The sequence below is a fragment of the Harpia harpyja genome, chromosome 1, assembly GCF_026419915.1.
Source record: "Harpia harpyja isolate bHarHar1 chromosome 1, bHarHar1 primary haplotype, whole genome shotgun sequence".
NCBI classification, from domain to species: Eukaryota; Metazoa; Chordata; class Aves; order Accipitriformes; family Accipitridae; genus Harpia; species Harpia harpyja.
In genome coordinates this window covers 95,062,569-95,350,926 of record NC_068940.1, presented here as the reverse complement: position 1 = coordinate 95,350,926, position 288,358 = coordinate 95,062,569, and the positions used below count along the sequence as shown (strand labels likewise).

The 288,358-nt window shown below is 37.4% G+C and overlaps 1 long non-coding RNA gene across 1 annotated transcript; it reads right to left on the bottom strand.

Moving 5' to 3' along the window:
- Positions 1-250,883: 250,883 nt before the first annotated feature.
- LOC128143177 (uncharacterized) lies at positions 250,884-259,072 on the bottom strand. The gene is made up of 3 exons (XR_008235680.1): positions 258,931-259,072; positions 255,585-255,684; positions 250,884-250,974 (listed from the first exon to the last, which is right to left on the bottom strand). It is a non-coding gene; the product is annotated as an uncharacterized LOC128143177 (long non-coding RNA).
- Between the last annotated feature and the right edge of the window lie 29,286 nt (positions 259,073-288,358).

Below are 288,358 nucleotides of genomic sequence, written 5' to 3'. Positions count from 1 at the left end.
GGTTCTTGTTGAAATCTGGATTGGATTTCTTGGTAGCTTTTCTTTCTGGCTTTCAGAAGGGACTTCCAGCAGAAATGAGATCTGGAATTGCTTCAGCTCTCGGCATCTAGATGCTTCCCAAAATAAAAAGGGCATCTGTTTGTAGCATAACCCCTTACAATTTTTTTATTATTATTGTAACACTTGCATGTAGACTTAGTCATGCACTGAATGTATTTTTTTGTGTTGTGACACAACATGTGACTAAAAAAAAAAAAAAACCAAAACACAAAAAAACTAGTTGGATGGAAACTGTGGAAGTTTGGCAAGTAGAGTACATTTTCCACATTTTCTCTTTTAGAAGATTATGGTTTCACGTAATCTCACACCCTTGAGCAGATGCTATCTGTTTTCCCTTCCACAGCTTTAAGCTGTAACCAACAGGAGACAAAAAGGAGGCAGAGGAAACTGTGAGAGACCACAAGGCTTTCTCAACATGCTTTTACACAAAAAAGCAGGAGAAGACCCATTTCTGCACTAGCTAAAATAGTAGAAATTATGAAAATGTGAAATTGAATTTTAATGAAAATTGCTGAACAATTTCCACTTAGAAGAAAGGACTACAATATTTACTTGTTGCCTTCTCTATTGTATGCATTAGTCTTGCTGAGACATAGATCTCTCTTTCATCATTGTAGAATGTCTATTATAATTGATGGTAATGACACTGTTATTTCTGTGGTACAAATCGATTGTAGTGGATACATAAGTGAATTCATTTGCCTGTGTGTGTGCTTGCCTACATCATACTCATAAATCTGTAACTATATATAAAAACATCTTTTTTTTTTTTTCATGGCTTCTTATATGTCTCTCTCTGTATGTAATGGATTGAGGATAAAAGCCTATGTCAAGGCTTTATTAGAAGACCAATGCTGTAAGAATTAAGAAAAACAGTCTTTAAACACCAGTTGAAGCATTTAATTTCAGAAGATGTGAAGAAAGGCACAGAGAAAACAAAAGGGTTAATTCACAGAAATATCAACAAAGGGAGATAACAATTCTTCTATGAAAAAGCTTTCTAAGGAACTTGGTTAGGGGAGGTTTAATGGTCAGTTCTCCCTCCTGACAAAGGCGTAAGCATACATAACATTCAACTCTTAGAAAAAATGTCCAAATTATTAAGAGACAGGATAATCAAGGACAGTATAAAGCATTGGTCTGAGTATTTCCATCTGATGCTGTTTGGTTTGTGTGAGCAATTAAATATTCAGTCGACACTCCCCCAGGTTTCTCTTTCTAATGCAAAAGCCTATGCATAAGCCAGCAATGCAGTAAACACCTTCTTTTCTCCACTGGAAAGAATATTGCAAGTGTGAAAGCTCCAATAGAAAGAAGAAAGGGACCCCCATCAAAAAGTGACTGGTGATCTGATAATTCAAATATTCACTTGAGAAGAAAGATCACACAGCTCAAATCTCCTGGTTGCAGCAGTAAGAGGCCATCTACAGCCATGTTGCCCTTCTCCGGTGAGTGTCCTAAGCATTCTGGTGAGTTATTTACTCTCCGGCTTAAATAAAATTTAAATATTTTATACAGAGTTGAACAGCTCTCACAGGAAGGACAACAGTTTTCCTGTTGTGGTGAAGGCAGTGTGAGTCTACATTTTAGCCAGAGATATAGGTGAATCTGAGCCTTCCAGTGCCAGAATGTTTGCCTGCTTGAAATAAACAGGATGATGAACACCTGTCTGGATATTTTCTCCAAGTGGTGCTGGCTCTAAATGATTTACCAGTAAAGTCAACAGAATTTAAAAATACTTCACAAATAATCAAAATAATATTTTTCATTAAGTATACTTTTATTGAAACATGTAAATCATTTTACCAATAAATGAAATAACTATGTTATGAAAAATTATTGTAGGAGTGGTTATCATCAGCACAATATATTCTCCATGACTTCAGTTTGTTCTTTGAGGAGAAATGCAGACTTACCTACTAATATTATGATTGTGAACCACTGAACTGAGTGAGGCCTGTAGTACATGATTTATACAAACAGTGATCCTGAAACCCTCACTATTATTTTCCACAATGCTTTAGATTTTTTTGCTTTTGACAACACCACTAAAGTGTATGTTTCTTTTCCCATAGACCTCATTTATTCTTTGATTTATCTCAAACTTCTTCTAATTGAAACTTACTTAGCTGAAAGAAGTCTTGTGAGCTTAAGAAACTCAGTGAAACAAGTTATCTACAGATCAACAGATAATATATTTTCTTCTATTCAAAGGTAACCCATGTTTGAGTAGTCTGTTGGTTCACTTGGCTTATCTCTTACAATCTGCTGCCAGACCTCGCAGTAAGAATACATATGTGCATTCATCATTGTATCATTTTTTCACATAAAAAGAGCTGAGAAATAATAATTTTTTTTTTCAGTGATATTAGCATCTCATGGCTCTGAGGGACTATTGGCTTGAAATGTGACCTTTTTAAGAGCCAGAAAAAAACAGGAAAGAGAAATGTAACAGCATGTCAACAGCAGTTTTCATCATGCAAATCAGCAGAAGTTATCTGAAATACTATTTCATGCTGCATATTTTTTCTTAGATTTCCATCATTTTCTCCATGATTTTTGTTACTTAATCTTGTTTTGAAAAATATTTAAATATTGCTATCATATTCTTATTCTGATATTTCTAGGTGTGGTATTTCATTGGGTTTTGACTACCACAGTTGTAAGATTACTGTGTTTTCTGCTTTTCTTCTCATAGTACTTTTTAAATTACTCTTATTATACCAGGTATGTAGGACCTATTAGTTGGCACTGTTTGGCATGTGTTTTCACTTGTCATACCATCTGTGTTAATGTCAAAAACTCCAAAATTTCTGCATTGCAAATGTGAACAATCACCAGTTTTCCACTAGGTGTTCATTTAACCTTTAATTTTCTCTATTTTTTTTCTTTCTCTACCTCAATAAAGTATTTTTATTAGGTGATAAGGGTAATACTTTTGTTCTTCACAATTGTCATTAATTTTTAATATTTTATTGTATATTTTCTTTTAAAGAGGGATCTCAGTGAAGTGTCTCCAAGAGTATTGTTTAGTTCTATAGAGATGATTTTATAAAATGCCGTTTAATGTTCTGTGATACAATACCAAAATGTAAAAATCCAGTTAAGTCTTGATTAAAACTTTAGCTTACTGTGTGTTCCAAAGGATGCATAACTTCTGTAATATAAAAAAAAAATCTGAAATAAACTATACTCTGTTTTGGCTACATTGAGGTCTGTTTTCATTATCTGTTTCATTTCATGAATACATAGTCATTACGCTTTATTCAAAGATTTAATCTTTCTCTTTATTTTTTGATGAAAGAACTTTTTCATGAGCTGCTACGCTAACATAAATTGATACATCCTAGCTTTCAGAAGTCAAAATAAGCTGCAGAAATGTGCATTCAAATACCAAGAACTACCCTGCATGCTTTGGAACCGCAAGACTTCATCTGAAGTCCACAGGGTCACTCTCATCTACTGCCGAAGTCAACAGAAATTTTGTCCTGGATTTTAGTTGGTGTCTGAAAGAGCACTGTGGGGAAAGATTATAGTTAAATATGTTTCATGCTCATTCCCTTTTCAGTGCAGTGGAGACTGATTATATGAATTTAAGTCAGGAAGTGTCTTTAGTATTTCCATCAGACAATTCTGTAAACCTGTACGATTATGTTAAGACATAAGATATATTCCGGCCATTGCTTAACAATAGAATTCAGATTGCATGTGCTAATTTAACTTCTAACCTATGTGAAAGCCAGTATCACCTGCTGAAAAAACATGGCACCTTTTTTTCTCAAAAAGAACTTTTATGATTCCTTCTAATATTTAATAGGTTTTTTTAAGAATAAGATTAAATGAAAAAAGGTATTCAGGGGCAGTCAAAGTATCACTGAAATTAAGATATTCTAATAAGAGCATTCAATAAAATAATCATCACATGATTAGCTATAATAATAGCAATAGGAGTAATAATGAAATATGATCCAATAATAGAATACACCAAAGGAAGATATAGTCCTTAAAATGAAGAGTTTATTCTCTCACTTCTTTTACTTTCATACCTCAAATATTCTATTTAAGCAATATAATAACGTGATTAGTCATGTGTTCTTTGGATGAGATTGTAAGAATTTAGATACAAGCATGGGATGATAACCAATGTAGTAATTTGTATTTTCACATGGGAAAATTGTAGTACCTATTATTAGATTTATTGTGAGATCCAGTGATGAAATTCTTGCCTCATTAAAATAAGTAGACTATTTGCTAGTGACTGCAGTAGAGCCACAGTTTCAGCCCACATCCTCAGCTGATAATTCAGTATGTGTCTGCTGAGTTAATGGATTCCAAGACAAATCACTCATGCTAAAGTTCCCAGGCGCTATTTTTGAAATATCTTCCAAGTGCAAGAGAGAATACCTTCCAAATATCACATAGGTTAGTTCCTTATATTTTTCACAGGACTATGACATGACTTTCTAAGGCATGTATCATTCACACAGATGTATACAGAGGATGACCTTGGTAAATTAACTACCTTATGCTGTGTTTCACCAGTTCTAACTGTTTTAGAAAGGTTGGACTTGACCAGTTCTTGGAAGTCCTCCCAGGAAAACATAGGGGATACCGAAAACAGTGTTTGCACCCGGCTAGTGGTCCTTGTCCCTGTTAGCCTGAATTGAACAGTGGTCCCTTTCTCAGATATTTGGGTACACTTTGTTGTAGCAGCTATTCTTCATGTGAAAATGAATACTAAAACTCTGGCTAGCTATGATACTATACTACAGGTGTCTATTACAGAGGAGTAGGGATTATAATTCTAGCTGGTTTGACTGAATTCCAGTATGAATAGCTTCATTCTGTCCACATAAGAAATTCTGCTATAACTTCATGAATGGCGTTTTGTGTCCTGCATTAGAAATGTTCTGGGCAATAGCTGTGCTTTGGTGCATTGTTGTATGAAGTATTTTTGTTCTCGTTGCGGACAGAAGATACTGCAGATGTGTACATACTGAAGCTCAGATATAAAGCTATTAAGTTCCCTCATTTGGAATTTTTCTGCTTTTGTTTTTGTTTAAGTCTCTCCTCACCTCTCCCAGTTTTTAACTTCCTGATGAACTCCTGCTGGCAACCACTGTATTTTACTTCCAGCTGGCACATCAAACACCTTCTTTGAGAGCTGATGCTAATGCACAAGCAGACCAGAAGATGTGTAAAAGTCTTCTCTCTGCCCTCCCAGACACTTATTAAAACTGCATTTCTACAAAAGATTGGACAGGTAATCCAACCTTGAACCTTTCACATGGCAACAGCCTATAATGTTTTGTGCCAAATCATCTGTTATGTTTTCAGTAAGCATGTAGTTTTCCAGGTTGTTGATCTATCTCAGCTTGAATTTAGAAAACACTATTGTTTTCTCCCTCTCCCGATCACTCTCTAACCTAGTAGACAAAAGTTTATTTTATAAGATACTCGTTTTGCATGAAGAAAAAGCTGACAACTCACACTAATCAAAGTAAGTCCTTAACTAGCGCAAGCAACCTGCTTAAAAGAAACTTCTGCCTTCTAAGTAATGTGCTTTCTGTTGAGGCCTTCCTGGATGGCAAGATTGAGCTAACCCCCCTTTGACCACAGCAGAATAAGTCTCTGGCCTCCTCATGGAGCAGAGATTGTCATTGTTGCCAGCTTTTATGGATGTTAGGTAGGAAAGACTGTACTCAGGATCAGTCCACTTGATGGTAACAGTTGTTAAGAAATATGCTTCATCAAATGTCATTGTAGGGCTAGCTTGTTTTAACAGGACCTGTGCTTCACTCATGAGGCAGGACAAGCATGTACAGGACAAAAATAAAGTTGCCTGGGCAATGGTTAATACAGTATATCCAGAGTTTAAAGTAAATTATCTGTGCACCAAATGAGCTGGATCTTGTTGAAATGCAATCATGTCACCTAAGTAATACTATTTTAATGTGGGTTTTTTTATAAGCCTATTAGCTATACATCCTACTGAATTATATGAATGTGTGCTCAAGGACAATAAATTTCAGTGCCCATCCAATCATCATATCCGTCTAGTAAAGCACACTTTTTAATGTACATTTAACAAAATAATGATTTGAACAGTTGACTATTTCACTTTCACCAGGCAGACTGATGTGTTCATATTTCTTACAAATAAGAAAAGGCTCTGGCTGCGGGAGGTAAATGTGCATCTCTTCAAAAGGAGTGATTTGTTCTGAATGCAATTCCTTTCTGGGATGCTCACAGACCAGCAGTATGACCTCCTGTACATTGTTTCCTCTGCAGCATTTTCCTGGCTTCATATGTTTTAATTTCAGAGCTAATGTCTTTCAATGTTCTTTTTATTGGAAGTAGTGCAGCACTGATGAACCAGTGTTCAAGCCACCAGACAATAAAACATAGTTTTGTTTTATCTTTGCAAAGATAATTCTATGGGCCAAACAAGTGGTTTACTAGTACCTTGAAATGTCCCGTTAATGGAAAAGGTTGGTTTTTTAAATAATAAATGGTAAAATATTGACCACCATGTAATTAGCAACAGGCCTTTACAAGGTTCTTTTCAGATCTGATTGACAGTATGTACTTTAAAAGGTGCTTGGTAGATACATTTTAGAAGAAAAACTGATTTATCTTTCTAATTCTAAAGGAGAGCCATTGGCTCCAGTATTATGTCACTCAATAGTTACAAATTCAAGGAAACCGTGATACATAGCCAAATCAAAGAGTTGTTATGTGACTGCTGCTAACAGGACAGGTGTGCCCTTGGCCCTTCCTGTTTGTTATGAGCTTGTTTCATTCTCTTTTTTCCCCAGTGTCTGTTACTCACCAAGTGCCCATTAATCACGTCTCCTGTCCTGCACAGATTGCAGTGCAGACCTAGGCAGCTGCTACAAGATAAGTACTCTGTGAGTGGACAAGAACCCAGCAGGCTGCAAGGGTCAAACATCTTAACTTAAAAGGGCTCACAGAGGCCAGAAATTACTTAGGGGAAAAAAAAAAAAAAAAAAAAAAAGAAGGATATGTGAAGACAGGGGTACTGAATACAAGTACTGTGACCACCAACCACTTCTCTAATAAAAGTTTATTTCTTTACAGCCTATTTGAAACCCCAAATGGAGGAACATTAAGGTGACATTATTACAGGATAGTTTAATACTTGTAAAAATTTCTCAGCAACTCTGGAAGCTGCATTACAGAGTCATTCTCTTAGTGAGACTAATCAGTCCAGACAGAATATAGTGCTAATGCAGATACCGTGTTTCAGGTATTGAAGCTAGTTTGGAATGGTTTCAGCTCCAGCTAGCACAGCTGTCTATGCGTTGACATACCCATAAGAGCCTCCTCAGAAGTGGAGAGAGTCTCAGTACTATGAGTCAATACATTACATTGATCAAAAGCAAAATAAAACAATGAAGCACAGAAATGTGGAACAAATATTTAGAATTGTGCTGTAGGGAACCACTTCCACTCTATGCAGACCTTTGAGTGATTGTGTTCAAAAGCTCCGTAACAGACGAAACTGGCAAAAATAAAAGGAAAAACATAGGTTGGCAGGAGGAGACAAGCTATTAATATCTTCTAGCAAAACACGCTGGGAGTGGGGACATATTTTCTCTCTGAGGCTTTGGTGTGCTGTGAGATAGAAGAATAGCAGCTGGACAGCCACTTGTGAGTACAGGAACTGCTGTTTTGCTCCTTGTTTCTTCACTTCAGCAGGAGAAAAGGCCAGCCAACAGAGCCCAGTAATGTTATGTAAAAAGAACTTACTTGCCACATAAGAAGAAAGAAAAGGGAGTAAATGATAGTGAGCTGACTTTCAGTGTGGGAGTAGGAAATATATAAGCAATATCAAGATTTGCTACAAGCCCTGCTTGAATTTTCATGTTATGTTTCCATGATGGGTATGTGGTATAAGTGTGGGAGTGACAGGAAAGTCATGTCCTTTCCCTTCGCTCTACCTTATCAGATTAAACAGTGAAATGTTAGCTATTACCTAATAGAGGTAATTTTTATGGGGTGATATTAGAAGATACACTTTACTTTCTCGTATATTACATTTTGAAACTCCAGAAACCATTGATGGGACAAATCTATGAACAAAATTATTGTCCTTGGACCATTCCTGAGCATCTTCATAGGAGACTGCAAAAGCACACTACATGTTCTCTTCTTGCAAAGCAAAGCTAGTCTAGTGCTTTTGCAGGTAGATGGATTTAAATCCCTTCCAGGACACTCTAAAGCTTCATTCCTTATTTGTCCAGGTGACCCTCTATCTTCCTCTGATATACTTGTAATAATCAGCTTATATACAGACTAATCCTTTTTCTTTTTAATGCCCATTTATTTGGTAATAGTCTTTCCAAATCATTTGAGATCATGCTACTGGTGACTGAGTGAGTCAGTCTACCCTGACAACTCTCTTTAATAGCAGTAGATGGGAGTTCTCAATATAATACAGGTGACCGAGAAAGTAAAGTACAGAAGATGGTTTATTTTGTCAGGCAGATAGTGGAAGATTTCTTCTGGCTCTTTCTTTGTGTTTGTTCCTGCTCCCTTCATTATCTGTAGTAAAACACCCCTTGACTTCCATGACACAGAATTATTTGTTACATGCTAATCACGCCCCTTTTGACCCTGGAAGTCAGTGGGGATTTTGCTATTGCCTTTCTTTTGCCAACATACTGCATAGAAGATAAAGATGGGGAGCGGAAGCCAGGGCAGGCCAGATCCTGACCTCAGAATATACTACCAGGAATATTTTAGAACAACTGTTTTCACTTGGAAAATACTGATACATTAAAATAAAACATTTTTTTCAGGAACATAATAGAATTCGGGTTTTGTTTGTCTGTTTTAAGGTTTTCAGATCTTGAAAGGAATTTCTGGTCACAGCAAAAGCTGAAAAATCTGGAATTACCTGATGGTCACCTAGGAAAGTAGGAGCAAGACCAGGCTTGCACTACATTTTAAGAAGCTTCCTGTTTACCACCCTTTGGACTGTTTCAGTATGGGTTACTCACTATTTGAACATTCCCAGCTTCATGGTGATGGTGGAAGGTAAAATATTTTCATTATCGGTTCATTCAGTTTAAATGCTTCTCTCTGTGGCTTTTGTTCTTGTATCATTTTTGTGATCTGAATATCTATTAAACAGATGGTTTGTATGTAACTTGAGAGTTTCCAAATCTTACAAGAAAATCTATTTAAAAACATCACTGAGGCATCAGATGATATCAGATGAAGAGCCCTCTCACTTCTTAAAATGTGTTCCTCATTATTTTTTGTTCCTCCTTATTTTTTTCTTATAATTTTGTCTTCATTGGATAGCACAGACTGACTGTAAACTGGGGAAAAAAGTACGCTGCCAAAATTTCATCATTCTTTAAAAAGTCGTGCTTTTTAAAGATTAAAAATTAAACTCCAATTTCTAAATGATTTACAAAACTCAAAGTTTTGTCAGTACCACCTCTATTTTTAATCTTACAGTAGGTACATTGATATAAAAGAGTGGTTGATGTTAGTAACAAACTAATGAGTAGCTTAGGCCACATGAATTTTTGGCTGGAGCAGATAGAGTTAAATCTCTTTTATCAACCTCATACATGCTTTTGAGAAATTCTGAAAGCACATGAAAGACAGTAGGGACTTAGAAGAGAAAGAGCCAGATGAAATGTTACCCTACATCTGCCTTTATATGTGAAAGAGAGAAAATTGTATCCAAATTGGGCATCCACGAAAGCAGGTGAAAAATTAGGAAGCATGGAAAATACAGCAGAAAATGGTTGTTAAAAGGTTATAGCCTTTTAAAATTGACAAGGCTCCTTGGCCAGATTACACATACCAGGAGTGCTGAAGGAAGTGGAGGATGAAACTGGCAAAGCATTAGAAGCATTTTCACAAGTTCACTCAATTTTTATTCACTTCAAGAGCCAGAGACAGATCTGAAGATTGGGAAAATGGGTCACACCGCTTCTTCACTTCAAAAAGATGAAGAAGAGGAAGGGATACAGACATGATAAAGTTGATTCAGTCTTTTTGATAGTGTTGTTGGAAGAGAGTGAAAAATGTTATGAAAGCTTGAAAAAAACAGAGATGTAAAGTATAGCAAAGGGTAAAATGTCACTCTGTTTGTTCAGCACTATTCAATTAAGGCCATCTCATATCTCTCCAGAGGAAAGCATTTCTCTGTGCTTAAATGTATTCATATTCTTCAGGATGATACTATTGTGGTAGATAGGAACATCAAAGAAGAATAATCTGTACACACCCTGCTAATTTCTCCACATCAAAATTATATATACCTTAGAAGCTCCTTTGAGAATATCCCACTTCAGAGTCCTGGACAGACAGGCAGAAAACATGAGATACCTTTCCATAGTTCCAATTCCTTCATCAGATTCAAAGAGGCTAAACCTTTAAAAAAGAATACACAAAAGACAAAAATAGGAATCCCAATATGCTATATCAGGATGTGATTTTTTTCGTCTTTCACAGTGAATTGTAGCTTAGGTCTGTTTTACACTCTTGACTGTAGACAACACAATTTACCTGCAGCAGTGAGAAGTTGTTGCAGAAACCCTGTATACAAACACAACTTTTCTGTTGTTGTTGTTGAAAGTGGTTATTCTACTCCCCTTGTATGAAAATCGTGATTCCCTGAAGAGCTGACAAGATTACGGTTTGCCTAATTCTTGACTAGCTGCCAGTTCTGTTAATCTTTTTAAACAGTTTAAAAACTGGACCATGAAACTGTCTATTTTGAAAGTTAGAGTAGTGCATGTGTAGAGAGCCAGTGATACTGGCCAATACAAACTGCAGACACCACCACTTGAAATCTGCAAATGTTTATTAGCAAAGCTCATATAAGTAGAACTTCTGGTATTTTTCTTTTAAGAGCTGATGCAGAAATGCTGCTTTCCTCTTATGTGTGGACATCACAGTTCAGTCCCATCATGCTTGTTTGCTTTGGCATCGTTGACAGGAGCAACCTTCTGCCGCTGGAAACTGGGGAAGGTGTGACTTCATGCTGCTTGCTGGCTGCATGGTAAAGCCAAAAAGTGTGTGATGGAGCAATGCTAATCTGCACTGTGCTTTTGAAATGGTGCTTATTTTTAGAAGAGCTCAGGAATGAGAGGTCTACAGAATCACTGTGCCCCAAACTACAGACATATCTGTTTTAAGCCTACACTTATCTATTCCCCAAATACAAGCCCAGAGAATAGTAAATAAAAGATAAGATGAACTGAGGTTGTATTGCTGCTTTTTAGAATTCAATTAACTGATATGCCAGCGTAGCATTTTGCTTGTTCCTCTCTCAATATATTTTTCTAAGGCATCAGGGCTTACTTCAAGTGACACACTGCTGCAGCAGCGTAGCTAGGGTGGCCATATGGAATGTGGTCAATAAAACACAGTTGTAGAAACATGCCAAAAATGGAAGCACTCTACTCTTCCCCAAACATGTTTCTTCCTGCAGTGTACTGAAAAAAAAATCAAACAACTTTTGGCTGTCTGTAATAAATACTAAATTGCAGCTGAACAGGAAGATCTAACTATGGAATCAGTATTAACCAAATCTTTATTAAAAGAATAAGTATCTATTTTTAAGGTAAAATCAGTGTGTCATATCCTCTTGCTCATAGGCAAGAAAATTCATTAGATACCACACATGGCCTTTTCATAACTCTTGTCTGCAAAGTCAAGAACACATTTTTGGAGGGTCAATATTCCACTCTATACTTTTACTACAGCTACTGTAACAGTTTGTACCTGTTAAAGATACAGCATAGAAAAAATGATTCCATGATCAAAAGCTGTAAGAAAAATTTGATTTTTTCCAGTTTTTAGCAGCTGCTACAGCTCTGAAACCAGTCAATTAACTATTACTTGGCATCACAAATTTATATTAACTATAACATTAAGTCCAGTTTACAAGCCCATATTACAAAGTTTTCATATGGCCAAAACATAAGACATGTACATTAATTTCAGAGAGCAAAAGTAAGGGGGAACTCCATAGGTAAGAAATGTCAGTGGTTCCCCATGAGACTCAGGAGTGACACAAAAGATGCATCACTCTCCCTCTCACAGCGGGGGATTTAGATTACTCATTAGGAGTTCTGTGGCTCTGATGAAATTTTCATTTAAACTTTTTTGTGAAATACTTGCATTTCGAGAGGTGTGTGTTACCACCCTTGTTACAGACTGACCTCAAGTTCTGACTTTCAGAACAAAAGAAACTCACATACCCTTCATCCGAAGAAGTGATATGCTTTATGAAAGAATGTGGCATAACCAAGATTATGCAGATACTCAGGTTACATAAAGTCCTCTGTTAGTATCACAAAACTAGACAAATAACCTGATGTGAGTAGCCTATCTCATCTAACACTTCTGATTTTTCTACTAAACTGGACAGAATGATAATGTCTTGCATTTAAATAACCACTTTTACAGGAAAGATAATTATGTGGTTTGGGGTACTGACACTCATCTGACACCAGCTGTCATCTAACCTAATTTCAGGCACCTAAAATTTTGATACCCCATGTGGGATAGATCTATAATTTTGTTATGTAGTCCATGGAGATAGGCACTTCCAAGATGATTCACACAACTTGGGTGGGAAGTTTTTCTCTTGGATGTGGCATAGGATGATAATGAGTCATCAGCGTGAGGTCCTTACATCACTCAGTGGAAGTTCCCCCATTATCTGTAAAGGGATCAGTCAACTGGTTTAAACCAGGAGCACCCAATTTAGATGCATTAGTGACATGAACCTTACCCATGAAATAAAGAACATGATTTAACAGTAGCTCCTTTGAAACAACTGGCTACTTTCTATAACAAAATCTTGTTTCTCATTGCTGATTTCATCAGATAGGTCCTGGAAACAAGAATCAGTTTTAATGTATTAAAGGATTATGGTAACTGCCTGAGGAAAAAAATACAATGATTTGAAATATTTAACTTTAAATGCTTGTCCAACATTGGAGGTAACTATAACTGTTATATCTGTCCAAGAACTAAATAAACTCTGTAAAGGTGGAGGAAAAACTGCAAAACAAGTGATTTACTAAAGGAATTGTAAATACTGTCAGGAAACCTGTCAGTTTCTCCCCTGAGGGGGAAATATTTGCCCATAGACATGAAATGTCTTCTTAGGTTTCAACCTCAAAGAAACCCCAACATTCAGGACTAAGATGATAGTCGTTTTCTATCTGTTCTTTCCTGAAGAGTGCTACATTTTTAATGCTATCTCTTATCCAGTAATTACACAGAAAGGCTAAGAAGTCCATTTAAGACTGTGGTACATTATACATATACCTATGGTAATGGTTTTAGTCACTAATTATTTTCTTTGATTTTAACAAATTGTCTAAATGATAATTCAGTAGCCCATTACAAGTATTTTTGCCATAGAGACATTGCTACTTTGCCAGCTTAAGTACCACCTTTATTTGCGACCATTTTTATTTAAAATAAGTTCTTTGAATTTATCTATCTGCTGCTCAAAACCACTATTTTTAATGACAAACCCATAAAAGTCAGAAGAAAACGCAGTAGCAATGACCTTAAATTTAACCTGGAACTGTCAATCTCTGTTATTTCCTCAGGGACTAAACAGAAGCAAGACTGAAGGGTTGTGCTGATTATTATACAATATGGGATTTTTATAAGTACAAATCCAGTCTGGAATACTCATAGTCTTCCCTTCTCTTCTAGTTGGGATTAGAGCTGTGTCTTCCATTTCCTATTCCTTCCCTCCCCCTCAGAAATATTTTCTTCTTTTGCAGAACCTTAAAACTTCTCCATAAATCTGTTACTGCAAAATGAAGACCAGTTGTTAATATTTTATGAGACTGATGAATATCTCTCACCACTTTGGCAAAATAAAATAAAAATGAATGTTTATGGTACAATAATTAGCAACTTTGGAGATGATTCAAAAACAGATGTAGGTAAGTCTTGACTAGAGATGTCAAAAACAAGGAAAAGAGACTTCCCTTTTCAAGACTGACATGAAGCCATGGTTTTCACATATTAGATCTATGAATATTTTATGCAGTGTGGAAATTAATATTTAATATACTCAAGTCCTATATGACACAAGTACTTGGCACATTTCTTTCAAAATGAAATAATAGAAATGTTTAACTACATTCTATGAGTTTGACCCTGAAACCTTTAAGTTTTGCCATTCTGAAAGAATGCCAAGCTCTGTCCTACAGCATTAGCGCAATAATTTTAGAAGTTGCACATGTAAATCTACATGCCAACAACAAAATAAAAACAACCTGTCTTTCAAAGCTGTTATGATATTTGGAATCCATCCATGTATTGACCATTAACTGAAGAATTCATTACACAGACTATCTTAAAAGGACAAACATAAGCAACAAGGTTGCCCGCAGTTTGATTCTCATTTTGTTTTTTTCTTTACTTCGGATCATACACAATATATGTTTCTCAGTACATCAAACAGCTAATGTTGAACAATTTATGATAACAATAATATGACGAGACTAAAAAGCATTTACAATTATTACCTCCCGAAGTCAGTACAGAGGTGGCCCAAGACAGTCTTGATGAATTGGATTTAAAGTAAACATTATGAGTATTGAAGACCTGGTTACCTCTTTCAGCAGGGAACTAGCTTTGTTGATCCAGAAGGCTCTTTGCTGGACTGCATTCATAATTAGCTAACAAATGTATTATTTCACTGTATCATCAGGCCCATTATTCTGCGTACATAAAAAGTGCATATTATATGAACTTGTTCTCTGATTAAATTACCATTTGTTTCTCTAGCAAATAGATGAGGATTGGCTTGTGTCAAGGCAAGGGCAGGCAGTACAGTTGGCTTACTCTTTCAACCTTGCTTTGGTGGGAACTGTTCAAAATAGATGAAATGAATTTGATTCTCCTCTTGTGCCCAGTGAAAATTATACAAAACATTGGCAAGCCCAGCTAATGTCTGAATTTGTCATGAAGCCTCAAATTAAGCAATATCTTTTCTTTCAGTAATTTTAACAGTGCTAATTTAAATCTCTACTATATAGCATATCACTTAACACTCCAGAATTATTTCACCAAGCAGAAATCTGATTAGCCTTAATATTATACATGCACGTTAGAGAATAAAAGTATGCTCCTCAGTTTAAATGGTTTATTTCATGAAATCATATGTTGTTGATGCTTTGTACAGCTCTTAGGTCCTAGTAAACACTTGCAAGAAGTTTTGTAAGTATGTTTTTTCCACTTATATTTAGTATTAAAAAAGTCACACGTTTTTTATTCTGCATTCTAATCATCAGCTTAAATTTCATTACTGAATGGGAAAAATTGTGCACATTTTTAAAGATGCCTGCAGTGTTTTTAAAACCAAGATAAAATATGAATCAGGAAAGGCTAAATATTTATTTTATTTTATTTTTTTAAATGTATTCTATTGCCTTCCCCTAGGAAAAAAGAGGGGGGATTTTTTTCCTGTAATTGTATAAATGTTTTTGTTGTACTGAATGATTAATTGAAACATTAACAAGTGATGTGTTAAAAACTAAGTTCCTAGACACAATTCTGAATTTCATATGAAAGTTCAAAATAAATCAAAAGATAATTAGTTAATAACTGACATTTTTTCAAGCAGACTAATTTATTAGTTGTTAATAATTCCTTTAAAATAAACATTTTGTAAATGCATCATATTGGTCACAGGTTATGCTCCATTTATTATAGCATGTAATTTTCTCATTTGTTTTTTTTTGTTGTTTTTTGTTTGTTTGTTTTTTTAATTTGGATCAATGCAGAATCTGGAAATAGGTGTCTATTCTGAAAATTAAGCCTCTCCAAAAATCTAAAATATAGGGAGAATGATAACTGAGAACTAAGACAAAGTTAACTTTCTTTAACAATTTGGAGAATTCAGAGGCTTGAACATCTTGCTTGAACAGCAACTCCTTCTTAAGCAGCCACCTCAATTACTATTTAAGGACTTCTGGCTTATTAAATTAAGCAAAAGTTTGTCCATTTGTCCTAAGTTCTCTTATTAAACTTTTTTTTTTTTTTTTTGCTAAGCTCCCATTTCTTCTATTCCGTACATGTATTTTGTTGCCTTACTTAAAGAACTAAAAGTCATTTAAATCCATCTGAAAGGTTAAAAAAAGTGTTGTTGAAAAATAATACCACCTAAATTTAAATTTCTTTGGTCTCTTGTTTTGATCCATATCTTAGGATTTAGTAAAGTGATTCTTCAGAAAGAACTGTCTTATCAAGCTGAACATCAGCAAAGTTGTCTTTTTCCATTACTGAGCAATCAACAAATTCTTCAAAGATCACATCATGGAAGCAGATAGTGGGAAGAATTGGACCATTTCTCATGCAGTCAGCAAGAGAATGTTGCTAACAAGCATTTAAAACATGAGAGATCAAAGCCATGCATGCATTCACTACAGAATATTTATCATCACCCTTCTTTAATAGGTGCATAAATCAACAGGTGAGCTAGACTTTCCTATCTTCAAATAATTTTGTAGACAAAGAGATTGCCATTATGAATTCCCTATTATAAACTTTTCTACAGAAAAGTTTAAATCCTTTCTCTTATGGTTTTATTTTATTTAACATCTTTGTGTATCTTACCTTTATAAAATGCCACTACTAGATGATCAGGCAATACTAGAGGGTAATGAGAAAAAGACATGAACTTCACAAGACTTTTATAATTTGTAGTGAATTTAGATAGCCATGTCAGATTTAAAGATAGCCCCCTTGTCCATTTTTCAGAAATTGCCTGTTATTTTGTTTGCTTTCATTCATATCCTAAGATGTGAGTTTGTACATCTTTAATGTTAGCTCAATTACAAACTTATTAAATTATGTCCACTTAAATTATTGACTATGCAGATATCTAAAAATGCTCCAAAAGTTTTCCTCACAAGGGTTAAATTCAATAATATCTGTTATGTTGCATGTCTGTATTTTTCTCAGTGATTGAAATAGCATGCTGCGACAACTTCCTAGAAAATTTTATTGGCTTTAAATATTTTTTGTTGAGTGTTTTTCCATTAAAAATGATTTAATGAAATTTGAGGCACTTCTGAGTAAATCCCAGCTTGTCAGGAAACATTTTCAAAATTATTCAAAGAAACTATTTCAGAATTTGTTACAAATATGATACAAAATAGAAATATTTTCACATGAGTTTTTGATATGAATTGTTCTGAATATTTTTTGATTTTTTTTTCAAATTTTATACATCTTCATTACTTGCATAACTTGGAAACAAAAAAAAATTGAAAGATTGAGAATTCCTAAGGGAAAGGAATAACCTTTTCTCCCTAGTCCTGTTAAACATTTCTGTGCAATCTAGTCTGTTCTCCATATAGCCATGAAAGATACTTAACTTTAGAACCACAGGAAATAATAGAAAACTTTCAAGAGATATCAACTTGTTTAGTCCATAATCTTGTTTAAATTAAAAAATCTTAAATTGGCAAGGTACTCTTTCTATGGATTATGTCCTTCATTTATATATATTGCTCCCATGTAATTTACCTATTACCCACATGACCAGTTTCTCCTTCTAAATAAGGAAATTCACATTGTTGGGGCACAGTGGGGGCTGGCTAATCCTTCAGTGACTGGGGCCCAGGGCAGTCAGTGCCCTCCCCAGTAGGGCACAATACCACAGGGGCTGGTAACAGGGTCCATCAACAGCTTCCAACAAGACAAGAGATGAATCATGTCTGGGGCACATCCCAGGGGTTCAGTGAGGAGCAAAAGAAGATGGAGCCAGAGTCAAGGCTAGAGACTAGCTACAGCATGGGTCCAAGTCCACCCAGGCAGCAGGACAAGGAGCAGACACGCCTACAGCATTGCTCAAAGCAAGACAATGTGCCCAGCCTGAGCATAAATGGAGCAGAACCTTGGGCAGGGCATGGGGAGGCCCCACATGCAGCAGGTCAGGGCCATCAAGGACTATTAATACACTCAAGGCCCTGACACAAACAACTGTGTGCAGTTAGTTGCAAAAAGACTTTGAAAATCTTTCCCATGGTGGAAAGAAAAGAAGATCTGGGCAGTAAGACCTAAGCTTCAGAGCTGGAGACTTTCACATGTTTAACTAAGAAACCTTGGAAAAATTTGACAACAACCAGCTACAAACAATACATTAGTACACTCTGGAGAGCCACCATACCTATCAGACTTCCATTTGCCTTCTATTATTTTCCTTTTATTTAAAAGAAAAGGTACAACTGGGCTCCATTTATAGATTTGGGCCCCATTCCTCCCAAGGGCAAGTAAGGGTAGGAAGTTAATCATGTGTGAAGTTCTGCAGAAATGTAAGACATCACCTCATTGAGATGCTCAGGCTGCAGTAAACTCAGCCCTTGTTTGGCACCCTGTGGCTTAGGCATCCGTACCCCGTTTGGCTGCAAGAAGTCAGCAGCTACAATTTTCTTATAGTTTCAGATGGGATGCTAGTAGACAGACTCAGGCCAGTCCTCCAAAGTCCTGCACCTGGGGAGGAATAACCCCATGCACCAATATATGGTGGGTGCCACCCAGTTTGAAAGCAGCCTGGCAGAAAAAGACCCAGGGCCTCCAGTGGACACCAAGCTGGACATGAGCCAGCAATGCGCTCTTGTGGCAAAGGCGGCTAAGGGTTTCCTGGGCTGCATTAGACAAAGTATTGCCAGCAGGTCCAGGGAGGTGATCCTTCCCCACTACACAGAACAGGTGAGGTCTCCTCTGGAGTACTGTGTCCAGTGCTGGGCTCCTCAGTACAAGACAGACATGGACATACTAGAGAGAGTCCAACAAAGGGCCGTGAAGGTGATTAAGGGACTGGAGTGTCTCTTATATGAGGAGAGGCTGAGTGAGCTGGGACTGTTTAGCCTGGAGGAGAGAAGGCTCAAGGGGGATCTTATTAATGTATATAAATAGCTGAAGGGACGGTGCAAAGAGGATGGAGCCAGGCTCTCTTCAGTGGTGCCCAGTGACAGGACCAAAGGCAATGGGCACAAACTGAAACACAGGAGGTTCCTTCTGAACCTCAGGAAACACTTTTTCACTGTGAGGGTGATTGAGCACTGGCACAGGTTGCCAAGGGAGGTTGTGGAGTCTCCATCCTTGGACATATTCAAAAGCTGTCTGAGTGTGGTCCTGGACAACCAGCTCTAGGTGGCCCTGGTTGAGCAGAGGGGTTGCACAAGATGACCTCCAGACATCCCTTCCAACCTCAACTGTTCTGTGAGTCTCTGATTCTGTGACCTGTAGGGAGGTAAGGATTATCATCAATACTGAGCCCAGCTTTCAGGCCATGCTCAGAGGAGATAAATTTCAATTTCCATCACTTATGCCATTTCAGTCACATGGCATAAGGAACAAATGTGGCCTTATTCTCCTGGTGATCAAGCTGGCTAGATGTGAGCTTCCAGGTTTGGATTGTGAAATAAGTGCAGTAATGTGCCCTGGGTAACATACTACCCCTCTCTGCAGGGTACTTTAGGTACGTTGGCAGAGTGAAACTTATTTAACCGATGTGTGATGTTCACACCAGGCAGGTTGGCTTCCCACTCAGGATACATCAAGTCCTGTTTATACCACGTCTTGCCTTACTGACAGGTAGGCGGGATTATTCCTCTCATGTTTGTGTAAAATCCATTTATTTAGGCTTGTAAAATTAGTCTTTGCAAAGGGACAGTTTTCACTTGCAGACTTTTTCACTGCAAAAACTGCAGCCATAAATTAAAAAGGTGCTTCTTCAAGTATTTTGAAGGGCACTTTCTTGGGAAACAGGAGACCTGAGCTGTAAGTCTCTTCTTGTTCTTCCGGTTAATTGTGTCCTGTGAGCCTGTCTACAGAACTCTGGGTGCATATTTTATTATTGTTCTTTAATTAACAATAAAGATATTTCTAGAAAGCAGCAAATGACACCTTGGAATGTAAAATGTATGTACAAGTTTTTTAATTTAATCATGTTTTTAAAAAAAAAAAAGGGACATGTGATAATTTACTTGGCTCCAGAAGGCTTTTTATACTGCCAGTAAGGATCAGCCCCTTGAACTATAAACACCTTCCTGCCCACTCCAAATCTGTAAATATAAAAAGCAGGAACCCAATGGATGGACTAGTGCCAGTATTCTCACAATGGTGCAAATTGCTTTGTCAGTATCAGCCTGGCTGCACTGGGTAACTTCTGCCAGAGTTCAATACAAAAAGCTTCCTGAGCCAGGAAGATAGGCCAGTCTATGAAAGCTTGAATCAACGTTTTGGTAGCTTCATGTTACTGGTTTGCTTTTGTGTTACTATGCATCTGCTTTACTCATTTCCCAATTCCCAACTTCGTTTTTCTAAATCCTTTCTGATCAGATTACATACAATTAAATTACTTCACTGAACAAATCATGTTCATAAATTTGTCTTATTGATTGTCCAGAACACAGTGCTTCAAGAACCCCTTGTGCTGCATGGCTCCTGTACAGCTCTGCAAGACAATAAAGTGATTTATTCTAATGGATGACCTATTTATGATGGAAAAACAAATCTAATTTCAATTACTGCTCTAATTAGGATGACTCATGAAAACTGGAACTTACGTTTTAGTATAGGTCAAAAAACAATGAAGAATGATTATTATTTGTTATGCAGACTCCTTCTATTTGTTATTTACCAGTATAAATAATATATTTCAGTTTGTGTTTTTGTTGACAATAAATTTTCAAGAGAGAAAGGATCTGTAAACTGCATTTGTTATTCTTTTAAAGATGCCTGCAAAAAGACGTCAATATTGTGACTGATAATAATACATGATATTGACTGACGTTCATAGTGAACGAAAAGGTAACCTGCTACATCAGGTTTCTGTTTATTAGAAGGATTTTTCAGTGGAGTAAAGACAAAAAAGGAAGCAGCAGGGCCAGCACTGTTGGAGCAGGAGAGATTGACTGTCTGTGTTTGATCTCCAGAAAAGCTAAACTAGGACATGTGGGCTATCAGCAAGTGTTGTTGGTAGTAGGATACAGCAAGTGTCACTCCTAGGAACAGTAAGTACGTGCCCACTCCTTCCACATCAGAAGAGGCAGAAGTCCAGCTTCGCAAGAACACACCAGTGACTGAGCTTTTCAGCCTAGGTCCACCCCGTTTGACATCCATCCTTCTCCATGAAACTTCTAGCTCTGGGTAGGTCCCAGTTTGTGATTCTTGGTGTGATCCTTGATTGCTTAAAATTCTTGATGTTGCTCTGAAAAGCAGAAAGAGATTTATAAGCTCGAATTGCTGTAGTCATTTCAGATGCCAGTGCAAACAGCACCTTTCATGAAATAAGGACAATTCTTCTGGTCAGTATGAATTGCATGAACCCCCAGGGTGGCTCTTGATATCTCTGTGCCCTATTAATGACAGATGTTGAGAATAAATCTCACAAAAGAGGTCAACATACAAAATCATTGGTTCTGTAGCCTCTGATAATTTATTAATACGAACATTAAGGTTATTGTTTTATTTTTCAGTAAATATTCGAAGAGTACTTGGGAATTTTGAGTGGCTGTTATGTAGACAAGCATACTCTGGAGGTAGAAAGTGTGCTTTTTGGTCACAATTCATTGATTAATATATTTTTTCCTAGTAAAGAGTGAATGACATGAGGCCTTGTTTTACTCCTCAAAGAAGTTTCTAAAGCCTTCCGAGAGACTGACATGCATTTCTAGTTCTTGTTCTCAATACTGGTTTGGAGAGAAGAAATATCTGGCAAAGCATTTTTGTGTCCTCAGATTAGCTCCTCCTGTAGTGCCAATCTCTGGACTAAACACTCCAGGATATGTGAATTCCCAGAGGAAACTTATGTATATTGAAGGGTTGAAGCGTCAGGGGACAATCTCTGAGAAGTGATACCTCCCAACATTTAATGACAGTGATGCAAAACAACCCAACCCTTAATTCAGCACTGTGTCTAGAACCCTTAAATAAAGACCAAGTGAAAGGGAATAAACAAAACCTTTAAGCAGCAACAGAAAAAACACATCAAAGTCAGCTGGCTCATCCTTTATGAAAATAGCCTTGCAAATATGCTGGTCAAGTCAGTGAGGTGGAAAAAAAATAACGAGTGTACTTTCCTTTCTCCAGTTCTTTTAAGTGAACTATCACAAACATGCTCCAAACATGGCCCTTTGCCCAGTAGGAAATATAAGTAAGAGTAAACATGTACTTCTTTACTGCTAAATATTAAAAAATCCTTAACTGAACATACATCTGAGTCTAAGTAAGAGATTGCATGTAATTTTACCATAATCAGAAGGAAAATTCCAATTCCGTGAATTGCAGCGAGTGTGCGGTACTTCAGTTAGCAGACAAGTCCAAACCAGGTCTTTCAGATATATTAAGAAATGAGTTTGCTCTAAGGCTGATGTTCATAAAACTGAGTTTTGGAATGTTAGTTCTTTTATTTTGCTAATTTGGTTAGTTCTGTTTGGGGTTTTTTTGGATGAGAATGGAAGTAAAGGACTGAAACAGCATAAGAAACTGATTTCTGCTGTATTTCTAGTATTTAGCAATAAGTGATCTTGTAGGATTTCCCAGTTTCTAAGCCATAGGAGTATGAATATATTGGGATAACTAATTTAAAATAGAATTTTCTGGGACCTTGTTTGAAAACCCATCAAAGTCAATGGGAGTCTGTCCAATAATTTTAGTGGGAAAAATTCCTAATTATTCCAGGGAGATCAGGATTTGGCAGAAGCTATCAAAGGAGTGGTATTAAGTATAGAAAAGAATTATGCCCTACAAGCATACTATAATAATGTATACCAGAACTTACTATAAGACCTTTTTTTTTTTTCCAAAGGGACTACGTGCGATGTCTATGTCACCACAGATTTCTAATAGCTTCCCATCCAAGTGCTAGTGAATCCCAGGGTTGTTTAGTGTCTGAGATCCAAAGTGACTGCACTGAACCCATTCCAATGTCTATAGAGAATGAGAATGTTTACCAAGAGTATAAAATAATAGAAGTAAACTGCTATTGATATTTTTTTAGAAAAAAAACCCAAACTTAGATATCTGGTCTCTGGAATCATAGTTAAACTGCAGTTACTTTCATAATGAACATTACATGTGGTGCAGCAGCTCATAACAGTGAAATCTCTTTTTTTTTAACACCTGTGAAATTCCATTTGATGTCATTTGGAGAGCTGCGCTTCTTCAAATGAACTCAAGAATGAATGTAAACTTCTAAGATTTGTTTTGTCGATAGAGAAGTTGGTTTTCAAATAAATTTCTTTTCATTAGCAGGCTTCCAATGTACTTGGACAGTACCCTCTATATTACTTTGTAAAATAAAACATGTGCCTGTCATGCTGGCCATATCTGTAACAAATCCATAGTAAATAATTAGCATCAATGGTTAACAAAGCCAAGCTATAGGCAATTTGGCATTCAGTTAAGGGTTTCTGTGCTGAAGAAATAGCCCTGGCTTAACTTACTGGAAATTATTAATTTCTCATCAACTTTGAAACACCATTCAGCCTTTAGTCAGTTAGAGATCTAATTTTAACCCTTGTAGAATATTATTTGTTTGACTGCCTCATTTTTTTCTGGTCTCCAAAAGACTGATTCACTGCAAGTACTTAGCTGGTGCTGATGCCTTTGTTGAGACACTCTCCCTCTCATTGCTGGCCCCACTGTTGTCTGGGCACAGGTTCATCTTGTCCTGGAAATCTTCTTTTGCTCTTTTAGAGATGTCCTAACATATACTTTTTTTTTTTTTTTTTTTTTTTAATCATTCTTTCAGAAATATGACAATATCCTCAAATCAATTTAGTTCTCAAGGACTGTAAGAAGTATAATTTCAAAAGACATTTGTCTGAACTAGGTGTGTGGGAACTAATTCACCAATGCATTTTTTCAGTTTTAATCTGGAACTGTACAAGGGTGTAAAATTGTAGTGGAGAATTGGTGCATATCAAAAATAGATGGAAAGTGTCCTTGTATTGTGACTAATGCTCTTTGACTTTTGCTTTCACACTTTGCTGCAGCTTTGATAGAAATCAACACGTTACTCCACTGAGTTTGGTGGGAATTAGACTAAGTCAGTCATCAGTTACCCACCAATAACTTCCTCTGAATCTGGTATATAAAAAAGCAGTTTCAGTCCTGTTAGTCAAATTTGTGTTTCCACAGAGTAAAAAACAAAATTCCAACCTATTCCCAAGGGACCAGGACTTGGCTCAGGCCATTACTAAGACTTCAGTAGTAAGAACTTCAGTATAAACATGAATACAGCAGTAGAAGAGATAACAGCACATAATTTTAGTGTTTAACTGGTTGATTCTCTGCAGACAGTTAAAACTAAATCTTTGCTCCCACTTTAACCAGGACTGATTATTTTCAAGTATAGTTGTCATAGTCTATGCCCCTGACATCTACCATGTAACTGTGGGCAGTGCCACTTCTACAGCTGCATAAATACTGGAGAAATGAAAGTGCAACACAAAAGAAGATAGACTATCTGGGGCCTTGTTTACAAGCTGTTAATCACTGAAGTGTAGGGACAGTTTTCCACGTTATATTTAGTTTAGAAATAGCATGATTTTTCTAAAACGTTAATGAGCATCAGTTCTACATAAGAGAAATGGAGCACTCATTCTCGTGTCAAAAACTTAATTTCTCAGAAGTTTATTTTTTATTTTTTCCTCCTTCCTGGTCCACCCTGTTTATCTGTAGGTTACCACTGGAATGGAGGAAAACGTTTATCCCCACACATGCAAAATGCAGCTGTTAAATTGAAAGATATTTAACGCAGTACACTAAATTGTTAAATTAATCTGAAATAAGAGAAAAAAAAAAAAAAAAGATTAGCCTGTCTGCCTTAAGGACCACCCTCTGTAATGTTAAGACACAGGCCAGTTTCTTTTCAAGTAGGTTTTTTTCAACTTGTTGATGGATATTTATCATTGTCTTCAAAACTTTTCATTCTAAACAAGTTTTATTGGTATCCAAAATAGAGATGTTGGATGGCTAATTATGCAATGTCTTCATCAAATCACTATTTTATCTACAGCCAAGGCAATAACAACATTTAACTGAAATTTTGCACAGTATTCCCCATGCATGTGTAACCCATATTAATGCATACACTAGCAACATAAACAGGAGTCGGCATGGTGACAAGTACCACTTATCTGGAATCATTTAAGGGAAAAAAAGACATTGTGGAAAGACAGACCATTCCTTACAGGCACAGCCAGAACTAGGACCTTACAGAATCCTCCCTAAATTCTCACAACTTGCATACAGTTGCTGTTACACATGCGTGCTGGCTGTACTGCTCAGACAATGTGGATTCAGAGGAAGGGCAGGACGAATCCTCTCCATTTGGGCCAACGTGCTGCTGGAGCAAAGACTGAGAAAAGTCTTCATCTTCCAGTGAACACCTGAGTCTAAAGTCAGAAAGAAGATAAAAAAGTTATTTGGTCCTCCTTATCTTGCTGTTCATTTTACATTCATATGTTCATGGGGATATATGTGTTCTTAACAAAAAGACTCTTGCCTATTTACATATTTTTATCTCATTTTAGTTGTTTGCTATTGTCTCAAGAAATGGATTTCAGCCAGCATGAGTAACATTTTTCGATACACAAAATCATTGTAATTAGCACTAGGCATCTTAATCCTCTGAAATAGTTTAGCCATGCCTTTTCCTCTCTGCAAATTTTTCATGATTTTTTTTTCCCTTCGTTTGTGTTTGGGTTTTTTTTTCATTATTTGCTGGACATTAGTTCTGCTTTGGTTTCATGACAATTTTTTTGACCATGGCCTATTTCTTAGTATGCTGCACATATATATTACAACTCAAAGTATTTAAAAGTCATTATGACCACAGTCACCAAAGTTAGCAAGTTGACTTAAAAATTGTCAATAGTTTCCAGCATTATTACATTTGTGTTCCTTTAATTTACCTCTTGGTTTCTCAGCTTGAAACATTATGCTTAGATCATATTTTCCAGCTTTTCTTTCATATTAAAGTTAGTTTCAAATTCCCTATATTCAGACAAGTCTATCTGGGATTTTAAAATTTTCATATTCTCCAATGAAATGAGAGATATTTATACATTGTCAGGGTTCCGATTTGTAGACAAAAGACTTTTTCTCCTGTTCATCTGTTGAGCAAAAAGTGCCCCAAAAGCAGAGTCCAGTGGACTTTAATTCTTCTCCCAGCTTGTTCTCAGTTTTGTTGTTCACTTTGTCTAGTGGTCAGTGAGCTTCATGGAAAATGCTTGGTGATGCTTTAAAGAAAAACTGTCCTGGAAGAGATCTCAAAGGTCATCTAATTCATCCCCTACTCTCAGACAAGGCCAACATTCCTAAGAGATATTTGACTAACCTTTTCTTAAAACTGTCCTCTATGTGATAAACCAGATAATAAGTTCCAGCAGTTAACTTGCCCTAGAGTCAGATTCTCTTTTCCTTGATGTTCACTTTATCTCTCTCACTTCAACTTCTGCTTACCCTTTAACTTTGCATATGTTGGGATTCTTTCTTCAAAAATGGCAACTGCAGTTCCTTTCCTCTTTCCTTCAGGTCAATTTTTGTAGAAGTTTGATCATTCTGCAGCACTCATCTGAACTTTCCTTGATTCTTAGCTTTGAATGCACTACCCAATACTGGACACAATTCTTCAGCTGGAGCTTCTCCAATGCTTTGTAAAGGGACACAATTACTGATAGGTCTTACTTCTGTTTACACATGCCTATTGATATTTGCCTGTTATTGCACAAGCATAAATGTTGCTTTTATTCTGTTTGTGGTCTTTTATATTCCTAGATTATTTCATGCAAAAATGTGGTCTAAATCACTTCTTCATTCTAAATCTGTGCTGATGACTTCTCACTGAACTTTAGATCTTTGCATTCTTCCTTACAGAACTGCATCCTATTTCTTCTTTTCAGAACAATTCTCCAATCTGTTACTATAATTCTAATTCAGTACATTAACGTGACACCAAACACTTTTAAATGAGTGTAATCTGTAATTTAAATAAGCAGAAATTTTTTTTCTGTTATTCTAGTAATTAGTGAAAACAGAGCAGTACCCAATGCAGTGGTGACTCCAGAAGTCTACAAAAATTAGTCAATATTAGGTATTCTCTAAGTATAATCTTCTAGCTGGTTTTGCCTGTATCTGACCATAAGCCAAGTCAGCAAATTTTTAGCCTGATTTTGAGATGAGCATATAGGACATTTTAAGAACCTTCCTCTGGCTGAGATACATGAAAACTACAATTTCTCCTTTGTCCACATGATTTGTCAGTTGATACATGAAAGGATTTTTAGCTGTTTTTTCTTGAGAATCAGTGTTGGCTATTTCATATTTCATGTTATTTTCTAGGATAATTGCTTACAAATAATTTTAGTATTTTACCTAATATTTTTCTGTAACTGAAAACAAACTGAATGCTCTGTAGTTGCACAGCTCGTTCTTGTCCTCCTCTTCTAAAGATACATATTACAATCCAGACTCACATCAAAATACTTCAGTCATTTATCTATGGTACCCCAATTAGGAATCTTGACAAATTAGGCACCCTTGGAATCACTGCAGAGAGATAGACAACTTTTGTATATTTGGATTAAACACTAAAATAAGTGTAGACAATTAGCTAATTTATGTTTGCATTAAATGCTTAAAGTTAGGGACCAAAAAAAGCTTACGTTTATTCATGGAAACATCATCCATCCTCCATGAGTTCTTGATTCTTTATTAATATTTTAGAGGTTGCTTAGGTTACTTCTCTAATCAATCCAGAATGAATTTCACCAGACTCAGTTGATCTGAAGACAAGCATCTGTTCTAGCTTGATTTTTTTACCCCTTATTTTTTATTGTTAAAATCAACTGAAACCATTTCAAATTTTACTGAAGCATGATGTAAAAATGACAAACTAAACACTGCATTCTTCACATTATCATCCATCCATAGCTTGCTTTACTGAGTAGTAAACGAGGTCTCTTTCTTTTGTCATCTTTTCACTACACTATGCTCATTCTTTCTCATTATACTTTATAGCCTTTTCTAGTTCTATATTATTTTGTGGTTTGCTTTTCTCATTTTTGTCCCTTAGAGGCTTTCTCCTGCAGTTTTCTGAAGTCATTTGACCTACTTTCTTATATGCTTCCTTCAATATTTGTGATCACTGAAAAGCTGATGATGTAGAAAAGTTAATCATTTGAAATATTTTTTAGCCTTCCTCCACATCAGGATGGAGGGTGCTCGTACACTATTAATATAATTTCCTTCAGGAATTGCCTGAATTATAATAATGCTGAAATGCCACCAACAAAATATGAAATTAGATTAAATAAAAGTCATGGATGAGATTTTGATTGTGGTGATGTGTACCCTATAGAAGGATAGACAAATAACAGAATAAAGGACACAGTAAAACTCCAGAGCATCAAGGATTCATTTCAGCAAGGCTGCTTCCAGGCAAAGTCAGACTTCTCACCATGAGTGGCTCCTATATATATTTAATAAATATTTCATTCCTACTGTTCAGTTTGCTCAATCCATCCCTTGCTAATGAAACAGTTGTTTTTGAAAGCTCATCTATTTATATCCATCTGCTTTGCATACACGAGCAGACGGTTTGATATAGAGAGATGAAAGAGACATAAATATAGATGTACATTGATCTCATTTTGACTGCAATTACATTTGGTATTACTAGAGTAACTCTAAATCTAAAGATACATTAGTATAAAACCAGTGTATTTGAAATCAGTTTCAGACATGTACTGTCATGGTACTGACGTGTTTGTTCATCATGCTGAATTTCCTCATAAATAGAGCATTAGGAATACAATATGCAGTCTGGTAAAGACCAGTCATTTATAACATTTAGTATATTTAACTAAAAAATTCCTTTGGTATAAGGTTTTAGTATTGCTTCAAGACTTTGATGTCTATGTCCTTTAAAGGAGCTCAGGTGGTTAAGGATACTGTCATTTTTCTTAAGCTGTTTCTCTATCTATGACTTCAGACATAAAATATTACCATGTCCAAGGTATTATCTAATACTTTGTCCTTCTTATATTACATGATCAAAGACACTGTGATACCAATGATGAGAGTAACTTGAGCTCTGCTTTATTTCACTCAAGTAGAGAAAATGCCTTTAAAAATGTGTCTGGTTTCAAAGTCTGAGGAAGGTTGAGGTCAGTGTTTCTAAACTATCTTGGTTTGCAAGAAAAAAGAAATCTCCTCATTTGGCCTGAAATTATCATCTGGACCTTGACACTCGATCTTAACACAGAAGTGAAGGGCTAAGTCTCCATTCAAAAATACATTTCTAAAGTCTGTGTTTGACATATTTTCAAGTTTTTAAAAGGAAGATATAAACCTACCTATCTGTCTAAAATCTTAAGCTTTATGGTGATAGACGTTTCCCAGACATTTGCAATTCTTTGGCCTATTTTAAGTAGAAAATCAGATCATCAGATCTCTCTTAACCTTAAAATTTATTAATGTAGTCTAAAAATTAGAAATAATAATGGTAAAGATTATGGTCAGACCTTTTCCATGGAATGGAATTGTAATATAGCACCATGAAAAAAAAAATGCAAATGCAAATTCACAGAAGGTATGAACAGTGGCATAAACAATTCCAGGAGTAAGCCACTGAGTGAATGTAAGTGAGCAAAAGATGAGATTTGCACACCACTGTTACCTTTTGGAGAAAAACTAGGAAATGTTTTATTTTTATTTAAGTGGAAAAATAAAAGGAATTAACCAAATGGAAATAACCACGATAAAGTACACCAGGGCCTAAACCACAAAAGGAATAGCTCCCTCATTGTCACTTCAGGAACCTATGCCTAGCACTTCAGTCAGTCATCCAAAAGACCTGAGTTCCAGACCACACCATCAAGATTACTTTACTGTATGTTGCATTTACACTGAGTTTTACATCAGGCAATCAGCAGATAAAAACAGGGAGGGAAGGGGGGGGAAACAAAAAAAACAAACCCAAAGTGTCTGCCTAACAGCTAGTCTAGTTCACTCTTGGTTCACTCTTTCTCTCCGGAAAAATCTCTTGCACTTGTGCACTCCCCAGTCCTACCAGGACAGTTGGAGGGTTCCTTCTCTTAGACTGTTCTGCGCTCTGATAGCTAGGAAGATGAGGATTTAAACAGGCTCAGGTGGATGAAGGATCATCCCAGTTGCCTTCTCAAAGAATGGACTATTTCCCTAAGGAAAGCAGCAGGAGCACCTTCTCCAGCCAGCTTTAGGCAGCACAACACTTCTCATTGCCAGAAACATGGCTCTGGTGAAGGCTTAGGGTACTGGGAAGAACAGGAATGTCTGACCCCTAACTTGCCAGACCATCAGGGGGAAGAGGAGTTCAGGCTGACTCCTACACCAATTGTCCCTTCTCCAAGCCAGCATTCAGAGTGGTGCTTGCGTGACACTTTCCAGAAGTGCCTGACTCTCTCTGGGCACCATGTGTGGAGCATCCTTTACCTAACTGTAGCTCTGTGTTGTGGAGAGGTCTCACCTAATCTGGTTGTCTGGCTCCCTCTATAGCCAACTGAGCCGGAGATGCTGCCAGAGGGTGGGTGGCTCATCCTTCCTTAGGTAGGGACAGCTGGGGCTGGTGGATGAATCTCCTCTGGGTTGGTTATTCCTGGCTGAAGAGGAACCCTGCATCTTCAACTAAATCACTAACTTTGAGATAACTTAAATTATGTGAAATGTATTCCAGCCCAAACTTACATATTCTAACAGGAGCTATTAATCTAATATAATATCTGAGTTGGACGTTCCCAGCTAAGCACTCCGAATCCCACTTTATCTGTTCTTAACCCAACACCACCAGTTAAATGTCTCATAGTAACACTTTACTGACATCTGCCTGAGCTGTCAGATATATTACTTACAGGTTGGATGAAAAAAACTTAAAAATTGATACTCTTATTAGATTTATATTCATGGAGTATCAGCTGTTTTTACTGGCAGAGTCATTTAGCCCACCTGAATGCCAGACTTCTTAGAGTGTGAATCTATATGCTTTAATAAGCTCAGATTTGCTGCAGCATCTTTTGACAATATAGTTAAATGACCCACATGTCCCTGAGGATGTGTGTTATGTACCCCAAGTTCCAATTTTTCACACATTCTCAATAAATTTGGCTGCAAATTCAACTCCAGTAAGCAGACTTGCCTTTCACCTTCAGCGTATTCCCTTTATTAAACTACATATATTCCAGACTTTATTTAAATGAAAACAAACAAACTTTGTTTTTTGAGATATGTTTTGTATTCATGGGGTGTGCAAGGAAAACCATACCTGAAAAAAGTGCATGTTTTCACCTTCTTATGAACCCTTCAGAAAGCAGAAACACAATCGCTTATTTATAAAGCCAGAGGAAAATTTTTTGTGGAACCTCAGAGTTTGAATGTGTTGCTCTGCAGTTAAGTGCAAAAATAATTATGTTAGGGACCTCAGGTTAGCTAAACAGTTTTTTTTCCTTGTTTATTTGTGTGTATGAGTGAGAAGGAGGGAGTTACTATATATGGGATTTCTTGGTTATTTGTGATACAAAACAAATTATGCGAAAGTCAAAAGTATTATGTGCTTTCATGCCCATGGGATCAGGGCCACAAAACCAAGAAAACAGTGTGGTCCAGATCCAAGAATTTATTTAGGAGAATACAGCTGGCTTTGATGTCTAAATAGTTTGAATATCCAAACTTCTGAAAGGTTTGGGACACTAAAATTAAAGTTTTATATCTACATAGTTTTAATGATCTCTGACTTCCTTGACACCATCATCAGTCATCACTGATGTTCACATACACTCGTAGAACAAGAAACAAAAAATTTTGTTTTATCCACATTTATAAAGGAGATGAGAATATCACCCTCCATCTTAAGCAAATTAGAAACTTAAACAGAAAAGCATGGATACTAGTGTTACTGCTAATAAATTTATAACTTGGCCTAGTTAGAGGCTGGAATAATGCTGAGGGTGTTCTAATACTTTGCTGCTGTCTTTTTTAGTTTTCAAGCTTCATTTCAGATAGAGTAAGGGCACTTGCTATTTAGACACTTATAAAAGGCTTGTTGAAGAGGTTGGCTATAATCTGAGTGGCTGAATCAATACATGGTTCATGTCAATTGCTCCTGCTTGGAAAGCAGCTCCTGGTTCCAGCAACAGGGTTTCCAGAAATACTTGGATCCTTCTTGAATCTGCAATAAATAATTTGTGGTTATTAGAGGAAACATCCCTTCCTTGTCCATTGTGTCATTCTGTTGTGCAATGTGTCATTATCTGTTGAAAATGGCCCCAAATGTAAAGCCTTGACATAAACAAAAAAGTATAGTAATGCAAAAGATGGTTCCTTTTACAATTGCCTAAGGACACCATCAGTTTCTTCCTACATTTTGACGACAGATCACCATCTAACACTGGCAGTAGTGTTAGAACCAGAGTTCACATATGCATTGGCTCGATGGGGCTGTAGATTTTCAAGTAAATAATACAAAAAGAACTGTTTAGGTTAGCAATAGGACACCTGGAAAAAAGATATTTAGAAAGCAAAATCACTTCTGAGGCATTATGGGAATGCTTTGGAAACAGCATTAAAGACAGTAACACTGAATCTTAATTTTTAACTACTGGTATCTAAAGAGATAATGACTAGCTTGCATAGGTGGATGGCTTACTGAGAAAGAGAAATCTTACATTTTCATGTAATTAAACTATGGAACATTCATAGCTTTAGCCCATGTCAGCTGAGGCCTCTTGAAACAACATTTAATTAAAACACAAGATTTAATGTTAAAAACTGAGTATGTTCCTTTCACAGCTTTTTAATTACACTGGGAGGTAATGCCATTTGGTGACACATTGCAGTGCAGAAGAGCCAGATGATCAGACCCTTACGGGTCCAGTACATGATGGTCAATTCAGATGCTTCAATAACTTTGTCATTTATGTTTATTCATGAGATGCATGGAACCACATCTTCTTAAGGTTTCTTTCCACAAAGACACCTGTACTCTTCCATTAGCTTTCTAGTCAACTTCAGCAAAAGTAGTATTAATAACAGGTGAGTCATCTGTGTGGATGAACACATGCACAGGAGAGAAAAAGGGAAGAGAAATAAAGCCACTGATCTTCATTCAGGTTCCTACTCCAGTCTTTCACTTTTTTTTTTTGCTGATAATTGCATTGATACGATGCAGACAGGTGTAAGACAAGACATTTGACTGTGTGAATGAAGCTTCCTAACTATGTGATTACACTCCACAGATTCGCACACGGTAAAAACAAAAAATAGTATCTACAATTATTTGTACATTGGCATTGCCAACTCTGCTTACCACTGAAATGAATTATGCTGAGGGCAAGATAGAGCAAAGGATGTGTATGTTTTTCATTAAGTCTCAGGGAGTCCAAATTTAGATGTGCCTTTTGTCACAAAAATATAGGATCCATCACAACAGTTCATGATGAGCATGGTGGGGCTCATGGAAGAGCAGGATAAATACATTCCTGAAGTTTGTCCAGAATGAAGGAGGTCAATATATTAGGCCAGAATCACCACACTTAAATTTAAGGACCTTGATGTCCCTGATTTAGGACAGAAACACCATCTTCAGTCCCAGGTAAAATGAGCCATTTGTTGGGGCTGCTTATGCTGGTGTTCACACAGGAATGTCAGTTCAGGTCAGGCATATACTGCTGTAATGAGTTTCCCAGTTGACTAGTCTTACCACCTTTGTGTTTGTATAATGGAGAAATTCCTACAGCTCAGGGACCTGACTCCTTTCAGGCACAAACTAAACCAGAAGATGCTCTCCAGAGGGACTCCTAATGATTCCCAGATCCTAATGGGCTCGTACCTTGCAGAACCAGACCAGAGGTAACTTGAACTGCAGCCCCAAAACGCAGGTAGTCTGGATTTTTAGGTCTCAGTATGAAGTGTTTTGTTCTCTAGATCTGCTCTTGGTGCAGTGCACTACTTGCTGGCATACGTATGTCACCTCTCTGTGTCTGCGGGCTGAACAAGAAAAGCAGTTTTCTAATTAGAAATAAAGTAACTAAAGGAACTAGTTTCCTAATTTAAGATTCACAGTGAAGTACTTAGAACTACTTATAGTCATGTGGTTCATATGTCACACTTTGAAGGAATCTGCAAAGTGTTGTAGTGATTTACCCAAATCAGAAAGGCCCTTGACTGTGTCTGGAAGCCCGTTTCTGTTGCTTGATGTATTACATTAGAGAGGGAGCATATTCTGAGCCCGACGCTGTTATGGCAAACGTTCCACATCCCTTATGTTATTGAACTAGTTAGAATATGTTTGCACTGCCTGCGGAAGCTAAAAATTGCTGCTGCAGTACTAATATGGACCAATTTCAGATTGGTATCTTCACCAGAGAAACTGTGAAGCAGAGAACAGATCTTACCTCTGTCACCCTTTAAATAGGGCCAATTACACTGATGCAAAATGATCTTTTGTTAGACTGTTCATAAATAAAATTTCAAAACAAAACAAAACACAAAATATTGACCTGTGTTGCTTGATCATTTGTTTAAATCTCTTCTTCTGGACCAATATACTAGCAATTCTGATATATTATTGAAATTAAATATTAGATTTATTTTAATGTAGTTTTATTCTCTTTGAAATGCATAACCCTTTTAATAATGTATTATGTGCTTAGGCCCTATTTGTGCAGTAAGACTTGTGAAAATGACACCTTTGGAGCATACACAGGTGAAAATGTATTTCACTGCCACCCTTAAAATAAATATAACCCAGACTTCTTCTCAAGAAACCCTTTAATTATGCATTACTTTTTATCTCATTATTTGTTTAAACATTCACAGTTTTTGCAGAGCTGACATTGAACTAGCGGTTTGTGTTTCTGTGTCCCGAAGGCATTGGTAATTCCAAAACACTTGGGAGATTTATGAACTGCAGTAGACAAGTTTTCTGAGTATCCTTCGAAGATCACACCAATTTATTAGCATGCCATTGTGACTTTTTAAAAATTAAGGACAAAATAATAAGTTTTCACATCCATCTACTAAGACAGAAATTGCATTTTCATCATCTCTTGTAATGCTTTTTATGTCATATTCTTTTTATTGATCATAGACTAGAATTACATGGGAGGTTTCTTAGCAGGATTTATGAAATATTCAAATAGGATATCATAATCTGTTATAAAAATCTGTTCCCTTGCTTTCTTTGATTTACTGTTTTTAATGTATGCATGTTACTGTTGCTGGGCCCAATCCTCAGCTGATAAAAAGTAGTCAATCAGTCAAAGCAATGCAATAGAGAGAAAGTAATAGTATTTTTTTATGTACTGATGACCCAAACCCATTTTCTACCATTCTGAGAATTTTAACTCCTGTGTATACCTATTCTACCTGGTAGCTAAGAACAGGCATCTTCTCCATTAGGTTCATCAATGTGGAGTACTGACACTTTGCCTCTGTCATCTGTGAACTACATTGCACAGAGGCAGTCTCATGGAAGACCAAAACAATTGATTATTCTGATAAAACATTAAGAGTATTTTGGGATTATTTAATTCTGTGATCATACCATGCCATGGACATCATCCTGGCCATAAGCATGCCTAAATGATATTTCAATTATTTGGGTCAAAAGTGTTTGATTTCCTTTCTGAATGAAGGACCAGATAAGATAGATATAATATCAAGACTAGTTTCTGTTAAATTAATTAATTCAGTATGTATTTTAATTACTGATTAGGAAATAAACAAGGTGAATCCTGGCTCTCTGAAGACAATAAGATTTTTTCCACTTAGTTAACATTTTATTCTCAGATTAAAACTGTTAAGGGTACTTGTTGCTGTAGTTTTCTAGGATGTTGATGTCCAAATTTCCACGGAACTTTGGAATCTTCTCTCCTTCCCTTTGATTGCCATTTTTGTCTTTGTCAGGTGTACACTTACACTAAGCATCTGTTTTCATCATCAGCTATGTGTGGACTTTGTATTTGACCCTGCAGTAAAATCCAAGTACTAAACTGTGATTCCTGAAGAAAAAGTCCATTTAATGAATTTATTGCAAGGTTCAACAGAACAGGAAAAGCTCTTCAAATAGCTGAAATAATTGCAAAGAAAATGCAAATTAGTACATAGTACATTGCTTTTTATAGTAAAATTTGCAGCAGAGTGCAAATTCTTTTAAGGATTGGTTATAGGAACATTTTCAAAGCCAGCAAGAACAGTTAGTTATCCAGTTCTCACTGAAAATTAATGGCGCTCAGGTACATAAGTCTACTTTGCACTGTCAAGAACTTCTTCAACATGGCATATTTTGCAGTCTTCCATGTGTTCGTCAGTTTTGAGTTTCAGTTACTGTGTTGCATTTTTTTCCCCGAGCTTGTTTCTAGAATTAGTTTATTTGTGAGCTTCTGTTTTCATTTAAAAAAAAAAAAAAAATTACTTTTTTCCCATTGTAGCCTTTTCCTGAAAGGAAGAGAAATAAAGAAAAGAGAAAACTAAATAAATCAAATAAATAACTTATAAAATATTATTAGTTTGCAATAATTTAGCTCAAGTAATAGTGGTGATTTTGGGAGGGCTTTCTTGATCAGAATTCTCATGCTCAACTATAATGTGTGTTTTGTTTTGTTTCTTTGTTTGTTTTTTAATTATTCAAAACTGTTTTAATTTTCATACAGCTCCAAGAGGACTAAAGCAAGATTATCTGAGTGGATGCAGCACAAGAAGTAGAAAACTCACATATAGATCAGCTCATGCTGCTGTCCCTGCTAATGCAGCTGGTCAGCCTTGCAAACCTTTTAGACATTTGGAAGGCTGCCATTGTGGTTGTTTCTCCTGATACAGTGCCATAAGTAGTTTATTCTGGATATCTGTCACACAATCTCTTTCAACTGTCTTGTGACACCTGTAATAGAGATCAGTGTATTCATGTTATTGCTTTTGACAGTCTTTATTTTTTTAAATTACTTCAGTGGTCTTCCAGCTCATCCCTAGCATGTCTGTTTTCCTGTTTTCTGTCAGCATGCCATGTCAAAATATCTATCAGAACTATCAGTACTCAGACAGAAAGGCACTGCAAATGTAAAAATCCACATCTGCTACTTATGCATTTTTGCTTTCCAACATCACGCAAAACAATCTCCTTGGCAGAAATTCTATCAGGTCAGAACTGTGTGCCTGAAAGCAGGAGTTGTGGGTACTGTCATTCAATCCAAATATGATCAGTGACTTTAAAAAACAGATCTCTGCTTGCTTTTAGAACACTCTAAATGCACTTTTGACAATTGTAAAGGGTATCATTGGGCATCATATTTTCTCTGTCTGCAAGGAATGTTGAACAGCTAAGTAAATATTTATCTGAACAATGTTGAATGTTTCTTTTCCATATCCTGTACAAATAGTCGTTCACTCAGTCATTCTCAATGTAGTAATGATTTTTAATTGCAGAACAACTTGAGTAGGAAACAGAGGTCCAAGAAGGAATATCCATGTGCTATGGATTTATGCTCAGAGTACTCACCACCATTCTCTTAAGTGTTTCTATGGTCTGTCATCTGGTATTCCAAATGATTGTAGTACTAAAAGTAAAAGGGGAAAATGTTTTTAAACATTAGCTTTTTCAGTGTTTGAGTCCAGGCATACTTAGACACCACACCTTCCACAACTTATTTAATTATCTTAACTAGGCTGAACATGAAAAAAGGAGTGATACGTGGGAGTGCCAGGAGGAATTCAGGGCATTTAGGATCTGAACAAGGATTTCAAGAAAAATTTGTATGGACTTTAATGACTATTGCCTTCACAATGTTCAGATCTCCACTGATTAAAAAAGGCTCAGAGTGAGGAGCCCAGCTATAAGAGTAAATGAACTGAGCGTCAGTCAAATGACTCAATTCATCTGCCCTTCCTTCTTCCTTGGCCTCCTTCAACACAGCTTTTTTCCAGCCATCACTATCTGAGTCTCCATCCTCTATTCTTGGCCAGCAGCAACGCTTCCTTGTCAGATTCAAGTGTAGGGCCCTGGAATAAGCTTTTCACCTTTGCCACCTTTCTGCATGACATAAGTAACAGCTCTGTGTAATTTCAGGAAAAGAGGCAAAGGGCTGGAAGAAAAAAAAGTGACAGGACTTTAAAAATTTATCTGCATCAGGGTTAGGATGATACTTCTGGTTCATGTAATAACAATCTAGCACGAATAAGAAAGACAACAGCTCACTTAAGCAAAGGACATTTCAACATCATTGGCTGGTATTTAACTTTTTGGCAACAACTTCTTGGTAATGATGAAGGGAAAACATTCTGGTGCATTTAAATGTTTCCCTTAAGCAATTGTGTCCTCTACATAGTAATTTCTAGGCTAAAAAGTTTTCATAAGAAACCATTTCCATATGAAATTAATAGAAAACATCTTCTTTTTGTAGATTTCTCTAGATTTACATGTCTTATATTAGGAAACTCCTAACTTGTTTAATCTAGGCAAACATGCTCAAAATTAACTGCAGACTCAGTTGAGGAAATGTTTGCAATAATTCTTAGGAAGTTCAAATCCTGTTTTGATCCCATGCAAGTTCATGAGATAGAAATTGCTACAATTTAATTAGGAAATTCTTGTAGTTTTCCAAACTCTTTCTCCTGTTATGTAAATAACAATGGAACAAATTATATTTTCTTCTTATTCAAATCAGGGAAATCTAGACCCACTGTGAACATGTATTTACAAATCAAACAATAACAAAATGGGAATCAAACAGATTGCTGGTATCTGTTTGTGCCACTTTTTACAAGAAACAATGTTCAGAAAAGAGATTTGATTTGATTTAGATTTCTTAGCTGATTTTGATACTATTTCTTAACTATATACATACATTTCTGGACTAAACTCATCACAGTAACATTTAATTTCATGGAAAGACAGGAAAGGAACATTTACTAGTCAATGTAAACTAGAAACATTAACTTTGTGGAATTGTCTAAATAATATCCATTGTACACCAAATATAAAACTTCCACAAACCAGAGTTAGACAGCTCCTATTCACTTCCAGATCTGTGAAGTGGACTGGAATTATTTTTGTTATTGATGTAGAATGTTTTGATGGAAATAAATAAGTATATTTAAGATATTTTCCCATAAATCTGTTATCTCTTTACAGACAATCATTAAATATAGAAAATTTAGATAAAACATACCCCTTTTCCAGTTGAAAACTCAAGTTTTCCATTCCAAATTTTTGCTGCAGTACCTTAGTGTACCTGTGTGTGCCAGGAAAGTTGGAGCTCATGTCTCTCATGCTCCCACTCTTCACTGGGGACTGAGCTCATGTGAGTTAATTACGACATCTCCTGGTCCAGTGGTTCCCTTGCTCTGAAGCGTACTGAAAGTATAGTCCAGTCATGGAGAATGTCCATGCTGAAGAAGATGAGAGTGAGCTAAGCAATTAAATCTTCAGAAAAGCTGTATTGCAACCTATCAGGCTTACCTGGTTTGGTTGTTTATTTGGGAAACTAGTATTTCTTGCTTTGTTTTTGTTTTGTTTTGTTTCTTCACAAACATTTAACTAGATCTCGCACTTAACTAGAACTTCTAACGAACCTCACTGAAGATCAATAAATGGCAATGGCACTTGTGCATGTTTTCAGTCTAAGTTAATTAGATGGGGAAAATTAATAAAGTTACACAGCAATCTTTTTACAAGAGATAGACAGAATTTTTCCAAGAGAATGACATTTCATTTTTTAAAAAAAGGCCAGTTTGTTGAAAACAGAAAATGGATTGTCTTCTTTTGGGCAAACTTTCAGAGAATCCTGACTGTCACTCTGGCAGCTTCCTGGAGGCAGAAGACAAAATAACAGCCCTTGGCACTGTCAGAGGTAGTTTCCATACAATAGGGAGTATTGAAGCCCTTGGAGACTTAGCTGGACTTCAGGGAGTTTTGGATTCTGGTGGTGCTTGCTCTTTTCAGGGACAAGATCAGCCTTTTAAGTTTTTGCACTAGACACAGGTTTCAGGGGTTTGGGCTTATGGAATAAGGTTACTGTTACTTTCAATGAAGATCTGGGCTTTCTCAGTTTTGAGATGAGCTGTTTGCACAGCCTGGAGTGTTGCTTAATGGTGGCAGCAGAGAAGGTCTAGGAAAAGGGAAAGTTCCCTAAAAGTAAAGTCAATGATGGCTCTATTTTTACAGTAAATAAAAATAGAAACATTACAATTTTTATCTGAAAAGAAATATTGAACTGTTAATAATGAAAAGTGGCAGCTTTTGGGACCTTAATCCATAATGTTCTGAGGCAATGATAATATTTAATTGACTTCAGAAGGACTTTAATTCAAACTTCAAATGTTATTTCAAATAATCTGCTAGATCATAATAGCTTCCCTCATTCAAAGTACCACCTGACTTGTCAAAAGCCAGTACTAAATGGGAGGTGAGACACCTCTCAAAAGAATGCCAATCTACTGTCCATGTCAATGGTATCCGTTTCTGATATTCTTAATTCTGCTATCTTCAAACTTTGCACATAATTATAATATTTTTGTTGTGGTTTATTATGAACAACATTGCAACTAAATATGAAACATGCCACTAAGAAAAATCTATTTTTACTTGCTTTAGAAAACACATTCAGAAAGTAATTATAGTCCAATCCTTTGTCTAAAACTCCTCTCAAGCATGGTACCTACATTGGAATGTAGGTATCTGGGGTTAGATCCACAGATCTGAAAGTGCTTTTTTAAGTGGCTTATAGCATGTACTTCTTTCCTCGAATCCCACTTGAATTTACGTTGGTATGAAATAGTAAATAATCACTGGCTGGCAAAATGAGGGGAGAGGGGAAGAGTGGTAGCCAGAAGAGGCAGAAAGTATGTAACTATATAATGTAAGGGTAAGTTATTAGCAAGATGAAATGTTCAAATTCTTGTACCAATGAATATTTATTCAGGTATATGGTGTTGAAAAAATCCAACAGGAGATATTTCAGGAGTTTCAAATAGCTCATGCTCTGCAGATTAAATTGCTAGTCTAGGACATCTGATTCAAATTCCTATTCCGAGGCAGACAAAATGGGGATTTGAAGTGCAGGACAATTTTCAAATACCTCTTTAGTGATTTCTATTCCTCTTATCAATAATTAGAACACACTGAAGAGGAGAAAATGGGGTAGGCAGGTGTCTGGGGTTTTTTGTTTTTCTGTAGGAAAGCTCAACTTGCTTAAGTTCCCAATGGAAGCAAAAGTTCATAACTGATGGCCCTAAATGAAGAAAGGTGCCTTGGCCTGCCATTGACCTTCATCTTCCCTTCAGAGTTCCCTTTCATCTATGAGGAGAAAAATTTGGGGAATTTAAAGTTGTTACACAAATGGCAGGTTTGAAAGCCCTCTGTGAGACCTGCAAGCTGCTTCTTTCACTGGAGGGAGTCCTTTAATTCAATTTTGCTTCTGGATGCTGAGGGACAGGTTGTTCAAATACATTCTCTGAATTTAGCAGTCTTCATTACAACAGTACTGAGAAGTCATTTCTTATAATGTTGCTATATTGTAAGTGCTCAGTGCTCTTGAAACACAAACTTCTATTTAAGTGTCTTTGCACTTTCAAAACATTGGCTTATGTTGCTATGGGATATTTTAATTATAAAGGCAATACTAGAGCATAAAAAGCTATACGTTTTTATATTGGTTTAGTTAATCTCTAATCTCATGTATTTCTGGTTTTAAAATTGGGTCCTGGGAAAAAAATAATTTTGCTTTTGCAAGAAATAATCCCCTTCATAAATTATTGACTAACCTTACTGCATAAAATCAAGACGCTCAATGTTTTTGCAGGGGTATTACTCATAAATTAGGAACATTGCCAAATATTGGGATAAACTAAAGAATGCAACTATAAATCTCTAGGGTCAAGTACAGGGAGTGTTTTATTTTGAACATGATTCAGACAATCTCTCAGTGTGTTTCTTTGTTCTTGAGCTCTTTAAAGCCCAGGCTATCAGTAATGCAAAGTATGTGTCTAATGTGTACTTACACCCTCTATATTCGGAAGGTGTAACATAGTACATTTTCTTAGCCATTTGAACTGTTGATACTCTAAAGCAAACAATAAAAGTTCACATTCTTGCTCTTGTATAGAACAACTGTTAGGTGTTAAATTACCTTCAGGCATTTTTGCTTTAGCAATACAATTAATAGTCCATTTTTTGTCCCTCTACCAAAATAAGTTCTTTACTCTTGAGAAATATAGGCAGAGATGTTGCCAATATTCCTCCCCACACATGAATATGCATCTTGATAATGCACAAGGTCAAGTTGGAGTGTAGAAGAAAGACCAATTGCAAAGTTACTAATGCCTTGCTTTCAGAGGAAGGAGGTAGGAGCTATAGGTCTGGCAGTCTCTTCTTCATTCCCTACAGGGCAAGTGATGAATGCTGGACTTCATGACAAGCTGCTGCAGACACATTCCCAGTCCCTCAAAAGGGGAAAACAAGAATAGATTGTGTAGTGCTTCATGCATATGCTACTGGGAACTTCATCATACCATCAACAGACGCAGGATGAGGCTTAAGTCAAACTCTAACACAAGGAACAGTCTAAATACTTACTGGTTACTAAATAGTACTTGTAGAAAAGTCTACAGATTAGAAAGAACTAGTTCTATTTTATGTCCAAGACCTCCTATTATATTAAGTTCTTTAATTTAAATAGCTTTCATGTTAGGGTAATAATAATAATAATAATAATAATAATAATAGTAATAAAGTGCAAGAGAGGAAAACATCCATATTTTTGCAAGTAAAACTGATGTAGATTCAATCTTTGCTTACATGTGTGCTAAGGTACAGACAGAATTTGATCTACTGAATATTTCATTAAGGTGTTGACAGCTAAGCATCTGAGATACAACTGCTGAGATTATATATGAAACATGCCAACAGAGAGTAAATAACAGACTACTCAATCTTTTTCTCTATTTTCAGTCTCTTTGTCTCTCTCTTTTTCCTTTTAACTGTATACAGTGTAAAAACTGGCTCACATGTTTCTGGAAAGAAAAGGCAAGTGTTGAGGTTCTGATTGCTCTGTGAGGTTGTAACAGCCATTATTCACACAAAACTGCCTCTGTGGTTGAGAAAAAGCCCTGAATCCTAGAGTCAAACACAAATAGAGTCTATCCATGTGAAAACTAACTCCCAAGAGTCTTTATTGGATCTAATGACTTCTTTCTAGCTTTAAAAAGTCTCATTTAGAAAACAACAATCCATAGGGTGAAACAGAATCTATGGAGACAAAGTGAACAGCTGCACTCACCAAAAGCACTAACTTGCAAGCATTGTTATTAAATGGTTTGCAAACAACTGATAAGTTCAATAAGCATTATTTATAAAGTTTTGATGAACAAAAATCATTCTTTTCCTTTAAATAATTCTGTAACCTTATGCTACTATAAATACATCTCTCTGTTTTAGTACATCAGCCTACAGCTAGTATAACAAAATGGGGAATTAGGCCTAGTTCATATATTTTACAAATTAGGAATAGTGTGTCTATGATTAATTAATAGGAAAAGGGCTACATTTGCAACTAAATATTTTGACAATGAATAATTTATCCAGGTTTACTTTTAGCATACTGGTAAAGCAAGCTTCATTTCACATACTGCACAATAAATTCTCTCTAAAGCAATTCATGGGACCAAAAAATTGCAAACATAAAAATCAATTGCTCATTTCCATTTAAAACTTGGAGTAGAACTATATACAGTAGGTTTAGGATGTACTCCTAATATATGTGATTGTCTAGGAAGAATATAGGTTCTATTATTCCCAGCAAGAAAAAAATTGTTAATTTCCCTAGAAGCAAATTCTTTATGTTAATTTATTCATTCACATTTCCTCATCCCCATGAAAATAGTTCTTTGTGAAAATAGAGAAAAATATACAGTAAATTAAACTTGGCGTAATGATTTAAAGAAGCAGATATCCTGTAAAGGGGTCAAAAGATAAGTTATCTTAATTTATGAGCCTTACAGTCGTGATTCACGTCCTGTTATGGTTATTATATTTATGAGGTCTAAATGACTGCTAAAATAAATAACAGATCTATGACAATATAAAATGCATTATGAGAATGCTACATAAAACCTCCAAAAACATACAGAGATTACCATAAAATATTTAATTGCATTTAGTTCACTCAGCAATTTTCAATATCAACAATGATGTATACAAATAAGCAATACTGATTTCACAGGAAACCTTAACTCTGACAAGCAAGATCTAGAATTTAGAGTTATTCATCTCCAAAGTTCAAATAATTGGTGGTATTGTGTTTTCTCTTGAGACAACAGGAACTGAGATGCTGATGCGAAGAGAGGCAGAACGACTGACATGTTACAGACTGGTCATGGATGTGACACTATCACAAAAAGAGGCAAGAGAAGTGAACCCTTTGTGTATCATCTGGCTGGTTATATAGCACAGAATATCAATCACTGATGAAAAAAAAGTGCTGTGTTTCAAAGCAAAACTCTTTATTGTACATTAGCCATAGAAACAATAGTAGAAAATTATTTTCCATCCAAAGTTAGCAAAGCTTTTTTTGCTCTAATGGCCTAATGTGAATTGACAGTGAAGTATATCCCTGGAGAACTGAAGCACTATGCTGTAAGTGAAGACAGCACAATTCCATTATTACTGACATGAATGCCAGCTTATAGATTTCAGTAAGAAGCAGGAATTTTTGAGACTTCTATAGGGGTTTTAGCTAGTGTGGGTTTAGATTTTGATAATGGCTTTTTTTCTTTTTCCTCTTCTTTTTTTCCTCTAGTAAAAACACTGATAACATAATTGCCATGTCACATGTTTCCTCACCTGAAAAGACAGAAAATAGATGACTGTGATCTGAATTTGCTGCTCATGCAGACTGCTAGACCTTTTTACACACCTAGGCCTCTGCCATACTTGTCCATCCATTTCCACCATTCAGTGGCAGAATCTTTAAAGAGAACCACGACCAGTAGTTTGTTTTCTCGCTGCCTTTGAAGATTGTCTGATCAGTTGTGCAGCCTTGATTTTATTGTGTGGTTCTCTCATTCTCTTTGTGTCAATTGCATTATACTTTTGTAGACTGAAGTTTTCAGGTTTCCACTAACCGGTAAACAAATGAGCTTTTACATGACTGCACAGTAAACTGCATATGCAAGTGCTGTGGTGGTGTACGGATTCAATAATTCAAACATGAATGAGACAGGAAAACATAAGGCATTCTTTCTAAGCTCATTATTTATTGCAAAGAAAATACAAGAAGAAAGAATTATGCCCAGTAAAGGCAATTTCCCAGCTGCTGTGCCATACATTTAAAAGATGGAGGTGCTTTTATATTTAAAATACTTCTGATAGGTGTGATGAAGGCATCAGTTGGTAGCCCTGGACTGGCTACCAATACTATCCAGGAACTCATTCTGCAAGCAGTAGAGTGCATTAATTGTAATTACAGCCAGCACACCCTGTTTGTTCAAGGGAGAAGACTGATTCCTTGCTACCTCCCACACTTTTTGGCCCATTGTTGCAATCAAGTAATCAAAGTTTGACTTTTATACAGGGTTCCTATGTCTGCAACATTTGTGTCACAAAATGCTGCATGGTCAAACTCGTAAGATAAGAAATTTTGAAGTCGCTTTTACTAAACAAATGTTTTGTTTCAGTATTCAAAACAGGGTGAAGGTTTTAATCTTGTAGCCAGTCCGGTACTGTAGTAACATCTGAGCAAAATACAAGGCGTACTTCTTTAGGGAGTGTCCATTAGGGATTAGTATTCCATTAGGGAATGTCTATTGTCTTATGTTCAGGCACTTAGACCCAGCTTGAATTTGGAAGGCAGAAAGTTTGACCATCTTACCACATAGATAAACTTTACATTGTGGGGGATATTAGGGGTGTTAATGATTGCCACAGCCAATCTGTCTCTTCTTTTGACACGAGTTGGGAAAGATATTACGACTACTGGAGAACTTGGTAGTCACTTTTTGCTGGAAGAAACCTACCACAATTCCTTTTACACTCCTGTACTCCTTGACTACTAGCATTGTTCCTAGCCTCACGCGTGACCTGTAAGAGAGCTGCTTCCCATGGTTAAGTCTTACACCCAGGAAAAATGGAAATCTGAATGATGCAGCAGTGTGATAGTATGGGGCAGGAACTCACTTCCTTGAGGAAGAGGCCTATGCTACCTGAAAAAAACCCTCTCAAAGAAAAAAATAAATTTGTACAAGCATTTCAACAAGCCATTCAAAATCCCACCCTCCCAAATGCAAAATCCTAACAATATAGAAGCATTGTCAGCTTTTTTTGTTGCAAAGGAAGAGATGTACTATAATATTCTCAAATGAGAGGAAGCTCAACAGGCCCTTGGACTCAGCTCAGCTCAATATGTAAATTGACATATTTGTTGTGGCTTCACTGTAGTCATACTGCTTTACATCAGCTGGCCTTATTAATACAGTTGTCCTTTTACTTGTACCCGCTGAGGTGCTCAGCATGAGAATTTCAGTGATTTAAAACTTTATTATTTAATTATGCCTTTAAGTTGTTATTTTTTTCTGGCTAGGAGAAGTGTCATTTCACCGAGTGCACTTTTTTTTTTTTTATTTCAAAAGGGAGTAATTTCTGATGGATGCAAAAAGAAAAAAAAAAATGCATAAAGGAGAGCATATTTTTCCAACTTCACATTTCTTAAAAACAGCAGAAAAGATTTTTTTCTCTTTTCTAACCTTCCATAAAGAATATATTTGAGGTCAAGAAAGCAAGAAAACTCTTAGCTGCAAAGGGCACATTTTCATAAAATTATGAACAAATGAAAATGGAAGGTTAGGTAGAAATGTTATAGGCATAAGGTTTGTATAACTATCGATGGCATAAATGCCATTATACTTTCACTAAATATGATTTCAAACATTAGCTACTGGCCTGCTGGGTTAAATATTTATTTTCTAGGAGTCCCATCTGTTTCAAGCTACCAGCCAAAAGAACTGAATAATAAAATGTACAATACACACAGTCACAAGGTACAGAACAATATTTTTCAGGATGTTTGCACTTCTGTTAACAAGAACAGACAAACAGACCCACCACTGGCCAATACGCTTTTTACTGGTGGAAGTTTTATCCAATAACTTGCTATCTGTTTGCTGTGTTAAAGAACTCTATAAAAGCTATATTTACATGCTGCCTTCCATTGCCAACTTTTAAATGGCCAAACCTTTGTGGATTTCAACACTCTTTTTGTTGGTGTTGCAGTAAATAATATGTGATAACACTGGGGGGGGGGGAGGGGGGGGGGGAAGAAAGTGAAACTATAGCCTGAAAAACAAAGATATATTCCTATCTCTTCCATAATGAAATAACATTTTCTTAGATCGCATGCCACAGAGCAGAACTGCCTTAATAAAAAGAGTTTACAGAGAATCCAATAACCTCTTATAGAAGGTTTTTTTGTTTTTTTGGTTTTGTTTTGTTTTGAGTCTGAGATGGTATTACAGAAATCATGGTTTCTGGCAATCTATATGCAATCTATAAATCCCAGAATATTTCAGCTGTTTCAGAGAATAATTGTTCTGCAATTATGCATGCAAATCTTAATCCAGTAACTGTCTGAGATTAAGCTATGGCTGTAGCCTGTATGTAGCACAACTGGGAGGCTGCAGACATGCAGTTTTTATCTTTATAATCTCAAGAGTTTGGAAGATGCAAGTAAAAGCAAAGGGCAAAGCAGAGCTCCAAAGAAAATTCATTTGTGTTTACACATACACCTACGCAATGCCCCTTTCCACACTCTTAAAATTTCAAGGTATCACAGAGAAGAAAAGATCCCTTGAAACAGAATGTGTAAATAGGTAGATTGCTTACAGTTTAGAAATTGTAAGAAAAACATAATTTATAGTAGCATGCTCTAAGAAGCACATTTCTTTCCAGTTTCTGTAACCAAAATGCACTGCAGGCATGAAATAACCTATAGTTATATTTCCTGGTGTTGCAAAAAGAGAGCATTATATTTCTTTAGATCATTTTTTAAATGCATGTTTCTCCTTTTTTTATATTTTCCTGCTTTATCAACATTATTTAAAGACCTCTGCTTTAGTCATTTTGAGTCATAGTCACAAACTGTACTGTCTTCTGTACTTTGGCAGCGATACTGCATGTGGGTTTCCGTAGTGATCTACCAAACAGATTATTTTTTCTCCTCCCATACAGAGCACATACTTCTGATGACATTCCTGTTGTGTGGGAGGGCGGCTCCGCTCCATTCACACACTCACAGATGTGGCCTCCCGGGTTTACTGCTGTCCGGCTTTCCAACAGCCAAACAGTTGTAGCCTCAAGGCCGCTCTCCAGCCTTCTAGTAAGCCGTCAGGGCATCACAGCGCAGGCTTCCTTTGTTCCTTCTACTGATGTGCTTTGGGTTGGGGTTTTTTTCCTGCGAAGCTGGGATTTTGTGTTTGAAAGGGAGGGAGGAAGAGGGGAAGGGGAAGGGGAAGGGGAAGGGGAAGGGGAAAGGGAAAGGGAAAGGGAAAGGGAAAGGGAAAGGGAAAGGGGAAGAGAGCTTAGAAAAGCTTAGAAAAGTTTTATTTTTTAAAACTGTCAAGGAGAAAAGCCCTGTTCTATTCATAACTGCTGTTTTACAATTAATTTTAGTTACATGGCTATGAAGTAACATGGAATTTTTGAGTCCTTGGAACAAAACCTTGCTTGAAACCAGTGATTTGATCAAGAAATGCCACAGAATATGTTGTAATCTAATCTCTTCTCAGGCAGTTAGTGGCATTCATGAATGACAGAGAAGAATACATTTAAATCATCTTATTTCTTTGAGAAATGTTACCGCAGCAAGCATTTTATCATAACAGCTGTAGCTGCTGCTTCTGCCAACAGGACATTTATATGACTGTATAGATCAACACAGGCCATTTCCTGCAGGAATATTTTATTCTATAGCTAAATCAGTAAGAAAAACACCTGGAACACAGTTGAAGGATGTAAGGACAGGGTTATTTTGAACCAAATTTTACTCCATAGTATCCTTCCTGGTAGCTTGCTAATTGAGCTGTCTGGTATATTGTAACATAACACAGGAAATGCAATGGCCCCATGAAGGGAAAATGCAACTATATAGTTGTGCATAAGGAGGTTGGGGAATTGATAGCCTTGGTGCTACACTGGTACTGCAAGAGGGAAGATGAGATCATTACTTCTGCATGAAAAGCAATATGCCAGACACAAGTAAAAAGCGAACCTGATTCTCCCAAAGCATCTTATCATATTCTCTCTGCCTGGAGAAGACAAAGAGAGGTTCAGTGCAGAACAGCAATACTTCCATTTTCAACTTGTCAGTATTCTCACAACAAAGCACGGGGAGAGGGAGCAATGAGAGGATTTCCCTACATTTGATTGTGATCCTACTCCCTCTACAAATAAATCCTCCTCGGTTCATAAAGATCCTTCTAAAGAGCAATTTGATTTGTCTTTGAAAAGCACTGGAGTGCATCAAATGTCATTAGTTCTTTAAATATGTCCACAGACTACTGCAGGCCTGGAGCTTTGTGCAAAGTCCCTTGTCACTCCCGGCCCCCACTTTTCCTTTGTAGGCTTCCAAACTAAAATTGCCCTGTGTGTGTTTCCAGTAGCACACAGGGAGTGAAGGGCTTTAACCCATCCTCAAGATGAGTAACAAGGCATAGTGGGTTAGGCTCCAGGATATGGTTAAATTGCATGATTATATTCTAATGGATTTTTCCAAAGAAGGCAAATCTTGAGGCAGTAGCTTGAAACTACACAACTAATCAGAATTATTCATGTTAAATCAGTGGTATCATTGGACACTTTTTGGGGTGTACTTATTTAGCTAAATCTCCATTTTATTCTTGCCTAACTGCTAAATTTTTCAAGAAATGTCTGATGCTGTCTAACCTTAGCAACTGCATTTTTCCCTTCCTTCATCCCCTTCACCTATGTTTCTTCTTTCTCCCCCCACTCCTGCCTCACTCCTTAGGCTCTCCAGTTTTCCAGTAAGATAATTATTCTCCTACATCTTCACCTTTCTTTTATAACTTGAGTAGTGTCAGCTATTTTTCTATACTGAATAATTCAAGCTCTGCAACTCCATCTTTAAATGTCTCTCTGTATCCATTCCCCTATGCATCTACTAAGCACCACTCAATATACTTTTGCATATTCCATCCTCCAGTACTTCTTTTCTCCTAGATGCTCCATTAGGAAGTGGTTACTCTGACCTTACAAAAGGACTGATCATTCAGGGCTGCCCTATGTGACTATGCCCTTTTAGAAATGGTGCTACTTTTGAAGACCTGCAAGAGGAAATGGGGGCAACCAGGTCTAGTGCCAAAACTATAATCTATGTTCCCTGGGAAATGACATGCCTGCCCTGACTGGGACCAGCTTAAACCACAGATCATTAGAGACAATTCAGGCAGCACGTGTGTTTCATATTAGACACTTTTGTAGAAAAGCCTGCCAATCATATTGATTTGTGTCAAATTAAGTGCAATGGGATTTTTTTTTTTTTTAATCCATGTGGACAGCTTAGAGGCAGGAAATTAAACAAACCTTTTTCAATAATCATCTTGGCTGAAAGTAAACTGTGGTCTTAATAATCAGAGAGGGACAATCATGTTTTAAAAAGCTATCCCTCAGGTAAGGAATGCTTGCCAAAATTAAACTCTCATAAAAGCAGCAATGAGAGGCAACTTAACAAGTATGATCTTCATTTTACGAACAATACTCTAAAATTAAGGGATAATTCCACCATTCATTGGGTTCCAATGAAGTTCCTCATCACCTTGCACTATCAATTGATTATTGTTAGAGATCTCCTATGAAGCAAGGAAATATTATCCTAATTTTAAAGAAATATGTATCCCAATTTTATAGGTTTCACAAGTCTATCGAGTCCTCACTTCACTGCCAAAGTCTTTAAAACATCCTTTCTAACTTAAAAAGCTTCTTTGCTGTGGAATATTGTTTTAAATGAGGACAGAGCCAGCAGTAACATTGTGCGTATTTTGCACAAAATTACCAATGACTTAAATTAAGAAGATACATCTATGGGTCTGCAACACAGAGCTTTTGAGACTTAGACTTGTACCCCCTCTGAAGGCGAAGACAAAGACATTTCAACTTTAAAATACAGTACCATCAAGATTACTACTGAGAAGTATTATGGATGGCTATATTTCTCCTTTCCCTCTTCTGTAGTATGCAGTTCAGATTTTGGCTGCTGCAAGACTGATGGCTGATTTTGATACCCAGAGCAGATAGTAGTACATCATTTGTACGAGCTCTGAGGGCTGGCAGAATCCCCACCTGCAGTGACTGGAGAGTGCTCGGAGGGATCTTGTCATATCTAACTCACTGGGATGTAGAACAGCAACACTTTTCACAGCCTCTCTCGTTAAGGTGACAGAAGAGGGAAGCCAAATCACAGCTAAAAAAAATATGTTCCAATAAGAAGTAGTAATAACCCTTTCCATATATCTCACCATTCCAGGAAAGAAAATAACTGGTGGAACTTTTCATGTGCTCTTGATAAATAGAAGCAACCGATGTCCAGCTTTTGTTTAAAAGCAATTCCAAGAGAGGACAAAAAAGCCCAGGACGTTCATTGCATAAATAATCTTCTACTGAACGTGCAAAACTAAAGAATCAAGAGATGCCTCAATACTTGCTGCCAAGAAGGATTCTTCTAACTTAGCTTTACACATTTACATGCAGATGATGACACTGTAAGCTGATTTTATAGTAAGTTTCATTGTAAGGCAGGATTAATCTAATGCATTTTAGGCATTTACTTTAAGATAGGTAAATTGTGCCTTAGATGCAACTTACTATCCTGACCTGATGTTCAATAGCAGCAAAGAGAGCTTATGGTGACTATATTGTAGAGGTGTACATTTAGTCAGATAAATTCCACCTTGGCTTGCTGCTGAAGTCATCATATATATATATATGAAGTATATCAGTGAGAAGATGTGTCCTTCTTTCTTTTGCTGCACATGGACTCATTGCCTATGGCCACACAGTTCACAGTAAAAGCGAAAACCAAGAGCAGCCTCCAACACGAAATCACTTGTGTGTGGTGCATGGCATTTCCTAATTTTCACAGTCAAAATCCTTTGGAGTTTTGGCTTTCAACTGATGTGAACAGGCATGAGAGTTTCCCTTGTCCCCACCTCCACCAACAATATACTCAGGGAAAAAAAAGTAACAATTCCAGAGGGATGAGGGCACTTCCAAATGTTCCTTTCCTAGATGACAGACTGCTATCTCAGTCCCTGCTATCAGCAAATAACTTGTCACCATTTTTTTTAGAAAGACACTGAGACACCTTGCCTTTGTGAATATTGCCTTAAGTGCATTTTTTTTAATAGTATGTGTTTTGTTGGTTTTTTGTGCATCACATAAAGGTATAAATGACCTATTTTTGCGTGTGTGTCTGCACCTGTGGAAGACTGCTTCCTATGCTGCATTACTGAGAATTTTGCCAGATGTAGTTTCAAGAACAGGATTTTCTTGTTTAATTTCAAGGACACACTAGACATACTCTATTCACATTTAACCTTTTTGAAGTTCTGTTTAGATGGGTAAAATTAAAGGCTTTTTGGTGACTTTGGTTGGTTATTGCTTTGTATGTGCTTAATTTGAAAATGTTACTGCAATACACAAATCTTTTATGTGCGGTAGCTGAGACTTTACTTAATAATTTTTGCCTAACTCTTCTGGACTTATGTCTTAGGCTTCCATTTCTGTCCCCTTAAAAAATACATACATAGATATATGTGTGTGTGTATATATATATATTTGAAATCTCATACAGTAGGTGTCACAATGCAGACGTTCATAGACATTCCAGGTTGAGACCATCATAATTTGTCATTTAGTCTGTCTTCATGTCAATACATCTAGACTATATAATTTGTCTCTCTCCACCAAATATCTATAATGCGTATTTTCTAATAATTCAAGAATTTTGTTTGGTATGGTGGTCTTCAAGATGTATACATTTTCTTTCCCTGAAAATGATTTTGTTCTGATTCTCTCTGAAAAGTGATTATATCTCCCCTGATTTCATTTAACATGTCAGGTAATACAGGATAAGAAAACAGATTTTCCTTCTGTGAAATACATAAATCCTACTGGTGATAAATATTTCTGATGATGATATGGTATATAATATCTTTCAAGGAAAACTGTACCACAAGTTAATGATAGATGTTAATGACGCACTAATAAACTTCACCCACTCAGATGTCTGGCTTTACTAATACACTGTGAATAGACTATTATGGCATTGTTGTTGGGTTTTTTTTTTCTTTTCATTTTATACTGGTGTCCTGAGTGCCAAATGGCATGCAGCGCTCCTTGGGCTCAATATTTCATAAGAAGAAATCGTGACAATAGATGGATAACAGAGAAGTTGTGCAAGCTGTTTCAGAAGACCTTTGTCAAATCTGAAGACAGGTTGTCTCTACCTTGTGCTTGTGCTAGATGCCTATACCTCTTGCTTTAAACAAATCAGATTGGAAACAGAAACCATTTAACTCTTCAATGCAAGACCAGGTGCAGCCACTTAGCATTTCATGCTGCTGTAGAGAGGTTTGCCTTTCTGCTCAACTCCCCAGTAGTCTGCTGCAGAAATACTCCAAGTTCTTCCAAACCCCATCCCGGTTCCTTAACCTGACCAAAGCTGATGATCCCCCCCTGCTAAAGCACAGCCTGTCTGCCATGTGGAGGAAAAGCCTTCCTGTCACTATTCCCAATATCAAACACCAAGTACAGCAGAAAGGAAGATTTGCCCCTGACATCATCTTCTATTTTAATCAATTCCCTAACTTATTTTTTCATAAGCTTCTTGGTAAATAAGCCCTACTAAATATTTTCTTTGGGAAGAAAGTTTGTTTTAAAGTTCTATATACAAATAAATTTTATTTAAATCCTTTACTATGTCTTCCTTAAGTTTTTTAGTTATGGTCTCTCTTTTTCATGTACATCACAGGTAGCTTCTCTGTACTCATTTTATAATAATTTTTGCATACATTTCAGTAGAAAAGCTCTCGATTTTAATCTGAAACCTCATCCAGTTCTGCATTAACACTTTAAAAATAATAAGGTCAGGTCTATGCAAATGACTTCTGTTCCTAGCCCAGCTAATGTTAAGAAAGGCTAAAATGCCCAACAACAACAGTTTCAGCGCTAAGCATCTGCAACCTTATTTTTAGGATCTGCAATTTTAAATTTCCTGACCAAAAAACTTAAAAGACTATACAGGCACTTTGATATTACCAGGTCTTGCACTTTTACCACAAACTTAGCAGTACTTGCAGTAAAGTCAAAACTTTTGTGACTTCCACAGGGTCTAGAGCTTTGTTTGTAGTATTGTCATTTTTCTACAGCTCCAGATTCTGGCAGTATGAAATTGTAAATGAAACTCAGCTTTTATTTTCTAATGTCAGTTTTTACAGACCCAATGCTTGCAAAGAAATCCAAATGCCAAAAGCAAATAAAAACAAACAAACGAGACAACAAACAAGCAAACATCCCAAGACCAAAATAACAAACCCACTCCTCAAACAAAAACCAAAATATATTTTGGGGGGATTAAAGCTGCACTAAATTTAGTCAATCCCATTTTTAGGGGCCTGACAGAAAATACAGAAATGCTTTTAGTTTTCAAATCTGTATTTTGAAATATGTCTTTAATCTTATATTTTATTTTATTCTCATTCTTATTTTGAAGTATACATTTCATTTTATTGATGTGCTTAAGGTATTTACTATATCTTCCCAGCCTTTCCTTTTCCAAGCAATTTTGATTTTTATTGCCTTCTTACATTTTTATTGATTTCCCTGTTCCTCTTTTCATAAATTTTTTCAGTTTATGGATGAATCTTTGTTCACATGACATTGGTTTATAGAGTAAAAAAGATGAGAGGTGATAACAGGGCTTTTCATTGGTCACCTCATCTAAGCTCATTTGTTATCTGCACCAATAGATCACTAGCAACATATTGGCTGAAGTGTTTAAGCTTCAGGAGTTTTATCTTGCACCACTGACGCTAATGGAAGTTTGCAGCTGACACAGTAGATGGTGAATAAGAGTTTGGATTGCTACTATATCATACCAATCTAAAACAGGCTTCAATTTCTATTTTGTATAATCATAATTTACCTGATTATTTTTCTGTAATGATTTCAGTATTTTTTTTTATACCTTCATCACAGAATTAAAGTTTTTGTGCAATATTTTTCCAAAGAGAGGCAAGAACCCAGGTCACACTGACCTGTATTCATCTGTTTGTTGGAATTTCCACAAATAATTGTCAGTGCACGATTATGATTTTTTACTACATTTTCCAAGTATTGAAATACCTATATTAGCATTTCCATGAGCACCTGCTTGATATGCATGTTCAGTCTGAACAGTTGTGTATGTACTCCTGAGAATAAGATCTGAGATAAGCTTTCAAGTACCTGATCATGCTTTGGTTTCTAGTTCTTCTATTCCTACCTAACGAGAATGTGGTTTTCCTAAAAACATGCTGGTCACTTTAAGTAACATTCCAAATAAACAAAGTTAGTTACTGGAGTGTCTGCAGAAATTCAAGATGCTCACATTACGCACAAGAAATCCAACAAGTAGGCAGTATATGTCTAGAAGTCTTAATATATCAAGATAATCTGCAATGTTGAGGTACCATAGCACTTCTAGGGCCAAATTTAAAAAAAAAAAAAAAAAAGAATTTAAATGTATGTCTGCTTCAGTTCCTGTATCTTTCTTTATCTTTCTTCCCTACAAAATACGAGCATCTAAATAATCACGTAATGGGGTTTAATTTAAGAAAACTCCTTTAACATTTGACAAAAAGGAAGGTTTTTTTTCTGTTTTATTTCTACTACCCTCTGACAAGATATGTTTATAATATTCACAGAAATTAATGTTTAAAAGGACAGGCAAATTTGTGAAGACAAAATATACATGCCTAAATGGAATTCCCCTTCCGTTTTGAATACAGGGGCAAAGATCTGTTTATAGTTAAGAAGCATTACAATCTGATATACTTCATAAGTTGATATTTTAAACGTGGCATAGTTTTCCAAGTTCAGCTGGGGACTAATGCAGTTGTGTGTCTTTCCGTCCATGTATTTGTGTCTTTTACCCTTCTTATAGTTTTCTGAAAAAGCCACCACTCACCTGGAGAAAAATAATTCCTATAACTTGCATGTTTCCTAACACTAGTATATCTTCTTCCTCCCTTTGGCAATAATATGTTAGTTTCTGGTATCATCTCTCCATCCTCCTTGTGAATAATGAGGAAAATGATTAATCTTCGTCTCAACTGAATGTTCTCTTTAATAAATTATCTTTGCCATCTCTTAGAAGCACTAGTTCTCATTCATTGAATTCTTGTTCTTTGTATACTTGAAATATTTCCTATTATTTATATTAAACATGTGTAATTAAATTTTTCTCCTCTTTTTGCTTTTCTTATGCTTTAACTTCTTTTGCCTTGTTTCAGTGACTCTTAGTCCTTCTCCCACAAATGTGATGTTTTATAGCTCATCTCTGCTGCCTCCTTAATTTCTTGATAATTTTTATGGTGAATCATGTTTTTATTATGAAACATACTTGTGTTATATGCATATACTCCATTTTTTTGATTAGGGTATACAGATGCCGTTTTCTTTGGAATGTACAGCCATGAGAGAGAAGGAAATAGGAACATTAAAAATTGATGTGCCCTAATATATTGCTATAGCATTAATTTTACCTTCTAGATTAAAAAGTATATTTCCCAAAATGCTTAAATATACACACATATATAAATATATATATAAATAAACTTTATAAATTAGCTTGGCATATGCTAGGAGAAAGCGAACAGGAACAAGTACCCGGTAACTCGGCACCAAACCCAGTATTCTGGGAGCTTGCTGAAGTCTTAGAGAGTGGAGCTTACCCCATTACACAGCTCTATGGACAGGAAAGCCTGTGATTTCCTGGGGTTTAGGTGCTACTTATGTTGCTGCAATTCTTCTTCCCTCCCATGAGAGTAAAGACAACAGCTGTGGTCACAGATGGAATGTGCTTGTCAGAAGTAGGACTCTAAAATCCATAAATCTAGAATCAATCACCTATGCAAATGCAGGCTGGGAAAGTTCTTGGTTACTTTGGAGCGTCTTTTTGAAAATGCTGTAGAAATATACTTCAGTGGAATATGTCTTCTATTGACCTGAAGGTAGGTGGTTTTCAATGGTGTATGTGCATACCTTTAATGGATATGGGAGTCTTTGCTACAAGGCCTATAATATGCCTGAGATAAATATAGCAATCTTTTAGAAGTCCTTGAAACACATTACACAGGGCATTAAACAAAGGGGCATTTTTTTCAGTGTTATTCAGTATTCATAGAGATAGGTCACTAGACTACTAGTAGTTGGTAGCTCAACCTCATTATTATAAGGTACAAAGAAGATGAAGGAATCCTGAACATTACATACATTGTCTTTTTTAATTGCGGTTTCTTTTCTTTAAGATCCTGTCAGCAGGACTGTTTTCCAAAATTAATCATAACCAGAACTAAATTACTTTAAAAATCCTATCCAGTTGACTTACAGGTATCCAGTTTATTTGTGCAGAACACTGAGAAAGAAATGTTTTGATGGCTCTGAACTTAATAAAACAATAAATATTTGATGCTTGTTTAAATCCAAGATTGTAAAAAAAATCAGTTTTTCAACACACATGAGTTTAAGTACCTGCTTTAAGTTAGTTCTTGAATGGGATCTTGTTCCAAATGAAGGCTTTGAACTCTGATCCACTTTTCCCAATGGTATTATTCATAAACTTGAATATGAATCAACATGCTATAGTACAACCAATCAACATGAATAAAAAGTGACAATATGGAACAAAATGTTTGGATCATGACAAAAGTCCTTTTGCTGAAGCCCTTACTTGTGAACATCTCCTCACAAATTTATTCTTCCACATCCTCCTACTCATTCTTGCTGTCATGTCCATTCTCAGCTAAGAACATACATACTTCCACAACACAAGCAAAGACAAACCAAAGTATATATACAAGTGAACTGCAACTAATAATGTGTTGCTTCAATACATCCTTATTCTCACAAACAAAGAGTGAGAGATTGTCCTGCAGTAGCCATTAAAGTCAAATATTTTTTGTTAGGCGCTTAGGTGTATCAATAATTAATTGTTTTGAACTACTACATGGGTTTAATTGTTATTTATTTCTGGCTTTTTTCCCCCAGTTTTATTAGAGATGTGCAAGGATACAGATCCCTTCTGCTTTGGGACTTGTGTTCAATATAAGGGAAAAGGTCAACAAGACATCATGAAAAAATGTGCTGATCTGGATCGCCCTTGCAGCTGGTCATATCTTTTATGAAAAAGCACAGGAGAGACTTCTATATTTAGAGGCTCAGAATAACTTTTTTCCTGCCCTTCAGCAATTTGCTTTTCCTAGGCCTTTATTTTTCTTTCAGTTGAAAACAGCAGACTCTTCTACAGTTGTTACATATTGACCTAAAACATGACATTTTTTGCCTCTTTTTTGGTTCATGAATCATGCAGTTCACCTGATTGTGATTTTACTTTGCATTCATAGTTTTTTCGCTGAATATACTCAATGAAAAAGTTTCAGATTATGACCTATTGAGAGCTCAGATAACAACTGTTGCATACTGCAAGAGTGAGAACAGCACAGGGTCCAGTAGCTGTTTGTGGAGGTCTGTTAGTATTTGCGATTGTGTTTTTGGCTTCCTATTTTTCCTGTTATAGTAGTGGATTGTTGCTGGGTCTCTCATTCATGAAAGCACCCTCAGCTTAACACTTCTATTGCTTGTCCACCAGCTTACAGTACTGGGAGAACTCAACCTTGAACAGAAAAGCACATTTTGTTTTAAACTGAAAAAAAGGGGAGGTTAAATGTAATCAAATACTTTTGTCATTACTGCCAGAAAGTTTATATTCTGGATGTGTTATGTGTATTGTTTATTGTTTCTCCTGAATTTTTCATATGTTTTCCCTACTGTGATGTGGTTGGTTTGAAACATTTTAGCCCATCTCCCTTTTTCTTGTGGAAAGAATCTTAATAGAGAAATTAAACTTGTATCATTTAGTTGTTGCACTTCTGCTTCACTTCCCCCCACATTATTTGTTTTTTCCTCCCTATTACATCATTGCTTTAGAGGAAAATAACTGGAGGGTATGTTCTCCTTCTAATCTTCCTTTGCCATCTAGTAAGAGGCTGGGTAGAGACTGGGCAAGGAAGAACAAAGAAGATATTGTACCAGTAGGAAAGTCTTATTCAGATTCCTAAAGGCAGAGAGAGAATCTGGCCAAGACTTTGCTAATATTTTCCATCACTTTTTATTGACCTCAGCTTTGAATCAGAAAACACCACCTGGATATGCCGTCTGCAATGTATCCCAAAATAAACATTGCCAGTTACCACACACTCAGGGGATTCCCTTACCTTTGTAATAGAAAACAAAAGCAATAGCAAGTGCAGAAGAATTTATGTGGTGCTGTAAATCTTCTGTTCTGAATGTCTGGAATCCTCACTATGACGTTACAGCCATGGTAACTGATTATCCAGTGTTTTGTAGCTAGGGCTAAGATAAGCCCCCAGGCAGAGTTGCATTAGTTTTGTCTGATTCTTATTTATGTTGACATTTTCTAGCCCAATAAATATAGTCATTGCAGACTAGATGGTATCTTTTAGCCAAAGCTCTCAGTAGGAATAGGTGGATGTCTACATCACCCGAGAAAAAGAAGGGCAGTTTCTTCAGGAGCTGGCTGATATAACACTAAACTTCAATTTGAGAAGGCTCCTAGGCAAAGATGTAGCATAGGACTTAAGCAACAGAAATGCAGCTGAGGGGGCATTAGGAGACCCACAGTCAGAAGACGTAGGCAAGTAAAGACTAAACCATTCCTAACTTCCTCAGCATCTGAATTGGAGTAGGAACCAAATATGAGGTAAATATTCCTGTAAATAAATAAAATTCTACTTAATGCTTGGCCTGGTCATCTAGATCTCTTCCTTGTGCTTTATTTCTATGGGATCTTAAATAAAGTCTTTGAAGAGTCTATGTTATTAGAAATATTCTGAATGCACCTGACTGCATGATACTGCCAACCCTTTGTATAACAGCCCTTTGATTAGAGAGCTCATGTAGCAAACTGGAAATATGAGTCAAATGGGAAACCCGAGCTTTTTTCTTAGATTATGTAGGAAGGAAATTGTATGTCCTCTTCTGAGGGAGATATTATAAAATATGGTTCAAGACAGCCTTGTCTCAGTTTTTCAGGCTATGCAGCTTCAACTTGCATAGCAAAGTTGAGAATACAAAGGTACCAGTGTTTCAGAAACTCTCAGCACAAGATTTAAACCCGGAATTCAGAAGTAGTTTCTGGTGTTGATCAGACACAGCCCTGGAACCAACAAATCTCATCAAATCACAACAGAGACTCAGTCCAGAAGACCTTGATAAACTTGGGAACCAGGCCAACAGAAACTGCAGGATATTCAAAAAGAAAAAGTGCAAAGTTCTGCATGTAGGGCAGAGTAATCCCATGGAACAGTAGAAGCTGGGAAGAGACCCGCTAAGAAACAACCCTGTGGAAAAGGTTTCTATTACAGTCTTTGTGGAGAAGAACCTCCTAAGCACCGGATTAGACAGGCAGCCTTATCTGTCTTGTGTGCATGCAATGGGGCTTTACGGTTACAAACCACGGCTTTAGCTTCTCAGCCAGGCTGGGCAAGACTGAGTATAGAATATCATTGTCCTGTTGCCCGTATTTTATGCTTTGTACTTCATAGGCATGTCTTCAGGTACTGTTTAAGTATTTTTTGCCATCAAGTGGCATATCTCCAGTAAAGACAGCAAGAAAAATTTCTCCCAAATCCCACTCCTATCATCTAGTTCTTGGACTCTTCAACTAAGAGCTTGTGCGACAGAGATTTAAATCTCTAAATGCACAGAGAAAATGCATATACTCCATATACTTATGTATAAGCAGGTGAATGTCTCTTGATTCCTCCTGCTGGGTATATTTCATTTTGCATGGGATATATATTTATTCAAAAAGCAAATAAGAGTGGCCTTCTCAGCCTAATGATTTCCATTTCTGATATGAAAAGCTGTGGTTCTTCCTTCTGCTCTCTCAAAAGTCGTTCCAAGAGAAGGTGAACATCCTCTAGAAGGAGAGCCTGAGAACACACCTAAAAATAGGCTAAAGCACAGCAAAGACGACACAGGTCTGGGGGAAAGGAGAGAAATAAAACCCATCAGTCAGAAAAGGGACTGAATCTTAGGGGTCCTACCCCTGAATGTATTCTTTCCATTCTGGACTGCTGCATCAGAGAACGACACCACCCACTACTTCTGGCCCATTTGCAAATGTAACCTAAACATGCAGAAACTTTTCCTGAAATTCAAACAATGTAGTTCACATTTTTTCAGGCAACTCTAACTACATTTCACTAACAAATGCCACAGCCTGCTGCTTGAACAGCCTTATTTTACACAGGAAACAAGTGGAGCCATCATGCTTAGCAACCCCAGGAATAGGCATGCAAAAGGAAAGCAATTTCTGTGCCTCTCTGTGAAAGCTACACAGTAAAGATTGCCCATCTCATTCAATGCTTAATGTATAAACGTGCCAACACTCAGATTCACAAGCAGCAGTATTTCACACTCTGGTTAATATCGTAAACTGGCAGGGGAGGGGTTAAAAGGGCTCCAGGACAAGTATTCCTCCTTCACCCATACTTGTAGCATCTCTGGGTCAGAGATGACCTACTCTTGCAAAATACCAGTGGTTCCCTCTGTTATTTCTCTCTACGTCTGTCTTTAGGGTATGGAGATTATTTTCACCTCAGAGGGTATCAGTAATTACAGCCACACAGTACATTCATCTCAGTATTTCTGGAGAAGAAAAGCATACTTCCATTTATAACACTTTACCAATATAACTAGGGCTTTCAAACTAGTATATTATCAAAACACACACATTTAATATTTGTTCTTTTAGGTAGATCACTGAATGAAGGCAACACTTTTTTTTTTTTTTCTTTTCCTTGCTGGATGTTGCCTAGCAATATATTACACTGACTTTGAACAAATCTGTAATAGTAAATATTACGGTTTCATCTAACATTTCAACTATGAAAATAAACTGCATAAAATGGAGTTCACATAAAAGATACCAGGGTCAAGGACCATTGGAGTAGGCATTCTGCATCCATTACAATACACTACCCATAGGCAGTGATTATTTATTGGAATATGTTATGAGTCATGGCAATTCATAACACTACGGTCTCTGGAAAATTCCATTTTCTACTCTGAGCCAACATTAGGCTTACAGTACATACATTTTGATTAACTGAGACACAAATGTATCCCAGCAGTTACAGGAGAGTTGTTTCCTATCTCTCCTAAAATTGAGAGATACTTATTATTTCCAGGAAAATAAATAAGGTCATGTGGAATAAAGCATTTACAATACTTGGGAGGACGGTTAAAATGAATAAGACTGTACATGAAAGCTTGTTTGACTGTCTATTTAGTTTCATTTTAAAGATTTTAGTCTTATCATTCATGATTTATGCACAACATGTACTGCCACTTGCTGGTCTGTTCTATAAATACCTTCATAATTTGAATTAAGATAATGCGTTATCTGTGCTTGGTAGATGTATTACAGTTTTGTACTCACTTAAAGTTCCACCAAACCATAAAGCCTTTTTGCATTTTAGATTTAGCTAAAAATATTCCCCCATTAAAATAGCAATCATCATTAAAATTAGTTCCCTGATTCTACTGATTAATTTTTCAGTAACAAGCAAGGTTTCCGAACAGTTACAATTAAACATATTTTTAGACAAAAACTGACAATTTTTTAAGAGTCTAGACAAGCAATTACCTGGCATAAAAATCTGCAGGACACAATTAGAGGGAAGAGGAAGTAATTGGAAATAAAAATATATTTTAATATATACACAGTCATAAGAATATTGCCAGAGGCAATGCAGTGGTGTTGCTAAAAAAGTTTTAAATATGTGTATTTGAGACCTTTCCACTTCTCTGCAGACAAATGTGAATCCTTCTATAAAAGCAGCAGATTGTTTATTTCTGAATGTATAGTTTCTGGTTAATCAGGTTTCAAACCTTTCATCTTCTATCACCTCTGTAGTCCCACTAAAAGACAAATGCTAATACTTGGCTTATGAGATGCAAGATCAGGATTCGTAATTACTTTCTGGTAAATGGACATTTTTAGCCACATGAGTAGTTTGAATGTTGTGCTCAGTTTTGGCTGTTGCAAAAGGGGAGGGGAATAACCTGTTCTCCATATCTGTGAGACACAGAACAAAAAGTGATGGAGTCAGGTTGCAGTGAGAGGTATAACTTATGTCTGTTAGGAAATGTTGAATCACTGGCACAGACTGCTCAGAGAATTTGTGGAAATGCCATCACCAGGGATCTTTAAGATAAGTAGGCAGTACAAGGCTATAGCTTGATGCCTTTATTCAGTCGATCTAATTATCACATAAATGTTCTGAAAAGCATTTAAGAGCTATGTAACATTTGTTCACATAAAGCCATAGAGCATCTTGTATGTTTCTTCCATATTCATCTTCGTTTACAACAGAAAAAGCTGAGATTTGAGTCTTCATTTATTATTTTTACTTTTCCTATTTTCTTTCATTTGATTACTTGAGTCTATGAGGAGGGTATTTTTAAATTTTTTTGTGGACCATTTCTCATGACGTGGTCCATCAGTTGGTAGCCACTGAACTAGAAAACATCTTGAAAGTCTCTGTCCTCGTTTGCCACAAACAGGTTGTAAAAGATGGTGTTTCTGTTTACTGTTTAAACTATGCTTAAAACTCAACTGCAATAATGCAAATTCTACTTTTAAGTCTGAAAACAAGCCAATGACTATAACTGCCAAGTACTGTCATAGCTTAGGAAATATTAACATAGGTACAACCCCTTAAACTTTGGCACATTCTAGAACTTTTTTAACTGTAGGCTGATACTCAAAGAAAGGTGTAATGGCATATATTTTTAAATTTAGGTCTGCCATCACCCTTAGATGATGGGGGCAGGGGGAAGCCCTGTATAGGCTAACAGGTTTTTGGTTTTTTTTTATACAAAAGAACAAGATGTCTCTTTAAGTGGAAATGAAGCCCGTTGCCTTCTCTTAAATAACCTATGTTCCAGCCAAGAATTTCTTCTGTTTATCACATTTTTAAACACTTTTATGACTTTATTGCTCATGAACATTGGACATCTTACAGTAAACCCTGATTTCCAGCAGCAGAACAAATAAAAAAGAAAGCAAGCTACAAACACCACTAGAAGCATAACAGGGCCTGAGAATGTGTATTTGTTGACGAGACAGAGTTTGTGAGTCAAGCAATTAAATATTGTTCAGCTGACAGATGCAGTCATAAAATATCAGTGATGGACTTAAATTGCAAATAATAGCAGGCTACAGGCTGTCACAGATGACCACCGGATAGTAATCACTCCTGAAATACCATTCTTGAGCCCTTTAAATAAAGAGCGGTGGTAGATTTTTTGAAAGGGTGGGTGAAGGGGAAGTAAGAACTTGTAACAGACTGGTTTGATGTGTCAGAGCAAGACAGAAATAATTAACTCGGACCTACCTGTCTGTGCTGTACAAGGAGTGCATTGTGCAGAACTCACAACTCCCTCTTTGCCCTTCTGAACACGGCAGGGATAAACAGGAATGACATAAACCCTAAGAAACAGCTCCAAAACCTTCTGAAGTCAACAGACTTATAATCAGCTCCATGACTTGGCTCAGGTCCTTCATGTGCAATTGCACCTGCTCAGTAAAGGCTGTCCTGAACCTTCCGAATAAGCCAGACACAGGAGTCTGCTCGATAACTGCCTCAGGTCCCAGCACACTGGATAAGAAACTTTGGCTCCCCTTTTGTTCCATACTTTGCAACAAGGACAAGTATACAGTACAGAGGAGGGCCTGGTCATTCCTCACTCTTTGTTGTACCCCCACAACATTCCCCTGATTTACATCCTCATATTTAGCAGATAAAGGAGATCAATACAGCTGAAACACTTTTTTAACTCATCAATCAAGAAGATGGAAGGGCCTCATGGGCTACATTGCTGCTTCAATTTATGGAAAAGACAACAAAATCCCCCCTCTCTCTGAAAGAGAAGGAGCTCTGGTCTGCTTACAGCTCGCTGTCACCATGTTTCTATGCAGGGAAGTCAAAAACAACTTTATTCTCTCCTGCCTGGCCACACATGGCAGGGTCTTATTTTTAATATGATTCAAGGAGGCTCTGAATTGACATATGCACCTAAAAATTCCTGGTAAAGTCTCACTTCTGACTCAGAATGGTTAGTACATACTCCTAGCCATTTGAATAAGAAAAAAATCTGTATCCATTCCATCGGACTTCAGCCATGTAAAAGTAATGTGACTGTTTTGGACATCTGCCTGTGTTCTCAGTGTAGCTGAAGAAAAAGGAGCATTTTTTTCCCCCCAGTTGTATAACACCCACTTTAGTACTAGATAAAACACTTTCTAGAGATGTCTGCTTCCCTCCAAAGACACTATGGGCTCCTGGAGGAAAAGGCTGGAGGAGGGCCTTACCTTTTAGATGATGCGAGTTAAGTCAAATGGATTCCACCAGCACGCTGCCGCTGCTATAAATCACAGCGTGCTTGTGCCCATTCCCATACTGACACAGCTCTCTCAAAGTAGCTGTAAGAAGTGACAGCTGCCTGGCAAGATACTAGACTTAAATGTGAGCAGATAAGAAGTGAGATGCAGTGATTTTCGAGGTGGAAGAAAAAAGAAGAAAATATGAATCATCCATTTTATACAGTATACTATATCCTTTAGGGTTCAAAGCAACATTTGTGTGACACCCCACCACCCCGAGGGTAAATTTCAAATAGGTTTTCTCAAGATGCTTTTCAGACATGTAGCAAAAATGTTCTAGTATTCATCTGAAATGCAATACTGCCCCTCTATTTTATTACTTACTCAAAAAAGAAATAAAAAAAGTTAATAAAAAGAAAAATTCTCACAAGATTTTGGTTGCTTCCAAGCATCAAAAATAAGGAAGAATTGTTATTTCAGTAAGATTTCATGGTTATCTGCTTTAAATCCTGGGCGGGGGGGGGGGGGAAGTTGGGGGAGTATTGGGAGGGAAGGGAATAAGCTTCTGAACTGATTAAGGATGTAGATTTAGGTGGAACATTTTTGGATTTATGGCAGGTTTTATGTCTGGTTTTTATGTTTTTGTTCACCATTAAGAATTCCTTTTTTATAAGCAGAAATCTTCTATAACACCTCAAAAGTGAATGGTCATGTTAGCCATTTCTATCATGAGTGATCGTTGTTATCTATTTGCTTCATAAGGGCAGTTTGGCAGTATTAATCTTTTTGAAACAAAGGAAAAGCAGACCAGACTCAGACAAATGCTCAAATGCCAATAATGGCTAAAAGCAATGTAAAAGCAACATTATTGACAATGAAAAAGAAATAATGGAGGGGTTTGTGATTGAGATGTAAATAACCATTTTTTTCTCTCCCTCTCTCTTTCTGTTGTTCAGCATTTTGTGAACAGAATTAATTAGGAATATTTAGAGAATCCTGGGTGAGACGCTGTTTGTTGATGATGGCTAGTTCTTCTGCCTGCCATGCTTGCAGTGTTTTGACATTCATACTTTAGTTTGCAGGAACATGATTGACCTGTGTAATGATTAATAGAGTATTATTATTAATTCAGAAAATATTTAATTACATTTTAAAGGAATTTGTAATAAGATATTGATGGCAATGGGTATATTTTCAATGGTTTCAACAGGTACTGATTGACAGAACATTGCTTATGTAAAGAGATAGAGATAAAACTAAATAGGAATCGGTCAATAACAGCTGGTCAAGTCCTATACAATATTTCTATGCTGTTATTTTAGATCTACTTTGAGATCACATTAACTAGGTTGAGCTACATGACCTCTTCATATCATATTTTGTAGCACATATCAAAATCATTTATAATTTTCTTTCATATTTAGAATGGTGTGGCTGTAGGAATTGATGCCTCTCTAGGAGTTTAAAGTCATAGAAACATAGGATAATATTTCTTCTCTTTTCTCTTACTGTGAGCCACAAAAGGAGGAATCTCAGTTCAGAAAGACCTTCTTTCAGGGACAGGGAAGATGATAGGAATACAACTGGTGGACATCCTGTTCCTCAAGAGCTACATCTGCATCAATTTCACACACACAGCAGAAAAGGGAAAGCTGAGAGACCTCTTCATATCTGGCAATGCAACAAAGCTTCTGGGATGTCAAGCTACATTGTTTGCAACTCAGTTTATCAAACTCATTTTGAGTTTTAGGACAACTTCCAGACTGAGAGATGTAACCTTAACTAGAAAATCAGACACTGTAGTGAGCAAAACTAAAAATACAGACTAACTGGAAAGAAGATCTTCACATTTGGAAATGATGTGAATTGTCAGAGTTTATTTTAATTTCACTCAAGGATGAGAAAAACAATTTAAAAAAAAAAAAAAAAAAGAAGAAGAAGAGAAAATATTCCTGTGAAGTTAAAACTTAGGCTTTCCCTGATTTTCAATATAATTTTGAACCTGCTTCACATGCAATAAACTGCAAGTATTTAAGCAGACTGGGACCATAATTTCAGATCCAGAATAAAAAAATCCAAACCCCACCCTTTTCTAACAAGGTATGTTGAAAGACGTTTCAGACTTGGGTTTTTTTGTTTGTTTGTTTGTTGTTGTTGCTATTTGTTTGGTTGGTTTTTATGTGTAAGCAATTGTCATTTTTTAGTAGTCAAGAAGGGAGAGTTCCTAAATACAGTGTCATCTTATAGTCATTATCATATGGGGTTTTCTATGGTAACTGGCATTAAAAAAAGGAACCTTGAAACCGGCAAAGAAACGTATTCATGCAGAACAGGTGGAATTGGCCCTAATGTGCTAATTTCCCTTCCTTTGTGAGTTAGAAAAACTAGAACGTCCTCTCCACTGCTGGATACTGTTCTACAAACTTCTCCCAGACAAGCTAACATTAATCTCATCCATCTACCCACTGTTAGCAAAATAAAAGAAAAATTCAATAAAATTAAAGATGTAACACAGCCTCAAAAAGCATTATATACAGAAATACAGAACAAATTCTTTGAATTATTAAATACCTTTTTTTAATCAGCTGCGTATTATGCATTTAAATGGTTGAACCCGTGAACCTTTATTCACATCTCCATTCCTCAGAAGGTAATTAGCATTTTTCACTCCTTTCAAACAGGTGTGAACTAAAAGCCATACCTATTCCTGTCAGCATTTACATATCTGCTTGATTTTAAGCTATGGTTCCGGCATATTTCGGTACTCAAATGGGCAGAATGGTACCTAGTAGGATTTTCTGAAACATGATAGTACCTCTCTCCCAGGAAGATATTAATGATGATATTAACTGCTCCTCAGTTTCCATTTTTAGAAGGTCCTCTGCTTTGTGTGATATATTTTGATGTGCTTATGACTTTTTAGATTCACAGTTATCCGAGCAGTTGACTGTATCAGAATCTGTGTCGCTGATTGTGAAGTCTAGGTGAGACCAATAACTCCAAGGCATGTGAATAACCCAGACTTGCATGAACAATTCTGTTGAAAGCAACAAAAATGAAACAAACACCCCAAGGCAAAAACCAAGAATAAAGTCCTCCTGCTGTCAGAAGTGTTCTGGGAAAGCATACTCTCTTATCAATGTCTTTATAGTACTAAAATTTGTCTATCAGTCTGAGGCAAATTTTAGTTCTATTTTGCTGTAACCCCTTTGTAAATGGCTGTCCAGAATACTTGTGCCTGGCCAATACCTGAACTTCTTCAGAAACATTGCTTCTTAAGCAACATTTTTCAGCTCTGAACATGAAAACATTTCCCTCATTTTTCCTTAATAATCTTTCAACTTAAAAGACATCTTTATCACAAAAGTTGTTTTTACTAAAAAAAGAATGAGTGCTTCATTTCAGTCTGCTGTTATCCTTGAAGTTTGGTGATAGCTGTACTGCTCTTAGCCTTAGTGGCAGTGGACTTTCATAAAATTAGTGGCTGGTAATCCCTCTTATGATTTATTATTTACATGTGCCAAATGCTACACTCTGGAGCATACCAGGCTTCCCTTACAGTGAAAATCTCTAATGATATATTCCATCAAGTTTTATTTTCTGAGAAAGTTATTGAACTTGGCTCCATTCATTGCAAAGTTTGTAGAGGCCAGATTACATAAAAAGCACATGCTGAACAGTCATCATGCAAAAAAGTATTCTTGAGATTGATATACGAAAAAAATCCAAACAAAACCATGCAGTGAGAAACAACATTTAAATAAGGTCATATTACTAAGTAATGAAAAGTTTTGGTGTTTATCTTTCAGAATTCTGAAATCAGCTTCTACTCCTTGTATTATTTCTCTTACTAATTTTCTGTCCCTGTGAAGAAGTATTTCCAAACAGAGTTATGTCTGTAATTCATCAGTCTTCTTAACAGCAATATGAAATGCTTAACAGAACTCTTTTATTTCAGAGGTATTAGTGTAGCATGCAGGAATCTCTTCGCACAGTCCAACATGCATATGCTGGCAAACAAAATTTTGTAGTGGGAGCAGAAAAATTATGCAGATGTCAGGTTACCAAATGGGAAAATAAGAGGATGAACTGTTAGTATGGGAGAAATTCTGCTAATGATAATCTTACTGCCGTGAGCTTACTCAGCAATAGTGTAAGTGCATCCAGAAAAGGCTCCAGGCAAATCCTCACTTGAGGACAAGTGAGGAATTTCACCAGCTGAACAAACTGTAGGTAAGTGAAGTGTTGCCTGTCTGAGGCATGTGAACATGAGAGCAGCCATGTAACCGAGAACAGTTTTTCTCGCCTGCTGCCCTTGCTGAATCTCTGCTAGAGTTGCCCCTTTTCTTGGACTTGCCATTTATGCTGTCTTGGAAACAAAAAAGAAACTGTAAAGTGCAACACCAACTTTCTCCTTTGCTGTTGTCTCTGCCTTTACATCCATCTGGCTTTCAGAGACAATCTTATTCTCTCACACTCCTGGAAGTGAAAGGATCCATCTGTTTGATAGGAGGGTGAGTCAGCATGAGAGCTCGGTATCTGTATGAAGGACCCTTTGAAACAGGTACGAAAAAACAGAACATGTTTACAGATTATATTACATTTCATTGCTATAGCAGAGGAAAATGTCTCCATTTCTTTCAAACACTCATCAATACATTTTTATGCTGATAATTTGTGGGTTTATCTACTCAGCACTTCTGCAATGAATTCTGCCACTGCAGGTATCATTTGATGTATATGGCATTTTCCTTGAAAACTCATATGGATGTAGCTTGGAGATACCGATTTTTACCTTGGAACAGTTTTGCATTTAAAAAGTTTCATTGAACCCTGGAAAATATACCCGTTCTTCCTTTGCTTGTGGTGTAGTTTGAAGCTGTCAGCAAGCACAGTTCTTCTGGTGGTCCATGAGCAAAGTATCACCATGTCAAAACATGACAGGGAGAGTCATCAGGAAAAGGGACATGACTTTCACAGTCCCTAATATTCATCAGTTCTAGAAGATCCTAAGTTAGCTTGAAGACAACCTCACTAGGTAAAGGCACTGGGAGAGTTACGGTGCCAAAAACATCTGCCTTCTTTTTGGCAGGTGAGTAACACCTGTGATTTTGCAGCAGCAGATGTCTCAGCTGGATCCACTTTATTTCACAGTGAAGAGAAATGAAGTTAACATTAGCTGAGAACAACCAGACCTGAAATATGCAATTCTGTGTAAACCATGAAGTTGATTATTTTGCACCTTTAAAATCTGGCTGGAATTACTTCCTAACTCTTTATCTATTTATTTCCACTATTTATGTTTGGCTATGCTCTGTCCAGGTCTGACAAACGAAGTTGATTTTGGCTACTTGGGTGTAGAGATGGGTGCCAAACCACAAATTTTCTGTTAACTGGTATGTCAGCATGACTGATTCATGTACGGGTCTCTATATAAAGTTGAGTTTCTTAAGCGTACCCACGATTCTTCCCTCCTACTATGCAGTCACATAGCTGAATTAATCTATTCTAGTTCAACCTTCAAACACTTTGTTAGAAAGCAATTTATCTGTGAGTGGGCTAGCTACTAAGTACTCAATTCCCTACACCCTTCTAAATAGAGTTCTACTCACCCCTTTACGAAATGGAAGGCTAAAGTAGAGGGCCACAGGTCTGATCGAATGCAGGGAAATTGCCAGCTTTTTTTATGTCTATAGTCAAACAATTAGGCTTTAAATAATTTGCCTCACTACGGACAAAGCCACTTCCAGAAACAGCAATGTTTTTGGAAGGCATTGGCTCCCTGCACGATGGTTGCTGCAGCGTTCCACTCCTCTCCACTCAACATGTGCCCTACGCACCAAACACGTGTTTCTTTTAGGCACTGGATGGAACAGCACAGAAATTACCGAGAAGAAACACTGCTGGATTATACTGGTCAAACCACGAGAAAGCACTAGGAAGCAGCCAAGTGTCTAAATAATTTTTCATTTTATCCTCATTAGACAGTTGACGTAGCTTATATGCTCTAGCCAGATACGATAAAACTCATTTGGTTATATTCATAGTGGGAAATGTCTATTTAGTGCTGATTTAATGCCATTTAGTGTGATATTTAATATTCTATTCAATCCGACAGTGGTATAATATCTTTCCAAAGCAACTGTACTTACTTACAGACCGTGGATAGTGAGGGAGAAATCGGTCCAATTTCAATTGCTGGATCTACACATAATCTCCGGAGCAAACAACTGCCCATTTATTACCAGTAAGATTAAAACACTCTCTTTCTATTGTGTCCCATGAAAGGCAAAACTGCAATGAGCACAGAAGAGGAACCAGGAATTTGGATGAGCAAAACATCAGCATACAAAGAGCTGTATACCACAGTGTTAAACTGTGGATGTCAAACTGTGAACACATGAGACAATTCCTAGAAACAATTTAGCCCTTTTACCTACAAACTTACTCAGAATGAATCAGGGCTATGTTTGTTCTACTTTCAAATACTTACCTTTCCAGACACAGCATGTTTCTTTTTCACGCTTTCAAATGCACAACCTGCTCCTTTGTGTGCTGCCGTCACGGTGTGATTTGCTCCAGGTTTGTGCCTTGAGCTTCATGTCTCTGTTCATGTGTGCATGGTCTCACTATGGATTTCAAAGCTACTATTATTTCATTTTTCTCTCTCAAATATGAACACCATCGCTTAATTGTAATGCCAAGATTTAATTTTCACTCCCTCTAATAGTTTTCTATTCATGATTACATTGTGGTTTGGTGTTTTTTTTTTCTTGGAGGCAAAATGATGAAAATTGCAATCATTGTATGTATATATGTGTATATGGGTATACATGTGTATATATGTATAGATATTCATCTACTTACGAGTCAGCAGTCAGTTGGAGATCAATGATTGTGTTTTATAGTTGTGGGGCTGGCACTTTTGTAATGAATAAATCTTGTGACACATTGTAGTCTGGTGGCAAGAGAGGAAAAAAAGCCTTTTGCTAATGCCTTGGTAATGGACTGCTCACAGGTGAAAAAACAAGGACTTATAAAATGAAGGGCTTGGGGTTTTTTTGTACTTTTTTTCCTACCAAGTGTTTCCTAGAGCTTGAGATGTCTGGGTAAACATACACAAATTCTTGTGATATTTGACTCACACAGCCAGGACTCTGTTTCAGTCCAGTCCAACATACTCGCAGTTTTGCCTAATAACTACTGTACAAACCATGTGCCTGGTACGCTAACAGGGAAACGGTCCAAACTGGGAATAGATGACTGCCAGTCAAATGCAGATAATTAATGTCACAGAGAATGAAGCAGAGATTAACAAAGAAGTGAGCCAGTTGGATCCCATCCTAGTGTTTACTAATGACAAAGGCTTTGCTGTGTCTTGGACATTTTATTTTTTTTACTGTTTCCCACCAGAACAATCCCATTCTCTGGCTTGTTTTTACTGCCCTCTAAGATGGTCTATAAAATTACTTCATACAGATTAGAGCTGTGTGATCCCCTATCTTGCTGATTTATTTGGACAGATCCTTCAACTTTTATATCATCAGCATGGATTTTCACATTGTGGTTTAGGATGGCTTCTTTTCTACCAGTGTCTCTTTTTTAAAAGTGTGACAGAAGCCCAGAAAACAGTATGTGCTTGAAGGAGAACAGAATAAAATATGTGTAAGGTTTTTTTAATTTTGACGTTTGACATTATCTTGCTGCCAGACTCAGGCCCATGTTCAGCTCAAGAAAACACTGACAGTCAGGAAGGGTGTTTAAGCATGTGCTTAACATTAGGTACATCTTTAATTCCTTTGGGCATTCAAAATAGAAAATGTGTTTAAGTATCTTCCCGATTAGGACATTAAATGTCTCTCTGCATTTTGAATTCTGCAGCCAACCTTTGCCTGTACCCAAGGCGTCATTTCTACTCATTTCCATATTACTCTTCAAATATTAGCATTTCTTAGATTTACCCAGAGAAGCACAAGCATTGAACAAGAAATTGAACAAGCCACACAATTTTTGTTTAGATTTCAATGAATAGCATATATGACAATATATTCTTCAGGTTGTTTTTGTATTTATTGATTTATTATTACCACTGGGACCAAGATGAAAAGGACTTTTAACTTGGTGCAAAAAATGCTTTGTGGATCATATTATTCATCAGAAAATTCTTGATGCTATCAGAAGGAAAATGACCCTGTGCAATTTGATACGGTTTTTGTTAGATCACAGTAATTACAGGCAGAGTTCAGTTTTGAGTGCTCAAAGGTTAGGATTAATTCTGGAGTCACTTGTAAATGCCTCAGGAAACTTTTTGTTCAGATTATTTAACCAGAAAATGTATTTTTAAACGTAGGCGCATTTGTTTGAAAACACTATGACTGAAATCTGTCTCAGACAGACAGATACCTTGAGTGGGGTTTAGCTGACCCCATGAGTTTGAGAAAACTCATCGTAACACACACTTCTACCATTGATCAGATGGTCTGTATCCTAACAGTGAGTCTATTAAATGTACAGGGAACGTGGAACGAACTGACCCTGATGTAGACTTCTAAACTGTATATGTCTAAAAACACAAGGTGAAATAAATTCGTTCCTATAGTCTTCTGAGCCAGATTTGAGGTTAATAATTTCAACAAACAGTGCTTAATAAAAGGAGAATGCAATCCAGCCTGGGGATACTCGGTCTCTAAAAAGTAGTACACACACACACACAAATTACTTTCTAAATCATTATTTTTTTCATTTATGATTTTTATTTAATGGTACATTTCTATGCTGAAGATATTATTTCAGTTTGGGGGTTCCATTTATAGGGCTTCAACCTTGTGTGTCTGAACTCATCATATGGGCTTCCTCTTTATTCAGTAAGACTAAGAGAGGCAGATATGAGCTCTGGGGGTACCTGTCCCTCTGTGCTAAACATTGAGGATGCCTTTGTGACTAGCATAGAAAAGATGCCCAACTTCTACCCAGAATGTCAAATAATATATATTTAAGTAAATAATTATCTACCTACTATTAAGAATGTCACAGGTAGTAAACCCTTATTTTTTAGCAGATTTAGTGTTCTTTAGTTCTTTTTTTACTGTCCTCAGTATGAATCTGACTTTCCCTTCTATTTTCTGAAGATCCCTTTTATTCCACCAAACATAGTGTGATCATATTCTCTTGTCTGGAACTGCTCTAGTGTGATTTATAAATGTTGCACTAGTATACTTGGGTTTCTAGTGAATCTGAAAGTGTGCATACTGCGTAACTAATGGCAGCAGTTTCGCTCCCTCTCACTCTTTGCTGGAAGCCAGCCCAGGAGCAAACAGCATCAGGTGCCAGGTTTCAGGGACATGTTCCCGGGTTCAGAAATCTCTCATACACCTGTCCATTGTTATTACAATTCACAATATGCATTTCTTCTTGCAGCTGTCCTCCACCATACTGGCCTGTGTTTCTTGGCATAGCAGCCTGCAGTTAGATTTTCAGGTATTTCAGTAGAAGGCACAACAGCAAGAAATGTGTTTTAACTTTGTACGTCTCCACGGTTTACTTCACCGTAAGTAAATCTAAGAATCTAGGCACTTTGCAATTATGATTACTTGCCCACAATGCTCAAGGAGAGAAAAAGTGGGGATAATTCTGAATCTTTAACAGAGAGTGGCTTTGGGTTGACTGTGCTGGTCAGTGGTGTATTGCTCACTTTGAAGAAAGAAAGAAGAAAGCAGGTTCTATCCTGTACATGTTTTCAGTGGTCACGAAGGTGACCCTCTTTTTGTATTTGATCTAAGGCAAACTTATGCCATTCAGAAGGGGACCAGGGAAATATTGTCTGACTCTAGAGAGGTAGAGTCCTTCAGTTTTAAGCCAGAACATCTAATTTAGGAGTCTGTATTTCTCCATTGACTATATAAAGACTATATAAAGATAGGTTTCTATCTGTGGCACTTGGGTACTTAAAAATAGTTAGATATCTGCTCTCCAACAAATTAGGCAACTGAGTTCCAGTAACGACAGAGCTTTAACAGATGCTCCGGCTAGTTAATTCTTTGGTTACAAACCTGCTGCTCCTCCTGCACGTTTTCTTCGAAACACTTATAATCCACTGAAATTCCATGGGAGGTACATGTAGCAAGAGGAACAGTGAATTCTGGTTCGTATAAAAAGCATCACTGGAAACCACTGAAGTGTTTAGTCTGTCTTGGATTTTTTATTGAAATGCTGAAGCAAAATTACTTCAGGATTTATGGATTAAAATTAGTGCCAGTTCATTTTTATTTTATTATTATTTCTTTTCTTATCCGCTATTATGATAGTCTGTATGCACACCTATATATCTTATTCAAAAAGTTTATTTTAGCAGAGTTTAGAAAGTCAATCTTGTTACCCAGCACAGATAAGGGACTCAAAAAGCAAGTGTGATTTGGAAGAGGAAGGAGGGACACAAGAGTTGATATTATCGTTTCAATTTAAAACCTTTGAAATTGTTCCTATATGGGGAAAGCAGGGAGGTGAATTCTGCAAAGCGTGCATTAGGCTGTGTACCAGATAACAGGATTAACCCGGGATTTCAGCTTTGGCTTTCTACCAGGCACAAAAGCTTCAAATCCTGTGAAAGATGGCAAAGAAAGAATGTCCTGCCTCTGCCCTGCAGGAACAAGGAGAGCAGGCTAACATGCTAGAGCTTTCTCCTGAAGAAATATTGCCTCAGTGCTGTATATATTACTGGATTCATAGATTTTCAGAGTGAGAGGAGACCTTATAATCACTTCATCTGCGAGGCAAGTATGCTATTTATATAGCAGAGCCAGCAGCATTTCACTTGGGAATGCTCCCATCACTCCAGGCAGCAGGGCCTCTGAGAGGGCGGAGGTGTGGGTGACAGGGTTGACATCCCATGGCGGCCAGGTACCCGGGGGGGAAGGCAGAGCAAGAGGACAGCACCTGAGCAAAGGTCCCTTTTCATACTCTGCATCACCATGTGCTCCAGGCATACTCTCCCACTGGCTAATGTCTATGTTTTAGAAAGACAGGGAATACTTTTGTAAGCATAGAACATGGTAGAACATATCATTCCTCCACGGAGGAGTGATATTCACTAAATTTTCCATCACTGTGAAAAGTCTGTATGTATTTATTGTTTGGTTTTGTCCACCTTTGTTTTCCAGCCTCTGAAACTTGTCTCAGGCACTTGGAAATTCATACCAGGAGAGAGAGAAGAGCAAGTGACTTTAATTCATACTAGGAGAGAGAGAAGAGCAAGTGACTTTAAAGTGGTATGACCCACAGGTGTTATGTTAACTACTATTCTTACTTTTATTAGTTTTTGCTTGCTCAAGAGAAAAACAGGCACGCTAAAACCAACTTAGAAGTGTTCTGTCCATGGTTTACATAGGTAGGATGCCTTCTGATTCTCAAATTTCCAGGCTTCTTTAATGTTGACACCTGGAAAAAAAGCCACTCTTCCATCTTCCAAAAGCAGATTTTTGTTGCTTGCCACCCAACATCATATATTCTTTATTACATTAACTTATTACAATTAAGTAGTCTTCCTTGCTTGTGTTAGGTATCTCGGAGCCATGAAACCCTTTCTTCCTAATTGCTTCATGAGTGACGTGCTGCCCTATTTTTTTTTTTTTTTTTTCAGTTTAGTAATAACTACAATATAGGGCCAAATACAGCTGTTAATGGTATAAACATTTTCTATTTCTATGCATAATGTAAATGGGCCGTGCAATGTAACACTGATTAACTGCCGATGGACCATTTCCAGGCAGCAGACTAACAAAGAACCCCTAATCACTTAAACCCTACTTAGAAAGCTTAAGTGTGAAAACTCTTTTGGACCCTTTGTATAAGAAAGATTTTTTGTAAAAGAGGATAGCTGCCTTAATACATCGTGAAAGAGCCATAAATTTCTTAATGCATATTTATATGTCCTCTGAGGCTGATAACTGTTATGGGAAAGGAGAGGAAGACTGGTGGTATCTGAGCAATGCTATCAAAAGGTATTATCCCTGCAAAAGGCATGTGTTTCAAGTACGCTAGGGGTTGCTTCGGGAGAGATATATTTGATTCTCAAGTGTAGGATAAAATATAATGCTTCAAGCTGCTAAGCCACTAAAATTGCATCTTTGTGTAATAGAAAGTATCTGTGATTTTAGGTGCAGTTTAATTAGCAGATTGGAACAGAAAAAAAAAGAAAAAAAAACACTGGAGGAAATCAGACCATTTAATTTGATACAAGGTATTTTCTCTCTGGTTTATATGCTTTAAGAGAAAGTTTAGATAAAGTTAATCAAAAAGAAAGAAAAAGGGGAAGAATAGGGAAAAACCCCTTCACTAAAATTAAACATATTTTGTTTTTCATCAAAGAAAAATCAATTCAGATTTTTTTTTCCCCTCCTAGGTTTTTCTTGTTTCAGTGAGAGAGTAGTCAGAAGAATTAAACTGTTACAGTTCAGATCAAGCCAAAATAACTTTTTGTTCTGATTTCCATCTTGGCCATCTCTCAAAAACGGTTCATCCCTTATAGTGTATAGTAATTATTCCACACCTCTGCAGCACACGGGGATCCAGGACTTCTCTCAACAGCCATGGAGCATCTGCCTGCCCCAAGCAGCAGTGTGCTGGAGCAGGCTCCCCAGCTAACTCGGCAGCAGGATGGGCAGTGCTGGGTTTAAGATAATGAGCTCTTCTGAGCAGCAGGTTTCCCTGAGAACGTGTTTTTTCCAGACTTTCCGGGTTTCTCAGCTGTAGGTAAGGGCTTGTCTTCCCCAACCCTGCCCCAGACCACCAGCACCTCCTGGGGGGGAGCACAGGGTCTGTGCCAGGGGTGGGCACAGCAGCTGCCCCGCTGCACTGCCTCTCTCTCATGACTTCTCTCTGCTTTCAAACTGGGTACTGTTTTCTTTTCCTGAAATACAGTTTACTTGTCTGTGAAGACAAGCCAGCTCTGGCCATGCTCAAAGCCATATTTACCCAAGATAGTCTGATTTCTGCTCTGTGTACTCCCACGTCATAAGCGTGCAAATGCATGAACTGCCCTGGTTTGCTACCTGAGAAGCCGGCCTTTTCCTTCAATTCACAAAGCATCAAACCAGGGAATAGCTATTTTCCTGCTCTTCAAATAAAAGCTATTACAATATTTGTAACTTTTTAGAGCAATTATTAGTGTTGTGAGTCCTGTTCAAAACAGCCAAATGTTGAGCATTATCCCTTTCCCTTTGCCAAGTTCCCTACACATGTAATACATACTTAATATTTATGATGAAGAAATTCAGAGCTTGAGAAAAAAAGAATAAAAGAAAAATAAATGTAGTGGAGCCCAGTGTTAAGCATCTGATATAACCCTTCAAAGTACCTCAATCCTTGTCCACGAGATATCTATCATTTCAATTCTAGTACCCTTTTGAAGTGAGACTGATAACTGCATCAAATTCCATGGCACTTCCGTGAGTTTTGTAAATATGTACCAGGATAAGGTGACCGAATTCATTCCCAATGGTGACCTAGGACAAGATGAAAACAGCAAGATATTTAAGTGTGGAAGGATTGAGCATTAATCCTCCACAGCTTTTAGCTGCCCCTACAAATACCTGCTATTTGATACAATAAAGATTCAAAGATCCCAATAAGCGACATTACAAATGGAGACTCTGGCAGAAAAGCTATCTGGATTCAAGTGGATAAAATGTTTCATTACAAATTACAATACACATCTGCTGCAATAATTTGTGTCACTCAAATTGTCCTAAAGAAAACAGTCAATATCAAATAAGATTCTGTAGTCAATGGGCCATAGTCATTTCTGCTGTTGTTCCACTAAGGTTAATGGAGTTGGAAGGGGAATGGGCTTAGCCTTGTATAAATAAAACATAATAGGGAAACAGTATGCCATCTGGAAAATAAATGGAGGAAATAGAGGGAAAATGCTAATCTAACACATCCAGGGTTCCAATTTCTCCTTTGCTATCTGCACTATCTAATGAGCAGCTGCATGAAGTTATCACTGGTTTTCAGGAAAACAGAATCCTATTTCAGGGCAGCCCACAGGTCTGAGCATTACTACAGCTCTAAAAGGCTCTCTTCCAGCTCATTAATTTCCCTTGATCTTACTGTCCGTTCCTGACTTAATAGATTCCTCTTTCCTTCTGTGAAAGGAATGGTGACCCAGGGAAACATTTCTCTTTAATGCACCCTGTGGCTTAGTTTTTTCAGGCATTTCCTGGTCTCCCAAGGAAAATATTTCCCATAGACCTTTTACTCATACTACAATAACATATTCCCTTATGAGTTCTGAATCATCATCCTTTAAGTATACATTTTCTGATCCCTTTGTTCTGCTTTCCCATAGACTGATGAAGAGACTGTAACTCCAAAGGTTGCCGCCTTTTATTTTTAGTAACATTTTTCAATAGACTCACCTAAAATTTGGTGTTTTCCCTTACATCTTATTCTCTGTCACCCTACCCAATATAATTACCTTTCTTGTATCGTGTGGCATTGTTCTTTTAAATAGTAGCAGAACTAATAGCATTTGTATAACTACATATATAAATATAAAACTCAGTTTATGTCACTAGATAGCCCACAGTTGATGTCTGTTTTATTATTCCCTATTTCTCTATAATTATTTCTATACACATATGTATACATAAATAAGCACACATGCCCAACTAAAATCAGGAAAAGAACAAGGTATGCTCAATGCTCAAAAAATGGTATTCTGGTCTTATCAGCTGGAGATTACGCAAAGGAGAATATATAAATTAGCATATTTGACTAGAGTTTTACAGAGATATCTTACAAAATTTAGTAAAGCATGGAAAAAATAAGTGATTTTGCTGAAATGTTTGCTGAAATTAACACAGAAATTCAGCTCTGGAAGAATTCTACAAAAAGGTCCAGCCCCTGGATGTAAAATTCCAGAGACAACTTTTGATTTCAGAGGTATTCAATTCTAACAGAATGTTTCTAAAACCTGAGAGAAAAGGGAGATGTGACAGATATACTGCATTTCTGACACTGTGAAGGGTATTCACCCCAGATAACTGCAGAGGTGTAGGATGCAGGTATCCACAGCTCAGCTGCTCCTCTGGTGACCTGTAAGCAATAGAGAGGAATATGCATTTCTCTTTTAGGGAGCAATTAATCTGACCTAGTGTAGCTATCTATCTTATGCTGAGATTGATTTAGCTTTAATTCTTATTGACTATATTTCCTAGACCTCTGTTGGCTTTAAAGAAATCCATGGTGACCAGCTCAGATTTAATAAAATGAATCCCAACACTGAGTTATTATCCCAGTCTGTCTCATAAGTAGAAGAATTATTTTGTGGCAAAAATTGGAATTAAAAACAGCATGGCCTGCCTAGGCAGTGCAGGAAACAAGTCTGATGATTCATTAGGTGGATTTTCTCATCTGAATCAGCCTTGACTACATGTTTAGGGAATGCTGTGATGAGGATGGCATTATTTTCAGTTTATTTTTAATCATAGATGCTGAGCACATCTTTCCAAAATCATAGGACAACATTCTTGTAGAAGCAATGGTCTTAACATCAGTGACTTGGTAAAGCTTTGTCAGAGATTAGATTTGAAACAACTAAATCATCCTCTTCCCCTTTATATAGGATGGATATAACATGGCATCTATTTCCTGTCCTAAACTATTATACAGTGTTTTTTCACTGTGCAAGAATCCAACAGGCTTTCAGAAGTGAAAAGCTTTGTGAGGTTTAAGAGATCAGGGTGTAAGTGCTAAACTTTCTTTACCCGATTTGAGATTTCAGGAAAGTTCACCTCCAATTCTGAAATTTATGTTATTTTCATTTGGCCTGAAAAAAAGAATTCCGAAAAACAACTGTCCCCACCTCTCTGTCCCCAACCTAATGACAATTTGGGTCTGAAGTTTGAGAATCAATCAATTTTTTACAAAACATCTTAGTACATTCAAATATTACAAACCTGATCTTGAGAGATTCCAGTTTAAAACAAGCTGAATTTTATAAATCACGCCAATCTCTGAGACTATTGAGAGAGTTGGGTTGGTCTGGGTTACATCTGCATTCAGTGGGCACACAAGCTTTCCTTTGCGCAGAATCAGTCACATTACATTATGAACATAAATATTATAGAGACAACTGGCAGATGCCCCTTCAACCAACAGTTATAGATCAATCTTTCATAAATCAAAACCACTAGTTTTTCTTTTAAGGCATTTTCCCTGCTGAAGTTAACCCTGTTGAGGAAGTTTGCCAACTTATAAACAGTGAAAAGGGAGCCAAGGCAGCACAACATGCTTTTCTACATTATTTGCCTTTTTTACTCTTATGCTGGTTCCTTTATTTCCCCCATGGCACTTTCCCTTTGCAGAAGAAAAGAGAGAAGGAAGAGTTTTGTAAAGCTGTATCTTAGACTTTCTGTTCCCAGTTTCATTTCCGAGGTAGCTCCAGTTGTAATTTGGCTTTGCCACACAGCCCACACCCACTCGTGTTGATCTTTTACAGAAGAGCTGCACAGTGCCAGTTTTACACTTGCCATATGATGCAGCACCGTACTGGCGAGGATGCATTGACTGAGATGGTGTCTGAAGCTGGACCTGTGGTACATTTCTTCATTTACCATCCACAGACAGTGTGCCTGGGTAAGGATCGTACAGCCCTCAGTGATTAAAGACCTGCTTATTTCCCAGCTATACACAGATGAGTAAAAACAGGAAAGCAAAAGAAATGGGGAAAAAAAAAAAAAAAGAAGAAAAAAGAAACAGAAGTCTCTGTACACATAAATACCACACTCCCATACTGTCAGACCACATTATAATTAGAGGGCCCAATTAACACTCGTTACCCTTTCTAGGTTCATTTCTGATTAGCCACACTAGCATCACAAAAAGCCACGGGCTTGCTTGAACAGAAATTAAGACGCAGAGTTAGCATTCTTTTCTGCTGAAATCAAAGACATTTTTTACTTTGGCCTGACAAATGCATACAGCACCGTGTCACTTTAACAAAAAATACAAAACTTACTTTTGCTTACTTACATAATTATTGACAAAGTATTTCTTAAACACATAGTTTAATACGTTAGAATAAAATTCTTACTGGCTGCAGAAGTAATTTGCTTCAAAATCACACCATTGCTTATTAACATATTACCATGGTTATGTTGCAGTTACAGCTGAGGATTACATATCATTAGTAACTATTCCAGCAAACAACCCAAACATATTACATTATCAAAACCAAATTATGTTGCATTTCTGTTTTTTTCTTTTTTTAACCAACAAACAAGATTATGGCAACCCTCTGGGTATTGGGATACTTTCTATATAATAATGACCTTACAGTGCAGTTCACAAGCATCATTGGTGTGAATTTTACCTACCTGTGTTTCCACACACCTAAGACATCCCCACTCTGCCAGACACTACCAGTAATGAGTAATTTATTGCCAAGCAGCTGAGCTGTGTGCTGGAGGCATGTGGATACTAAGGGAAACCTCACACTGCTGAATTTATGAGTGTCCTATAACGGTCTCCCAGCAAGTGTGCCTTTTCCTTCTTACTACTCATGGCAACTTCTTGCCAGAGGAATAGCAGCACTGCATAGGAAGCAACTGGGTTGTGGAGAGGCTCCTGATACTGCCATCAGGTCACCTGGACCTCAGCTGGCAGTGGGAGAAGACCCTGAGGATGGCTTGGAGACCTGGCACACACCAGAGCTGCATGCATCTCCCCAGTGCTTGGCATCTCTGCACCAGTATGGCACTGGGAGAGCTCCAGTCATCAATACTCGTGCCCTGACCTCACGTCCCTCACTGGCTCAGTTCTGCTGAAGCCAGTAATTAATAGCATCAGCTAGTAACTTCTGAGTGTAATTTTAGTGTAGAAAACACCAGTTGGAGAAGTCTGTTAACCAAACATCTTTAGGATGGGTTTTAGGGACTTCGCCCCTGTGCAGTTTGTTCATTTTCAGTCCCCTCCTGCAGAGTATGGCAAGCTCTGAGCTCTGGCCCTGTTTGGTGGAGAGAGTTACAGCCATCACAGGGATGTCTGGGGAGGAGGGAGAGCAACAAAACCTGTCGCATGGTTGTGTTGTCTCCAGCAACACCAGGATGACCTTCATTTCTGATCCTTCCTTTAGATACTTCTCTGCTAGTATTTGAGAAAAACCTCTCAGAAATTCATCGTTCCCTTATCAACAATTAAGGAAAGGAAAACTTTACCATTCTTGGAGAGAGTCACGTTACAGGTATGCAATAATGTGTGAAGCTGTTTCAGCTTCTCTGTTCTAAGTGGGATCTTCTCTTCCTTTGAAAGCCAGAAGTATCCAAACAGCCCATCACCTGGGCATGTTGAACACAAGTCTTTTCAGCACTGATGTGTCACCTCTGAAGCATTGCCTCTGTACAATGTGTAAATAAATAGAATCCAGTGTATATATAATTTCCTTTAAATAGTTATGGCAGGGCAAAGCACATGTGATCTCTTAGTGCAAAGAAAATTAAATTGGTTTGTACAAGTCTGCTCCTTCCCAGAAAGGACTGGAAATACCACATTGTTTAATAAAGCTATTTTTGCAGTCAGTGTTACTTTCATACTTCCCGAGAGGTGCTCATCCAGCCAGATCCAGATAACCTGGAGTTTGAGTCACAGGCACAATTTTTAGGGAGAGTGAGATTTGATCGTCCTCCCCCACACCTCATGCTTTACAGTAAAAGCTGAAACAATCCCGCAAGCACTGCTTTTCACGTAACCCAAACTGAAACGAGCATGTTACACAGGAGAAGGTTACAGTTTATTTTGAGCCTGCTGTGTCATTCAAGCTTGGCCTGAGGCTTACCCGTATAACCAGCGGTCTTGGCAGTAAGTCACAATGGCAGCTTTTTAGGTTAGAGAGGCCTTGCTCAAGTATCTAAATGCAATTGACTTTTTAGAGCCAAAGAACCAACACTGAATAATCCCCCCTTTTTTCTCAGCCACATTTTCATTTGGTTAATTAACTTTATTTTCCTTTGATTTGTTTGCAGACAACAGAAAATTATTTAAACAAAGTCCTCCACCAAGGAGGGTTATTGATGTTAAAAGGGAAAGGAAATTGCTTAGCATTTTCTGCAAAGTACTTCAAAAAGAAATGGCTGAAGGAAAGCACTGAGCTAATTGTTTTTTTTCAAAGCCGACACTAACATCTTTCAACTTTCTTATCATTTTAGGAGCACTGGGAAGCTCTAATTATTAACTGTGTGCCAAACACCCATTATTATTCTTTTTAAGAAATAAGCAACCCCCTGCCAGCCCCGTGTGCTACCTTCCCAGCCAGTGCACGGCTGCATAGCCAGGCTGTTCTCCAGCCGTCAGACGGGACAAGCAGCACAGCTTCCCCAGACCAGCCAGGAGCAAGTGGTCACCCACAGCCAGGTGGGTCTTACTGGGCAAGACGCAGTGGCTTCCAAATGCTGTGCTGACAGTAAAAGGGGTCTAAGAAATCCCAGATGCTGGCATTAACATAAATGAATCTCACTTTGGTTGTTCAACTCTGTGTTCTCCCTTGGCGCTAATAGCGTCAGCTATAAATTATTTTTTTTTTTTAGAGAAGACAGACTGATTTTAGTTCTGGTGCTGACATTCATAAATGCATCACAACAGCCAAGATGTAGTGCTACTTCATATGTAAACTTTGCGTAACAGTAAATGTCAGAGTTGGACTTCAGTGTCTCAGTACATCCCTTATTAGTTTATGATTAGCTACAAATAAAGCAGACTATTTGGAGGCGGAGGGGTTTGAAGTTAGACACCATATTTTAATCTCATAATTTAAATTACTTGCACACTTTTCAGAGTTTTTTTGTTCTGTCTTCTGCTGACATATCTTGTTTAAATAAATAAATAAATAAAAACATTAGGCTTACCTTTACTTGCTAGTGCATTATTTACCCAGGAAAAAAATTCTGGCATCTCGTTTTATAGGGAATCAGCCAATTGCTTCAAACATCAGCTTTGGAGTTGATTACTTCCAAAAGCCTATCAAAACTTTTCCTTTCATGTTTTCAGAACCAGTTCACCAAGGACAAGCAATAAATGTTTTCTTTCACCTCCTGACTGAGGTTTATTTACTTATTTAATTGTCTGTCCACTGCAATTGCTCATGAAGAGCTTATGTAATGTGGAATACAGTAGTGTTGTATTTTGGATTATCTCAGTTTCAGTTACATTAGTTAGAGGCACTTAATAAATAAAATGGGCAGTGACAGAAATATAGTGTCTAGAGAAAGAAGATTTTCAGTGCTTACTCAATGAAATGTTGATAGGGTGAAAAGGTGTCGGAAATCTGAAGTGTTTCCAAAAGAACAGTACATAGCTTTAAGTGATATATGATCGAACATACATGAATTTTAAATGCTCAAGGTTCAATTTTGAACTAAAAGCAAGGCAAAGAATGAGTATATCAGGTTGTCTGGTATTCAGAATGCAAATCTCTCTTGAAAGGATAGTGCCCAATTGATTAGGCCTGTTCAGAGGTACTGACTTGGGAAAGGCTGAAGAAGCTAAAATGAGCAACTTAAAACCCAACAGAGTTAAAATTTAACCTTTAACCTGAATGAGATTCCTTAAAAACACAAAACAATGAATACCAGAAACTCCCCATTAGTTTTTAAAGGTAATTCAAAGATACCTTTCACATAATAACAGTCTTTCTGAGGGGCTTGGCAAACTGCTTTATGAATGTAAGCATAGATTGAGGATACAATTCAAATAATAAAACTTATTTTGGAAGCATAGCTTTATGTTTATGAAATATTTTTCCAACCATTTAATGTGTGTAGTTTATTCCCCTTCAGCCGTTTGCTTTCTAACTTCAATATACTTGAATATTGGTGTCTTGTACAACCAAGTAATACTACTGATTTCAGGAGAGTACTCCGACATGATCATTTTATGCTAAACTAATGACTCAACTCAATCAATGGTTTTCCTTCACTTTGTGGGAAGCAGGAACTTAAAGAAGTCAGGACTGCCTTAACACATGCTACACTCATATTAAAGAGCATAGCATTTTCCTAAGAGTTTTGGGTTTTTTTCTTTGTTTCTTCATTATTAAATGTAAACTGAATACCCACTGCTTGTGTCGAGGGAGTTTTTGGTATATAACTTTATGCATGCCTTGTAATGTGAAAGCATTTCTGAAGAGGTTTTTTTTCCTCATTAATTATTGTATTGTCTATAAATAATATTTGACTGGAACAGTATAAACAAATGCCATTCTAGCACTCAGCACCTGACTCCTATTCAAAGGATCTATTATGTTTGCATAAATATGCATATAAATATTTACAGGTAAATATATATTATTTCTTCTTACAAACTACACATTAATAGCAGTTTTGTGTTGACAGCAACTAGAAAGGAATATTTTCAGAAGTGTTTCTTGGACTAACTAGCAAAAGATTTAATTCTAGGTGACAGCTCCTAAATGGCTAAAGGTAACTACAGGACGCAATAGCTCATATCTCTGCAGTTCCATTACAGAGTGAGTACTCGGGATTCTTGAAACATTATAATCATGATAGTGCAGCTCTTAACATAAGTTAATTTGCCTTACTGAGAAGATTTATAGCTGAAAGACAGAACCGTGGAGTGATAAAATTGGCAGGTCCCAGATAGCTCACCTCATCCATCCCTCTGGTCATCCTGAGATACTTTTATTACTTTTTCTTAAGGACTTACTGTAATAGAAGTTCCCAAAGTGCCACGGGCACTTTGGCTCAGTGACTCAGTGTTAGTGTTTTGCTTACATTAGAAGCTATTCCTGGTATCTAAAATGGTTCCCACTGAAATTCAGTTTCATGTATTTCTTACTGGTTTTGCCTTACACAGTGAGAATAAATTCTTCCCTTCTTCTGTAGTAGAATTTTATGCATTCTATACTCAAACCCTAAACGCTGCCTCCCTCAACCTTCCCTGATTTAGACTACACAATCCCAGTTCTTCCCAGTATTTCCTCTCCCCAGTCGTGTTTTCTGCACCTCGTTGCTCTGCTTTGGCTTTTCTCTGCACCTCACCTGAAGGGACGTGTCTAAACCAGCAGTCGGTTTCCAGAGGAGGCCTCCCCAGTGCCGAGCAGAGCCCAAGGATTACTGCATGTTTCCTATGGGCGGTAGGAAACCTGGGCTGGGTGCTGACATGGCTGTTCCACTTCCAGTTCCAGAATTATCTCATCGGCTTGGATATCTCTGGCTGTTGCCATGTTGCAGAGAAGGCAAAATCCCTTCAGTGTTTTGGAAATCTTTCCATTGATCTGAATGGAGAAGGGATTTGGGACCTGAGTTATCCAAATCTTATGACCAGTATCCTTAACTGAACTGATATTCCAGGCAAAAAATAATAATAAATAAAACCACCCCTAGCCCCCCACCTCCAAAACCCCAGAAAGGTTTGTACACACCAGTAACACAAATCAAATATTAATGTTGAAAGAAAATAAAAAGAATATTACACTTTTAAGCACCTCAGAAGGGAAGCTGTCAGTGCAATCTTCATCTGGCCTGTCTGTGTCTGTGCGTCAGTTAGACACTCCAGCTAAGTCTTTTTTCTTTTCCAAGCCTAACACAGTGAATGAATGTTATTCAATATTTCTTTGTATTCTTCTGGCCCAATGTGTCTCTAGAACTTATTTAGAGCATACTAGCTAAACTGAAGGAAATATAAGAAGTTCATTATAGCTATTTCTGTGGTCTTTTGTGCGAGGAGTTGACATACTTTACACAAGAGGTGATTTTCACTTCACACTACCCCTGAGAGTTTGATGGGGCTATTATTCATATATTACAAACAGAGAGCCAAGGCACAGATAAACATCCATGTTGTCAAGTTTATACACTTATTTTAGATTCCCTACTTGAAACACACAAACTCCAGAATAACAACCCTAATTAGAATACTTTTCAAACATAACTGACTTCATTTGCAGCTGCGAGTGCTCAGTTTTGGAAAATCTGGCCCCATGTGACCCAGGTTGAGCAATCAGAAAATGAGTAATGCGCAGTAGTGGCTACTGGTGAAAAATTTGGTTTAAGTGAATTGCTTGGCTCAATCAAAAATGCCACTGATGCAAAGATCTGGATTCTCACAGCATTCAGTTGTCTTAATGATTAAACCATCATTTCTCTCTCAACACTTCTTTTGCTACATTTACTATACAACTTTGGACTTCTATATCTAATAAGGCAAGAAGCCACTTTGCAGCACACTCATTCACTGCATCATCCTAACTCATTTCTCAGGCACTGTTTGCTATCATACTGGAGGAAGGAGGTCCTTAGGAAAAAAAAGGAATGTAGCAGAATCAATAAAGATTACCCTAATAGGCCTGTATGGGGAAAACTAACTCCATATGTAAGGTACAATCTAGCACTGAGATCATCTAATTTCTCAATGTGTGTGTAGATCAGATTCATTTCACCCAGTTTTAGGTATCTAAATCTGAAGTAGTCTGTTAGGCTTTAGGTTTCTCTCATAGTTGGTGGGGAGAAGTCTCTCTAACCCATCCCAGCAGTCTGTTCAGGGGTGTAAAAGTCCTTGATTCTCTCCATGCACTATAAAGGCAGAGTTGTTCAAACTTAGTTGTTTGAACTTAGACACATAGTACTTACATACCCATCAACTCCCAGTTGCTCCCTCCTTTTCCCTGTTTAATTTCCTCTCTCCATCTCCATGTTTTCTCATGTCCAAGTGGCTTTGCCCAGCTCTTACCCAAAGCAGCTTCTGTCTCTAAGTTTTTGGCAAAACTCCTGAGAAACCTGTAAGCCTTCTCCTCAAGTGTCACCCCATTTCGCTGCCCTCTGAAAGTGGGGAGGAGTTCCAACACTGTTATCCTGTATAGCACGCTCCAGATCTCTATGGCATTTGGCGATGAAAACATTTGTGGATCGTGCACTTGGATCGTATGCTTCCTGAGACCTCTGAGGGTCACAGGGCCAGTTCTTTCCAGCTGTTCTCTTTCCATCTAGATGGCGAAAATCCTGCCCCTGCAAGAAAAGTAGTCTACCAGCCTATTTTCAATTCTCACATTATGGGAGCCTTACAGCAACTTTTCTTTTTTAAAAGCTATTATTTACACAGGCACAGAAATGTCTTTTCCCCTAATACCATTCTGTGCAACAGGTGAATATTTTTCTTTTTAATGCCACCAATAAAATGTACCCTTTAGCAGAAAACTGACTCGGCCGATCACACTTTTCATTTCATAAAGTTATAATCAGCTGAAATCAGGGCCAACCAAACTTATCTGTTTTGCTATACCAGCTTCAGTTAATAAATGATTATTAGAAGTGAAATACATTTGTTGCAATTATCTGTTCATAAGCTGCACTGAGACAGGAATAGATACAGAATTGATACAGAATTGATCCTAATGGAGGGTAGGGGGTTATAAGGCATTTCCTGGGGTTATGACATGTGACATGGGAACACACATGCCCTGTGGCTAATGAGGGCTGGGGGAGATGCTTGACCATAGTCCTCTCTTCCCCATTTGCTCATTAGTTAGCCTGTATCTCTGGGGAGAGGGGAGGAAGGGGAGAGAAGTACCCAAACAAACAAAGGAAATTTTAACCCCAGCTGACTGTACTATTTAAGGTTTTATAAAGCCCTTTGAAACACTAACAAGGAAGTTCCAAAGCAAATAAATACTGTTATTGTATTGAAAACGTTGCTAACTCAGTTGATAGGGCTCAGATTATGACCCAAAGCTGCCTTGGGAAACTTGACATAAGCAGCATGTTTTGTAGAAAGAATGCAAAAGCAAGAAAAGAAATTATATATATAAATGGACACAAATTCTGCATGCTCTGCTAGAGTATGTAAACAGGTGATTAAAAAGGTGTAGTTGTTCATTTAGTGTATTTTATAGCAACATTTTGCAATAAAGACACACTTACCACAAAGCAGAAACAGCTAAAGGTGCTGTAAGTCGCAGTAAAGCTGACACACTGGCACATGCAGAAATTCTATAAATTTAAGAGCTTTGCAGTACACGGCGTCCACACTATTGAATCATACTTAGAATTGAATCAGTAATAAATATCAAATCCTGTGATTTTTACAGAGCAATGAAGACAGAAGGACAGAGATAAACAACAAAATCAACTTTTCTCTTGAAGGCTGCCTTCTAAATTAATTCATAATTTTGGTAGAGACCTAAATAAAAGAGCACTTCAATAAATCAGACTGTTTTCCTTGGTTTCTTAATTCCAGTACATGTCCTCTACAAATATCTCATTAAACCCCCGTAATCCATAATGCTGTAAGTGCACTGAATCCTACTGACATCTGCCCTGTTTCATTTGTGATGGTGATTTTAGCCACCTGAGGTTACTGCAAGACCATAGTTTTGAATTGCAAATACCAATGGTTATGTTGAATGCTGTTTCAAATTTTATATAACACATAAATTTCATTATAAAGAATAGACATAAATAAAATAGGCTGATAAAGACAGTGTAAATGGGAGAAGGAACAGGTAAGTATCCCGAGTTTTGGGAAAATAAGTGAAAATATAAAAAGAGAAAATAAATATAGAGACATTCAACAGATCCTAATAAAACTGCAAGACACTCAAGTGATAAAAGCCAGGAGGAAAATCTCCCCTTAATATTTAGTTTTCAACTGGAAGTTCCAAATAATTTTTCACAGTTTTGCATAAAAGGTGTGCACACATGCACACATATCTCTCTATATAAAAATATCTTGTAAAGTCTTGCGAAGAATGCTTTAATGGTTACTATAGTAATGAAAGAACTAGACACAGTTTCATCAAATGAAAAAAAATCCTGTCATTACAGAGGAATCTGTCATAATTAAGTCATTACTTTCACTGAGAAGTTTATTAATTTTTTTTCTCAGAATCTTTTTCTATGAATAGCTGTGATTTATTTATTTTTCCTCTGAATTACTGTGGAAAAGAGAAAGTGTTTGAGAGAGTGCATGTGCCTATTCACTGTATTTTTTAAATAGTTAAAAAAGTGCCTGCAGCAGAGGATGTCAGCTCCTTTTCAAAGACTGTGTAAGTCTCAATAAAGATATCCATTGCTTCTGGGGTTTATCCTTTACAGGTGAACAAAGATCTGTACACCCTTACAGAAAGTTACATGCTTCTCCAATTCAGAAAAGCCCCATTGGATTATGTGCAATCCACTAATATTTAAGCAAAAAGCTCATGCACCACTTTTGCAACAAACTGTTTAGGATGGTATTAAGAATTCTGAATATTCAGCATTAAAATCAGGAATTTCTTGCATTTGTTACAAGAGCATTTTCTGTAGCTACCAGCTGTAGTAAATACTCTTAAACAGACCATTCCCTCCTGTGTAGAACACTTACACTTATTTATAACAATTGTGTGTCCTAAAATACACATACAGAATGTGACGGTGGACTACAACTTACTTCCAGACGATGTTGATAAAGGTTTTGGGTATGAATAGAAAACCTGCAGACTCCATTTTTCATTTAACTCATAGATCACAGTGATCAATGTCTAATGGAAAGTTTTGAGAAACAGCCAGTCCTGCTGAGGGTTATATGACTAATCAATATGTAGGAGTTTCTAAGGAATTTTAATATCCCAAGTCAAGCATCTTGCTGCAAAAATTCTTTGGAAAGTCCTGTTATTTTCACAAAGTCAACATAAATATTTGCAGGCTGCAATCAAAAAACTCAGAGGTATTGACATTTGTTTCTATCTGTAACAACTTGAACTTGTTTGGTCACTTAGTCTGTGGGCCTGAGGTAAGACATGGCAGGTTTCCTGAAAGCCAATGTAACATCTCAAATCCTTCCATTATTCATTCTAAATTGCATTTGAAACAACCTTCAAGATTTATTTCTCTGCTTGTTCTTTGACATTCCACAAAAATGTTCTTCTGAGGAAGGAGACAATTAGCACATTCCCAACACATACTACTAAACAACGTGCTCCTCTAGCCTAAACAATCTTTGAATTTAAAGTCAGATATGTTAACTAAGAATTGTTTTCTTTAACTACTTTTGTGACATACTTTATGAGTATAAAGCCACTATATCAGCTCTGAGTTGAGCTGCATATAAACCTTTCAAATTGTAACCTCTTCTTTAAGATGTTAGCAGAAATCTTTGCATGAATTACAGCTTCAGTCTGCCCAGAGGGAATCTGCTGCCCATTATGTGCTTAAACAGTTTTAAACTAATTCCATAGCCCCTAAAATACAACTGATTTTTGCAGAGCTCACCCCCCCCTTCTTTTTCTTCCATTCTAAATTGTAGTGTGGGAGCTTAACACTCAGTTACTAAATATCTCCAGACACCTTTTTGTTGTTGTTAAAAAAAAAAAAAATTCTGAGAACTGCTGAAAGTAAAAGTAACTCAAATTTGATGGCAATAATGATTTATGAGCTTTTTGGATTCACACCACACAAGTAATTTTGTAAAAATGATCTGGTTAACAAGCCCGCTGTTGAGTTTTACTATATATGTTTTCTACGTTTCTTGCAGAGGGTCAAAATTTAGGAAAAACAGATCCTATTAGCTTTATTCATACTACTGTTATACATAAAACAAAACACTGAGTAGTAAAACAAAAAAAAAAAAAGAAAAAAGAAGAGAGAAATCAAAGCTATTTATTTTTCACAATCAGTGACATTTTTGAAACATTGGAATAATAGAGCTTTAAGTGTGGGTCCAAAAATTCCCCATGAGTTGTTGTGAGTGTATTATTAGTTGATGTCCTTCTAGCTTTGAAATCTTTTGTATTTTTAATAAAAAAGCTCGAGTGCAGACACAATATACATTTATGGTAAATATAGCTTGTAGACTTACATATTTTTTGGAAAAGCTCTTGGCCTTGACTTGAAAATGAATGGTTATGGAAGTAGACAATTTGAGCAAAATGCTAAGTCTTTCCATCTCTTTCCTAGTTGGTATTGAATGGCGAACTTATTTTGGAGTGAATTAGTAGCATGATGCCATTACATAGGAATGCACAGCCTGTTAATCATCCTTTGCAAGTCTCCAAGCATTCTCTGTAAAACTATTGTTGAGAATGAAAAATTATTACTCATCTACCTTGAAGGTTTCACAGCTGTAATAAATGTAAAGTATCAGCTACTTCATTTCTAGGGGAATTATTTTGTGCTTCCTGCAATTTCTTCAAAATGAACAAAGTTATAAAGAATCCAGATAATAATGAATTGCACATTTTAGCTCAGATTGTCCTACTAAATTCCACCACTTCATAAATAACAAATTAAAGAGCTGGAATTGTAAGGAATTAAACAGGCAACAGTATTTCTGCCTCTTTACTAAGTTTCTTTCATTCTGTGGCAGTGAATCAGTGACTGACAACCAACACATCTATATTGCCTGTTGAGAAATAATATAGATATTGAACATTTTTAATGTGAGTTCCCTTTTCAAGGGTCAATGTAACCAATGCAGGATGAACTGTTTTATCACCAGTAATAAGATGCCAGATTCACAGATCAGTTCTTGAGGTAGAAGTTGTTTAACTGACAGTAAAACCAAAAGTTTCAATAGATCAGCACCTCTTTCTTGGCTAATTTTTACTGTAATGTTTGCCAAAACATTCAGTTATCTAGGAGAATGTTGGCTCTGCTCTGTCCCCAGTATGAGATGTTGCTCCCATTAAACTCAAGTTGAATTGGGGCCTTGTGTTTAATTATAGAACCTGTATGACCAAGTGAAATTCATCCTGCAAATAGATAAAAGTCCCTCCTGTAGACCTCAGTTTGTCTCATTGACATTTTTCTACTATGTAATTTCTTGCCAGTCTAATATGTACTGCCACTAGCTTTACAGCATTATTACCAATTAACATGACACTCACAGCGTGTCTGCCTCTTCAATTCACTGAGTTTCTGAACGAATAATAGTGGTAGGTTATAGCTGGCCAAATACTGAAGAAAGAGTTTTCAGGAATATTCATTTGACTTCAAGGTAGCTGTTTTTTTCACCTATCCCTAGTCAGAAAAATATTCTAAAAAAATGTATTTAATTAAAAAGGAAAAAATAAAGGGTGATAAATTTCAGCTGAAAATTAAGAATTTTTAATCTAAGGTTTTAGTTTAAAACAGTTGTGCACTAGTAACTCCATGACTATATTCTCCTGTCACATAATTTTCAATCAGATGACATGTCCCACAATGTATCACAGGATTTTCCCCTTACTGAGACAGTATTGTTAATAGATTTTGCCATAGTGAACAATTCAGAGAAGGGAATGGAGATCTGACACAATTACAGTTCCATAAAACACTATGGTGACACTTCTGAAATAATTCATTTCTAAATCAAAAATCACCTAGTTTTCCAGTACTGGCTATTCTAATTTAAAAAAAAGAAAAAGAAAAAAAGAAACCATTTTCCACAGAAATTTTGTTAGCACACAGAGATATGTTCTTATGTCTTTTGGTAACTGAGAATGTAACAGATATACATGTCCATTTTCATTAATTTTATAAATGGAATTTTCATCATAAAAGAGCATCCGTTAATGTATTTATTATTTTCTATTTTAAACATGTTATTTTTTTAAAAAATAGAAGTGAGGGTAGCAGTAATAGTAATGCATAGCTTTCACAAGTGCCAGTAGCAGAAATCATGAGTAACCAAGGCTATCATGGAACTGACCTGTTGATCAATTAGCCATAAGCTTAAATGATTCTTCTACATGACTTACCAATAACAAAAACATCAGCAGAATTAAAGATTGTCCTAACTGATTGTGAACTGACACAAAGATTACATTTTTCAGTACAGCATTTCACTGCGACACATAATCACCCATTCTGTAGCAGATACAGAAAAATAAATAATTTGGTTAATGTGCAGAAAAGACAGGAGTGTTAGGATCAAAAAATCATAATTTTGCCATCTATGCTTGCTGTCTGTTCAATACCCACTTTATAGGAGGATTCCCCTGGTATTTCATGCTCATCATGCAATTACTGCACCTGGAAAATGGATATGAAAAAGAGAATTTCATGCCCATTGTGATTATATTTTGTAGTTTGAAGCAGGATGCACAGTGGGAGTCAGCGAGTGGAAGGAAAGTTGAGAAGCTGCTATTTCTTCCAAAAGCAATAGAAAGGCACTGGATTAAAAAGTTACAGAGGCTGTGGCAGAAGAAGGGAAAAGCTCATGCATTTCTACTAACAGACTCCGAGGACTGCTATAATACTGAGATAATAGACACAAGCTATTGGGAATATGTTGTAATCACAAGACCTGCTCATTAAAATCCATTAAACCTTTTGTACTTTTCTTTATCTATCAATAATGCAAATTACATTTGCTTTTCAAGTAGGACTGCCCTGAGTACACTGCTTTGCCTACTTGTCATCTTTAAATATACATCACCAAAAATCCTAGGTGAAAGAGTCCATAACTGGAATTGTCAAATTGAATAAAACTACATGCAGTTATTTAATTGTTATGTCTGGGCCCAGATACTGTATAGAATTCATATAGATTATTCTGGCAGGAAAAGAGTTGATTAAAATATTGCAGAGTTGTTTCTACTTCTCGACATATTTAATGACATATTGTCAAGATAAGATCTAATAGAAAATGTCCATTACATTAACAGCTTATCTTCTGGCAAATTAAAAAAAGAAGGTGCTAATAAAGAACTTTTAAGAAAGATCTTCATTTGTCTTACAGCTGACCACAAAACATCTCCTTTTAAATTTTATACAGTTTCAGCTTACTGTACAAGACAACAACGTTTGGATTACTAAGATTTTCCTGTGAGAACTCTAACCGCAAGATACCAAAGCCTTTTGCCTATTTCTGGCCAAAGAAATCTGACTTGTCTTTTGCATATTGGCTGAGACCACAATAAATCAGCTTGTCTTTCTCAGCCCTTCAGAATAGACTTGTTTCATCATTCAGGCAATCAGTTTGGAGAATGAATAGGGAATTAAATCATAATCTTTCTTTTTTCTGGGAGAACACTCTAACTACTCAGATTTTGTACAGAAGGGACTTCATCACTACCATAGCAATTTTCTGTGTATATGGAATCTACATAAGCATAAGTTCTGGGTTTTCTCTTAAGGCCTGAAAACCTTATGATGTAACATGTTTGACTGGCAGTGGTTAACTCCACCTGATATAGAGTCCTGTTTTAGAGTATTAGAGACGAGAATTTTGAGCTTCTATTTTCAAAAACAAAAACTTGATGAATCACGTAATTGTTAAGAAGCAAAACTTTTTTTTTTATAGTAATTGTAAGGCCTTTAGTGAAGAAGACGACAAAAGTCAGATGTATTGAAAAATGCCTCCTCTCTTTACAAAAGGTGTCAGTGGCCAGGGTTAGACCACAGATGATGGGATAGGATCACCACTAAGGCCAGTTACAATCTTCATGCTTCAGATCTCTGTTTTCAGGTTGACTTAAACGTGAATATGGTCTTAGCAAGCATGGCCACAAAGATGACCCTTCCTTAGTGCTGGTAACCAGAGCATCATTATTTCTAAGGGATCCTGAGCCCTGAGCATTTCCATGAGGGGACAGTGGGTTGGGAATAATGGAGTGTGGGAAGCAAGAAGATCCAAAATTCCCGAGAGTGTTACTTTTGCACTATTTTTGTTTGCTTTTCAGAGTGAACTGACTGTCTTTGGAATACGTCAGCTAGTTTCAGGTCCAGAATTCACAGTATTTTGCAAACTCTCCAGCTTGGAAGACCTCAGAAACACTAGGCCTGATCCCTTTCTCATGACATCAGCTTTGCTGATGGACTCATGGCCTCCATCTGAGTAACACTGCTTTTTTAACAAGAATGGGATAGAGGAGATTCAAGTCACTGTTTCAGATAAAAACCTCAACTTCTGGCTAACACCAGAATTGCTACAACTTCTTAAGGATGGATAGATGTCTGAGCAAGAGCATACATGTCTGAGCAAGAGCAGTTAATTTCTGACCAGGACAAAGTATACTTGTAAAATGAAGTGCCATACACGTCACATATATCACATCCGCAGAACTGCAAATCTTTACTTTCGGATGCTTCTTCCATTCATAGTAAAAGTTGTTTGTTGTTTTAAGTGGTACTTTACAGATTTGCAAACTTTTCTTTTTTTTACTAGCCTCTCCATCCTTAATATTTTTGGCATACTGAGGTTGAACCAGGACAAAAGTGTGCTTCACTGGACTTTGGGCCAATACTGGTTTTTCTGTAGCTACTGTTAAGTTAGAAAATGCCATTTTTAATTCTGTGAATTTCAAGGTGTAGGACATTGAAGGCAAGGCACTTGGAGCCAGCCTGTTCCAAAGCTCACCAAAATCACTGGAAAGAGGTTTTCACTCAGGCCCTTTTATTCACCTAATTCTAACACAAGTATAATCCCCTTGATTTTTAAGACGCTGTCGAAATGTTTAAAATTAGGTTTGTGCTTACTCAGTTGAGGCCTATGAAGGCAGAACACATATACTGGAAGGAATTTTTCCATTAACATCAAACATTTTTTGCATCCCCCCCTCTATAAAAAGGAAAGGAAGAAAAGAATTGAGTAACGCTTAGTCTGACTTTCCTCCTGTGGTTTGCTTTGTTTTTCAGAGACATTCCAGAAATGTATTCCAGATGTTTTCAAATCCTTGTAACTTATTTTCCATACTATATATAACTTTTTCTACCATATCTGTTCTCTCTCTCCCTTTCTTTCACTGGTTGCTGTCTCTCTATCTTTTTCTCTTTGTTGTCTTAATATTTTTTTTACTCCATGTTCCAGATGAGTTCAGTTGTATTGTTTCAGAGGTCCTGCTTGGAAACATGCATTATCTGCTAGAAGACATACTGTTGCACACACTAATATCTCTTGCTTTGTGAAGTTCTTAATTAAATAATAACATTTAGTTGCATTAGCTGGATTTTAACAATTGTAAAGGATATCAACTTCTTACTCTTAAAACAATAAATAGGCTTTTCAATATTAAATTGGCATTGCATTTAGGCACACATGCTGTCTGATAAAACAGAAATTACAGTCTTATCCAGACTCGCAACGTAAAGTGTGTCTAAAAAAGTGTCTCCTTTGTCTAGCTAATTATAAATCCATTGCTTAATAATTCTTTCCATAAAGGTTGCTTTGGCATTATTTAGCAATTTTGTTGTTGGAAAATGTTGCTGTCATGAAACAGAAAGTGGCTGTCAAGCCCTCTGAAGGAGAAAGTAATTTTAATGAAGCCCAGGATATTCTTCCAATCACTCAGATGAACTTGGTCAACATTCCTTTCTCCACATGAACTAAACACGTGAAATTTCACCCTTCTCCTCAGGAGCTGCTGCTTGGCAATGATGTTTATTCACTCCTTCCTGAGGTTACAGTTCTGCTCCGCGGAGTTGATGGGAAACTGCCACTCTCCAGTGTTATTGCTGGAAGAAAAGCGTATGGGAACGGGCCAGAGCTCCACTGGGGGTTCCAGATGCTCACTGAGAAGAAACAGATTTTTCACAGCCCCAGAGTACCTACTCAGGACTTGTTAAAACTCTCTTTATTTAGGGTGGTGATATTTTTTCTTGGTTGACTAAGTAAAAATAGCTCACAGCAGTACTTACAACAATATCTGAGCTCCCTTTTTATTTAAAAGGCAGAGAGCCAAACCTAATACGGTGGAAATCAGAGCAACATTGACTTACATCAACCAGGGATCCTGCCTATCACATTCTAACAAACGCAGATGGCAAATGTTCATCGTAGGCATATTTTTAAAAGCTTTAAAAAAAAATAGAAGTATTCACATCATCAAGCTTTTTCCTGCAGCTGAGAACTACCTGAACCGTGAATACAGATCTAAGTAGTACTCCAAATGACATGACTCATTAGTGAGGGGTCTGAGTTTTTGAAAGTCAGAGGGCTTTTTGCCGTTGTTCACAATGTGCTTATCGTGTCAGAGAGGAAAATGATGCAGATTGGATCTGAACTTCCACCAAGTTTGAGGTTCTTTGGGATTTAATTATTATTAGTTATTTTATCACAATGGCTCATGGAGGGCTCATCTGAGATCACAAATCCACTGTAGTAGTTCTTGTACACACATGGAGCGCTCTGTTCCTAAGAGCTTCAAAACAGTTAAAAAAGAAAAAGAAAAAAACACAAAAACCCCACAAACAAAAAAAAAACCTCCCCCAAACCATAGAGAAGTATTTTCCCCATTTTACAGGTGAAAAACTCAGATAGTTATTTGCCAAAGCCTAAGAGAAGACTGTGGGAGAACTGAAAATTCTGTTTTATCTAGCTCTTTAATCACAAAAAACTCCTTTATATTCTAATTTAACCCCACTCTTTTTTGCAATCCAGAAAGGAACACTCGATTATGAAATGAATCAATCCTGAGCAGTTTCAAAGTAGAATAGCTTTGCCATGACTTGTCTAAGGCATAGTAAATACGATTCTGTAAGGAATAGTACACCACTCTGGAAGCGTGCCACCATTATGAGTTTACTTCTGAAATAAAGAAACAAGTTGTCTTTGTTCTAGGATTGAAATGTTCAAATATCAGAGCCAACATTTGTAATGTTTGGAAGGAGAGGGAGGAGAAGGGAGAGAAGGGAAGAAGAGCTTTATTTTGCAAATTCTGTTCAAATTGAGAGTTCCAGAAAACAAGAGAAAAGAGTGCTTAGGTGGTAGACAGGATGTACCATGAATAACAATGTATCCTGTGGATATTTACTACCAAATGATGTTTAACTGAAAGGAAAGTGGGAGTCACCACGGCAAGCAATTCCCATCCGATTTCTTAGCATGTAAATCAGGAGCACAGAAAGGCCATTTATGGGAGTCTCACCGAAACAATGGCTTTCCCGGTGCCAAGTGGTGACATCACGCTTCACAAAGGAGAAGGAAGAGGACTGTAAGTGCAGGCTGCCTTGCCAAGAGCTTTGTTTTGTTTCCACAGAAAGGAAAAAAAAAAAAAAAAGGGGGGGGGGGGGAAGCAAAGTAGCAATTTTTCTCAAGCATATAACATTACACACAGAGGGAAAAAAAAACCCCACCTACTTTCAAAGAACTTGCCATGTGACTAATGGAACGTACTTTGCAGGTCTTTACTGTGATTTGAATAGCACTTGTGAAAAATCAAAACTAATTTTACACTTACGGTATCCAAGCAAACTGAAAGCAAACACAAACACATGCACACTCACACATGCACAAACACACCCGAAGAGATGACCCTAAGACATTCTCTTTGTGAACTGTGGTGTTGAGCTTTTCCAAACTTTAATGCTAACTCCAGCTGTATTTTGCAGACAGCTAAATTCTGAAACATTATTCCTCTTGAAGTAAACTAATAAGCAAATAAACAAGAAGTTTGGTGTTTGTCTTCTAAGAAACTTGGAATTGTTAGTTTACTGTATAAAGCTCAAGATCTTGAATAAATCATGTATTAACAGCACCTATCTCCTAATTAGGATGGGGTCTTAATAGCTTTTAGCCTCAGGAATGTCAGAAAACAGACCTTTTTTTTTTCTTTCTGATTCTTACAAATAGTACAAATAAATTAAACCATTGGAACAGCTAAAAAGAACTGGAAACTTTCAAGGCTTCTGATTCATAGAAATAAAAAAATAAAAAAAGTTTTGTTATTAAATTTTACAAGAGCCAGCACTTCTCTCCTCCTTTTCTGTTATGTGGTGTCTTATGTAATGTTATAACATATTAGGAAATCCCACAGTAATGATTTTCTGTGCCATATACATGACATTTTAATTCATAAGAGTGTAAATGATTACTATAGACTGTATATTGTGCTGATAACTAATAGTTTTGGTAGGGAGGGAACATGTATGTTTTTCCTAAAGACATACATTTGGTACCACATGGTTTTAAAAAGCCTGATTCCATTTATAACTTGAATAGTGCTGACAATACAGATGTAGCAAAGACCCCTTATGTCCCAAACATTAAAGCATTATACAGACCTTCACTGTGTTTGCTGAGGTTCCATTCCCAGCCAGAGCCTGGGGTAAAAAGAGCAAAAATGAAATTAAACACACACAAAAGTGTATCAGAATGTTTCACAAGTGAGATTTCTTTTAGTGTCTATTAACAGAAAATGAAAGTACTGACTTAAAAAAAAACAAACAAAAGAACTTTTGTTCAAAGCCTCCTCTGGTTAAAGAAAGCTGATACTCAGGGAGAGATCCAAAATTGCACTTAATGAGCAAAAGTGCAACTCTGGTGGAACTTATATGTCTTCATTTTGTAGAGAGACACATCCAAAATCATCCTTCCTGATCCACTTTAGGGTTTGAGAGGTCATCGGTGCTCACACATCCTTAAGTACCTCCATTTCTGCTATTACTTTTACACAGAAGTCCTAATGACTTGGGGTAAGAGCGAAACATATTCCTGCAATCATTGATTTGGTAGATGTGCTTAATACATGCCTAAAATGCAAAGACATTACTGAGTTTGAGTCAGAGGACTTAAGAAGAAGGCTGTGCTACCTATTTAAATAGATCATAGAATCATAGAATCATTTCGGTTGGAAAAGACCTTCAAGATCATCAAGTCCAACCATTAACCATGCCCCCTAAACCATGCCCTGGAGTACCCTGTCCACTCGCTTTTTGAACACCTCCAGGGATGGTGAATCAACCACTTCCCTGGGCAGCCCATTCCAATGTTTGACAACCCTCTCAGTAAAAAAATTTTTCCTAATATCTAACCTAAATCTCCCTTGCCTCAACTTGAGGCCATTTCCTCTTGTCCTATCTCCAGCCACCTGACAGAAGAGACCAACACCCACCTCACTACAACCCCCTTTCAGGTAGTTGTAGAGAGCGATAAGGTCTCCCCTCAGCCTCCTCTTTTCTAGACTGAACAACCCCAGATCCCTCAGCCGCTCCTCATAAGACACGTGCTCAAGGCCCCTCACCAACTTGGTTGCCCTTCTCTGGAAACGCTCAAGCAGCTCAATGTCTTTGCTGTAGTGAGGGGCCCAAAACTGAACACAGTACTCGAGGTGCGGCCTCACCAGTGCCGATACAGGGGAACAACCACCTCCCTGCTCCTGCTGGCCACACTGTTCCTGATACAGGCCAGGATGCGATTGGCCTTCTTGGCCACCTGGGCACACTGCTGGCTCATATTCAGCCGGCTGTCAACCAGCACCCCCAGGTCTTTCTCTGCCAGGCAGCTTTCCAGCCACTCTTCCCCAAGCCTGGAGCGCTGCATGGGGTTGCCGTGACTGAAGCGCAGGACCCGGCACTTGGCCGTGTTAAACTTCATACAATTGGCCTCAGCCCATCGATCCAGCCTGTCCAGATCTCTTTGTAGAGCCTCCCTACCCTCAAGCAGATCGACCCTGCCTCCCAACTTGGTGTCGTCTGCAAACTTGCTGAGGGTGCACTCGATCCCCTCATCCAAATCATCAATAAAGATATTAAACAGAACAGGGCCCAACACCGAGCCCTGGGGAACACCACTCGTGACCCGCCGCCAACTGGATTTCACCCCATTCACCACTACCCTCTGGGCTCGGCCATCCAGCCAGTTTTTCACCCAGTGAATAGTGCACTTATCCAGGCCACAAGACGCCAGCTTCTCAAGGAATATGCCATGAGAGACAGTGTCAAAGGCCTTGCTGAAGTCTAGGAAAATAACATCGACAGCCTTTCCCTCATCCACTAGGCGGGTCACCTGGTCATAGAAGGAGATCAGGTTGGTCAAGCAGGACCTGACTTTTGTAAACCCATGCTGACTGGGCCTGATCCCCCTCTTATCCTGGAGCTGCCGTGTGAGTGCTCTCAAGACAAACCATTCCATAATGTTTCCCGGTACCGAGGTCAGGCTGACAGGCCTGTAGTTCCCCAGATCCTCCCTCCGACCCTTCTTATAAATGGGAGTCACATTGGCAAGCCTCCAGTCCTCTGGGACCTCCCCTGTTGACCAGGAACGCTGACAGATGATAGAGAGTGGCTTGGCAAGGACCTCTGCCAGTTCCCTCAGTACTCTTGGATGGATCCCATCAGGTCCCATAGACTTGTGAGTGTCCAGATGGCGTAACAGGTCCCTAACTAATTCCTCCTGGATTAAGGGGGGTATGTTATGCTCTTCATCCTTACCTTCCAGCTCATGAGGTGGAGTACCCTGAGGATGATTGGACTCACTATTAAAGACTGAGGCAAAGAAGGCATTAAGTACCTTGGCCTTTTCCTCATCACTGGTTGCTACGTTCCCTTCTGTATCCATTAAAGGATAGATATTCTCCTTGGGATTCTTTTTACTGTTAACATATTTGTAAAAACATTTTTTGTTGTCTCTTATGATAGTGGCCAGATTTAGTTCTAGCTGAGCTTTCGCCTTTCTAATTTTCTCTCTGTATGATCTAACAAGATCCCTGTACTCCTCCCAAGTTGCCCGCCCTTTCCTCCAGAGATTATAAACTCTCCTTTTTTTCTTAAGTCCTAGCAAAAGCTCCCCATTCAGCCAGGCCGGTCATTTTCCTCGGCGGTTTGACTTGCGGCACATGGGAATAGCCTGGTCCTGAGCCATTAAGATTTCCTTTTTAAAGAATGTCCATCCCTCCTGGACCCCTTTGCCCTTCAGGACCGTCTCCCAAGGGACTCTCTCAACCAGTGCCTTGAAGAGGCCAAAGTTAGCCCTCCGGAAGTCCATAGTGGTGGTTTTGCTGACCACCTTCTTTGCCTCACCAAGAATTGAAAATTCTACCATTTCATGGTCACTAAGCCCAAGATGGCCTCCAACCATCACACCTCCCACCAGTCCTTCCCTGTTCGTAAACAACAGGTCTAGCAAGGCTCCTCCCCTGGTTGGGTCACCCACCAGCTGTGTCAAGAAGTTATCTTCCACACACTCCAGGAACCTCCTAGATTGTTTACTCACTGCTGTGTTGTATTTCCAGCAGATGTCTGGAAAGTTAAAGTCCCCCACAAGGACAAGGGCACACAATTCTGAGACTACTGCCAGCCGCTTGTAGAACGATTCATCCGTCTCTTCAACCTGGTCAGGCGGTCTATAACAGACTCCCAGCACAATATCTGTCTTATTGGCTTTCCCTCTCATCCTCACCCATAAGCACTCCACCTTGTCATCAGAATCGTGTAGCTCTGAACAGTCAAAACATTCCCTAACATAAAGAGGCACCCCACCACCTCTTCTACCTTGCCTGTCCCTTCTGAAGAGCTTGTAGCCATCCATTGCAGCACTCCAGTCATGGGAGTCATCCCACCATGTTTCCATGATGGCGACTAAGTCATATCTATCCTGCTGCACAATGGCTTCCAGCTCCTCCTGTTTATTGCCCATGCTGCGTGCGTTGGCATAGATGCATTTGAGCTGGGTCATCGAATCCACCCCTAACATCGGCACGCTGCCCCCAGGCTCATCTCTGGTGCACCTAGTTTTATCCCTTGCCCCCTTCGAACCTAGTTTAAAGCCCTTTCTATGAGCCCTGCCATCTCACGAGCAAGGATTCTCTTACCCCTTTGAGACAGCTGGACACCATCTGTCGCTAGCAAGCCCGGTGCTGTGTAAGATTTTGGCCTGCGGGTTAAAGCACCTAGGACAATCATGTGTAATAGCTGAACTTGTATCTCCCACATCTCAGGATAAATCTCCAGCTACCAGGCTAGGCGAAATGAAAGATCTCCTAAGCCTCTATCTTCCTGTTGAACCTGGGTTGTGCAGCAAGGAGAGGGCAATCATGGTGGGGCATGATGTTGGAGCTTGGTGGTTAGACTTGAGATTTCAGTAGGAATTTTGGTCTCTGCTCCAAGGACAATTCATGTGCTTTTCCTTTAGCAGCCAGGGGATAAGAAGCAGAAAACACTGTCACAAACAGTTAAGCAATTAATCACCAACACTATGTCACCATCAGCCTTCTGGTCCTAAAGACTATGGATATGATTTATCATTGTTCTGAGAGCAGCAAAGGCCCTTTTGATAAAAAATATACACCCATATTTCTGAAACCCCATTGTTAGCTAAAACAAACCATATTATAATTGCCTGAAGAGCCTTCCACATTCCATACTTTCCTCAGAGAGTAAGTAGCCTTTTTCAGATACAATTGTATGATCTGCAAATCGATAATAAACCTGGGAAGAGTTGGTAGAACACCTGGTAAAGCACTCGGTAAAATGGTGGTGAGGAAGTATACATCAGTAGAATCTTTCTAAAATGCCTGGTCTCCAAACATAACCTGCATTACTAGAACTAAAGATGAACATAGGAGGTGGGGAATAAAGATTTTAGGAAACTGCGAGAATAGCAGTATCATCAGATTAATGGATAGCCTTCATAATTAGATGGGATTTACATTGAAGGCCTTATGGTGATCATCTTTAGATCTTACAGAAAATATATAAGTAAAAGTGATTGATTATTTTAAAAAAAGAGGTGAATTTTTATAGTAGGATCAAGGAAACAACACAACAGACAAAATAACCCAGGCTCAAGTCGCTACACTGGAAAAGTGGCTACCAGGAGCAATGTAAGCCTAGATTTGACTTTAGTGGATTAAAAATCAGCACAAAAGTGTAAACAGAAAAACTACTCTGAATTTACCCACAATTATTTTCTGAATTTTACTGCAAAATTCGACAGAAACACCCTGAATACAGAAGACTTTTTCATTAAACATGGCACAACTGAAATTATGATGTCTGATGGGAAACAACAGTTTAGCTGTGAGTTTAAATAGTTTTCAGGGAAGCAGAGGCTCTGCTATACCACCTCAAGTTACCACTATGGCCGTTCTAATGACTTAGTAGAAAATAGTGTTAAACAAATACCTTGTCAAAAGATTCAAAATCAAACTCAGAGCCATATTCAGTGATGTTAAATTGGTGAACAGCAGCAATGAATCCAGAATTGAGACTTGTTGGTATTTTATTCAGTCTCAACCTGGAAAAATAATGTCAAAAGTCTTAGAAATTGATGTTACTCCCTCTGGGGACTTTCAGATTTATGAAAAGACAAACAAAGCAATGTAAAATGATCCATTTAATGAGCGGTCCTAGGAGTTAGCCATCCAGGGGAAATAACATGCATGTCTCCAGTGGAGAGCAATAATATTTTAAACAGTGGTATCCTAAGATGCCTCCAGTCACGTGGCAGTATCACTTTAGACATACAAAATGAACACATGGGTGACAGCCTTTTCCACATCTCCAAGAAAAGAGAGAGAAACAAAATGCCTAGGTTTGAGTTATTTTGTTGTGCTTTGGGTTTCCCCCCCCCAAGAAGGTCTCAGACAGCAACTATAGCAGATTGAGATGGCTGAGCATCAGAGCATGATACAACCAGAACTAATGGATTTGTCATTCTCTGATGACAGTAGTCTTGAAAGAAGGCAGGCCTATAAAATAACACTGGGAAGCTTAACAGTTTGCGTACATTGCAGATAAACTAGTGAGAAATGTATATGTGTTTATGTGTACTAAAAGTTTTCTATCATCTTGTTTATTGTTAATTGCTATTATTATTACTCTATTATTATGACAAAGGAAGATGCATGCAGCTATACCTTTAAGATGTTCTGGGATAAAACATTTAATACCGGTTGTTATGACATGTGGAGATGTATGCAATGCAGAGCAGTTAAAATTTACACATCGAATATAACAAACCCCTGTCAGGTTCCTTGGCTGTGAATGATTTTTGAATAACAAAATGTGGGTGAGATAATTTCAGATTTGAACCTGCTGTGATATCTCAAGTTCCCATGTATATTCTCCCACCATCTCTATTCATGAAGAAACCAGCATTTTTGAAATAGCACTCATGGGTGACTAGAAGATTTGAATCAAAGTTTGAGCATATATTCCAAAGTCTGTGTATACAAAAAAACATTTTCACTTGAGAACTTTGTAAAATGTGAACATCAAGGCAAGTAGCACTGCCCACTGTGAAGGTAAAGTACATTTGCATCCTGTACATCCAGTTCATCTCCCCACTATGGAATATTCTTAATGCTTACAGTCTGGGTTTAAATTTCTCTAGGGATAGTGTTTTCAATCCATTTATCCTTCTCTGTGTATTACCTTTAAATAGCAATACTATTTCTGTATGAAACCTCTGTCGAAATGATGAAACTGAAATTGCTTTACCTGGATGTTAACTATATTGGATATTGATTTCATAGTTACCCTTCAATACAGAGGATATAAAGGCTCATTTCTGAATTCAGTGAGCACCAATAGGGCCAAACACTTCACTGAAATGTTCTGTGGAGGATCAAATCCCAAATGTCTCTTAGCACTACTGAAGTTTTGTCATTCATTGTACTACTTCCATTTATATTAAGATGCATTGAAATACATTCTTCTTTTCATTTTGGAGACTGGGTTTTTTTTGGTGTCACTGGTTCATTAACAAATTGCTATACACCATGGATGGAACTAATAGAAACTTAATGCATTTTCTGTCAAATAAAGAAAAAGTAAGATGTTCAAAATTTAGGCATAGGACAGTTATTTGCTTGGAAACTTTGTAGGACAATGGAAATAGACAGCTGAACTGCCACAAAGTCATTGTAATTTGAGATTTTCCTGGACATTTATTAGGAAAGCTGTAAACAGGATACAGTATTCTGCAAACTTAGAAGCTGTATTTTAAGACTCCTATGACATAGCTCAGTGATTTAACATAGTTGAATTAAGACAGTAAATTAAAGCAGACGCAGAAGGGTAGAACAGGGAATATTAAAAATTTACATCATCTTGGAGTTTTTATCCACACACACTGTATTTTCAGTAACTTTAAATAACTACTTTGGCAGTTACTCTTTTCCTGCTGAGTGTGAGGTATTTGAAACTCATTTAGTGGAAGTTGTGTTTTGTGGATTTCCACAGATAATAGGCATAATTCTACTTTACCAAAAATACCACCAACTGGCTGTCATATGCATTTCTGAAAAGCCATAATAAATCTCTTGTCTGTTTTCATATGAACTTTGGGCTGAATTACAAGCTGCACATTATTTTTCTCTCTGTGACCTCACTAATTCTCCTTATTCAGAATTCAACGGGCTGTGACTCTGAACACCCATGGGGGTTGCAACTTTGCATGAATGAAAACTTGCTGACATTGCTGCTTGTGAACCTCTTCTTGATGGGTGCCATACTGCAGCACTCTCTCAAATGTTGCCCATTTCAGTCTAAAGAGAAAATGTGCCACACACTGATGGAGATGGTTAGCAACTCACCATATCAGGTGTGTGGTGAAATATATAGGTAATGTAAGAACTTATACACTGGGGTGAAAATGCGGTATTTGAAATCTATTCATTATTATTGAACCTATTATAATATATAGACTTCACAACATAGTGGACAGTGCATCATTATTAATGTTTCAATGGCAAAAAAATGACAAAGAAATAAGCTGGGGCAAAAGTGACCAAAGTCACCCAGAAAACCAAAGACAGGTCTGGGAATGAGGCTTACATTTCCTGAGTCTTCCTCAGCACATTATTGACCAGACGAGTAAGTCTGAATGGTAAACTCCTGTGAAATCTGAACCCCAGCTACATTCGCATAACCTTGCCAGTGTCACAGGCATCAAAAATTCTTCAAAAAGATCATGTATCTCTTTTCACAGTCCCTGAGGCACTTTGCTGAACATCAAGACACATGGGAACAACATTATAATTCCCACTTAGATGGTAGGATGTGGTTACAGAAAGACCTAATGCGTGGTTCCACTAGTCCTCCTTGACCAAAATAAAGATGAAATGAATAGTCCAGTGCTAAAGTGTATTACCTCTTTCTGCTTCTATGGCAAGCTTTTGGCTGCTGTAATTCCTCTCAGGGATGACCAAAGTCAAGATTAATTAGGACCTCAAAAAACACAACTTATGTGCCTGCGTTAAATGTATAACACAGGACAGCTGCACAGTGGCCTGTAATCCTCTCACCAAATGTACTTGCCCAGCCAGTTCAAGGAGGTAAAGACCCATAGCACATTAGTTTCTGTTTAAATAAAATTGATCTGCTAGGCCATTGTTACCACTAAAGAAACAAGTTATAGTTTCAACAAGCCTGAGTCTAATATTTTTCCTGAAGGGTAAATATATATTAATAAATGTCTCTCAAAGAACAAAATGAGTGAATTAACCACAACCATTGATGACTTCTGCTACAGGTTGTGATCCAAGTTCCTCAAAGGCATTTTGAAGAGCCTTTTCTGATTCCTTGTCATTTTAAAAGAAATAAAAGTCTACACTCTGTATTGCTTTTTCTTTAGGTAAACACATTTTTATTCTGCCATAAAGAAATCTCCTCCTGCCATTTTTCCCTGCTGTGAACAGCAGCCTATCAAAAAAATAAAACGTTAAAGGTCACATTGGAAGCAGGACATATATTACAGTTTCAGCTACAAGTCTCAAAGACCTGAGAAGTGCTTCATTCAGATTCATAAAAGCTACAGCAACTTGAGAGGAACTTCAATTTGTTGACATTAAATCTTTCTTCAATCTTCCAAATTATTATCTGAAAGGAAGGATTTCTCTTGCACTGTTAACTACACAAGAATGCCCAGATCAAGCCAATTAAGTTTTGCGAATAGAGCAAGATTGCTTGAGTTTTCAAATGTGGGGGGAGATTTTATAAGTCACTTTCAAGAAAGGAAAGAAAAGAATTCCACTTGGTAAAACCTGCAAAGTTTGTATTTCCCTGAGCTTTATGAGTAGATATGGTCTCTGATTCCCTGAGGCACGGTGATTTTTTCTAGCAATTTATTTTGTATAGATGAAGTGACTACACAGATCTATAGGTTAATTTGCATGTTTTTCACTTAATCCCAGAAGTAGCTGTGATTTGCATAATTTACCTGAATTAGTGCTGAAGTGACCAGCTCAGAAGTGTGACAGCCTCCAGCTCAAGGGACTGATTCTTTTTGCCTCTGAGCCCATTCTGGATATAAGATAGGCATGGCGCCATGCATTCTGTCCTGGTTGAGACTGGTGTGATATTCTCCCCCAGAAAGACAGGGAAGTCATAAAGACCCTATAGGAATAAGGGTGTAGTTGAAGCACTAGAAGTATTTGCTGGACTTTTTGCCCACAGTGTTAAAGAACAGGATCTGCTGAATGATGGATCACCGTCATATTTGTCCCATTTCTCCTGCCTGGAATGACCCTCTTCTAATGGTGTGAAAGGGTTTCCACAGGGTTGGTGTTGTGCATGATGGAAATCATACACAACTACCTTCTCAGATCTTATTCTATCTTAAATAGCCCACAGAGGTGGCATTGCTACACTGTTGCTGGCAACAACAGGGAGAGGATCAGGCTTTGAAGAGATCAGCAAAAATAAACAGGGCACAGAGTACTGTGCAAGAGTGGTGGAAGAACTGAGTATTAGTGTATTTATTCAGCTTTTATTGACTCCAATACTCAGTTACAGGTTTTAATTTTATCTTCCACTGTAACTTCATCTCAAGTACATAAAAAATGCACAATTAGAAAAGAATCATAAATTAAAAAAAAAAGGAAACAATCATTATATCTATCTATATAAACATAAACATGTATGTAACTCTCTCTCTCTCTAAAAAAAAAAAACAAACCAAAAGCCCTTCTCTTATCCACAGTGTTGGTAATACATAGCAAAAGGAAATGTGATTCCATAGGCTAGTGGTTAGCAAACCTAACTAAAACTAGGGTTTATTAGGTCACTGTTCCTAGGATTACTGCAGGCTACAGAATTCCGTATCCCTAATGTGGTTTCAGAGAAGCTTAGACAAACAGTGAGATGCAAATGGCCAAAACCTGGAACAGAGGACTAGATTAAAAACCTCTCAGCACTTCTCTCTATATGTCTAATCATTTACCTTAATGTCAGGAATACTGAGAGCCTAAGGATTCATGTCCTTGAAAAAAATTTAGCTGTTATTTTCTAGTGATTCCAATTTGTCCTTGGTGTGCCTAAGCCTAGCAGCTTTTACCTAACTTGGATTAATGAACTGGTGTCTATGGGTGTCTCTCCACCGACATTTCAATTCGGATCTGGTGCAGCCTTGTTGAAATAAGGCTGCATATTCTCCAGTCTCACTTAGGTACACTTTCAGATATGTCTGCAGTCATTTATTTCATAAAGCTACATCAACTGGATAGAAAAAGTAACACTTCCAAGTGGAAGAGGCAAGAAAGGGGATGGAGGAGGGAGAGTCAAATAACAAAATGCCTTAAAAGTAATAAACCTTCCTCACTGAGCCCTAAAAAAAGCCCTCTTCGATGTCCAACAGCACATACCACAAGACTAGTAGGATATGAATAATGTATCCTTTCAAGCAAATGGACTACATAGGATTCTTGGAAATAGACTTTGTCAACAATCTTCATAGGGATAGGCAAAGGTAAGATTTGCCTCCATCCTCTATTCCTGCCAATGTTCTCTGCACAGTTTTTCCCCCCCCATCTCCCCCCAGGGATTAAAGCTAGAGAAAGCAGAATGAAATTCAGAAAGATAAGAAAAAGCCAGTGACTTTGATACTGCCTGTGTGTTCTTTTCCTTCATGTGTTTGGGAAAATCGAGTGCCACAAAAAATAGATGATGAATTAAAAAAACCAATAGTAAAAAGCATTAGATGAAAGACTTCTTGATCTTTTTCACTCTAACTTCTGTATGAAAAGTAATGTTCCATCTCTCCCCACTTAATAAAAAGACACAGTAAGCAAAAGACTGGCCCTGAAGCAAAACTCTCCCTTACAGTATATTTTATAAATCTTCATCAAGTATGGTCCCAGAGAATGGACATTGTACCCAGAGCTAAGCAATTTCTTGCCTTCCATGTCTGTGCCTAATATATTTAGCATATAACTGTTGATGGCCTTGTCTAAACCTTATCTACATGCCACACCAACAAGAATTGATATAGTGGCACATTAAAGCTTTGCTGCTAGAACCTAAAGGAATATTAAAGCAGAAGCCCTGAGGAGATATAAAGGCAGGACTTTTCCTTCTTGGTTCCACCTGAAGCTTTAGCAAGAATCTAGTCTCAAGTGACTTGTTCATAAAAGGAAACTGCCTCCCACGGTAGAAGGAGAACTCCACAACCTCTGGGTTTTAAATCTCTTTTCTATACAGTAAAGATGCATACGTATGAAAAAAAACCTTCAGAGAAAGGATCTCTGTCATTTGGCTGTGATACATCAAACTTGAAACTTCCTGAAGTCTTTTAGAAGTTATTCAAAACAACAAGAAAAGAAAAACACTCATTTTAGACTCTCCTATTTGCTAGCATGGCCTTCAGAAGCTGAGCTGGGTGTGAATTGCTGCAGTTGAGGTCATTCTATTTTGAGGGCAACCTTTTTCTGAAGACAAAGTAGTTCTGGAAAGTGCAAACTGCTTTTTCTCACCTTGGTGGGATATTAACTAGGAACTCCTATTGTGATCAGTCCAGAGTCAGCATTGTTAGCTGTAGTTTTTCTCATTTCAGAAGAAAAATGGCTCTTCGTTCCTTATGAAAAAGCATAGCAGAGGAAGAGGGACTACCACATTATACAATCTTCATAATCTCCCATGGATAGCGCTTTGTATTTACAGTACCGCCAAGAGACAAGTTTGTGCAGGCCAGAGTTTGGGATAGCACTTTTTTTGTTTGTTTGGTTTTTGGAATCCTTTATTTTCCCAACCAATTTAACCTTGAGGAACCGTTTAAAGGATAATACACATTTGTCTCTTTCCTAAGCCAAATGAGTATTCACAACTGGAAACAAAAGAACATAGAGGATTAACTCAGAAACAGCCTTTTAAATGATGAATGATGAAGAAATACGGAAGGATATGAATAGCTATGAATGAGCTGCTCAGCTTCACATTGTAATTGAGAAATGTTTAAACTAGTCAGAGATCTACTGTCACAGTTTTTAAAAGGTGAGGTTATATAAGATAGGACAGAAAAGTACAGCTGTACCTTCTGGCTGTTTAAAGACAGAAACAATGGAAACTGTTATTCTTGGGGACAGGGAACAAATACAGTATATTACTTTTCCCATAAAAAGTCAAACGCACTGGAGGCCAAGTGGTGCATCAATTTATCCATAGTGTAAAGTCAGAGTATTCTATGGAGTTGTATTAAAAATTAATATAGTCCATTTCAACACTATGGATTTGATTTGTAGGTGGGCAGTACAGTTTAACATATATTTAATCAGACTGAAAATGCAAATGACTCAAAGAATGACAGTCAGAGCAACTCGAAGGGCAGCAGTTGGCTGTTATATCATAGAATCATAGAATCATAGAATCATTTCGGTTGGAAAAGACCTTCAAGATCATCAAGTCCAACCATTAACCATGCCCCCTAAACCATGCCCTGGAGTACCCTATCCACTCGCTTTTTGAATACCTCCAGGGATGGTGACTCAACCACTTCCCTGGGCAGCCCATTCCAATGTTTGACAACCCTCTCAGTAAAAAAATTTTTCCTAATATCTAACCTAAATCTCCCTTGCCTCAACTTGAGGCCATTTCCTCTTGTCCTATCTCCAGCCACCTGACAGAAGAGACCAACACCCACCTCACTACAACCCCCTTTCAGGTAGTTGTAGAGAGCGATAAGGTCTCCCCTCAGCCTCCTCTTTTCTAGACTGAACAACCCCAGATCCCTCAGCCGCTCCTCATAAGACTTGTGCTCAAGGCCCCTCACCAACTTGGTTGCCCTTCTCTGGACACGCTCAAGCAGCTCAATGTCTTTGCTGTAGTGAGGGGCCCAAAACTGAACACAGTACTCGAGGTGCAGCCTCACCAGTGCCGAGTACAGGGGAACAACCACCTCCCTGTTCCTGCTGGCCACACTGTTCCTGATACAGGCCAGGATGCGATTGGCCTTCTTGGCCACCTGGGCACACTGCTGGCTCATATTCAGCCGGCTGTCAACCAGCACCCCCAGGTCTTTCTCTGCCAGGCAGCTTTCCAGCCACTCTTCCCCAAGCCTGGAGCGCTGCATGGGGTTGCCGTGACTGAAGCGCAGGACCCGGCACTTGGCCGTGTTAAACTTCATACAATATCATTTTGCTATAGAATTGTAAAATGAAATAATCACAGCTTTATTATAAAATTCTGCATGATCTGAAACAAATAATTCATTTTGCCTCACTGTCGATTTCTCCATCTGTGCAAGGGGAATCATGCTGCTCACAGAGTGTGGTAAGACTGAATCCATTCAATGTGGAATGAGATCCAGTTTTTTGAGAAAAATTACTTTATTGCACTAAGCTTGCTATATTTAAGTAATATTTATATTCAGGTATATCAAGTATTTTTAATCCAGATTTATTCACTAAGATTATGATGCTGCAAATTGATCAGCACTGAGGCCTATTTAGACAAGCATGGATGGTCTCTATGCCCATGGTGTTGCTTTAAACTGGAGAACCTACTTGCACTTAACCCTGCAGAAGTGTTTCCACCTCACCCCACGTATCAGTGGGAATCTGCAACATGACAACATTATTTGCCTTTCTGCTTACAAAAGTATAGCATGGTGGCTGCACTTTAACAGGATTATTGTCACCCCATTTTTAATCTCTCCACACAATTGCTGAACCTGTTGTTTCAGCCTTCATAAACAGAAGGAACAGAGGGAGGATGAGAACTACGGGGGCTGTTTTTATACTGTATAGTGGAGCACACTACAGATATTCCCTAATTGCTACTGGTTAAGTCTGCTCTGGCACTGAAAATAATTGTGTTAACACGAAATGGATTTTATGGTAGCAAAAGATCTTTTCCTGGAGTCTCTTCATTCTTGTCTCAGGCCTTGTGATAGGATCTGGGCTGCAGCACTGCAACTGAAAGAGTGATCTGCTGAATGTAAAGTCTCCCTCACTGTATGCTGCAGTGATCCAGGCACAGCTGATCAGCGAACAACCACCACAACGTTGAGCAGCAACCAGAGACGGGCAAACTGCATTCTGCACTTCCACTGGGTGGTGTCTCCAGGCTGCTGTTGAGGAGCATGACAGTGTCACACACAATGAACACGACAGTGTCAGTCACAGTGTAGCAGTCTGAACAAGCCTTCAAAACCCGCTGGAGAGTTATAATTTGTGCAAAGTTGTGCTAATGCTGAAGCACAGTCATCAGTCCAAGCTGGGATGTTCAGTTGTCTGGTGTGATGCAAGTCCCAGGCCAGGACCTCTGCTCTGCCTTCCCTGCAGCACGTAGTGAGACCTCAGACCCTGGCCAAGCTGTTACATAGATACAGGAGTGAAATTTGCACGTTTCACATCTTGTCCTATTAGCTGAAAAAATCCAATGGTTGCAGTGCTATCAGTCATCCCAAACTAAGCATAGATTAATAACCCCTTAATACTCCTTGATTACTTACTCTGTGTGCTCCCACGTGAGACACAACACCCAGGCTGTGACTGTTCTGTTTTTCCATTAATTTTCAAGTTTCCTTCCAGATCTGTCTGTGAAATTAAGAATACATAGAAAATTGCAGATTTCCTGCCTTCTCTACCAGTAAAGAAGATATTTTCACTGTTCTTTAAAAGATAAAGAGAGTAGGGATCTGCAAAAACAACCAACAGTTTTATAATATTCTGATTTCATTACATAAAAAACTATGGGTTTATTTCACTCACTGAAGTTGGAACAAGCTAACGTTATCTTTAATCTCTTACTTTCTCAGATTTTTTTCACCCTGAACATTTCTGGCAGAATAAGGAAGGAGTTCAAGTCCAGTATAAATAAAAGTTTTATTTGGGTGACTTTCAGGAATCAGATCTGTAGTATAGAATGAATAAAAGCTAGAAAATGTACAGATAAAGGCTTTTAAAAAAAGGGTCATATTCTTTCTGGGGATTAAGGTGGTTAGGATTTGAAAATTTTACTATTTATCTAGCTTCCCAATTTCACCTTCACCGACTTTGTTTTTCCTGCACTGTTCCAGAACTCTCTTTCTCATTGATGATTCATTTGGTAGATTATATAAGATTTTATTTTGCAGTTCTCATAAAAAAAAAAAAAAAAGAAAGAATGGCAAGGGAATAGATAGACCTTTTATATTTCCAGATTCTTTACAGATGTTTTCTTTAATGCTGCCTTATTTGCCAGCACTGTTTCCTGACTTTCTTTTTTTATTATTTTTTATTTAATAGCTCCTTGCACCTGCAGATCTGAAAACACTGCAACATGGACTGACATAATCATAGCCCAAATCTATGAATAGGAAACAGGCACAAGGTGATAAAAAGTCACTTGCCAGACATTGCAAGGTTGTCCAGTCGTAGAAGGACAATCTAGCATGCTGTCTGTTGCAACACACTGGAAAACACCACTTTACTTCTCTGCTGGTAGCTGAACACTTCAGGGCTGGGCTGGGTTCACTCACTGTATACCTGAACAATTTCTGGAACATGGAACTGGGGTCTTTAGGTGCCAATACAGTGCTAAGTTATAATAATCCCAGTGATTACAGTTGGTAACATAAAGTAGCTTTTTGAAGCAGCTTTTAGAGTTTTTTGCCCAAATTCCTCTTTCCCTGTACTAGTGTTTTGCAATTCTCCTAACAAGAAAGATACCTAAAGTGTGCTATGTGCTGAGGAGATGCTCCTGCCTCTGTGGCTCTTCCTTCCCACAGGAGAAAATCTGGCTCGACGTGGAGGTAGTATGTAGGCAGGATGGGAGTCTTTTTCCAAGAATGAGATGCGCTTCAGTATCCTGCAGTTGAAACTACTGAGTAAAACATACCAGTGACCTGGTTTGGTCCTTTATCTCCCCATAGTGCAGCAGCATGCCACTGAAAGGGGAAAATTAATTTCCCTATATTCTAGTAAGTGGGATCTCAAGGTGTTAGAAACAGCAGCAACAGATGGACCTAAAATAGAAAGACTGTTAATTTTAGGAACATTTTCAAATATTTTAAATCAGTGTATAGAAGATCTATAGAAAATCCTTTTTAAATTCATATTTTCAATACTAATTCTAAGAGATATAACCAGTAAAAAAATCAAAACATAATATATGCCCTTAAGGTCTAGTAAAAATAAGTTTCAGTTATAAACATATACATGAAGCCAGACTGACTACACAAAGCTGGCAAAAGAAAAAACAAACAAACAAAACACAATTTTCCCACCACCTCCTGCAAAAATCCCAACATACAGATTTTATATCTGCCTAAACTTTTCTTGGCTAGATAGCTGTGAACAAACTTGTGGAAATTGCAGTTAGTTTTGATGAGCTGCAAAATGGATGCATAGAAGGAAGGAGGGAGGGTGGGAGATTGTGCTGAACTTCATAAATAAATGTTTTATGCTGATTCATTAATGTTGTGCAAAGAAATATGATAAATAACAATTACAGAACTATCAATGTCTGTAAATAAAACTGTGCGAAGAGGAAAAATTTGTTCCCTATCATCTTCATACTTAATGAATCTCTCATCTCGCCAATTAACACTTTCAGTCTTCTGCCCTTAAAAGAGCAGCTGGATGAAATGACTTTGCCTTAAACATGGATGGGAAGACGTGCCTTTTAGCATGTATTTTCCTTGGTTTAGGTGATACAATTGCCTGTGAATACAGGCACAGATCTGACTGACATGACAGTACCTAAAAACTAAACAGAAGCCAACAGCTGCCCAAAGGCATTAGCAGTCAAAACATTGCTGGTAATTACTCTGGAAGTTAGAAATTCCTCCAGGAATACCTTCCCTATCAAACAATTAAAAATCACATCTTATCAGATGGAAGTTTGGTTTCTTCGAACTATTTTGTTTGGTTTGAGAGACAGGGAAATTTCTGCAATATTTCTCCATTTTCTGAGATGTTCACACTTTGTCTCCATTTCCCTGTTCCCTCCTCCCCTACTTTTTTCTTCCTTTATGTACACAGACTTGTTACTAGCTCACAGTGGAGTTTTGGGATATCTGATAAAAAGTTCCTGCAGCACATGAAGGAAACGGAGCTAGTGGCCCCAGGTGGGCGGAAAACAGTTGCAGACTGGTTTTCCCTTCCTCCTCCAACATATGGAACATGCAAATTCATTGTGTTAAAATTTGTGTTTCTTTGGTCAGCTTAGAGTTTAGTTTCTCCTTATATGCTTCCTAATGTGCAGAGGGATGATGGCAGAGCCACCTGAAACTGTGGCATATTTATACCACAAGTATTGTATCCCCAGTCACCATCAGTATATCGGTGTATCAATACCCATCTGATACACAGGTATCTGATACAGCAACCTGATTTTTTCTTCTTTTCTGTAGAAAGGGATATGCATATTACATTTCCAGTATAATCAAAGTCAAGATACTGCCTCATATAAAGTAATTCCAAGAGACTGAATCTTTAATTACTTCTGAGCAGCATAGGCAGATGTCTGTCAAATGTTTCCATTAAAGCCACTGCCAGTGGTCAGACCTCCGTGGCCACCAGGAACCACAGTCCCAGGGAGCCTGAACTCCAGCTCCCTTGCTGTCATCATCATCATCTGAACCCAAGCCTCTAGCACACTCCTAATTCACACTCTTATTGCACACACAGCAATACAACAAGGCAATTTTAATTAAGGGGATGTAATTGCATGTTTCGGTGAAGAAGGATGAATTCAAGCACTTGTGAACTTTATGCATTTGTTTATCTTCTGTCAAGACCCCGGTGCTTTTGATCCTTGTTGGAGAGACTGCAGGATATCAGTGGAAGCAAAGACGCTGTTTAAAATCATCATTGCAGTTAGCTTTAATGAGTCATCAGCAGCACTTTTAAACCTATCACACTGACCTTTCCCTGCACGTTTTCTCCCTTTTGCATTAACAGCATTTTTACTTAATACCTTCTTGAAAAAAGTCTGTGGAGAAGGATTTTAAAGCTTTCCTTTTAATTCTAACAATGAAATACATGTATTTCACTTCTAAGACTTGCTGACAGTATAAAATGTGCGACTGTAGTGAAAAAAGACACTTTGTCAGGATGGCACCTTGACAGTTCATATGTATGAGCCTACCCTAGTGATTTCCGCGTCACGTTTGCTTAGTCTAACAGTCCAAGCAAGGTTCTCTCTTCCATTTGTTTGTTTAGTTATTCCCAGTCCTAAGAGGTCAACAAGATGACTAATTCTTGAAGAGTATCAAAAATATAAACCAATCCAAACCATAATAGTGCCAATCATGCCAAACCTAGAAATGCTGAGGCACAGAAGACTGTTTTTTCCCTTTGATTTTGAATGCATGAATGATCTGATTTCACTGTTAGCACATATGCATCCAAAGTAAAATAAGCTAGGTATGGGCAGAAGCTGAACAGAAGAATGGAAATAAAAAAAAAAAAAGAAGAAAAAATATTACAAATTAGTAGAAAAAAAAAGCACAAAACAGGAAATGAGGTGTCATATACAAGGTCTTGATGACATTGGTACACAACTGAATTCTGACATTTTGTCTGCAGTTGCTAAATGGGCTGTAACTTCCTAATTTGTGATTTGTACAAGCCTTTCCAGGCAGAACTTTGTATGTGAAAAATATATGTACAGCCGTACTGAAGTACTTTGTTAATTCATCTCTTTGCCAATTGTTCTTGTTAAAAATTCAGAAAAAAAGGAAAATATTTAATTTCAAAAGTTTTTTAAAACCAAATGTTTTGGTTTTAATCAATACTAAATGTCCTTTGATACCTGTACATTCATTGATTGGGTCTGTTTTTAGACCTGCCAGCAAACAGAAAAAACTGTTATTCATGCAGCTCTAATTGTAGAAGATGCATATGTAATTGAGAAAACCACACACACTTAAGACAATTATTTGTACTTGGACTTCTTCAAGCACTTTTCTGAGGGACTAGGTCTTTCTATGTGCATAATTTTATTCCAGAACATATTTTTTGCTATTGTTTGGACACTGTTCTAATGCTATCACACATTTGTGAGAAAGATGAAAAAACAGAAAGTAAAATTAGCGTAAAACTGTGAATTTGCTATCACAATAAATTTTAATCCTAGTTAGAAGTGTTTGTAAACCCATTCTGCGATTGGTCTGTTCTTACATACCATCTTACACGATCAAGTGGACATAAATAGAAGTGTGTAAATTCCTCCCAGTTGTGAGGTAGGAATATATAACATTTACAATCTAAAAGTGGGCTTGTGCAGACGCTCACTTACATTTAGGCATATGTAGTACTTTTGCTCTGTATTTTTATTGGCATCAATACCTGTTTCTCTTTCTTTAGCAGAATTTCAGTTAGGACTGGGGGGCAAGTGGAAGCCATCAGGAATTTTTTTCCTAGGTCAAACCAGCTTTTGAGTGGTTTCCTTGCCCAAGTGCTCATTAATATCAATTTCTCATTACCGATGTTTCATTAATACCTATTTCTTTTCTTATGTGTTTACCACATAAACACTTAGTCCAGTAAGTTTGGGGCATGCCAAATTTCCAATGAGATGGGAGATTATAGGTTTCTTTCATTCTCAAGCCTGTGAGAGGTCTTCTCAGCCTGCTGGCTGCCTTTGGTTGTAAAAAAGTGAGAGGAAAAACTCTGAAGTATAAAGTTTTCAAACACTTATCTCCTGGCCCCTCATGCATTTGGGCTATCTAAGCCATCCCTACAACCAGTGATGGTGGTGAAGATGGATGTGAGGCAGAGTTGTGCCTTGATGAACAGCTCCCAGAAGGCTGTTAAGTAGCATCCTGCCTGCAGGCTCATTTATTTTGCATCTCACTTTGTGAAGCTGCACTACAGCACTTTTTTCAAAGCACCGTCCTGGAAGGCCAGCAAATTCTTCATCTGACAAAGTGGAGGAGCTATGAGCTTTCAGTTCACATCAACCTAAAAGCGAAGGGTTTGCAATGGACTTCCACTGGGCATCCATGGTGATGTAACACACCACTTCAGAGCAGCAGCTTTTCCTCCAAATCTCTAGAGGGATCAAGTGGGAGGTTTTACTATCACAAACATTTCTGGTACAAGTTTCAAAGTCTCAATCATAGGACATTATCTAAAGATATCTTCATTTACTCTTCACAGAAATGCTTTCCAGCAGGCAATTCCCCAGATCCTCCACTACAGACATGGCTGCGGCACATCTTAGGTAACACTTTTCCTTCTGACGAGAGATGTGTGAGCACAAGTGAGAATTTTCATAGGCTACTTTCTTAAAGATTTATAACACAGTCTTAATGCAAGCACCAGCCCGCTTATTAAAGCATAACTGTGAGAGGGAGGAGTCAAGGAACAAAGTATGATTAAATTGCAAGCACAATCATGAAAAAAAAGATTTTAATTCAGAAATAAGGATTTACTGAACTTTTTCACAATGAAATAAAATTAAGTAGCCTTCTCTGAGCAGTCAGTAGTTTCCATACAGAGGATCCAGGTTATCTGGTCTGTGAAGGTGAAGATGTCAGTCCATGTCCTTTCATGTGACACATCTCATTGATCACCTGTGAGGAATTTTAAACATGTTTGCTTGCAATGAATTATGGCAGTGAAGAAGATGGCAGAGTATAATCTCATTCACACCGCACCTATTTTCAAAATACTATTTTAAAAATTCTGTTTAATTTACCTAGTTGGTCACAAACCTTTTTCAAATTTGCAAAGACAAATGTCTGCCTTTCTTTCCCTTTGCTGCTTATCAGATAGCAGGCAAAGCATGAACAGAGGGGTGTGTCAGGACTGGTCTGTGAGAAACCTCCTATATATTCAGCTGTTTGATTCATGATTTCTAAAAAGTATTTTTATCCTGGTCTTTCCACATTTATCTGAAGAGTACAGCCATATTTTGCAACTGGTCAAGATTCAAATACGAAAGGCTCTCCATGATTTTAAGTTAACTGTAATCGATAATCTGTTTATTGAGTGATACCTTCAGGATTTTATTCTTCCAGCCTAAAGTCTGAGTTATCTAAAGGTGCTACTAAATACATCTAATGAGCACAAGCCATCTGTGTTAATTAGGTGGGTGAACAGGGTGCCTGAAATGTGACAGAAGTGAGCCCATGATGTAGCTGTATGGCCACTTATGGTGTCTCAGAAGTGTGGGGATGGCAATTTCCACCAGAAGAGCACTGCTGAGTAGAATTGGAGATAACTGCTTAAACCACACTGGAGTATGCCTGCCTATGCCATTTGCCAGAGATCAAACTGTAAATGTGGAACAATTATTTAGCAAACGGAAAGATCTGATAAATGAGGCTTTTGGTCATTTCTTCAGTCTTTAATTTACAGTAAATAATGTTCAATCAGATTAAATCAGAGAAGAAAGCAGTAATACTGGGACTAAAGTACTTCTGGAGAGATAAGTATATCTATTATGGTTTATTAGGTGTTTATTACAGGGCAGAATTTGAAATGTCAATGTTAATTTCATCTAGATTTTATTGTTATTATTGTTGTTACTATTACTGTTAATTAACCATTATGTTTCTAACACTTCTGTAATTCTGGATCTATCAAACAGGTTTTTGGAGGAACAGATGCAACATTTGAATATGTCCCTTTCAAAACATACTTCAGTCTGCTCTGTAGGTAGCAGAGAACGTTCAAGCACACATCTATGCCATGAATTTGAACACACATTTTCAAATATCAGTGTTGAAAGTCAAGCATCTAAATTCCAAGCAAACAGACTCCTCAGTTTTTTCTGAAAATGATGAGTCACTTAAGATTTGGGAGTAACTCTTCTAAAAAATTAGAAAATCTTAATTCCTGGATTCCTAAGGAAAGCAACAGAAATCAGGCTTGCAAGATAAGTGGACCCTTTGGGAAAATTTTGCTTTAACAATCTCCTTTAGCTGCCCAAATTTGAGGACATTAACTCATAATAGCCATCTTCCAGGCAAAGCATTCGGAATCTGTAACATAGCATTTGGCTGACTCAAGCTTGTCTCTTTCTGTAACAGAAATTGGCTTCCCTACTACCCCGTGACTTACCATCACAGTGGTAAACACTCTCCAGAACCCTTTTGAAAGGGATGACTCATCCCTGGAGTATTTTTAGGAATTTGTTAACTTGCATTTAGCTTAGTGTGCTGGTAGCCAATAAACAGAGTGAAGACAAGCTTTGAGTAGTCACACATAAACCATTTTGAATGCTATAATTGTACTACATTATCTTGGTCTGTAGACTGAGTCATCTGCTGGTTAAGCAGAATGGAAAAAACAGCATAAGACTGTTGCTACAACAGGGAGTTTGATAAAATGCTAAAGAAATCAGTGCTAGCAACTGGATTATATTTATCTTCCCAGGATTACACCTGCTTGTTCCAGGCACAACTTGCAATACGCATTGATTTTTCCAAAGTTACTGAAGTCTTATGTGTGAAAGTTACATGAATCTAAGTGCCAATACCACAGAAAAAATACAGTCTAATATAATACCATACCTTTCTGAGCAAGTTTGACTCTAGCCAGTACCCATTCTATATCTTGTATTTCAATCCAGCTGAAAGAAAAATGAAACACAGCACGCACTGCCTATTGTACGTGGCTGAGGACCCAGTTTTTGCTGACAATTGGAAGTGTGCCCAAAGGGGGGTGGGGAAAAGGCTGGGGGGGTGGAATAAGAAGAGAGCAAGAGAGTGAGAAAGGCAGTTTCTTAGTAGCTGACCACCAGTTCAAACCACATGCAAATCAGAAACAGGTTTTGCAGCAGTTAGCCTAACAAGAAGGTAATAAGTAAGTGAGATTTTACACCGTCCTTGGGACTGCAAAATAGAAACCAGCTTTTGGCAGCCAGATTAGGGGAATGCCACTTCACGGAGAATGGAAAGTGATGACTTACAGGAACTTGGCACACTGATCGGATCATCTCATCCTCCCACTCAAAGCAATAAGACCCTGGCATCCTAGTTTACGCAAATATCAGAAACATGATCTTCACCAAAGCACACATGTATTAGAAGCCAGTGACACAGTCTGTCATGTTCCTCTATAGAGAGTTCTCCTTCAGTGTGTGTCATTGAACTGTCTGGCTACACTGCGTGTAATGAATTAAGCCTGCAAAATAAACATTTAGCTGTTTGGAAAATACGAACAATTTTGCTTTTTCTGTTGAAGAATGCTGAATCAGTGAAAGCAAAATATTTTCCAGAGATCACTGTGAAATTGCACTAGAAGACAGGTAGGGTTTTGATGGATCTGCTCATGCCAAAAATGTTTCAAAACCCTCTAATCACATGCCAGGGTACCTGCTGAGTTCCTTAGCACCTGATTAATGAATAAATGAACAGGTGAGAGGACAAAGACCCTTGGAGTCTGTCTCCTTTACAACTTGCCTGAAGGTTTCCAGGATTTTCAAATTCACAGGTCAATAGATGGGCTCGTGTGGATTTAGGAGCCTGAAAACTCTGAAAGCTTCACAATTGCTGCCCTGGCTCTGCAGTGACCATGATAATTTCCAGCTTCTCAGAGAATGCTGCTTTCCATCTCTTCACTTTGGACATAATGAAATATTCATTAACCCAAAATAGACTGTCTCTATGGTTTAGCAGTTTAGGAGACCACTTGCTTTAAAACGGGCATTCGAATCCAAGCTGATGGCTGCCTTCATACTGAAATACCAGTTGGCACAGGAACTAGGATTCAGATTACTGTCCTAATTATCAGTCTATATAGCAACTTTAATGCCTTGATGAATATTTTATTATGAAATGTAAAAAGGAATAGAATAACAGAAACAATGGAAGAAGGCACCTATCTCAAGTACAAAGCTTCATACATCTCTCAGGAGTCATAAGGGTATGAATCCTTTCTAGCAAAAGGAACAGAAGACAAGACCCCTAATCCTGTATTGCTATTTGGTGTTTAGGCAACTAAATGCTCCTTGCTATGCCTGGAACTTTACTATGAGTGTTTTAGTACAAATTTGTGAATAGTTTTTCTTCCCATTATATCACATTTTTCAGATCATTAGATCTTAGCTAAAGAAACAAGATACAGTATAAAGTTACCAGATCTAGTACAGATTCTATCAGAAATCAGAAAGTTATACCAATTTTGTTATGTAATATTATGTTAAAAACAACCTTGCAATTTAACTACAATAGTTGTTATTCACATAATTTTAAGCAGTAAAAAATAAAACGTTGAGACACTGAGCGCAATGATAATGAACTAACACTATCCAACAGCTAATTTATTACAGATATTTCAATTATTTATTTAATGAATACATATACATATATGCATAAAATGCCTCCTTCCATCAAAAACTACTTGTAAGGATTTCATTTTGCATTGTATGTTCTTTGACTGTAGTCTGTACTACGCCAAACTTGCTGAAATTTCAAGCCTGCACTTAAGATGAAAAGCTTTCTATTAGAAAAAGCCATCTGCAGATACACTTATAGCTGATGTTCCCTCAGGTTCTGTAGGTCTATGTCAACTTGACAGAGGTTATATATGATTATCATCACCAGCTTTGCAGTTACTGCTCTGTATGTTGTGAACAAGATGACATGCATTAAGAGAATGCTTCTTCAAAGACTTTCTGGTGTTAATGTTGCCTACTAACATAAAGAAGAAAGAACATTATGACAAACATTAAAGGTTTGCTGGTCTTTTGTTTCTTCCTCTGAAGAGAAAGTTGTCTTATTGTCTATAAGACAAACACAGTATCTTCCCATGGTATCATCCAAGGAGGCACTGACCAAAATGAGACCAGATGCCTTTCAGTAATTCTATTTGAAACACTTTCTCTGTCAAAATTAGCAAAACAGAGTTGGGGTTGTCTGTTGAAGGAGCAATGAGATGAAAGCGATGCTGTTACCTGATATTCCTGTTGGGATTTCTTCAGTGTACGTTCAACTTCAACACACTTTCTATAGCATGACACAGAGGGATAAGGGCAGCAAAATGGAAGAAAAGGGCAGGAGTGAAATGTTAACAGATGCAGAAGAAAAAAACCACCAGGAATTCAGGAAGTATTTGGTAGTATGAAATGAAAGCCTGACACCCAAAGGCTAAAACAGAATTACTGCAAAGCTGGGGACAGTAACCACACTGTTGAATTCATACAGTTTCAGTGATATTTTTGTCCATTTTCTTTCCTTAGGGAAAATGCCTTGTTTTCCTCTCTAAGAGCGGTCCCAAGAACCGGAAGCAAAAACATAACTAGGGTGCAATTCGGTCACAGAAGCCAGACTGATTACCACATATAACCCATATTTCAGTGAAAGCATCTCCTAAATATTTACATTTATATCTAGCATATGCACAGAGGATATGTATATATCCCTGATACAGGGGACCTGTGGTGAGAAAGGTCTTGTGTCTTGTTCTCTGGCATCTGAATCGTGATCTTTTTGAGTAGTGTAACACCTACAGAAAATTCAAATTATAATTTTGCATTGGGAAGGTGGGAGAAAAAAGATGCTGCAGTTCCCCATCACAACTTGTTAACATATTCCTGATATGGTTTGCTGCATCTGATTATCCTGCAGCTGTTCTTGGTAAGGTTTCTTGTCTAGCTGGCATGGGCACTGTGAAAAATTGTATTAAATAAGATGAATCACAGACTTTTTCCTTAGGTTAGCTCTTCTTGATAGTTAATAGTAATTAAGTTATCACCACACAGCAGTTCACAAAGACTGCTTAAGACTGTTTGAGATTATACTGAGACAAAATACCAGACAAACAAAACACAAAACAAATTTCATGCCAGTTCCCCCTACCTATCTCAGATGCAATGAGAGTCAGTTTGGACCTTAGTGAAATTATCAGTCTTGACCATAAACATACACAATAAGGCAATTAAGCTTAACACCAAATGCCAACACAATCAATGAAGCCTGTTTTCTGGAGAAGCCTGCTCCCTGAAATGCTCACTCATTCATGCAACGATGTCACATCAGTCACTCTGTGGGTACAATTTTACCAGCCTGGCTTCATGCTTCTTGACTTGTAACCCAGTCAATTTAATGCTTTTCATATTTTCTTGACTGACTGCTACTAAAGTAAGAATGGATCATTAGTCTATACGCATTCCTTCTGGTCTTCGTCATTTACCTATGTGGCTTTATATGTACTTAGGATTTCCTTTTTGCTTTTTGTCCAATGTGTCTAACTTTAACAGAATCTTTAAATCACCAATAAACTGTGGTTGACACCCCCTGGTTTAACTCAAATCTCCTCAGTTCCCTTGTGTGTCTGTAACATAACCAGTCTGGCCAAAGTCTTCCATTTCCACCCACAGTAATTTCCAAAATGAGATCATGATTCATTCTGCGGTGCTTTTATTCTGAACATAAACTTATATTTCAATAGCTTCATGACTGGCACCTACTCTTACAAAGTCTGAAGAACAATTTACAAAGGGATTTCCTTTTAGATCCCTGTTATTTATGTGCTGCATGACATAAGTGTGTAAAGCTCTTTTAAAGAGATAATGGAGATTTTAGTGAATTTCCCCATTAATTGGTCTTAAAGCATTTCTGGTGTTAATGCAGTTGCAATTATTTTGTAGTGGCCTGGTTTCAACACCTCCAATTGCTGCTTCTCCTACTGTGTTGCATCCAGGAAGAAAAAAGTAGGGGAGGGGGGAGAACCCCCCCCCCAAAAAAAAAACAACAAAAAAACCCCCAACAAATTAAGAGAGAAAATTGAATTTCCATTTGTGTGTAATTGGGGACCAACTTGAGAATTTGCCATTAGCTGCAAAACTCATTTTCTCAAAGACCGGAAACAAGTGTTTCTAAAAAGCAACCCCAGTGTGTAGGAGGTTATTTTAATTAGCAAGGACTATCAACACTTATCATAACATCTTAGAAATCAGTGACCTTTCAAATGGCCTTAACATAAGAAGCTGACTTCACAGAGGACTGCCTTTCAAGAAAATGTTGAAGTACCTTTTTTACTTGATTTTGCAAATAAAAAGTAAACATTATATTATACTATCATAATGCTGTTTTTTGGTTTGTTCTCTGATTTTGTTTCTGTTAGAAAAACACTGCTTAACAGTTTCTTTGCTTTGTGACTGCACTGAGCCCTGAGTCAACAATTTCCACAGAATTTGGTACTAAAATTCACTCTAGAGTAGCACCGGTGAACCATTATTACATACCTAAAATGAGAATCTTTGCTTTTAGATATATTACTTTACATTTATGTACACTATGCTTCATCTTCTATGTTATTTTACCAGATATCCAGTACAGCCAGGTCTTGGCTAAGTTCTTCTGAAATGCCACCACACGGTCAGCATGCATTTTTTGCAGCTTTGAACAACTTCAACTTCAATGACTTCCCATCAGATTTTGTCACTTCAGCTATTCCCCTTTCCAGATAATTTATGGATAAGTTAACAGCACAGATCACTAAAGTAGGCTATTGATCATTTCACTCTATCGGGAATATTGACAATGTACTATACCTTTTGTTTCTGGGTTTTGACCAAGTGTTTATCTTCTAAGCACCTTCCTAATGACCATTTACTTTCACTCAGGAAAACCTCTAGCAAATTAAATTTCCAAATGTATTTTGGAGATTCAAGTAGATTTTATGAAACAGCTCTCCCTTATCCACATCACTGCTGATCTCACCAAAGAGCTGTAGTAGGTTTGTTTAGGCATAATTAACATATAGAAAATCCATGCTTGTTCTTCCCTAATATATCACACATATCATGCTAATTTTAGTCTTTACTACAGTTTGCCTGATCCATGTGGTGTGGCTGTAAGAATTACAGATTAGCAGATTATCCTGAAATAATTACTTAAAATTTGGCATCATATTAACCATCTTTGAGTCCTCTGACACCTAAGCATTTCTCAGTGAAAGATTGCATACCACAGTTATAGCTCACTTATTGCAGCCTTGACTTCTGTTTAGGACTTCTGGGTGAGTAACACATGGTTCTGGCAATGTATTCCACAACTCCTTTTTCTCTCACTTCAGTGTGAATCACATTCTCTTTGCTCATAAGAAAGTAGAGAGGATCAGGTTTAAGAACCTCACCACACTTTTCCAAAGTGGGCAAACACACATAGAAGGATTGTCTGCTCTAGGCACTGTTTTTAGTCTTTTTTGGACTTTGCATATCTAAGGACTATCATCTGTACACAGATGGAAGAATGAACATGAATTATGAATAAAGTCAAGCTTCTGTGAAAAAATTGGTCAAAGGATTTAAGTGGTCAAATGCTTTGCTGAGTAACTCTGTTGATAAATAAGGTAATGTGGGGAATCTGTATAAAACAACTTGGAAAGCTGTTTGGGAGGATCTTGTTCTTCTGAACAGGATCATATGAAATGATCTGATACATGCAGAGCTTGTCTGATATAAACGTACAAGAATCTCACATAAAGTAACTGTATTGAAACAGCAGCGTCATTTTACAAAATAAGCAGGATGAAAGCAGAAGTATTAATTTAGGATATGACAATGGTTCAGGAGTCCGCGTGCTTTAAGTGTTTACTGTAATTTGTCAGTGTAGTTCTCAGTAATAGGAGACAAAGGCATGTGGAATGCAGATCTGACTCTTAAGATTACACTGATGTTATCACTGGAGTTTTCATTTCTTCCAAAGTGCTAAATAAAATGAATGTGCAGTCATTTAAAATCATCAGTCCACTCTCATAAATAGAAGATTTAACAGTTACGATTTTTTCAATATAAAACGAAGGAGGACCCAAGTCACCCCTCGACATATTCCTACTCATTGTTAACTTTGTAATACCATATAGCTATTACAGAAATGATCGTCTCTAGCATCCTCTCTACTGAAAATCTGTTTTTATTCAACAGGCAGTAGTATTGATTCTACTTCCTATCTGCAACCCTGCAAATTTGTCCCTGTACGTTGTCCCTTTCTATCTCCTCAAGGCTGGCAGGAGGACCCAAACAGCAGGATACTAAGGGACCTGCCCAAAAGGAGCTACCTCTGCATGTCTGCCTTGGAATCTCATTTTGATTTGCTTACATTAACACCCTAGGTGGGAACAGAGAGCTTTAAGCTGTTGAGATTGTCTGCAAGAACGAGAAAATGTGTAAATATTTGCGCCTGTGTGGCTGACCAGCTCTGCCCCTAGTGAGTGCTTCCGGAGGACCGATAGATTCGGCATTATCATTATGCTGGTGTGCTAGAGGGCTGTGGGAGGCATTATGCTTCTTTTCCCTGTCTGGAAGGGCAGCAGGTTTGGAGAGGATCCATAGCCAGTTCAGCGTCTATATGCACAGGAGAGGCAAGGCTGAGCTGCAAAGTGTGTCAACAGAGAGAGGGTTGTTATCATTTCCATGGTGGTAAGTACAGGGAGGAGTGCTGAATTGTTTACATTCTTTTTATATGCGGCCTGCTTACATTTCTGGTGTACTCGCCTTATCAATCGCCTGCTGAATTCCTGCAGCAAATCACGTATGGACGAGCTGCAGTCGGTCGTTATTTTATACTCAGGTGCTGATAAGAGTGTCTTTCTGCTTGTGTCAGCTTCTGCTCCATAAACAACCACATTGACCCATTTTCCTAGTATCCTCGGTAATAAGTGAAGGCTTTTCAGGGATTATATTGTTAAACTGAAATTAACCTTCAATGGGCTTTAGCAGCAATGTTAATGTGCCAACATATTACACAAAAAGGCTTGCAATGTTCACTAATTTTCCATCATGGATGGGAGAGTTTTGGAAATTATAACTGCTTATTTGGGTGTTTAAACTGGTCTGCAAGGTTAAACTGTATTTCACCAACCTTTGGATGTCTATAGTGTAAATATCTACATATAAACTCACCACCTCATTCACTTCTATCGCTAACAGACAGAATTAGGTACTTTAAAATAGGTGTGGTGACTTGTGCTCTAGAAATGCCTGATTGTCTCCTCTGACTAGAAAGGAAATCTGGATGATGAACCCAGATATAGATGTCTACATTGCTCATGTCAAAATTTGGCAAAAAGAAACCTACCATGTCTGTCTGGGATTAAAGATATACCTGCCAAGGGATAGGGTTTTTTTTTTAAATCTGCAGATTGCAAGGCATCTGGTGCTTTCCTCTGGAGTGTTTTGATAGTCACTGGGAGGGAGAGGAAACATATTACCTGCATGGACTATATGTATGCTGCAGTACAGTAGTTCCCCCATTGCTATTATAGAGCATTCCATCCACCAAACATATGTTCTCCAATGAAATAAAGAAAAAGAAATTATGACAATTTAAAATAATAGAAATGCCTTTAAGACAAGATTGGTGTTTCGTTCTGCTTTCATTCAGACCTTGAGAACAGGACTTCTCAGTTGCATAGTCTGTTTGACACAGTTTGTTTGTATTGCACAATCGTAAAATGGGAGATAAGATTAACAGAAAAAGATTTCTTATGTTAAATTTGAGCTGATATTGTACTGTTTTGCATGCAAAATCTCTAGGAAGAAAAATGGAATTCATGGTTGCTCAGCCACATGCCTTTCTGGCCTGCGGTGGAATTTTCAAAAAGATAGTTCGGTTCACATGCCATTGAGATATGCAAGATAAGCCATGTCATGAGATTAACCTAATGTAGACTTGTTCTGCTTTCGAAACAACTGCATTTAAACCATCACGATTTGACTTTTAAAAATGCATTAATAAAGTGGAATTTATTTTAGCAATGTATTTATAGATGTTTAAGACTGATAACAACATTCAAGGTTGAATATTATTGCTTACCTCCACATCCTTTCCTGAATCAAGAAGTTTTTAGTTGTCCTGAGCAAGAACAAAACAGAAAAACATAATTACATTAGTATCCTTCTAGAAAACTGACTGCAAGAGGTAGCAGTGAATAGTGAGTCTAAACTATTCACATTCTTAGAAATAAAAAAGTAGTGATATTTGCATAACAACACACCATTATTTTCTAGAATAAATTGTAGATTGGACAGAACCTGTTCAAATTATAATCCATAAAAGGCAAAAAAATATTACCAAGGTTCTTTTCAGAAGTATTTACATAAAACCACTTTATTTTTCATAATTTAAGCAGACTTTAAATTTTCAAAAAAGCTAAGGGAAATTTATGGGAGTACTTACATTAATTGAAAGACATATATTTTTGTAGATGTCAATATTAATCTTTGTAAATAGATACAAATACCAGGATTCATGTGAACCCTTTTTGTTGTTGATTAAACAGCTCTGTATCTGGTGATGTAATCAATATTAGTGCATGTTGCAAATCCAGACCTTTGCGACCAAGCACAATTTTTTTCCCATAAACTTCTGATGTATTACATTTTTAAAAAATTCATTTCACTATAGGGTTAATGGTAATCATGTAATTTCTTCCTGGAACAATACATATATATCTGATATTTGTATAAGAACCATAAAAGAACTCTTCCAGTTCATTCATTCCGAGTTTTGAAGTAGTAATTCTATGAAGAGGTTTCATGATAGTGATTAAGTTTTATGGCTCATTGTAGATACACAATCAATAGGCACAGTATATATTTGATTTTGCAATTTTTTTACACGTCATTTTGGCTGTAAAAATCAAAGCCAGCTTCATAAAGAAACTATAGCTCTGTAATTGGAACAATCTGTGCAATAGTACCAGTGGCAGAAGGAACAAATGTCTTTTGGACTAAATTGGAGTAACTCAGCTGAGTAAGAAATTGTGGGTTCAAAAGCTGTGTGTTAGGGATTTATATATTCCCTCCTTGTATGGAACAACTATTTTTCCATGTTTAGCAATGTACAGCAAAGCATAGTTCTTTGTCTCAAGAGAAGACAAAGTAATAAGGAAGCAAAAAAAACCAAACAGAAAAAAACCCAAACTTGCCCAAATTGCTTAACTTTCCTCCATTTATTTTCCAAAGAACTGAGGTGAACTAATGGCTTATATGGTTACTGGCACATACAACAGCAAATTAGCTACAACGCAGCATGTAAGGAGGTAAAAGACAGGAAGTAGTCAGGGGTAATACACTCCATGAATAATTCCAGAGGTTAATTTAAGCTGAAAAAAAAAAATAAATATTCTCTCCCCCCAGCCCCCCACCCCAAGGATTTTATTGCTTGATCATGTGGTTTCATTCTTGGTGGCTTTGTATCCTTAGCAGGAGTATGGAGACTTCCTGGAGAGCGGTAATGGGACTGTAGTCCCTCTCATTAGCACTACATGTAGTGAGAGCTGTTCAGCATTTTAAGTGAAGAAGCTGTGCTGCTATACAGCCTTCCTTCTTTATTACCAGAGTAGCTGTGCCCTGTCTTAAGCCCGAGAAGAATATTTATAGAAGAAATGGAGTCAAGTCCTCTCCTGACACCTGTAGCTCTATGAAACATTTATCTTTCACTGTCTCTGGCGTTGTTCCCCAATTTCCTTCCCTAACCACCCTTGTATCATTACTATAAGCCATGCCATTCATGGACTATGACTAGGTGTGCCACAAAAACACATTGATTTACAATACTTTAGTTTTTGTCACTATGTTGTGTGTTATTCTATTATTTGGGAAGAGGGAGTTTATATAGTCAGTTACTTTTAGATATGTTTTCTTTTTTTTCCCTCTCATTCTCTCTCTGTTTCTCCATGACTCTATAAAACTACTGTGTGTGAGATGTGCATCATGTTTATTTTAGAAGAATTTTTCTGAGAGGAAGAAACACTGATATTATCTCTAACATACTTATTACAAAGCAAGTTTCAATTCTGGTAGTTCAGTTTCAAGCTGTGTGAGTATAGGCTATTGATTGCTTAACTGGAAATTCATTTATTTCCTGGGATATTTGACCAAAAGAGTGGTTGATATAATTTCTAACAGTGTTAACTACAGTGAAATTTCCTACCCTGAAATTTGCTGGTGCTAGAGGAAAACACTATGTGTAACACTGCTGCACTCCAACATTTGCATTTGCTGGTTACAGCATTCACACAGAATTTTAGTTGGCTTCAACCGAATAAGCCTAACTCATTTAGTATGACTAGGAGGGGAGCTGTTAGAATAAGACAAGAGCAGTACAAGCATGCGAAATTCTATTTGTCTATGACACAGCCCAAGGGGCTCTGAGCTGCCTATTAGGAATCCATTCTCTGCCAGTCTCTACTATGAAGAGCTAGAGACCCCTGAAGAAATGTTCATCAATGGTAATTGGACTGCCATGGCTTAGTATTGTATCATTAATTATATAATTGCATTTGATTAAAAATCCCTACAGTAGCAGGTTGCACTTGATCTGGTCTTTTTGATGAAACTAAAAAGAAAATAATAGAAAAAACTTACCATGCATAAGTAATTGTGAAATTACATTAAGGATCTAGTACTGCAACTGGCAGTAACCAGACGACTCTTGTTCTGTTACAATGCTAGAAAATATCACTGTTTCAAACAGGCTTAAGCTTAGCGTTTTGACCTCAGCCACTTCTGCTAATGTTAGCCCCTGATTTGTAGAAAGAACCGCTCATTGGTTTTAATGGAGAGTTCTTTCCAGTCTAACTGCCAAATATTCTCTGAAAAATGAGAAGCATTTATGGTGGAAAGAAAAATGAATTTTTAAAAAAGGATGGATTTGGCCCACTCCCGACTCCGATTTGAGATTTCTTCCATACTTTGTGTATCCCATATAGAGGTCGAGGGCAATAGCAGCTTCTGAATGACGTTATCCACAGCAATTCAGTGCACTTCACGTGCTTTTAAAATGCTCTGAGCAAGATTTTGTCTGTGATGAATCTCAAAGCCCTCAGGTAGGGGAATGAGCTGCAGCAGCCTGAAGTCAGTTTTTAGCAGCCATATTATCAAGGCAACAATGTCTTTAAAGACTGCAGGTGTAACTGAAAAGCCATGAATGTTGCCACGTGATACTCTGTTAGCACACTTTAACACGGTTCTGATCTCTGAACCTGTTGTTCAGTGATAGCACAGTTCAAGGACCCAGGAACATTTCCAGCACGGACAAAGCAAGCCAGGCTGGGTGGAAAGGATGCTGAGCCCTATGGAGGTGTGCTGAACTATACCTCCTGCCTCCCCGGCCACAGGATACCTTCTAGCCCATTTGTAGATACTGATGCAGGCATAGCCTTGAAAGCTGTGGCATGGATTGGGCCAGGCCTAGGATCTCATATCATTGCCCCAATTATTTCTTCAGCAGGCAACCTTCAGTTGAAGGGGAGGGGAGTGGTGGGAAGGAAGAGGACTCTCCATGAAAAAAAGTGGTATTTAGTGCTGCTATAGCAAGGTGCAAGAGCCAAAGAAAAGCCAATAACCTTGCTCATTGAGTAAGACTATTGTGGGAGTTTGGGACTTTGGTCACAACAAGCAGGTGGACTGTGGCAAGCCAGGCCTGAAAGCTCTGTTCCCCTTGAGGGAAGCAGCCTTTGTCTGCATTGTTACTACTAAAAATAGAGATAAATGACCTTCTCTAGCTCTGAGGGCAAATGGCAGAGCTCATATTTGAAAAGTTAAACCCACTTCCTTGAGGGGCAAGGGAATGGTCCTCTTGTACTAAGGTGCTTAACACAGGTACTGGGTTGGGCCTGCTCACTGTTTGGGGTAGTAGATGACCTGCAGTACGGACCATCCTGATGATATGATTATGTAGGTGGTGGTGTCACTGAGGCCCTGGTCACGTGTTGATTACTAGTATAGTCATATCATTTAAAAACTTGCTTTCTTTTCACATAAGTGTATAGATGGGAGCCTATCCACGAGTGGAAGTTGATTACTACCCACAGCACTATAATTAGAAAAATGAGTTTGAGATCATCCCTGTGCCCTGGAAAGTTCAGGGAAGCATTCTGCCTTGGAAAAATGGAATGGCTTTTAGTGGTCTTAAGCTAATTGCCTATTTATTTAAACAGCATTTATTAGCAGTAATGTATAGTCAAAAAAAGAAAGACTGATGTGTCTCACACACCGCAGTAAATGCTATCAACTTTCATAGTGTTTCAGCCCAAAGGTTGTATTTTGAAGTATATTCAGGGAAAGATAAATAAAATCAGGGAGAATTGATTCTCTATGAGATTACTGTTTGTCTCACAGAGTGACTGATTTTAATAAAGTTAACGTTTCAAGAAAACACCCCAAAATGTGCTTTCTGTATTACCAATCTATCAGCCTCCATTCATTTGGCCAGAGCCAAATAAAAAGAAGAATATCAGTGTTGCTGTTGAATTCCATTTCATGCCTTATGTTAGAGATTTGTAAAACTGTCTCTTGCTGACTTGGAGATAAGTGAAATAACAATGAATTCAGCTTGAGGCAAGCTGCTTTTCAAGTAGACCTGTCAGGAGACAGAAAGACAGTTCAGAGTAATCCATTCTTGTGCTATGTCTCAAGCGACTAGCGAAGGAATATGGCATATTTGAAATACAAATACCATTAATGTAGTGTACAAAAAACCCACCACCCACAAAACCCACCAAAACCCCAAATCCAAAGCATGCATCACATTTCTCATTTGTAGAGGAGCACAAATTGTGGAGTAAGCATAGGAACCAGAATTCAGGAGCTATTTGGCAGGAAAAAAAGGGTCCGTGCTTAGAAAGTGCTTTTTCGAGAATACACAATCCAGAGTACAGTGGAGAACTGGGTTTAATCCATCCTCTGTACTTTTACAAAATGCCTGCTCAAGAAAACAGTCTCTGGGGTATCAAGTGCAAATGAACTGTGAACGTAGAAATGAAAATGGAAATTGCCAGTTGGAAAATAATGTGGATAGGAACAACTAGAAATATGCAGAATCAGCTTGCAGCAACGAACCTACTATTAAGCAAATCATTTTCCCCCTGAGAGCAAAAATCCTTTAATCAGTATCCAGACTGGATTTAGAGCTTCCAATGGAGCAAGGACTTCCACCTAATTGAGTCAGTAGGACCAGTGTCATAGACAAAATCGCAGACAAAGTTATAGCATCACAGCCTTTTTCTGCTTCAGAGAAAGGTAATGGGGTGTTCCATCTATTTTTGGAAGAAATGTGAAAGATTTATGGCAGCAAAGTGTGTAACAAAAAGTGAGAGAATAATGTTAACCTTTCTTTTTAGATTTATGACATTATTATGAATTGTGAGTTATTATTATGAGTGTCTATGAAATGCTAATAAATAACAATGAAGGAAAAACGCCCAATGGCCTCAATGAATGCAATCCACTTCACAAAGAAAGATACTTTCTCTCTAATAATTCCTGTGGAGATGAATCATCCACGGTGTTACAGTACTTGGAGCCATTTCTGATGTGGGTCCTTTTTAACAGAAGAAAAAAAAATCTGAAGAGTTTTAAGGCACAATTTGCTACCTCTGCTTGCTCTTAGTAGAAGAGCAAACAACAGGGTGGGGAAAAATGTTCCCTTGTGTCTGATGAATCACAGTCTTTCCTTGTCATAGTTTAGGAATGCTAGTTTGCCTTTTTAAATGGAACTGATAGTTAAAGCTTTCTCTGCTAACAGCACAATAAGAAGCCTCTGTTTGCAGTTGAATGCCTGCTCCAGCTGAATGACCTGAGCATATGCAGGAGCAAGGTGCTGCTGGCCAGAGGAGAAGCCCTTTGGTAAAATATTAATGATACACCATGGTACATCCTGGCTGAGTCTTAAAGTAACTGTGCTTCTGGCTACTGTAATTCTCATTCCTCTAGGAATTAAGTAGTGGGTGACATGAAGGGGCAAACCCCCAAAAAACAAACAAACAAAAAAAATTAAAGTTACAAGTTAGAGTCAAGGGAAGTTGAGGCGAACCCAACCAGTTGATTAGAACAATGATAAGATCTCAGATATCAGTGTCATCTTTATTTTTGTCATCAAATTTCTTTTTTTGGTGGTATATGTGGCTGCATTCTAAATAATGAAGATGCTCCCAAATCACACTGAATCACAGAACTTATCAAGCATAAATTTAAGAATAGCAAAGAGATATTTAAGGGGGAAAAAAGATACTCTTTTCTCAAGCACCAAAAACATAAGAAATCATTTACTTTAAATTCTTCTTAATTTTATTTCTAATGTGCAGGAGGAGCATCGGGACCAGTACTTTGCTGGAAAAGTACTTCTGTTCCCACTCTTCAAGTACAATTTTAACTGAGAAGGTATACGGAGTGCTGTTTCAGCATTTCTGCTCATTTTATCTTAAAGAAATAAAGCAAGCAGAGGAAAAATAGCAACAACAGCAGAAGTGAAGCAACCTGTGGCTGCCCTGTAGTGCATATTGCTGTAAAGCATGGGTGTTGGTTGTACATGGGTCTGACCGATCTATGGGAGGGGGGCAAGAAAGGACAAGTTCTTTGTAAGGGATCCACAGTGGTTTCTTGAGAAAAAAAAGGTTATTTAAACAAAAAGTATCTTATGCAGTTTGAAAATGTCCTGTTCTGGACTTCTCTAGTGTTTCACCAGCTGGTGGAGATTTGTGGATACTTCAACAGCAGAAAGAGGAAAACCTTCATGAAATGTATCACAATAACCTGTACATGATTCTTCCTGTTGAAAAATTCTTTCATGATGAGAGCAACACTACTGAAAAAGATTATAATAGTTTTACAAGAATTAAATACCTACAGGTATTTGTTCTACATAAATTAGATACATTTGAGGAAGAAGGTATTTCTAATATGTTTTTTTGAGATATCTGTTAGAACTCCCTGTCAGGATATGAAACTATATTAAATTCTATACATATTTCCCCAAAGGGTCATAGTGTTAGATAAATTTAAGAAAATCAAGACCTAATTAAACTTTGATAGATTCCTAAGAAAGAGTCTGTCTTGGGCCATTTTTAATGCCTGAACTGGTATTTCATAATGTTATCAACAGATTTATGCCTGATATTTTTCAGTCTCCCTGAATAATATGGTCCTGATTCCTTATGATACCTAATATTTTCTTACTTGGTGTTTCAAACAGTGGCTTAAAAAAAAAATTCAACAAATTTGTTGCTTGCTACAGGAAGCTGTGGTAATTTAATATAGTACTTATTTTTGCACAATGTACATGCAAAAAATTTTTTTTTCATAAATGTTGTCAAAAGAGTTTAAGGAAATGCAAGATAAGTATAAGTAATATCTCAAATTAATGAGCAGACAAATGAAATTCATTTGACAAACACTCTACCAGAGCAAATGAAGCAATGGAAAATAAAAAGGAGGTAATCACTTATATGTTTTTCCTGAGTCTGGAGCAAAGAAGGGACAGACATCCTGAAAGTCTCCTTGTAATGATAAAAAAAGGAGAATAAAGCATTGGTCTTTACAAATCACCAAATCATGCTGAATAATTACACAAAATATTTTTTGAGCACCACTCAAAGCATAGGAGAGTGTGAAACTATGATTATTGAGGAATTTGGAGGAGTAGGAAAACTGACTAAGCAGCAAGCTCTGGAGTTCTTCAGTGACTTTTTTTTTTTTTCCTTTTTTTATACAGAACATAATGAAAGAATCCAGAGAGAGAACTTGCAGGGTGCTGCCATCACTCAGGAAATCACAGCATCAGACAGTCATTGGGGTGACAGGGACTCCAGGAGGTGCTCAAAACTGGGTCAGTGCAGAATTCAGATGAGGTTGCTTAGGGCTTTGTACAGATGGGTCTTGAAAATCTCCACAGATGTAGATCACCAAAACCAAAGATCATTATATTCAAGGATAACATTATGAGTAAATATCACACTATGTTTGCTGACAGGAAGCAGGGCTAGATGGATATTTTGGATTGCCCATAGTGGCATTCTTAAATCCTTTTAAATATGATTAAAACAAAATTGAGAACTTGATGGAAATATTATAGCAGAATGCAACATGTATCATGCTGATTACTCATTAAAAAATGTTATAGAGACACACATAGAGGAAAGTAGGAGAGCAACACAGTCAACCCGTGAACTTTTAAATTACTTCAAACACCAAAAGGAAGCCTACTGTAAGTGAAAACCAGGACAGTTTAGTAAGGAAAAGTAAAAGCAGAAAAGAACAAAATAAAAATTAGGTCAAATCTCAAGAGAGTTTTAATTAGCCAGGGAATAACAAAAAAATGTTCTAGAACAGTTATCCGCTGTGAGAGGAAGAAAGAGAGAGTTTGCTCAAGGAAGTAAAGCTACCAAGAGATGGTATCAGCAAGTCTGAAAGGTTTTTGCCTTTTGATATTCACAGAAACACAAAACATCTGTACTTCTTATGTCTATCAGAAAGGGTGTTAGAAAACGTTTGTGTCATTTCTGATGGGTTGTGCCATCATTAGATATATTCTTTCAGTAGCTGAACTTTTCATTTTTACAGCAGTTGTTATGTCAGTAAGTAAAAAGGAAGACAAAAAAGTTGGAGAGCTTTTTCTTCCTATTCCTAAAAATAATAAATAAATTTAAAAAAGCTTTTCTCATGCATTTTCTTAGGAACTGAGGGAAATATATCAATTATTCCTACTTCATCTAGGAACTGCTAGTTTCTTCTCCATCACTTTCAGTCAACATTTTCCTATAGTTCTGCTAAAGCACATATTTTTCCATTATACCAAGACTGTGTGCACTAGCCCAAGCCTGAAACATGGATGAGTATTCCATAAAATGTAGGTATAACAGCCTCTGTGAAGTTTCTGTAAAAACTGCGTATAGCTACAAGGGGTTAGATAGGTAGGTAGGTACATGTCTAGATAGATAGATAAGTAGCAAGCACAGATTTATACAGACATACTAATACCTCACTACATACCTCCTTTCTACCTCTGCACTGGAAGGGACAATTTAAATTTAAAAGGTGGTAATCCAGAGATCTTATGGAATAGCTATTTTTTTTCTCACCATGCTAACCAGATAAGCTTCCTAATGTCCTACAAGGTAGCAAGAAAACTGTCTATACCCAAAGGTCTTTCAGGGAGTATGTAACATCAAGTTTACGAATTCCACAGCACTTAACGTCACTCTTCAGTACTGCTGTTAAAGGGCTAATGTAAGGTCCAGATGAGATCAGGGACTATCTTCTTCCCAGAACTGTAAATGACCATAAAAAGAGTCTTTTCTGAAGACGTTTGAAGGGGTGGTGTATTTGATGTGATCTGATTTTCAGCAGCTGTAACTGTTGATTTCTTGCCATTATATGCTGCCTATAAAAAGAAGAAAGCATTTTCCTTTTAGTAACAATGCCTTTTGTAAAACTGAATCACAGAAATACTGCAGTCAATTCATATGTTGGGTTATTTTCCACTCACACACCTGAGCGAATTACTTCCTTATCACACAGGTTGTAATGTTCTAGTCTGTAGTCTTTCTTACATTGTTAAATATATTGTTAACAGAAAAACAGGTTGGAGTTTTGTACAAAAGACTAACCCTGGAGTAAATGCAATTCAATCCATTACTACATTTGTGGAAGCCCACAGTAATGAACTAAAACTTCAAGTGTGGTATTTCTAATTGTAATTAATGTTATTTTCCTGAATAATGGATTTTACTAGTAACAAAAAGCAGAAAACAAAAGTTATTCTCATGTGCAGATCATTACATGAAAGGGCTTATTTTAATTATTGTCTTAAAAATGTGTTTACGTGTGCTAAAAAATCAAGTCTTATTTCATTTTTTCCTTTAAAAGATAAACCGTTGTAAAACAAACCCCCAAACCCAACAACTTAATTTAATATACAAAAACATTGCTCTCCTCTGCAAGGGAAAGACAGCAGCAGCTAGATTAAATTCAAATATGTCCAGTACTTACCCTTTTGACCTTCAGTTCCAAATCCATTTCTCTGTATGATTCAGGAGGGGAAGGGGGTGGGAGAGGGGGATGAATTGAAAAGTGGAAATGACATGCTGTCTTTCTGTTAAAAGAAATTTCAGACTGAAAAATGGAAATACTTCCAAAATTATCTGATGGATGGAATTAAGTCCTCAAAATATTTTTTTTTTTCTTAATGCTACTAGACACAATGCTGCTGCTGTCTCAGTGGCTTTTATATGGGCAGATTCTCTGGTTTGAGAGTACAGCGAAAAAATTTGTGCCAGGGTTACCTGGCTAGGGAAAACTGCAACTTGAGAGATCTCAGCAAGGCACACAAATGGCATCTGTGACTCTGTGCGTCCATCCTTGTGGAAGAGTGTGCTGGGGAGGACAAAGAGAAGGAGTGGCTGGGACACAGAGTGCCTTGCCCAACCCTGCTGCCTTTGGAGTGCTTGAGCCAGGCTAAAGCTTTTAGGAGGAACTCTACTCCTTTCCATGGAAGTGATGAACAGTGTACTCTGATCCAAAAACCTGATTTCCTTTTAAGTGTAAAAAATCAACCGACCCTCTCCCCTCCCAAACCACACAGCTGAAACACACAGTGGGTGTGGTGCATGTGCAAAGCATATGTATGCAATTGTAAATGCAAAAGGATTGCACGAGGGAAATAAAAAACTTAAAATCAGAAAAATCCAAAAATACTTAGGTGTGTTCATTGTCCTGTGTATGTATGGTGTTGATATTAGGTAATAAATGGTAAAACACCAAAGTTTCTATCTAAGAGGAAGTGTATATGGCATAAGACCAAGGTAATGCTGTACTAAAAAGAACAATAATTTATTTTCTGGCCTTGATAAGCTTTACATTCCACCTCTTGATCTTGCACTCACACTAGTTTTGTTCTTAGTTTCTTTGCATTTAATTTTCTTAGTGCTTTTAAGAGAATTGGAGGCACGAAAGGTGAAATAGCTGTAACAGTTTGCTACAGAAGAAACAACAGTTATTTTTTGTGAACTAAATGTATCCATCAGAGATTAAAGAGGAAGATGATTCACAGTCCTGTACTGTAGGCATCTAGGGGTAAAAAAAATCCAGACAGTATAATCAAAAGTATAACAGAACTAAGCCTTGGAGATTCATGTTAAATTAAAACAAAATGTACTACACAAAAATAAAATAGGCATTCTTCATTTTCACTTCTTATCAAATGTATACCAAAGATTGTATTAAGTATGTTCTTTGTATCATTAAATCTATGTAAATTTCTTTTCTAAGAAAAAAAATGTGGGTTTTGCTCATGCATAGGCTCTGAAATAGTCATAACTTACATAAACACTGAACTGATTTTTTTTCCTTAATACAAGATTGCTTTACATCTCACCTGAGATTTACAGACCAAAATAAATGTGTAGTCCCTAAATTTATAGTTTTCAATAAGTCCAAACATTTCAACACAAGAGTCTAAACCCACTATAAATATCTTAGGAATGTTTTAAGAAAATGAAATAATACCATATAGACACCACTCTTGGAAACTTTTATTCAAAACTTATTAGTTCAACCTATGAAAAGCTGACACTGAGGAAAAAAATGGAAGTAAAATCAATAATGGCCACTAGAGCTGTGTGAAATCTCCCAAATTTCAAAATAAATGTTAAAAAAGGGAGGAAGCAGCAAATTTCAAAAAACATTTTCAATATTTTTGGGTGAGCTTCCAATCCTGCACAGCAGTCATTTCTTGCAATGTTTGAAATGCCAAATAGTGATTATGAGGCTTAGATTATATATTTTTATTACCATACATGTTGCACAGTCATATTATTGGCAAGTGATAAAGTAAGTAAAAGCTATGTACAGGTTTTTAAACATATGGCAATACACTTTTTTGGCCTTTCTGCTTTGTTTCACCAGCATTTTTAGGAAGCTATTTTAGGAATTTACTGAATTTAAATTATAGCAACTGTGCTACTTAGCTTGGTTTCTTAATGCGTTACAGACACATTAACCACGCTGATTGCAGATACTGAGTTCATGAAAGTAGAGAGCCAAGCAGAGTAAAGAAATTTTGTAAAGAATTTTTTTTTGTGAACTCTGTTGTTATTAAGTACTAAAAATCTTACTATAAAATAATAGGATATCATGCTTCACTTTTCCTAATGCCAACAGTTCTACTATTTCTTTTATTGCAAAACTTTGATGAATTAATATGTTTTTAGCTTTTTAAAAGCAAACACAAGTGTAATATATGCACTCTTTCCTTTAATATCTAAAAGATGTTGTGTATTTCTCACCTGAAATTTTCATGTCCAACATCTTATTAATTGTTAGAACAACCTGTGATAGCATAAGAATTTTAGTTTTTCTGAATCACATACAGTGGAAACAATTTTTGTATCAAGCCACATAGCTCAAGATAATGTGTAAATCTTTTTGAGAAGATCTTACTCGTTGTAGCCTAAATAGATGTGCTGAAATCACCAGAATTTAATGTGACACAGGTGGAGAGCTGAATACAAGACACCTCTTATCACCTGAGTGTGTTTATAATAGGAATCCCTGATTTTTATTAATAGATCAGCAAAGCTGTAAGGAAGTTTGTGATATTATGTATATTCATGGCAAGAATAAATCTGCATCATCAGCAGAGTGTTGATAAGGAGCAGCTCAATATCTGTACATAACTATACAGTTTATTCAGAGTCTTTAAAAAATCTTATTCTCCTATTATGACTTAATATACTATGATATAGCTAAACTAATAAGAAAGACTAAAAGTAATTTTGTAAATTCTTCAACACTTAGGAATATAAAACTCTTCTTCAACCTCTGAAAATGTGAAAAAACCCACCACAAACCCAAAAATCCAAATCAGTCCTTACACAATCACCAATACTTCCTTCCTAAATCTGTTCCCTAGGTAACTACTAGATCACCAAGGAACTAACTTCCAATGTAGAAGGAAATAATAACCTGCAGCATCTCCATGTTAAAATTTGTGGCAAAGATTTCTGCACCAAGGGTAGTGCATTGCAATATGCACAGATCAGTAGCACTTAAAAATTACTGTCTTAAGCCTTAGGAGTTCTTTTTCTTTATTCATTTTGGTTTAGATATTTTGCCCCAGAAATTTTTTTTTTTTCCTAATTGTTATGCAGTATGAGATACACATATTGAAGTCATATCTTATTACCTTGAGTACCTCAGTTTCAAATTTAGGGACTGTGCCTTACTTGTTGATTCAAAACTCTAAAGCCACAATAGAAAGAAAAGGTGGAGAAAGTTTTTGGTTTCATGAATGGGAAATAGAGTCCTCAAGGGATTCATCTCACCTACCTTTGACCATGTAAAATTCATGTGTCTGGGAATGACTTCCTCATGAGCTTAAAAAATATACAAACAAATAAATAAATGGAAACTGGGGTGATCTCCGCAAGGTGGTTTACTACAAAGGAGTGAAAAACAGCAAACTGGTACTGCATGCATGCACTTAGGGGCGATGCATCCCATGCAAGAAAAGGAATATTGGCAGAAAAGAAGACAAGGCATCGCAGTCTCCTAAACACCTACTGATTCCATAAACCAAGATATATATTCAGTAAAGCTCACTATTGAAAAAAAAGATTTTTGGAAAGCTGAAGGATAGTTAATGCTCACAGGTTACTTGACACCTCCATGCCTAAACTCCTTCAGAATTCTTTCTTTAGCGAATCATCTGAAATTTATGAAAAAAACCCCCACTTTACTGCAGAGGCTGTTCATTTTAGTAATATGAAGTGAAACCTGCATTGTTGCTGGTCAATAGTTTTCTGATTGCAGTGCTAGGAAACAGGGACACCTGACTGTGTAACATAAATGATAGGCGAGTCAGGTTCAATCTGAGACTAAAGCAATTTGGAGCAATTCTGCCCTCAGTTGTTTGGGTTCAGTTTCTACTGATTCCATTAGGAATGGCACCTTGAACCTGGATGAAGAGAGTAGTTGCTATGAGAAATGCATGAATATAGTCACACATTAAAAAGCAGAGAGAAAAAATATTATTTGTTCTTCTGAGGATTTGTCAGTAATAGTTTTACCAAGATTTATTGCTGATAGTCCATCCTGAAACATGCTGAGCACACAGACTATGAACTAGAAGAACATTTAATCCAATTTTAAAGTGTTGAGCAAAAAATGAGAGCTGAATACAGGTGATTGGCTAAAATGCTCAGCACTGACAAGTTGGCCTAACTGCACTTGCCAAAGTTGGGGCAGATGAACACTTCGCAGGACAGAGCTGTGGTAAGAAATAACTGAGATATAATCCCAGTAAGAAAGATTTTTTTTTTTAAAGCCATGCACAATCAAAACAGTAGTATCTGCTTTCTAGCTTTTGCTAGGGAAACTGGACAGAATCATGGCATTTGTGCAATTGGATGATAACTTTGCTCCCTTGAGTACGGCTTTATCTTTTACTACATTATGATGAGAGCTGTGTGATAATATTTGCATTCAGAGCAAGGCCGCCACATTTTTTGGCTTTCCTCCAGTTCCACTTAAGCACAAGCATTTCTGGCATGTTGCCAGACATTATTTTTGTGTTCATTCTCAGCCATTGAAGGCAGTTTTTGCAGTCTCTGTTTTTCCTGAAATCTTTTGTCCCATTAAAGGTGACTGCCATGAGTTTGGGTGGAATCATACGACACACAAGCATCTCAGAAGTAAAACGAAGATGGGACTGGAGTCCTCATGGCTTGTGACAGACAGCTACACTTGCATGTCTTCGCAACTTTTCTATTTGAACTGATGCTTTAACAAAAATCCAAAGGTCACTTTTTTGTGTTTTATTTGGCTAGTGATTGGCAGGATTACAACATTTACCAGTTTACTTGCTTTGGACAACCTGCCCCAAAAAAGCCTGCCCAAAAGTGTAGAAGAAAAGATGTATTTGATTATAGCTAGGCTAGCTTGTAGCTTATCCCATGGGGGTCAGTTCCTCACCATGTCCACCCTGTACACAAACCCTGTAGTTTATTTCAGGCATAGCGAGCAGAAATTTGCAAAACTCCATCCTGTCTTTTCCTGTACCTAAATAGGGTGGGGAGAAGGTGAAAGGAAACAGTCGTCCTGATATATTTGTCCATATATTGACCACTGGGCAACTGATTTCAGTGAGCAGCAAGTACCTTCAGCAGTGGGCTGATGGATACTCCTTTTCACTGTCCACAGAAAAAACACCTTTTGAGAACTGCTTTCAGGACACCTGGAGACCTAATCTAGTTATAGTTAGATGCAGCGTCTTTTTGTTTGTTTGTTTGTTTATCTGTCTGTTTGTTCTTAATGAATTGAGTGCCTTCTCCATGCTCTGTAGGTGCAAGCTGTAAAAGATGTTGGTCGTTGCCTAAAAGCATACACTTCACTTCAGGTGCAGGTGGCACAATGCAATGTTCCTCAACTTACAGTACCTGATGGGGACAGTAGTGAAGAGCTTAACAGGATGCTTTTCTGCAGCACACTATTACAAATTTGTAAGGACTTTCTATCTGCATTTTCAAGAAGATTATAATGAGTAGATGTTGCCTGAATAATTACATGCAATCTATTTTCATAAAGTTGTATCTGTCATATCATAGGCTGAGCAATTAAATAACTGGTGTTGGAAATCTAGAGCTCTATTGCACCAAAAAAAAAAAAAAAGCAGCATTCAGTAATAAAAATAAAGTTAATTTCAAGAACTATCATCCAGACTCAAAGATTTTAACTCAACAAAGTGAGATGATTATGTAAAAATGTCATTCTGGACTGCTAAGATTTCCTCCATATTTGTCACCTCTTTGAAGTGTGTTGTCACTCACAATAGTCTCTGGCAGATGCTACTTTTTGTGATTTCAATATTGTTAAAGTGACCAATGCTGACAAAAGTGGTGAGCCTGAGATATACTCTTTAGCAGATGAGAATGCATCCTTGGAAAATACTGTTGTCTTCAGTAGAAGGCTGCACATGATTCCCCAGAGACAGAAGAACTAAATTTGGGAAAGAATTTTTCAAGTAATCAGAAATGTTTTTCAAAAATACATTATCTGGAAAATAAACAACTTCAAAACAACAACAGAACAAACAAAAGCAAACCAACCAACAAAAAAAAACCAAAACCCCTATTGGATTTGAAAAATAAAACAAATAAACTAATCAAGCAGACAAGCAAAACCTTTTCTGGAAAATGTTCCAGGCCTAAAATGGATTTGCTGATCTAAGAAAACCCTCACACTAAAAATGGATAGTTAGACTGAAAATAAGTGGTGTAGTGTAGAAAATCAAGGTTTGTACTCCTCCTGAGTCTGACTTGGAACAGCAGTGTGAATCTGGATCCTCCATGCTAATAACTGCCTGGTTGTCAGTTTGCTTGTTGTAGATTAACTCTGGGAGGCAGCTCAGCCCCACACAGCCACTTTCTCACTCTTTCTCAGTGGGATGAGGGAGAGATCAGAAGGATAAAAGTGAGAAAACTCATGGGTTGAAATAAACACAGTTTAATACATAAAGCAAAAGCTGTGTGCGCAAGCAAAAAAACCCAAGGAATTCATTCACTGCTTCCCATCAGCAGGCAGGTGTTCAGCCATCTCCAGGAAAGCAGGAGATGGAAAGCCAATCTCCAGGGCTCCATCACGCCTAACGGTGACTTGGGAAGACAAACGCCATCACTCCGAACGTTCCCCCCTTCCTCCTTCTTCCCCCAGCTTTACATGCTGAGCATGACGCCATATGGCCTGGGATATCCCTTTGGTCAGTGGGGGTCAGCTGTCCCAGCTGTGTCCCCTCCCAACTCCTTGTGCCCCCCCAGCCTCCTCGCTGGTGGGGTGGGGTGAGAAGCAGAAAAGGCCTTGGCTCTGTGTGTGAGCACTGCTCAGCAGTAACAAAAACTTCTCGGCATTATCAACACTGTTTTCAGCACAAATCCAAAACACAGCCCCATACGAGCTACTATGAAGAAAATTAACTTTATTGCAGCCAAACCCAATACACTGATATTTCTTTCCTTGGGTGATGCCACAAGCAAAATTTCAAACAAAACTAGGGAATCAAAAGCTTTTAAAACATTAAATATGTTGCATATTTTAAACAGGAATTTTATTTTCTATGTAGCTTTAGTTCACAACAGTACAACAATCAGACACCAATATATACTATGTAGATCCAATCTCATTTTACATCACACTGACCGCAAGTCCATCCACATTTATGAAATTTGCAAACATATTTAATAACAAAAGTCCCATATATTTTTTCTTATTTATTTCAGCCAAAAGATGCAGGTGCATATAACAACAGTCTATAAATATTTAAATCTTAAGGTGAGAAATGAATTATTTAGTGTGGCTCTAATACACTTAACAAGGAATAATATAAAAAAACCTATGAAAGAAACTGTGGGCTGAAGATCAGGTCAACAACTTGGTGATAAAAGCTTGTGGAATAGTCCTCCTTAAGAAACGTAATATATTAGCAAAAGTGGAAGGCTTATGTGTGGGCACTAGAAGTTCTACATGTCATAGAAAGTGCCATAGGTGGACTAGCCTTAATGTATTCCCTTTGTTAAGCTTTGAATTACTGATCACTAATGTATAATTGGGAAATGATACTTTTAATTCATCATAAGGGTTTTTTAAAATCCAGGCTACACAAAATACTAGAAATAGTTCTATTTTTAAAGTATGTTAACAGAGTGGCTGATTATAATACTTTTTCATCTCTAGTTCTTCTTTCTATGATACATGTATACCACAGATCGAATACTGCTTTATGAAATTACTTGTGTATGGAAGAACAAAATATTAAAAAGAACACATAGATGCCTACTTCAAAAGAATAGCCCTTTACTCATATTTCCTATTTGTATTTTGAGCATCACATTTCATTACAAAGCTAATACACAGACAATGAATAAATTTCACCAGATTAAATTCCATTTTCAATGTCATGACTTGCTGGAAACTTGTCTTGAGTTGAACTAAGACTTCAAGAATGGTTTTGCTGATATTTCACTAGAAAATTTATTTTAAAATAATGAAACAGTACAATCAGCTTTTTGGATTTTTCAGAAATTTTTTTATTTAAATATTTGGTTTTGTGGAATTTTTCTAAATCTATTCTTTACAACATTTTAACTCTAATTCCATTCCAAACTTCCACTCATTTTGAAGCTGAACTGGACTTTCTGCAGGGTGACAAAATGGGTCAGGCAGTTTCCACAGCCTGAAGCTGCTCTAACTCAGTGCAATGACACTTGTCAATATGAATCAGAAATGTGCTTACAAGAATTTCCTGTCTTTCCAAGTCTTTTCTCCCCCTTGTTTTCCTATAACACTAGTGCATTCTAGCACTAAATGTAATTGATTAATAATATTTCTTTCTGATTACCAGGTTGAAAATGTGCCCTTAAGAATTTTGCAATTATTTTCTACTTTCCTTCCCCCCAACCAGGTGCTGTGAACTGCATGCTTTGCAAGAAAAAAATGGGTCAGTTTTCTCCTCATTAATTTTCAAATAATTTTCAACATCATATGTATCGAGAAGATAGATAGGAAAAATGTGCTATATATCAAATTAGTCAGTAGATGCCAAATCATGCCCCCCTCGCCCCCAGCCCATATGCTAGCTTGCTGTGCAGATTGTGATTAAATAAAGAACAGAGTCTTACTGTAAACAGGCAAAGCTGTGAGTTTAGTTTTGTTGAATCATCACATCCTTTGTGCTCCTTCTGATTTTTCATACATACTTTCTCCCTTCTTCTGTATTAAATGATGAATCTCCTGAAGGCAAACTCCTTGTGAGGTTGTACGGCCAAGTGACTATTCTCTATGGGCTGTTGTAATAGCACAAGTTTGAGGGGAGGGGGACTTCTTTCTCCCCCTTCATAGCTATGTATTGAAGCTTGTCAGGGAATTAGCCAATTATTTCACATGTTCTCACCTTTCCTTTTCTTTTGAAGACTTTCTTGGTACCAAGTTTAACAGTTTTGTCCTTAACTGATGTGCAGTGCACTTTTTCAGTTCAGGTATTAAAATTTTAAGAGCTCGTTAGAGACTTTTTCTTAACACAGTGAATTTATATCTTGCCATTCACTTATATGAAGCACATGTGGCCACTGATGATTCTGTGGTAGAATAATTATTCCACATTTAACAACTTATATAACCTTGCATTCAGCAATTCAAGGTAAGGCTATTTTTATACAATTCAGTATTTTGCCAGAGTTAGCACATTATGTAAGATTATTCTAGTTAAAGAAGCTATAGAGTACCACAGGCCAGCTAAAACATACTAGAGAGAGAAAAAATGTTAAATGGGATCAGTGAAATGGTCTATCCACTCTTGCATTCTATTATGACAGATATTTCAGAGCTAGTCCTAGAAATCCTGAAAAGAAACTTTACCCTCTTTTCCTCTCCAAGGAGGGCTTAGCTGTCAGCTTTAGTAATTCATTAATACTACTTTCCATTGGCGTGTTATATGAGTAATTTTTTAGCAAGTCTCACCACCAAAACTGGCAGAAATTTCTCCTTAAAAACTGACAACATGATCTGATTCAATTACAGTGGTATACCCTGTTTTTAGCATGGCTTCCAAACAATTGTATTGACAAAAAGTTCACGACAAGCTGAAATAATTGAATTTGTAATGGAAAAGAAATCAAAGTTCAGTATTTATCCTGCCTAATATGTTTGATAGGACATTTCATGGAAGATCTGAACATGGAAGCCATGATTGATGACTGCCTGAAGAAAATTACGGTCTGAGACAGAAAAAAATAAAAAAAAAAGAAAAAAAATACATTAACCTGCAAAACCTTTTGGTATGTTTGTAAGAGAATCCCAGACAGGACTCTGGTCCATCAGTGTTACTGTGAAACTTCCCACACATGAATGTTTCATGCACAGTCTTTTACTCTGCCCATTCGGACTGCTGCATTTTCAAGGCCTAAACTGATCTCTTGATTCACTTCATTTTCATCTATCTGATAGCAAAAGCCAAGAGAAACGTTTAGCTTTTTCCATGAGGACGTGATCTTAGAGTTTTCTCTGTGTTTACCATACAGGTTCATCCTCAGTTATTCTGCGGAAGAACATAGAAGGAAGAGGAGGAATGTGCAGACTTTAGAGCAAGGAATATGGCTTGATAAATGCAGGATAGGGTTTGAAGAAGAGACAGAAATAGAAGGAGCTTGGAACTGCAGAGAAAAACAGTAAGTAAAATGGCAGCATAAAAATTATTTAAATTAATAGAAAGCTTCAATGCTGGTCTCTAGAATGCCCATTGCAAGGAAAGTTTCCTCATGAGCACGTTCATTTGAAATACAGGATGAGGGTTTAAATAGCTCCCTAGTATCAGCAGGATTGCAAATGGCAGAGCAAAAAAATAGCATCAGGAAGCATATTGCCTCCCCACAGCTTCTCTCAGGGTTTTCTGTGTCCCCAGGATCTGCAGCTGCCACATGCATCTGGGGAGGACTGCATCTGCAGACAGCTGCACAGCATCCTCCTGTGCCCAGGCCCGAGGCTTTCTGCACAGGAGGGACACATTCCTCACACTGCTTCACCTTGCACTGAGTACCTCCTCTGACATCTGTCTCACACCTCCAACAGTTTTCTCCCCTTTATTTTAGTCACAGGATTTGATTCCTTAACCTAAGAAGATTTGAGTCTAGTACCTGCTCTGGAGTCACTGTACAGAATTTCTCTTCTGCCTCAGGTCAGGCCCATGGGGAGGCAGCCTACGTAGTGGCATAAATGTGATGATGAGTTTCCCACATAATGAAAGTACTAATGAAGCTCTTGGACTTAAAGGTCCCCTTCCTCTTGGTCAGAAATATATATCTCTTTAAAATCAAACATTAGAAAGGGAAAATAGGAAGGTGGAAGGATATGGAATTTGAAGAATATGGCAAGAGTTTCAAGAATTGCACGAAGGTTACTGGGCCATTTTAAAACTATTTAATATCTCACTCCCCTTTCAGTTTCATCTGTTTCAGTGTTTACTAATAGCCAACTGCTTTCTGTCATAGTTTAAACATCACTGACTTCCATGACTTTGACCTTTGATAGCAAAGCTGATATTAGCATAGGGCTTTTTGCTTATGTTTTAGACAACTCAAAGCAAGCACAGCTCTGGTCTAATTTAAAAGGAGGGGTCATCTGAACTTCAGTCCCTGCTGTTTCTAAAATAAGGAGGGGTAAAATGGAAAGCATGAGAAGTCAGGTTCTGTTCAGATGAAAACTAAAGTCCAATTACTTATGGAGTTGAAAGAAACAGTTGACTTCAGGTATTCTTCCCCTTACAGTCATGAGTGACCAAATTAAATTTTACCCATTTATCCCTTCATGATAATGTCACACACAATAAGTGCCTACATAAAGTAACTAGCATAAGAAAAATCTTTAACTGCTGTTCTCCATGGCTGCAAATGCACAATATGAAAGTGAGTAGCTTTTATTAAAGAGTTTAAAGTTTGAAAGTCCAGTGATGCCATGAACTTGGTGATATAAATTAAGTCAGTGAATAAATAAAATATAAAGTCAGTGAAGTTGAAAAGCCAATTCTTCATCTTATATAAAGCAGCAGAGCCCTACAAAAAATTATCCAAGCTGTCAAATTACACTATTCATATAGCAAGGTAACTCAGCAGAACTGTGTGTGGCATTATTTTTCCCAGTTACTTGCAATTCATATTTTAAGCTAGAGATGTGAAAGTGTCTATTCATGTTGTTAGTTGCTGAATTTCTTGTCAGCTCAGTTTATTGATGTTTGACTTGAACATGAAATTAAGTAGTTAAAATTTTTGCTTGCTAATATTATCTTAAAATGACCAGAAATCCCCATAGTGTTTTATAACTTCCTTGTTCCTGTTAGTAAGGGGTTATTGAAAGAAGAATTGTCCGTATACCCTGGCATTTGAGCAAGTCAGTTCAGTTTTTCGATACAGGCATCCTGGGAGGCTACATGGCCTGATGAGGATCTTTGGGCCTCAGCTCCCACGTCTGTAAAGTACTATTCTACTCAAATGTGTGAGCTTGCTACATTCAAAATGGTGATGTATTCAGATACTCCACTGATGGAAACCATATACATACAATTTTTGTATTTTCCAATCCGTGATTTTCTTTCTTTAAAGTATGCTGTCATTTTATTTTTTTATTTCTATTACTTAATTGATGCGGAAGGTAATCTCACTGGTCTAAGTGTATCTACTAATGCAATCTATCAAGCTGTAGAGATTACACTGCAGGGGCTGTTTTCAGAATTGCACTGGATCAATAACACAAGATTGTTTAAGCACATTTGCCTTCTTCCCACCTGAAGCAAATGGTTTGATTATCTCATCACAGAGATTATGACACAAGGTGCTGACTATGGTTTTAATTTTATTTGATTGATGGATTTAGATTTCAGCTGCACACTATCTATCTATGCTTATCCACCCACAGTTCAGTTGCCACATTGATATGCCTTTTTTTTTTTGCATGTGTGTGTCTCATCTGAAGCGTGGAGATGATATAGTGGAATAATAACTCTCCAGTTTAATATTCCATTGAGCATCCCCAACTGCAGTTCAGCAAATGCAAAGCTGAGAAGTTTGCTCATTACATTTCTGGGAGCTGTTATCTTATTGGCCTTGGAATATGCTAGGAGAAAATAGAAGCCTCAGAAATCAAATAAAGAACATAAAAAGTAAAAGCCCAGAAGCTCAGTTACTGAGCTGAAAGAAGTTACTTACATATGAAAGAAGCAAGAAAAATAAGCCATTTGCCCTAGGCCACCTGATTTGTGGGGGTCTCATTACATTACAACAGATGTGGTCTAGAGTTGCTAGTATTTTAGTTCTATCATAACCTAGGGAGAAGGATTCTGAGAGTGTACATATTATGTCTCATAGTCATGCTCCCTACATATCAAATCAAATTCCTTGCAGGAAAAAGAAAAAAAAAAAAGGAAAGAAAAAACCTTGTAGGATGTCACAATATGTCACAATGTGATAAGGTATCATTAATTTATCCACTATGTTTTTATTGTACAGTGCATTCAACGTAGTTGCAAAGGCAATCTTTATTTTACAAAGAGAGATTCTTTTCCCGCCAACGTGGATAGAGATGCAAGCAATCCAGGAAGGCCTTGAAGGTTTGTGACATACTCCAGTTTGGCTAGCAATATAATCTACCTTGACAGGCTTTGCATGATAGGATGTAGGCAGCTGTATTTGAAGGTGACCAGTCTCATAGTTTTGGCAAACAGATGACCTCCTGTCATCCAGCCTTACATTAATTACCAAGTATAACTAAGCAATCATTTATATTTCCACATTCAGAGGTACCCAAAGAAGCTTAAAGCCACAATAAAATTTTATATTCTGCAGCTATTTTATAGGCAAAAAACAGGGGGCAGCAAGAAAGGACTATCAGTTTTCTGAAATGCCAGTGTTCCCCATCCATCCATCCATTCAGATAATGCCCATATAGGATGATGTGGACATGTGTTAAAGCAAAGCTTTAGTTTAGTCCAGTTTGCCATCATAAACGACAGCTCTTATATTCAAATAATACCTTGAATTTTTGTATTTTAAAATTCTTTTTTCTTTAAGTAATCATCACAGAAGGTTGAAAAGTATTTTAATTCTCTATTATATACATGCAAAGTATTGCTATTTTCTCCCTGTTCATTTAAGATCTAATAGGCTGTCTGCCCAAGCTGTGAAATGAAACCCTAGGTCTCCAATTAAGAGTCAATCACATAAATCTTGAGATAAAGAAGAAGCACAAACACTTGCTCACAGTTTCATTTTTACATTATGCCCTTAATTGTGATGACCTTTCCCCATGCACTGCTTTAGTATTGAAATCATGGACTGGAATGAATGCTTTTTATCTTTACATTAGGTTGACGTAAGACTGCCATTTGAGTTGCTCTTTATGACAAATACCAAAAGCCAAATTCTGATCTCATGTACAGTGGTGTAAATTTAAGGTGTCTCGTTTGAATTCCATATGATATTAAATTACTAATTAGTTCTGTCTGAATCACTGAGTCCCTGTTTAAAACATGTATACAGTGTGAATAACAGAAAGAAGAGCAGGTTTTAATAAAATATAAGTTTTATATAGGCGATATGCCTTTAGTACTTAATTACCTGTTAATCAGAAAGAGCAGTTAAAGGCTATTATTAAAAAACACAATGTACTTTCAAAAATCATGGAAGATAGATACCTTTACAGGGTCCTGTTCATGCAATAAACATGGACCATCTGATGGGTTACATAAACATGGATGAAATAAACATTGAAATAAACATTGGATGAGATAAACATGACCATGAAATAAAGATAGACCATTGACCCTGGAGAGAAAAGGGGCCCAAGAAAGCTGATTAATATTCAAGGATCGCCTCCTCCAAGCTCAAGAGCAGTCCATCCCAACAAGCAGGAAGCCAGGCAAAAACATCAGGAGGCCAGTGTCGATGAACACGGAGCTCTTGGCAAAACTCAAACTTGAAAAGAAAGTATACAGAAGTATACAGTTCTGAATTCCCCAACGTCAGAGAGATATGGAGCTACTGGAGAGCAGCCAGTGAAGAGTTATTAAGATCATTAAGGGACTGGAGCATGTCTCAAATGAGGAAAGGCTGAGAGAGGGGACTGCTCAGTCTGGAGGAAACTCACCAATGTGTATAAATATCTGAAGGAAGTCTGTAAAGAAGACAGAGCCAAGTTCTGGACAAATTGCCTCAAGGATAAGAGGCAATGAGCACAAATTGAAACACAGGAGGTTACATCTGAACATAATGAAACACTTTTTTACTCTGAGGGTGACTGAGCACTGGCACAGGTTGCTCAAGGAGGTTGTGCAGTCTCCATCCTTGGAAATATTCAAAAGCTGTCTGGACATTCTCCTGGGCAACCTGCTCTAAATGCCTCTACTTGAGCAGGTGGGTTGGTCCAGATGACCTTCGGAGGTTCCTGCCAACCTCAACCATTCTGTGATTCTGTGATTTTAGTAAAGGATCTAGACAATTCAATATAAAGCTCAGCACAAATTCCATTACGATATGTGAGTAACAAGATATTTATCCAATAGCATGATTGAAAACCATTGAGCAAGTTGTTCTGTTAAAGACCTTGCCTAACCTCACTCTACATCTAGCTTCTAAGGTCACATTTCCTTTTAAAAACTTGTGTGACAGGTCAGGGGTTTGGGGTTTTCCTTGTTTGTTTGCTTGCTTGTTTCTGTCAGCATGCAAACATTTGGACTGAAGAACTTCTACACCCTCTAAGCCAAGCTTACATTAGGGATCCAAGGCTACAGGATTAATAGAGACAGCCTATGTAGAGCTTGTGCAGAGCTGAACTCATAATCACACTAATCAGTGTTGTACCATTACAGCAAATGGAATGTAGAATTTTGCTTCCAATCTTAAGGCTTTTATGCTGCTTTTTTTTAAAAGACTGTATTGCTTGGGTTAAGATTTGAGGTATTGCAAACATTCTAAAGTTAGTGTAAAAAGAATTCTTGGTATTTCAAAACAGAATAGCTTTTCTCCACACAGTACCATACAGACTGTCATGTGACATGATGAAAGACCACAGTAATAGGTTGTAGTAATAGTGCAAATGAAAAGCTTTTCCAGGGAAAGAAATTGTGATCCTTAGAATGTGAGGTGCAAAGTGTAAAGCAGAATAAATGCACCTTGTGCTGTAGAGTAGCAAATCTATGTCCCAAAAGGCTATAGCATAAAGAAGAAAAAAAAAAAAAGAAAAACAAAAAGAATAAAAGTGGAATTTAACAACTGAAGGAGGATGCATCTTCAGTGGTCATTAACCTAAATGCATCTTGGAAGGAATGGGATATTTGAAAGTTAAGGTATTATCTTTACTAACATTCTTGGCACTAAGAAAGGCAATAGAATCTGTTTATAATATTTAGTTGGCAGAAAACAGATGTGTTCAAAGGAATTAAAGCATGACTTGATTAGGGAGTTTTTGCATGAGCTAATGTAACACTCAAAAAATACAAAGTTCATGTGAATTCTACACATTCAATAAGTAAAAAAAAAGAGGAATTCTAAAAGACAGAGGTCAGAAATAGCTTTTGTGTTTAACATTCAATAATTCTTGTGTCTAATATCGTTAGGTCAGATCACAGATCTCTGTCAGTGTCTCAGGCACTTGCCAGGAGATTGGACCTGGAACATTTTCATGGAGTGATCTTTCCTTTGAAATATCTTCCCTCTTCCAACAGATATGTGTTTAGGGGATTCCAGAATGAAAGTTGTATCTGAACCATTGCTTTTCTTGTACTTATATATTTACCTAATTCCTTCTTGAAGGCACATTTACTTCTGTCTCTGCAATATTTGGTTTCTATGGATATGTTCTAACTGCTAAATAAAAAAGGGTCAGAAAGTGACAATTTAAGCCAAATGTCATGGTTTTTCTTACATCCTCTTAGCCTCATGAGTAGCTTGGTCACATCCTTGCTACATAACACTTGGCCTAATGGACCCAAGCGGTCTCCCATGGCACTAAGACAATTATTCTTGTGTTAGCTTGGTTCAAAATATCTGAGGTAAAGTTTGGTCTGTGCAATACTAAAGAAACTCAGTACAGTAGTGGTCTATGGAGGGTATTCACTGCCTTCACCCAAGCGTGGTGTGACAAGAAGAGTAGGCAACATGTTTCAAAACACAAATCCCTGCTGGGATAGGGTATGGGGTAGTTAGAATCAAACTGCATACAGCATCATCTATATGGCCTTTTAGGAACAGTATCTTCAGTAATACCAAGACTTCTAATTTTTATAGAGAACTTGTTGCAACAGTCCCAAAGTTAGGCTAAAGCTGAGGTATAAACAGCATAAGGAGCAATTTTCAGTGTCATCTTTACCCCATGGCTGTATTTACATGAGTAAATAACATAGTCCAGAGTCCTTTCTCTGGCCCTGAAGGTCTATGCAAATGCCATAATTCTCTTCATACCCCAGCTAGACTGCTCATGCATCCCACGTTGGACACAGCCAATGTAAAAGGCAATTCCCTGAACAGGATGCAAGAATTGTCTGTGTGTCACCTGAGACAACCTAAAGCTGGAGAAGACCATGAATTACATAGTGCAGACAGTTGCACGTTAGTACTTGAGTTCATGATTTTACCCTAGTTTAACAGGCCAAGCCTATGCATCCAGAGTTGGTGTATAGAGAAAAACTATTTCCTTTGGTCATTGAACTCACTATGAATTAGTTTTGGTGGTTGTATTTTAGCTTTATAAAGTTAGAAATACAGAGAAAATTCCCTAATCATCTTCTCTCTAACCCTTACAAAACTAACAAAACTAGCTTCCCCCAGTCAGTATTTTCTAAGCTGAAAATCTTTAACTATTTAATATTTCCTCTAATCAACATACACTTTTTTCCCACCTTCACAGTTTTTCTTGCAGCTTTTTTTTGAGATAGGGTGACCTTGTGGAAATTGGGCTTAAAAGGTTTTTCTTGTATGAGATGATACTGCTTGTTGCAAGCTTTGATTTTTTAAAAGAGCAAAGATTTATGGCCTAGATCCAATAAAGCATTTAAATGTATCTTTAAGCATCTCATTGTTATTTTCAGTTAATTTAGGCAAAATTCTAATGAAGCTAATCCTATATCTGAGGGTAAACAAATACTTCAACTTTTTCTTAGCTTGAGTGTAAAAATCCAGATCAAGCCCAAAATAGCAGCAGTAGTGAAGGAAATAAGGAGAAATATTACCTCTTCTAAGTAACATTTTTTAAAAATCTTCTCTGATGTCAGTTTTATACATGGAGAATTGTTCTTTTTTTACTTTTCAGTCCCTGTTGGTATACTTTTTTATATTTGATATTTAGTTGCCATACTAATTGTTTTCTCTTCTATCAAGTCAATGATCTAATAATTGTTAAAATCAGAGAAATGCCAGCTGACTACAATGGAAGCCGATATGGCTTGTAATTCTTTAAGTATCTGTTCAAAGACAAGAGTCAATGAAGGATTTTTTTACATTGCTTTATAAATAATGTGTATGACTAGAACCAAACCAAATCCTGATTCAGAATTTATCCATTCCGTAAAGCTCAATTTTGTATCACAGCCAAGATTAGGTATCTCACACATGTCATTGGCTACAACAGTGTCATTCATTACCCATGAATAAAGCCACCTTGTCCATCTGAGCTGACGAGTTAGCAGATCCACAAAACTATTTATCTGCACAGTCACCTCTGCAGTTACACTGCAGCAATATACTCATCTTCCAACTCTGCTAACAGAGCTGTTCCAACTACAATTACACCTTCTAAGGTCAAAGCTTAGACTGTGCCCAAGGGAGACGCTGAAGAAGAGGAAAGCTACTTGCAGTAATATGAAGTATGTGGATTTTTCTACTGTATTTTTTAGCTATAGGTTGCCTGGAGAGGAGTCTGAGACAATCCTGAGCTTTTGTTAAAGAATCATAGATCAGTTTAGCAGTTAGGTTAGTTTGTTTGGTCTGAGAATAGTAAGAACACTATAAGGACTGAGAAGAGAATTAAAAGGGAGACTAGACCTGGAGTTAGGGACAACTGAACAGGGACATGAAGAAGACCTAAGGAGGCAGAGGGACTTCAGTTAGACAATATGAAGAATGCTGGAAACATCATACACAATGCAGTACAGAACCCTGCTCCACCACAGCACATCTGGCAAAGCCTCTATTTGTCTTATTGAAGTGATTTTTAGCTTTTGGGGACATCCTTTCTGAGTTTTCCCCATTCCTGGGGCACGTTAACAGCCATCAGTAGACATTTTCTTGTAGAGGTGAAGACAAAGTTGAGCACTACCATCATTGCTCTAGCTGCTTGCTAGCTGAAACAGGAATAATAAGAATATTAAATTAGTATGTAAATGTGTGAGAATGTATTGAATCCCAGGAAGCCAGAGGGCAAGTTCAGGCTATGTTTCTTAGGTGCTGTAAACTGTGCATTGCAAAGAAAGACAAGAAAGGAATCACAGAGATTTACCAGAGGTGAACATGATACCTGTATGCGACATCTGTTTAGCAATGCGTTGTCTTTAGCTTGTTACACTTGGTATATCTAGAAAAGATGGCCAGAACATACTCAGGAAAGGACATAGCAACAGAGAGTTTCTGAGATGTGTAAGTTCACAGACACTTACAAAACAAGTATGTAATGGTATTTTTCACATCTACTGAAGTACTCAGGAAATCATAGTATCCCAATGACAATAGAACACACTTACTGGATTTAATACTCTGATACCTTTTCCTCACTTTTCCTTTACTTTCGAATATCTAGGGTAATACACAAAGGCCTTAGTTAATCACTAGCGCAAATCCTACAATACTAATATGTTCCACAGAAATCCTGTGATCAGGGGAAAAAAATCAAGGATCTCCAGAACATGCAATAGTTGCCCACAGAATTTGCAGAGGGAAAATCAAGTTTATCGGAACATCCCAGTTTGCTATGATATTGAGGGTGGAATTGGACAGAGCCTTAGCAAGTCATCCAAGAGGAAGCCAGACGTAGCTGAGCAGGCACTGATCTCTCATATAATGGGCAACTCACTTTCCCAGCCTCTACTTCCTAAAGATCCTGTATCCATCCATGATAGCTCTCCAGTTTTGTGAGCTATCACACCAAGACTCTGTGATCCCAATGGGATCATAGTGCTGCAACTGCATGCAGACCTCCAATTCCTCCTGTTTGTTCCCCATGCTGCATGCAGCAATGTACAAGCACTTCAGAGGCACCCCATCATACAGTTGGGCTGGACCCCTTTCTGCCCTCTTATGAAGATTTTGAGGTCTCTCCTGTCCATATGACCCTACACCTTTTCCTTGCGAACCCAGTCCATGACTTCCTCGCTTGACTGGGCCATCATCTCTCTTCCCCATTGCTTCCTACTGGGGCATCCCCCAATGGTGCAGTCTGTAAGTCAAGGCCAGATTGAACTTTCTAGACCTAAACCTTACTGTTGTATAGGGAAAAGAGTAATGATATTATTTCAGTGATTTCCTTCAGCTCCTCAATTAATACAATTCTAATAGGTATGGATGTTGTTTGGTGATAGCTAACAGTACCTTCTTGAAGGCTGTTCTCTACCAGAAGTTTTCTAGGTCTCTAGGAGACCACAACCCCTTACATTTTCCTTGTTAAACATAGGTAACAGCTGTGCCCTTACTTTCCTGAAGTACTTTCTGATTTTTTGAAGGGACTGTAAGGTGATAGGGATGTGAACTTCAGAAGTGAACATGACTCTTAGTTGCATAAGTAATGAATTCAGAGACCATAGATGGTAATGAATAGGGTTTTCAGGGAGCTCTGTATATGTATGTGAATACCTGGGTATCATGATCTGTATCCTAATGAGGGGGTGCTTAAAAATGGGGTATTAATACAGAGTTCTTGTCTAGACCTTATCTGCCACCTCCTCTTAATTCTTTAAAAGACATCTCATGGATGGATTGATATAAGGGTATAATCTGTGATGGTACTAGAGTATCTGATATATTTTTTATATTTAGAAAAAAGAAAGGATGTTGATTTTAAATTTCCTTTAAAGAGAGCGTATAGTCTTTGTCTTTAAATGTCATATAGACAGATCCAGGAGTGGATGGGATGAGTAATGTGGGAAAAATTTACTCTAGATGAAAACTCCCTCAATAACAGTGTTACAAGTTTCATTTAAAAGACAATGAAAAAAAAATTTTCCAAAGAAATTCAAGCTATTATTTGTTGTAAAATACCAGATATCTCTCTCTGTGTCCCTATGAAGTTATTGAGCATGCATGCAGCTGTCCAGCTGCCTTCATCTGGATATAATAGATATCATTACAGTTATCTAGCTAAATTAAGCCCTGCCAAAAAAATGCAATACTCCCAAACTTGTCCTCCCCAAACTGGAAGACATGATCACAAAGGATGAGCTTTTCTGTTTTTATCCAGCTCCAAAATGTGTTTTTTAAGCTCTTAAGAGCTTTCATATACCTCACCAGGTAGATGCCCAGTGATGATGTATGCAGCTTTTGTATTGGAGAGAAATAGCTCACATCATTGTTCATTGCTTGATCAGCGTAGTGACTGAGGAGTCTTGACTTCCATAGATATTTGGCCTAAGGTTATCCTCCTATATGCTTGGAAAACGGACTGTATAAATAACAGTGTATATAGAATCATAGAATCATTTAGGTTGGAAAAGACCTTCAAGATCATCGAGTCCAACCATCATCCATGCCCACTAAACCATGTTATGGAGTACCCTTTCTATGCGCTTTTTGAGTACCTTCAGGCATGGTGACTCAACCACTTCCCTGGGCAGCCTATTCCAATGTCTGACAACCCTCTCAGTAAAGAAATTTTTCCTAATATCTAACCTAAATCTCCCTTGCCGCAACTTGATATAGTGGTATTGGTTGCCTTTAGCTGGGACAGTGTCTATAAAGCTGTTCATGGGAAGGAAAGTTTTCATTAGTGTTCCCAGAGACTTAGGGAATTTGGGTAATCTCCCCGAACAAAGCCCACCTGTCATGTTACAGGCTGGTCCGGTCATGAATGGACATAGAAAAGAACATTTGATAGCTGGTGAAAAAGACATTTGTAATTTGTAATCCAAGCTGCAGAAAGCACAAGCTCATAGCAAAGTTCCTGTGGAAGATTTTATTTATTACTTAAAAAATCCCATTCAGTTAAATACAGAGATATAATATCTTTTAGCAGAAAGATTAAAAAGGTCTTGTTACATTTATACTCCTTTCCAGAATGCTCAGCATTTTTGCATGATCAGCCCTTTTCCTATCCTTGTTCCACCTCTGTAGCATTAATCTTATTGGAGTAACTGCTCACTTGCTAAACATATCCATCAGTGAAAGATAACTATAATATATGACAAATGCATCTTGAGAAGAATTCATTATAGACACCAATCTGACATCACAGGATAGTGATGTGTTAGCAGCAACTCTTCTCCCAGAACAGGTTGTGAAATCAGACTTTAAGATAATTGCATGTCTTATCTAAAATTCTCCCACCTAAATTGATACTCTATAGATGACTACTGAACTGTTCCTCCAAAGCCACAAATCTAAATTAACCTCAAGTGCAAGAGAGGTTTACTGGCTCTACATTGGAAGTTAATATAAACAGAGTAGTTTAAAATCTCTTTAGCACTGAATCTGTTATCTTAATTATTTTTTCTTATCAAAGTAAGCATAGTTTGCAAACAATACACCAAAGACTCAGAAGGTATGTCATCCTGCCACCTCTGTTTCTTCCTTCTTGTCACTTTGACTGAGAGAAATCAGGAAGAATGTTTTTTGCAGGTCCCTCAGTTCACAGGGTTATTATAACCCCCTCATTAAAACATTCTCTGCCATGGCTATCATGGCAAAACTGAAGTCCACTTGTGCTGACTTTCAGTGATAGAAAATTCTCATCTTTCTGGGTCTAACTGTGCTAACCTCAAACTAGGGCAATTTTAGGTGAAGCAGATAAAATACTGAATTCCATTAACACTGTAAAAAGGTTTTAAAGGAATTGTTAGATACCATTTAAAAACTTTTGCTTTCTCTTTTCTTTTTTTTAGGATCCGTTCCGCATTTCAGGTGGACCTTCAAATGGAGTCACTTTTTTTTTGTTAAAATAGAAAATAATTCAGATGTGGGAAACTATATAACAGTTGAAGTAATTATTTATAGGAATTCCATGCTGCAGGAATGCCAGCAGTGGGAATGGAAATGTCTTCATAACAATAGTTCCTTGTCTGTATAAAACAGTCTCCACAGCAAGGACAGTTGTTAATCTGAAATGCTGCTTTACAGTCCAACTTAATCTGCATCCGATGTAGACATCAGTTGAGTTAAAATGTAATGGATCAATTATTTGCTGAAAAATGCATGGAGTCTAATATTAATTCAATAACATGTTATTGCAAGGAATTTCTGCTGTCTTTTACTGAAGGCTTTTGTTTCTGTCATCTCTTTGCAGGACTCAGAGGAATGTTGTTAAAAATCACATGAAAATGTATCCCAAAGTTTTAAAACTTTTTATCATGTCATGTAGTGACATTTTCAGCAGTGACAAATTTTGTCTGTGCAGTTGGTACTAGCTTCATTTTCAAAGTACAATGCACTCCTAATCAATTCTGCTCTCAGCCCAAAAGTTGAAAGGTAAAAATCAATTGCCACTTTTGAATAAGGTTAAGCCTTTGTTTTAGCTCTGCACAAGTACTCTTTTATACAGCTTAGTTTATGGTTCTGAAAGAAAGCATATACAGCATAGACCCTCACACCTTGAACATATTCAGAAAGCATGTCTGTTGTGAGCCAATCTAATACACTGAGCCCAAAAGTGTCTCCTTACCACATTTTCCATTCCTCCCCATGCAATTAAATCACTGCTGAAGGCAAAAGTAGTGCAGAGAACTTGGAAATATTGCCTTCACCACTCCTCAAAGGCCTTTAAGGCACCTTCTTATTTCTCTGCAAGCACTTCTATATTGCTACTCATAGCATGTTTGTGGAGAACAGATTAAAAGAAGCTCTTATTCCCACTCCTTCTAATGGGAGATGACTGGAGAATGATTGGCACCCTTGGTTGTGCTGAATATCGGTGCAAGAGAAGGAATCAATCACCTATGGGCCTTGAAGTTCAATGTTGTTTTAATCCTTACTCTAGTTCTGAGGTAAAGTCACTGTCTGGTCTTTTGCCCTGAGCACAAAAACTAACAATGTTGAGGGAGGACTTTAACACTTCATTCCAAAATGAACCCTGTCCAAGAACTGTTCAACAGATGTTATTTTCCTTGTAGTCTTTTCTCCATAGCCTTGTTAACACAACAGATTGAATTTGTACCTCAGGGACTCAAACTTTATTATGGAACTGCAGGTAAAGTTCTTTCTTTGATCAAATAAAAAAATGACAAAGAAATACCCTAACTTATAGCTGTACAGGGCAACACCAGAGAAGAAAGGAGGCTGAAATTTTGGGTCATCTTAATCAAATTATACCCATATGTGTTTGAAAGAGAGATACTACCCTCAGTTTACTGGAGATATATTGCTGTTAACAGATGCATATTGCGTTGATCAAGAAGAGTTAAAAGGCAAAAAGAGAAACAATGGTAGATATTAGATGAGTCTTTCTCAGAATATCACAATTGTAACAGCTGATCTCCTCCACCCCTGAGCCTCAGAAGATGATTTCTACAGATTTAAGGGTAAGATTCAAGAATATTTAACTGTAGAGTTACATGGCAGCTTAATCCTAAGTCTACAATATTTGTTTTACAACTGCAGGAAAGAAATTTTATTAACTCAGCGCTGGTCTTTACTGTCTGCAAGTTATAGTGTTCTCTATAGAAGCTCAGCTGAGCCAGGCAATATATTGATAAAGGAGTCAAAGATCCATCTATATCTTTTAAAACAATAAAAGGCTATATCTGACTTTGTGGTGCTTCGATTAACAAGTCTCAGTATTTCCTTCCATTTCTGGACTCCTGATTTTTCTCACTGCATGTGCTCTACTTTGAACACTCTGACAAGGAAATCCAAGCATGGACTAAACAATAATCTTGTTTTTAGGGCTAAACTCAACATAGAAGGTGGGAAACAGTTGGTACCATTTGGTTCAGAGACCATTCAGCACTCTTGGGACCTGATAAAAAGAGTAGCTATTCTGTATTTAAAGAACCCTACTGAAGAACTTAAAGTCTCTTAAGAAGACATAAAGCAGATTCAAAATACTATGATTGTGTCTGACCTAAGGAAAGAGAAAAATCCAGGAATTAATTCACTGCTATCTGCAGAATGATCAGTACACTGTCCAAAATGATTTCTTGTTTTCTTTGTAAAACAAACCATTACAAATGTGCTCACAGTTGACAGGTAATGACTTTTTGCAGATACTCAACACATAAATTTCTGAGATTACAGAATGAACCATTCATATCTCCTTTACAAACCACCACGTCCATGTCCAGCTGCTCTTGATTTGTTTGGGAAACCGCTGCATTCTCTGAATGATGCCAATAAAACCCAGAATGAAGAATGCAAGGACCATAAGAATGTCTAGTTTTGCCAGACTTTTGCCATCAATATAATATTCTTGGTAATATTTCTTCTAAGAGGGATCAAAAGCAGAGAGATAATGCATGGGATAATCAGCATCAAGAGAGTTAACTGAGCAAGATATTAGCAGCTGCTAAAATGAAAATGTTAACTTTTTGTTTAATTAATTTGTTCCATTCTATCAAAATAGGACTTTATGTTTCTGTTATGTTTTCCAGCCAGGAAAATGGAAATTCACTGTGGCACTTGTCTTCTGCAGTAAGACTATATACGTTATATGAAGATTTAAGACACATGTATGTTAAAAAATATGGATATGCCACACGGGTGATCCCCATCTCATGCAAGTTCAACTCTATCAGCCATAACAAAGTTGAAATTGCCCATTAAAAACACACCCAATTTTCTGTCTGGGTAAAGGTAATATCAATCTGATTAATATTCATATAGCTTCTTTCATTAACTGCTTCATGATTTACATAGAATATATAATGGAAAATTATTTTGCCATTTGACATAATTCAGACTATGTTAAAAATAGCATGTTCCCTCTAACCTGCAGTCTGAGATAGAGAATTTCCTCAATTGCTTTATTCTAAGAGTCATCAGTAGCACAGACTTCTCACAACTCTAGCTCACTGGGATTGACCAGTTCCAGCCACTAAAGAATGATCCCAATTTCAGATTTGTCATGTGAAGGTAAAGACGCCTTTATGTATAAAAAATCATTTTGCATGTTTATAGCAACTTTTGTCAGAAAACACTTTATATTTTTACATGTATGTATTTTATACTTAGCTTCATGATAACTCTAAAGTACAGGTAAGAATGCTGTTGTTTCAAGTTTACATAGCTTTGTGAGACTTTATCTGTGGCTTCCAGAAACTAGGTTTTTTGTAGGACCTCTTTGTGCATAGTCCCAAACACCTGGCTAGTCCAGAAAGTTAATCAAACTCCACAAAGTTTGGTATCAGTTCCATCCTTGGCAGACACTCAGTTATTTTTGTAACAATACACATCGTCTGAGCCTTGAAAAATTATTTGTCCAAATCCTGGCTGCACCCCAGCCATCTTGAATTCCTAAAGAGGAATTTACATAAGAGAACAAAAGGGGCATTTCCTTTATAACACAGAATCAAAGTGTCACTTCCTAGCTGAAAAGCAAATTCTTGTTTTACTGAATCACTGTTGAGTGTAGCAAGGAAACAGCTGAATAAGTTCCCCCCACAGACACACACATTCAACCCATCACACAAGCATACTGGTAGTGTTCCCTGTCAGAACAGGCACATTCTTATCACTCAGCATCTGTTTCCTTTTTTTCTCAGACTTGTTTACCAGCATTTTCATTGAGAAGCTTCCTTAGATATTTTTTTTTACTATCATCTCATTCATTCACGATGGAGTTACACCTCCCAGCTGCAGCTATTTTAATAGCTCTAAGAGTTAGGTATATAATTTTTCTGTGTGACTCATATCCTATCAAATAGTGAGCTAAAATGCAGTACAAAACTTTTGCAATCAAAGATGTTTATAGTGACAGTTAATTTAAACAATATTCTTTTAAATTATGTTGCTTCATATTCTTTGGCAGTAAAAGGACAATGATAGAATTATTTTTCCTTTCAGCATAAAAATAAAGAGATTATTTTAATAAACTATTAATAATCCACATCGATATGATTTCTGTTATTCTAGCTAGTTAGAATGTGTTTATTAAAGCAAAAAATTCTAGATTAAGAAGGCTTACACTGGGTTTGTAAAGGTTGGAATGAAATTGCTATTTCTAGGAGTTTCCATGGAAACTACAGTCCTAAGCAAACCTCTGTACAAAAAGATTTTTTTTTTTTTGTTGCTAAGCGTTCTTGAGAAAATCTACACTAGCATCATTATAATATGTAGCCAAACCAACAGGCATGCTGGTTGAATAATGTATAGCATACAACCATTGTGTTTACTTGCAGAATATTTTAAAAATAAAAGTTTAGGCATCTGTGTGACCTTAAGATTTGGAGCTGTACAATTTTCAGATTTAGCATTGCCTTTTTTTTAAAGTGAATCAATATGCTCAAATATCAAAATTCCTCTGAGCAAACCTAACAGGTTGTCAAATTTTTACATTCAATACATACTTGATAAACTTAATTAATAAGTAATTAATTGTTTTTAATTGGTTTTGCTATGATCAGTTAGTCTTAGTGTTACTGAGAGCACCCTCCTATCCTCTAAGTTTTGCTTATAGTTGAATACAGGAATTTACACCTACCATAGACAGTTTTACTATCTGAGAACAGAAAAAAGTCTTTCCATAGTAAAGGTGAAAAGTAGGGCAGGCTTTTGTTTCATACTAAACCAGAAAGTTTTTGAATAAAGAGCTATATGCTCAGATTCCAAATTCTTTATGTTCACCAACCAGTTTTGATCCTCTTTCTGTTTCTCCAGCCACCCAAGCCAGCCTTCATGGTTTCTGAAAATTCAGATAATTCCACAATCAAACCCTAAATGTGGAGTGCTTAACATTGATGAGGAGTTCTGTGAGCCCATTATAGGGTTTATGTGATCAAGATGTACAAAACAAGACAGTAGACAAAACTGAACAATATTGGCTTATGCTAATTTAAGAATACAATACCTATTTATTTCTCTGGGATTTCTAGAGAAAAAGAAAATATTACAAGTTTTTCATTTACTCTGTTATGAAGATGAGAAACTGAAATTAATGTCCACCTGTTTTCCACCAGTTCCAGTGTTAATGCTATTTAGAAATGACATACATTTAATTGGAATAATGACAGAAATGCCTGTGACTATGAATTAGCAACACAATGTGTTGTGATTATTGATACAATATTCCAAACATATTGATTGCAAGGATTTTTTTTTCCTAAAGCAGTTGTATACTGTAGTGAAGCTTTAAATATTTAATTAAAAGCCATGTATTAATAAAAAATGATTCAATAAGTCACCAAATGCAAAATTCTACAATGATGCCTCTATAAATTATTTAGCAACCTCAAGAGTGTTGGCTTTAATAAATTAAATTCAAGGACATCTGGTCAACGTACTTACAAAAACTAAAAATGTAATTCTTTTTATCAATGCAGCAGTCTGGGGTCTTATATTTCATCATAAGCAACTTGAAATTTGCTTGACAGTGTCGTCCTCAGAAATGCTTTTTTCAGGAGGCTAAATTAATGATATGAAGGGGAAATTATGAAACACAACCAACAACTGAAATATATAGGCTTATATCTATCCTTCTTTAAATATTAAATAACTGGTTAGTTAGCCAAAAGCAATAATCAACAACATTTTTTCCTTCTTCCTGAAGTTAGCTAGACATCTGCTATTTTTTTGGCTGCTAACAGACTCACTTAGAGAGCACTTAGCTCTAGAAGACCTTGGGATTTGTACTTCTGAATCCTGCCAAAAGGTTCCATTTTCCATACAACACACTTCAGACTTTTGATAGACAAATCCCTTTTAAATGAATTTCTACAATGTCCCTACTTGAATCTATTTTCACACTGTCCATAACCATATCCACCACAGTAGTCTAAGTGGCTACTTGTATTAGTTATTTTTATTTTACTCTAGTTACATCCATGAATAAATGCATGCACATATTTAATAAAAGGAGAGTTGATTTTGTTTGTTTGTTGATTTAAAAATCCACAGACTCAGTAGCCATAACAAATTGTTAAATGGAGATTTTGAATCTTTCTCTTCAGTCGATGAGTTAATTGTCTTTAACTCTCAGAATGGAGAGCTCTGGTAATCTATACTATACACTTTAAAAACCTATTTTCTCACATATTGTTCATAAGTAATAAGCAGAGAGAATAGTTATTTAAGGTTATTCTTAGAAAGACAAAGATATTTTCCAGCAACAGTAGTCCATCTGAGAGTAAAGAACTTCCTGTTGTGTTTGGTATTCAGAAGCCTCTCCACAGTTTAATCACTACGCTTCATTTGAATTAACTCAAATGTACTGATTCAATAGACTTTATATCTCAGTGTTTCTGCTATGCACCTAGATGTTTGCTTTTTTATTATCATTATTATTATTTTGAAGAATAACTTAATAAGATAGCTTCAAGAGCTGAGTTGTCATTTATACATCATCTGAAGTGATCAAATTTCCTGAAGACTTAACAGAATCTAGCACAGTGTATAGACACTGATAAGCATGGAGGTCGCAGTCACCCAAGGGAACATTAAATACATTTAAAGTTTCAGAACTAGTAGATGTTCAGCTGCTATGGATGTCTCTCCTTGCTTTCTTGCTATTCTTTCGATGTTTACAGTAAGCTTAAACTAGAATTGCGCATCTGGGAACACAGCAATCACCTGCTGAGCAACAAGTGACTTTATCAGAAAGGTTTATTTTCAAAAATAATGTGTGGGAAAAAAAAAATCGGGTCACAGAGTTCACTCAAATTTGAAAATGTAACCCTTTCATGTTACTGTAACTCCTGTAAAATGTAACTCCTGTGACTTTTTACTCACAGGAATCTATGAAATGCAACTGTACTACCGCCACTGAATGTTTTAAACAAAATGCAAAATGCTGTTGATTGCCTAACCCTGGCACACCTCCCACCACACCTTCGTCTCCTAATTGTTTAGCTGCCTTTCACAATGAACGTCACGTGCAAATGAATCCTGGACAAAGGGTCAAGAGAAGCAGGATCAGATAAATGGCTACAGTGACAGCAGCAGTGACTTGCTTCGTTACTCCTAAAATAAAGCAAATTAAAAGTGAAAATGCTGAATTTTTCAGAAGCCTAGAACTTTAAAATGCCTATTCAGTAAGAGCATGTGGCTAAGAATTTACCATATAAGGACAGTTCCGTGATGTAATCTCATCACTACATGATTAAATACACATGTTTGATGAAGCAGAGGACAACAATTTTCTCCCCTCAAAGCCAGTGGTAAAACTACTTCATCAGGGCAAGAATTTTCCATGCATTCCCTGGCTGTGCAAATCAAAGGGGACTTATGTCAATCCTTCAGATTTTAAAGCACTCGTCAGCATTTTCACCCCTCCTACCCAGTATCTCATGGGCTATGACAGGATAAAATGTCTGGGATTTATTTCCCAAATTTATTCCAGATTCTTGTGGTTGTAATTCGCTCGTGCGTCGAGCTTTGAGTTCATAGTTTGCCTGTGATGTCAAGCATCTGTGGACCAAAACCCCAAGTCCATCTTTTTGAATCATAACACATCTAGGGAAAGTCACTGGTGCTTACCAGGGAGTGGGGTGGGATGTTGGCTATTCTATCTTTGGTTAAGCCACACTTAATAACTAATTAAAGGGAATGGATACAGGCCCATGTAACACAGTCTGTGGCCACTTGCTTCCTTCTTGCCCTCACTGGAGCAATGCATGAACAGCCTTAGCACTCCCTTAATTTGGGAGGAGTCCTTAGCCATTTGATCTTCAATACTTTTCAGGGTGTAAAAGCTGAGAAATGGATTTTAGCAAGTCACTGTAAACAGTTTGTCGATTTACCTCCTGTCCTTTGGATCAGGAAGAAGAAAAAGGAAGACAGGGACAAATTAGTGTTTTAAGTGCAGTTGCTAATTCTGGAAGCAGTTTTTCTAATGGGACCTGGTCATTGCTAATAATTCTAACTGATTTACCCATTAATTTTATTATAAGCATTAGCTTTGCTTTGCTAACAACAAAAAAGAAAAATACACTTTATCTAAATCATTGAACAATAAAGGTAGCTTTTCCTTTTGGCCAGTTAGGCTTCCATAATTTCCATTACATTTGACTGAAATCAACATTTTTTTAAAGCAGAATGCACTACAGTTAGTAAGTAGAACTTTCATATTAGTTTACAGGCAAATTTCTAATTATAATTCATAGCTACTTTGCTGTAGTCTAGAATGTATAACAGTTCTGCATTTGTCTTTGGATTCATAAACTGGTCTCATAAAATATTGGGAGAGGCAAATTCATTCATACGTTATTCTTATTCACTACAGAAAAATTGATTGTGCATGCTTAACTCCTGTTAACTTTACTGGCAGTATTGCAAGTCACAGTAATGACAGAACGCATCACTACTTGGGCAATCAAAGACAGAGTAGTTGGCTAATTGAAAGAAAAGTTTTGTCCTTCCTCCAAAATCAGTAAACTGGTGGGTCTGGCCTCAATTTTTCCACCTTGGTTCTCCAAGAAACATTCTCTCCTAGGTGAAAAGTACATCGGTCAGTCTCTCCTGGCAAGAAAATTGGAATTACTGAGCAGAAGAAAGAAATATCCTGATCCCATTGAGATATATTTAGTTAATATTTAAATCAACTTCAATGAAATTACTACCCCACATAGTCTTTGTGGACTACATGAGTTGTGTTTATGCTTTATAGTTCCATACAATCATCAGATCAAGGCTAATGAGATTTGAACATGTCACACTGGCATGTTTTGCAGACCACATAATTTTGGGACATCCAAAAGCAAAAATATCATTGTGTTCTGTGTCTGACCTATTGCCTAAGCTCTATTGTTCTAGGCATGAGCCACAGATTCAATAAACAACTCTGTGTGTTTAGATCAATTGCAACATATGCATGGAGTTCAACACATTTGGGACAGACTCACTTTGCATGAACAATTGGATTTGTTTGTAGACACAACAGTCATTCATCCAGAGAAACATTAAATCACGAGACGGAACAGTAGGGTAGCACAGTTTTGCAAAAGGTGGTGGCTTCCTACCAAAACCAGGACGGTAGTGGATCTGGGTTTGTAGTTGTGGTTTTCAAAAGAATTAAGTGGGCTCTTCATAATGGAGAAAGTTTGCCTGTGGAAAACAAGTCATTAACAAACAAAGCAACAAAACAGCCCATTGTGTAATCTGGCTTTCTTCTCGGATTCATTATGGTAATTTCATACAATGTATTTAGGATGCTGAATGGGAAAACTGAGCTGTGATATCCATGCACAGGGCTTAATAAGAAATGTACTGCAGGCTGACAGGGTGGATTATGACAATCGCTACAAGAAGACAGTGATGTCTAAGTTAAGAGCAGGTTTGCAAATATTACTCCAAATGTACATTGCTAAGATGGGAATATTCAATAACACTGTTGCTATTCAAGGCAGTTCTGTAGCAAACACTTTCTATTTACAAATTGGAGGTGGGCAAGATCTCTTTAAAGGAGGATACGGATAAAAAGGAAGCAGCTGTTTCACTAATCAGAGGGTTACACTTTAAGGAAACCTGAAGATGAAAACAGAAATGAAGGGCTGAATCTCTTATGTGTTGCTATCCACTATGACACGGTTTAACACTCTAAATCGTGTTAGATGAGAATCCGAGAAGTGCAAAACTGTTAAAAGCCTTAATTTACAACTACTAATTTTCAACAGTTACAATGGTTCGTAACTTAGAATATATAAAATTTTTCTAAACATTTTTTAAAAATCTTAGCATATTATCTGGGAACTCATCCAAAAACATTTAAGCTTTAAAAATGAACAAAAAATAAAATAAAATAAATGTTTCTTTTAAATTAAAAAAAAAAAAAAGAAAAGAAAAGAACGTATAGTACTAAAGATGTTCAGGAAGCAATAGCCCATTGCACTTTGCAAGGAAACATCTAATTCTGAGGCATAAGGATCAAAGAGAGAATTATGAAGTGAGAATCTAATTCAGGAGGAAATTAGGATTTGCAGAAATGTTCATATATTCAAAGAACTATTAAACTTTCTTTGTAGAAGTAACAGAAAATTTTTCAAATACATCATAAGGCTGATCTAGCACAGTTAAACTGGCAAACGGTAAGTGAAAAAAGTCAGGGAGAGCTCTGAAACTTTTGATTTGTGCGATGACTTCCTCTGAGTTTACAATAGCTGATAAGATATCATCTGCACAGAACTGACAAAGGATCTGTAGTTTGAGTGGAGATCATTAGTTATCAAATTCAGGAAAAATCTAAAATGCTCAGGAAAAAAACACTTGAAGGGAGAAAAGTAGGGTAGATGATTTGTTCTAGACAGTGCATTTGATATATAATTTAAAACACAGACGAGTCATAATTCAAAAGATGAAACAATAGCTTTTCAGCTATCACATTTTTATAAAATAGTAATATTCAGAAAATTTTGCTCACTTCAAACTTGGTTCCTTGAACATAAAGTATAATTTTCCTTTAACTACACCATACAAACTTTCTAAATGACTGAATACGCCCATTAGTCTACCTTTCCTCCATATTAAAACAGGATAATAATTTATACCATATCTGTTCTATTTCAGAGATCTCTTTTCAATGGTTTTCCTTTGGTTTTATTCTCAGCTGATTATTGTCATAGAAGTTCACTTGCTTAAGAATTTGAAAAGCAAAATTACAGGAACTGAGTTTGACCTTAACTCATGACAATCTTTTGGGGAGATTCTAACCTGCCCTGGAAGACGCTGTTGTTTAGTTTATCTGAGAGAAAGAAGTGGAAGACAAAGATCCTTTAGATTTTATGGCAATTAAATCTCTATTTAGAGATTTTGCACTTTAACATTGATTAGATATTTTAATATCCCAGTGTTCAAGTTAAATAATAAACTATCTGAGGAAATAAACTTTTTTCTAGAAATGTAATTGGTGTATTCTGGCAAAAGAAATGTGACAGATGATCATTCACAAAAAAACATAACAGTGAAATGTTCTCTACTATTTAAAAGAAGCTTTCTTTTTCTAATTTTACCCTGAATTAGTATTAATTTGATTTTTAAAAACTGCTCTTGCTACTCTTTTAGATCACTATAGTTTTATTTTTCTCACAACGTACAGGTAACTTAAAATCTGCTTCTACCTTTACTAGAGTCACAGTACCTTCCTTCCTCATCCCTAAAGTGTCTATTGTTGCACTTTCAAGAGGAGAACTAAACTATGTGCTTAAATCAAATTGAAAGACTTTATCATAATATATACAGAACAGAATGTAACAGCTTGAGCCAAACTGCATATTAATGCCTTATGCAAAATAGTGGGTATTTAACTTAGAATCTGCAAAAGTTTTATACCATATTTCATTCCCCTAAGCAGCAGGTATTGATGAAGTCCTATTATAAACTATTTGGTTTGGATGATAGACAATGAGAAAGAAATACCAAAACCTACTGGACAAGCTTTTCTAGAAGTCAACAGTTCTGAATATATTCTCATTATTGGAGAAAATTAAAGAATAAGTCAGAAGATCAAGAAAAAGTCTCTTCAATATCTCCATTTTCATAAATTAGTTATAACAATTAGTTACAAATAGTTCCTGTAAAATAAGAACTCCAGAAACACATAGGTATCCAAAGCCGATCAAATTTGTGATTTTTACACTTGTACCTCAGGCAGTTTTGTAAAAGCCCACCTTTATTCAGCAGTTCAGAAACAGGATAATGAATAGTTTTGTGGGAAGCTAATGAGAAGGTGAGGCTTTTAATCATTAATGAAACAAACAGACCCACAAAATGCAATGTTGCCAAAAATTCCATAGTCTAGGTTAGTTAAGACAACACATAGTTGTGCTGTAAATGGTAGTTTATAGTATTTTATTTATAGTCAAACATCAGCTGGTTTTGGAGGTGTAAGCAGCCAGCTCAACTGGCTTCAGTGCAAACCATGTAGAAAAAGGCAATGACACTAGATTAAGGAGCAGTGCAAATCATGCCATGTTGTGGGAGTCAAAAAAGAGGGCTCTGGCCCTAACCTCGACACAGATTTGTCACAAGTTTGATCCCAGCTGTAATGCCAAGGATTCCCAAAGCTTTTGATGGGCGTCCTTTCTTTCCAAAAGAATTGATACATCTCACCTGTATCATATGGCACTGGAGATTTGCATTTCAATGATATTTTGACCTGAATTTGATTCTAGGACAAAAAAAGCATGAGAGAGATGTTTGATGGCAAAGATGCTAATCCTGAGATTCTACAAGGCGGTTCTTCCCTGGCACAGTCAGACTGGATTGTTGTATTTTTGCATGGTGTATTGGAAGAGAGTGAATTATTGTATCACCAGACAGAGACTTACTTGAAAATAACATGGGATCTATTCAGGAGCAATATTGTAGTGGATCAGATTAGTGCCATAGTTGTTATATCCTTACAAACATTGGCCCTTGTTCTGTCCTTACTGCTATTTGGTTTTCCTATCATTTTCCCACATATTTGATGGTGGCAATGGTGTTTTTTAAGATGGAATTAATTAGTCAAGTTCTTTTCTACAGACTGTGTTGTGACTCTGCGCCTTCCCCAAGATCTGACTGCTCAGATGGCTGAGGACTGTCTGAACTTTTGGAGACTTCAAGCATTTAGTCCAATTCTTCATCTACCACCCCAGTTTGCATCCTGGGTTAATGCTGCCTTTCTCAGTTTTAGCTTAAATATTCATCTCAAGAGTCCATTAGCCAAATGAAACAGAAATGCAGATGAGCAAATGGCCAATGTGTGCATACATGTAGTCTATGAACATGTAGTCTATGAACATTTTAAGCCATTACCCTTTCACTTATACCTAAAGGACAAGAAGCTTAAACCAATACAGAATCATAGTAATTCTTGTAGTTTACCCTTTATTCCTTCTCAGCTCAGGGAGCAAGATTCCCTCTATTTTATAAAGCTTATGCAAATGTTTCTCTTTCTTGCTTGACAAAAATAGATTAAGAAAACCCCAGTCAGTCTCCTGCCTTGTTTTTATGCTTTCAGCCTCCTTCCAGGTGACTTCCCAGAGCTCAACAGGGAAGCTCCAAAATGTTACCAGGCAACTTTGCAGTGCGACATTTTCTGATAAAACAATTCTCTTTCATAGACATCTAATTTTAGAGTGAGTGCATTTCTTTTGTTTGCTCTTTACAATTTTCCTTTGGGACTTTTAGCCTAAATTAGAGATTAAAACCCCCACTCTTCAGGTAAAATTTTCCATCAAAAAAAGACAAATACAGAATTAATTTCCTTAGTTTTATTAATTTTCTCAACATTCAGAAGTTTTTGTTTGTTTGTTTTAATCTAAGCTAGACACCAATGCTCTGGTTACAGACAGTGCAAACAGAAATAGACATTTCAAAGAGATTTACCCCAACTGTATAAAACTGGGATGACTGCTTTACTCAAGATGCTGTTCTCTCTGACTACAGACCAAGAAACAACACTGCCATAAAACCTAATCTGGATACGAGAAAGGTTCCATTTCAATTTTTTTTTCATTTTGGGAAAAACAGCAGCCACAATAATGGTTTAACTTTTTAAATGTTACTTTTTGCAATTTTTAAATTAAAAATTCCATGCTTTTCTGATGGTGTTTTTAAGGAAAAAAACCCCCTAGATTTATAAAAAGTGTTGATGTTTCTATTCCAAGAAGGAAACCTTTTTCAAAGTCTCAGAAATGCTCAAAGGATGGGAAAGCATTTCATGCTAGAACTGCTAGTTAGGGTACAGAATGGGGAGTAAGGGCTGGAGTGTTGTCTGCATTAATGAGCCTGTAACAGGTGGTAGGCAGGCCCTGCAAGGGGACATAACATGGATCAGCTGTTTTGCCACAAGCAGCCAGATCTGCTTTTGTGTTGTACTCCCCACCGTGTGGCTCCCCACGGAGGGTGACCTGGCTTCCCACTCAGGCTCCAGCCAGAAGTGTTCTTCCTGCCAGCAAGAGCAGCGCAGTTGATGCCTGAGGGTTTTTGGAGGACTCCTGGGTGGGTACACTGGAATTTGTCTGCTGTTCGTCCTCACCCTTATCCCTCCATATCCCTCTCCCCCAGCTGACATGCTTAATGGCCCCTGACTTGCAAGGTAGATCTATGCAGAGACAATGCGTTTTGCTAAAAGTGTGAATAAAAATATGATTGCATATGGTGATGTACACTGCAATACAGGGCATCCTTTATTTACATTGAAGGAAAGGATTTTAGTGTAGTGGATAGGAAGTGGCAAGTAAATTTTTAGATGAATCTATTACCTGTTAACCATTTTACTACAGTATTTTCCTTTTAATCAAGACAGATAAAATCTTTAGACTTCGTTTAATGGATATCTGTACTGATGCTCCCAGTGGACTGTTAGCCCTAAGACAGTACAAAGCACTGCTGTTGCTTAATTGGAACAGTATTAGCAAACATTAAATTTAATTGGGAAGCATTTGCCTGGTGCCAAGGGGTTAACTAGTGTTTGCCCAGGTGTTTGAGTCAGGGTTCTGGCATTGTGTTATGGAAATAAAAGATTCAAAGGGAGAAGTAAGAAAAAAAAAGTTGTTGAATAACATTTTTATTCTTGGTTCAAACCATTGTCTTCATGGTTTTTATTTGGGGTATTTTTGGGGGGAGGGGCTGAAATGTAATGTTGGATGTTGTTGGCAGGCTGCATATGAGTGCTAAGTACTGCTATTCAGAATAGTCATTAAAAGCAATTAAGGTCCACCTTTCTTACATTATTGCCATATGTATGCTTTCTTGCTCCATGGGTAAAATGAAATTTCAGGCCCTGACATTAGCAAAATATAGCCTAGATAAGGTAAATATTACCTACCAACTGTGGCTGTAGTAATATATTCCAGTGAAAGAGAGTCAAGAAATGGCATGCCACTGTCTTCATAAACCAGCTATGATTGTATATAAACTCAACTGGCAGTGAAATAGGACCTGAAAATCTATATATTTATTCAAACAAAAAACCCCAACAGATTGGTGCTTGCTCTACTTTGAAATTGCTTTGTTATTTTTAATTTTCAGTTTTGAAAATTAAAAAAAATTAGTTGTTAGTTTCTCTAAAGCTTTCAAGATACAGTCAGTATGCAACTGCAGTGGAGCAAAACTACTGTCCTCACTTTAGAAAATGTATATACCTGTGAGAATTATCTAAACAACTCCAAGGTGTAGCAGGCAGGAAATTGTGTACTTCTCTGCAAGTCAGGGCAGATTAATTACTGTTTATTAATTAATGCTAAATTAAGAAATCTAGATTCTGAAAAAGTAATGCTATGATTTATCATGTAAACCTGTGTTCCTTTGCACAGTTTTGTAAATGATCATAAGGCCTGTTTTCTGTTCAGGATTTCTATTACTGGCTGAGAAGAATGGCAAAGAGACAAAATTAGAAGTCATGGAGGAACTAAAACAGTTCCACTGCGAGCTAAACCTTCTGGGGGGTTTGTTTGGTTTGGTTTGTTTTTTTCGGTTTGTGCTGGGTTTTTGGTTTGTTTCATTGTGTTTGGCTTTTTTTTTTTTTAGGGGGGGGGGGGGGAACCTGAATTTCAATGGCAGGAGAGAGAATTTCCTCACTTTTTCTCTCTTCCTTACTCATAAATTCAGAACTGAAAATTTGTGTTGTAGCACAACATGTGAAGTGAAATAATCCTAACAGAACTACGTGGGAATTCGTGGTATCAAAGCACAATCCTTGGGTCTGGAGTATCAGTCTGAGAGATGGGAGAACCAGAACATTGCTCCTGGAAGTCATGCATGGTCTTCAGCAAGTTGCTAAGACTGCGTCTTTGCGTACTTTGAAGTGCTTTACTCATTTTACTCAATACATCTGAGTACTTAAGCTAGTCAGTCGCTAGAGCTACTTAAACACCCTTCCCCTTTTCAGGAAGCTTCTCTAGAGCTCAAAAACTTCTCCTGTGACAGGTGCCATAATGACATGGTGTCTCATTCTCCCTGAGCAAGTCCAGTGCTTTTGTGTCGTAGACAAATACAATGAATATTGGGAGGTTCTGCAATACTGCTGAAGGAAGAAAGAGGAAGAATGGGAAGGACGGTATGTTAGATATTGCCCTTCAGCATCCTTCCCATTTTGTTTGTGTTTATAGAACTAATTTTCTATCTATATTTTAATAAGTGGACTAAAGGATTTAGATGCACGTGCCCTTCAGGGTAGCTGCCAGTAGCTGGTTTGTGCTGTTGCAACTGAGTTCAAGAGCTGAGTTTTGGAGCTTGCTTTTCATTTCACTCCCAACAGGGTTATTCTACTGAGCTTCACAGAATTGTTCTTGATTTGCATTACTATGACTTAAATGAGAATTTAAAGTCCTCTGTGCTCTCTTTGCTGTATTTGCTGAGAACATAATTTCTACTTTGCAGAAAAAACCTAGAAGGAACAAAGGAATAGATTTTCAATTCATAACGGTTTTTGCTGATTTTTCTCTCCCTACTTCTCTCTAATTTGTATCCTCCGTCTGTCTCAGGATGCTTACATAACTCACAGGACATATTGGAGGGATTTACAGTTTACTTAAAGATTACCATTTAAGCTGTTGCTTTCAAGTTTTATTAATAATGTATTATGTATTCCATCTTATGTGCTACATTTCTTTTGTGAACCTTGCTGAAAGTACATTTGGAGGAGTGAAAAAAAGAATGTTAAAAGAAAATGTAAAAAAGTAGTTTGCAAGTGATGTTGTATATGTATATGTAAGTAATTTTATTGCTAAAAACAACTTCTCAATCTGCAAGTTCTCACCTGATGTAAATCTAGTTATCTTTATCTGTACCAGAGGAAGGTTTGGGCCAAACATATCAATGACTCTAAAGCAAACATAGCTTGTCACAAGTGAAATTACAGGAATTTTTCTTATTGTTGCCAGCACTTCTATGCTGCTCTGAACCATGAAGCAGACGCAAGAAAATAAACACATATTTCTGACATAAAGTTAATTATAGGGTTGGGTGGAAGGCAAAGAATTTACAGAATTTCTACTTCAGTTATAGTAAATAACCGGCATACTTCAGCTGGTCAGTCCTCTACGGTATGTTCACTGTATGTGCCCAAATATTAAAACACTTCATTTTTATTTGTCCTTGGTGTTAAATCACAAAGAGGATTGTAAGGGTGTGTGTGTGGGGGGGCACATAGGGTGGGAGAAAGGTCTCGGGAATCATCTTGTGGTTGTAGGAAACAGCAAAGAGCTGGAAGCCAGTAAACCCCCTGCTGCGTGTGACTGGGGTCAAGTCATCTCATGCCTTTTTCATCATCCTTTGACACAGCTCAGAATAATGAGACTAACAGCAGAATCTCACTAAAAATGCAAACCTATTTATGAACAAAGCTTTAATCATGAGCAAATAAAATTAAGCCAACCTCTTCGGGAATTTCATTCCAGCTGTGCTAGATTTGCACAATGAAGTGAAATCCCAGATGATTAGCATGTCTGTCAAAATTTAAAAAAAAAAAAAAAGTGAATTTGATGTGATTCTTCAGTTCAGCAGTCTTTATAAAAGCCTAACTTCAGTTTACCTGAATTTCTAGTGGCCAATTTGACTTAGTAAAAACAACAATTAAGTGCCTTTCATCTCCTATTTAGGATAAATCATGTGTTGTGCTTGTCTGACATTGCCAAAGTACCATAATTATGACTGTGAAATTATTTTTGACACTTTTAAAATATGAGTCATCTTGTAGGAAGTGAATTTATTAGCTGTGCTATACAAAGTGTGCTAAAGGGAAAAAAATATAGCTGATATTATAGATTTGTCAGGAGAGAACTGTCAGGTGACATGGAGATGATACAGCTGCAGTTGGTCAATACTGGAGGGAGCTTAAATATCAAGAATAATGGTTTGTTTACATATTTGCATTTGTATAGGTTGAATGACTGTTCCCCGAATCCAGTGTACACCTGAGGGTTGTGGAAATTGTGTTAGTTGGGTCAAACAAGGGTGGTGAGACTTCCAGCCAGGAGATACCCGCCTGCCTGACGCAGCCGTGCTATGCGAGGAAGCGCAGCTTGGCTTGCCTTCAGCTCTTTCAGACAGGCACTGCATCACGCTGTGTTGCATTGCTAAATGGGAAGACGCCTGTGCTAAAACGGACAGATACTTCCAGTTCTTGAATCTGGTGCTCCACACCACCCTCCTCCCTTGTAAAACCCTTATAGCCAGTTCTGTGGATGAAGTATCAAGGATTCATTTTGTGCTCTTCATACTAATCCTGCCAGTGTACTAATCAAGCCTGCATGTTTAATAGCATTTTGGATTTGAAATGATCTAAATTGGATGTCTTTACCCTATGATCAGGGTTGATCTAAGAGAAGAGAAATAATATTCAAACCTACTTTTTCTTCTCTTTATTATTATTGCTGTCATTCTCCCTTTACAGTTATTTTAATTTACTTCGGTTAACTTCAGGCCCCCATTTCACTTTTCACGCAGCATAGAAAAATATCTGTCCAAAACCGATTACAGTCTAGAGACAGAGCAAGAAAAAAACACAATTGCTTTTTACATCAGTAGGGAGCATGGACCAAAAGGGGATAGATATGCAGAGCAAAACAGTTTGTGCTGAGAACAATTAAAAAGACTGTAGACATTTCAGGGTTGTAAACTTTGGATTCTTATCTGGTCCTATGGACTGACACAGCTTCTAGTTCCTTTTAATCCAAAAGGAATCCAGTTCTTGCACTCTGAAACTACTTCACAGTGTGAATCAAAGCAAAAAAAAAAAAAGCATAAAAGGGAGGTTAAAATCAGAACGCTAATGTTATGTACATTCAGGAAATAGAAGAACAAAAAATTAAAATCGTTAGCTCAGTTCCACTAGAACTCTGTGACCAGGATTGAAACTGAATCTGAACTGATTTAATACAAATAAAAAGATACACATAAACCCCCCACAATTATTTAGAAGTACAGTAAATGTATTGACACCCCCCCCCCAACATATCAAGTTAAGGCATGGGAAAAGTGTTTTGCATCATTTGCAGGTAAGAGTATATGCACAATCAGTCCTTCTGATTTCCATTTCTGCTGAACAGAACCATATAGGCTGTTGAAAAAGTGAAAGAAGCACCTCCAAAGATGATGATGTTTTGTGGTTTATTAATTCTTATGAAAAAACATAATTTCTGGTATTCATTTTGTTTTCTTATATACTGATGTTCATACATATATAAATATACACAATATTTCTCTTTCGCTGCTGTGCTCTGAAAATCTGGACAGCTAGACAGCTATTTTCAGTATTTTCTTTGTATATCCTAAGTATTTTGCTGTGAACTGACATTGCTCCACAAAATTCAATGGTGCCACACCTAAGGATTTTGCCCCAGTATAAATATGTAATTTCAGTAAAGATTTTCTTCCTATAATAACTGATAAAGCTTTATTTTGTATGAATAAACTCAAAATTTCAAGCATCTGAGATTAAGGAAAGTGTTGTGAATCTGGTGAGAGAGAACAAGAGTTGAGAAAAATGCCAATTTCCCTGATACTAGGGAGTGCCTCCTGATTCTGCCAAATCTAGCAACAACATAGCTAAAATATTTTATGGAATCTTATACAAAGCAAAAAATAGTCCCTGCTGATTCCAGTGACCATGGATCTTTTAAACTTTTAAGATAAGTGAAGCATCAAAAGATGTCAGGTAGATATGTTTATTCCACCAGCATAATGAACTATGAGTAAATTTTGGCTGTACCACAAGCTTTTGGCCAACTAGTAGTCAAGAACTGAAGTACTGTGAGTTTTTCTCATCAGGCAGAATCCACTGCTCAGCTGGGGACAGTAGGAGTAAAAATGCTTAAATGAAGCAAGGAATTAAATTCAATTGCTGGAGTACAATCTAGCTGGTGGAACGTGTTAGAAAACTTGTTTCTCAAATAATTTGAGTTCCATGGGTCACGAATTACATATTGACATATGCATTTACATAAACACTCTCACTTGTTGACGGTTAAGGGAATGATCTCTAAAATAACTATCCCAATATCACTGGCACTCTACACAAGAAAAGGAAAGCAGCGGAGGTGCTGTTTCCTTTTAACTTTGAGCTATCTCAAAAGGTGGATTTAGTTTTTCTAATCTAAACTAATATTGTGATACCTTTATTCTACATCAATCAAACTTCTTGTAAAACCCATAACTACACAAAGTCTGAGGTGGGTAACAAAAGCTGTACGATATGTAGTAAATCCTCTCCTTCTTAGCAATGCTCTAAGCTCTGCCTATTGTAAGAATAAATGTGTAAAACAGAATACACACACCATCTACAATACATCAAAAGTAAGTGAAATGAACCCTTATCTACATTTCTGAGCAAGACTGTCAGATAATAATCCTTGCTTCAAAAAGGAAAAGAAAACAAGAATCTGGTCCATAAATCTTAGACAATCTGAAACAGATTGCTGTGTAACAAAACCTACAAACAATGAGAGTGACTACCAGCAAATCGTGTATCCAGAGCCATTCCCCTCCTGCACTCCCAGTATGGCACAGCTCTCAAGGAGAGTGACCTTCCACAGCAAGTCTGTTTGTGAACTTAGACAAAGACTTGGGCTCAGCGTTTGTAAAAGATTGCAATATTTGTTCTGCACTGTCCTCAAAGGACTCTTGGTTGCTGCAGTTGTGAACATTTATTCTATATTAAACCATTTAGGACAAAATTATCTTGGGTGTAACTCCACAGAAGTTAATGAAAACCAGAGAAAGAGTTATCCTTAATGAGAAATAGCCAATGAATTTCCAGAAAAAATCTACCCTAAATTATGTATATTCATTTGTTCCAATGGAGTTACCCTTGATTTACAGCAGTGTAAGTGGGAGGAGATCTACGCCCGATGGACTACTATCTTCCATTTCTTCAATGCACATGCATCATCAGCCTGGGCCAACTAATGACTACTGGGGCTGATGATCAGTAAATTAAGAATTGTCTAATGAGGCTTTGATATTGTACAGTGTAATGGCTCCAAAGGAGACAATACGGTCTACTGGGTCATTGATTTGTTAGCTACAAATTCTCTTTGTGTGCCATAACATTAATCAGCTTTAATGGCTCCGATGGAGGCATATTAATTAATTGCAGCTCCATTAATAACTCCCTGATTATGTATTTACCTGACCTAGACTGTACTGCGCATTTTAGAAACTCTTTAATTACGTTTTACACAATAGTGGCTCCAAGGGAGACTATAAATAGTACATTGCAGGTGCTATTATTTCCAAACATTGTTCCAAATGTCATCTGACTAACATTAGGCTAATTTTAAGCCAGATACACTGAAATCTTTTAAAGTTTATTTCATGAGCATAAATTAAATCCATATGGGCAGACAACTGAGAACAGAGGGTAAAATACCTAGATGATTTGTAGCCTCGGTTCCTGGAAGTCCCATTTGTTTACGCAAAACAAGCTGCATCCCGATACAGATGGTCCACACAAGGCACCATATGAGGCCTTCAGCTGATCAAAGGGAAACATCCTCCTTCTGTCTCTGTAAGTACTAAGGGCTCTGCTAAGTATAATCTTCAAGAAAGCATTGCAGTGTCCTGGCCACTTCCTCAGTAGAGAAGGCTGAGGTCACATAGAGTTGGTAGGTGCAAGTGTTGCACACAGACCTACTACAAAATGTATAAAAGCTTTACTAGAGAGGTCAGTAACTGTTTCTGAATGGACTCTTAGAGGAAGCTGTCTCATTTGGTTTGTCCCTCTTCAGGGTCAATCTTTAATAGAAGGAAATTCAAAGAATGACAAGCATCCCGAAATGTATTACTTCAAAGCTTATGACATTACTGATTATTATATAGATCTATTTATTACATTTACTACCATCATTTCAATTGGGTATGTTTGTGCTTGCAAAATTCTATGATGATTCAAAATTTATTCCTTTAAGTTTACGGCTAAGTTTTTCCATTTCTGTTTTTGCAAATTTTACTTCCCATTGTTGAATTTATCATCACTGTTAACATCATCTGCCTTTTTCTTTCATTTATATACAGTTCTCACATGTAAATCAATAAACAAAATAAAGGTATTTGGCCAGTTAAGAAAAATGGAGATTGGATTTTTTTCAATAAATTTTAGTATTGATTTTAGTATTGGAACTTCATAAGTATAATTCTTATTCCTGGACTCTCTCTCTTACTCAAAGTAACTTTTAGGAGACTAAGGGAGTATTCCCTTTTTTTCCTTTAGCAGACGAGGTAGACTTTCAGCTCACTCCATGCCACAATGGGGACAGAATATAAATTTCAGCATTATGCAATAGAATATGAATAAAACAAAACCTCAGTTCATCAAGAATGACCTTCACAAACTAATCTCATAACTCTCTTTATTGAGATAATTGAGTTTATAAACAAATAGAATTCACATTTGTGCTGGTTTTTACTTGGATAGAGTTAATATTCTTCAGAGTAGCTAGTATGGGGCTATGTTTTGGATTTGTGCTGAAAACAGTGTTGATAATTCAGGGATGTTTTCATTACTGCTGAGCAGCGCTCACACAGAGCCAAGGCCTTTTCTGTTTCTCACCCCACCCCACCAGCGAGGAGGCTGGGGGGCACAAGGCGTTGGGAGGGGACACAGCTGGGGCAGCTGACCCCCACTGACCAAAGGGATATCCCAGACCATATGGCGTCATGCTCAGCATGTAAAGCTGGGGGAAGAAAGAGGAAGAGGGGATGTTCGGAGTGATGGCGTTTGTCTTCCCAAGTCACCGTTAGGCATGATGGAGCCCTGCTTTCCTGGAGATGGCTGAACACCTGCCTGCCAATGGGAAGTGGTGAATGAATTCCTTTTTTTGCTTTGCTTGCATGTGTGTCTTTTGCTTTACCTATTAAACTGTCTTTATCTCAACCCATGAGTTTTCTCTTTTGCCCTTATTGTCTCCCCCATCCCACTGGGGGAGTGAGTGAGTGGCTATGTGGTGCTCAGTTGCTGGCTGGGGTTAAACCATGACAATATTTCATCCACCTGGACGTTAGTATAATGTTTTTTGTGATGCCATATGGGAGATCAAATAGAAAAAAACAGATGGGGTACATGAATATTGTAGAGTGACTGTACATTAGGAGAGGTAATGGGCAAAACTGACAGGAAAGATACCAGATTTGAAGGAGATTACTTGTGAAATTCCAGAATGTCACTCAAAACTTACCTCATTTAATATTTTAAGTGGATATAAAGAAAAAATAAAAAAAGTGTAAGTGGCTAAGTTGAAAATAACACAAAACTGAGACATCATCAGTGCAGAAATTATAAGAATAGCATTCAGAAAGAAATGGATGAACTTGAACTTGGGTCTGGAATAGTAACAACAGTTTAATGTTCAGCCATATAAAATATAGAGTTGAAACTAATAAAAGTACTTTGAAACTAATAAAATAAAAACACTGTTTTGTGGTTTAAGCCCAGCCAGCATCTAGGCACCACACAGCCATCCGCTCACTCTGCCCCCTCCCAGTTGGATGGGGAGCAGAATTGGAAAAACAGTAAAACTCATGGATTGAGGTAAGAATGATTTAATAACTAAAGTAAAATAAAATGTAATACTAACAATAATAATAAAAATATAATAGTAGTAATAATAATAATAACAACAGTAATGAAAATGAATTTAATTAAAAACCAACAACAACAAAAAAAACCATGAACGGACAAGTGATGCACAATGCAATAGCTCACCACCCACTGACCAATACCCGAGCAGAGATCTGCCTTCCCAGCCAACTCTCCCCAGTTTATATACTGAGCATGATGGTCTATGGTATAGAATATCCCTTTGGCTGGTTCAGGTCAGCTGTCCTGGCTGTGCTCCCTCTGTTTCTTGTAAACCTGCTTGCTGGCAGAGCACGGGAAACTAAGAAGTCCTTAACTTAGCATAAACAGTAATTAGCAACAACTAAAACATCAGTGCGTTATCAACATTATTCTCACACTAAATCCAAAACACACTGTACCGGCTACTAAGAACAAATTTAACTCCATCCCGGCTGAAACCAGGACACACTGCTATAAACTATAAAGTAACATATACATACACAAAAAATACATGATGAAAACTTCACTATGTGAGCAAACTGATTATCCACTAAAAAAACCGCAAATACGTTTTTAAATTAAAATTAGAACTTTCTAACTCTCACTGTAATTAAATCCAAACAAAACCTTTCACTTTGAGGCAAGGAAATCTGACTGGATTTATCGTAATGCTTTTGGGAGGGAAGAGACAATGCAGTGCACACATTTGTCAGTGGCTTTGCTTGATGGTGCAGAAGGACCTTTTCCATCTCATGTTTCTATTATCTCTCACTTCATGAGGTTTTGCGTGAAACAGTTACTTGTCAGCTAAATTCCCACATCCATCAGGCATTAGAATCACTGAATGAATGCTTTATGTGTTCTTCATGAGAGGGAGACAAAGCTAGGTGTCTTCAGCATCTTGCAGTCCATATGGCACTAATATCTCCCTCAGTAGCATCGTGATGCTAATTGGACAGTTACAGAAGAAGTAAGTCAGCACCATCATGAAGACTTCAGGATCTTGCCTTTTTTGTTAAACAAACATGAGCAATGACTGCAGACATGAACGGATATAAACATTTGTCAGTGTACATCTTTCAGGAACCATGGCTTTTTGTGTCTCTGCAACACAGGATTTCTGAGAAATAATAGCCACTTTTGACAAACGGTGCCATGCACTTCAGTAATCAATGCAAAGCATGACTTCTGGCAGGAAAGTAAAAAATTTTATCACAAGCTTTTCATTTGCCTTGTAGTTTCAGAAAAGCATATGTTGTGCTCAGGCAACAGGTTAGAGATTTTTTTGTTTTGTTTTGTTTTTGTTTTCTAAGACCTCTTTTGTAAGGAGTGGATATTTCTTATTTAAAAAAGAAGAAAAAGGATGAACATATGCTGAATGAATGGATTTATACTAGATTTTTATCAATGTGATTGAGATCAGTGTATGAACCTTCTTAGAACAATCTCCTTTAGTACAGATTAGTTAAATATAAACCAAGCATTTTACTATTCTAACCTGAAAACTGAGGATGTACTATAGTAAAGGTCACCAAATACATCAAATGAATGAGTAGAATCTGAAGAGTATCCGACAGATAGGAAAAATATGAGCTTGCTCTTGATCTTGTAAAAATATTTATTTATGATAATTTACATGGATGGAAGATCTTCTACATACTTTTAATTAAAACAGAAATAAGTGATGTATCTCTTTCTATATATCAGAGTGTTGCAACAACAAGCATATCCGATATTTACTTTTTTGGAAATGGGTTTACTGAGTAGTGCATTGGGCAAGGCAGATCATGTCTGTCATTCATTTTCTTTTGCCTGCATTTTATAAAAGGGCAACATGTAAAAGCAAGGTTAGGATAACTGTTAGTTTATCAAACCAAAACCCATTTTATATTGTGTGGACCTGCATCTACCTCTCCACTGCTGGTTAAAAAGGTGAATAGGAAGTGATTAAAATGTGTGCAAAACTTAGGTCAAAACCAGTACAAATTTTGGTAATCATCCTGGCAGACTGGATTACATGAGAACATATAAAAGTAATTGTGATTCAAGGTTCAGCAGCAAAGACCTCAGTAAAGCAGAATTATAATGTAATCCAAGAAGAAAGAAAAGCTTTTAATACAAGGAAGGTTAAAAAGAGGACTTCCAATGGAATAGCTAAAACTTGATCAATACAAGAAGTCAGAAGTAAAAAGACTGGAACAGGGAATGAATTAAAGTGAAGAAAATGTCATTTGCAAGGCAGAGGAATTAATTGTTTAGGAGTCCTTTGCAGGGGTATAACCTGAAAACTAAATTTACCTTGACTGCTCTCAGTCCAACTTTTACATTTCTATTTCCAGAGCCTGTCAAAATAATAGCAGAGACTCAGGTAACCTGAATGATCAAAAAATATGTCAATCTGGTGCTGTGGTCCAGAAGTTCAAAACGCAAAGGTGATACGAACACCAAATAATTTTCACTGAACCTGTTTGTTTCATGTCAATCTTTAAAGGATTATAACAGTTTCATGGTCACAAATGTTAGGGTCATGGTCATTCTCAGCAATTTCAAAAGAATAAGAAACTGTAAGGTCTTTAACTGAGTTGACCCCTTTCCTTTGCATCTTCCTGCTGCCAAGATCTGTTATCTGTATGCTCAGCAGACATCGTTAGGAACAGAGCTGAGTATGTGCCGCGTCACAGTGAGGAGTCACCAGCTCCAGGAAGACGGAAGACATTTCATGGAAGGAATTGACAGCTTCTACGAGGAAAACCATGATTGAATACCTTCCCCTAACAGGGAAGTCAGCTTAAAAGAAAAGCAAAAAGCTCCCAAGAGACTCAAAGTGGAATGGTTTGTGGACTGAAAAAGCTGAGTGGACAGGATTTTCAGACATAAAGACGTTCTCTCCTAGCACAGCACTGGTCTGGGCCCCCAAAGCAGCGTGGTCAAAGGGAATCACTCCTGAAAGCGGTTTGAGGTTGGACAGTAAGTTGTACTGTCTCCCATGTACTCTCTAACCACTGCATGTCCCTCTAACAGTCTTGGCTTCATGCTTGTCTTTGACATCAGAAGGCATAAAATTCACTTCTTACCCACTCTTTTTTGGGGGGAGAAGAAATTAAGGAATGAAGAAGGAAAACAGTGGTTGAGACACAAGGGGCTGACAAGGAGACTGAAGTTGCATTGAAACACTAGTCACCTTGGAGAAGCTGTCTGCGGCTACCAAAGATGGGCACCAGCAACCGTCCCAGTGCTCTGGGCTGCCTGCAGTTGGGCTCTCAGCTCTGCTACCTCCATGTAGCTGGAAGTGTCCTTGGCCATCCTCCTTCTTCCTCTGGCAAAATTGTATTTCTTTACCTCAAACCTTTTGGTTTTCATTATTTATAACTCCAATCTAGCTTTTCTTTCCTTTATGGGTCATATGGTAGAGCATCCCAAATGTCTGTAAAGGCATGTTGGGAGAGAGATATCTGTGCTCCTGAGCCTCTTAGCTCAGCTGTCTCCCGGAGAGTTACTTTTCCTATTGCTGTTTCTTTACCAGAGACATACTGGAAGGCAGCCTTGTCAAGTTTTACTCTGCCATATATCTTGGGTAGTCTTCTGTATTTCCTTCCTTTCCCACTGCATGGTGACAAATAGCTTAATTTTGTCCTTCCTAAAGTCAGTCCTCAACATTTCCTGCCATCAATTAACAGTATTAGGAGGAAAATACGCAAACAACTTGAAGTGAGCAGGGGGAAAAAAGTTTTTGTATGAAACTCTTGTGAAAAACTTAAAAATAATGACAGCAATAACAATGAAGTGTACAATGATTTCAGCTCTGCTTTAATTCTGTTCTTGTCACTTTACCAATTTTTATCTCTTTTCCTATATGCTTGTGTTGTAGCTTCATCTGATTGTTTTCTGCCTATTCACCCTCTTTTATGGCCTATTGAAAAAGTCAGCTGAAATATTTCCTAATTAGTGCAGTAGTGAAAAAAAATGACCTAGCAAGTGCTAAAGTATACCTTAGGATGGTTTCATAATTGATACAAAACTGTCATCACATATCATGCTCATATTGTTTTTTCCTGCTGTAAGGATTTACACTTCAGATACTTTCTGTTTTCATAACAAGCCTCATAAACTCTTTGGGGACAAATTCTGTCCTTAGCTTACACCAATACAAATTATGATGCCTTTCATCCACTCTTAGAATCAAACTTCAAAAAAACCCCCCACAGTCAGAAAAGCAGATAGATAATTTTATCTTTATGCCATAAAAATGAAATAAAAGCCCCTCTTTAGCAATCCTAGAGATTAGTAGTATTCCTGTGTGCTTTACATAACTTAACAGTAGCAAAATATCAAAACACTCAATGAACAAGTAAAGCATCAAACCGTGGAATCCTATGAATTTTCTTACTGCCTTACCAGTGCGCACAGTCCAATGCAATGTGTTCATTCATGCATAAAACAGACTGCCCAAGACCCCTCATTTTTTCTTTTCTCTTTTTTTCTTTTTTTTTGCAAAGTTGATATATGTTGCCGTACAAATGAAAGAAACAGAGAAAAGCAGTTGCTGACAATCTAGTAGTCATTTTCAAATGGGGTAAGGAAGACAGGATAGGCATTTGGCTCCTCACACATTACACAGAGAAAGCTAAGCGTTTTTTAAGACTGTTAATAGTTTCTAAGATTTCCAGGCCTAGAATCATGACCACCCAACCAAAGACCTGACAAATATTGGGAAATTCAGTAGGAATCTGCCATAAGTCTGTTATTTGGAGGGCGTATATAGAAAAGCTTGCCTGAAAAGTTGCTTGCAGGATCCAGTTCTACACTGGAGTTCTTACTCAAACATAGCACCTACAAGTGTTGGATGCCTGGGGTGTCCCAACACTGAATTACCTCCATCACTTGCTCTTGTTGACAGTATGAGCTGACTTTGAAAGCTGACATGATGCCCACATGCTCTCACCTTTCTGGTTCAGGCACTTACATGTACTTCTCCATGTATGTCCACACAAAATCCTGAAAGCTACACTGCACAGCTAAAAAAATGAGTTTTGTTGTAATTAATGACGAGAAAATACCTCCATCATTACCTTTGCCTCAATAAGTCTTCAGAGAAGCTCTGTGGTCTCTTGAGCCTTGATCTGAAGATAGGTATTGTTCAGAAAACAGAGTAAGATTACAGCAAATAGCAAGGTAGTTTACTTTCAAATGCCATATCATACTGCTTTCTTAGTCTTTGACAGTGTCCAAAATGAAATAGTAATAATGGTTTACAAGAAAACAGGAAAATTATTGACCCATTAAGGTGATAGCTAGGGGACTAAAGAAATCTCATAAGCTGAAATGTCGTTTAGTTTTATTATTTCATTCATAGGTTGCTGAAGGATCCATCCATCTGTCACTCCACTTTCCTCCAGCAATCAGCTGTCTCAACTTGCAGTGTGCTGGTGTGTCTCCAGTAGCACAGGTGAGCTGTTGTTTAGCAGGATTCATGCTGAAGGAAAAAAAAAAAAAGAAAAGTAAATTAAATATCAAGTCATCTTCAATAGTAAGTATTCTGTGACTTTTCATTCTTTCATTATTTTAATTATGATCTTCCCTTGTTCACTGCATAACAGTTAGAGTTAAAACAGAATTATTCCCAGACTGAGAAGGTTGGCATACATATACTCAGAATATGTGTATGTTCAAAAGCAGGACACCAGTTCAGTGCATGTGCTCTGTCATATGATGTGATTGTAAACAGTCAGCTCAGCTAATGTCCCTCCCATGATAGGGGTGCAACAACCCTGTACAAGCTATACCTGCTTTATATTTGTGTAATTTTTTTTTTTTTTTAATGCTTCTTTGTGGTCACAAGCAAAACTGTCTGAAAGCTTTTATCTGAAATTTTTCTTTGATGAAACCTCTGCTTTCATCAAGGCTGTAACTTGGAAAGAATATCTGAAAATTGAAAGCTGAGATATAGTGATATAGGTGGAAACAGCCTATTTGTAATAGAATCATTTCAGGGGTTTTCTGTTTTCTTGGGGCTTTTTCTTTGTTTGTTTCTGCGTTTTGTTGCAGTTGTTGTTTTAATTTGAACAGAAAGGCAAGAATTTCTAGAAAACAAAAATCAGTTCCTTTCCACTAACGTGAGCTGCCTTGCTCAGAAGTGCTGCACTAACTTGCATCGGTATGCTTCCAGGGTATTTATGCATAAGCTTTCATATTCATCTGTTGCATATCAGCTTTTTCCAGAGAAGTGAGGAAGTTTAAATGCATAAATCAGAATTTCTAGATGATCTTGGGTGCCGAAGCAGGGAAAACTTTAGAAACAGTTCAAAACAAAGTACGATAGGGTTGTTGGGACAAGTTTACTTAAAGAAAAGAGAGAAAAGTTTATAGAACTTGAAGACTTATTAAAAATGAAAAAAAAGCTTTCCCCAACCTATTTTCTCTCCAGCTCAGCTGGTGCAGTCTGTTTCTAGCTGCTGCAGTGATATATTGTAAACATTCAAAGCTGTGTATCCTTTTTCAGGTATGCAGTTGTGATTGCTCACGAGCCCAGCAGTATGTCAAACAGGAGAGATTTCAGGAATGTTTGCACTGCTCATTCCAGCCTTAAAAGTAGATGCTATCAGAAAGCAGATGACAGGATTTACCATGTTATGTAAGGGGCAAAGAATCTGGAAGGGTTTACTGCAACCAAAACTCAAATTCCAGACATAGGCCTTACATTTCAGGATGTGTTACTGTCTTCTGCAACCTGTCAGCACAATTCTTAGTCTGAATTTGGGCTAGCAAAAGCTGATGTAACCATTTTTAATTAAAAAAAAAAAAAACAAATGGAGCAATCAACTCTTAGCAAAACACCAGGGATGACAGGGGACAAACCAAAGCTATTCTGAAGATGCAGTGCACACATATGCACATGTATACACATCGTAAACTGATAACTTTGCCTGAAGTTTTCTTTTCTTGAGTAAATTCATTCCATTGACTATGCTGTAACCTGGTTTTACAGTTCACCTGAATAGTTGTCTACAAAAAAAAAATATATATATATTTTATATTTGTAATCGGAGAGAGTTATTTGGCAAAAGACAGATAAGATTGCCAAAGAGCAAAAGGATATTCCAGCAAGAAGAGGAGAGAGGTGAGCATAAGACTGTTGCTGTTGCTCCCTGTTAGAGAGTGTGTCTAAATTTCCCCTGGGGTCGCAGGGCAGAGCTGAAGACACCCTGCCTGCTGGAGGGAAGGAAGGTGTCCAGATTGACCTTGTCTTAGTAACTCAGGGCTGGTTCAGGGCGTGGACAAAGTGTGGACAAAGGTTGCCCACCGCAGGTCCTATGCGGCACAAAATATAGGGGTGGCACAAAATAGGGCACAATGCAAGAAGTCCACCCACAGGAAACCCCCGGGTGGCTGAGTGGGGGTTGTCTATAAGTCTGCTGCAACAAGGACAAAGGAGTAAAAATGAAATTCTGACTCACTGCCCATGATGTTGTTCAGATGGGTTTTACACTCAAGGTTGCAACGCGCTGCATACGGGTTGCTGTCTTTCCCTAAGGCAGAGCTGTGTTCCTCCTCCCTTTGATAAAAGTGCTCTTTGTTCTAGAAGGCTGCATTTTTATTTTTATAGAGGTTGCAATAGAAATATATCTTATAAAGGACTTGTATAGAGGAGAAAGCAGTAGTTTTATGATAATAAAGTTGGCTTCAGGTCTACAAATGCAGTGTACTTGTAAAGAAGTTTTATTTTATTCAGCCTAATGAAATAATGGAATCCTTACAGGACCTTGCAGAGCAGGACTGGACTCTGCTCTGAATTCAATCCTGTGTTCCTCGCATGTTAAAATGATCATTTTCCCATTTATTCAGAGTCAGAGGCAGTCATAGCAAATCATGAATCAAAAGCAGCTACCATAAGTAATAGAACAAATGAATGCCTCCATGTGCCTCCATATTCTTCCTAAAAGTTCCTGTAATCTCATGAAATTGAAATTCCTGTTACAAAAATAAATATGGAATTTCATGCAGCTGATAAAATCTGATTATGGGAATGTGCATTTTGTACTGAATAATCAAGATTTTTTTCCCTGTTATCTTTATAAGTCCTACACTAGGACAAGGCATGCATCATGTTGCATGAAGAAGCAGGATATGTAACATTATTATTTTTAAAATACAGCCCATGTGTATGGCAAGTGAGATGGCTCTACCCTATCATTTCAAGGATTCAGAGATATGTCCAACATTTACATCTTTTTGTGTTCACTTTTTCTTCTATATATATATAAAATTCTTTATTGATGCAGTGTTAGATCACAGAAATGGCTGTTCATTTTTGCCTGATAAGCCTGTGATTTATTGCAAAGAATCAAATATTTATTAATCATTTGAGCTCAGGATATGAAATAATTTTTCAAGTTGTCCAGCTGAGCCCATCCGGTTAAATTTTCCCATCAATTGTAAGAGATGGTATAAACTTGGCCCTGAATGTCAATCTGTCTTCAGGAACAGTTTTAATTTCAGTCTCAACCTCTGCATCAATGCTTAGACAGTGAGTTATGAATTTTCAGTCTCCTAGCAGGACAAGTCCTTCACAAGTTCACTTCTGATATCACAAGTAAGATCAAGCAGAGTTTTCTTAGTTTGATAAAATGCCTGTAATTAAAAAAATAAAATTAAAAAACCCCAGATATTTCTTCCTGAGATGGACCTCTTATATCATGGAGGATTTACTAGGATACCAAGCATGTCTGTGATTTTTAACTGTATTTTACCTCCATTTTAAAGATATCACTTTTCCATACTGGAAATGAATTTGTATCTGCCGAGTGGGAATCCTTGTAAGCAAATTCATTCCCTTAATAATTCCCACGGGCCAAAGAAAAATACCATTATCAACCTGGTTTCTGAAGTGATAGTTTTAATGTTAAGAAACACCATTAGTACCTAATTCAATGCCAGACCAATATGATTGCTGTAAAAAGATGGAAAACAATAAGTACATTGCTTTAAACTGATTGAATTAAGAAAACAAGGATTTTCCTGAAGTAGATTTGGATTATGTTACTTCAAAGGCAGACACGTTCCAGTGACAAGCCTTTGATAAAGAAATAAAAAATCATTTCCATAAAACTTTTGGAGAAATTCTAGACATGCTGTCACAGGAAACTAAAAGTTCTTAATGTAAATCAATGTATCTAACTATGTTAAATGTTTCTTTACTGAAGGCTTGGATTTCCTAAGCATTTCAACTGTATTTTGCACCAGTATATCAGCAGAATGACATTTGTAATAAAAAAATACGTTTTGCTTTGCAAAATATGTGAGAAAGTATTAGGGAGAAAAATATCTTTTGAAGATCAAGTTATGTATTTTCATAACATTTTTCCACAGGATTTTTTTTTTAACAATGGTCAGTTGTTTGGTTCACATACACCAAAAACCCCACAATATAAAGTACTGTTTAAAATTAAGAGATGAAAAATAAATAACCATTTATAAATGAAGTTATAGCATATTAGAGAGAAAATATCCTACTTTTCACCTTTTCTTTGCATTTAAGTCTTTAGATTCAGAAAAAGATCAACAACTAACAATACCCAATTTTTTTGGCATAGATTGCTAACCAGCTTAATTTTTTATAATACCATTGACTGAGTAGCAAACTTTAAAAAAATGGTTATATATGCAATATAATTCTATTTACCTATGGGATTTTGTACCTATGGAAAGCAAAAACTTGCATATCTTTTCCAATCCTAATTTTTCCAGTGCATATGCCATTCTATAGCCTGTGAGATTAATAATATCTTCATAAAGTAAAACTAGAAGGCAATATAAAATATTGAAAGAAGTGAAAATAAGACCCGTGGAATCCTTAAGTCATAGAATAGAATAGAATAGAATGGAACAGAACAGAACAGAACAGAACAGAATAGAATAGAATAGAATAGAATAGAATAGAATAGAATAGAATAGAACAGAACATTTCAGTTGGAAAGGACCTACGATGATCACCTAGTCCAACTGCCTGACCAATTCAGTGATGACCAAAAGTTAAAGCAGGTTATTAAGGGCATTATCCAAATGCCTCTTGAACAGTGACATGCGTGGGGCATCAATCACCTCTAAGAAGCCTGTTCCAGTGTTTGACCACCCTTTCAGTAAAGAAATGCTTCCTAATGTCCAGTCTGAACTTCCCCTGGTGCAGCTTTATTGCAAGACTTCTTTAATTCAAAGAAACACAAACTATTGGCCCACTCTGATCTGATTTTCTATCTTTAATAATAATAATGTTGAATTTTATCTATATTCACATTTTATAATTGTGTTCTTGTTACCATTTTCTACTGTTTAGTTTGGCCTGCTGCCTAGTTTGGCTCTATCAACTTCAAGATAGCTGCACTAATCCACATCTCCTAAAGACTGTTTTCTGAAAATAAATGTTCTATATGAATTTTGGGCATTAGTCAGCAAAAAGAGTTATCAATGACTGTACCATCATCACTGCTGAAATGCTGTTGTTGATAATGAACTATGTTACTCTTTCAGAAAAGAGACTACTATATTTCCAAAAAGTCCCTGGCCTGTGTGAGGAAATTTCTCTAGTAACAGTGAGCTGATGATCAGCATATTGAAGCAGCTCAGGAACAATGCAAAAGCATTCTATCAGTTCAGAAATTCTTAGCTGAGTTCTGCCAGGGGTATGGACCTCACCCAGTGAACAGGCAGGGATTTGCTGTCAGCTCTCCTTTTGCCACTTACTGTTACACTCCAGACAGATGCTCCCTTCCTCCTCTTATCAGTTGTGGTTTCTAGTTCTGAAAGCAAGTTGAATTTCCCTAGACAAACCCCAAAAGCCTCACTTCTAATGTTGAAGAGTGACTTGGGTTATCTTTCACACCACATTCTTGGCAACTTCTTCTGTCTGTGTGGCTGCATGTTCATATGTGGATAACTGCACCCCCCCTCTCCCTGTCTGTAAAACAAAAGCTTGGAAACATTTTAACATACACATGTGTACTTCCCCCCAAGCCCATCTCTTATAAAGTCTGACACAGGCACTGTCACACTGTAAACACCCACATTAGTAGACAAATAAGAGCTGCTTCATCTTACTGTAATGACCATCTCCTTCTGACCATGTAGACAGAAGTAAATGCTCACAAACCTCTCCATAAGTTTTTGATCCATGCATGAAAATGAGTGGGAAGTTCTGGTACCAGAAGTCAATAAATGTATATTGGGTCAGACTAGTGTTCATGTGCAGAACTGAAAGGCTGTGTCAGCCTCTCACGTGGCTGCACTGTGTTTCCAGGGCTTTACACTGGCTTGGAAGCCTGTAAAGGGGACAGCTCCCAGTTCTCATCTGTTTTATGTTTGGGGGTTTTGGCAGGATAATGGATTATCTGATTTGAAAGAATTATGTTTTATGGCATTTATGCTTTTTTGGATTTAAGAGTTTTACCAAGTAATTGCCTTTCCCAGAGTCTGCGGGATTTTTCCCTTTATAGAGATTCTTCAATACAGTTAAATATTTCATTGTATCAGTTACTTGTATTCCAGGTAAGTATGGTTTATTTTCCTGAACAGCTATGTAGCTATGCAAAATTTAATAGTGTACTTTTCCTCTTTGTAGCTACATCAATAATAATTTTTATAGACACTTTGATAACATTATACCACCTCACATACTAACAAAAGAGAAAACTTGATAGTATCAAATACTATTTATAGCTAACATGCTTGCAATATATGCAAGACATTGCTCTTTAGAGAAAAAAAAAACCTTCCCTCTTTTCCTGAGTTTCCAATGCATGCAGACAAAAAAAAGCAAAAATAGGGGACTTCTGCTGTAATGAGATATTCTTGTAGTAATGTTTCTCAGTTGCCTAGACTGCTTGTAGGTCAAAAAATTTCAGACTGCCAGTGGTCCTGGGTGTACAGGAGAAACAAAAAGCTGTGAAAAGCAAAAAACCCAAAAGGCTGCTGTGGTTGACCATGGTCTGAGCAGGGGGTTGGACTAGGTGGTCTCCGGAGGTGCCTTCCATCCTCAGTGGTTCTGTGACTGTGATTCTGCAGATCTTAAACTCAGGTTATATCTATATGCAAATTATTTTTCTCAATAAATATTTTTTTCTGTAGAAAGAACTGTGATTCTGAATTTCATGACATCTGAAAATTTATTTCCCTATTTAGAGTTTATTGCTTATTATGCTTCCAAGAGAAAACTTGAATTCAAAGGTTTTAGTTTAAGAAAAAGAGAAAACATAGGGCATAAGAAATTTTACATCTGTGGCAGGTACCACTGCTCCAGATCTAACTCTCCCTTGGAATTAGCACACCCTCAGCATGATCTCTGTTTGAACATGGAGTGATGATAATTGTTGTGATTTATATTTGACAGCTGGGATTATCCCCAAGGAGTTTGGTCTGGAGTCAGTGTCTCGAAAGGATTGATGACCACTAAAGCAATGGCATTATTAAATTTAAAGAGGAAAAAGCCAATGTTTTACTAGTGACCATTTAATCTGGAAAGAAAGCAGCATTGAAACTCTCACCCTCTCTTCATCATGCAATTACGCTTTTGACAAACTGTTGGTTCCAGTTGCCTTATAAGGCTCCAACAAAAACAGCATGCAGCCAGCCCAGGATATTTCTGTCAGCCTTTAAAAGCTTATACAGCTCCATTGTAGGATTAACTATGTTTTTGTGAATAACAGGGAAGTCTTGAACTAGCTAAGGACTTAAAAATCAATTAAATCCTTCATTAAAACATAGCTTCCTCACGTTTTTCTGACAAGGATAGAATGTCAGATAATTGACTATATGTGACTGAACCAAGTTGAAAAGTGTTTTTCTCATTAAGTTTTTAATTTTGTCCACAAACTGTCCAACATGTGGAACAAAAGGATTTTCTAATCACAAGTATTTTTACATTTATGAGGCAACATTTGCTTTGCTGAGATCAGATAGTGAAACTACGGAGGCAGATCCTCATCTAGCATTTCCATAGTTCCTCACCAGTCAGAGAAATACCGCAGATATAAACCAGACAATGATCTGATGAAACACGAGGAGAGGGCAATAAAACAAGGTGCTGTCAGTTTTATCTTTGCCTATTTTGCTTTTAAAATACTACTGCACTACACTCCTACACGCAGAGAGATTACTTATTAGAATGATGCACAACAAATGAATGATGCATAAGCATAAAAGCAAGTAGGGTTATTTGGTAAAGACCTCTGACTTTCTTTTCCCCTAAACTCACATTTTACCAAACTCACATGAATTCACATGGAATGAATGCTTCCATGTATTTTTCAAAATATTGATTATATTTTGCTATTTTTAGAGAGGGCACTAAACATACCACCTAATAAAACCCACTGCGGGCAGATGGTGTTTAAAAAGCCATGATAAAGGAATGGAGCACCATCAATAGTTGACTGAAATACTTAGCTGGAACCATGAGTATGTTAGTAGGTATGGCCGTGACTGTCTTCAACAGAAGTTAATAAAGATGAGAGTCAGGTGATACACTAGATTTCACTATGGACACGAACGTGTGTCTTTCTTTACAGTTATATTGTTCCTGAAGAACCTGCCTTGGAAACTGCTGCTCCCATCTCCCTGGTGTAAGGGAAAGGGCAAAAGAAAAGTAGAAAGCATATCTGAGTCCTTGGATTTAACAAGATCAGACTATGCAATTTGAGAGCAAGCTCCTGAACTTCATTAGCTCTGATAGCTCCAGTAACAGATATTTACAGGTGCTCTGAGGAAGCAAAAGGAAAAATGAAGAAAAAAAGAAAAAACCCTATGATATGCAAGGAAACACACTGGTTTTAGAAAACATCGATTTTGAGCTGAAAAAGCCAGATCTAAAAGTTCAGAAACCACCTGAGACATCTTGCCTTAGAGTAAATTAATAAAAAAAGAAGTAATTTAAGATGGGATGCATCTCATCGAACTGCAGCTGTCTAAAATTTAGGCAGGCTTAACTACTGATCTAGGCTATAACATGCTAAGAGATAAACACTTTCAGAGTCACTAACTTAAAAAATTAGAAACATGGTTTAAGATAGAATTAATTCCTTCTGATTGCATTCACCTCTCATGGGTGCCTGTTGGAGAATCACAAACATCAGGCTTACCCTGGACACCAGTCATCAGTCAACATTTCCAACCAGAGATGGATTTCGTGCTACACACCCAACAAGATTCCCGTAGAATCAAGCAGGTTATCACAGTGTCACAATAATTTATATAGTGGAATGATGTCAACATTGAGAATTGCTTTTACCAGATGAAGCTAAGCACACGCACAGAAACCAACATAAAGGAAATTAATTTTCCTAGTAGCAATATCAACCCTCACAAACTCTGTAAGTAAGTAGTGTAAGATTGTTCTGATCATGCAAGTCATCAAGTCGCAACAGTCTTTTAGCCTATAAGGTAACATAACTTGTATTATTAAGACTATTCCTAGTAAAGGTACAATATAGTTCTATATACTGATAGTTCTGTGAAACAGAAATCTATTCCTTAGAAATGGAGATTAGAAAGAAGTTAATTTTGTTTAAATTGTCTTAGAGACCTCCAATGTTGATTATTTCCAATTAAATTAAGTTAAAAGGAAAAATATAACCTGCTTGTTCATACAGCTTCTTAAAATTTAAACTCATATTATTGTTGATTTTCAAAAAATAGTCATCTGAATTGTTCAGGAATGAAAATGTCTATTTACATTCAAACTCTATGTATTTTTTATGACTTCCCTAAATGTATCATTCAGCAATTTTCAGAACAAAGAATCATTAAATCTTTTTTGAAAGATCCAAATTTCTGCAGTGTTGGCAAAACAGCTGGCAGTCAGCTGATTTTACCTAATTAAATCCAATATGTCATGGACAGGTGCAGCTTTTACTTGCTATGGACGTGATAGAGGAGGTTTTCTCCAAAAAGGCAGCTGATCCAAAATCAAATGTTTCAAAGTCAACTGAAGACCCTGAAAAAAAGTCCTTACAGAAGACATAGAAATTTCAATGGTAATGAACTGGATTGAACAGATATGAAATGGAACAGGGACCTTTCTATATGTGCAACAGAAAAGTTCAGTGCAGGTAATTGCTCAGATTGAAGGACGTGATGTGTTCTTTCTGGTATACACCAAATATTCCTACCTGATCTTTATATTGGCATTCAGAATTCCCAATATTACTAGAAGAAAAATAACAGTGATTTTTTTTGTATTAGATGCAATTATAAAGCTTGCACCAACGTGCCCTCCACATGAAACTACAGGGATAAATAACATTATGGCAGATGAAGGATTTCTCAAAAGCTGCAAGCAACAGTGAAAGGCTGTGTAATGAAGTGCGTTCACGTCATTGCTGAGTGCCAAGAAAGGTGCTCCAGTGAGAAGTCCTGCAAGTGGAAAGACTCTCCATGAAAGCTGTTGTACACAGGGCTCGCAGCCAGCAGAGCAGTGGTAAAACTCTTCCACCCGCAGGGGACTGAACCCTGCTCATTGGACCCTTGCGGTGCCAGAACTACTACTCAGCCAGGAGTAGATGAAGGAGGGACTGAAAATATAGGTAGAAAGAACAAGAACCCTGTGAGCTGAGCTGCAGTAGGTCAGTGGAGGGTAAAATAAGGATGAAACATGCTCTCTTCTGACCTAAAGAGGGGAATCAGAGGGAAAGGGGCTGGGGAACAGAAAGGCAGGGATGCACACATCACTGTGAAACACGGGAGACCATTTCACTTTTGTGGCTATATCTAAAGCATTTCAAGCAACTTTAATTTCTCAAAAGGGAAATAAAATAAATCTGTTATTAAATTTATATGAGAACCTAACAACCTAGCAGAACACCCCCCAGTGATTTACATGAGATGCTCTTATTATCCATGGATCACTGACATGATAGAGCTTAATGACATCTGAAAGAGTACTTGGAGACCACTATTTTGTGTCAATGAGCAGTTAAGAAGCCCTTAGCTTTTTGGAGCCTCGGTTTATTGTGTTAGTCTGTGGAGAAACAGACACTAAAGGCAGCAATATCTCCATATGATGAAGCCAACTGGCATCCTAACAGCATGCCTGCTCGTATTGTACTTGGAAGGGTTTTTTATTCATGGCTAGCTCTGTGTGAAATAATCCTATTTTTCATTATATTGCTGTGTGTCCATCTTCTGGAATATAGATATATGAGTTTGAATTTAATCAGCTCTGCATGTAGAACCAGTAAGTTTTTAATTCAGACTTCTCAAAAATAGACATAACTGCAGTCTAAGAACATAAATGTTAATGACTGCTTCTTTGAGCTTTAAAATTACTATGAATAGTCCAGCTTTTTTAAATGGCCATACTCACTCAAGTTAAGTTCACTTACTGTCCCTAATTTGTCAGATGAGGTGCTAGCCTCACCAGCTTGTTAGGTTTGCAAGAAACCACCTTCAGGCTTTCCTGATCTTGCCACTCGTAGTGCTAAAAAAGTTTTTGAAATCATCTGCAAAGTCTTTTCACTGCCATCCTTCTAATACTTTCCTGGAAATTGTCCTTTGCCACAATGCCAGAAAATTTGCCTTTAATCAGGCCAGGCATATGACTGATATTATCAAGAGGGCAATACATTCACTGTGTTTCCTTATTTTCCCCTATGCCCAATTGTTCTTCCACTTTATTTTCTAAAATTTTAAGCACTATCAGGGAAGGAAATTGTATTTGCTCTGTTTGTACAACATCTAGTGCTGTGAGATATACTGCTTCCTCACCGTGGTTGTTAAGTAATATCACAGTATATCATCACAATAATAAAGTCTGTCTCACTGAAAGGGCTGCTGATTCAAACATCTGTGTCACCCTGACATTGTGAAATCCTGCCTTCAGAATCCTGGCCCAAGATATCAGATATGTGTTCAGCGGTCATTCCCTTCCAGCCAGCAAAACAATCCTGGTGCACTGTTTATTTTTATCTATGTTCTTTCAGAGTCTTAAATAACAAAAGACAGCATCTAAAATTATTGGTATTCCCTACAGGTCCTGATTCAAAGCCTTTGGGAGTAAATCCTTTCCATTGTTTTAGGAAGCCTGAGATAAACCCCAATATCTGGGGAATGTAGAGCTATTATGCCTGTAGGATATATCTCTGGAAAGCATTGTCATTCTTTTATTAGTAACTGGTTTCATAGCAGTATATTACCTACAACTGCCTTGTATACCTTACTTAATTTATCTGATAATCATTACTGAAGCATGTCAAAGGACAGTTATGAAACATTTAAATAATGTAAGTAAGATGATTCCTATGGTCAAAAAAAGATGCAGGGACTAAAATATTTCAAACTGATGGACAGAATCGGTCAGAACACAGTACCACTCTTATAAAAATAGCTGAAAAAAAATCAGATCCATCATAAGTAGGAGGGGGTTTTGGTGGGATAATTGAACAGCAATGTCCTCCTGTCAAGATATCAACTATTTCTATTCAATCAATAAAACTGTGGTTCTGCCTGCATCACTTATGTTTGTCCTCTTTTATTTTTGCAACATGGCATCAGTGCTCATAGTGTAATCAAGAGTATCACAATTCTCCCAATTTCAGGCCACACTGGAAAATTCCTTATTATTTGATTTCTTTAATTTCCTGGTGAACTTCATCTCCCTATATCCAGCCACATAATTCATTCCACATATCTGCAGTGCACTTTGCTTTTCTAGTAGGTGCAGACCTACCAGGAAGTGAAAGAACCAGTAGGAAGCCAATTATGATATATGTCAGGTAGCTATTTACTTTCTCTCATTTTGTAACCAGAGAAAAAAATAAAAGTAAAAGAAGGCACAAGAAACAAGAGGTTTTGCCCTTCTTTTCTTCCAGTCGTCATCAGCTCTGTTGTTTGATCTATCCCGGCTTTACGGATGATTCAACTCTAAGCTTCTTTACCTGAGCACTATGGAGATTAAAAAAAGATATATAGAGATTGTGTAAAGATCAGAGATCTAGGTGCAAAGACATTGGGACTTTCAACTGTGAAACTGCTGAAACTATTCCATGAGGCAAAGTGATAAGTTAACCTGACTTTTTGAAGATTGAGTACCTAGGCTTCCTCAAGAGCATCTACTCGTTATCACCATTTTGTTTACTGTATGACATGAAATAAGTATGGGTAACTGTGGTGGGTTGATCTTGGCTGGATGCCAGGTGCCCACCAAGCCGCTCTATCACTCCCTTCCTCAGCAGGATGGGGAGGGGAGAAAATAAGATGGAAAAAAACTTGTGGGTCAAGATAAAGGCAGTTTAATAAAGCAAAAGCAAAAGCTGTGTGCAGAAGCAAAGGAAAACAAAAGATTTATTCTCTACTTCCCATCAGCTGGTGATGTCCAAACACTTCCTTGGAAGTAGGGCTTCAGTACACATAGCAGTTGCTCTGGAAGACAAATGTCACAATAACAAATGCCTCCCCTTCCTCCTTTTCACTGACCTTGGTGTCTGCAGAGTTCTCTCTCTCGCATATTCTCACTCCTCTCTCCCCACTGCAGTTGCTATTGCACAACAACTTTTTTACCCCTTCTTAAATACGTTCTCCAAGAGGCACCACCAGTGTCACTGATGGGCTTGGCCTTGGCCAGTGACGGGTCCATCTTGGAGCCGGCTGGCATTGGCTGTCGGGCATAGGGGAAGCTTCTAGTAGCTTCTGACAGAAGCCACCCCTGTAGCCCCCTCCTCTACCAAAACCTTGCCACACAAACCCAATACAGTAACCAATGTTATTTAGTGAAAAATAATGCTGCAGAGTAACCATGCTATGAAATCAGAGATGTTAAGAACCATGATTCCTTAAAGATAGTTTCAATTGGTTTATATATTTAATTTTTTCTAAAGCAGGCAAGCCAGGTTTTTTTATGGTGCAACCATCAAATGAAGTTGATTTGTTGAAGCGTTGACAATTTGCATCATTTGTATTAAACTGTACTCCATCTTACACACATACAAGATGTTTAGCCCTACTTCCCGCATGTGTATATACTGTCCAAAGAATACTGAGCAACAGATACGTCATGAAAACCAACAGCTATTGTTTATGCTAAAGAGCAAGCAGATATGCCATTCTAAACATTAGCCTATTAGGTTGAAAAAGCTGTAGGGTACTGCTTGTCACTTTCTCCAGTATCCATTTGCCAATAGGCTTAAATCAGTATCATCCTTTGGAAATGCTTACTAACTAATGAGACAAGTATCTTCTAGTCTGATGAAGCACATCATGCATTCCTCAATTAACAGAATGCAAATCACCAGATATCCTGACAGCCTTTTTTATTACTGCTACTATTGCAGGTTCTCTTCAGTTAACCTTGGGTAAAAGGCTATCAGGGGTATGAAAGTGGTGAGGTTTTCCTTCTATATTTGGCTGATCTGCAAGCAAAGGTACTGGACAAGCATAGCAAAAATTGTGCTTGAAGAGAGAGCAATTACAACATTTTGCATTCATATGTTTTAAGCTTCTGGGTACCATCTCAGAAAGATATCAGCTGCTCAAAAGTTCAGTTAATTTTTGCTTTGGGCAACAGCTCATTATTATTTTTGGAGCCTGCATACTTTACACTTGGCCAGTCCAGCTGAATTTCTTTCAGATGTTCTTTATTGAGGAATGCATGACTGCTGTATTACAAAACAGAGGATTAGCATATGCTCTTTACAGTTACCATTTACCTCTGCAGAGTAACACCCAGAAGAATAAGAATTTCCTCTGTACGCATTCTAAGAAGTACTAAGGTTTTTCTGTATTGTACTCTCCCAAACAAGGTCTTTAAAATTCTGCTATTAAAGGACAGAAACAACAGAACCCTTCTCAGGCTCCATTTTAAGCCTTATTCCTCTCTTTTTTGTTTTCTAAAGTAACTAGATTAGAAATGTTACAGTATCCCATGCAGCCTCATAATGGTTATTTGCAAGATGGTGCATCAGGGACTCTTTATAATTGTCCTTAGGAGACCGTAGTTTTACTTTTTGCACTGACCCAGTCATTTTCTGAATGTATGTGTTACTCGCAGGTCCTTCAGAATTTGTCCTTGAACTGTCAATGTTTAGTATTGCGAGATGATTGTTTCTCACTGGAGGCACCTAATCTTTCAGTTCTCTGTGCTGTGCTTTCTGTCTAATTTATTTGTTGTATAAGCTCCATGAAGAGTTGTAAGTCTCTGGCACCTTTGAAATTGCAACATCTACTGCACATTTTGGGGTCAATTCTGCTTCCATCAAAGACTGTTTTTGGATTGCATTATTTTGCATAACACTCACTAACCATTCTCTTAATGCATCATTTAAACTCCCTCCAAACTGGCAATGCTCATTTAATTGCTTTAATCCAGTCACATATTCAGCAAATGTTTCATTTTCTTGATTCTATCTATAAAAGCAGAAATGCTTTGCAATCACAAGTGGCTTTGGGGATAGGTAATTTTGCAGAATTTCCACAGTTTCAGCAAAAGTTTTGTCTTTTGCTTTAATAGCGTCTGTAAGGCTGTACTACAGGATATAGTTTTGGTGACCATTGTACTCAGCAAAACAGCCATCTTTTACATAATATTGAGATCATAAAATAATGTTCAAGTCTTCTGGTATAGGTAGCAGAATCCTTCATTGAACTATCAGGTAAAATATCTTGTTCAAAATAACTCTACACTGTGTTCTCTCATCCACTCCAAAGAATAAAATTATTCTTAGCACAAGTGTTGCAGGCTGCTGGCTTAGCATCACCTACCTGGACAAGCACCTTCTGTTTCATTGTATTCTGCAGTATGATTCTGTTCTCGCTGCTAACAAGGCTTTGACTTCTAGGATATCATGGAATCATAGAATCATAGAATCATAGAATCATTTCGGTTGGAAAAGACCTTCAAGATCATCAAGTCCAACCATTAACCATGCCCCCTAAACCATGCCCTGGAGTACCCTGTCCACTCACTTTTTGAATACCTCCAGGGATGGTGAATCAACCACTTCCCTGGGCAGCCCATTCCAATGTTTGACAACCCTCTCAGTAAAAAAATTTTTCCTAATATCTAACCTAAATCTCCCTTGCCTCAACTTGAGGACATTTCCTCTTGTCCTATCTCCAGCCACCTGACAGAAGAGACCAACACCCACCTCACTACAACCCCCTTTCAGGTAGTTGTAGAGAGCGATAAGGTCTCCCCTCAGCCTCCTCTTTTCTAGACTGAACAACCCCAGATCCCTCAGCCGCTCCTCATAAGACACGTGCTCAAGGCCCCTCACCAACTTGGTTGCCCTTCTCTGGACACGCTCAAGCAACTCAATGTCTTTCCTGTAGTGAGGGGCCCAAAACTGAACACAGGACTCGAGGTGCGGCCTCACCAGTGCCGAGTACAGGGGAACAACCACCTCCCTGTTCCTGCTGGCCACACTGTTCCTGATACAGGCTAGGATGCGATTGGCCTTCTTGGCCACCTGGGCACACTACTGGCTCATATTCAGCCGGCTGTCAACCAGCACCCCCAGGTCTTTCTCTGCCAGGCAGCTTTCCAGCCACTCTTCCCCAAGCCTGGAGCGCTGCATGGGGTTGCTGTGACCCAAGTGCAGGACCCGGCCATTGGTCTTGTTGAACTTCTTACGACTGGCCTCAGCCCATCGATCCAGCCTGTCCAGATCTCTTTGTAGAGCCTCCCTACCCTCAAGCAGATCGACCCTGCCTCCCAACTTGCTGTCATCCGTAAACTTGCTGAGGGTGCACTCAATCCCCTCATCCAGATCATTAATAAAGATATTAAACAGAACCGGCCCCAATAGTGAGCCCTGGGGAACACCACTTGTGACCTGCCGCTAACTGGATTTAATTCCGTTCACCACAACCCTCTGGGCTCGTCCAGCCAGCCAGCTTTTTACACAGCGAAGAGTACACTTGTCTAAGCCATGAGCCACCAGCTTCTCAAGGAGTATGCCATGAGAGACAGTGTCAAAGGCCTTGCTGAAGTCTAGGAAAATAACATCTACAGCCTTTTCCTCATCCTCTAGGTGGGTCACCTAGTCATAGAAGGAGGTCAGGTTGGTCAAGCAGGACCTGCCTTTCATAAACCCATGCTGGCTGGGCCTGGTCCCCTGCTTGTCCTGGACTTGCCACGTGAGTGCTCTCAAGACAAACCGTTCCATAATCTTCCCCAGTACTGAGGTCAGGCTGACAGGCTTGTAGTTCCCCAGATCCTCCCTCCGACCCTTCTTGTAAATGGGTGTCACATTGGCAAGCCTCCAGTCCTCTGGGACCTCCCCTGTTGACCAGGATTGCTGAAAAATGATGGAGATTGGCTTGGCAAGCTCCTCCACCAGCTCCCTCAGTACTCTTGGATGGATCCCATCTGGTCCCATAGACTTGTGAGCGTCCAGATGGTGTAGTAGGTCACTAACTATTTCCTCCTGGGTTATGGGGGGGTATATTCTGCCCTCCATCCTACCCTTCCAGCTCAGGGGGCAGAGTACCCTGAGGAAAACTGGTCTCACTATTAAAGACTGAGGCAAAGAAGGCATTAAGTACCTCAGCCTTTTCCTCATCTCTGGTGGCAACGTTCCCCTCTGTATCCAATAAAGGATAGATACTCTCTTTGGCTCTCTTTTTATTGTTAACATATTTGTAAAAACATTTTTTGTTGTCTCTTACAATAGTGGCCAGATGATTGAGTTCAGGCTGAGCTTTTGCCTTTCTTATTTCCTCTCTGCATGACCTAACAAGATCCCTGTACTCTTCCTGAGTTGCCTGCCCTTTCTTCCGAAGATGGTAAACTCTCCTTTTTTGCTTGAGTCCTAGCAAAAGCTCCCTGTTCAGCCAGGCCGGTCATCTTCCTCAGTGGTTCGTCTCATGGCACATGGGAATAGCCTGGTCCTGAGCCATTAAGATTTCCTTCTTGAAGAATGTCCAGCCTGCCTGGACCCCTTTGCCCTTCAGGACTGTCTCCCAAGGGAGTCTCTCAAAGAGTGTCCCAAAAAGGCCAAAGTTTGCCCTCTGGAAGTCCATAGTGGTGGTTTTGCTGACCACCTTCCTTGCCTCATCAAAAATTGAGAATTCTGTGATTTCATGGTCGCTAAGCCCAAGACAGCCTCTGACCGTCACACCTCCCACTAGTCCTTCCCTGTTTGTAAACAGTAGGTCTAGCAAAGCTTCTCCCCTGGTAGGCCCACCTACCAGCTGTGTCAGGAAGTTATCTTCCACAAACTCCAGGAACCTCCTAGACTGCTTGCTCTCTGCCATATTGTATTTCCAGCAGACGCCTGGAAAGTTGAAGTGCCCCACGAGAACGAGGGCACGTGATTGTGAGAATACTTCCAGCCACTTGTAGAATGTTTCATCTGTCTCTTCAACCTGGTTGGATGGTCTATAACAGACTCCCGGCACGATATCTGCCTTGTTGGCCTTCCCTCTCATCCTTACGAATAAGCACTCAACCTTGTCATCACAATTGTGGAGCTCTGTACAATCAAAACATTCCCTAACATAGAGAGCTACCGCACCACCTCTCCTTCTTTGCCTATCCCTTCTGAAGAGCTTATAGCCATCCATTGCAGCACTCCAGTCATGGGAGTTGTCCCACCATGTTTCTGTGATGGTGACTAAGTCCTATCTATCCTGCTGCACAATGGCTTCCAGCTCCTCCTGTTTATTGCCCACGCTGTGTGCATTGGCATAGAGGCACTTGAGCTGGCCTATCGAATCCACCCCCAACATCGGCATGCTGCCCCCAGGCTCATCTCTGGTGAGCCTAGTTTTATCCCCTTCCCCCTTCAAACCTAGTTTAAAGCCCTCTTTATGAGCCCTGCCATCTCATGAGCGAGAATCCTTTTCCCCCTTTGAGATAGCTGGACTCCATCTGTTGCCAGCAAGCCCAGTGCCATGTAAACCTCCCCATGATCAAAAAAACCCAAATTCCACCGATGGCACCAGCCTCTGAACCACGTATTAATCAGGTGTGTTTTCCTGTTCCTTTCAGTATATTTCCCTGCCACTGAAGGGATTGAGGAAAACACTACCTGTGCTCCCGATCCTTCCACTAATCACCCCAGTGCCCTGAAGTCCCTTTGGATTGGGATGCCTTTGGATTTCTCCCTGCAATCTCATCGCTGCCAACCTGCACAACTAATAGCGGGTAATAATCAGAGGGCCGAAACAGACCAGGGAGTTTCCTAGTAATGTCTTTTACCTGGGCCCCAGGGAGGCAGCAGACTTCCCTGTGGGACGGGTCAGGTCTGCATATTGCACCCATCATCATGAGCTAAAGAAAAAACTGGAATTCAATCTTCCAAAATGTGAAGAGTTTGAAATCCAGTCTTATCCAAATTTTGTAGGTCAGCCCCATCTGTACATTATATAAAGCTACAAGGAACTAATGAGACTGAAATGACTAGTGCTAGGTGTTGTTTATACCAGATTGCTTCAGTCTGAATCTGTAGATTTTTTGGCAGAAATGTTGTCTACATTGTTTCTTGATCCACTAATTACATATACAGAAAATCGTGTGATATCAAGTGGAAGGATCCAGAAAATACTGAACTTTGAAGAGGCAGAAGAAGAGTTCTTATATGAGGGCTTTATATACTGGAAAGTGTGAACACCCTCCAACTGTGGGGCTTTTCTGCAGAGTCCAAAAACAAGAGTCCCACCTTGCTCTAAGATTCACAGGTTGTGCCAGATCTTATGTGAAATATGACCACACCTTATGCTGATGAGAAGGTGACAGTGTCAAGCACAGAGACAAGTCCAAGAAACACAGCTGATCACTTTGAGGAAGGCAGGCTGGCTGCAGTAAGGTATTAAAATATTCCATAACAATCAACATAGCAGTTACAGCACAATGTTGACAGAAGATTGGGTTGAGTTTTATAAGGTGTGTTGATGAACACAGCTGGGAAGTAATAATAGCAATGATAATAACCACGAGTCCCCCTCTGGGCTGTTTAGGGCTCTTCTTGCAATCATGGAGCCCTTAGCTTGAATGCAGTGAGAAAATTGGAGACTTTATTGTCAAAAGAATTGGTTTGCTACTTATGTTCAGGGACTTACCTATAACAGAAAGTCATCAGAGCGGGATTCAGTCAAGACCATGGGCTCTACACTACCCAATCATCAAGTGCTGGGTCATGAAGTGGTACTCTGAACCTGGCTGCCACAGATATCTTTTTTACATAAAACAGAGAGATGTAGAATGGATGGTCAGTACAACTGGAAACCTCAGCAGGAACCAGCCTGGACCCAGGACAAACAGGAGTCTTAACAACCGCCTCTCAGGTGCTATAAGTGCATGGAGCAGACATTTTGTTCCTTAGGGTATATGACCTCTGAGATGAAGGAGATCAGCCTCTCCTCCTGATAAGCAAGCCTGCCTTTAATCATTTCCCTTTAGGGCAAAGTAAGTGGTGCCCTTCTCTTGTCTATGATAACCTCATGGTTAGAGCATTTCAAGACCCAGTTCTGGCCACAGTCTGAGAGGGGAATTAGATCACCTGTTTCCTTGAAGAGTGTTTGAAAAAACAATGTCTTGCCTACTTCAGGCTATTGGTTGTTCTCCAACACTCTCAGTTAAGTTCTTTTCCTGCAGGAGTGAACATGACTCAAAGTTCATCATGCAGAGAGAAAAAGCAGAAGGACCCCAACTCTGTAGCATAGGGACTAGAACAGTCAACCAGAAGTGGGATTCCCTATGTCCAGTATTGCTGTGGGTTTTGTTTGGGGATTTTTAGGTGTTTTTTTTTTAATTATTATTATTATTATTATTATCATTGTTGTTGTTGTTTTAAAAATGAAATTACTTTTAATACAATGGACTTGTCCTATGAAGTATATATCTAGTGCTCCTACATATACACATATGTATATCAGCAAATTGTCTTACATGAACACTAGTTCTGTACCTTGCAAGAAGTAGTCCTGGGTTCAGACAAGGACAACAATGAACTCAGAAGTACATTGTGCCTATATACAAGTTGACCAGACTCTGGAATGTGACCCAGACTTCATAGATACATTCCACTAGCTAGTCTTTTAACACTGTGGACAGTTTCCTCCAGACTTTTTTTCTCCCCATAACTTGCCTGACACTTAAGGTCTTCATTCTGAATTTAATCATGAAGCAAACTAAAATGCCAGGATCAGTTCAGGCATTGATTTTCAGTTGTATTAGTCCACCCACTCTGCTGTTCAGTCTGGGCACTTTCCAAGTTTATCTGCAGAGAGAAGTGATGTTTGAACTGAGCTTGGAATATGGGGGAAAAACTGGGGAAAAAAATGCTTCAAATGTAAAGAGCACCAGAAAGAAGTCAGTGGTGCAGATAACAATAAGGTCCACTCTGCTTCCATGGTGTGAGATGGCAAAAAGATCAATTTCTTACTTTTTTTTCCCATTTATGTGTGTATTTATCTATTTGTTTATTTATGCCAGAGTGTTAAGCTGGCTAAATAAAATGCCATGAGAAATGTGTTAATTTGGGGGAAACAAAGTAACTACTTTGCATTTACATAATGAAACAGGAGTGTATGAAAAAAGGCATTCTTTGTTTACAACACTGAAATGCAATTAACAAAGAGGAAAATAAAAGGCATTGTGAGCTTCTGTAGTTTTGAAAAGTAAGGGGGGAAGATCTGGATGTTACTCATCAGTCAGAACTTTTCTTAGGTTTTGTCCTATTCCCTATGGATTTTAAAACTTCGCAAGGGAATAATTTATGTCTCAGAGGAAAAGCTTTCTTTGAGGAAAAAGACTAGTCATTATGATAAATTTCATGTAGTTTAAAAGGCTTCTTGGATATCCCTTAAAAATTTTTCCAAGTTACTAATTTCCTCAAAGATGCCATCAATTTTTCTGCAGCTGGAAATCCTAGCTGACTTTACAACAGCATGGGTTAAAATGTGTCACTATTGATGTCAACTGAGTACCTTCAAGCTGCAAGAGCGTATATTAAAATTCTGGTAATTTTAGTAGGTCTTGGGCTGATCTTGCAGTATCAAAATTTGCATATTTATTTATTGATTTGTTGATTCTTCCATGCAGGGTGAAGTTCTTTGCATATTTTGTGGGCTAGGCTAGCATAGACCAGCCACAAATGAATGACAGGTTCCTTAGAAATGGAAGTAGAAAAACTGTTTCATGAACTCTTAATGTCTACTGAGAGAATGTTATTAGGAAACATTGTCTCTGAAATAGTTTGTTCATTGTTGACAATATTAATCATAACAGTATTACTGAGGAATTGATGGATATGTGTTTCATTACCTTCAGTTTTATTATTGCTAGTCAGTTTTGTATTCCTAATATCATGTTAATCTGCTTTTTACTGGTAGCTGAATGACTAACAGGTGCAGCACTTTGAAAAAAGCCTTCTGCACATGCAGAACTCAGCAGTGTTTCAACATTTCTTACAGATGACATTCTGAAAGTTAGATCCATTTCTTCAGCAAAGTTGAGGACCAAATATTCTGAATAACTTTCTCAAAATGTCAAGCAATACAGCTTTTTTCATAACAAATATAAACCCCATAGATCTGTTCCACAGTACTTTCAAACTTAGTCTACTGACGCAATTATAATAAGATCCAAAATAATTTGTATTTCCAGTTAGCAGCTGTACAGTTGCCTTAAGAGACTGTTAGTTTTTCCATTCAGTAAATATTAACACGCTAAAGTGCTAGGGGCTTCTGTGAGGATTGAAGAGGACAAGCAGAATAGGCAGATCATCATTAATCTCCTGGGTCACTTACAGTTTAGTCTGTATTTTCAGTGAACTCTGCTGGAGCATGGGAAATGATTTTGAAACTTGCATTCAGCAAGTGAATGGACTGTATGCTAGATGGGAATTTATAAAAGTAATCATCAGATGTAATTCTCATGAGAAAGCAATTAAAATATTTGACTTCCAAATAATTTAGCTATAAAGTTCCTTGGTACAAGAAAGAACTGAAGACTAGGATTTGCGGGATTTATTTCTTTATTTCTATAGTTGGATTTATAGCCTGAGACACCCCAGTTTAAGATTTCTTCTGAGTTAAGAAAAGCAGCATTGGGAAAAAATGGCTTCCCCCTCTCAGATAAATAGCCTCAATACAGGTTAGTACCCATATTATTCATGGTTAGAATAGGGCCTTGGATTAGAGCCAGTCCAAGCTACTCCCCACCTGTGACTGAAATGCCAAGAATGTAACATCAAATTTACTATGTTCTCAATAACAACTTCAATTTCAATAAATTTGAAAAATTCCAGACAAACTATATTCTCACACCTCTTCTTACCCCAGAACAACTGACTATGTCTTACAATGTCTTACTCTCCTGTCCTGGTTTCAGCTGGGGTAGAGTTAACTGTCTTCCTAGTAGCTGGTACAGTGCTATGTTTTGAGTTCAGTATGCGAAGAATGTTGATAACACTGATGTCTTCAGTTGTTGCTCAGTAGTGTTTAGACTAAAGTCAAGGATTTTTCAGCTTCTCATGCCCAGCCAGCAAGAAAGCTGGAGGGGCACAAGAAGCTGGCACAGGACACAGCCAGGGCACCTGACCCAAACTGGCCAACGGGGTATTCCATACCATGTGACGTCACATCTAGTTTAGGAACTGGGGAGTGGGGGCCGGGAATCGCCGCTCAGGGACTGGCTGGGTGTAGGTCGGCGGGTGGTGAGCAATTGCACTGCGCATCATTTGTACATTCCAATCCTTTCATTATTACTGTTGTCATTTTATGAGTGTTATCATTATCATTATTAGTTTCTGCTTTTCTGTTCTATTAAACCGTTCTTATCTCAACCCACGGGTTTTGCTTCTTTTCCCGATTTTCTCCCCCATCCCACTGGGTGGGGGGGAGTGAGTGAGCGAGAGGCTGCGTGGTGTTTAGTTGCTGGCTGGGGTTAAACCACGACATCTCCCCTTAAAGTTTAACTATTGCAAAGATTTTAGCATCAGAAGTATGGCTGCTATTTATGAGTTTAATGAATTATACCTAGCTATACTTTTTTCTTTTTTAAGAAGCATCCTCAGCTAAACATAAAGACTCTCATTTAGCTCAAGGAGCTGACCTAAGTTAATCATGGTCTTCTTGCAGAGTCATGAATTATTTCATATTAAGATCTTTCTGTGGATCTAATAACCTCATGGTAAACAGTAGCATTTATTGCCAGTTACATGACTGGTCAATAATGAGCCAGCAACATGACTCTACTTTATTATGGAACACAGAGGTTCTGTTCCTTTCATTAAAGCATGGATTTATGAAACCAGTTGTCCGTATTGTCACTTTTGGGTATCTAAAACTCTATTATAGAACAAAGGGATAATTCCTAACTGAGGTAAATTTAAGTTCATTTTTTATGTGAATTAAAAGTTTACTAGCATAAAGTATTCCAGAGTTGTGTATCATACTTTCTTAGGAATCTTTCAGGAGCAAAAAACATATCATCTACGTATTTCTTCATATGTTAAAAAGCTACATGACTGAGTAATTCTGATGCCACCTCTTTCTTGTGGCTTTCATTCTGCATAGGCTTTACTGGCAACTGAGAAATGTTGTAGCTTAAAGACATGCACTTATTCTATTTCCTTTAACAAAGAAAACATTAAACACATTTACTACAAATCATGGAGTTAAACCAAACTGTATAACAATAACACACTCCTCTGCAATGGGTATGGAAGTAGGGCTCTGAAAGCTGGAAAAACATTGGCAATCAAAAGCTACACGAAAGTAATCTTATTTTTATTACATACAAGGAATGTTTTCCCAGGAGTGCTGATATCTGCCAGAAAATAAATAAGAAACTAGGATAAAAGAAAAAAGGAAAAATTACTTGAGTTAAACCACTCGGCCAGCTTTTCCTTAGTTACACATACCCGTGAGGAGTTGGGTTTCTTCTGGGCTCAGCTACAATTCATCAAAATGGTAGCCAGTAGACTTTGTTGCAACCTACACCATTATTGTTCAGGCAGCTGTAGAGTTTCCACTTTTGCTGCATCATTCCATATTCACATTTCTAAGCCTGGCTATAACTCTGAAAGCCACAAGCCGTCGCTTCTTAAAGAGCTACAGCCTGGTGCCTGTACTTCAGTGATTAGTCCTGAGGTAAGATTGGAGTGAGAATAAAAAAAAGAAAATAAATAAACAAAAAAAGGAACCTTGTTTAAAATAGTAATAATAATCCTCCAAACCACAAAAACATAAATTAAATGGGCATAGGTGGGTTTGGTGTTGAACAGTTTTTGAAAGGATGAAAAGTTAAAGACTGTCTGCCAGTAAGCCATGGAAGCAGGACTTCTGAAGTCACTGATCTAACTTTGGAAGAAGAAGAATAGGGAGTTCTTATGGAGGAAGAAAGTTGCTATGGACAAGGTAAAGCAAGACCTGCATTCAGTTTGTTAAAGAAGACAAGAAGCTATCACCACGTGAAAAATCTCTCTGCTGACCAGGGCTGTTAACTGCTGTAGATAAGCAGATAACTGAAGGTAGCTACAAGGCTGTTTCTGTGTTCTGTTCCCGGGGCTAACAGCCAGCGGGGAGGTGTAGCGGGTTCTCAGCTAGAAAGGGCTGCTCAGACCCAGCAGCGTGGCTGTTCCTCCTCCTGCACAGATGCTGCCAGGCACCCAGCTCACAGGAACTGCTGCCTCAAGCAGGGAATTGCTCGGGCAATTGCACTGCGTGGCTTATCCCCACCACGTCCCCACGCTGCTTCACGCCATTGGGATGCAAGTCCTCCTTTACCCCCGGCCTGCCTGCCCTGCTCCCTCTTGGCCGTCACTTTATTCCAGACACAGATCAGGAGCTGCAGTGTGGATAGATTTATCTCTGAAGGTTATTCATCCCTCAGGGAAGAGGCTGACAACATGAGTCCTTAGGGGAATCACGGGGAAAGGAAGCATGCAAACAGGCAGGAAAGCGCTAGGTACCAACTGACACTGGGTGTCAAAATGCCTGCTACAGCTGTGTGGGCAGGTATGTGAGCCGAGCCCGGGATGGGGATCTGGGTCAGACATGGCCCTGGGGTGGCCAGGAAGAGTAGGGCTGTGGCAGAGCTGGAGACCAGCTGGGAACTTGGCCAGTAAGGCCCATTAGTGCCCTCAGGACCCTGACTTGGTTTTAAAAAGACTAAACAGGTAACATCCTGTCCAGATAGCTGGCATCTGCAGAGTTAGGTGAAATTAAGCGTGTTAGTATTTTTTTTGCTTCACATTTCCTGTGGTTCTAGTTGGAAACCTCACAAAAGTTGCTATTTTCCAGACGATTTTGGGGACTTCTTGGCTTTTTTCGAACTACAGCAAGAATTGTTTTGTTTTGTTTTGTTCTGTTTTCCCCTGTAATTCAGTATGTCTTCTCAATTTACAAAAAAACTCGGAGTAATTGGTTCAAGTTCAATTTGACCTTATGGTCAATTTTGGGTCAGTTCTTATTTCTACCTGTGCTGGTTTTCCCATGCTTAGTCTAAGGACAGCAGTAAATGATTGAAGCACCTTTTCTAATTGCAACTTCATTTCCATCTAAAGTGAAAGACAGACTCTTACTTGGTGATTACCAGACAAGCAGTTAAAGAAAAGATAGATGGTTTCTCTGGTTCCTTAAGGCTTTACTAAATAAGATTGATTTCAGCCCTCTGTCTTTTTTTAAAAAGCTAGTAGATACTTTTTTAAATTAAAAAGACCCTATTCCCTTCACATTCACAAAGTAAAGATTGATGTTTCTTCACCTGTTGGATATAAAATATACATTAAAAAAAAAAACAAAACAAACCAGACATGAGATCTCTCCATATTTTATATAATAGACTGAAAAAAGACTTCTGATTCTGTTAAGAACTTTATTCAAAACAACTGATATTGCAGGAGGGTTTGGGGTTTATTGTTTGTTAGTTGGTTGGTTGGGTTTTGTTGTTGTTGTTCAGATGTCTTTAGACCATTTATTTTGCCAGCCAGGGTATGAATTTTAGTGCTTAGAGAATATATTAATACCTATGTACAAGACTGCTAACCAGAACATACTAGGAGCTTACCACCAACAGTATACAGCCATATCTGTTTAGAAAAAGACATTAAGCTTTATTCCTCCATTTCCTTTCTAAATTTTAACGGAAGGACATTTTAGTACTTAAGAATTCTAGAAAGGTGTTCAGAGCATCTGTGCTTTCTTGGAAAGCAGCCAAAACATCATCAACACATCTCAGCTGCAGTCTTTTTCTTGGCTTCGATAACAGCACAACATTCTGTCCAGAAGATGATATGAAGATATTAGTAAATACTGGACTAAAATCTGTTTACAAGGGTTTAGTGACAGAAGGCAAGGAAGGCCACAAATAAAAAGTCAGCAAGCGCTTGTCGGAATGATGTGAAATCACAGATAGACAAGCTGTGGTTCATACTCAGGCTCCATTATTAACCACAAAGGGCTGGATTGTTATGCCCTGTACCCAGTCGGGTAGAGCAGTACAGTTAAGATCTTCCCTTTGCTGCAGGGAGTGGAAAGCCAAAACCTGTAATCCCACACATCATCCTTCATGAAAGGAGAGGAGAGGTAAGAAAGAGGTCAGGGAGTGACAGAGACTCATTTCGTTGTATAAGGTCATAGTCACCAGGTAATGAGGAATGGAAGAAAGACATTTCTGACCTTCTGGATTCTTTCTCTATCTAGTTCATGGACTTGCATGGTTATACACACAGCTTACATATGGCTAGATCCAGTAATAAAATAAGATTAAGACTAGGGAAAGTTGAAGACACGTGAGGAAGAAAAATGGCAGATGTCTAAATTATAAACTAATCCATCTAAATTAGATTAAAAGCCAGAGAAAATCCTTGATGTTTTCCTGTCTGAGGTTCAGCAGGGTACAGAGCAACCAAAGTAAAAAGCAGAGGTGTCTGGATATCAGACTGCAGGCAGAACTTTGTCATTGCTGTCTATGTTCTGCATCATGCCCAATCTTCAGACTGTGCAACACCCAACCAACAACTAAAACCTTTGTCTTCACTTACATTTACTCTCTTTTGGCCACCAAGAAAATCTTGATAGCTTTCCTTTTTCTGAGTCAATTTGCTAGGCATAAACTCCTTTTAAAAATAACAGACATATTGGCGTCTAAGCAGGTCATCAGATGACATGGGATAGACAGAGAAAAACACCAGAAAATGTGCCTTTGGTGGTCATTAAATTTTCTTGCATGTTTTAGATCAACAGAAGTACTGTTCTTCAAAAAATATCACAATACTGTTCTTCTGGGGAACATAAATTCTGTTAGAACCTTGCTTTCAACTTAGAGATAATCAAGTAAAAGCATTCTTCTACACTAGATCACTACTGTAGTTCAGTATTTGTGGTGAACTTGAGAGCAAAAAGGCAGTTAAATTAAGAAAAGAGCTGAAAGAGTGTCATTCAGAACAGTTAATTTTTTTTAAGTCTTAAAGTCAAGTGTCTCCCATTAAATATGAATAATAGGGAAGAAAATGAATAAATGACAAGTTTGCTAATTTTACAGCCAATGTGTTAACTGTGGTAATGGCAGCTTTAGCCTTCTGTATTATAATGAAAACTGACACAGCTGTATAAAACCACCCATCCCTGTTGTGATTTAGCATAGCTGGCTAGTTGTTCTCAGCTGTGCAACAGGCGTATCATTTCAGAGGGGTTAAGTTAGTGTATTTATAGGAAAGAATTTCTTTAATGGCCACTGTGCTAATAAAGAATTATTGGATTTGAACTCTGTTCCACCACACCCACTCCCTTCCTTTGCTAATACATTCCTTCCTCCTCTGACAAGTCTGGAAACCTTGCCAAAATAAAAAAAAAAGAGAAAAAAAGGCAGTTTCTTAGGATCTGGCCCATTTGCAGCAGTAAGGATTTCCGTTCTGACAAAGGATATATAAATCTTTAGGGAATCTGGTTCTCAGAGCTCTATATAGCCAAGCTATAACTCGAAGATGTCTCTCCTGTAGTGTAAGAAAAGCACTTGGAACACAAAATCTTTGCATTTAGCTTAAAAATGAAGTGATGGATTTGCACTATTTTTTTAAGGGACCTAATGTCTTATTTTATTTTTACCTCCCTCTCTTTTGTTCATTCACAGGTCTTTTTCTATCATCATCATCTCATGCATTCCTTTGTACCCTGCAAGGCTCTAATTTTGCAAAGTAGTCCACTGTGAATATCCCACTACAAACCTTCATTTATGACTGTGCACTATCCTCCCTTTCCACTACACACAGAAGTTGTAGTGGAAGTGGTCTGAGAATGCCCTATTGCTGGAAAGCCTCCCAGACACAGCTTTCAGTATAGCAAATGACTGAGTGGCAATAAAATTAACATAGATTCACACTCTGCTGCCTCTTAAAAGAACAGAGTGAGAAGACACCACTTAATTACAGCTTTCATGATCAATGATAAATTCCTACCAGTAGTTTTGTAGATAAACCTGGCACAACGGACAAGACATTACAGGAGATCTGCAAGATAGTCTGTGATTTTTATCCTATTTGAAACTGGACAAACTGCGTTTCTTTTTTCTGCAATGTTTGTCAGCTACATGCCCGAGGAAGAAGTCTAACACTTTGTGTTGTTGAAAGTCCTCTTCAAATTGATGCTGATGACTTCCATGGGGTCTTTCATGATGGTGGCTGAACCTTAATGGCAAAGTAACCTCACATATCCAGACTATAAAATACAATGGGAACCTTTGATCTTGCAAATGTTAGCAAATACCAGCATCTTTCTGCACCACTAGATTCACTGAAGTCAGTCAGACTTAAGATAATACTCACTGGGAATCTCCTACCTAAGAAAAGAGTAAAACTAACAGAGTATCAGAGTAACTACAATGAGAATTGTTTCATAATCATCTCAGACCTTGATAATGCTATGCTGTCACCTCTATGAGGTCATCATCCCCCTAGATGTGCTAAGGGAACTTACCATTATGAATCTCAAGCCAAATGCAGAAAGTTCCAGTTCCCCCAGCTGCTCTTGTAAAAGTCACCATCTAGTGTAGCATGTCTGACAAGTATACCATGAGTAAAAACTGGGACATAGTGCTACTGGTGAACACAAATTCCAGGAGAAAGCGGGTACCAGCAGCTGGTATCTGCTCCTAAATCTTAATGTTTACCAGAGGAATAGCACTTTTCAACAGAGGAAGAGAACAGGCAAGGGACCTGGTAACCCACTATGGTCTTCAACACAGACAGCTCTTCTAGAAGAGGGAGTTGTCTTAAGGGAATGTTCCAGGCTTTACTGTTCTCATCTTAGAAACCAGAGTGGTAAATTTAAATTTACCAAACACCCTCTAGATCACCTAACCCTAAATAGTTTCCCTCAGCCCCATTACATCTGTTTGCTGATAGGATCAATCTCTTTATATTTACAGTCAAAAGATGACCAAGGTAATGGCAATTTTAAGAAATCTTCATCACGTACATCTTTATAAATCAACAAAAATGTTATAAATTATGACCAAAAAAGCCAGGTCTGGTCACTCTGCCAGTTGAGTCATGCACATATAAAGAGAGTAAATTAGTATTGATGTGTCACAAGTATATGTACCATGAAAAGTCGTTTATTTAATGGAATGGCTTCTTATTAGTAAAAGCCAAATGGTTGAGCTGTTCTGGCCCCCAGAATTTATAACTTGCATGCAACCATTTCAAATTGACAATGTGTCTCTGAATGTCCCAGAACTTTATCTGGAGAAACAAAAGTTCCCATAAGGGATTGCAAAGCAAAAGAGATTTTTCATACCCTCACATGGCTTGGTAGCATTGGAAGCATAGTTTCTTTGCTAGAAGGCTTTATAGCCAGACATAGGAAACTTCCTAAATTTCTCAAAAGTAAACAGAACTAAGAACTTCACAAACTTGTATTTCTAATCACCTTTCAGAATCCCCCATGCCCTTTCTGCAATATACACAGGACTGAAAAGTGTACAGTTCTGCAAAGTGATAAAATTAGTGAAGGTCCTTACTCAGCTGAAAATAGAAGTACATATTTTAATTGTGGCAAACATCAGAATACAGCTGCAGCTTCTGTGCCAGGAGGCTTTCAGCCAGCCTGCATGATCCAGAGGTCCCTGAAATTAGTAGAAATTGTGCCATTCCACTTTCTGAACTTCAAATTTGGTCAGCAGTGTGTCAAACCCAAATAAAAGTGGAAAGTAAAAAAAAAAGTTAAAGAAATCATGACACATGAATTTCTATTGTTCAATTTGCTTCAAATTCATAATAAAACAGATTACCTTGTTGAAAAACAAGATATGCAACAATTCCAAATTGATTGTAATGGAGTAAGAGGAAAATATAAAATCTGTACTCTAGATTGTTTACTTATACTTATGGAGAAGCTACATTTAACTAACTGCTCTTAGAAAAATTGCCTGAGTTAATAGCTCATTGACATCCTTAAATATATCTTCATTATTTAGCTAAACAGCAGACTATAGACAATTTATTATTTATTTTCCTTTAAATTTATTTTCTAATGTATATAAAAGTAGTCTTCCATTTAAATATTCTTATTTTAGCTGAAGACATGATCAGTACAATGAAAGTCTTAAAACCTCATTTTTTTCAATGACATAATATACTGTTGACATACTGAAATTGCATTCTGTCAAAGAAAACAATGATCTCAACAGAGTTTCAATGGAAATTTCACACTCCGTATCAGTTGCAATTGAATTTCGTGTTAAGGGGCATTAACTCTGTCATTTCATCATTTGTTCTAAATACCCTGTACTAGGTGTTAAGATATATATGCTTGAACATTGTTCATTATTAGGGAGGAGAAGATAGATAATTTTCTAGCTTTTAGTTATTCTGGTTTTATTTGAGTAAAAAAGATTGTCAGGTGATCTTTTTGCTTTTCTGGAGCAATTAGATACATATTTTAATTCATTTCTGCTTTATTTCTGTCCCATGTGTTTTAGTGTATTTGTCAGCCCAGCATATTTTTTCCTGTCATTAACAATCTATGCACTGGTCAATAGTTTATTTATAGGAACTGGTAAACAAATGCCTATGAAAACATATCCCATTTCTTCTTCCAGTTTGCCAATATACAAAATGAGAAAAGTGGTTGAAAGATTAGAGTAGACTCTGCAAGTAACCACCCCATAATTCAGTTAGGGCTCTGCCAGTCACCTGAAGTGTATTCCTGGACTGGGAGTATTAGTTCTCTGTGTCTTTGGACACACAATTTTGAAATGGGTGTTTTCAGCTTGCATATCAGAACTAGCTGGGAAAAAAAAAAGAAAAAAAAAGAAAGAAAGAAAGAAAAAAAGTAGGAAAAAAAGAAAAAAAAAAAGGTTTATAGATTTCAGAAAATGACTTCTCAGACCAAACCCCAAAATTTTACAGGCAAGAACTGAAACTTCCCCTATATCTTTAGCTGTATGGTAATGTTGCCATTCTTGAAAGTTTCACTGCTGGTAAAGAAGTGAAAGTAGAAAAACCAGCCAGCACTTGTCAAAGTTCTCAGCTGGATCCCCATCCTCAATTCTGGCAAAAACATGCCGAACCTGAGATGTTTTGCTCAATAGGTTTTAGACTTCATAGATCCATTTTGTCCATAGATTTCTGGTAACAGCTACTAGAGCCCCAAATCAGAGCCCACTGCTGGCCAGAAATTGTCATCAGTCCTAGCAAATTTTTGGAGGGGAAAAAAAAAGAAATGCATTTAACTATTGAAAATTTCCATGAGGTTATTGCATGAAAGCAAGAAATTCATTATATATATCTGCAGATATATCAACTGAACATGACTACACGATAAAATTGTAACAATTCTGGATGTGGAAAATGGGAGTAAATAAGAATTTGCACTTGCAGCCTTCCCCAATGGAAGCTGAATATGCCCACATCACCATAGGTACACTTTAAAGAGCTTCAAAACAAAGTTCTTATCAGTTCTGCTTTTGTGGTTTCTTACAGAACAAGAACCAACTGTTTACTGCAGAAACAGGTCTTTGTGTGTGACGTGAAGGCCTTGAAGACTGTTCTGACTGCTATTTATTTAGATCATTAGACCATCTTTCTCTATTAAAGTTGAGCTACTAATTATGTCTTAGCTGAGTCCACACACTGTGATCCAAACACTGAACATGCTGAAGAGTAAATTGGAAGACAAATGCAATGACAAAGTAGCAACTTTTGAATAAGTCTGGCACTGAGCACTTTTTTAACCTTTGATATTATTAAAACTTAGAAAGAAATGTCATTTTAAGGCTGGTGTCAATTCATTAAAGCTTTATTAAAAAAAAAAATAATAAAAATGTGGAGCAATTTGTTATGAATTTGAAACAAATACAAAACCAAAGCTTCTTTAATTAAGTTAATTATAGATGCTAGTAAGATCTGAAAGTTGATATACTGAATTTAAAAGTCAACAATAAAGAAAAAAAAAAGTATCTCTTAGACAGAACACTGTAATAAAGAAAGCAAATAAACTCACATCTGAATGTAGCAATAAGTTCATAGAATATTAGAGAGGTTTACATTGGAAATTCACCTCAGAAGAAAATTACTGTAGTCCTGCAATGACAAGGAAATCATGGCTGGTAATCACCAGTGGAAATTTGTTCCTGCTGGCTGGGATCCCAAAGCTCAACAGAAGAATGAAAAAAAGCAAGTCCAGCATTTGTAATTACATTGGAGCTGGGATCTAGTTGAAAACTGTCTGGAGTTTGACCTGATAATTAACTCCTATTTTGAGAGTTTAAAAGGAAGATGGGACTTCCGTGGGTGTGCAGTCTGCTACTCTCTAATATTCATGTTAAGCAGCAAAAAGGAAAATGCCGAACTAGAATAAGCCAGAATATGCTATTTACCGATTCCCTTCTGCCTTCACCATAGAAATGAAACTTATCTGAGTGAAACAGCTTATGAAAAAATCCCACACAGCCAGTTGATTTTGTATATAGCTTTTACTTGAGATCTCATCAAAGAGAAGAAAAGCCTATTTATATTCAGCTACCTCTTCATAAAATGTTTTCGCGTCAGTAAAGCAGAATACATTTGGAGATGGTCACATTTCACTTCTTAATGGACCTGATCTGGCATACCAGAGAGAACACTTGGGACCATTCCAGAATAAATTATTTAGGGAAATCTTATCAGACATAATCCTTGAGTCATTCAGTAGATTACCAAAATAAAACAAACAAAAAAACCAAACAAAAAATCCACCTCTTTTTTATATTAATTGAAGATATATGAGGTTTTTTGTTTTCTTCTCTTTTAAATTTGATTTCCTGAAGTAACCCATGAAATTTGGTAATTTTAAAATCCTCTTATGGTACATTCTGACTTTAACTGTGCTAATTCAGTTTTTTTTCCTTTAAGACCTTAATCCTGTTTCAGTGGACACAGAGCTCACCTACATGACAGGTTCATTTCCAATAGATTTCTTGTTCAATTTTGGAGAGTATTTATTTAATTAACTAAGATTAGGCATGCAAATGAGCTGAAACCTGTAAAAAAATCCTTATTGGATTCCAGTGTAGGAAAGTTTCATTTTTTTCCCTGCCAAATGAATTATACAAGTGCAACCATCTTCAACTGAATTATCTGAATTTGAGTAATGATATACTCTTCGCATACAGAAAGTCTTAGACGTCTACTGCAATTTATCACAATGCCCCTTTAACGCTAAGGAGAGCTGAATATTTAGAGTAGTAATGTGTCACTATATGACTGCCAAGATAATATGTGCTGTGTATAACACCCAAGAAATGTAAATCCTGATTCACTTATTTTCTATTTGTCCTTGTCTCCTGAAAAACTATTTGGTTCCTAAATCCTCCCTGTGACTTTCAAAAGTAGTCTTAAAGCTAGATGAATTTATGGTTGTTTTATGCCAAGTGAGTTCCTAACATGCATGGCTGCTGGAATTACAGAGACTGAGAAAATGATCCACTCTGTATATTGTCACAACCTAATATTCATGGGGAACTGAACATATTCAAATCCTCAAACTGCAAATTCTAAAATGAAAACATTTGCTTTGCAAATAACAGCATTTTGGAGGGTACGGAAAGGACATTCTGGTTTATAACTTGGGTACATTTTGGATGGCTCATATTAACTGCCTCATTGAAAAGATGAAAGGGTATCACCGATGTAAACAAAACCTGTGTGAAACAAACAATGGATTCATATTAAGGGAGCTATAAGTAATAGAATGTGCAATGGAACATGCTGTGAAAATGATAAGATTTGCATACTTTTCTGAGAACTTTGGAATTTAACCACAATGGCTCTCCTGATTACATTATGACACTTCAGCAGCAACATTGGAAAAGTTATCTTTTTACTGTAAAGGAGACTTCAAAATCTGTCCGTGCTTATGTAATAGTAATTAATCTGAAAGGCAGCCCTTTCAACAGCTGGATCTAAAAAGCTTTAGAGGAAGCTGATGTCTACTGATGGAAAGTACAAAGCACCAACTTAGGAAAGCTGTATCAGCCGCTATCTGAGATGGTAATACTTACCTCCAGTACAAGTTTGTGTATGTGTGTCTGCTACATACACGCTTACATACACATTCACCCTAAGTGTAAGTGTGCACTTATGCATGTTAATGTCTAAGGTGTAAGGATTTGAAAAGATAAAAGCTGAGCTATAAAAATGCCTTCATTAAGGTATAAAATTAATTAAATACATTACAATAAGTGCAGTGATATACAATAGGTACAATTTAATGCAGCATTTCTTGTTCTTTTGGGGAATTTTATTCTTTCTGAGCAAGATTAAGTACTGTGAATTGTGGCACAATATTCTTAATAATGATAAAATTAAATAATACAAAGACTGACTGATGTGATGAACGATGTCTGACTGAAAAAGTCAGGGATCCTGAAAAAATATGCAACTGAAGCTAATGGCAGGATTACAAAAGACTTTGTCTGAGTGATGAGCACCATGTGAAGGGACTTGCATTTCCAAGGCTGAACCACTTTTGAACAACACAAGTGATGAGTGTACATAGCAGTTAAGGAGGTAAGGAACTAAAGTTGTAGGAGCAATTCCAACTTTTACACATCATAATTTTGTTTATTTCTTGGCTTTGTCCCTGTAAGGCTTTCCAGTTAGCAGTGGATTTTCTTTCTTTCGTGTTTTTGCCTTTTAAGCCCAAGGTTAGAATGTAGGCAGTTTGAGAAGTGGTTAAGACAAAAGGAGCGTTTGTCATGCAGGCCAAGTATGTGACGTGATGCTGTTCCTGTACTCATAGATTCAGTCCTGGCTCAAAACTGGAATTTTCCTTTCTTAACTTCTATTGCAAGATGTTAAAATCGCAAGGTTTTGGAGTAACTTAGTTTGGGAAGGACCTCTGCTGGTCATCTGGTCTAACCACCTCCCAAGGCAAAGGTCCAGCTTCAAAGTTAGATCAGGTTGCTCGGGGCCTTGTGTTTTGACTATCACTAGGAACGGAGATTCCACAACCTCTATGGGCAACCCTTTTGACCACGGTCTTGGGGAAATAAAAATTTTAAACATCCAGTCAGAATTTCCATTGTTCCAGCTTGCGTCTATTGTCTCTCATGCTGTTTCTATGCATTTCTGAGGTGAGTCTGACAGTCTGCTCTACACCTTCCCAGTAAGGGCTTGTAGGCAGAAATATGGTCCGACCCTTCTCCTCTTCAGGCTGAATGGTCCCAGCTCTCCCAGCCTCTCCTCATCTGACACATACTCCAAGTCCTTAATGACCTTTGCGGCCCTTCACTGGACTCATTCAGTATGTCCATGTCTCTCGTGTACCGGGGGAGGATCACTTCCCTGCACCTGATCCTCTGCCTAATGCAGCCCAGGAAGCTGTTGGCCACCTTTGTTGCAAAGGTGCTTTGCTGGCTCATATGCAACTTTGTGTCCACCAAGAGCTCCTGGTCCTTTTATTCCCAGGAGCATGAAGCCTTGCCTAACACTCTTTCACAGCATTTGAGGAAAGGAGTTAATTTTATACGTCAGATGCGACAATAGAGGTGATATTCTAGGACTATCAAAAGCATTTCATTGTGCAAAGAGGAAACTAAGAAACATTTCAGTCTGCTAAATTTGTATTTCCAGCTTGCTGAGGAACAAACAATGCAGCTCTTTTATTTTTATTTACAGTTGTACAAAATTAATTTCAAATATGTAATTGTGAATTTGCAGGTTTTAGCATTTTCTTTCCCTGTTGGGCAAAGCAATACCAAACATTATAAAATTAATTAAGAGATATTTATAATGTGGAAACATCACAGAGCTTCATAGCAAGGGGAAAATTTAACATTGTAGATTTTCTTAGGTATTGAGCTATGCACTGTACATAATGTTTTACTTTCTGTGTAGCAAGATAAAAGTAGGGAAGAGGAGTGTGTTTCCAAGGGAGTTAAAGGAAGTGGTTTGCAATGATTTAGACTGCTAATAAAAGACTAGTGTGCCTTCCCCCCTCCCTGCTGAACAATTATCAAAATCAGAAGCACAGAGGAAACAGCATACATGCAAGGGCTTCGTGTAGAAGAAATAGATGTGGATAATTTTCACATATTAACGAAATAGCATATACTTCTAAAATGTCACAGTGCAACTACATTGAAAAGCTATGTTCCTGTAATATACCACTGGGGAATAGTTTTATAATTCCTCATAAAGCTTCCAAGTCCCTTGTTGTTACTTTCAAATTAGGCTATCTCTGTCAGTAATATGCTAAGACACTAAAGAAGACAAATCCAATAAATGTTTCATAAAACTATGCAAATTAATAACTAGACTTAATCCGCCAGGGTCTATGAAATTTTATATAGTAGCTGTAGTTACAATTAAGTGTACAGTAAAAGGCCAGCTCTGCAGAAGAGCAGGTGAAACTTTCATCGACTGTATTAGAAACATAACACTTAGACTGGTTACAGATGGAATGATAGCATCAAAAGGGCATGAAAAAGTAATAAATTAAGGGTATACCATCCTCACATTGCTAATAGAGTTTTAGGAAGAGAAGTTAATGATGTGGACGTCTTGACTCTCTCCTGTACTGGTAAAAAAGTCAGGACTTTACTGAAAACAGTCAGTCAAGCACCTACCATAAGCCTGAAAATATTTGAAAGGAAAAAAGAAATCTATGCTATGCTTTCTCAAAAAGAAGCATTCTCAAATTACTTGTTGAGATCTTGTTCAACATCCTCCAATGCCAACAATACATTTTTGGAACATGCACTGATGAAAATGGTTTCACCCACTCAATAATAAAGGAACAGAAAAATATTTGGAGAAGTAGTTAGGAATACCACGTCCTTTCGTCCATGTATTTGGGCTCACTTCCCAAAACAGAGTCTTCTTGATCCTGCTTGCTGTAATTACAAGAGTAATACTGTGATCTCAGTCCCACAGGTATGCCTGTCATGAGCTCTCCTGAAATATGTTGGGCTTATACGTATTTGGAGATTTGGCTCTTTCTTTATCCAGGACTCTGTGTTCTCTGTTGCAGAAACACAAAGTACTGCAGGTCTTTCTTGCACTCTGGGTCTTTCCCTTTCTTGCAGACACACAGACAAACAAACATTCTCGTTATGCACATAAAAACATAGATCCCTTCAAAGGATTTGTTACGGACATTAAAAAAGCATCCAGAGCACACTCTCAGAAAGACATGCAATACTGACTACATAGAAAGCTTTACTTAGAGGCCAGAAATTAAGTTTTCAGTAGAACAGAACTCACGCTGACTTCAAAGATAATTTTTTTTAATAATGAGAACTGAAAAGCTGGGCCAAAATAAATCTAAATTTATACCCTGATAAACATTTCTTTTAGACAGTGCTCTTTGTTGATAAGGTATTAAAATGCATAACAATGGCAATGGATTTTCTCAGACGTGCTGACAGCATGATGCATCAATTCCTTTACAATGTTATGTCACTCAGCTATTACGGTTCCCACGTCAATCTTGTACTGACAGAATTTTGGCCTAGATTCAATGTATCTTCACAACTCAACTGTAGTAAACTTAACTAAGTGTTTGAAACCTACATAATTACATCTCTGAAAAAGAATAGGGAACTTCAGCAAATACACTGGCTTTGAGGATTCCTCAGGTACTTTTCCCTGTGAATGAACTATATGTCAAACAACTTCACTCTTGAGTTTCTTCAGGCTCTGATCTCCCAGATCCACTGCAGGGTCAGTATGGTAAGTCTGCCTCTGCCTATGCAGAACACCTCCAACACTGTTCTAGCATGTTCTGTCTTTTTAATGTCTGCACATGCTCTCACACCAAGCCCAGCATTCCCTCATCACTTCGAGCAGGAAAAAGAAATTAAATATGTGCATGTGTGTGCACATGTTTAGTGTCTCAGGGACAAAACAAGTCACACAGAAGGTGTGATGTGTAGCTGTTGCTCACCTCTAATAATTTAAAGAGGAGTGGTCATGAGTCCTCTGGCCTCCAACCAGTGAGAATATTAAGTCATTAAATCACTGTCTTTCATGATGTTGATTGAGCAGCAATATTTTTCAGCACTTACATGGAACTCATCATACAAATTCCTTGGAATCGATTTTAAAAGTCTTTTAGACCTCAACTGAGCCGGTTTTTATCATAGAGGAAATTACATGGAAGACTTGAAAAGTGTTTCTCTGTTTGAGTGCTGCAAAATAGCATTCATAAACAGTCGTTAAGCCCCTGAATTCTGATGTAGATAATCATGTTATCTGATATTATAATCATTCTTATGAAGAGGGATTTCTAAGTGTGAAAAAGTATTTCCTGCACACCACTCATTACCTCTTGTGAAGTGTTTTTTTAAAAAAAGGATCATTACAGAAAATGTATCCATACTACTGCTATTTGGTGGAAAAGTTTCAAACATCTAAGCATAGAAATAATGAAACTAAAACATATCCATGCAATATAGGTGGTTATGCACACAGACTAATCAAATCTTTAGATAAAGTCCTATTAAAAATATATATATATCTAAGTCTGAACTGCTCCACATTCGTGATCATATTATTACACAAGAAAAAATAGCCCTAAAAGAAGATCCACCCTGGGAGTCCATATAATTTCTCTATGCAACTTCACTAGGAGATTTTTTTCTTTTTTTTAAACAAAAACAAACAAACAAAACTACAAACTCACTTCTGAACCCAGAATTAATGTTCTAAATATTCAAATGCATTGGGATCCCAAACTGTAGTTTTTTGACCCCCTACGAATAGCAACCACAAAGTACTCCAATGTTATAGGATGGGTCACTGTTATAACTTACATTTATGTACCTTAACTGAGTCATACAGGACACAAAAGTCTTCCCCATTGAATAATTCAGCTCATTGTCTTGGCTGTCCGTGAATTTCTCAGATAGGCAATTCGTGTTGCTGATCACAAAATGACATTAATACGCTAGCTGTCATGTAATGCATTTAAACTTGCCTTTTACTGTACAATGCAAATGCGTTTTCTCTGAGAATTCTGAGTGCAGCTTAATAGCCAGGCAGGAAATGGGATAATTGGTTAAAGAGATTCACAGTGCATTATTAGTATTTTTATTACTGCTGTAATTTTATAGTGTCTTTGATTTATGAGGCAGAGGAAAAATGAAAAGGCATGCTGTATCTTTCCAGTTGCACTAAACTGCTTTGCATCCAGAAATTGTGCATCCAGAAAGTGCTGACTAAGATGTTATAATGAACCTTAGAAATAATCATGATTATTTTCCTGATTTAGCATTTGTATTAGTCTCAGCATCTCTATGGTCATACCACTGCTTCTGCAAATGAAAGCAATCACTAAACAACTGGACAAATATCGCAAGAGTATGTTTTGTCCAGCACTTCTAGCTGTATTAGGAGTTGACAACATTTGTAAATGTTGCAGTCATTAAAGCCATATTTGGACAAGGAAAAAGAAAATCTTACAGAACTCAAAAATAATAGTAACTGAAGAAACTTGACTTTGAATATAGGAAGTTTCTATGACAAATCGCCTTGTTGAAACTGTAAGTTTGCAGTCTCCTTTGCTACTATTTTATGGCATCTTTCCTCAGTTTCACTGTGGCGATCTGTGTGGCATATTGTATGTTCTAAGAGATAACTATTAGTCAGATCCAAGTTTTTTTACCCAGACACAATGCCTATAGAATACAATGAGTTCTGTTGGAGCAAATGGGAAATGGAGAATCAGGCATGCTGAGAAAACATCAGAGGAATGCGAGCAGTGATGGAGAGTTGAACATTGAGAAGATGTAAATTAATCATTTATTTTCCTCGTGCATGTTTGTGTTGTGGTTTTTTCTGACATTTTTCAACTGCTTTAGAAACATCTACAAACTTAAAATGGCTATGCAACACAAGCGATTTACATCTCCTTCCCGGCCCTTTGACAGAGTTAAGACACTTCATTTTATTGGCAATCTAAATGGAGGAAAATTGAAATTAAGTATTATAGTGAAACTCATTAATCAGATAAATAAATAGACATAAGCAATCTAATGTTACTAGAAAAATATTAAAATTAGTTATTAGGTGGGTGGAACTTTTTGTGTGAGTCAACTTAACAATGGTCTGAATCAGTCCTGTACCCGTATTCCTGCACACTTACAGGATGCCCTGCTGTGAAAGGCGACATTGTTGTTGGACACTTAGTGAGATCCAGACTGGAAAAATGTAGCCTAATAAATCTCAGGGTGGCGACTGGAATTCAAAATGCGCTCTCAGTGGCAGGGAGAAAGATGAAAAATAGCTCTGGTCAAATGACCAGCTTGTGATAGCAGACTGGAAGCCGCACATAACTTTAAAGGGCTAGCAAGAAAAAGTCAGTACAGCTCATTTCCAAATCTAAAAAGGGAAGCAATGGAGAACGGGAAGAACTTTTAGAGCTGGTAAAAATCACCCATGTTTTCTACTGATATTTCATTTTTGTTGCCTTTTCTATTAAATCCATTTTTTTCATTTAAAAAACCAAGTGTTTTCAGAATTGTACATTTTCAACAATGTTGATTTCTAGCAGTCTTTTATCTCTGAGATCCTAGAAAGAAGGCAGTTAGGTTATTGCTTTTAACCTGGGAATAACTTGCTGGAAAATCACTGATGATGTAGAAACTACCAGAAATGATCAGGGAACTGGAAATTTAAGTCTCTGACTGTGTTACTTACTGCTGTGGCTTACCTCACTTCCAAACAGAAGTCACAGATCAAGCCTGAGTCTATTTCACACCAAGAAATAGCTTTCTTTTTCTTTTCCTTAATGTGCTCAGCAAAGCTAATGGTTAACTGTGAAGTCATTTTCAAGTTCTAGTTTACTAATGTCAGTCTGTCTACCTAAAATACCTTCTACAGTGTTAATTGGATATATTGTTATTCTTCTCTTCCTGCCAAAAACTGTTACACATTTTTGCTTTGTGCTTTTTAGTAATAATTAGATTTCAGACCACTACTAGTGTTTCAGAATCTGGTGAACTAGCTTATATATTATGCCTGTAAAGTACCTGATAACAAAAGGCTTTATATAAATGCATGTTATTGCTCTCTGTAAGAACTACCTGGCATGTGCATAGGCACAGCTGAATTATCGGTGACCTCACTACCTTTTCTTTGTCTTAGTTCCTGGTTCCAGTCTTTGCTTCTCTTGTCTATAAAAAGGTTTCTAACAGGCTGCCCACAGTTGTTAATTGTCATCATTTGTATTTCATATTAAAATGCTTTCACTTAGCCATGTGGTATTAAATATTTTTTTCTGGGGTGGGGGGTTGAGGATCCTGACACAGACATCCAACTTCTGATTTTGGTTCCAAGTCTATATCACTCTCTTAGCTCCACTTAATTGAAAACAGAGCTTGCCTGTAAAACATCATGATTTAGAGCTGATCATATAAATATCCAGCCTTCTGTTCTGTGCCTTCGTGAAGAGTACTGTTTGTACGTTCACATTTTGAAGCTATGATGAAGTGTGCCCCTTTCCCTCGCTACATTTCCAGGCATCTGCAAAGCCCATATTTAAATGGCTGAGTGAAAAGATTGTAAAACATATTTTGAAACGTAAAAGTTTCCAATGAAGTGCACTTGCCTGCCTTGTGAACTTTGAATTGAAGACTATCTCTCAGTATATTGCATTCTCTGCTTGCTTTTATTATCCCAAACCAGTAGTGACTATTGCTTTCCCTTTTGCTCTGTTCTTACTTGTTTTTGTCATTCCTCTCAAGGGTATCATGCCCTGGGTAATAATAAAATAAAAGGTTCATTCCTCATGCAGCTTTCTGCACACTGACTGAATTGTTCTAGACTCCAGAGGCTGAGAAAGGCAAACCAATGTGAATGATGATAGGTGAAAAGGTCATCGTTTCATTCTTGTATAAAATAATTTTTGGTGCCCATTTCACTTTTCCACCGTTTTTTTTTCTTCCTTTCCTGGAGGCTTTTGTTTTAAGTCTCTTTTTAACTCTCTTTAAATGATTTATGATCTGTTTCACACTTTGTTACCTTTCTCTGCATTGTAAATGTCAGTGTGCCACATCTGAGAGATGGGAAGTTAACATGCCGTGGGGTTTTATTGACGAGTCTGTGTCAGTGCAAAAAGAAAATGTTTTTAGTTGGTAAAGCACTACATTTATTATCCAAAATCTCCTGACAGTAGTAATGATAACACATGAATGAGATGAAATACTGTCAAGACCTTTTCAGTGTGCTGGAGCAGAGAATGAGTGAGACAGGGAGAAATTTCCAAGATTTCAGAAAATAGTTTCTATAAGAAAGAAATTACACATCACATAGTCAGCATATGTGAGTACCTGTGTGTACCTGGCATATACACACAGTCACGTTTGCATATAGATGAGACAGATAGTAGATATCAGAAGACAGTATTCTTTTATTCTCCCAGCTGAGAGGTAGCATTCCCAGATGCCTGTTGAAACCAGTTGGGATCTCAGACCTGCACTCTGCCTCTCTATCAGCCACTAGCCTCCAGCTGACCTTGAAAAATTCACTTCAGCTCTCCTTCTCCCAGTCTCTTGATATGTAAAATGAAATTATTGATCCACCTCTCCTTTGCACAGAGCATTTGAGATGCACTAATAAGCCATGAAATAGGTAGAAAAAGCTGTGAGACATCATACGCCCATATTTATAACCCCAAATGATGCATTATGGAAATGAGAGCTGGCAAAACTTTCTAGATCATCTTTCATGGGTACATTCCCTGAGCTGGGAAGCTTAATAATTCTGTGTGCTTGAAAGTCAATGAAAAGGCTTCTTCCAAATTCACAGAAGGAGCTAAAGGAAGTCTTCATAAAATCTTCATACAATAGTGACAGAAAAAAAGTATAAATGAAGAAATGAAATATGGGTTACCAGGAAAAGGCTTCAATCCCGTATTCAAATTAGGCATGCGTGCACTGTATGTGGAATCTTAGGATATATATAAAATACAGTAAACATTTTAATTGCTCTGTGGTGGCTACACAGTTAGCAGGGCATGCATGCAGCTTTGTATAGACCCTGCAGTTGATCCAAACAGAAAGAAATACTAATTACATCCTTTCAGTTTGCATTTTCATACAGTTAATATACCCCATTTTCACTGCTCTATTAGATGCTGGGTTCAGCAGAACTTAGGTTTTCTTTCCTAGATATATGTAATTTCTCTTAGCTTCATTATAGCAACCTCAGTTTATCTAATTTCTATTGTAGCCCATAAGCTTCCATGGTAATAATAATTAATATCTATTTTGCATCATACAACTGATTAATTTCTAAAAACCCAACTGTTATAACAATTCTTCAGTTATAACACTACACCTGCACACACGCCATCCCCTTTTCTTTTTTTTCTTTAGGGAAAATGTCACAGACAGGACTGGTACAAAAATTGCCTTCCAAATATTTTGCTGTAGAAAAAGGGGAGTTTAGGTGAGCTTTCCTCTAGAAAGGAAGTTAGCCCTTGTTTAGGTCAATTAATCTGTGTTATGGGTGCGAAAATTGTCTACGAATTGACCACATCCTGTTGTAAGAGCACAGAAGTGTGCCTAGACACCTAGTATAGCTTTAAGCATACAGAATAAAGACAAAATTGGGTCCAAGATCATCTGAATGATTGATTTCTGTCTATGGTTGCAGCTAGAGGCAGGTCAAGTAGTCTATAACATAGATGCTGATATCTTCCTTGGTCTTAAAACAAATTCATTCAAGGTAGTCACCCAGGTTTGCAGATGGGACTTTTGATTATTTCCTAATATAAACATCTGATGGATTAAGGGTAAGTAATTAGAAGACCTACATACTGAAGAAATTATAGTCAACTGCAATTTCCTAGTAGGTCAAAGTGGTGATAAAATGGTAATGAGAGTCCTAGAATACACAGTCTAATAAAAATATAAGTATATAGAGAAAAACACTCTTCATTGCATTTCTGAGATGTGGATCTTTAGCTTTTTTATTTATGTCTTTTGTGTTTCATTTCCAAAAAAACTGCGGTGTAACATACTGTAAGGAAAGACAAATATCTCTCCTATGGCTAGGTAGCTATCAACGTTTGACCCAATCCAAGTATCTTTCTACTAGACTGTAAAGAAGTCAGCAACTCTCAGCAGACTTGCAGTGCTAGCTCTTTTACAACTAGATGTACAAGAATCAAGGCTAGGTGTAAAATAGGCCCTTGACACTGAAACAGCTTTTGGGCTCCTGTACCCTGACACTGAACCTTGTGCTTGCTCTCAGCTTGGCTCTCTTGACTCCTTGTATTGTGCATGAGACTTGCAGGTCTCTGGAGTGGAGCCCAAATATTCAGTGAGGCAAGCAAGGCATCGTCTATGTGTGTTATTTTAAGTGTTCAGTTTCCAGACTTAGGCAGCCTCCTACCATTGGACACTGAAGTAACTCTTAAATATCTAGCAAGAACAACTGGCTCTACATATTCATGAATTTTACACTACAGAGTTATTGGATAAGAAGGGAAGGAAGAAAAGGCAGAGGTGACTGGATAATCAAAAAGTACAAAGGATGAGAGGAATACACAAAGGAAATAGGACCTCAGGGCTGTATCACATGATCAGAGAAATAACTTAGATATTTGTGCAAAGAAATACAAGCACCAACAATGATAAAGGATGTCTGAAGAAAAGTAAGAGACAGAAAAAGTATTTTGAAGTGTGTAAAAGACACAGAATATCCTTTGGCACATCAGGGGACATTAGAGGCCACTCAGTGTAACCAAGGGAGAGCAGGTGCCAGATTTCTTAGAAGTAAAGATTTTAGCAGAAAATTTGAGAAAGAAAGAGGTCCTGGGAAGCCATGGAGCTTGATCAACTCAGTAGCTCTCCAAGAAGATTTAAAAACAATGGCAAGCACTGAGATAAGCATGAATGCAGAAGCTACAGCAGAGTTAGCTTATTAAATGTGAGAGGTAGAATAGTTACTAAGACATTTCAGGAATAAATTCAGATATCCATGAGACTAGGGCCAGTGAAGGAGCAGACCAGGTTTAGATCAACAGCTCAGCTGTTTGTGATACAACAGATCCTGAGGAAGTTTGCAGAACAGAAATTAATATATTACTAAAATTTTATAGGCTTTAAACAGACTTTTGACAGTATATGAAAGAAGGCAAGTTTTCAAAATGTATATTATTCCTAAGAAATAGAACAGGTGGTAGACTGCATCTCCAGCAAGCTGAGGAGCGCAGTGAGAGTAGACAAGAGATTGACTGTCAGGAGATATATTCATTTTACTGCTAGAAGAAATCATAGTTTTAGCTTTCAGACATGAAATAGAAATCATGCTATGTAAGGGAGTAGTGAGGAACTGTAGATTCACTGATGGCATTGAATTCATAGTCCTGAGGAGGCTGATCTGTCAAGATTAATTTATGATGGAGACTGAGAAAGCAGAAAATTTGGAGTGAATATTATCAGGAAAAATTTAAAAAATCAGACAGTTGGAAGGTAAGAGGAGAAAAAAAAATAAGAGACCAAGGACTACAACAGAGAGGTAAAAAGCATACTGTGTTTTGAAAGATTATGTATTACTGAAGGGATATAAAAGAAGGAGTCTAGTTAAGGCTAAGTTTGTAAAAATCAACAAGATTTGAAAGAATTTTTTTTTTTTTAAACATAAAAATAACCAAATAAAAGTCATGATTGTGTCATACAGAGCTACTGTTTTACAGGTTGGAAGCCACAAAGCAAGACAGCAAACAAAAGATACTGACTCTACAGATGAGTTCCCTGAGGGGACTACTGCAGAAAACAAAAGTGAAGTGATAATGAAATGGTTAGAACAAGGCATAATAACTCTACAGATGATCTAAGGCAATTAACTGTGGCTGCTTAGGTTTGTGTTAATTGTAATCCCCTAACAAATGTCAGACTTGGTGAAACAAGGTTCAAGCAATAAAACACAGATGATCAATGACAAGCTGGGTAGATTAATTAGAAAACAATATAAAAGAGAAAGAGTTTTTAAATGATCAGCAAGGGACGGGGGAAAAGCCTGTTAAGAGTATTCAGTTGAAAGAGCGAAATTATACACTTATAAAATACAAGTCATGACATAATACATAGCAAGAAACCTGGGGAAAAAATACCAGTGCTGCACTTGCAGAAATAAACTCCTTTTTGTGGCTTTTTTAATACAAAGACTTTCAAGTACTTTTGCACGTAGAAACCCCACCTCAGTGGAAGGTTGCCACCACTCAGTACACTTTTTAGCCTGAGCATTAGAAATGTGCTTGAACCTATTTATAGTTGAGAACGACTGCATACAAGGATGGGACTCCTCTCTCACCTGAGTTTAAGTTGGTTTCTTGGTGTGAGTCAATGGAGATCTAGCTGATACGTAGGTCTAGAGGCTGTTTAGATGGTTGAACTTCAAGTGTTTACTTTCTGGTAAACAGAAAAGGTCTCTAAAGTTTCTATTGTTTGCATTCACTAATGTCTGCACCAGATTTCTAGCTTACGTTTAGGAGCTGGTGTTTTGAGTTCATTTCTATGAGCTAAACCTCACCTCAAAGATCAGGCCAGTTACTTGCAACCTACTTCGATTCCTCACAGATATGTACGTAATGCAGTACCTAATGATGGTATCAGGGATATCCTGTTGTGATGGTGCTTAGGACCTGTGGGAGATCTGTGCCATTTGCAATACCTCTGGATGGCAGACAGGAGCATCAGAAATGTCAGTAGCCACCAGCAGGGGGGCAACTGAATCAAGCCTTCAAGATACATTACATTCATCATGTGCAGTATAAATGAAAAATAGACTGGAGAACAGTTGGAGCTTAAGTAACATTTTAGTGGCTTTAAAGAGAGTATAAAAAAAAAAATCAGACTAGCCTAATAGTTGAAATTGCTTCACGTAATACTTTCCATCACATTTTCTCTATTATTTGCTTTCTAGAGTGTTTTTTACTCTATCCAGTTTGGATTCTTTCTTTTTATTATTCTTAAAAAATAAAGCAGTAAAATGTCCTTCATAGAACATGTGCCCTTAAGTTGACAATGTTGCTTACACTTTAGTGAAAACATGACTCTTTTTGACATTTGTAGAAATAGCAATTACCCGTGGTGAAGAAAAAAACCCTCAACAAATAGAAAGCCATGACATATTTTAAATATGTTCAAAACATGGTTAAAATTGGTTCAGCAAATACAGTTAGCGAAGTGAATATCTGTTAGAGAAATAGACCCGGTCAAAATATCCATCACCTGTGAACTGAACCGAGGCATAAGCCCTGTGCTAGACCTGTGCCGAACAAGTACAGTAGCTATTAACTCCTTTTCACCAACTTCAGCTTCACTTGTCTTTCATGTCTCTATCCAGTTCTTTGCCTACTGAAGTCAAAGGCAAATTTTATAGCAAGCAAACTATAAAGCTCAACTATTGTGTAAATTGTTACAATGTACTGGTATTCTCTGTTATTGTCAGCACAGAAAAAAAAAAACAAAACAAAAACAAATGAAATATGACCCTGTTTAAATTAGTGGCATTTTTTCTGGAAATTCCTTTCAGGAGGTTTGGGGGGGTTATAAATTGATGATAAAGAAACAAAACCTTTAAAATTCTAGGATTGCCTTACGTAATAATAGGTCAACCAAAATACTGTGGAGACGTCAGAGGTTGGAACAGGAAAATATGTTTAAAATTTTTGCAAGGACTAAACCCTGTATAATGTTTAATTGTGGGAAATCACCTCTGTTACTCAGCATTTATAAATTCAGTAGGTATAATTAACTCCTCAGCCTTGAACTATTTCTTTAAACCTGCCTAATGATTGTAAATGTTAATCGATCTTCTAATCAATGGTATTAGAATAAGCACCGGAATTGTTACAAGCAGAAACAAATGAAAAGGTGAAGTAACTTCATACAAAGACATAGCCAAACATACAAAATATGCCTTCTAGCAACATTTGAACATTTAGATGGTTCCAAAAGCAACAAAGAAGAAATTCACATAAAAAATGTTCAAGAACATTTTGTGGTACATTTTTTTGCATATTAACTCATCCAAATCATTTTTATGTCTATGCCATTGCAGAGCAGGGACACTGTACTAGTTTTGGGAATAACCCAAAAATGCTGTTACTGTTTCTGTATTTCCTGTTAATTACCTTATGAAGTAAAAATAAACTCTTTTAAATTGAAGGCTGCAATGTTAATAAACAATACTAAGTTCTAGTCATGTTCACAGTGAAGAAATAGGAAATAAAATGTCACTATCCACTGTCTCATAATTCTTCATGCTTATTTGTTTGTTGTTCTTGTTGTTGTTAGCGAGTGTTTCTTTTGAATTTTGTGTGCATGGAAGGCAGTCAGTCGCAGTGATCTCAGCCTACCTTTGATTTATGAACCAGCACTGTTTTTCATGAAATAGCTTTGTCAGTTCAAAAGTGCTGGCACTGAAGAGTCAGACTTCGGACATGAACAGTGGAAAAAAAATCTTATTTCCACACAGCAAGAAAATTGACTAACAATAGGCTAAATGGGACTTGTGCAGAAAACCAATAAAAGTATGTGTACTTGTAACCAGTTCCTGCTCTTGCATCGTTTCATATGGGATCATTGACACAAACAAAAAATGTTGGTACTAAGCTGCAACTTCTGAGCATTAGTAATGTAGTATTTTCTTTACAAAGTCCTTGTTTTCCTGTGTTGTACATTGCTTCAAAACATTGCTCTTCGGCCGACAATGAAAGAGTTATCCACTCTCAGTCAGGAAAACAGGTGATATTACTTATCAACAGTGTGGTGTCACTCAGACAAAGGGATTACACTATATAAATGTATGTACCAGTAAAAGCAATCAAATTTACTCATGACTGTACTATAACACCCTACAGCTATATGTTACTTCTCATGCTCTGAAAGTTTCCAGAGGAAATGCACACTTGGTAAGATGTCAGTCTCATAAAGAGATTTTGAAATATTTAAAGACAGTAACTGATTTTCATGTGTTTGGTTTTCCCAATGATTTGATGTCCCTCCTGCAGATGGATTGCTGAGGAAAACATGCCAGTGGTATCTGGGCTTCAGCTTCCCCTCAGATCAGCTTGCAGCTCACTTTTTTTGTTAACAGGCATCCCAGATTTCCATGTCTTTTCAGGACATTTTTTATGAATGTTTTTTTTTTGGCACCCTTATGTTGGGTGTCTCTTCATCCAGATGTGGGTTTGTCTATCTAATATGTCTCTCAGATCTACTTTGCTTATTACATGGGTCAGCTACTAGAGCATTCAAGTTCTTTACAGCCATGAATGAAATTTATCCTCACTTTGCCCCCAAGAGGAGGGGAGGGAAGTACAAGAAGCCATCTCAGCCTTGCCAGGCCCATGTCGGGTTCCAGAGAGCATCTGAAACCACACTATGCACTGCACAGCCGGGAGACAGCCTCAGAAAGGCTATATTTATTCCCATCACATCACAGCAAAATACGGCAGATGCCTGAACAGTGAATAGATTTCTTGTACTTTTCATTACCATTTTGAAAAGTGTCTCCAAGGGGAAAAAAAGTCATTTTCTATTAATAAATAAATCCTAGGTGTCCATTTTAATTGTTACCTTCTTGTTTTTTACAGGGGACTGTCAGGTTTGATCTTACTTGATTTTATTAAGCATGCAGAGGAAATGAAAAAAGATGTTTAGTATGTAAGCACTAGAAGACCAAGGTGTTGAATTCTGCTCTACTCATATATGCAGCTGCTAGTAGGAAGTGTGGTGCTTATTAGTTCACTTACAACCATTTATGCTTATCTAATGTTTTATCCCTAGGGTCCAGTTCTGCTTCCAAAGAAATTCTGAAAACATTAATCCTTGTCCGTCAGGGTGTTTGCTGTGAATCTACTAGGAAGCAATGACGGCAAACATGACAGGAAATTCATTTCAATACAAGGAGTCAAATAGAGAATATAATGACTTTCATTATATAATGTACATGCAAAAGAGTCTTGTTCAAGTATATACCCATAAATGGTGACTATACACATATACACTTGTGTATGCATACAAATATGCATGTGTGCGTGTGTATTTTGTTACTGACAGCATGAACATGAGTTTTAATGGTGCCAGAGGAAGTGCCAGAATGTACAGAACAGATAAATTGTAGATAAATATGTCACATACATTTCCAGCAGGTTATGGCATGATGTTTGAAGCTATTTCACTACAAAACTTGTCCAGCATAAAGATACTCAAATTAATGTATGTCCAGTACATTTGCATATACATATATATATGCATGCATATATTCAATGAATATGTATCCTTTCATTTGGTGTTGGAATTAATTATTACTGAAACCAAATAAGTTATGTGATGTTAACTAACCTTAATAAAAACAGATTCCTTCATCTCCTTGTTTGTGATGTTATCATTCTAGTCACTCCAGGCAGAAGACAATGAAAAATAGTAAGAAATAAAACGTCTAAACCTGTCTGTCTGTGGCTCTGCTGCTTGCACAATCTCTTGGTAGGTGCAAATACTACTGTATGTTTTACACCTACTTGATGGCAGTGGTGTGGTCCAGAGGAGTCAGATCCTTTGCTGCTCTCATTTCCTAGGTTTTTTGTTCAATTTTCTTTTTCGTATCATGTCAAGTATAATCTAGGTTTTTAGTAGGAAAGTGAAATAATTCCAAGGAGTTATTCCAAGCCTTGCAATGAGGAAAACAAAAATATTTCTTGATACAGAATAATGTAACAGTTCAACTCTCAAACAAAAGAAAGACAAATGAAAGGAGGGCAAGAGATACAGCTAGTATTTCACTGTCTGTTCTGTGAAATGGGTGAGGTCATGGAATTGTCTTTTTACCTAATTTATTCATAGGGAATAATGCAACTATTTCGATGATGCTCTGCAGACTAGGTTTTAAGACTGGGGACACACAGTTTTTGGCTGTAGCTTTGCCTCATCTACCTCTGAGCTGCTGCTGTGATCTCTCCTCTAACCCTTTTCAGTCAGAATAAATCAGGTGACTGCTAACAGCTCAAATAATAGGCAAAACCCCTTAATGTAAAGACTTTTTGTTCAAGACCTTTTATCAGAGACCTTTTGTTCCTATGCAAAAAAAGCCAGTGTCGATAGCATACCTCCTGCGCCCCACCAGCACAGAGAATGAAGCTCCCCATTTCTTTCACTGCCTGTCCAGTAAGCTTGCGTGCCCCTAAAGTGAGACATAAAGGCACCTCCTCTTGTACAAGGCTTATGACAAAACCAGAGGGTGACCTTAAACTGGATGATTTTACATCTTCAGTAACTCTTTTATTAGAATTTCTTTATCTATTGTGAGCTCCTCAGATGGTTTCTCAGTGACTAAGGCAGAAGACAGCTCCAAATGTCTTTCTTCACATAAATTAGTATTTCCTGAATTGCAATATGAGGTTTTCCTAAAGTTACACTAGAAAGAAGAACCTTAGACATCAGGCATTTGATTTTTTTTTTTTGCTGGATGTTGCAATTCAACTTAATACCACAACATTAGGTTTTAAGATCCATTTTGTTGTTTAAAAAGACATTTTTCCTACCTTAGCTGCATGGCCATAGCAACAGTTGGTGCTTGAGCAAAATGACATCCCATTTGCATATTAAACCAAAATTCTGAAAGCATTAATCCTCCTCTTTTATTACATGTCCATTAAATTGAAGTGTTTGATGTATAGTTGTTGAAAAAGAGCAATGGCTAAGACTCACCATATGTAATTCTTTTTTTGTGTAGATAGTCAAAACAAAACAAAAATAAACAAAGCAAACAAAATGTAAAGCTCTACAAAACCCTAAAACGCAAGCAGATTCTGAATAAAGGTTTTCACTGATTATTTTATTATTTCACATGCAAACTTGTATACACAAGAACGGGTGTTTTCATAGTAACATACTATGTTTTGTGATTCCTGTAAAATGACTTCAAACTAACTGCAGTAATTGTCCTGTGTGAATCAGAAGGATTCTGAGGCATGCATATTGCTCTTTCATTTCATAACAAAAGCAGGCTGCTGCAGAAAAATGTTCATTTTCTTATTTTGAAGGGTCTGATGCTCTGCCTCCACAATTGTTGAGATTGGAAATTCAGTATAAAAAGTAGAAAAGATCTCTCTTTAATTATTACTCTCACAAAAATGAGAAAGGTCACTGGTCTGATCACTGAGACAAATTTGTCTCTCCTAGCATTTTTCATAATGAAGAGACATTAGATTAATGTTCACTTAAATAACACGATTAATGCTATGATCAGAAAGTAGCTCATGTTGGAACAGAATGAGTGTAAACCATCTAATCAAACAAAATGATTGGGTTTTTTAATTGTTTATAGCAGTATAAGGTCATATGAAGTCCGTTCTAGTAACTCATCTTTCTCTTCCTGTATTTTAGTTCTCCCTTTCTGTCTCCAGAATGATCATTAGTTATAATTAAAGGAAAGCAAAGCAGTTAGCTTGACAACCTCAGGATTTGGGAATTATTATAGTCATTAAAGGACCTTCTGATAACCATATTAAACTTCATCATCCACATACCATCAGGCTTCTCTCTGTCATACACAAAGCAAAGTACATCGAGTACAGCAGTGTCTTGAGAGAGTGGAGCAAATGTATCACCTGATTTAACTTCACTGAAGTGAGTGGAGATAAACTCCAGATTAATTTTGTCCTGTGACTTCCCAACATTAAGAAAGTTAAGAACGAAAACAAACTCTCTGACTCAGAGGGGTTCTTGTAGTTCTTGCCATTATTAGCGTGTGGTAGCATCATATGAGATCCTCAAATGCACTCTTAGATTTGATTCATTGTTCAGCCTCATCATGTTCTGCTTGGACTTCCTGGGCAAAAAGTGAACAGAAATCTAATTACAAGAGCCTGTTGCCATTTTAATGCCACCCAAGTCCCTGTACTTAATTCCTATTTCTCATACCATTTTAAAGAGTCACATCTTAGCCAGGATGAAACATAACTTCCTGAAAACTAAATAAACCTATTCTTGAATCCATATTCATATGTGGATGATTGCATTTGTAACATTTCATAATTTTTTCTCTTAAGACTTGGCCAACAAAAAGGAGCTATGGCTGAGGCAGAAGCAGTAAGTGACCTATGCAGGAACAGCATCTTAACCTTACAAACATGGGGAGAGACAAAAACTGCCCTTCCTAGCACAGCTCTGAACTCCTGACACAGAATGGCATAATGCACTATTTTAGCAGATCAGTCACAGCGCAGTGTAACTTCACACAGAGCACAGTGGTGGGCTTCAGAATTTGCTTACCTGCGAGCCACTCACGGCAGTGGTCAAAGGTTACCAGCAAGCTGATTAAAAATGTGCCTGCTAGACATCTTTCAATATGTCACAACATGTCATTTTGTACTATGCATTTCGGAATGAAGTACCTTTCTCCTTTTAAGACATTGTCATTTGCTCTGTCAGTTTGCTTTAGACTGGAAAAGTACCAGACTCCTTTTGATAGCAGCTACCCAAACCAGCAATTCTGGGAGCACAGAAGAATAATCCCTGTTTTTTGTCTACATCTAAAGAATAAAAAGTAGTCATTCAGTGTGACTAAAAAATATTTCTCCCCTTTTAAAAAATTGTTTAATCAAATGTAAGTAGAAGTGAAGAGCAAACGTAAACGATACAGTATTTTCTTTCTCCTACTACACAGTAGCATACTGCACATTTTGTAAGTACATAATAGAAGGAAAATAAGAGGAGGTGATTGTGGCCATTCAGTCTCAGCTGGAGGTGTCAGGCTAGATTTTGTGTCACTTGCTCATTTCATATAAAGCACTTCTTTCAGATCTAGTTTATGAGTGTGAATTTTGCAGTGTTATGGAGAAAGTTCTGATTTTTTGGAACTGGATTTCTTTCCCTACAATTTACTCACAAAACATTTTTTTTCTTGCAATATAGAATATTATTTCTGCCTTTCTTGCATCACCTTTTTCAAAGACCTGATGTTAGGAAAACTTTCTAGGTAGCATTAAGGATCAAGGTCTCCTTCTGGAACTAGTTATGCTATATCATGAATGTGCCATGTTGTCATTGGATAAAAGAATTCCCATCAAATTCAGTAGGACCTGAAGCCCTCAAAAGGAGAATTAATCTGCAGAAGCCTACAGAAAGGACTTTAAACAAAATGAATGCTTCCCCTCCAAAGAAAAATAGGAGGGGAACATCCATAGACTCATTAACCCACTAACTGAGGCCTGACATGAAGATTTATATCCAGGTGTGGTAATTTACTTTCTTTATACTCAGCTGGCAAGCAGAATTTTTCAGGGCTGGCTTTCTGGTTTGTTTATTTGTTTGTTTTTTAATGATTTGGACTGTCATATCCTCTGTACATATCTACATTAGAAGAACATTGAGGGATGCCTGCATAAATCGCATACTAGGGATACATTCAGGAAGGCACTTACAGCCAGAACTACAAAGGGACCTGAGTACCCACAGTTTGACTTTCAAAATCCGGCTCAGATACCATCTAACCTTCATAGTAAATGTTTCCTTTTTCACAGAGGAGGTGTTATGGATGAAGTGGTTAGAGCCAACAGCTTTGATGTAAGCATTCATTCCAAATACAAATGAGCACAATGGAATTATTCCTGTAATGGGGTGCAATTCACCAGTACAATTTAGCCAGAAATTAGTTTTGTGTCATTGACATCAGTGTGAAACAGCAGATGACTAATGAAACAAATGACACAAAACTAATGAAAGAGCGTGGTAAATTAATATGCAGCCCTTTCTATTTCTATAAGCAGCTAAAAAATATCTCTAATGGCTTTCGTTTGTGATTATCTACAGCCAGTATTTTTGAGAGAATCATTGATCATATTCAAGGGACTAAGAACTGAACCCCACTACTGCCTACAAAAGTCTGCCGTGCCTCCTACCACTTTGACAAATTGAACATGCCAGCTGCCAATTATGCTAATTTTTAGTGGTGATCTACTGTGCTGTTTATTACTGAACTGTCCAATTTCTTTTTATTAATATTCTCACTTCGTTCTAGAATGGTAATATTTTCATGTTCTTTGTCTTTGACCTTATTTATTTCACAAGAAACACATTAAAATTAAACCTTCTAATTCTTTTTTTTTCCGTGGCATATAATGGATGTGAGATATTATTCAATGAAACACCAATATGATCTATCTTTCCCCACATTACTCTTGCATTCAAAGGGGTTGGAGGGCTAAAATGGCCTCACAGGGAATTTTGTTCCACTCAACCTGACAGCAAATTACTGAACTCACGTAACAGTGTCAGTAACACAAAACACATAACAAAAAAACCTTCTTAGAGTATGATTTTACCACCATTTAGACATTAGAATTACCTTATAAAGTAACATCTTTTCATGTGTTACCCTGTATTTTTCAGGCAGCTTTTCCACATTTCCTTGAGAACCTTATTAGATGTCCTTGGAATCCTAGAATTTAAAGTATATTAAACTGTCTGACTTGCACTGAATAAATTTCACCGAAACATTTGTGACCTTGAAATGATGACCTTTGTGAAAGCTTTCTTTTGCTGAATTTATACAAGAAATGTTAATGAGAAATGGAGAAACAAAGAGAAAGGTTTCATGAAGGAAATCTTTTATTTTCAGAGGTTTGCAACAGGTACTTTTACATAGACCCTATTCTTAGGGGTAATTTCTCCTAGAAAGCCCATCTGGAAAGTTCTATCTTTTTTTCTTTGAATACTGCAGGAATTATTGCATTTGCTGCCTTTCTGGTGGTATTTCAGTATTTCCAAATCCACCCTGTGCCAAAAGAAAGAATTATAGAGAGTTGCGAAATCAAAACAGAAAGTCAGCTCTATTCTTTTTCATATTAAACTAATAAGGTCTGGGTCTTGGTCAAAGGTTTTGGTGGAAGAATTCAAGAGAGTTCCTTCTTTCAGTTAACATGGCTCAAATTTACTGAGACACAATCTTGACATAAACCTGAAAATAATAATCATTTTTTCAGTTCTCTCCCACCTCTATTTGCAGCACTGTCAGATCCACCAAATGTGCCATTATCATCTCATTGGACTTTGTTATTTTTTCATAAATCCCTCTTTGTTTCACAGTTGTTACTGCTAATCCAGACACTCAGTAATCTAGTTTATGAGCTATCTTTAGTAAGATTAGCAAGGTTTAATACTTGGAGGAATGACTTTACTGTGAAATGCTGACATCTGCCAACATAATCCAGACAGCATCATAATGATATTTGGTGCAGTTAGTAGTCAAATGTTGTAAACACAAGTTAGAAGGCATTATATAGTAGTTTCTAAGTGACAAAAGAACAGTATTCTTGGAATGAGTTTAAATCTTGGTCCAAGCATGTTTTATGCAAATATCCAGGTGACAATTTCCAAGAAATTTCAGAAAATAATATTCAACAAATTAACTGAGCTTAGTTAAAACACTCTAGACCTGAAGTATTTACATGAGTTAAATGTAACATCTCACCAATCATTGATGCAGCTACCACAAAGCCAAACAATTCATCACATAATTGAGAGCAGTGGTTTTTCAGATTTTTTTTCTATTTTTCTGAAATTTTTTTCTATATTCCTTCTTCCCTTAAGAAACAAGGGTACCCAGAAAGCAAACACTGATTCTACCCACCTTTCCTCAGTGTGTAACCCAGCTTGTACAAGCAATTTAATTTATTTCAATTTATGTCAACGCAAGGGCTGATCTTATGCATACAGGTAAGATTTCACAGACAAGTGAGGGTAATAAAGATCTGAACACAGCAAACCCTGCTTGTGAAGCCCACTTTTGGACAAAAATCCCTTGGAAAAGGATGGCAGGATGAGCCAAAAGCACAATGAGCTGTAGTACATGTTGAACTGTTACCAGCAGTAAACACTCAGCTCCCTTTAGCTGACCATGAACTGATAAGAGCTAATAGTGATCCACTGTCTGAGAAGAAACAGAAAACATCCACCAGAGTGAACTCTGACTTCTGTGCTTCCCTGCAGTATCAAGGAATAGGAATGTAACCCCACAGCTTCTAATTTTGCACTCTTGGTGAAGGTGTACTATTGATAATAGTTATGATAATGGTGAAAAATGGTTTATTACCTAAAGATCCTGATAAGCTTCTTTGTGAATTAAGGGATTAAGAAGACATTCCAGGGAAAACATTCACTTTATTTTTGACATTCATTGCATCTTAAGGCTTTGTTCTCTTCCAGACATCTGGAATTTCACGTTTCTTAATGATTTTCCAAAATGTTGGTGCTTCAGTATTTTGGGTGCTCTGGGCTTTTTTTCCTGTTCTGTTTGTCTCTAAAGGATACAGCTGTCTCAAGCAGAAATAGCAATGCTGCCTCTGAAATTGAAAGCTGGCTACTTATGTCAGCACAGCACTCCTCACAAGTTAATTCATATTCAGGTGTGGATCTTGTTTATGCATTTGTAAATTTGTGGTTCCTTTTGTACTGAAATAATAATAAAATAAACCAAGCCTGAGAATTCCATGAAGTGTCCTGTCTCTGATTACAAATGAAGTTATTCCGTGCCTCTGCTACCCCTCAAACTAGCAGTAAATCTGTATAATTTTCAGAAATTAACTGCAATTTCTTAGAAACCATACAGCTAGAGCCCTATTTCTGAAGACATAGACAAGTGATACAGACTTCCAATCACATGATTAGCAATAATAGTGATAGTGATGCTTAAGATGCTATCATCTTCAAAGTTAGATCAAGGCCAGAGATATTTAGACACCCGCATGTTTGAGAATGCGAATTTTTTTTAAAAGGGTTGAAGCACATTGTATGAGGAAGCCACCTGAATCCCATTCAAGAGGATTTAGGGCAGACCTTACAAATGACTGCAGAAGGATGTAGCTACTATAATGTTCAGCCTAAATCTTAGATGTCTAGAACCATTAATAATTCCTACTTGAAACCTACAATTCCTGTTTTTGACCTAAGTTCAAAACACATCATATTAGTATAAAAGTGTAAACAATAGCTAGGGAATACCTAGGCTGTTTTTCATAGACACTGATATAAAGAAAACTGAAATGACTAAGCTAGAAAACAGATAGCATCTAGATCTCCAAATGCTTTAGTTTTGAACGTGTTTAATTTTGCACCATAACATGCATGTGTTTAATTTTGCAAAATAACAATTCTACTTGAACATATATTGTCCCGTGCTGAAACTTACAGGATGACCTTGAGTATTATTCTAAAACTTATTTCCAGGAAAATCAGTATATTGCTTGGTTTCCTTTCTGCTGTTACTTATAAACTCTGCAAAGATTTTTTATTTTTAAATAATCTCAGGTACAATGACAGTGATAACAAATCCAGGGCTCTGAAAAATTCACACAAACGTATACACTCACACATAAAAAGCTTCCCATCATATTTGAATAGAAATTGGACCAAATATCACATTCTTGGTTAACTGCATAATTTGTATGAAGGGGAGTAATACAACTGATTGCTAAATGCTGACTTCACTGTAGATATATAGATGGCTGAATGAGCATTTCGCTTGGGTTTTTTTTGTTCATTTGTTTGTTTTCTTAAGGGAAGTGGTTCAAGTCTGAGCAGATCAACACTTTCCTAATCAAAACTAAGCCTCTACACCATGGGATTGTGCTCAGAGTGGTTATAGATTATGGATGGGTACTCTCCACTCAATAGAGAATAGATGGAAGAAAGATAGGCTGAAAAAAAAAACCAGAACAATAACAAAAAAAATTTCATGTACTTCACACTACCAAAAGTTATTCTGTGTGACTTAAATGTATCTAAGAATGGGATGGAAAAGTAAAAATCATTAATGCTATCATTAATATTTTTAATTGCCTCAGCATTTATCAGAAAACTATCAAAATTTTAGATAATGCTCAAGAACAGACAAGACAGAACTGAGATAAACCTTTAAAAAACCAGTCTGTAACTGCCCTTCCCCCAGGAACCAAAGTGAATCTCATGAGAAATGCCTTCCAAATGTAATACTGAATCTCACCTGGAAGGATGCCATGTATATACTCTGGCATATTTAAGGGCAAAACACATTTCAAAAGGAGATGCTCAGTGCAATCAGAAAAGAGAAGGTACTGGCAAAGCAATTTACTACAAATGGATATGCTGGAAAAGATGCTATATCAGGAGCTCACAGAGGGAACGCAATATTGGTGCCTGATATTTAGCAAGCAGAACAAGTTACCAGCATGTCAGGAGTTTTGGGTACCATTCCACTATTACTGAGCGGTTGGGCTAAACAGTGAGGTTGAACTTCTTTTGCGTAACCATTTCTGTAAGGTGCTTAAGTTTCTGCCAAGGCTAGCTTCAGATAACTTAGATCTGATTTTCACAAGGGAACATTTGTATATCCCTTGTCTTTTGACCAGGGCTTTCAGTACTTCTGGACAAAGAAATCCACAATTAGAAGTTCCCTCCCACCTATGAAAAAAAGACATAAACAGCATCTTCATATCTGAGAGGCTGATGAAGGACTTCCCTAATGCTGTAGGGCATTTTGAAGTGCCTGATTGAATGGTAGCACAGAAGGGCTGAGTAGAGTTAAAGTCAGTGCAAACATCTCTCATGTTGATGTAACAAGTGATAAAAACTAAAACAACGGTCACTAACAGCAGTTTCAGTGTGATAAGATGGGGTTTTTTTCATGATGTAAAACTGACTCATCTTGTACCTTGCCACAATAGCTGTTTCCTGGCAGGAGTACAGATAGCAAAGGTATTTTTTTACGTGCACTGCCCCAGAGACAATTCCTTCTGGAAGGAAATCATCATTCACTATCCAGTTCTCAGACGGCCTCATCAGCCCGGCTCTAACACACAGCAATTAGATCATCTGAAGTACCATGAGATGCAATGGGTTCTTAAAGACACTCTAAGAAACTTGTCATTTCCACATGGAAACTAGTCAGCCTTGGAGCACTCTTTTGGGAACTGCCATTTCAGAGTCTGTGCCTCACACGGGAAGTTTGCCTGCTCTGAATTCCCCTGGAGAAAGAGCATTCAAGTCCTGTAGAGCAGGATGACAATTTAGTGGCAACATATGGCAATATTATCTAATAGTGACATTTTCCAGGTACAGATACAATTTTCCTAACTTCATTGATTTCAGTAGTTGTGATATATGCAAATGAGGACAAAAATTAGTACTGGAGTGAACGTCATTGTATGAAATGCATAATACAATGTATACAGAGCACAGCGAGAGGAGAAATCACGCATTCTTATCCTAGTACTACACCATTAAATGCAAATGTATTTTCTGTTACCAGAGCAGATGTCATTTTGCATTTCAGTTCAGAAGCAGAATACAGCCAAGGGGGTCACTGTATTCCCACTTTCTAATAGAAATTTCAGATTTGTTCTGTCTTACCTCATTGTTTTTTCTTATTCTGAACTAAGCAGTCTTGTTCTTCATGCAAGAGATGCATACTATTCAGAGAGTATGGGAGTCAAAATGTAGTCACTGGACACTGGAAAACGATGTGACACAGTCGTAATTAAACTAGGAGAACTCTGTGGAAGTGACATAGATGCCTCTATATATGCATATGTGGGTAATGTAAGGTGATGTAACCAGTGCTGGCTGAGAAGCTATGTTCACAGTGATCACAATTTAGTAGATTACATAAAATTGTTTCACTACAAATACGTTCCTGAGTCCTTTCTGAGCTTTTAAAGCTGTAATCTTTATTCAAACAAAAAGCATCACTTGATAATCCTAATAAGGCTAAATAATTGAGATTATTAGGAAAAATAACCCCAAACCAACAACACTAAATGGCATAGGTCCTAAGTAATTTAAGCAGAGACTATATTTTGCTAAACTTTCCACATATATTTTCTCTTTGTACAATGGTAATTTCCTCATTTTCCTTTAAGTAGCAAATGTTCCCTTGAAATAATATGTGCTTTGTTATTGTCTTGTCTGCATCGTCTTGACAATTCTTTTTGTCTTATGGCATTTATGTGTAGAAAGTACACATTGGCCTCTGTTACTGATTAGCTTTTTCATGTTTAAGCTAGGGAATATATTATTCATATTTCTGCCAGAAATTCTACAGTGTGATTTTACATATTTTGAGCTTAACTCCAAAATCCTAAATGCATTAAGATCTGACAAAGTCCACACACTGTTACTCAAATTCATGATGCTCTAAGGATGAGTTAAGGCTCCTTGCACCTCCTGGGATAACATGTGAAGTTCTTCTGTTTTAAAGCATCAATAAGAATGCAATCAAATTAATGGCTTGAATAATAATGTGGCCTTTAGTTAGTTTTTTCTATCAGAAATAGAAGAATCTGTATTTCAATATTTCATCTTAAATGAAAATGAAATTTTAGTTGGTAATATAAGAAAAAAAAAAAGGAAGAAAAAGCCCTATATCACCAAGAAAGAGCTCACATTTATGACATTACACTAGGAGAAAAATAGCCAATTTTTATAGCGTTCCTGGCTTGTGAATGTGTTTGAATTAGAGTAAATGTGACTGTGACATGTAACTTCAGTGAAATACAGCATATTAGGAATGTCACAGCAAGGAGGAGGCTTGATGATATTTACAGTTAAACAAAGCCAGCCGTGTTTTTCACTTACAGAGAACAAAAATGATTTTCAAGTTTGCTTTTGTTTCTTAAAAGCCTGCCAAATGTCAAAGGCATTGGAAAAAAGTGCTGAAAATTTCAATGATTTTTAAATGAAAGCCATTTAAGTGGCACGTAGGCAAGGCTGCTGTTTGTTCTGCTCTGTTTTATGAACAGATGGGAGGGGGACTCTTCTAGAAGGACACCAGAAGTTGTGCAGCAGATGAATGCTATATCCAAAGTTTTCACTTATCCCGAACATGAAGGGTTTACCTTTGGCCATGTCACAAGCCCTGTAGAATAAAACTACCTATAGAAGAATATTTCCTCATGGGAAATTGTGAGATGAACTGTAATACCAAAATATATGCTTTAGATTCTGGCTTCTTTTTTGCATCAAAAAGGAAGTCAGTATTTAAGCAATTCTACAGATTTTCCCCAGTTGGTGAAAGGTTCTCCCCAGGCTATGGTAAAAGAAAGAAGGGAAAGAGATTTTTTTAGTGCACCTAATCCAATACATTTTCACAACAGAGGGTCTAGTATGCAATCAAAGACCGTTATCTGTTAGTCAGTTTAGATTTCCAATCTTTGCAATATTTGAAGCATTTACAATCACAGCTCTGTTATTAGGCAGAGAAGCGTATTGATCTTGCTTTGATGATGTGGAACTGAGGCACAGAGCAGATCAGAAGCAGGTTTTCAAAGACATTGGGGTTCCCAAAATGCACTGAAGGTCTTCAAGATTTTGAAAAGGGTATTTAGACATAAATATTGTCAGGTCTGTGCTGCTTTGGACTCTTGATGCCTACAAACTTTTCACAATCCCACATTGTGCCCAACAGTGCTTTTGCATTGCATTCATCACTTCAAGGACTCATGAAGGGTATGGGTACAGTAGTATTTGGGACAAGTTAGTTTCCAATGTAGATATACTGTATCTATTGTCAAAGTTTAAGCATAATTTAGTTTAGCTGCTTTTAAGAATTCAGAATTGTGTATCTATCTCCTGCTCAGGTATGTATAATTCCAATGACTGGTATATTTATTGGGTTTTTCTGGTAGTTCAATATGTTCCATTTTTATGGAAGAACACTGAAAATTGTGTAGTTCCTGTAAGACTGTTTATAGTCCCAGGAGCAATGAATATACAAGGTTTTGGGGGTTTGTGTTTTGGTTTTTTTTTTTCTTTTTCCTAAGTGACTGCAAATGAAGATTTATCAGAAGCCGTTTGTTTTTACCAGAATTTTATATAATCCATTTGCAATTTGGGATATAAAATATTTTCTCACATCTCTAATAATAATTAGCTTGGCACTCAAGGCAATAAAACAAAATCATTTAGATAATTGGAAGCAGCTAAGTAACCAATTATTTGAAGAACTCTTTGTGGCTTAAGGAGAACAAATAAGAAAGTACTCCCAAAGTGAATATTCAATGCACAGTCTCTGCAAATGTTTCACATGCAGACAGTATTATGGATGCGTCACTTGCAGTCACTTGTAGTACGTTAAGTCATTTCACATCCGAAGATGATGTAGTGAAACAGAGTGTGCTCCTGCAATGCCATGAGAAGAATGCAGAGCAAATATCTGAAACACCTGTGAATGCCCCTTCCGGATTTTGAGTCCTATTGTGACATTATGCTGAATCCTGAATTGCACTACCCTCCAAAATTGTTAGGGGATGCAAGATTCCCCTAAATCCCCTGCTTTACTAGCCTCCACTACCATTACAAAGGCAAATTGTTATTCTTTCTGCTATGTCTCTCTTCAGGTTGACTTGATCTCACTGAATAAGGTGTAAACAGGTAGAAAAACATGCAATGACCATTTACTGAATGCTGTTTGGTAAGGTAGTAATGGGGATTGTTAACCACTTATCATGACTCGTAGGCTGTGCCTCAATGAAGCCCATAAATTGTACTTTTCTGAGAACATCCAGTCCTAAATTACACAAATAGTTACTCTTATATGATCTGCCAACAGCCAAGCACTCTGGTCAGTAAAATACTGGAATTCATTTTGTGTAGCTTGGCACTCTTCACAGTGATCTTTCTTTCTTTCCTCCTTGGCAAAGTTCTCTTCTTGGGGTGATCAACAATAACAACAACAACAACAAAAGCATTATGATCTTACTGCAAAGGTAGGAGTTTAGCTTCCTGCCGCAGGGTAGTGTCAATTGTCAGCATCTTGTTTGGTTTGTTTAGCTGGCTTTTATTCTGTGACATTTAGAGATTATGTGTTTTCCTTTTCCTCCTCCTTGTTGCTGGAGCCATCTGTGGGCCTTTACACAGACACATCCATTAGGAATATTAGATAGACAAAGCTAATGTGCACTGGAGTAAAAATGACAAACTCTTTTTCTTAATTAATGCTATCACTGCTGCTCGAGTGAGGATTGCAAGGTTCTGAAGTACGTTGGAAATGAATTTGTTCTTACATTTCTGTGAAAATTTTTCTACTACATTTAGACTTTTCTTTAAGTTAAACAGTGGAGTGTCCTAGGATCTTGGTCCCCTGAAACCACATCTCCACTTGTGCATTAAGCAGTGGCTGGGACCAATCCTGGGTGCTGGACCTCAGCTGTCTGCACTGTTTGACCATAAGGAGCATCCCTGCTGTGCTGTCAATCTGCCCAATTAGCGCTCCGCCAAATGATCCCCAGGCCCTCCCTGCTCAGGACCTTGCATGGGCCCCTCGTGATCAATAAATGGTTTGCATGCGATTCCTCAGTTCTGGAGGCTAAGAGAACTTACTAGTATGACTCTGACCATCCTGTTGAGGGATGTGTTAGAGGAACTGTTGTTTCATTCAGTTTATGTCCTGGGCTTTCTGTCTGTGCAAGCTATAATCCAAGAGGATTCCAACCCAGACACTGAAAACTGACCCCAATATAAACTCAAGACCCAGCTGGGACAGACACCCAGAGCTCTGACCTGGGCATACTTCACAGCTGCAAATGATCTAGGTGTGACTGAAAGAAGGAGTATGAACATTGAACACATGGACCTCACACACCATATTGGCAAGAAAACTAAAATGTTAAAACACTTACATGAAGAGCAGAGTTGGGCAAGTGGTTAAACTCTGCCCCTATTTCACCTTTATGCATCAGTATTGTCAGTATGAAGGAATGGAATTGCCTGCATCATGTGGTTACTGCATCTCATCTTTACTATTCACAGCTATCAGAGAAACTGAGAATATCTTTTCACAATCAAATTTTCCTGAACATTTTCCGTCCTCTTACCTGCCACTTCCTTATCATTCCAGCCAAGCTAAGTCTTAAAATACTGTCTTTATATTCCAGGATTTTTCTTTCGTTCTTCATTTCTTGCATATGAGGTCTGCTTTCCTCATGTGTATTTTGTCAGATCTTAAAAAAGTAAGTTTGGAATGTATGTATCATCAGGTCTCTTGATCAGCTATCAGGGAGGTAGGCAAGTTTTGTGACATTTTGACTTGCTTTTAGCTGTGTGGTCCAGGCTGATTTCTATGTTTACTCTAGTCCTAATTTCATTGGTTATAGATTTTTTCATCTTAACTTTTTTCTACATTGGAGTATAAATACTTTTGCTGTATTTGTGCTAAATATTTAAAATTATTCTAGAAACCAGAACTCGGGGATTTCAACCTTCAGAAGGTCTGAACATTTCAATTCAGACACATACAGCTTTCTGAATCTCTGTTCCCTTGCAGGGACTTTTGTAATTTGAATATATACAAATATCAAAGTTTAAAGTAATTTGGTCATTGAATTTCATTTTACTTTGTGAAGACTTTCCATGCTCTTATGCTGCATAAGCATATTCATTTATAATACTTAGTTTTAAAATCTCTCTCATGTCTACTTATTGCTTATTACATAAAATTAGAATTAGGTAGTATCTGGGCAAATACATCTAGAAAAGCACATTAATCAAAACTGGAAGATTATTGTTTGAATTGCATTAGCTGCTGGAAACTTCAGCCATAAATCAGAGCAAATTTCTTCTAGGCACACAGACTAATGGTGAGAAGATTTTAGGATTCTTTTGTACTAGTGGAAGATGTAAGTTGTAATGATCTGTTTAGAGTCTGCTAAAAGAAAAAGAATTAAAATATTTCAGTTGTAATTATATCAAACACATAATTTGGCTCAGCTCAAAATTAATCCACACCACCATAAAAATGGCATTAAGGTGTCATATACTCTTAGTAATACCTCTTTGCTGAGATCTCTCACTAACCAGTGTGCTTCATAGCATGCTATGATCCCTGTCTTCTGGCTCAAATGCTGAAGTGTACAATGATTAAAACACAGCAGAAAAACCTAGTCCTCGTTAAAGACATTAGTGCAAATCATCCAAACTACAAGGCTTTGTAGTGGTTCAGAAGACATTACAGCTATGTCCATGCTAGCAAACTAGTGTAGAAAGAAGCTATATGATTGAGAAAACTATTTGATTTTGAATTGCTATGTGATTGCCATGGAGAGAAAATCAATTACTATGCTCTGAAAGTTGTTTTAAACTCTTCATTAAATATATATATATATACACACACACACATGCCTTTGTGTCACTTGAATTTGTCTAGTTTCAGCTTCCACTAATTGGATCATTATCCACTTGTTCATTAACTGAACAACACTCCGCTGTCAACACTTTGCTCCATAAATATATATGTATATTCAGTCTGTGAACAAGTCACTCTTAACCTTCTTTTGCTAAGATAAAATAGATTAACCTCTTCACATACCTTTATATAGGTTTTAAGTCCTTTAATCATTACTGCGGATATTCTCTGAACCATTTCTTATTCATAAATACCTTTCTTGAAGCACATATACCAATTCTAGGCTTACTATTCCTGAATCACTAGCATTAGTTATGTTAGTCAGTCATAAAGTACTGCTACTATTAGTATTGTCTCATTTTCATATGCAAGAATCTTAGTCCTTTTAGCTATCACACTGAGTCTGGCAGTCTTAGCAGATGATTGATCACTCATCTCAATCAGACACCTCTCTGTATGTTTTTGATCTATTCAAATTGGACCACTTCCAAATAATTTTGGGGCGCAGTTCAGGTGCTGAGTATGGGCAAGAGGCCATCTTAAATAGGCTTTTCTCATCTGGAAAACATATTTCGAAGACTAGGAGTTTTTATTATGTGTATGAAGACAATTTTCTATCCTGACACTTGAATCCTTTTCAGAATACCTGCTTCTTCAGGATTCTTGCTTGTTTCTAGATGCATGATTTTTTCAATATTAAAACTCACTTTTTTTATCTGTGGTGGTGGTGTTGACCAATCTAGATTGCCTAGCATCATTAGATGGGTAAGCTGTCTTCATGTTCACTTAACACTCTTCCAGCTTGCTGACATTTGCAGAGTTTACTGGAGATCATTTTATGCTTTCTAGATCATTGACAAAATAGCATGGGATGAACAATCAAATTCTGGGAGAATTTTTCAGAAACATCCACTCACTGATGATTAGTCATTTGCAATTTGATATAAAGATCTCTTAATTAACAGGGTTTAATCTATTTAATGTGTTGATAGCATATTGTTTAAGTTTTTTAATCAAAAGGGCATGTGATGTGAAATCAGAAATCTAATCATATTACATGAACACTATTATCTTTATCAGCTAAATATTTAATCTCATCAAAAAAGATATTAAGTTACTTTGACATGATTCATTTTCCTGAACCCGTGTTGATTGGCATCAATTATATTTTCTTTCTTTAATTCTTTGTTAATTAAGTTCCATAAATCAAGTTCTGTATCAGCCACTCTACTACTACTCACTAAAAGACTGTTTCTACCCCTTTCGGATGACTTGAAAGAATGAAGCATAATCAAAGCTAGTGAATGATATAAGAAAGAATAAGAAAACGGTACATGCTTGTTTCTTCGCAAACACTGTAACTATAAGCAGTGACCTGAAAATCAGCATTTCCCCAGATTTAAATGGCAAAATAACCTCATCATTACCACAAACAATCACTAAGCATGAATTTAATCAAAATGAAGGGCTTTTAAAAGTGTAAGACTACACCAAAACTTGTGACAATGAGGACAGTTCTTACTCAGAAATACTCACTGCATTTATATTGTTATTCAAGTATAATTTATTATCAACTAAGTAGGAAATCACTGATACTTAAGTACAATTTTGGGCAAAGACATTTTTATCTGTAGAATAAAATTACATAGCCTTGTTTTTTCCTGAACATCATATCATGTTTAATCACCAAATATTCAGTTTATATTATTTTTAAAAATTGTTTTCTTAGTTTTACATTCAGAAATCTAGATAAACCAATTTAGAAAAAAGATAAATTTGTTGATAAGTTCCTATGGAAAGATTTCCTGATATTTTGCAGCAATTCTGTTATTTCAACAGAGACCAGCCGTTCCATTTCTTAATTAGGCTTAGTTTAATTTCAGGGTTTTTTTGTGAAAGACTGGACAAAGGCAAAATTCCATTCCTTTGGGCAAAGAAGTGGATAAAATAAGCATGGATATCAAACGCCACTACAAATGCAACTTTACAGATGATCAAATGTCGACCTGACATCACAAATAATGATAGAGAAATGCTAATTAATGGTGGAGAAAATGTTAAGGCTGGTAGAAACAACACTGTCAAATGATAAATTCAATATTTTACACACTGTGTTCTCATTTATTACTTTTATGAAAAGTAGAATTTGATTAATGAAAGTTGTCTTCTCTTTAAATTTTGACATGTCATTATGCTTTAGGACTTCACATCTGAACTGTAAAATAAGATTCCCTAGACCTGATTCACAAATCATCCAAGTATGAATGAAGAATATATATATACTTTCCAAACACAGTCTGGCTTGAAGTACAAGTTTAGGTTTTTTGTATTAAATAAGACAAAAGAGAGAGATTTGATCTTATTTTGCTGTTTGCATTGCTTCCTGGAAAACCTGCTTTCAAAAATGCAGAGAAAACAGGACTGTATCCTGCTGAAGAATTCAGATATGTGCAGTGTCAGTATTGGAATCATGGTGATTTCACTCACAAAGTTGTCTGTTCAAACCCCTTCAAAATACCCACACCTTTAAATCTCAAAGGATTAGAATTTAGTGCATTCAGCTTTCAAAATTCAGAGCAGTAGCTGCCTAATAAAAGTCCCCTGCCATTGATGCAAATCCTTCCATAGACTTCAAAGGATTTTGGAGTAAGTCCTAACATTACAGATGGTGGATAATTCTTAGTAAATGGCACATCAGACACAAGTGGACACTTTCTCCCTGCAGGAAACGTAAATAAGGCCATTCGAATCTAAAATTGTTAATGCTGTAATGATTTCTGAATACTTGATTGTGATTTTTTTATGACATCAAAAGGAAATCTAGTCAAAATATATTAACTATGGGCTTACTCCTTTTCCAATGTACTCAGTAAGACACACATGCCCCTATTATCCATAGGGTAATAAGAGATGGCTTTATTAGCCCTTTAAATAATATAACATAGATAGTTGATAGCACCTTCCCCTGGTGGTTTGGAATCATTGTATGAAAGCCCTGATATCACCTTTGAGATTCACTGAACCTCACAAAAGCCTGAAAACTTGAAAGCCTTGAACTCATAAATAGTCACTTTCCAGTGACTGCCTCCACTTGCATACTCTGAGTAGCCAGTTAATTGATTAGTGATCATAATTTCTTGATTCTGTGAGAAAGCTGTGAATCACTTGACCTCAGCAATATTAATCAGTGAGTTTGATTCTCTAGAGAGAGGTTAAAGGGGTGTAACCAAAATTAAAGCAAGGTGGAGGTTTTAATATAACAGAGGCAATGTTTTCTAACTCAAGCTTCCCTGAACTGATTTAATGTATCTCAAAAATAGAGGAGAGAGTGTGAGGGAAATGACAAAAGAGCTGATTAGCAGTGTTTCTTATAATACATACACTTGAGTCCTTCAGTGGGACTCCTCTGAAAAGGCTCTAAAAAGAAAGACAAGTATATAACCTACTGTAATTTGTTTTAGGTGTTCAGAGACATATTTCCCATATAGCCTATGGAGATAGTCAGAGATCTCCAGAGACTTACTGGGTGTCCTGAATTTGGTCAGAGTGAATTCCCTCCAAAATTATAGGCTGATAGAGATTGACACATGTAGTCTGATCTGACAATTTGAGAACTGATAGCATTTTTTTTTCTCTTTTAACAGCAGAAATGCAAAAATTAACCAGCTTCAATACTTTCCTGCCAAAAAGTACTAGAAGTATACCATAGTTATCCCATTACTCTTTTCCAAACAGTTATACTGTAGAAAGAAAGCAGGATTCTAAAACATGTTTGATCTTTCCAAGTTAGTAAATACTGTTTTAGATCTACTATCATTACTCTTTCCTCCAAAATGGTATTTTGAAATTTAAAGAGTCTTACAGACAAAAGATTGCCAGGTTGAGTGCAGAAAGGTATGAAAATGCAGTGTATTTTTCAGTCATTCCGAGAAGTAGTTGAAACCTGCTCGATCTTCACTTCAGTGTCAGGGATCAAAGAAGAATCATTTCAAATGCAATGAACTTTGAGCCGTTTCTTCAGGCAGGTGATCGATACTTCAGTGCGTACTAAATGTTAACATATTCCATTGTTAGGAATAGTACCAGAAACATAATTTTATTACAGGTTCTCCAGACTCACGCTACATTTAGAAAAAGAAAGCAAGCCTAAGGTGAGATTTATCTGGGTTTAAGTATAATAGAAATTTTAACAAGTGGGGAAATAAAAGTCCAAGTCTCAGGAAAGGTAGTACTGTCTATCAAGCAATGTGTTGTCATACTGCACATTTAAGACAAAGGAACTGTATGCAAAAGCAACTAGATTTCAGTTGCTTAGAAGTGATCAGAGATAGGGAGAGTATTAAACCAGATATTCTCTGACAGAGTGAAAGCTTAGGGTTTACTTTAAAGATTAGTATATTATTAACATTCTTATTTACAGGCAGAAACATACATATTAATTCTTAACTTGAAAGAAGAGAGAGTTTTAGGAATGGAACTTTGTAAGTAAGGGGATGTTTGACCTTGGCAACTCTGGAAAAGTTTTTATACAAAAGCTATAAAACAAGTTAGTTCCATTTCTGATTCTACTTTATGCTTGCAAGCATACACATTGGGCTTTTTCTATAATTTTTGGTAATAAAAATAATTTAAATGTTTATGGAAAACAAACTGTCACCTAGTGTCAAATTCAATAATCAAAATTACTTTTTTGCAGTGTCCTCTAGAGAGCAATGGGACTTTTTGTGTCTGATGTGTGTTTTTCTGCTGGTTTTACAGAAGGCAATAGACCACTTGACAAATTTCCATGTCATCATAACTCCTGCTTGGTATGTACTTGATCTAGCTAAAACTAACTGTGACAGCCATATAAGACATAAATTCTTGATTAGTACTGGAAAATGTATTGCAAACACTTTAGTGTATAAATTTCTTATTCTACAGCAATATTTTAAACTTGGATTTTTTTGCCATATCTGAACCTGTAAAATGTATGGGGAGCTATTATAAATTTTTCAAACCGCTAAAAATATTTAGCAAAACTTTGGGGGTTTTTCTACAATAATCTTTGGCTAAGTTGAATTTGCTCCTTTTTCATTGCTCAATTCTTATTTTCATGGGTTTGAGTCATAGCCTAATGTTGGTACAAAACCTGTTGTCTATTATCTGAGTTTTAAAAGGCCATGTTAATCATTCATTTTTCATCAATGATCAACTTTATTTTAATTTTCGAAGGAAAATAATTCACTTTGCTTACTGCAATTTACTAATATAAAATCTATCTTTTTCCACACAATTCATCCTCCTTCTTCCTCTTCTCTACAGTTTCTCTCACACTGTAACTCATACTGGAGGACTTATTTGCCAAAGGTGCAGGGGAAGGATTGAATGGCAGTTGATATGCCAGAAAGATGCTGGCATAGCGAGCAATGCAAGTCAGAACAGTGGTAAGATGTTTTTATTGTATTATTCTTTCTTTCCAGAATTTGCATTTCTCACAGCTGTGGTGGAGATGATCCCACATACTACATAGCAGCGAATGAATTCACATGATAAAAGTCACTGGAATCATGATAGAAAACTCCTAAATGGAAAACAAGGTTTTGCTGATATGCTAAATCTTTAGCTAAACTGATAAATGAAACATCACCATTGGAAGTTTTATGATAGTCTTCATTGTCCTTCAGTCTTGGCTCATCTGTTGGGAATCCAGGAAAAGATTCTACTGATAATGGACTAACAAAGAGAACACTGTGAAAAATAAACTGAGATCATGCAAATCACACCTGAAAGTCCACCAAACAACTATACAGTATTTCCATCGCGTCTTAAATTATATTGTTCTAAGTTGTCTGGATTCATAAAAATGCCTGTTATCTTTAAATTGAAGCATACTGTAAAAATAACATGCAAGATAAAAGCTCTTTAGTATATTTGTCATTCAAAAAAAAATACAGCTTAGACTGCACAGTAAATCAAAATATATTCCCAAATATTACTGTACTAGTCTGGTTGTTTTACCACTTCTTACCTTTCATGATGGCCTCTGATACATACTTTCATGTGAGCTGATCCAGTTGCTAAATTAAGAGAAAAGGAGATAAAATGTAGCTTTGAATAATAATAATCAGACTGCTTTACAGTGAGATTCTAAAGCAACATTTGAAAAATGAACAGGGTTCATTTTCTGCTAGAAAGTAAAAGAGCGGCAGACTATATTAAAAACTATTGACCTCTGTAAGGTGGTCAGATCTCTGATGTACAAATAACATAGCTTCTTACCATAGCATCTGTTTCCATCTCAAGAATAACCTTATTGGCTAAGAAATGTGCCACAGGTCAGCAAGAGGAAAAAGAAAAAGGTACTCGGACAAATAAAATTGAATTAAAAATAGATTTTAAAAGCTGCACAGGTTTTTAATTTACCTTAACATTTGCTCCTAATTTTCTAGGCTAACATTATCACACTTGCATTTATCTTGAGAATGTTCTGTCCAGTCTGTGAGCCACAAGCCTAATTCAGACAAATAGACTCAAAGAACACTCTAGGCTCAAAATACCCGTTTAACTGAAGCCACTCTAGTCATCATCACCATTCTCTAAATCACCATCATCATCTTCTAATTCCCTGTAGCTGTATGTATTTCTCCATTAAGAAAGTCTGTTTTGGATGTCAGTTGTAATTCTCTCAGTCAGTGCCTGTTTCAGTTGCATCGCAAGCAATCTCCAGCTTGCTCAAATGTGAGACTTCTTTTGTCACAGGATCTGGAAGACAGGTGAGATATTAACTGTTCCAAGTGGGAAGCGTTTTCTTGATGAGTAAGTTTTCTTCAAATCAAGGCATCATAAAGCTTGTGCAATGACAGTTACAATTTGTGTAGGCTGTGCTCCATGTAGAAACCTTTAGATGACGTGATATGGAAAAATGTGTGTTTGTAGTGAACTCAAGCCAGAGGCAGTGTGACCTAACACTGTGCTGAACCAAGTATGGAAAAAATATTCTCTTGTCTCTCTTCACACAGTTCTATCTCAAATAACCAGCTCCTTCTTGTTATCCAGCAAGCCGTTTTCCAGGAACGTGTTCCAGGTGTAATAAGCCACATGTCTTGCTATTGGGAATTGAAGGAAATTCAAAAGGACAAAAAGGAAAAAAAATGCTTAAAAATTGTCAATTCAAAACTCTTTGCATCTCAGGTTTGTGAGGTATATCCTCCCTCAATTTATACTCTGAAGTCAAGGCAGTTCTTGCCTCACTGGCTGAGGACTCTAATTCAATTTAATTTTCTCCAATGTTTTTCATAGCAATAGATACTGTAATTTAATGTAAACATAGAAAGTAAACCTTTCCACTCAAAAAGGAAGAGTGTCCCTCATGCCCAATGCAATAACAATTTAATGTCCATAAAATCACTTAGCTACACCTCCATGTGTGATTTGTCAGAACCTTCCACGCACAGATTAACTTCCTTTGGGGTTAAAATACTGAATGACAAGTAGTAAAAAATGCACAGAGGCATATCCTTCATTAAATCTGCTTGTTCAAGGCTATGTTAGATTAAAAACCAGTGAATTGTATGTTTATATTTCTGTTACTAATAGTTTAAGTTACTTATAAAATTTTTTAAAACTTTAAGAGCTAAATTCTGCTGCTCAGCCCCATCAGGATAAAAGCCATCTGTCTCCTATATACAGCATAATTTTGATCTTGGCTGGTGAATATCATACACATCTGAGAAGGTCTAGCTAACCATGTCTCATCTCTCTGGTAGGGGTCATTAGCATACACTTGAGGAAGGAGAGCAGAACGCTGCTGAAGCATTTTCCATTCTGCACCTTTGAGACCTGTTGAGTCACAGGTAGTGTAATTTCACCTAATATGCTCCACCCCCTTTTTTCCTGACAATTTTTGATTGATTTTCCAACCTACATAAATTTTGACATCAAAAAAGTCATGTGGAAATAAATTCCTCAGTTTAATCATATGTGTAAAAAGTATTGCCTTTTGGTTATTTTAAACCTGATACGTTTTATGCTTTGGTTCTTTACCTGGAGGCACATAAAAAGCACCCTGCTCACTTGTAGCTGTCTATGCACACAGTGAAAAAATGAGTTACCTCACATTAATATTGTGTCAGTACCATTAGTCCATGTTGCTTCAGTATTTTGTGATTTACTCTAAACCCACATGGTTTTCTTAAACAATACCTATTGAATTGCCATGAAGCATTCCTGGGTTATGTTATCTTCCTCTGCACTCCAAACCAAGTCTATGCCAATATTCCAGATTCCTTATTAAATATATTTTTACATTAGGCAGGATAAGAAGGGCCCTTAGAGTTTCATATATTAAGCAGGTGGCCTTAATTGACACAGCATGCTGTCTTCTTATGCTACACGGTAAGCTTAATATCTCACGCAATGTTTTAGTTTGCTCTTTGCAGCTATAATGTGTGAAATGTACATTCAGTTGGAGGATGGAAAGCTAACACGTGTGGAGATGAAAAGGGCAAGGTCCTCCTACAAATGTCTCATTTGGCAAAAGTGCCCTTTCTGCTGTTTTTGTAGCCCCTCCACCAAGCATGCTACATCCCAATCTGTACGAACAGAAGATCCAGCTCTTCCTGTGGAATTAAAACACTCATTCCGAGTTAATTGGAGGGGGTTTGTTTTCTTTGTTTGACAGGTTGATTTGGATAACTAAGCTGCAGGAATGTGAAATAACAACCCAGTCCCTCACACCGCAGCTATCAGGAAGAGTGACAGCATCGCTGAGGCTCGCAGGTGCTACGGAGTTTGCTCTCACAAATGTTTTCAATATTTGCTCTCTTCTCAGGGTACATTGCAGAAATTTTCTGCTCACTGCAGTCCTCTGAAACAGAAGTGATTTCCTTCCAAGTCCCGAAGCCAGTTAGATTTGAATCAAAACCTGAACTATGTAGATTAACCCTCTAGAGCCTTACAATACCACAAGCAATTGCTCTGGTTTGACAGCAACCTGCCCTCACCTTTTCAGCCCTCTTCCTCTGTTCACCCTTCCTGTAAAAGAAAAAGGCAGTGGAGTTGGCCTACTTGAACAGACTTGGCTAGCTTAGCATTTTTCTTCAAACGGACATCCTCATATGAGCACTTTAATCAACAAGCAGCTACAAGGGGAGCTGAGTCAACGCTGCTCATCACCTCACAGTTTCCCTTATGCCCATGAATGTTCTTAGCATTTACACTTATTCCATATGCTTACAGTAATAAGAAATACGTCTTTTACAGTGGTCAGTCTAATCCTTTTCTGCAATCTACTGCTGTAATGAAGTGCCATCACTTAAGGCTCTGATGTACTCTACACCTTTTCAAATTTAAAGAAACCTGGACAATAGGAGGGAGCCCTTTGCTCACAGCCTCAGTGAATTAGCAGGTTTCAAATAAAAAAAAAAAATTAGTTATTTACTTAACAGAATATACCATCCCTGAGGTGTGTCTAAAGCACATGTTGATTCCATCCTTTTCTTTAGCTATGCCACTTCCCCAGCACTATTCTTGCAGAACCAGCAGGAAGAAACTATAATGACTGGGTCAAATGCTGAAGAAATAGCTTATAGCCTTTTTTACTGAAATCGTGTGGTGCACAGACTCAGCATGATCAAAACCATTGAATTTTCTCTATGACTAACTGGTGTTTTCATTACTGCACTGCACTTCTGTAACAATGCTCTCCATCTCTTCCTTCATACATGCCAACTGTCCCATTTTCAGCTAGACAATTCTCATTTTTCTTATCTCTTTTTGGCTGTCACATACTTTATCGGTCTTGTCCGTTTTGTTTGCCCATGCACATTAATGCAGCTGAGGCAGAGGCAGTTAACGGCAATACTTCTTCCACAAGGATGCGACAGGCCTGTATTATTGGTGTATGCTACATTTGGAGCAAGCTGAGAGTTAAGCTGGGCACTGTTTAATCTGTTTAATTTGAAGGCACAGGGTGTGGCTAGCTGTTCAATCTTCTGGCTGTTAGCACTGCACTAAAGATAGCTTCAAAGCAAAGTAAAACCTCATGGCATACTCTGTGCACAGCCTTCGTGTAATATAAACTGAAAAGACCTGTTTATGTATTCATACAATGGTACTGCCTTGTTGTATAAAACATCAGAGCCCTTCTTAATATATGACATTCTGATGCATAAGTCTCAAGGAAATCAATCCCTTCAAGCACAAATGAGTACAATCATTTTAGGTGCCCCTTTTTCTTCTTTCACAAATAAATGCTGCATTAAATAGATTTTGGGGACAAAAATAAATGAGATGAGAGGCCTGAAGTACTGATCTCATCAGATGATACCTCTCAGCTCCACTCTTGATGCCAGCTTTTCAAGCGGCTAAACTAGAGTTCAGTACTTTTATGATCATCGCCTGTTAAACAAATAGCACACTAAGAGAGCTATGTAATTGCCTCTTTTTGAGAGAGTGAGACAAGTCCAGGTTTCCTGGCACAAACAGTCCCGTTGGGTTCCGTGGCATAAGTTTGTGACCCCCATACAATGACATGAGGATTTCTGATCTTGCTCTCTTTGTTATATTTCCTGCCAAGTGGAGAGATCTGACATGAATAACTAGCTTCAAGCTGTCCGTGTGAATTTTCTGTATGGAATAATAATAACAGTAATAACAGTAATATCAATATCAATATCAATAACAATAATAATAATAACAATAATATAGAGGACTCTGGTAACTCTGTTAAATAACCTGATAGGGCTTTCAGTGGCAGGCATCATAGCAAGAAGATGATTCACACAGCACACATGAATGCTTGTCATCCTCAGGGGCAAACTACAGAAAGTACTATTAATGATTCATAGGGTGGAGTTTTCTGTTAGTGCTGCATGTTCCAGCTTAGCACACTGACATTAGCATTATCAGTAGATCAACAGTATTCAAATAAATGCTGATCTCACTCAGTCCCAGGCAAAAATGCCAAAGGGATACCAGTAAGATACATGGCATAAATGAAGGGAAGGAAGGAGGGAATAATTAAAGCTACTGGAAGCAAAAAAAGAGATCTAGGCTAGCGTGTTGGTCATAAGTAGTGTATACTATACTAATGGCATATTTGATATTTGTTTATAGTTATAACTGGTCAGGAATACCAAGAATGTATCAGGGGTGCAATATATTAGGAACATATACATATGTCCAGCCACACAAATGTTAGTGCAAAACGGGGCCAACCCCACACTTTATTTTACATCGATAGTTTTGATGGCCTCCCACTAAAACGCCAGCTGATTTCCAGTATAACCCTGCCTGCTGTCCTGGCGGGCTGCTGGGATGTCACGAGCTCACATTTCCAAATAGGTCTGCCAAGCAGACTTCCTTTAGACAGGAAGCCCCTCCTGCCCAAGGACTCGAGTTTTGGGAACAAGCCACAGCCCAGGGGCTGGGGTCTGTCTGCTTCCCAGGCTGCTCTCCTGCAGCAGGGAGCCTGGAGGGGAAGCTCGTACCAGGGCACCCCAGTGGGGTTTGAGCAGGGCTGGTGCCACAGCAGAGCCTCACTCGGGATCTCACCACAAATCTCTCAGGGCTACTGCCCTCCTGATCCCCATTAGATGATGATTTGAGCTCCAGGAGGCTCTCAGGGCTGTTTCTGGCCCCAAGTTTCTCAGACCAGATCTTCCATCTTTTCAGGGGGTTTTGCTTCCTGAAGGAGGGAAAGGTGGAACAAGAGAGAGAAAGAAACCAAACTGTGCTTAAACAAAAAATTCTTTGAATTCCTTTTCTGTAGAAAATGGCAGGATTTTACCATTTACATACCAGCTCAGACCAAAATATCCCATATATCCCCAAATCCAGCATTTGACCTGCTCCAGTTATAGTCACATGGAATCATCTTAATAAAAAAGGTCTGTCGCAGGGGGATCTATTATTAGTACGTCTTCCATCTGTCTCTATTTATTCATAATGAAACATTCATTCATTTTCACATTTTTTTAGTAATAAAACATATCAGCATTCTGTGAATTAGTGGCATTATGGTGAGAGATATTTTGCTTTTAAAAGATTGATAGCTCAGGACACCAGTAGATGAACAGACAGAAGTGCAGAACGCTCCCTGCTCTGAAGTTTACAGCAAAACCATGTAGCTCTACTTGTCTACTTTGAAGCCAGACTTCAAAGTAGTCGTGTGTTAAAATGTGCACAATATGACTATTTATCATATTAATGAGAGAATATGGCAATACTCCCTTATTACAAAAAATATTTGTGTCACTTCTTTTCTTTTGAAGTCAGCTGTTGATTTTAAATCAAGCGGTTAACGTAATTTTTGTCTGTCCCATTCTGAATGTATGTGGGTCACTGTGTTTGCATTAAGTGCCAAGATGGGAAAACTGCCTTCTTGAAAACCATGCTTTCATGTAGTCAATTTGAAAGATATTCATTCCTCCATTACTCCAGTTTCCTCATTCCATTGGAGAACGATGACATTCAGAAGTAGGTAGCCAGACTGACATGCAAAGGGAAGCACTTGGAGCCCATCTATCTTGCTTGGAGGAAAACTCAGAGGCTTAATTCATTACAGTTCTTTGAAATCCTAAGATGAAGACACTATAGAATTGCAAAGTACTTTTAAGGGAGCAGGGGAAAAATTCACCTTTTTAAACATAAATAAAACAGTGAAAATCTTCCCCCAGGAAACTGCACTGGCTCAATCTGCTTCATTCATAACCATTTTTAACCCCAATGTATATCTTAACCTTCATTTCCCCCCACAGCTCTGTTTTTCTCCTTTCTTCATTTGAAATTTCTCTGTAGATTCTTTAGTTTGTCACCCTCTTTCCTCAATGCAGTCATAGAAGAGTGGGAAAACTTCCCTGGCAGATGTTTGTCTAAACCTTCTCTGACAAAATTCCTGAGAAGGGGAATCCACAGCCTCTCCAGCCAGTTTGTTCAAATTATGTTCACAATAAAGAGCAGAATTAGAATGGTTTTTCTTATGCCTAACATAAGCCCTCTTTACTACAAAAAAAAAAAAAATCACTTTCTTATTCTTTTTTAAGACATTCAAGAAGAGCAATTTGAAAAATAGCTGATCAGTGCCTTCTAACCATACCTTTTATCTATTGTCAGAATTTTATAACACCTTTTTCTTCATTTCTCGTTTCCTATGTGAACCATTCCACATGAGTTAAGGTTTTGAAAAAACATTTGCTTTTTACTGCTGTCTTCTAGACTCTCTGTGGGTTATGTGTCTTGTAAAGCTACATTTTAATAAGATTACAGGAGCTGGACACCATTTCTCAACTGAGATCTCACTAGCACGAGGTAGAGTGAAACAATTCTCCTGATACCATCCCAAGCCGAAATTTACTTTTTTCACAACAGCAGCTACTTTTTAATTCATCTTTAGCTTAAGAACTACCATGCTGTGTGACTCACTGTGTCTGAAAGGTAGATTTAGTTCTACTTTGGAGCTGGATGATGAACAAGATGATTTGTCACATAATAATTCATGGTGGAAGGGATCTCTGGAGGTCACCTGTCTTAAAGTGTAACCAACTTAGGTCATGTTTTCCAGGCATTTCTTATCCAAGTTTCAATATCTCCAAAGATGCAGAAATTCCCAACCTTTCTGGGATCCTCTTCCAATGTATGGCTACCTTCACTGGGGATTTTTTTTCCCAAATATCTAAGTGGAGTTTGTGTAGTTGTAACTTGTATGCATTGCTTCTTTTTGCACAGTCCTGGCTTCACTTTGGTTCTACCTCATCACTACAGACTTGTCTGGCAACAATTGGCCTCTGTTTGCCATGGGACCCTTGTTGGTTAAGACACTGCCTGGCCTGCCTTGCTCTTACCCTTGGTTCTGGGCTCACCTTTCCTTACAGAGCTGCCCACTCTCTCATGACATTCCACAACAGGCATATAAAAGGGTCTTTTATTTTTCTGCTAGTTTGAGAGGAAATACTAATAATGTGCTTTTTTGAGTTGTTGTTCATGTGGCTTACACTTATTACTTTAGCCTGCTTATGAAAAAATCACATGGAACTTATTAAAAAGTGGTCAACATTACAGTAATAACACATACTACTTAATACTACACAGTATGTGTAATATATAGCATAGATCTTTAGTTTTCCCCAAGTTTCTTCCTCTATGACTAGAGAAGTCAAAAGTGTTATTCTTGAAAGTATTTGTAACAGATTGTGTCTGAGGGACTACCATTAGAATGTGTGAACATCCTGCAAAAGATGTTACAAAGAAAGTATGGTTTCAGACTTGCTTCAGAAATGCATTTTAGCATATACTTGAAGTCAAGTTCATGCTTAAGAGTTTGCTGGAATATCGCTTGATAGAAAGTATAATACTTTCATTCCTTCTGTAACCTAATCTACCCTTTATTTACTCTATATTCCATTCTCAGAAGTCCCTCACATAAGAATGGCTGCCCACCGAATTCATTGTCAACACATAAACTATGCTCAGTGTTGATACAGTTATGATAAGTAGAAAACTAATGGTTTTCCACAAGCTGTTTCTTGAAGATAAGACGAGATTCATATGTATATTATCAGTTCTGGAGAGGTACAAAGAAAAGTTGGAAAGATACTGGACCATAAGTAGAAGAAAGAGTTGGGGCTTAAGAGCTGGAGCTTAACAAAGGTCTTGGCCTATCTTAGGTGACTTCTTGGACTATAACAGGAAAGAGAGATCTGTCCAGGAATGACAGCTTGATACTGCAAATCTTTGTCTTTTGTGAAATAGAATATTGTCCATCAAAATTTGTCAGAGACCCATTGAAAGATTAAAGTTTGCACCAAGTGGAGAATACAAATGCAACCTTCTTAAGATACACCGTGACAAATCACACGTAAATAGATGTTTTGTTTTGTCTGTGTAGCTCAAGCATGTAAATATCTGCAGTTTCCAAAAACACTGCTCTTCAGAAATAATGTCTCCCTGTATTGGGCATAATGCTCTGCCTCTGAAGTCAATTGGGAGCCTTGCCAAGGGCCTCAAAGGAAGCAGGATCGGACTCATCCTGCAATGTGAGGTCTGGGTGTCAGTGTCTGTGTTCTGTGCGGAAGCACATTCAAAGACTGTAACCACATATTTGGAAAAGTAACTATCACTTCAGGTTTAATCCCCATAGCTGAATGCATCTGAGACTTTTGGAATTTCATGTCCTGTCAGTACCATTCCAGAAAAGGGTTATAATGTTTTTAATTTTCATTTCCCACCACATCACATAGACACATTAAATGATCCAATTTAAAATCAAGCTTTATAATTTGCAGCATCTCTTCTGTGCCACTTCAAATAAGTAACAGAAATAACAACCAACCAACAACAACCTGTGTCTAGCCACACAAGTCCAGCTGGCTGAATGTTTGTTTCAGCAATTCTGTTTGCATCCCTTCCTTTACAATACGGCTGTTGGGAAATTACTGTGATTTGCTTGTGTTGCTGAGGTATACTATACATCACAGAGCTCCGGCTCTTTTATATTACCTCACGCTGGGCCTCTGTGGACAAAGCCAACACACATTTTATTTCCTCCCCCTTGAACACACTGTTGTAATTAGGTGCAAGTCACAGGAAACCATTGCTTTAGTTCCTTATCCTTAAAATCACAGATCAGAGCTTGAGCTGCAGAGCAGAGAACTAATTTGTTGTTTCAGTCTTGTTTCTTTTCTCACTATTCTTTTTGCTAAAAAGTAAGGGATAAATAGAGGAATTACAAATGTTTAAACGCTACCAATAGGATTCCCTAAATGTTATTTCAAGCACCTTTTTTTTTTTTTACCCTAGCTCTGGCCTAGTTGGACTAGAAGACCCAGACAACCAGGTGGGGAATCTAAAAACTCGCAGATGGAAAAGAATACTTCCATTGTTGAGACCAAGGAAGGCAGTCAGAGACCGGCCTGAGAGGATCCTTTCCCACCAGACCATTTTCTGCCTTCCCCAGAGACAGGGGCAGAAGAGAGCATGGGAGGCAGGGCCATAGCATGCAGCTCTGTACGGATTCCAGTCAGCACTATTGCATTTTGGAAACTTAAATGCTGTGAAAATTTAGTTGATCCCTGGAAATGCACAAAGTGCAAAAGGATGCTAAAGCATTCTAAGCCCAGGTGCACTGCTTTTGGAATTTTGCATTCTGCTTCTTAGATTTCACCCTATTAACAAGCCCAATCATAAATGCTTTGTGCTACCTACCTTACCCAGTTATTAAGTTGGCTGATACCTCTCACTCCTTGTATTCCTTTCTGAAGACCAGCTAGGCTTTCCCAAGCATTCCTAAATAGTCAGTTCACACCAGCTCCCTTGGAGAAAAGAAAGGAAGTTGATGTAAGTTATGTGTATCTGGAAAAATTCTCTCTGAGTAGCCAGTTAGAGTTTAGTTTTCAGAGAGCTTCAGATCTGACTAAATATCTAATGTGACAGAATAATAAACTTCAGAACATGCAATTCAGTAACTGTCACTACGCTAGAATTGTTGAGATTTTTAATCCTTCAAACACAAAATGATTCTTGCAGAGCTCACAGTAGGGGATTGCAGAGAAAGTCTGTATAGTATTTACTTTTTAAATGCATATTTTTCCATACAGTATTAAGAAAAAAGATGGTGAATGCACAGCAACAAACCAGCACAGGCTTGATTTTATTTCTTTAGCTAAAGTATCTGGGGTGATACGATCTGATATCCCATTCAAATATAACTCTTCCGTCACATATCTACAGCTGCAACCTACTAGAGAAAAAGATTAAGTGGAAGGAAATTTAAGCCACAGTAGGCCTAGCAAGTCACCTGCTAAAGACTTTGGATGAGAGTCAAGGGGTTAGCTGAATTCCCAGTTAAGTCATTCTGTGTTCTTTCTCTGAAAACATCTGTGCCGAGGAATGGGATGGCAATGCATACGTATGGACTTTTTAAATTTCTTGTGCTTAGCTAAACATATCTGCAGTATGGTGATGTTTTGCAGATTGTACAGATTTGTTTACCTCTTTCTGAGAAGCATGAGTGTAAATTTTTTTCTTGATGTGCTATTTCATTTAAACCACTTACTTGCAGTTCTTTGAACATGACCACATCAGGTTAATGAATAATACTGAAAATGCAAAATTCAGCTGTGCTACTACACAATCCTATCTCCACTCTGTTTCCTTGATCTGGCACCAAGTTATGGACTCTTTCAATCTGTTATGGAAAAACTACCAAAAAAAGAAATATGTGTTAAGATGTGTTTTTTCTTGTATGTCACGTATTTAATTTTTCTCAGGTAATCTACAATTAAAAGCGGAAAGAAAATAAAAATTACTCCAAAAAGAAAAGAATTTGTTTTACTAGTTGATACTGTAGTCCATGGAAAGAGTGGGCAAGAGACTGGAAAGCATATTAGTTTTTGGCCAAATATACATCTTGTCTAGGAGATAAATTGCCAGACTGTAGAAGCCCATGTCTGCAAAAAATGGCACACAAAATCTACCTCTGGCTGTCACTGGTCCTTTCTCTGCCTGTATCTTTGATGTTATTTTGATGCTTGCGTGAAGCCACCTAAATGTCTTTAGGCAAGCAGAAATCCCACTTAATTATTATGTTGGTGTTAAGTCTTCTTCATGTTGCTAAAGGAGCTACAAGAAGGCTTTAGAAGTTCAATAAACGTTACTGATTTTAAGATAAGACTGCAGCATCCTTTTTTACTCTACCTTCCTTATGTCCCTATTAGTACTTTGTCAAATTTAATGTTCTGATCTGAAATTTTTCTTGTTCCACAGTGAATCCAGTTCTTTTACAGTTGAAATGCAGGACTGGACAAGACCATGGAGGAGCTTTATATTAATTCCCTTGAAATCACAGGAAATAATGTGCTTGATGACTAATTTCAGAGGATCCAAATAATTTCTGCAGTACATGTCCCTACACACTATAGGCTAAAAAATCCTTTCCAGCATTCATTTAAAAATATAAGACCTGTAATGAAAGATTAAAAAGAAGAAACATAGTTTCCTATGGAAACAGAGCAGGAAAGAACAATACACTAGCCCCCAGGGGTAGAAAAGTTTCATAAATAAAAAGGGTTACTGGTCAAAAGAAAACTGTTAGCATTGCTCATGCTCTAGTGGAGGACCTAACAAAAGAAATACGCCCTAGTTCCATCCAAACTGACCTGAGGATCAATTCCCTTCCTACCCCTAGTCTTGTGCTCACTTTAATTTGGAGTGTGTGAGGAAAATAGGTCACCTAGGTTCTGAGAAACTGAAATTCTTCTAGTTATCTCTGAACACCTTGCCTCATGGCCATTTTAGCTTTGCCCTGCAGGAAGGCACAAAAGCCATAAATGTAGGAGTCACCTCTTCCCTTCCACCCCCTTCAGTCATTAGAGTCCACTGGAAGCCCCAGAGCTGGGATTCATGTAATTTAAGTACAGAGCAAACAGTGATCCTGTTACAGCCAGCCACATCCTCTTTCCTTAGGGCAGAGAGATCATGGTAAAACTAAAAATGTAGCTGCCTTTTTGTGAATAGACAGTGGGAGAAAGAAGATACAGAGAGTCATTCCCTCCTTGGGAATGGGGCAGTTTTAACATCTGTGCTTTTAGAGGTTGCCTCCTGTGCGATGGTAGCACAAAGGTGAATACAGAGTCAATCGTTCCTCCTCTCAGAAGTCAGAGCTGAACATGTAGTAACCTATTGGTTTTAAAAAGAAACATAGATAGCAGTTCCAACAATCTTCTGCACAACATTCAAGGCACCAGACTCTATATCTTCAGCACAAAAAATACACTTTGTCCATTCTTCATATGCTATCTGATGTTCCTGAAGCTGGGATTTCCACCAGAATAGAGTTGAAACCACAGCTATACAGTTAGTGATGGGTAAGATCATTAGAAATTTTCACAAGAGGTAGACAAGAAGAAATAGTGCTACAATGAACCTTGCACCAGGCAATGTAAGGGAAGACAATCAGCTTTGTCTGATGTTGTTTTCACTTTTATATCCATTATTTCTCTTTAATCTATTTTTGTCCAGGGGCCAAATAATCACCAAGTGCAAAATAAAGTAGCTGTCCTGAACTCAGTGGAGCTGCATCAAATGAAGACTGATAAGCATCTCCCTTTAATTTGAGTACTATCAGATCAGAATTGATAGGATAGAGTCTTAACACCTTTGAAGAATTTAACCTTTGAATGTCATGGCATATACATGTTTAGTAATTACTTTATTGATATTATTATTGGGAAAGAAATACTAAGATATGCTTCAAAGTGTAATTTAGCCAAGACCAGAATGGCTAAAAGAGATCAGGAGGTTTATGCAAAAATTGCTTTTGTCAGAGTAGAAGGTGTTTATAGACACCATGCATCACAGCTTTGGATCTTCAAAGAAGGAAAAAATGCAAGGCTCTACTGTGAATATTTGGTTTGCATATATCTTATGAACTGTGATGAAAATAGCTGCTTTGCAAGCTGTTCCATAACATCTTTATGAAGATGTAAAAGTGCTCTGGTGAAAACACAGCAAATAGAACTGTATATTTCTGTTCAACTAAAAGATGCTATTGATTCAAATGCTGGTATATATCACTGCAGAGGAAAAGAAGGTTGAAAAGCAGACCAGAAGTGTCACAATAGGGTCAAGTGCTTATGGTCTGATAAACATTCAAAGTTCACATCAATTTGATTAAATTGCCTCAACACAGTTGGTACATTTCTGGTTGTACACAATGTTGGGATGGTAATGCCACCAGTAACTTAGTTACAGAAGAGGCAACCTAACTGTTTCATGCCTATTAAACATGGAGGGAGAATCCTTGTGGGGTGGATGCAGCAATGGACTTGCATGTGCAGGTACAATAAAAAAAAACAGGAAATAAAAAACAGTAAAAGGTCCCAAAATTGAAAGCCTCTTAATTTATTTGGAACCAGGTTATGGGAATCAGCTGTTACCAGTTAGGTGAAAATCATATGTATTAGGCAAAAAAATCTCTTTGGAACCTGTTCTAAGCAATTAGCCCGAAGTTTGGATGACTCTGGTAGGTGCACAGGTAGAAATCCAACAGACCACCGTATAGGCTACCAAATACCAAAAGATCTTGCCACCTCAGTGGAAGACCTAAGTGAGAATCAGAAAATGCCATCCAGTCTAATTATGAATTAATCATTTGTTCTAAGCAAGTAGAAAAAGATAATATAAGTCTCCCTTGGTCAACAAGGTACTCAGTACAAGACCAGCAGTAGAAGGAAAACTAAACCCCTCAGCAACAGAAGACTCTAAAGGGATCTCAGTGGTTTAAGACTATGTCTCCTAGTGATATTTTTTTCTTGTCATTGAATAGCACAGAGCTTTAGCCAGAAAATATCCTGGAAAACAGAAATAACCAGTCAGAACCTAGCTCTGCTAAAAGTTCCTCATTTTCTTTTGAGTAGGGCTGATTTGGACAGTAAATCTGTTCTTTAAAGAAGAATGTTTTGATACATCATGGCAGAAAAACAGCTTAGAAAGAAATGTTACATTATGGTTGTTTTGTAGATAAAATATAATTTTTCTTACTAACATAACAGTTTATTGGGGGTGGGGGGGTCATTCTGGGATGGAAATAATTGCTCCTTTCTCAGGAGAATAGAGTCCAGCAGCAAGTGTAGTCTTTTGTTGCATTGCTCTAGAAGCCTATAATTCTCAGGAATATCAAAAGCTCCGATTTATTTTCCCATTTAAACAACAAGAAAAACAATCAGAAAGTATTAGCATGAAATAGACTTCTTAGTTTATATGTAGCTGTGTAATGGAACTGATCAAATAGACTGAAGTATTTATTTAATTAATTGTTATTTATTAGATTACTATGTTTTCTATTCACATAAAAACATTAATTTTCATAAAGCTGTAAAAACTTGAAGTCCTACTGGGTAAAACCCTGTAAACTTAATACATTTCTTAAAAGAACGATGTATTAACTTTGTTTTCTGGTAGTGTTAGCAGTGTAACACATTTCCAGTGTTCTAACTCCTTAGGGCATCTAAAGAACTCCAGGAAACAAAGGTATCTTTCAGTACTTTCTGTTGTTTCCACAAGCATTTAATATTTGATGTGATATACATGCCCTACTAGCACATGAAACACCATAGCCTAGTGTGATCATGGCATATACCACATACATAGCACAGCCTCTTGGTTTTTCCTATTTTGTTTTGCTATTTGGTATGCAAATCCACTCCGTGGTAACCTTATCCATGTGCTGCCTGTTCTGCTCATGCAAATCTTTGTAGATATCCTGAATTCTGATGCCATCTGCATCTGCTTACATTCCTTGCCTTTAACAAAGAATCAGGAGTTAGCTAGACAGATGGTGAGACAAAACTATTACCAGAGATTATCAGGAAAATATGCTATTTTAAAGACTTTTAAAAATGTAATCACCCTTATTCAGGGTAGCATTAATACAGTAACATATTGTGCAATTACTGTTAAAGTTACATTGCTTCAGTACAGACAGCATTACAGTAGGGTGGGGAGGAGAGATATTTTACTTTTTATAACACTCTCAATGGCCCTGCTTTATAGCAGTCCTCCTGTTGAGGGATTACAGTGTATCCTTCTGATTTTGTTCAGTAATAACTCCACCATCTTCTTAAAAATCTCTTTTTGAGAAAGAACAAAATGATGTTTGGTTGACAGTAGATGAGCGTTACTCATTGGTTTTTACTTCTGTTAAGAATCATGGTGTTTCCCCACCAGTTGCTGGAAGGAGAGGCGTCATCCTTGCAAATGCACAGAGTCATTGGCCTGTGGTTAAATGCACTGAATGACCTGTATAGGTGAACAGGTACAGCTTACATTTACAGCTGTGAAGACGCCTTGCAAAACAAACCTTAATCTTTGATATCTAAAGAGTGTATTTCAAAGTCTGAGTTAGTCAGCCTTGGACCTCTGAATAGTCATTGAAAAGAAATAGGCATTTGAGATTAATGCATCTGATCTCAGATAACTATATTAAAATGAGTCAACATGTGGAAGAGTACTCCATCACTCTCCACTGGTAATAAAAGGAACCTCTGTAGACTTAATCATCTAATATTGGACACTTTGGTAAAGATATATGATTGTCCCACCTGAAATATCTAACATTTCAGCATCAAGGTGTATATTCTTTCCATATTTCACAGAACTCCGTGCTGTGAAAGCCAAGAAATATAGGTAAAGTATTTGCTGGGGAAGTTGGAAGGGCTGGCATGAGGTTCCTCACACCTCATAGATTACTAGATGACTTAAGTGTTCATCTCACTTTCCTTTCTTATACTGTATTCACTCATTTGATGCCTTGGTGTGTACACCAAGATAAAGGTGTGCTGCTTTTGCAGTTTGTCTTGTCTTGTAATTATAATTCTGAACATGAGAGAAGTAAGGCACATTATTTTACAGCGTTTTCATTTTTAGGCAGAAGGCTACTGCTAGTTTTGTCAGAAAGTGCTGCATATCATGAACTAACAGTAAGTATTTTTCTAAACTAATAAAAGTGAAAGAAAAAAACGCACCCCGAAGTCCATTCTCCTAAGTTATCAACCAGTCAAAGGTGCAACAACAAAATCAAAGATCATTTTCTTTATTGGACTTTCAGCTTTTAAAGGATCCTCATCCATTTAACTATCAGAGTTTTATAAAATGCTTAGATGGATAGGATCAATTCAGCTCAAGTAAGTACAAGAATTCCCCAAACTTGATACAAAGTCAGATCCTGAAACTAGACAAGGAAATCACAGAAAGAGGTATCAAATAATAAGAAGCATTTTATTAAAGTTAGGATATTCAGATAACGGTGTACAAGTTACCAAGCCCTCAGCTGATGGATATCAGTGTAGTTTTATTGAACTCAAGGACCTCACACTAATTTATCCTAATTAATAACATCCTAAAGCAAATCTAACTTCAATAATAAAAAAAATATTTTAATAGTTTATTGAATTCTCCTGATCTACGTTTCTTTATTATGCTCCTGGTATAGACAAGTTAACAGAAAAACAACTTTATCACATGTCTTTCAGAGTTGTAATTAATTTCATTCCCCCAGTGTGTTACTAAACCTATATTCTCTAATACTTTTTTAGCCTTCTCACATTTCAAAAGCCCTTCTCATTGTCCTCATGCTGGCAATGGTGCCCCTCTTTGCTCTTCTTACTGTTTACCTTCAATGATTTTCTTCTTGGTTTCCCACCCCTTTCTTCTTTGGTCTTTGCAGATTAATTATATTTTGCACATCAGAAGTACATTTGAAATCATCTGACTTCAGGGGAAATCACTGTCCTTTCTTACTACTTATTTAAAGCCTGTTGAATAAACCCAGTGTTTGTGAACCCAGGAAACAGTATCTCTTCTTAAATGGAGATCACCCCTCTTATAGGTTGTATTTCAAACCTTGTCAATACTAGAGAAGTTACACTAATTGTACAATAGATACACATAAACTAGTTAAACCTTTGCTTAAATACCTTTCACATAACTTGGTGAATTTAATTTGGAAAAGGGTTCAACTGCTACAGGTGCTAAGTATGCATAGATTTGACTACATTTATATCAGATTAATTAAATTAGTACAATTTTTGAACAGAGATGAAGCTAGAGGAAAAAAAAACCCCAGCATTTTTATATATTTATTGGTCTTCAGTACTGATTGTCTCTCTGCTTTTAATTTTACATGGTGTGAGAAGAATCTCTTGGGAGAATTACCAAGGTCCCAAAAAGTTATTAATAATTTCATTAATTTATATTCAGTCCTGTAATTTCTTATTCAGAAATAAATAAGTGGCAGTTCTGCCTCTTCTTAAGGACAACGTTTCATGTTTATTATTACACCTGTTCTACCTACACGTGTGGATAGACTTATCTATTTTCTTTTTTTAGAAACCAAATGTTTTTAAATATATGCCTCACTTTTTGCTAAAGTTGCTATCATCAAGGTAGGTTAGGTTGTTATGTCCTATGGATTTGTAGTCATAGCACTGAGTGATGGAATAAAACTCAGTTGTGTTAGTTGTTGTTCAAATACAGAACAAAATTGTCATCTCCCCAGATCTCAGCATAAGTTAAGGGGCAATACACAGAAGTCAGCAATATACATTTAGTTTGGTTTAAGTCTGCTAGTTCTAATAAATGAGCTTAGTACACCATGTTTAGAGTTCTTCAGAATTAATATGGCTTTGGCAGAGTGGCATCAACGTATTTTAAATTAAAATCACATTTTTTTGTAATTATCCTTAAAATGTATTTAATTGCTACTCCATTTTTTTCTATCATTCCAGTGCTATCTCAAGAGCACTAACTCAAAGCTCTTGAGTTAGTTACCCATCATCTAAAATCATATAGCTTTAGAGAACAGAATCATTCTGTTTATCAAAAAGAAGCCTTTTAAAATTTTTCAGGCAGAAGAAAATAATCATGAAAGCACAGAGGTGAGAGATGGAAAAAGACCTATTAAACATATTCTCTCTCTCTGTCACTGCAATGTTTTCCCCTAGAGTCTTTTATTTTATCTTGTCTAGCTTTAAATCTCTTAAGGCTTCCTACTCTATTTTTATTGGGAAACTATTTCAGTGCCAATCTCCACCTCAGGAAATTTCCTCTGATGTTCATCTTATATTACATAAAATGACAGATATAAAATGCATTTTGGTAAGCAACTTACATATGTTCTTTTCTTAATCTTATCCAGGCATTTCTGGAAGAGCTGGTTCAATGGGGGAAAAATATATTCATGAGCATGCTTGCTAACACTGATTAAAGTAAAGTAGTCCACATTTGTGTCTCTTTGTATAAGGGTTTCTGTAAAGATGAGGTTGATATTTTGTATTTTGATATTTGTGCTTGGAAGCGGGAACATTAGTTGACAGAAAGAAGGAGCAGGGTATGAGACTGAGGAAACCAAGGATCTGCAGTGTGATAACAGTGAGTGTCATTTTCTGCATAAATAGACATGTGAAGGAATAGGCCAGACAGAAAAGGCTGGTCTAGTAGGAGGCAAGTCCATATGCATAGCCTACTACAGCTATGCTTCATATGCATAAAGAAAAGGGATAAAAGGATAGGGAAAACAAATGAACAAAACTGGGGAAAAAGGGACATTTTAATGAAGAAACATATCCTTTTTATCCTCAGAAAACTTCAAAATTCAGAGAGTTTCAACAAATAATGTTTTAATCTTTTTATCTCTTTGGTTCATTTGCCACCTAATTCCTTAACTGAAAGCTGCAGTTGTTTGTACAACTTAGACAATCAAATCAGTTAACAAAAGCAAAAGAATATCTAACTTAGATAACAGGTCATGATGGATTAGCTGTAGCTTTCGGTTCACAGGTGGGTACATGAAATACATCTGGATGGCATATATGATCTGATGAATTATTAAAAAATACACTCAGGAAAATTGTACTAGTTGTAGCAAAAAAGGCTGTAATTCAGCTGTCCATTGTTTCTCAAGAGTAAACTGCCCAGCTCTCTGATTGATAATCTTACTATGCATTTCTAAAGTGATATACGATTTACCATAAATACACAAATTCTGGATAGATATAATATCTAACTACAAATCCTTTTATGTACGATGCTGATGTAGGTTAATATTCATGCTGTGTGCTGTTATTTCAGCATCATAGATCATGGCTGTTGGAAGCAGGTACGCAGCATAGTGCAAAGGAAACCTGATCACAACTTTCTACAGAAAAGATTTAAAGAGGAAAATGCTAAGCTTTGTGTTCTGTTTCGTGCTCTATTTTTAGGCTTTGTTTAGTTAGAAAACAAAATGGACACCTGTTTCGGAAAAAGTCTTTGTGTAATTCTAGAGTGGAGGAATGGAACAGCTGTGTTAACTGTACCAAAAAAAGTAGGACATCCAAGAAAATTGCACGTAGATTCATACTTCACATTTGATTTATTTTCTGAAACTCAGGTTTAGGAACTTCAAAGTTCAAATAACTTTAGTTCTAAATAAAGCTGCCATACAGTGTAATACTAGCAGTTATAAATGTTCAGGAATGTTACAATTCATTGCATCTATTGAAAGTTAAGGAATTAATGCAAAGGTGCCAAGTTTCCTATAAACTACGTTAAAAGATGTTTAATTTCAAGGCAGGGAGAGAGTACAAATGGGAGTCGTGAGATAAATCAGTAAGTCTTACAGCTCCATGTCTAATTGCCCATGCTGATCTATGACCACTGCATGAAGCATAGCTGGTGTAAAGCGTAAAACAGATTTGTTAGCAGTGGTCAGTCATTCAGACATGCTAAGGTTGCTGCAACTGCAGCAATCTTCTGTCCAGGTGACTCCCTGTAAACCTGACACAAGTTGTAGGCTAAGAGTAATATAAGCACAAAGCTCATATAGCTGTTTATCACTAAACTGATAATAGCAAAAGGAAGCCTGAATTCAGACTAGGCTTGTGTACATCAAACTTTAACTTACTGTGACTAGACTGTAATGTATTACTCACTACCCTTTTTGTTGTGCTGAATTTGATCATTTGGCATGACGAATTGGCAGATATTCCATTGCTCAGCCAAGCACCTAATGTACCATTCAAATTTCCATTCAAATGAAGCTGAGTTGGAAGGGGTAAGGGGTTCTTCCATGGAAAAAAATACCCAGGAAAAAATTGTTCTGCTTTAGTCCTACAGCTGGCCAGAAACCGCAGCTCTAGCTGCCTAATGACAGAGCTTTACACAGATTTCAGGGGCACACCAACAAAATATTAGAAATTCTTACATTACTGATCGATGAGACAGAGATGGAGCAAAAGACATGAGTTACTTTAAATTTCCAGCTATTTCCCTAAAGACGAACACATGCAGTATAAGGCTCACAGGTACAATGAATATTCTACATACACATCTTTTCCTATGTCTTTGTTGGTATTAAGTATTCATAAACAGGTCACCTAGGGAATGCCACATATGCACCAGACATCTGGTTCATCTGAAACTGGAGAGTTCTGAAAGTCATATTCACCAGGAATTTCAGTCAACATCAGTCAACTATCTTGCAACTGCTGTCTTA